Source organism: Athene noctua, chromosome 8 (assembly GCF_965140245.1).
Source record: "Athene noctua chromosome 8, bAthNoc1.hap1.1, whole genome shotgun sequence".
Lineage (NCBI taxonomy): Eukaryota > Metazoa > Chordata > Aves > Strigiformes > Strigidae > Athene > Athene noctua.
In genome coordinates, this window is record NC_134044.1 from 24,215,169 (window position 1) to 24,484,398 (window position 269,230).

The 269,230-nt window shown below is 46.8% G+C and overlaps 4 protein-coding genes across 9 annotated transcripts; all 4 read left to right on the plus strand.

The window, feature by feature from the left end:
* Window positions 1–15,091: 15,091 nt before the first annotated feature.
* Window positions 15,092–179,603, plus strand: TNIK (TRAF2 and NCK interacting kinase). Of its 4 annotated transcripts, XM_074911924.1 has the most exons (33): window positions 15,092–15,404; window positions 43,328–43,393; window positions 101,953–102,009; window positions 106,728–106,853; window positions 115,151–115,261; window positions 117,639–117,729; window positions 119,060–119,190; window positions 123,646–123,700; window positions 124,451–124,529; window positions 128,680–128,855; window positions 130,504–130,570; window positions 131,384–131,588; window positions 140,156–140,266; window positions 140,751–140,837; window positions 141,960–142,154; window positions 146,905–147,069; window positions 148,924–149,163; window positions 151,506–151,612; window positions 154,375–154,538; window positions 155,708–155,805; window positions 156,522–156,545; window positions 160,041–160,225; window positions 163,374–163,500; window positions 165,714–165,878; window positions 169,346–169,460; window positions 170,027–170,197; window positions 170,275–170,418; window positions 172,004–172,138; window positions 172,403–172,503; window positions 174,016–174,165; window positions 175,389–175,548; window positions 176,160–176,299; window positions 178,086–179,603. In XM_074911924.1, the coding sequence occupies exons 1-33, from the start codon at window positions 15,348–15,350 to the stop codon at window positions 178,167–178,169; spliced, it is 4,089 nt and encodes a 1,362-aa protein (XP_074768025.1). In that variant the 5' UTR covers window positions 15,092–15,347; the 3' UTR covers window positions 178,170–179,603. The 4 variants fall into 4 exon arrangements, with proteins under 4 accessions (XP_074768025.1, XP_074768026.1, XP_074768027.1 ...); XM_074911925.1 differs by lacking the exon at window positions 156,522–156,545; XM_074911926.1 differs by lacking the exon at window positions 140,751–140,837.
* Window positions 179,604–185,997: 6,394 nt separating this feature from the next.
* Window positions 185,998–195,860, plus strand: SLC2A2 (solute carrier family 2 member 2). Of its 2 annotated transcripts, XM_074911844.1 has the most exons (12): window positions 186,016–186,030; window positions 186,563–186,658; window positions 187,182–187,212; window positions 187,324–187,456; window positions 187,976–188,100; window positions 188,836–188,951; window positions 190,118–190,280; window positions 191,051–191,238; window positions 192,322–192,426; window positions 194,309–194,410; window positions 195,259–195,462; window positions 195,669–195,860. In XM_074911844.1, the coding sequence occupies exons 1-12, from the start codon at window positions 186,016–186,018 to the stop codon at window positions 195,858–195,860; spliced, it is 1,470 nt and encodes a 489-aa protein (XP_074767945.1). The 2 variants fall into 2 exon arrangements, with proteins under 2 accessions (XP_074767944.1, XP_074767945.1); XM_074911843.1 differs by having other exon boundaries at window positions 185,998–186,030; window positions 187,182–187,456.
* Window positions 195,861–203,455: 7,595 nt separating this feature from the next.
* On the plus strand, window positions 203,456–212,330 carry EIF5A2 (eukaryotic translation initiation factor 5A2). Of its 2 annotated transcripts, XM_074912210.1 has the most exons (5): window positions 203,456–203,609; window positions 203,976–204,172; window positions 205,676–205,780; window positions 207,566–207,697; window positions 208,357–212,330. In XM_074912210.1, exons 2-5 carry the CDS (start codon window positions 204,008–204,010, stop codon window positions 208,414–208,416), a joined length of 462 nt encoding a protein of 153 aa, XP_074768311.1. In that variant the 5' UTR covers window positions 203,456–203,609; window positions 203,976–204,007; the 3' UTR covers window positions 208,417–212,330. The 2 variants fall into 2 exon arrangements, with proteins under 2 accessions (XP_074768311.1, XP_074768312.1); XM_074912211.1 differs by lacking the exon at window positions 203,456–203,609 and having other exon boundaries at window positions 203,848–204,172.
* A 416-nt stretch (window positions 212,331–212,746) lies between these two features.
* RPL22L1 (ribosomal protein L22 like 1) lies at window positions 212,747–214,430 on the plus strand. Its single transcript, XM_074912062.1, has 4 exons — window positions 212,747–212,780; window positions 213,098–213,190; window positions 213,595–213,716; window positions 214,179–214,430. Exons 1-4 carry the CDS (start codon window positions 212,772–212,774, stop codon window positions 214,321–214,323), a joined length of 369 nt encoding a protein of 122 aa, XP_074768163.1. The 5' UTR covers window positions 212,747–212,771; the 3' UTR covers window positions 214,324–214,430.
* Window positions 214,431–269,230: the final 54,800 nt, after the last annotated feature.

Consider the following 269,230-nt stretch of genomic DNA (forward strand, 5'->3'; position numbering starts at 1 on the left):
GAGTTTAGGTATCAGTTTGTAGGAAGGATCCTTTCCTACGTGATGGAGGGGCCCAACTTGAGGGCACTGTTGGTGCTTTTGCTGTTTTCCCGATCCTACATGTCAGGACTGGGCACAATTCATCCACATCCATCAGCCTCTTAAAAACACGGCTGAAGGCCAGCTTATGGGCTATAGCTGGCACAGGCTCTGCAGGGAGGCAGGAACACGCTGCCTCCGGCGCGGGTGATGGCAAAACTCCCTTTGACTTTCCTACAGCCAAAGCATTTGCTTGATGAATGACTTGCAAAGCCTCTAATTTGATGGCTCCTTGCTGAGCAGAAACGCAGCCCACGCATAGCCTGAACACAAAGCACAATCACTAGTAAATTTAATAGACCTGTACTTTCCGGGATGGATTTCTCCAGCCGCTTTTATACAGAGGCCATTCCTGTCTCCTCTGGCAGGTCAGCTTCTCCATTGTTGTGTCCGCAGGCATCCCACGCCAGAGGCTGGAGAAATCCTCTCCTCCACCCCAGCACCATGCAGATCTGCTCTTTGGGCCTTCGTTAGCCATGCATTTATGCATTAAGCTCTCAATAATGTGTCAACTTTTTAATTAGTGCCAGCCCTTTGCGTGTATGAAATTGCTAATGCTCTTCAGCTATTTGTGTAGAGGAGGAAAGTATGGAAGAAAGAAAAAGTGGTTTTGTGAGATGGGTCTAAAGGCATATGAAGAAACAGGTTTCTTCTCACTGCTAAAAAATCAATCTGTTTTAGTTTCTCTGCAATTGTGCGGGCTCTTCAGATTTTTCAAGTATGTCTCCGCAGTGCCGATGCGGTGTAGCGAAGGTTTTAAGAGCTTGAATCACAACAGCACTGTGAGTGAAATGCTCAATTTTTTTATTGGAAAAATTAAAAGTGACAGTTTCAAAATTGGTTCCACTGCTTTGATTGATTACTCAGAATATTTAGCTTAAAATGATTACAGCAAGATTTTCTACCAAGGCTCGTGGCTGGGATGGAAATTAATTTGGAGTAGGGCCGGGGTGGGGGTGGGGGGGGAAGTTCTTAAAAAATAAATTATTCTGCAAAGGAAGCTGTTTATACCCAGAATCAATGGTGAGTGATCTCTCCATATTCAGCCTGATCTTGATAATTAAACATCCTGTGAGTTCCCATTTGAGGACAAAGGCGAGGAGGCCAGAGAGACAGTGTTATCATGGCTTCACAGGTTTCTATTATCTGGAGATTACTGGTGCCCAGTCTGCATGCTGCTCAGGAGCTTTGAGGGGTGCTGCTGACAGCCAGTCCGTACGGTGCACCCCTACTGGGAAACCCACCCTGGGCCGAGGGTTGTGCCTTTAATGAGGCAGAGGAGTGCTGGAGTCCTGCTGGGGCAGATGTGCTGGCAGCCGCCTATCACGGAGGGAAGCTGCAGGTGCTGTGGGCACGAGAGAAGTTCAGGTAAGAGCTAGACTTAGCTAGACTTTTCTCTTCCACTGGAGAAACCACCAGGGCTAGGCTGCGCGGTGGTTGCACTGGGGTTTTGGTGCCCTTGGGTGTACCACGCTGTCCCAGCAGATGCCATCCCACCACCTTGGTCTTCAGCTTCTCTTAGCATTGCCACGCTCCCTTGCAAAAGGTACAGCTTAAAAGCAGGCGTGTCACATGGATGCTCTGGTTTCTCCAGGGGGATGGCTGCTTTCCTGCTCCAGGTCTTTCCTGGGTTGGGAGAGAGGGGACAGGCAGGCTGGTCTGTCACCCAGAGACACCCCAACCTTCCTGGCTCCCTCCTGCTCACAGTTTGGAGCTGTGTCCTGCTCCTGGTGTGCTGCCTCGAGCATTTATCTGATCCCTCTGGTTTATCTCACAAAGCAGGCAGAAAAGTATTTATATTCTTTTCTCTAGGTTGCTTTCCTTATTTCATTCTTTACCAACCAGGCCCATTAAAGGACCCCAACAAAGCCTCAGGAGATTTGCAGGCTGGAATGTGCATGTTATAAGTCCAAGACAGAAACAGAAAATGTATCCTTCAGGAGAGGACTCAGCCTGTTTGCCCATCATTTTTTAATTTCAACTTGAAAGACTGGTTTGAGACTTAAGATTTTGGTTGGGTTTTTTTTACATTTTAGGATTTCAAGTTTCAGACATGTTTCCTCTTGAAATAGATACATGGTTTATGAAGTAAAATAGAAAACGCTAACTTCAGAAATATGACCTAGATACCGTATACAGGATTAATTTTAGGCAGAGTTAATGGCTTGGTAATACAGAGAAGCTCTATTTTGGCCAGTATGAGACATGGAACTGGGAAACTTCAGAAAGGCAGGCAGCTCTAGACACAAGCCACAGACCAGCACAGTACAGCAGTCAGAGGATGTTTGTCCTCGGGTGTCTCATGTCTTCTACATAGCAAATCCCAAGTGAACCCCACATATCTGTTAGGACTGTGTTGACCAGCACATACCGACTGGAAAGAGTATAGCAGATAGTGGTAACAGAATTACGTTGTCTGGATGTAACCTGTGCGTTTAATTACATGTAGGAATTTAAGCTATGTTTCCTTGGGGCCCCACTGAAGTGTGGTTTCACTGACAGGTCACTTTTAGGTAACGTTTAACCGAACTCCTCTTGGGCCTGCCCCAGCCTGAGGGAGAGCTCTGTGGAGGTGAGCGTGGGGATGCTGTGCCAGCGGCTGGGGGATGCTGGACTAAACTGAGCTGCATCCTACAGCCTCTGGGGATCGCACGATGGGACTGAATTGTCTATCTCCACGCCTGCTAGGACTCAACTTCCAATTTGGGTTAAACCTGCCATCAAGTCAATGTTGGCTGCAGCTGGGGACACACTGAGGACCTGGAGCCCTGCAAGGCAGGAGCTCAGGAGATTTTACCCAGGGCAGTGCTCCTTGGCTTGGTGGGGAGTCGCTGCTTCAGCTTACCTTCAGCACTGCCCATCTCCATCCTCTCCAGCACCAGGACGGACAAGCTGGAGGGCTGATGTCTCCTGGCAGTGATGCATCCCCAAGGCGAGCTGGTGCACAGCGATGGATTAAACCTGCCTGAGAAATCATTGCTGGAGAGAGATGCTTTTCAGTGCCTCCAAATCCTCCCTGAAAACAAGGGCTGGGTGGCTGCAGTCCTCTAGAGGGTGCTGCGGGCTCAATGTGCTCACCCACAAGAAAGATGGGTGCCCGCTTGGCCGGGGTGCCGGGTCCTGCCGTGCCTGCAGGACCCTCCGGCCACAGCTAGGCGTAAGGAGGAGGTTGTAGCTACAGCATGTAACCCCATCGGGCTCCCTCCACCACGGTGCCTTAACTCCCCTGGGAGCCTCTCTCAAAAGGGACGCAAAGCCCCTGGGGTGCACCCCCAAATTTGGCCCTGCTGGCTGCACCAAAGAGCAGCTGCTGTGGGGGCTCGCAGGTCAGCACCTTCCCCTTTCCTCCGAACATGGTCACACTGAGCAGTTTTAAGATGAAATACAGCGTATACCTTGCCTGTCTGGGCTTAAATACGTTCCCTGTCTAAAATGTTCCTCCCTGAAGGCTGTATTAGCTCTCAAATGACTCTCTGCAATACATATCTCCACTTTGTTTCCTTGCAGACCATATCTGTATGACATCAATTGTACTGGCTACGAATGCTTACAAACCTATTTCCTGCTGCAGGATGATCACATTATACACAATTACACACTCTAGGAATTTCTCCTGAGATCCAGCTGGGTACAGGCTGGAGTGGCGGAGGAGCCGGAGCGTGTGCGGAATAATGAATCATTCATTCAAACCTCCACGCTGACTTCAAGCTCTTGGGTTGTGCGAGCATGTGGTGAGCTGCAGTAGCTGCTTATTACCCTAAAAAAACCTGAATCATCTAAATCATTCCACATTTGGTTTCTACTGTGTCTGTACGCTTTCTGTGTCTTGCCGTTTCATTATTGTTTTTTTTTTTTACTAGAAAGGTTTGTGCGGAGTTTATTCAAAATGTCTCAGCAGAAGTCTCCCTGAGCTGAGATGTGCTGTTTCAGAGACTTTCTCGGCAGGAGCAAAATCCCATTGTCCATGTCCACAAGGTGTCTGTCCTCAGAACAGACTCAGACCGGTATCACTTGTCCTGAGTGACTGGTGGTGCTGGCAGCAGCAGCAGCACTGTTATGCATTTGCATTGCAGCACCATGGTGCACTTTTCCAGGATGCTGTGATGCTAAGGGACCAAAAACCACAGCATTTCCCTGCCCTGGACATCTGACAGCCTTATTATATAGGACAGAGCTGACTGGAAACACAGAGATGCTATTTGTCCTCGTGATGGGTAGGGATCACACGTGCAGGTTTTTTTTTTTCTATAAACAAGTAAACTGATGCTTTTCTTTGACCCACTGTTGGATCCCCCTAGCAAAACCATCTGTTGCAGTGTCACGGGAAGGACATAGAGACGATGTACAGACATGGTGACACTCCCGGTGAGGAGCACGAAGCCCATCAGGCCGTGGTGACTGTCGCCGAGCGCAGGGTGCTGGGGGGCTGCGGTGCTGGGGCTGCAGCGTGGCACATTGCGACACCCCAGGAAACCAAACCGCCACCTTCCGCTTCCTGGCCGAGTCACGCCAGAAGCAGCTCTCCTGCTCTGCACCGCTCGCTCTGGGCTGGTGAAGCAGCCTCCTGCATGGCACCGTGTCAACTGCTTCCCTGAAATCCAGCTATATTTTATTCACTGTTTCATCATTATCTGCCAGCTCAAAAGGCTGAAGCATATTTGTTAGCTAAAGATTTCCTTTTAGGGAGCTGGCGGCAGATTATCCTGGCTGTTTCTAACGATGTGTAATCTAAGCTGTCACCCACATTTCCAATATTTTACTTTTGGTAAGACTGGAATGGAGCCAAGGTGCCGGGGAGTCCTCCTCACACAGGATGGGATGGTGTCTGGGACCAGGGACCTCACACACCACATCACCTCCACCCTCAGGTCACCTGAACTTACTTTTAGTTTCCTTAAACCTCTCAAGGATCATATTCTCTTGTTTTCCTAAGGCTATGACTTTCAGGTTTTTATTTCTTTTTAAATAAGAACTGAGAGTCACGTATAGAATGTGGTTCCAGGATCTTCAAAAGTGCTGAATATAGTGATATCTGGGACAAAAATTAAGTGAGCTATTTCAATCCTCTCCCTATGGTAACACCCAGAGATGCTGCTTGGAAGACCCATCCTTTCTGAACAGGCTTGTGCACTCTCCATTTGTTCATTATAACTATTGTTATATTCATAATAACTTCTGCAAAAAGAAGTTAATAAGAGATTTAGTAACTATCTAATACACAGACTTTTTGCTAGGTTTCTTATTTTGCATATTTCACCATCTTGTTGATAAAATTGGACATTTTCCAATGCTCTGTGAGATAATGTCTTTTTGACCCTATATGCTTCTCTTTCTGATTAAGTGACTACTGCTGGTGGTGGTTTTACTGTGTTTAATCCGAACTCAGGCTGATGCACTCGTTATGGTCCCAAACTGATTAATTTGCAATGTCAGGACCTGAAACAAAACACAGGCTGTACTGGTAAGGGCAAACACAGCTGTTTCGCACGCCTGGAAGAAACTGTTGTCTAACAATTGTCTTACAGGTTTTTTCATTATTTTTAATGGGTAATTTCAGATCAGCTGCATCTCAGCTCTTACACTAGCTCAAGTTAGAGACAGAAAAGAATGAAAAAGAAAAGGCTGAAAGAGGGCCTGCATGTTTCGGGAGCTCAAGTCCTATTTTGAAGAGCAACCTGGGCTTTTAGCAGCCTAATTGACATTTACTAGCAGTCGGACTAGCTCATAATGTTCAGTTTTGCAGAGGAAGAGGCTGATTCCCTTTCAGCAAACAGCCTGTAGCACTCGCAAAAGTCATACTTTGCTGTATGTGTCATTTGGTGCTTCTGAGACCATGATTGTTCATAAAGTGCTAGATCCACCACCTGCCTATATAGAGGATAGTGGATTTTCTGTCAGGATATGTCTAGCTTGCTTCTTGAGATATCGTGTAAAGCACTGGAATCTTCTTTAACAACTAAATAATCCAGAGCAATTTTGCAGAGAGGTCTCTTGTGGGGCTGTTGGCACCTCCCCTCTGTGCATTTTGGCAAGGTGTTGTGGTATGGAGGGGGTTTATCCCTCTGGAGATGCCTGCAGGTTGCGGTTGTCTTAAGGCTTGAGGATTTCAGTGATGAGTCTGTGGTTATGTCCCACTACCGATGACTGCCTGAAGTCAGCGCAAGCATTGCTTGTAGGAGATGAGCTTTAGTATTTAATCCTGTATTTCTTTCCAACCAACACTCAGCTCTTACCGACATGTCTCCAGGTGGAAAGCTCCAGATGAATATCTATTTATTCACCTCTCTTTGGGACCTGGAGGTGGTGGAGGGGGAGCAGGGCGTGTGGGACAGGGGAGCAAGGTGAGAGGGGCAGGGGATGGATGTGGCAGGGCAGGAGGGGCTGGCGATGGGACCAGGGTGGGCAGCACTGGCAGGCTCATTGCGTCCACACACCGTGTGCTAAGTGACCTCCAGACAATGCTGCTCACCAGAGAATCCGGCTCAAAACATCCCCACTGCCCCTCACTCTGGTTTATCATCCCTGTCCGGCTTGTCTCACTGCCTCAGCCATGCCTCTGTCCCCTGTTTACCTCCTGTTGTGGTGGAGGCTGTGCTTTAGGAGCCCCTCTGCACTTCAGAGCAGACTTGGTCCATTCCCTCCTCATCACTCAAGGCACATTTGCAGATTGTTCCCTGTTTATTTTAATGATGTATTGGTTATTTTACAGAAACACCTTGTAACTATTTCATGCCGTTACTGGGCTGTCATTCATCCCAGGTAAGGGAAATTGCATGTCTTCAGCACTCAGGGCTCTTTCTCTTCCAGATACTATTTCCCTGTGCTCAGTGCATGGCATGTATGCTATTAAAAATTACTGGCCTAGAATAGATGGCAAGAAATGAATGCTTTGGGAAGTATCCTCAGTTTCCCTCACTCTTCTCGCCAACCTTTCTTTCATGCCACATAACCACGGATCTCTCTCACAGATGTGCAGATGACAGCCAGGGCAGGAGGACACAGGATGGCACCAGGGGGTGAAGTGTCCAGTGCAGGTCCCAGCTCACCCCACGCAGAAGCAGGACAGATTAACCACCCTGATGGCACTGCAGAGCCCATCCCACACCCAGCTGTGCCTCCCCTCCATCCATGCACAAGCCCATGGTAGAAGGGGACAACAGGACACAACTCGGTGCAATTTGCTTTGGTCAAGCGAGACTTGGACGTGGACCAAGCCATCCGCTCATTTTTACAGCTGCTTTGATGGGCACTGGGGAGGAGGCCACTTCTGTCAGAACAGGTTTGAGCTTATCCAGTAGACAAGGGCACAAAAATATCTCCTGCCTTTGCCACTGCCCCAAGCTTTTCAGCTGGCTCCTCAGCAGACGCTGGTTTAGGAAAGCACCAGTAACAGCGCAGCGTATGGACAAACATTGTGCTAATACAACAGTATCAAAGAAGTGGTCCTACCTCCAAACTAAATTATAAAACAGAAATTTCAATGATGCATATTAAACTTGATGTGACTTTTTGCAGCGTTTTCTGTGAGCAGAGCAATGAGGGAAGCTCCCAGCAGAGGTGGTGTCTCAGTTTTCCAGAGTCTTGCACTGGACATAACTGGAGCACTGTTTTGACAGTGTCAGACAGCAGCAATGGACAAAGAAGTCACTCTCCAGCTGCTGTCACCTGTGGTGTGTCTCCTCCCACTCATCACCGCCTGCTTTCAAGGGCCTGATCTTGTAGCCATTGCCGGGGCAAAGCTCTCGGTAACCTCAGTGCAGGCTACGGTACTGCTGGTGACCGGAGCCACAAACTGAGAATCACAAACTTCTGAACTCCCAAGATTAATTAAATATATGTCACTTTTAAGTCTCTGTAATTCACTGGCTGCTTTGAGCCTGTAGGGGCCAGAATTTCAAAGGAAATTTTCCAGTTCATCCTTCCCACTCAGCACTGGTGCACAGGGGAAAGGGGGCTCGGTCACGTCTTCATCATTTGGGGTTCTATCTTTCTTGTCAAGGTTTTTTTCTGACAGTCCTATTTATTTCCTAGCTGATGGCTTCCTTGTTGTAATCTACTGGTGAGAGCCCAGACTGCACGCTCAGATGTGGGCAGGGTTTCCCCCTGCTCTGAGGATCAGCCCACTCTTTTCTGCTTCCTTAACTGAAGATGGAGTCATTCCACTGAGCATGCAGCATACCTTTCATAAATATTTTCAAAACCACCTAGTTTCCTGCCTGGTATTTTGGTACTTTCTCAGAAATCACGTGTTAACACTAAAGTCATCAACTTGTTTAAATACACCCATTTTCTTGTTCTATATATCCCTGAGCTGAACCAAGTGTTGTTGACCACGCTTTTCCCATCCTGGATGTCTCTTCATTTCCAGGTCTCTGCTGACCAGTGGGATGCTGCACAATGAGGTGAACCCTTCTCCCTTCTTCGTGCGTTTGCCTCCTAGTACTACCTGACACTTGTTTTTCAAGGACTGTTTCCCTGTTATAATTACGCAGAGTCCTGCTTGTCTGTCTTTGCGGCTTTGTGGAGGTATTTCTTGGTGGTGTGGTGTAATCTTCATGGCCCTTGAGGGCTTAGCCATCCTTTCGTGCTACGTTTGCAGTTGCATTAACAGCGTTAGTCATCAGGTCAAATGGCAGTGGCGAGGACGTGGCCACATTGGCCAGGGCTCTTGTCTGGCTTTTCACCCTTTCAGAGACTTTTCTGTCTGTAGATGATATTAATGACTTCAGCTGGGATTTTTAGGAGTGAGGGCTGTTCCATATTGCAGGCTGAAAAGTCCCTTCCAGGGGTCACAAAGCTGTTGTTGAAGGAAGTTGGCTGTTTCTGCAGAGTTTTCTGATATGATATGTAAATCAGAGTATCTAAACTCTGCAGGATCTCCTGGGCCTGAAGCCAGCCTGTATCCACTTCCCTGCCATGCAGCAGCACGCTGCGGAAGACCTTCCATACATAAAATCCAGACTCAAGCGGCTCCTTTCTGAGATGGTGAAGTGATATTTTTGGGGGCTCTGATGATGATTTTCTCTTTCAGCAAGTCAGAAACTCCCATGCCTTTGAAATTCTCCATCCATTTCATAAGAGTGCAGCACATCTTACCTTCAGTGAATATTTGGATTAGCTTTTTTTAAGCTTTTTCCCTGTTACAACAGGACTGAGAACCCCCCCTCCTTTTTTAAAAAAAACATTTTAATCTAATTCCAGGAGGAGTGCTTTCACAGACTGACACATCTCCGTGAAGACATGAGGAAGTAAACACCTCTGAGCAAAACCTCCACAGAAAGGCAACAGCAGTTGGCTCAAACCCTGTCTTCCTACTCAGACACTAACACTTTAAGCACTACTCAGACGATTACTTTAAGTTGCTTTAAGTACCTCCAGTTGTTTTCCGACTCACTTCTGCTTTGGTCACTGACAATGAGTGGGAAGACTGAAATATCAGACTTGGAAAGTCTGTTCTGTGGTTTAACCCTTTTTTTTTTTTTTTTTTTTTTTTTTTTTGCATATAACTTTAACCTTGTTCAGGGTGAAATGCTAAGTGTTCAACACACTTCCAAAAAGGCAGAAGCGTGGTGCTGTTGTGTCTCCAGCCTCTTTGCAGAACAATACATCTCACAAGCCATGGTGAAGACACCTATCAATAAAAATAAATGGAAATCTGGAAGAATACAGATGCCGGGGAGGTTTTGAAGCTGGAGTTCCTCCAGTCTCACAGGTCTCTGAACACCCTGTACGCATGGCCACTGCCGAAGCCCTATGGGACCTTCGTTGCCAGCACCTTTGCTAACTGCAACGCACAGTTCCTGTCTGTAACCCCTTTCCAGAGAAGAGATGTTGAACCCTACCCACACCTCAGGACAGATTACCATTTAAAAAAACCAACCTCACTGTTCCTGAAATGTGTCCTAATTAACTCTCGGCAATTTGCATTTGACAAAAGATAGAGCCAGTTTCTCTTGTTCTACTGATCTATGCTTAATGCCAGATGGGGGTGGCTTCGGGTCAGGTGTTTCCCAGGCCTGGGGCTGCCTTTGGTCTGCAAGATGAGCCAAGAAAGAAGAGGGAAAGAGAGAATATAAATACCGGTTGTCTTAGGGCAGCTCAGCTCCAGACTGATCAGCATAGAAACCATATTGGGATGCTAAAAAGTTTTGATAAAAGGCACTTGAAAAACAGAGCAGCTGTTCCATCCATGGATGCGTTTGTAAAGCAAGTATTTATGGGCAGAGGCCCCCAGAGGACTTCGCTGCTGTGACAGGTGGGTTCTGGAGCATGTCCCTGATCTAGCAGCTCCTTGCGTTCTGGACCTTACGCATGCTGATGTTATCCTTGAGATCTCATCAGAGAAAGGAGAAATTAGTATTCTGTGGGACTATGAGAACGTGGTTTGCTGGGGGCAAAGCTGCATTAGCTTTTCTGCAAGCAGTGCAAAAATGGGATTTTTACTGGTTTCTAAACAGTCACAACTGGCACATTTTAAATGACTGTAAAAGACTTGACACCCTCCTGAAGGGTTGCCCTTTGATTTTTTTTTTTTTTAATTTTTTTTTTTTTTCAGAAGAGGCATAAAGGAAAGAGGTTAACTGAAAAAATAAAGTTTTACATCGCTAGTGTGGCATGTTCCCAAACAGCAACATGGAAAAGTTTTGCCCAAATCAGTGATACATGAGGCCTCTGATGCTATAGCCAGGCTGGTGGGAGACCAACAAAGGCATCAATGCCTGTTTGCATCTGCTGCAGAGGCACACGCATTATTGCGTACAGTTCTGCTTTACCTAAAAAATGCAACTTTATATTTAAATTTTAATATTCTGGTAAATAATATAGCAGTGCTTCAAAGGGTGTGAGCGCTTGCTACCCCGGAAAACCTCGTCTAACTCATGCAAGGCAGATAGCGAGTCTAATCTACATAAACCAGGGAAGGGCACAGCAAGCAGTCCTGCTTCTTTTAGCACCTTGCTGGCCTTGCTGGGGGAAGGCTTCTAGGCTGTTGTCTCCTTGGTGACCTTGGCCCATGGTGGCAGCCCTCAAGAGAAGGCAAATGCAACTGCAGCAGAAGGGGCATAAAGGAAACCCTGTGCTGGTCCTTGGTGCCAAATATTTTGGGGAAGAACAGCAGCTTGGAGGGTGCTGTGGGTGAGCTAAGCTCCTGGAAGTGTAGCATCTACCCTCTTTCTCTGCAGCGCCCCAGGATGTTGCTATTTAAATGCACTGTGCTGTTCCCTGGGTATGAATCTGTGGAGGTACGTTGTTTTTCAAAGAGCCCTTGCTGATTTTCCATTTACTCCCCCACTGCAGTGATTACAGGGGTTTGTATCTGAACAATACTTAAGTGAGGGAGCAATTAACTATTTACAGGAGGTGTGTGTTTGTATGTAGCTACAGGAAAAATCCTGGCAGCAGGATTCACACACCTAGTCGTGCTCAGCTCCAGGGATGCGGTGAAAAAACCCTTCTCTCTCTGGAGAGGAACCCGTAACAGCAGAAGGCCAAGCGATCAGTAAGTGATAATGAATCAGTTAAAGTGCATTTGAGAAGATCAATAGATGCAGGTTAGGACACATGTAGCCATTAATTTCTGAGTGTCTTTTAACAAAGTTGCATGTTATCATGTTAGCCTAAAGCCCAATTATTATGCATTTAATAGAGTATTAATTTTTCAGCATCCTCCATTCAGTTTGGTCAGAGTCCTTTAACTACTGCATTACATGGGCAAACACTGGGGTAAACCAGCCTCGACTGAGGGAAACAGAAAAATGACACCAACACCAGCCATGGGGCCGAGTGGTCACAGAATTACTGGGAGCAAGAGACCCACATGTGCTGGTGGAATAAATCGTGTGTCAGGGCCCCAAATAGGGCCCAAATGTGCTTTCTTGTTTGCTTCATCCTTTTTCTTACTAAACTTTTGTAGAATGATCCAAAGCCTGATGCACCTGAGGCTCTTGCTAATTGGACAAGGCCTTATGCGTCATTTAGATTTACTCATTCCACATATACCCCCTCATGATATAATTAACAGTGGTGGCACTGTTAGATAATTAAATTTAGTTTTGTGCAGAGGTCAAATGACCTGGATGGTTTATATGTGAACTAACGCCCTTCAATGAATAAATCAAAACTGCTGACCCTGACATTAGCCCCTAACTGCCAACAGCAGAGCTTTAAGGTGCTCATTGCTCACCGGGGTTGGCCAAGGCTGGGGACTGCCACTCTGTAGGAAAAAATGACATTTTCACATTTCTCTGCTTTCCAAATGAGGCTGAAATGGCAAAAACGACTTGCCACGAAACGCTCCTAACTTCTGCAGCTGTAGAAATGCCAGGTATGGAGCTGAGGAGAGACGCAGGGAGCTGAGCTGGGAGGGGCTGCACTCTTCTTCCACGGCTCTTGCTTCATGAAGGCTGGGATGTGGCAGCCTAACGCCGTCGTTTGGCTCGGCAGCGTCCTGCCCACGCTGCGGCTCACGTGTGGCCATGCCAGCGTGGCGATGCAGCCAGGCTGGCTGGAGCACAGGGCACCGTGAGCCTGCCAGGATTTTCCCTATAGCTATCTACAAGGTGAGACACAACAGGGCCCAGCTGCTGTTCCCAGGGGGGACCTGCCAGGTGGAAACACAATTTCATGCTGAACTGACTCAGAGCAAAATATTTAGGGCCAATTCAACCGAGTGCTCTGTTTTGAGTCACAGTGACTCCAACTGCAAGATTTTGTTTAGATGCTCCTGGCAGAAAAACAGTATACAGAGAGACAGAGATATACATCTCTCTTTTTTTTTTTTTTTTTTTTAAATAGTAACATCTCAGAAACTTCATTTTCTATGGAAAAGTTTCCTGCAAAAAATGACCACCCAGCTCTATCTATGCAGCCTGCCCAGGCACTGGTACAGCCCACGCTGCAGCCCTGGCACCTCAGGAGGTCAGTGGGCACACACCTCCCTGCCAAGGCCACTCCTTTCCCCCAAGCAGCAAGCAGCCTGGAAAGAGCATTTTCATCTCACCTCCTTCTATCATTTTATACATTTCTCATGTTAGTGATAACAGGAGGGTCCTCTACATTTTTACCATCTTGATATACAGTGGATACATCATAATTAAATCATAGTTTATGTTGGGATCCTCATGCTGAGGATCAGGGCAATTTGTCTATTTGCAGGACTGGGCATATATATATATATATATATATATATTTTAATCCTTATGTGTTTCACCAATAATCTTATGTATTCTTGGACCAAAAGCACGTTGGAGCAAGCCAGAGTCCTCTCTCATCCTGTTTGCTCTTCCCTTCTCTCCCTGAGAACAATGAAAGCAGGAGGAAGTCTCCATTGGTTTGTTACTAGTTTCCAGGCAGTTTTGCTTCCAGCTTCACAACTATGAGCAAAACATTGCAATACCCAGGTTTGAACAGACACAGACAACATCTGGTTTAAAAAAACACCCCAGCACCACAAAAGATTCAGCAGGGCTCTCAGATGGTCCCTGGTGTTTATTTTATCGAGTTTAGCATTTCGATCAGATTTGCCTCTTTAAATGTGAGCAAGGGCTAATGACTATGCAAGATACTGAGGAGTGATGATTTGTGGCTTGGAAAAAGGGGATAAATCCAGGCAGGCTGCTGTCGCTGCGGGCGCTGTGCAGCCCTGTGCGCCTCACCCACGGCAGGCGACTTCCGCTACCTGCCACTTCAGCAGTTCATTAAAAAAAAAAAAAAAAATCACATTCTGCTGCCCTGCAAGCCGAAATGCCGGTGCTTGCCACTGCCATCCCCATCCCCTAGCAGCCCTGCTGCGATCAGGACTAATAACACTAATAAGGCACTGATGCAGTCCCTCCGCTGCGGGCGGAGGCTGGCGGCACCGGCTTCTGCAACCGCCTCGGCGGATCCTCTTGCTCCTGGGGAGGTTTCGGCAGCTCCTTCTGGCCTTTGGTCCGTCTGTCCCTCCCAGCCCAGCCCCGAGAGGCTGCATGTTCAGCACCAGCCACGGCACGCAGCCTCCCTGCAACTGCATGACTGTTTGTAATACAATTTATTAATTTTTTTTTTTCTGGAAGCACATCTCTGATCAGAAAGTGTAAGAAAATCCCATCCGCCTGCCAATTGACTCGTGTGTAGGGTTTCCGCTTCCCAGATCTGCATATTGTAAGCTCCTGACACAAGTTGATGTTGTAAGTACAGCTTCCATACGGTTCTTTCAAAGGCAACAGATTTTTTATACATATATATTTATATATGGCACCTGGTTTGGCAGAAACCACATCCGAAAAAGGGAAATAAGGAAAACAGTAAAAGCTGAATCTACCTAGCGATTGCTGGCTTTGGAGGGGTTTTGACCAATTCCAAAGTCAGCGTAAATCTCTTCTTCTTACTCAGAGACAGCATGGGAGCTGCTGGGCTAGGATGGCTCCCGAGCGCAGTGGGAGCGGGTCTCAGACCCAGGTCTCACATCTGGATCCAGGTGGAGAAGGGCCGGTGCTCAGCTCAGGTGCACGAAGCAGCTGGATGGCTGCTCCTTCCGCACCAAGAGAGACCAGGCCCTAGCGCTCCCGGACGCTCCAGCCTGACCGGGTTTGGGTTCAGCACCTGAAATTTGGCAGCTTTCCCCCCCTTGGGCCCGACGGGCACAGCTGGCGGAGGGCTGGGCACCCCGGATTTTTCTGCCCAATGTTTGTGACAGGGGCCTGGGCGCTCTGTACCCCCTCGGCGGAGCTTTGCCATGGGGCGCATGGGCTCTCCCTCCCGGCCCCCCCCATCACAGCCGGCCGAGGCTGCTCCCCAGCCGCAGGCCCCTCAGCCCCGACCCGCTGTCGGAGCCCAACCGGGGCGGGAAGGCCGCGGGCCGGGGTCTCGGCGAGGGGGCGTGGCTAGAGGAGGGCGTGGTGATGGGCGGGGGCGTGGCGCTGCGGATGGGGGCGTGGCCGTGCGCGCGGCTCTGCCCGCCCCCTGCCCGCCCCCGCCCCCTGGCGGCGGGGCCCGGCGCCGCCCCCGCCCCGCGCCGCCGCCGCCGCCGCCGCCCCCTCCCCGCGCCCTGACAGACAGCCCCGGCGCCGCGCTCGGCCGGGGAGGCGGCGATGCGATGCGGCGCCGTCGCCGCCATCCCGGCGCAGCCCGCGGCCGCCCCTAGCCGCGCTGCAGGCGGAAGGGCAGGGGCGGTGGCGGCGGTCTCGGTGGTGTTTCTCCTTCCTCGGCGCCCCGCATGAGGAGAGGCGCTAAATAGCGCCAGCGCCGCGGCGGCCGCCGCCGCCACTGCCCCGCTCGGTGGCGGCGGAAACATGGCGAGTGACTCGCCGGCGCGGAGCCTGGACGAGATCGACCTCTCGGCGCTGCGGGTGAGGCGCGGAGCCGGGTCGGGGCTCGGGGAAAGGGGGGATGCGGGAGCACACCACCCTCCCCCCCCCCATCCGTCCATCCATCCATCCATCCATCCATCCTCGGGGCGAATGGGGGGGGTGTTGTGTTGCGCGGGGTGTGCGCGTATGCGCGGATGTATGTGTATGTGCGCCGGCACGTATGGAAATACCGGTATAGGGACGTGTGCGCGTGCATGTGCGCGCCTGTAGCCGTGTGTACGCGCGCGCGGGTGTGTATGTATGTGCAGGCGTGTTTGGGCGCGGGCGGGCAGGTGTGTGTGTGTGATCGTGTGTGTATGTGACTCTGTGTGTGTGTGCGCGCCCGCACACAGGCGCGGTGGCTACGCGTGTGCGTAGGGCCGCCGGCAGCGCGGCTGCGGGTGCCCGTCCCCTCGGCGCGGTCCCCCCCGGTTTCCCGGCGGGGCTGGGCAGTGCCATGGGGACACACGGGCAGGAGCGGCGGGGAGCGGGGGGGCTGCACCCCAGCCACCGGCACCGACCCCCCCGGCCTTGCCATCCGCCTCCCGCCGGGCCCCTGCGCCCTGTCTCCTCCTCACCCCCCCTTGGAAATGAGGCTCGTCATCTACCCTTGAAATGTCGGGCTCGTCAAACGTGTCAGCCTCTGCGGGGGCTGTGGCCTGATGTTCCCCCCACCCCCTCCCCGGGTCTATTTTTTTCCCGTAACTTTCTTCCTTTTTGCCCTTTTTCATCCTTTTGGTCGTAAGAACAGCTGGTTGGTAACGAGCATGAGGAGTCCTTGCGAGAAGCAGCGTTTACTGGGGAGGCAACAGCGAGGCTGCTTCTCTCAACCTGCTGGCATAGATAAATAAAATTAAGCAGAATCTGCTGAAGACTTGCACAAGCGTATTTTTAGAAATATTATTTCCTTCAGTGAAAAAAAAAAAAAAAGAGACTATCTTTATTCACTTGCCCTACTTTCTTCCTGGTGAGTTTCTGGTTGATTAATAGTGTAAATGATTGCTCAGCAGTACACAGTGTAGACGGGATTGGAGCGGGGGGACCACCCAGCTTAAAACCAGACCCGGAGCTCTTGTTTCCCCTCTTGGGTGGAAGGTGCCTTGGGAGAAAGGTTGCTGAGGCTGGTGGAGTTAATCCAGGAAAGCAGTATGGTTTGGGAGGGGAAGGGGGCCCTCTCCTCCTCCCCCACCCCCTGAAAACCAGATATTTTTTTTTAACATCTGCGTTAGGAAGTTTATTTGAACTCGGGCACCATTTTTTTTAAAACTGTATCCACACATGCTTAGGGTGTTTGTTTTTTTTTTTTTTTTCCCTGTGTTTGTGGCTTTTTAATAGCAATGTACACCAGATACAGTCAGGGGTTTGTTTTTGCTTTAAGAGGAAATGTATATTCCCTCTCTCCCCCTGAGACCCACCGGCAGCGCCTGGTCTGCGAGCAGAGTGGTGCTGGCGTTTCAGGCTAACCGGAGACAAGGGGACCCCGAACCCTGATCCACGGTGGGGTGGGAGTGCAAAGCCGTGTCCCCCTTCCCAGGGGTGGCTGCTCCGGCAGGACCCCGGGGGACGGCAGCGCGGCTGCCTGCTGCTTGCCCACGGGCAGCACGGTGCTTGGGCCCTCCCTTTAAACGATGGGAGATGTGTTGGTTTGTAAGCAGGACAAGAATAGGAGCTTAATTTGCCAAGGAATAGATCTTCTTCTAAACTAAGCTCTTTTAGCACTTAGAATAATTGTTAAAGGTCATAAATTCAGCAGATAGGGCAAGAAATGTGAATCATTCCATGGGGGCTGAATCAGAAATCAATAGTAAATTTGCTGCCTGAGCACAAAACATGGCAGGGAGGAGTAATTCCCCAAGCCTTGCAGAATTTCATTTATTAGAAAAGAAGTGTCACATTGCTGCGGGTTTGGAGATGAGTCTGGATGGAGGAGACGTTGCTCTTGCGCCTACGTGTTTGAAGGGGTGAGGGATGGCTCTGTGAAACACTGGGAGCAGGTAGTGACTCAAAATCTGGCGGAGGGGATGATTTGTTCCCAGCAGTGGGGAAGGGAAACGCTTGGGCTGCTTATCTCCAAGTTTGAGTCACTGAAAGGTTCCAGGAGGCTGCGTTTTGTGAACAACAAGCAAATACATATAAAAAATGTGGACCTTTGACTGGTGGTTTGCCCCGTCCTTTGCTTTGGCTTCCCTACTGGTGTCACAAGGGAGGAAGGTGGATTTGCAGGATGGGAGGGTGCTGTTGAAGGCTGAGCGTGGCTTGGCACAAGCAGAACCCTGCACGCCACCATTCATTTCAGCTTGCCCCTGCCCGCTACCTCACGGGGTCGGATTTGTAGAGCTGGGCTGGAAGGTAACCGAGGAGGTAGCAGGCGCTTCTGTTTTTGCCACACTAGTTTATCTTGGCCACGCAGTCGAGCTCCACCGCAGCAGTGCATCTGCTTGACGCGCTGGCGGCTGGGCCAGGAACAAAGCACTGAATTCTGATTAAAATGCACGGCCTGGTGCATTGAGTAAGCACACTTCGGGCTCGCTCCTGCCTTCTTTGCGACATGTTTCTATCCATCACTGTGCACCATGCTCATTGATTGCCATGGTACCCAAGTGTCCCTGTGTCAGTGCAGAGGGCTGAGCGTGTAAGGAAGGGCAGGGTGAAGCCTTCGATCTCAGAAGGATTCTTAAAATAGAGATCTTCCAGTGGTGGTGCTGGTAATGAGTATTGTTAATGTTGTAGAAAACGGTAATTTAAAATGATGGGGCCATTGAACAGGTAGAGCTGCATATTATACTGACAAGGGGATAAGATAAACTACATTATAATGTTCTTTTGTACAGGCTGGGAGATATTTTTGCTAGTCCACTCAGCATGTTTAATAGCCGAATGACCTGGCAGTGCTATTAGCAGAATAATGATTAACACAGGGATTCGCACAGGCTGTTGACAGGCATGTTTGAGAAGCAGATTTTTTGCAGTAAAAGGAGAATGAGCGTGAGGAGGGATGCAGTGGGCCATGCTCTCTGGTGGTGAATGCACAGCTGATCCCAGTAGGAGAGCAAGCAAGAAAGATGGGGCTGGGTTTGGGGTTTTTTTTCCCCCCCCTTTTTTTTTTTCTCGATGGATGCAAGAGCCTGTCATCTTTTGCTGAAGGCAGTGGCCTTGATCCTTCTAAAATATTCAGGTCAATAGCTTTTCCTCCGCTGCATCCATCTGCAGGGACAGGCCTCTGGCTGACGTACCAGCGGTGGCAGTAGGCTCTTCTGCAGGAGCTGGATGCATTTGGGGTGCTTTGCAAGATGTGTGGGAGGTGATGAAAACTCTCTGGGAGGAAAACCTTTCTCAGGGAGCTGATAACCCCTGGGGTAGGACCATCTTGGGGCAATCAAACCTCCCCGCTCACAGCTGCTCCTTGTCTGCTTGGCGAGGGGCTTCGACCAGACCAGGGTCCCAACTGAAGGCTGGGGGCTTGCAAGGCTCACCTGGCTTGTACGGCTTGGCTGAGGGTTTCCTGCAAGCCTCTTTAAAAAGAGCCTTTTTGGGGAAGGAGTAATTGTTTTCTCCATGTACCTGGATGTTGCTTTTGTTTTGAACTCATTAACAAACCCCAAGCTTTTGTTACTTACTTTAGCAAAGTGCTGACTGTGCGCTCTCTGGAAACTGGATCCTAAAATCGTTAGTTGTTTTGGAAACGCCTGGCCTTTAATGCTCAGGCTTGGAGAGGAGACAGCACAGAATTAAGGAGCCGGTGGGTATTAGCTGTTGCTGGGAAGAATTGGATGAAACCCAAAAATTTCACTACTCTCCCTTTAGCTTTGCTTTGTGTAGAAGTGAAGTTTCAGTGGCCATTTGTTTGCATTAGTAGGATCATTGTCAATGAAGATAAAAGCTCTCATATTAAAAAAAACCACAAAACCCAAACAAACATGCTGGCATTGCCCTGTTTCCAGAACTTCATCAATTTATGGTATATTTCAGCATCATTAAAGATTTAGGAGAAGTTCTAATGGGGGATAAGCACTTCAAGCCACTGCTCAGAAGCATTATCCTGATAGCATTATGTTAGGTTTCTTCTTCCAGCACCTTTTAAAAACTCTAGCTCAACAGAATTTGGGCAGCTTTTGCAAAGGTCACCTTCTTCCTAAATAGGAAGAGGAACAAATTTGAGTAGAGATGACTTCTAGAGATTAAAAGAAGACATGAAAAGCTTATTTATTTGTGCTGTTTTACATGATATGCTACCGTGCAAAATTTGGGACAAAATACTCTCAGGAGTCTTCATCAGGGATTTCATCTGCCCCCTTCCAGTGTGATTCAGCGTGTGTGTAAGTTATGGGCCATGACTGCGTCCATGTCCTTTATATATTTTTTGAGCCTTTTTTTAAAACCATAAAACCTTGGCAGCACAATACTAATCTCTGAATCATCCCAAAGGGATGACAATGTCCTGCTCTCAACCTTTTTTCTGCATCTCACTTCCATTCCTTGAGCCAGAAGAGCTGATAGTGGTGCAAACATTTATCTTCTGCACATGCATTCATATTCTTGTCTCTGTGTCTGCTCATGAAAAATTACAACAGAAACCAAGCTGTCTTCTGTCTAATCCTTCTTCATGGTTGATTTTTTTTGTTTTTTCGCCTCTTGGTGTTGTGCAGCCCAGATGCTGCACCTTTGCAGTTCTCCATGTGTCCTTCAGCACTGGTGCTCTGGTTGTTCTTCCTCATCTTTGGAGATCTTCCACAACACGAAAGCATATGGTGTTTTTTAAAGGCATCAAGTGTATCTGTTCTCAGTAGTGTTTTTCTGCTGGTCAGTCATGAAAATTAATAATCTGGAGTGAATTTATAGCAAAAAGTGCTTGAGCAGGTTGAAGTTTGGGCACAAGCATTTTGTTGAATGGAGGTTTGAAGCAACAAAGAGTATTTAATTGGTGTGCACATTTAAAATAAAGTGCAAGAAGGAGTAGTTAGAGGAGTCTTTTATCCTTGCTACGGGAAGGTAGTTTTTATCTGTCAGGCTCTAATAGATGTAGTGGTACAGTTTGTATGGAGTGCAGGGGGAAATGGTTTCCATTACATCTGTATGTAAATCTCCACAAATGTATCGCCCAGCTGAGAAAGAGGTGTCCTTGGAAGTCATCATTCACATGGGGCCAGGTCACATGAAAGCTGCTATCACCTCCTGGGCTCAGGCTCTGAGCTACTCTCTGCAAACCCTTGTCTGACTCCTTCCAGTGCACCCCCAGTCACTTTGCAAGGGTAATTATAGACATTAGCAGGAGTTCTCTGCCTCCGACCTGCAGACCAAGGACAGAGTATTGATCCCTGTCTCATTTCTTCATGCTTCAAATATAAATGGGGAGAATCATGTTAGATTTCCTATGCTTCCCCTGGTAAAAAGCTACCAAGAGGCAAAACGGTGCATGGTGTGGAGGAAGTGTCTTGGGGTGGGGAGAATGCTGTTGAGGGTTCAAGGACATAGCTCCTTAAGGCAGCTTCTCACCCAGGGATACCTGGGGACCATACATGCTGTTTTCCCCTTGCTGCCAGCTGCAGAAGAGACCAGGAGCATTGCGGGGTGAAGTGCAGACCCACTGCAGAGTTGTGATGGAGTCAGCATCGTTCCCTTTCCCGGGGATTTGGCTGACTCTTCCTCCCCACCAACAGCAGTTTTGGTTCCAGCTGCTCTGCAGGTGCCCTGCTTGCCCCAGGAAGCCAGGAGCCTCCATCATATGAGGTTTGTTTGCTGATGCTCAGGCACCTTCTTTGTTACCTTTCATGCAGGCATTAAGCTAGAGGTTTTCAACCCGCAGCCTGCTTTAAGTCATTAAATGAGGGGTTGTATTTCCGACTCATAAAGCCAGTAGCTTTGATTTCCTTCCCCCTCTGTCCCCTCCTCCTGTCCCTTTTTGTCACTTGGAACTGTGGCTGCACATTGAAACCGATGGGCTGTCTGCTCTGAGCTCAGGAAGCCAATTTATGTAAGCAAGATTTGATGTTCTCCATGTAAATCTCTTATGATTTCTAAAGGAGGATTGTCTAACATGGTCCTTGGGAAGCAGAGACTTCCCCTCTCTCTGCATTCCCCCTCTGCAGTGGTTTCAAAATGAGCCCTGCGAGGGGCTGAGCATCCCTTTCCCACAGAGGGATGAGGGTGCTCAGCACGTAGGGCCCAGCCCTGGGGTGCTCCTGCCAGTGGCTTAATGAAAGGAGAGGAGAAGCCACCAAGGTTGGAAAATACTGATAAGAAGTTTAGTCAGAACTCAGTTACATCACTTTGCACACCTGATTTTATTTTGTAATGGCAGATCAGAAAACCTTCCTCCCCTTTGATCAAGAATGTTGCTTTTTTTCCATGTTAATCTTCTGCAGCGCTTGCCAAAAGTTCAAGGTTGCGTGTTGGTAGTAAATGATGGATGACTGTACGCAGGCAGGCAGCACTGGAGTATCCAGATGCATCTTGCGTAGCTGAAAAATCAACGTTTCCTCCTTCCATAGTAGGTGAGCAAACAGTGTGTGCTGCCCTGTGCTCAGCTGCCCCGAGCGCAGCAGAAGGCATGCACTTGCTCTGCTGCAGAGGACCAACTCTCCCCCCTGCTATGGAAAACCTATTCGATACTAACGGCTTTGTGCAGACACCACCCTCTTGCCTGTGAAACCAGAGCGGTTGACATAGTCCCATCCTTCCCACGTACACGCTCGGGCTGAGAACAACCGTGGCCTCTGGCAAGCGCACTGGCCGCTTGGTTTGTGCAGCGGGCTGTGAACAGTGAGTTGCTCTTCTGAGTAAAGCCTTAGCAATGTGAGTTTAACATCCTCTCGGTTTTAAGCGCTGTCGCCGCAGCGAGGGTGGGTGGATGTGTTTCTGTTCACGTGAGCGCACGTGTGGTTTTCAGCTTCAGAGTGCATGAAACCTTTTGTTACAGTTTTTGCTTGCTTCCTCCAGCAGCAATGGCATTTCGGAGTACAAAACAAAATACATTGTTCTGAGAGCAACACTCTTTAGAAGCCAGAGATATTGCCTAGGATGTATATTCCTTTATAAACAGAGAGTCAAAAATTTAATTTAGGTGGCTGACACTTCCCCCACCTTCCTTTTAAAAATTCTCTTCACTCCTAATTTTGAAACTCAGCAGGAAAAAGCCTACTGCCAGCTGAGTCATGTGTTTAGTGCATGACAGAAGTGACAGTTTGGGACCATGCCCTTAATCTGCTGGATGGAGACTTTAGGATGCATTGGAGGTGGTAGAGCCTTTGCCGAGGAAGAGATCGCACAGCTTGAATCTAATAAAATGTGTCTAATAACTGCTGTAGCATGCTACAGAAATACAAGACATCAAAGCTTTGGAGGCATTTATTTTCATAATTTGTGGGTCAGATCCTTGCAGGACTAATTGGCTGCTGTTTGATGTCCAGGTAACAATAGAAATTTCCCTGTAAATCAGAATATATTTGCCTCTTCCTTTCTCTTTTGTACACAAGCATAAAAGCTTAGTATGATTTTGAGATAAATTGGCAAAAGCGAAGGTACAGATGTCCTCCGCACCTCACTGCTATCTTTCTTAGATGTATTACACTGTGGGCCATACTTAGTGACCATAACAACTGCATTCACCTGGTAGCTGATGGTTCTGACGTTGGTGCTCCAGGAGCACTAAGCTTGCTGGTTATTGCCTCCCACATTTCTGCTCCCCAAAGCATGAACCGAGATGAAACCAGAGAACGAGCTTTGATGGTGCGGTTGATAGGTTCTCGCTAGTCGTGATACCCAGGTGGTACCTCAGCTTTGCAGATGGTGACCCCCAAAACACACCAAGTCAGGTATGCTATGTGCTTTGTGGGGGCCCTCACAAATTTCTTATATAAAAATAATATTTATACACAACATATATGTAAAAATAAGTGTGCATCTAGCTGTTTCCTCTCCAGTGCAATAGGACAGCATGGTGAGCTAGTGTGCCAAGGAATGGCACAGCCTGTGTCCTTGTGCCTGGCACATAGACCTCCTTCAAAACACAGGCCAAAATTTTCCAAGCTACTCGTTTATATGGGAGGTGTTGAATAAGCCATAGACCTGTTACCGTGCATGAAACCTGGCCAGAAGGGAAGGGGCACTGCCCTTAAACTTGTGTTTTTCGTGTTATTTTCTCCCACTGAGTATTTATGGTAGGTGTTGGGGGGTGGGGGGTGGGCTTATCTTGTGTGTCTTCAGATGCCATCATTTTGGGAGGAAAGAAAGATGAGTGTGCAAGGAAACTGTGTTCTTGGAGCAAAACCAGAGGCCAAGGCAACAAAATTAAAAGGGCTTTAAATGCATTTTCTGGCTATGCAGACAGGCTGTCTTTGCTGCAATAAATCTTCAGCCTTTACGTATTGATTAGCTTCGGTAAATAGTGTGATGACTCTGCTCTTCCTGTTACTATTCTGTGGGGATTGGTGTGTTAGTATGGCTGAGGAGACCGTGATAGCTAAATGGGATTCCAGTAGTGAGAGCAGTTTACAAATGCTCTCCAAAGTGAACCTTGCAGCCAGTGTGACTGGGTTTGACTGCTATAAATATAAACAGAGCTCTGCACTGGTGACTGAGCTGGTAATGGCCCCGTTTTCTAATGGGTAAAATTGTGTTCCCTGAGCCAAGTGCCCTGCAGTGACTGTGCCCTGCCCTGGCAGCGATGCTGTTGTCTTCTGGTTCACTGGCTGGGGAGCTGTCATGGGTACGTTGCGTGGGGGGTGAGTGAAGGAGGGATGGAGGGGAGAGGCCGGCGTCCTGTTGAAATGTGGGGCTGCTTGGCTAGAAAATGGAAAATGGCTGATAATGTTTCCTTTTCTACCTGCCTTGCTCATGGCTTGTAATAGCTTCTTCAATATTCATGTGGTGCTGGATATAGTTCAAAGTGATTTTTTTTGGTAGGCTTTGCCCCTGCTTTGGGAGGCAGCGATGTGGTGTGGCAGGCTGCAGGTGGTTGTGCTTGAGCACTGGGCAAGGCCCAGATCCTTGGAAAATCATCATGTAATAAAGTGTGAACAGAGCAGGAAGGTGGCAGGCACAGCAGCCTGTTGTCCCTGTGGAGCAGCAGTGAGAGGAGAGCTGCTTTAGATACTAGATGCTGAAAACCCATCCAAAAGATTTCCCATTGGCATGCCTGTGTTTTGTAACTACATTGTGGTTGAAAAACTCTCCTAGAGGCAGTTTGGGCCGTGAGGTGAAATCCCAGGTTGCTCTGGAGACAGCGGATGGAAAGATAGGATGGAGCAGATAGAAAATTAGCATAACAATATACCTTTAATTCAACTTGAAGGAAATAATTGAAGACTAGTTGTCGCTCATGATGGTGACCTCTGCCAAGATGACTCATGCTGCAATATAATATGAGTCACTTGTTAATGATGGCCTGTTAAGGAGAAAGTGCCAAATCCCAGTAACTTCTTCATTGTGTGATATAAAAGCCAGGATGAAGAAGGGTGTTCAGGATATTATTGCCTAAAAATAACTGATACTTAAGAGCACTGAAGCACCTTTACTTGGCTCTGAGGGACTCCAGCGTGAAAAGGCGAAGGCCCTGAGCAGAAATGCTACTTCTTCTTTGGCTTCTGTTGAAAAGAGCCACATGACACACTTTGTACGTCTCCTCCCGGCCTCCTGCATTGACATGGTGTTGCCTGAGGGTGGGGACCCTGATAGCTCTCCTTCCTGCTCAGCCGGCCCAAGGGCAAGTGCCTGCTGGTAGGAGGGAGGGAGGGAGGTGCCAAGTTCTGCTGTGAGCGTGGGAAGCCATGGCCACCTTGGCAAAGGCTGCCCGGGAAGGGCTTGGCGTGGGCAGGGAGGTCTTGGGGCAGCCTGGCTGATGGGAGAGCAGGAAGGTAGGAACAAGATCCTCCATGGGAAGGTCCTTGGGGTGCCACTGCTGGAGCCCTGGGCTGGAGACCCGCAGTTAGGATCCTGGGGGACAGGGGGGCGAAGAGCTAACGACCTGTGGCTGCCTTGTCTCCTGCAGCGAGGGCTCTGCCAGGCACAATCTCTCCGTGAACTCCTCACCTCCGACGTCTGCCAGATGAGTGCAGCATGAGAAGTTTTTTATGGCTGTGAGGAACCTGTGGTGCTCCTGTAGCAACTGACTTGAGCACTCACTTGTTAATCATCTACTAGCTGTCTTAAATTGAGCTAGTGGTTTTCCTCAATAAATGAGGTTTTGCAATCCACAGAAGAAATTGAGAGCCCGGTATGAAGGCACTTGTGACCAGGGTCAAGAGCTCACCAAGAAGCAATGAGTGGACTAGCCCCTGGGCTCAGCCAGGGGGTTGGTGCCCCAGGCGTGCTCTCTCCTGACCCTTCACGTAGCAGAGGGGAAGAGGAAGTTACAGCAGAGGGGCATCTTGCTCATGGGAAGGAGTTTCTAACTTGTCAAAAGTCTGATGATTTTGTCTGTGGTCATGAAATCCTGTGAAGTCCTGACACCAGAAATAACTTGAGACAGGAGTATTTTCTTCCTAGATTTCCTAATTGTAAAGAAGCATGGAAAAAAGACCTTCCTAAAAAGATCATAATTCAAAGGGCAAACAGAAGACTCCAAGTAGTTTATTGAAAATTCAGAAGAAAAAATTGTGATAAATATGTGAGGCCTTGCCTTCTTTCTTCCCTGAGTGATGCACCACAACAGCCAGAGATCCCCAGGCTGTTTCTACCATGCTTTCATTTTCCAGGTGAGGAGGTGTCTACCTCCACCATCCCTCACTTCTGCCCCCAGCTTCCAGGTGTATCTTGCCCTCTGGACCTTGCTTGTTGGAAGTCTGGATCAGACTGCCAGAATCTGCTGCCTTATGCAGCCAGTGTGGTCCTCAAGGCGATAGGAGGGTGGTGGTGAGGTTGAGGCTTGAGGAGGTACGAAGGGATGGACCTGAAGGAGGAAGGCTTTGCACCCAGATGTTGCTGTCAAGGCTGTTTGAAACAACCAAAGGACTTTGAATGTACGAGTGGTTGCACTGCATAAAATTGATGTGTAGTACCTTAGGAACAGACCTCTGAGACATGGAGGAACATCTCTTCCTGAAAAGACCCTGCCAGCACAGTGGGACCCAAATCTTCTACATATCTTTTTGTCTTGCTCCTTTGATAATTACCATCCTTTTCTTTAGCAAGTTCCCACCATTGGTATAGTGATCCTGCTGCTGTGTCAGCTCTCGGGAGCTCTCATCACCCCTAGTTGCTATCCTTGTCAGCTTCAGCAGCAGAGGGGACCCACAGGGGTTTTGTTCTTAGGTAGAGCAAAGCAGTGCTGCTGGTTTTCACTGAGCAGCAAGGTCGTCCTGGGTTCATCTCCAGACTGGCTCTTAGACCTGGGGGGTGCCCTGAGAGGAGCATAGTTTCTTTGCCATGAGTGGAGTTGGGATTGCTGTGTTGGGATAGAGCACTACAGGCTGAAGGGTGGCTGGAAGCCTCTCCATAACAACTTACGTGTGTTCAAGCCTGGGAAGGCCAGATGTCCTTTACATGGAGACCTGCACTTTCAAGGTGTACCAGCCTCTGAGAAGCAGGTGGAGTAAAAGCATTACACTTTTGAATAGGCAAAGGCTTTATCATGTGGTTCAAAGGGAGGGACACCCTTTAGGTGGACAGACCACCCAAAAAATGAAGCAGAGTGGTTGGCAGTGGAGCCAGGGCATAAGTTCAAAGCTGGAATCACTTTCTCAAGACTCTTTCACAATAAGTTGTGGTTTTGCTTTCGCCAGTTGATGTGACCTCTTCCGTGCTGCTGGTGTAAAGCAAAGTGCCTGCACAGAGCAAACGTCCTCAAGAGAAGATGCAAGAGCCCTGCTCATTATCAGAAACAAGTAAAACTGCTCCAAGCTAATCTTGCTGCCTAAAAATAGAAGCGGTGGTAGGGGGAGGGACTGTCTTCTTGTGTTCGTTTGCCCTTGATTTTTCATGACATTTTGCTGCTCTATATTATGTGTCTTGTAGGGGAGGCTGTGTCCTGGTCGCACTGGAGCAATTCATGAGAGCACGTGCTCATGTCAAAATCCATTGGGGAGAAAGGCCGAGAAGCTTCAGGGTCTAGCTGTTAACTCGCAAAGTGCAGTTGTTCAGGTTTATTCCCTCGTTTTCCTGGTTGTCGGACGTTCACAGCCTCTCCCTTGACGCAATCTTGAAGCCTCCCCTGGGGCAGGTCTGACGAAGCAGCGTGACTGGTGGTGAGGCTGTGGGGTGGGATGGATCCCTGGTGCTGTGAGGTGGTGGGAGTGGGGGCACCCGTAGTGTGTGCACCTTGCCAGAGACAGTCATGCCTCGGTTGAAGGTTGCGGCATCTACTTTGCAGTTAAGGAAGAAAAAAAAAAAAAGAGAAAAGTCACTTATGAGACTTAATTACTGTGTTATTGTTATTCAGCATTTAAAACCCAAGTTTCATAACTGCCTTGTGCTATCAGCATTTATGTTCTTTGTCAGTATTATGCAAGCAGCTCACCTTGTGATCATGAAATACTGAAATATGCTTTCTAATGCTCACCCTCTGTTTCGCTACGAGTCCATAAAACCTCTTCTGCTTTCCATTAATTATGGAACAATAGGACATTTTTCTCTTCTCTTTTAAAAAGAACTGAGCCTTTTTTTAAATTTTGTTCTTCAAGCTCTTGGGCTAGCTGCTCCTCTGAGATTTTCTGTTCCATGTGGCTAGACCAGGATGGACACATCTTCTGTCCTTCACTGCACTGTCTTTTGCCGCTTGGGGGGGGGAAACAGGAGGTTTGTGGATCCACCTAGGAGCAAAGGTCTTGCTGTACTGGAGCAGTCCCAGATGGCGCAGCGGCTCTTGCTGGCGCTGGTGTGGTTGATGTGATCTGCCTCCCTGGTTAGCTGAGGCAACTGGGAAAGATGGGAACAGGTTGGCATGGGGTGACTTTCCTTCCTCCCAAAAGAGCAGAAATACTACTGTGCTTGTTGATTCGTTTTTTTTTCCAACTGGAAGTGTGTATTAACACCAGCAGAAGAAACCCTGCATCCCCCCAGAAGTGCTTGGAGTGCCCCCAAAAGCTGCAATACCAGAGCAAAGCAGAACAGGTGCTGTGCTGTAAACCAGGCCCCCGTGAGCTGGGCTCCAGTCTTATCCGTGGGAGCATCTGTGCTGGGTCTGGATTTTTCCCCACCTCCACATCCAGTTTTTATAGGACAGTAAGAGAAGACTTCTAGTTTTTCTTCTGATCAGTCTGGTTCTGCCACTCGGTGGCATCCAGAGCAGGGGTGCGAAAGGGAAGGTTATTCTCTTCTGTAGCGATGTTGGCTGTGGGGTAATTCTGCAGGCGACTAACTAGAGGTGGTGGGGTCTCTCGATCCTTCACTGAAAGAATCTTGCATGATTTCCTTGACTTAGAGACGTAGATTTAATCTTTCCTCTGAGCTTTCTCAAGGAGAAAGAAATCATTGGGTTTTTTTCCCTTCCCTGTAGAGGGAAGAAATTAAAATGTTGCTCTAAGCACAGATGTGGAGCGCAAGGCAGTTCAGTTTGCCTGAATACACTGAAGAGGATGTGTCTCCAGGCTCTGTGGCCAGTGCTGCTTCTCCACTCTCTCATACTTTGCTTTTCGTACACATCCGGAGATGTGTAACTCTTTTCAGATGCTAATGAGGAGTTTGTAGATAAGATCCTCTGTGAGGAAAGGAACGCTAGGATCCTCTCATAGCAGGGGAAATCAAGGTGAGGAGGGGTCAAGCATCTTCCCTAGATTCACTTACAACCAATGCAGCCCTGACAGAGTTGAGAGTAGAAGTCAAACCCTCTGGCCTGTCATCATCCTGTGCTCTACCCATTAAACTATGCTCTCCTCAAATTAGATAATGTGTGGTTTTGGTGTCTGCAAGGCCTGATGAGCAAATTCCTTTGAATAAATGCTTTTCTTGTATACTTGCCAACACAGAGTGAGATTTGGGACGCGAGAGGAGGGAAATAACTTGCATGTGTCGATTTTCAGGAGGTAAATCAGATGGGGAGCATAATACCCAAGAGGTTATTCTTGGAAGGCTTCAGCCATAAGGATTGTGTCTTCCATCTCTCTTTTAGAGTAAGTGATACAGGAAACCCAAGGTGTGACCATGCTGCCAGCAGCCTGCCACAACTTTCAGTATTACTAAACAGTGTGGATCTCTGGTGATGGTGAGACGTGGTGCTAGAGTTTGTTTGGGCCCTGGGATAGGTACTAAAGGTAACAGGGTTCGTTTATGCCTGAATGTTTGGGTTCTTGATGGATCCAGCTGCAGAACTCTGAATTTTATTGCAGTGTGAATTGTTGTAGCACAGGTCTCAGTGTCGCTCTGGCTGAAAAAGTCCATCCTGGCTTTAGAGCACTTAGAGTCTGGGAGAACGCTGATAGCTGAACTGGTTTCCCAGTGTAATGAAATACTCCTTTCCAGTGCATCAGGTCTTCAGAGGAAGTAAGGATTACAAGGGCATCTTGGTCTTGTAGTAATTTGTCTTCTTCGCTGTAGCCCGGAGCTGTAAGGTGGGCTGGAGCTCGGCTGAGCACACACCACGGTTGGCTTGCAGTGGAACTGCTGCAGCTTGCCCTCCCTTCTCACTGGGAGAGAGGGTGGTGGGCCAGCCGGGTCTTCTAGCTGGAATGAGGTGATGCCATCTGCTGGGTGCTGCAGAGAGCTCTCTGAGGATTTAGGGTGGCCTGGCAGAGTTATTTGTGCTATTTATATTACTTTCTGAGACAGCGTGTTGTTGCTGAAACTCTTGCATGGGTTTGATTTCTGGCTTTGAGCACCCTTATCTACTTCTGTAGCCATTAGCTCTTTGTCTTGCCCACGTGGGAAGCTGTAAGTTACTTCATCCGATAAAGCTTTTCTTATCAGCTCTGACGTTTATTGTGTAGACTTCAAATTATTCTGGGAACTATAAAAGAGGGGATGGAGCCTGGGAGTTACAGCTGAGAAGTTGTGTTCCTCTTCCCTGCACAGACCATCGAGATGTAAATGGAAAATATGAATCTCTCCATGCCAGGGCTGAGTTCTTGGTAGTGTATCATATCTAGAAAGAAACACACATCCTGAGACTTCTCTCTCTTTCCTTTCTTACTTTGTGCAGCATCATCAAAATGCCTCTTTTGGCCTTTTAAACTCATCAACCTGCTTGTGAAATATTCAGAAAAGCTTGGGCTGAGTTTGCATCGCTGTCAGTGGGTTGCATCCTTTTGGAGTGGCTTTGATCTTGCTTACTCCTTGCTGAGTAATTTACACTCTTCTCACATGAGCGGCAGCTTCAATGGATATGCCGCCCTCTGAGAGTCTGGCCCTTGCAAGCTCTCTCAGTTTCTCCTAATGGCAAGCATTTAAATGGTATTAAAACTGCTTATCTGAGTCTTGTGGTTTTTTGGAGTCATTAACACCTCTGCAAAGAAAGTGTAAAACTCTAGTAAGTCAGCTGGTGGCATTTGCAATGGACTTAATGGTTACCCAACAAGTGGAGGTCGGAGGGCTGGGTTTCCCGTGCTGGTGGTGGCCACAGTGCCCATGGGTGGGCAGCTGGTGCTCCCGTGCATGGTGGGGATCAGCTTTGTGGGAGGTGCTGTTCCCCTTTGGCCAGAGGCTGAGGATCCCTTCTGGGTGTGAGATCAGGCACCTCAAGTTTTTACTGTTGCTTTTTTGTTGTTTCCCCTCCTCCCCACCCTGTGATTTCTTCAGTGGCCAGAAATGTCCATCTGGCCACCTTTGCTGTATTGAGTTTAATGACATATTTCAAGTGGTTAGCAATTTTTTTTTTTAAAGTACCTGTGCTATTGTGTTACCTTTACAAGGAGACATTAATGTTCAAGGGTGATCCTGACATGAAGTCATCAAAAAAAAAAAAAAGAAGCTTGGCTTTGTTCTTCACCTTGGAATGTTGTCCTGTGCAGCAACAGCACTACAGTGATCTGATCTTCCTTTGGCCTCTGCAAAGTCCCACTCTTGCTCTCATTCCTTGGTGTCTTGAGCCAGTTGAGCTCTGCACTGTAGAACGGGAAATCATCATGACTAATGTTAGGTAGTAGAAAAACTAATAGAGGTGAATAATTGCACAAGATACATGGAAATCAACATCTTTTTCCTTGGAGGCTGTAGATGTAATCCATTTAATATTTTGCGGAACACAAGATTAATTTTCTTTAGCATAATATATGTGAAGGCTTTTCTTTTTAGTTTGCTGGCAGAGGCATCACTGTGTTGCTAAAGCTGAGGGCAGGGGATTAGGAGTGGGGAAGGTTACTGATACAACTTCCAGAGGATTCAGAAATGGTGAAATCTGGCTAGAGGAGATAAAACTTCTCCCTCACCGGCAGGACCTTCCTCCAAGAAGTGTGGCTGGGACTGGGTGTCTGGCACTGGGATGGCCCCTGTTGTGTTTGCTTGTTGGGTTTTGCTGTGTGGTGGAGTATCTCTCAATTCTCTGGGTGTCTAAAATATTGGAGAATCTGATTTGCTTGGCCTGTGTGGTGGGACTCTCCTGGTGGGCTCCTGGCACAGAGATGGTGCCTGTGGAAAGCAGCTCCAGCCTTGCCCTTGTGCTCCTTCACAACATACCTTTGCTGTGATTTAAACTCACAGAACTCCTACGCTTCATGGAGGTTCCTTTAAAATAATAATAGAGCAAAACTCCTGTTCTTTTTCTTTGTCTTTCACAGGATGGAAAGAATGCAGTGACTTGCCAAGCTTAAAGAGGAGTAGATACAGCAGAAATAAATAAATCAAGCCCATTTATTTTAAGTTGATTAATCTGATATGTTCATAGTTTTCTAAAATAAAATCTAGCCCTGGAGAGTTTAGCAAATCAAATAACAATAACTGCAGTTAATTTAGAAGCAGATACGAATGTTTCCCATCCCCTTTTCACATCCCTACACCCACATGATTAATCTCACTACTTACGACTGTGGGCCAAATCCTGCTTGGGGATGTGCAGTTGTCTCTCTTGGGTTGGAGGAGGTGGATCTGAAAAGCTTCCTCCACGCCAGAGCATGGGGAAGGACCATGTGCAGGGGTGAGATGGGTGGCTGGTGGATGCTGGGGCACCAGGAGGGCTTGGTCTGCTGCCGGGTGGGATTTCTCTGTTGGAAGTCCAAGTATTATGGACTTCTCCGCCTGCTTTGTTTTCCCATTTTGTACTGGTCTTCAACAGGCTTTGCGGCTTTGCTTTGCTGCTCTGCATGTGTTGTGTTAATGTTTCCAACCTGCTTGTGTGAACTTGTAAAAAAAACCCAAACTCAAACCAACCAACCAAAAAAACCCCCCAAAAACCCAAACCAAAACAAACCCAAAAAACCACCAACCAAATAAAAAAAAAAAAAAACAAAAAACCAAAAAAACAAAAAACACCCCAAAACATGTAGCTCTAGTGAAGAGCATTTTGCCAGGCAGAGGCCAGATAATGTCACGACTGGCTCCAGGAACCAGAGCTAGCAGAGGGCTCCCAAGGCAGGGGGGTGTCACGAGGATGTAATTTGACAGGGAGCTCAACTGACACCGTAAAGCAAAAAGTGGTGGTTGGATTTGTGGGGCATCATGGTGACTGGCAAAGCAAAACCAGCACGTGTTCCTGAGATGCCTGTGCGAGAAAGGTCCCTCTGCTTTGTTTTGGCTGAAGTGCTATTGTAATGCATGTATCAAATGAACTAAACTAGATAATCCTTGCCCCCACCCCAAGTTTCATAACTTTGGGCATTAGGATTTGAAATAAAAAGCATCTTTCTGAATTTACATGTGTTTCACAATGTAATAAGCCACCAAGAAATACAGAAGTCTTGCTATGGGAAATACTTTACGACCTGGCAGAAAATTAACTGCAAATCATTTCAGCAACTGTGGATTGTCTCTGACTTTCAGGCCGTTTTTTTTGGCGTGCGTTAGGCAGGAGCTTGCTTTTTGTTGTGGGACCTTGTTTCCTCCCCCCTGTTTAAGTGAGTGTCTGTCAAGACCAAACCTTCAGACTCCTACTGACTCTGGCATTACTGGAGACAGCTTGTGAAATGTAGGAAAAAGGTGAGAAGCCTTTCCTTCCCCTTCCCTACAACTTGTTAACTCTTGGGTGAGAAAGGTCTTTCCAGATGCAAAACATGCAAGTTAACATGTATTTGGTATTCTTTTAAATAATATTGCTGCTTTTTCAAGACAATTCTATGAAAAAAAGGTGTTTATAATGCAGTTTTGGGAGCTTAGTGAGTATGGTTGGGTTTTTTTACAGTCTTATTGGCTGCATCTTGCAGCATTCTGCCACTAGTTGAATGCTCAATAATCTGATGTAATTTGCTCCCTATATTGTCCTTTCTGAAACTATTGCTGCTGGCGAGTTCTCTGATCCTCTCCTGCTAACCAGCCCTTGCAGAACCAACTCTAAGGAGCTGATGAAAAGTGACAGGCAGTGGGTAAACTCTTCGAAAAGCACTGTACCAGCAGATAACTCCATCACCAGAGGATCTGTGAAAATTGGACTGGTGTGAGAAACTTGACTGAATTCAGTAGGGAGGTAGTGTTTCTCCATATATAGGGACTCTGCCTTGTTCTCAGCAAAATACTAAAAAGTAATAGCAATCACTTTAAACTGGGATGTAGTGATATCTGATGGGCAAGGCTCTCCACCCACATTGTCTCTCTTTAAGACCAATGTGTAACTCCTGCTCTGTTCAGAGGGCGTGAAGCAGCAGCTCCACAAGACCAAGCCCTCCCAGATGCAGTATCTTCTGGCTGTAATGCTCATCTGCTGCTGCTGGGTGACACGAATGGTCACAGCCCTGGCCCAGATGCCTTCTCAGTTCTGCCTTGGCTTTATGTCTCTCTGAAGCTCCTTGGCATGCATCCATCCATGCCTGGCCTGTCTGTTGGTTGTTGCATAGATCCCTGCTCTTGAAGGCTGTAGTCTATAGGTTGTTGGTGTCACAATGACACAGCTGTCTCATCCCTGTCAACTCCCTGGTCAGTTTAGCCCATGGCCTCAACCATAACTTAAAAGCAGACACAGAGGTGCAAACCCATCCTATTTTAAAAAGCAAAGGGTTTTAAGATTGCTTTGGTTTTTTGCTCCTGAATGCATCTGGAAGCAAGATGTTCTCCCATTTTAAGGCATTCCTCTGGCCACAACTCCAACCATAAGGAAGGAGCAAGGTTGTCTTTTCTTGACAAAGGCAGTCCCAAATGACTGACCTCAACAGCCTCCCATGAGGGATGCAGAAGCTGGGATGTCCAGTCTGCAGTAACTTGGAAAGGTGCAAACTGGTTTCTGAGCTGTCACCCTACAAATGTCCACAGATCAAACAACACACGTGACCTGCTGTTGGAGACTGAATTTTTGCCTATGTGCGAGAGAGTGCTCTCTGCTTTTAGTGTGAGCTTGGCAACAACCTTGCTTTTCAAAGTGTGCCTCTAGGAGTGGTATGTTAAGAGACTGTAGTTCCTGAAACAGCTGCTTTGGTAAGTAATTAAACCAACTCCTCTGAGACCCCATAAACCTTTGACAGCATTTACTAGTAGGTAGCAATTTCAGCTTGATGCAAACATTTGCTGGCTGAGGTGAAACTCTTTATTTCTCAGAGGATTGAGATCTAAACATTTAGGAATAATATCTTATTGGTCTGAAACTGCAGATAAGTGACTTCCAGTGAGGAGAGTGTCCAGCTGCTGTGCTCTAATTGATGTCTGCATCCGAAGAAGTGTGGTACAATACTACTAGTGACTTTAGATCTTCTGGGGACTATAGATATGATTTATAATTGGCACTGTAGCTTTTTAGAGACAGTGAGCTTAGCCAAGCCTTTTATATATTGTCCCGTTGAAGTTGTGTGCTTGAATTAGGCATATGTTGAAGTGGCTGATCGTACTGAGGCTGCATTCATCTAACATCACGTTGAAAACCTCGGGGTTCGCTTAGCGGTAGTGCTTTTGCTGGTGCGTCTGGACTCACTGACTTCTAACTCTTCTAGATGAACAGTCTCCTGCGAACTGGAAGGAGGGCTTGTCATACAACTGCAAACAATTTGTGAAGCCCAGATGTAGAATCTGCTGTAGAGCTTTAAAAATGAGAAAGGATTGTTTGATTGGGAGGGATTCCAACTTCAAATGAAGACTAAGTACAATTGTATTGTCTTAAGGGGTATGGAATATCTCAGCATCTTCTTGTCATGGTGAGACTCATGGAGGTGAGATGTTGGTCTTCATCAGCTTCAAGTCAAAACTTGTTGCCTCTTGTTTGAGTGACATCAGAATGGGATGGAGTCACCTTGTTGCTAGTGAAGCTTAGGTCAGGCTTTTGAAGGAATGGAGAAAAGGCTTGGTCCCTTTTTGATTAGTGTAATTGTGTAGTTTGTGGACGGCTTTTCCTTAGACTGGGCTGCTCCAGCGTGCCCTGTTGAGGCAAGGTTAGCTTTATATATGTCAGTGTAGTCATTGTTGTCCTTTACTGGTATTGCTACTGCATTTTGGACTGTGGGACCAGCTGTCTGCGGTGGTACAAATACATCATCTTGGTTTGGTAAATCTTTGTTTCCAGGTCTGTGCGTGTTCCTTACTGGATTGGAACTCCCATATTTCATATTTGTGGAATGTACAGAATGGCTGCTTTTTCTGTTGACTTGCTAGGAAGGAGAAACTAGGTCAGAAGAACTCTGATTTTGTATGTGCTAGTCTGTGATCAGGAAATCTGGAATAGTCAATATATTGTAGCTTCAGTGGCTTGGCCTCGGCAAGATCAAGTGGGACTGGACTGCATAAGTGCATTGGGGGGGTTTCTTCCTTTTCTTCCTTCAGCTGTGGTGTTGGCTATACCTTTGGCGGATGGCTGCACATCCACACTTATGACTTAAGTTGAACAGGTAGTAGTTAAAGGAGTAATCCAGCTTTATTGACTGAAAAGCCCAATGTGGTGATTAGTTCTTATTGAATTTTGCTGTTGCCAACTACTGGCAGGTCTTAACATTTTGGAAAGCAAAGAGATGTGTGTGTGATGGCTGGAGCTCTGCTTCAGCGAGAAGCTAGGGAGAGGAGTGTTGGAGACCCGAGAGGCTGATTTATGGTTTAGGAAGAGGAGATGGGCAGAGCACTGAAGTGGCTCTCAGTAGAGGTGGAGAAATGGCTCCTCATGAGATGCTGAAGAGGAATGGTTCAAATAGATTTGTAAACAGGCTTCTCTCAGCTGTCAAGTGAGGAAATTTTTCTCCTGTTAATAACATAGCCTTGACAACAGTTTTTCTTATGCTGTATAGGAGTGTTGTTTCTTAACTAACATCTTCGTTTAAGATACAGAGTTGGGTGTTTGGGGGTGAGGGAGGACAAACTGCTTCTTCAAAATGAAAACAAAACCCTCAGAGAGTTCCTTATTACTCTTCCAAGTAGAGCAGCTTGTATTGCTTGAGTAGGCAGGAGGTGCAGTGGTAGATGGCATTGATGATAGCTTGTCTTGTGAGTCTCTGGATGGGTGGGCGAAGGAGGGGAAAAGTACCAAAGCTAGGAGGAGAATACGTGAGATTAAGCAGTCCCTGTGAGGGCTGAATAGCATCCTGTAGTCCAGCATGATGCTGCTTCATTACTTGGTTTGTAACCAAAGCAAAATATTTTTGTAATAATGTGCAGCCTGATGAGTTTTTTTTACACTGCTTTAATTAATGGGCGGGCTTAGGGCTATGTCTGTGTGGTGCGAAGGCAGTGTTTGAAGCTCAAAAAGGTAATGTCCCCAACCTCTTTTTCTGGAAGTTCCCAGTAACTCGATCAATATTTTGTTGCCTTGGCCTTTGCCTTCCTGCTTTACTTGCTGTTGTCTGCAGTTTTATTAGCAATACTCTCCTAGCTTGTGTGGTCAGTCTTTGTATTACTCACAGGGCTGTTAACTAGCAGTGCCTCGGAGATGAAGACAACTAGTAGATTACTAAAAAGCAACTGTGTCTTCAAGTGTTCTTCAGACCTGCCATTTTTCTCTGATTACGTGTCATTTGGGGTAGCATCCCCAAGGTGATCTGGACCCTGTTCTGTCCAGTCATACAAGTGCTTCAATTTCTACTGTAGAAGCCAGTGTAAAAAGTATGGCAAGAGGGGTTAGCTGATGTGTCTGCAGAGGGAATAGCAGCTGACTTCTTAGAGCTTGCGACTGCTCAGATCCTGAAGCTTGGCAGACGTGCATGGCTGTCTAGGGAGCCTCTGGCTTTGCTAACATGAAGGATGGCTTTGCAGAGTATGGCACAGCTCAGTCATTTGGCCTTGAGAAACAAAATCTGGGCTAGTATGTGAACTAAAGGCTTGACCCTTACACTCATTCCTCATAGTGATGTTTTGCATAATCAGAAATACATTACCCTGACAACAATTTGACATGGTGAATTGCTGATGGGCCTTTTACTTTCTCCTGCATTCCTCATGGAGACTTTTCTCACACGCTGAATGAGCTTCCTCTCCTGGTTGGAGCTTGGTGGGATAAGAAGACTCAGCTTTCTCTAGGCAGTGGTGTCCGTACGCTGTATCTTAAGACAACTGCTTGTGTTGAGAGTGCTGCCCACTGCCTTCATGCCAAGCTGCGTGCTATGGCTCTCCTGTGCACGCAGGCTTTGTGTGCTGTGCCATTGCTGTTCATTTACAGTAGCCAACTGCTGGGGGGGGAATGACCATTTGGTGCTTCCCAGTGCCAAAAGTCTCTCCTTGTGACTGCCAGGACCTGTCTAAACAGAGGCACCTGCTCACAGGCAGCGCTCACTCGTCTGGTATTGGTGGTCACGAGTAAATGGCTTTGTGAGCCTGCTTTGGTTCTTCAGGATGCCTGATCAGTTAATGGGATCTCCTCTTTAGGCTGTCTTATGGAGCTGTAAGGCAGAGGCTCATAAAATCCTCATGTTTGGAAAGGTTTAGTTGCACTGGCTTTATTCTTAGTGGTGATTAAAAAACCTCACCTAGTGCTGTGGCGTTGCTTCAGCTAACTAGTGCCTGGGGATGCTTCTTTGTTACTGACCCATAACTGTGTGCTGCCTCCAGTTATGCAGTACATGTTCCTTCTCCAGGGTTATAACATTTGCTTAATGGCTGGTTATCTCCATGATTTTTTTGGCTGAAAGTTGTTATTAACTGCTCAGAATTGGGGGACTAAGTGCACAATTATTATAGAGGCTCTGATCTTTCGTTTCCCGTCCCATGCATTCACAGCAATCACAGTTTAATTGGTGTGCCCCTTGGTTCCTGAGCATCTCTCCACTGTCTCCTCATGTAACCCTTTGTTACATACCTTTTGTGTGGACTATAAGGGAGAAAAATGAGGGTCCTTCAAGGAAAATGAGAACTTTCGGTGTACAAACTGTGTATAAATGCTGCTTGTGTTTGTGGACATCTGCACGGCCACGTTTAAGGACAGGTAACTGGTGACCCACTAACTCGGTGCTCACCATAGCCAACACCAATACACACCTGTAGCCCTCAACCCTTAGCTGACTTAGCCCTGGATATGGATATTACTCTCTAAATAGTCTCCTCAAGCAAAATGTTGGCTCTTCTGTGCCTTGGGCTCCTTGAGAAGTCATGGTGTAGGCGAGGACATCTTTCAGATTTAGTTCGGCGGGGTCTGGATTAGGCAGAGCAGAGCAGTTTTAACCAGGAGCGTGCTGCTGCAAGCCCCACTGCAGCGTGCTCCACACCGATAAACCTTTCAAAAGGGATGCATGTTTTGTTGCTGAAACTTGGATACATTCTGCTTTATCATCCACATACAGAAGTCCCTTTTCTGATAATGCAGCAGTTTTAAATATACTGTTTATTGAAATAAAGTGGACTTTTTTTCCCCCCCACAATATTGCTGGAAAAGATGATGCTCTTGCTTTGTTCTGTTTCTTGGACTGGTTTTAGCCACTGAGACTCTGGTACCACTGATTTCCCTATGAGGCGGGTGAGGAGCATAACTTGAATTTGAGCCTGTCCTGACTGCAGCTGTGGAAGTAGGGTCAAATCCAGGCACAGTAGAGCTCGGGCGCCAGCCCATCCCTGGCTAGAGGACCATCACGTCAGCACAGCCCTTGCCACGGGTGCCACTATGTAAAACATTTCCCATCCCATAAGCAACTGAAAGATCCTCTTGTTGAGTGTTTCCTTGCTTTATGAAGAGCCCCGTGCTTGAGTTTGCTCCTATGTCTTCTGGCACAAATTCCAGGTAACTCGTCCTGCTCAAGGAGGCTTTGTGTGCCGTGGTGGGTGAGCAGCTGCGCCGGGGCCGGTGACACCTTCCTATGGAGAAAGCTACAGCTGGGCTCTTCTGGGAGCTGTGAGCCTACACCACCCCAGAGAGCTTACTTTTTAAAACTAAAAATAAGCTCTTCCTTTTCTTAGCAGGAAATGGTCGAGCTGTGCATCATTGCAGGTCTAAAATGGGAATAGCTGGTAGCGGGTGAGGTGCAAATGTCTGCCGGCATCCCTGCAGCTCTGCAACCCCTGCCTGGGTTTGTGGGGCTGCCCCTGCCCTGCCTGCCCCTTCTGGAGCTGACATGGGGGTGATGGGTGCTGCTGGACCCTATGGACCTGGGAAGAGGCTAACCTGGTCTGAAACTGGCCCTGCCTTGCCGCAGTGTGTGGGTGTCGAGGTCTCCCAAGCACATCCCTGGCTGGTGCAGTGTTTTGCATCTGCCCTTGCCCCTGCCTGCCTTCCTGCTTCCCTCTTTTGCTCAGGCAGGCAGGAGCGGGGGGACCCTCTCTTGGTGTAAGGGCTCTTGGTGAAGCCCTGGTGCTGCTACAACCCTACAAATCCTTTTCTGCCTGAAGCTAATGCAGAGCTAAAAATTATTTGTGTGTTTGTCTTAAATGCTGTTTTTTTCCCCCACTTTAAACACTGCAATCTTCTTTTCCTAAACTAACAGATCACCTCAATTTTTTCTTTTCCTAAACTAACAGATCACCTCAATTTTTTTCCTTTTATTTGTGGGTTTGCTATTTAGTCTGGATGTTTTCAGTTAAAAAAAAAATACAGTAGTGTTTGTAAAGGCAGTCTGGGGTGTGGGAAAAGGAGGCTGCTGTACCAGGAGGGTTGCAGCCTCACCGACTGCGGCTCCCTCCTCTCTGGGGAGAGAACATCAGGAGAAGGTGGTAGGTGCCAGGCTGGAAGCAGCTGTGTGTAAGGAGCTTTGAGGCCACCCCCAGCCAAGTGCAACTCAGCACTGAGCCCTGAGCTGCAGCACAGGCTATATTTGGTCTGAGATTACTCCCTGCTTGGCCTGGATTGGTCCCTGCCAGGGCTCTGCAGGGTGGATTTCTTTTCCTCTGGCTAACATAAAAGCCCCCATGCAGTGTGCTGCTGCATTTTCCTCCCTTGCTGTCCACTCCAGCCTGCCTCAGCTGCCGTTGCTGCTCTCTGGTCCCTTCCTGAAGCATCTCAGCTGGGGCTTTGTGGGGTGCAAGGTGCAGGATGTGCCCCTGGGGCCAGGGCCAGCCTCTTCCCCAGCAGCTATTAAGATGCAAAGCTCCTATTTAGGAACTGGTCCAGGGGAGGCCAGTGGAAAGAGGGATTTTATTTTTTTTCCCCCTCGTGCCCACCCCATCCTCTACTGTGTATTTTCTGGAAGGGCCATTAACACCACCTTATTCCTGGGCACTAACGGTGGCTGCTGGAGAGAAGCGTTGTCCCTTCGACTGCCTGCTGCATGGGAAGAAGCAGGGCTGAGGAGGGCAACGTGGCTGGGAGGAGAGATCAGCCCCCTCTGCTCACTGCAGGCGCAGTGCCGGCGTTCCCGGCATGTTGCCGTGTCTCTGCTGAGCTGGGGCTGCTTGTGCCAGCAGTCAGGGGAGCAGTGACACTCAGAGCTGTGCTGTGAGATGCCCAGTTACCTTGGCGAAGCTTCTGGAAAAACGTGGAGAGGAAACAGGATGGAGGGGGACATGCAGTGGAGAAATTGCTCGGTGGGTGGGAGCTGGAGCGGGAGCTGGGGGTGGTGGGAGCAGTGGGGGAAAGCCCTCCTGGTGCACGAGCTGACCTCAGATAGCACAAAGCTGCCCCGGCCAAAGTGGGGTCTGCAACCAAGTGATGGATGGACTTGGATAAATCTGATGGAGCAGCACCATGGCTGATGTTTGCACATTAAATTAGAGGAGTGGGAAGTGACCTGGGATGGCAGGAGGGGATACTCTGATTTGAGGATTTGTGGAAAGAGGTTGGAAAACATATTGTGAAGAGCAGTTCACTTTATCAGAAATGGCCAGCTGCATCCCTGGATGTTTCTCCAAAACTCCTGATCTGCCCTAGGCACAGCTTTCTTCTCCCCTAATCTCCTAGTGAGTATTCAAAAATAGATATACTGTAGCACTGGAAAAGCTTCTTTCAGAGTTGTTTCAGCACTGCAGAGAATAACCCTTAGGAAAGAAACTCAAAAAATAAAACAGCTGCTGCTGCTATGTTTCCTCCCCTACTTTCTCACCCAGTTTGTGGAAACCCAGTGTACCACCAGTTCCCTTTCCTGTCTGTTCATGGCATTTCCCTGCCCGGTCCCAAGGGGTGTCCTCACCCTGTCGAGATGCTGTGTGCTAGAAACCTGTTGTGCTGCAGCTTTACCTGCGGTGCCTGAGTGTCTGGTTTAGTTAGGGTATGTAGTTGGGGTGATCAGAGAGGTTGCTGTGACCCCACCATGGAGGTGTGCTGAACCCCGGCAGGTACGTGGCAACGCGTGTTCTGGACTGGGTGGAAATCTGTCTCAATCACATCAAGACTGGGATTGTTATGCTTCTCATCTGCTCTCAAAGACCCAGTATTTTGAGTTTTGGACCCAGAATTCATCTTGAGCTGATATGGGCTTTGTAATGAATGAAACCTTTCTGTTTGTAACGTGGTGATGGGTGTCCCTGTCCTGTCTCCTGAGGAGAGCTGCTGGCTGATCCTCCTCTGCCTGTTAGAGCCGCTCATTGACCCATCTGCATCCTCTCGGACCGCAGCTGGCAGCCCTTTGCTTACTGGGATGCCAAGTCGTTCTGTAACTCGTGACGCAAAATCCAGGAGGGAGGGTGGATGGTGGTGTGGGAGCCAGGGTCACCCATGCCATGGGTGGATGGGCTGGGGGGCCACAGGGGCACGCAGACCCCCGGGGTGCCGGGATGCCTCCGCATCCTCCAGCTTCCAGCAGGCTTGTGCTATCCAGAATTGGAGTGATGAGTACAGAAGGAGGAGGAGCGGAAGAGTATAAATAAAGCTTTTGGAAAGGGAAAACCCACCAAAAGGAGAAAATAGCAGTGCTGGTTTATTCTTTCCCCACCCTCCCTCGTACCTCTCAGATCGTATCGTCTTTCAACTGTGCTGGCGGGTGCACTCCAGCTTCTGCACGTGTGTGTGCTTGTGTGTGACTGCCCTTCCCCTAGCTGGGTACACACCGGGGAGAGGTGGGTCTGGGGACGGGTGTTGGTGCTTCAGTGCCACCTTCCAAATCGTTGTGTCCTTGCGTAGCGCTACCCTGGATATGCTCATCTCAGTTGACAAACCAGAATGTCAATGGCCAGAATGCACCAAACCAAAAATGACATTTAGACCAAGTAATATTAATGCTGCTGACCTCAGGAATAGACCTGGAAAACCCTGTTTTGAGCCCAAAAGTGACATCCTGCCAGTTTACTGCTTGTATTCCAAAGCTGATGCATAAGAAAACCTAAGTTCTAATAGCAAATAGTTGCTATTGTGTTTAGAAAAATACACTGAGGGTTCACATTTCAAGCAGATGATGGTCAAATGGATCAGTGCTCGCTCACAGACACCAGCCTGGCACCTCCCAGCCCCAGCACTGGAGGTGGGAGGCTGGCCAGAGCTGTGCTGCCTGCAGGGCTGCCACTGGGACAGCACCTCCTCACTGTGATGCTGGTCCTGGGGCTGCCCAAAAAACTTGAAGCACTCAAAACATTTCCAGTTGATCTTTGTCAAATGTTTATTTTTTGCAGAAATCTGTAAGTATTGCTTATTAATTTTTTTTTTCTTTCTTTTCTCCTAGGATCCTGCAGGAATCTTTGAACTGGTGGAGCTTGTTGGCAATGGTACCTATGGGCAGGTCTATAAGGTAAGGGCTCCACCTGAAGTGATCCTGTTTGCCTTGGCCATGCGTTGAACATGGAGCATCCCAGCACATCATCTTGGCTAGGTTTGACCTGCTTCAGGCCTGACAAGAGGCCTTGCTGAACTTGGGCTTTTTGGTCTTGTGTGCAAGTACCGTGTAACGCACAGAGCTTTTATAATAAGCAATTCATATTAGTTCTGAAACTGTCACTAAAAAATAAATCACTTTTTTTTTTCTTCTTCCCCCAGTTGCTTTTTATTGATTATATGATGAGGAGGGAGTGAAAAGTCTGTGCTTTAATAGATAAACCTCGATCTCTTCTAAGAGGAGTTTATGGCTGCAATAGGCTGCCAAATGAGTTTGCTACAGTCTAGTGCTCTGCTCGCATGCAGGCTGGCTGCCGCCCTTTCCACTGGCAGGAACCTGCTGCAGGAGAAAAAACACAACAGTCGGTAATAGGCTTGCTTTAAATTTCTATAAACATCTGGAAGCAGCTCTCCAAATGAGAATAGTGAGGGAACTGTGGCGAACAGAATTTTAAACTCAAGAACTTCCTTACAAGAATATTTAAAACATCCACCCTCTGCTAAATTTCATCACTTGTCCTAAACACCTCTTAGTTTGGGGGATTTCCAGAGTTTGTCATCTTGGTGGGGTCTTTTTGTGGATGATTCTTGTGGGGTTGCAGAGGGATTGAATTATTTCAAAGTCTGGGTTTAACTGCACTTAATATATGGTGGGGAGATGTTTCTCAGCATGCAGCATGTCCCAAATATTTTGGGTCTGCTGGGAGGCAATAGCTCCTCTGGGTCCCATTCTCCAAAAACTTCTGTATGTGTGGGTACAAGTTCTGTATATATGTGTGTACACAGAGATCATGTTTACCTGTCAAGCCCATATTATCTTTTGACTATAGAAAAAAATATATTTGTGTGCACTTACTTTGTTGCTTTGGAGGTACAGCTCTTGCCTGTCATGTGATGAAAGACAGTGAGCTGCCCCTGCTGAAGAGGAGAAGGGTACTTAAAAGGCTACTTGTCAGTAAACATTTGTTCTGAATTCTGGTTCCCCCATCCTCCCACTGCTGTAGGCTAATCCCATCAATATGAGGATAGAGGGATTGAAGTAAACCAAAGATGAACTGGAACTTCGGGACTTTCAAATGTGTGAATTTTTAAACAGGAATAATTTTAAAAAATAAAAACCAAACCAAAAACAAAATAAAAAAACCCCTCACACTAAAACTGTTCTTATCAAAGTTAAATTCGAGGGAGCCGTGCCCTCTGGTATTGGTTGTTTTTCCACCATGCACTCCCCGCCGTGGGAGCTCCCTTCTGAACTGTTTTTCTTCTCAGCTGCTAAAATAATGGTAGAGGGTGACCTAATTTTAAGTGGTGCATATTTCTAACAATCAGTGGAAACTATGCGCCTTTAACGGCCTTTTGAAAGCGTCATGTTTTTGTGGAGAGCAGAAGAGGGAAATAAGCTAGCTGATGCTGGCGCTGCTGGTTGCACGGCTCTGCTGATCAGGTTTCCTCTTGCTGTGTTTGATTCTTCGGTGCATCTGTATGTTACCTCAAAGTGGGGAAAAACCACCCAGAAATGTCCAAGTGTAGCCTTTCTGGTAAGTGAACGCTTGAACACTTCTGTGTTCCCCTTTTCTCCGGCTGTACAAGAAAAAAATATTTCTCTTAACTGTTTTTTAACTTGCTGGAGTAATCGGATTGTCCTCGGTGTGATTCACTTGGTACCAGTGCCAGACGGGATGGTGATGGGAGGGGGGAGTGCTGCTGTCCAAACCAAATTAGTAAGTATTGAGGTATGAGTTCAGGCTAAGACTGACTTCAGAGCTCTCTTAAACTGAAATCTTGGAGTAGCACCCGCTCTATAAACAAAAGGAGACTATGATATAAAGCATACATAACTGTTTATGGTGTTCTGCCCTAAAGCCCAGCACAGGAATAAGATCTCTGCAATTCTTCTTCTTCGGATACCACTACTGTTATTTATCTCTTGCGGCAAAGCCAATGGATCAACTTTAAAGACACACAGGCCTTCTGTCTCCTTTCTAAATCAGCCTTTAGCAGTGGTCTATACCTAGGAGCAGTGTCCTGCGTAATGAGATTCTTGTTTCACTCCCATTTCAAACCATCTCAGGCCGGGCTGGGGTACTCGCACCCCTCTGTGCTGGTGGTACCCCCAGTGCACGTTGCTGATCTCTTAGAGGCTGTGTGTGCCTCTAGTTGTATTTTTAGATGTGGAGGGAATACTTCATTGTCGTGCCTGCTCTGGTGCTGTATTTCTAGCCTGAGCTTTGCAAGTCCTGTGCTCTCTGCCAGGAGCGGTCACCCAGTGAGCATCGCCTCCCCTTCACGTGGCTGAAGGGCAGTGAAGTTATTCCAGGCAGGGAAGAGCATCTTATGTTTGTATGCTGCAAGACCCCTGAAGCAGGCCTGCAGCCCTGATGTTTCCTCCAGAAAACTTGATGTAGCAGCCAGCTCTAAGGCTGCTGCGTGGCCGTATTTGTGTTGGGAGACTACAGGTCTGTGGTAACCACCTGGCCTGCCCAGGGACTGGAGGGACACATGCAAGGTGCAAACCTCCCATTAATCCTATAGGATAAAGTGCACGGTTACATTGTTGTGACTATGATATCGCAGCCTGACAGGGTGGGGAGCCTGAGAAATGTGTGGTAGTACCACAGTCAGAGGAGCTATCAGAGAGCAGCGGTTCATGGAGCCAGCCTCAGGATCCGCCGTGTTGGAGAGGTTGGGGAGCCCCTGCCACAGCATGTGCCTTCTTGCTCACAGGAGACAAGCCATATTGGCCAAGTGTGATGCACACTAAGAGCTCCCAAAGGGAGTGTACCCCTCTGCCGAAGCGTGGGCATCGGGGTGAACCTCGCTGCACATCTTGCTTTGATCCTGCTCTCTGCGTTGTGACTTGAAGATCCTTTTCAGGTGGGGCACAATGCTTCTGTAAATTAAAGCTGTGTTCTCTTGGGCTCTAGAGGCAAAGATATCTCATTCAGACTGATCTCTATTTTCAAGTAAAGGCCTTTATTTGCTCAGGACTGCAGGTTAAAACAGCACTTTGGTGCTTCCCAGCTCTGGCCATAGCCCAGTGACACCTGAACGCCGCAGGAGCCCTCGGCAGTGACCCACTCTGCTCTCTCCCCTCTAGTCCCAGTCACAAGCTCTTCACTTTGGATAATTGCAGAGAGAAGTAACATTCCTTGTTTGCTGCTTAACAATCTCTTGTGAATAGCTTGATTTTTATTTTAATGAGGGACCGCACCGGTGAGGGTTTATCTCTCTAATTGAATCAGAAGCTTTTCTTTATTTTTTAATAAACCTGCATCTAATGTTACAGATTGTAAACTGATAAAAGGCTGAGAGCTTGTTAGCTCCCGTGCCAGGCATTGTTGCACTAGTGAATTTTTGTGTCCTTGGATTTTGGTGTTTTTTTGGTGTTTTTTTTTTTTTATTTAAGGTGCTTAAAGAAATGGCTCACAGGAAGTTAATGAGTTGGACTTGGGGAATTGAGCCTCACTTTTTTAGCAGCTAGCTGATGGCTGAAAGCAAAATTGTAAGCACAAAAATCACCAAGATCCTTTAGAGCATTATCTAAAGTGTGAGGAAACGCTGCTTTTATGTTCCAGAACGTTATTATTACTGCTTATCTCTACTTTGCATTAGAGAGCAAGCAAAAAGTCCTTAAAATACTGTGTATGCTTAGATTGCCAGGATAAATCACAGCATCAGGGCCACAACCACTGGTGTGTCAAACACCAATAAAAACGGAGGTTGAAAGTAAAAGGTTATTAGGCTACTCAGAAATACCTTTTCAACAGATCATTACAAAGCTGGGGGAAGACCTGCAGTGGGCTGCTTATCGTGAACTGAATATATTAAAACCCAAAGCAATCCCCTGGTGTTTTTAGACCTGCTTGCCCATGGGCGTTCACACGCTGGCCCGTGCATAGCATCACCAAAGCAGCGTTTTGATGCAAGCCTTTGCAACAGTGAAAAAAAATCAGTAAATAGGTCAGATGGTAACTTTTGCCTCTCTCATCTTGTGTTGTTTTACAGTGTTGAATGGGGAAATAAATGATGTTGAGATTGCATACTCACGTGCTTCTTCCCAACCGTACCAGGAGGACAACGGTCATTAATGCCAAGTGCTGCTTTGCTGAGTGCCCTGGGGATGCGGTTCTCCATTTACAGCTTTAGCAAGGCTTTATTTTACAGGCTACAAGTTACAGTACTGTGGGCTAACTCCATAACTGCACAATAACTATTGATTGTTTAATTAGCTGGTAAATGCCATATAATCGCTAAGCCATTACGCAGCATTATTCTGTGCTCTAATTTAGAGCGTGTGGGATCCGTGAACCACAAGTCTCACAGCTTGTGGCTCCCCAGGGAGCTCCTCCACTGTCATCGTGGGATGGGGCAGAGCAGGCACCTCTAGGAGCCGCCTCAGGGTGCCACCAGCCACCTCCAGACAGGGTGCCTGGCCATGGGCTGTCCTTGTCCTCCACCAGCCCAAGTCAGGCAGCCATTTGAAGACGACACAATTTTTGCAGTTACTCTTTGTTGCACTGTGTTGTGTCTGTCTGGGATATGTGGTGGAAAAGGATGAAGAAACGCATTTTGTCAGGGTTGATTTATTTATTACCCAGCTAGCATTTGCCAGAAGCCAGGACTGATCCACCGAGGCAGCCCCCCCCCCCCAGTTTGATCCAGTAGATGTACATGTTGAGATGTGTGGGTATGAGAGAGTGAATAAAGCATTTGAAATCCAAGGTTGCCCATTGCTGGATAGCTGGGAGCAGCAGGGCTGTTGGGAGACTTTGGTCCCTGAGAATGTCCCAAGTGCAAGCCTGTGCTCAGCACGATTGTCCTGGAGTTTGCAGATGCCAAACGAGGAGGGATAATGTGTCTTGCCCTTCCACGTGCTGTTTGTGGGCTCCCTTGCCCAGCAGCATCCTTTTATGAGGCACCCATGGGTATCCCGCCACTGCAGGCTGGTGAGGTAGCAGGTGAATATTCTAAAGAAAGGCTTTTATGAGATTTTTTTGTTTTTTATTTTTTTTGAAGGAGGGGTATGGGAAGATAGCTAATGTGCAGTCTGTGCCATGTTTAGCCTGCCTGAGGTCCGGCTCAGCCTGACTGCTGCTGATCGAGCACTGGGCCCTTGCATCAGCCCTTGTGAGAACAGAGACTCTGCAGGTTCCTGGGTCATTGTTAGCAGTTCAGATAATTAGCCTGAGTCAAGAATGACATTAATTGTTTTTAATAATCAGTTGTTTTATTGTTTCTCTTTACAAAAGGCTGGTGGTCAATAGTTTCATAATTAATGACCGTTGCTTTTAGCCATGTGGAAGAGTTACCATGCTGCACTCAATTAATATTTCCTGGGGATTGTTGCTGTAAAGAATTAATCTTGGTTTACACACGCAGCTTTTGTAGCTGAAGACTGACTGCTGTGTCTTGCTTGAGAGACCGGGCTGAGTGCCTGCACTGCCTGCAGACCGGGTTGCACCGCTGGCCACCCCTTGTCCAGACACCCATCCTGCACTGGTGGCTACTGTGGGGTGGTCCTGAGCACACCAAGGGCACCTGGTCATCGCTTTCACGAGATACTGAAGGAATTCAGAGCTCCATCATCTTGCAATTTAAACCAAGAGCTTCAACCCTAGACAGCCAGCTATTGCCTTTGAAGCTGCATTGTAACCGTTTCCCTTTTCCACCTACTTGTGGTTTATGAAATGAACTTGTGAGGTTGGGTGTGACTTGGGCCAGATAAGTTCTTCTAGAGTCTTATCCTTGGCTTTGGGTCTTTTTTCTGTTTTCAACCTCTTCAGAGAGAGCTTTTACTGCACAGCAGGGCTGGCTGAGCGTAACGACATGTGTGTGTATGTGAGTAGCCATCCCTTGTCATGGTCTGACAGTCTCTGCAAACTGAGGCAAACACATGAGGAGTTGGCAGCCTTGGATTTGGGTGGCTCCCCAGCTTTCCCTGTGTTTTGGTGCTGCACTGAGGGCCTGCTCCATCGGGCTGGGACAGGGAAGCTCCTTGCCTCTGCCCCACTGGGGCAGCAGAGCAGTTAATCAGTGCCGAGCTGATGTGCCCTATCCAGGGCTGCTCTTTCCACTGGGATGGTTTTGGTGCTGGCTGGGACTGCTCACATCCATGTCCAGATATGGACCTGTAGGCAGACACCTCCCGCCTGGCATCTCCAAGGTCGTGTAAGGGCTGTACGAGCGTGAATGGATTTGTGAGACTTACAAGCTGCTTTATAATCCTTCCATATTACAAGCACAGTATTAAATATGAAGCCATTGCTTCCGCTGGGATGGCTCCCTGTGCCGGCAGGGGATGGTGGTGCTGCAGTGTGAGGATGCTCACTGGGGCAGGGGGCTCCGCTGCTCCCACAGGCATCGGCTTGTGCGTGGTGCTGGGCTTTTATCAGCTCTTACCGGGTCACAGGAAGGGGCTGGGCTGGCATACTGGTATGTGATAATGTATGCTAGCGGTATCAGAAGGAAAACGGGCGACCTCAATTTATCAGCTTCCCTACGATGTCAAAATATCTGTAGAAGAGAAGGTCCTTTCCTTGCTGACTCAAATGGATTGTGTGTGTTTCTGAGACGGGGACTTGTTTTTGCTATGCAGGCAGGGAAGTCTTAGCTGGAAAATGCTTAAAATGATGTTTTACTTTTTTTTTAAAGGGAAAAAAAAAAAAGAAAAAGCTTTGTTACCAGAGCAACTGGTACATCTTGTGCTGCTTCACTTCTCTGAAACAGAGAGAGCCCTCAGCCCTCCCTCCCCCCAAGAAACCAGCCCACACACACCTACACGCCAATATGTCACATTAACTTTGCTGCTTTCTGAATAATGTAAGGGAAAGGTGCTTTTCACATTTCAGTCCTATAGAATGCAGGTTATAAAAGGTGATTACAAATGTTCCTGTATTGCCTCTCTTTTAGTCTCTGTTCCCTTTCCCCGCCTCTGGAGTTTGTGATGTGAAAGGGCAGGGTGAAGGTCAGGAGCAGACCAATATGTCTGTGAAATGGCATTTGTCCACTCTCCCTTGCGTTGCTAGATGCTCTGCTTCTGTAAATATCACACAGTTTTGCAGGACAAAAAACCACCTGCAATGGCATGGGGGGGGGGGAGGTACTTTTGAAGATGCTAAGTCAAGTCAATGGTGCGTTGCAAAACACGGAGAATGTGGCGGTGGGGCTTGCGACACTGTTTGTGTGGGTGCCAGGCATGGATAAGGACGGAGGAAAAGCCCTCTTGAGTTGGGATTAGAAGATGCTCTGCACAAGCACCATGTCCAGAAGCACCCTCTTCTATCTCATAGGAATAACTGGACTGGGAACTTGGCCTTGTCTTTTCTCAGGTCTTCTGTAAAAACACTTAGTGGGCCAATTCACTGGCTGACTGTACAGCCCCAGTATCCATATGTTTCATGACTGTGGACCAATTCTGCTGGATATGTGGATATGTTTTACACAAGTGGAGCGGCAGCAGAATAGTCTGGGAAGGCAAGGATGTGGACACATGTAGCTATATTTAATACTGAAGTCTGAGAAGACTCACTGCCTAGAGGTCTTCAAGCTCCCCAGGTGAAATTGGTCCACATGAGTTATTAGGCTGGTGCTTGTGCAGCTGCTCTTGAGGTTGCTCAAAGTCCTTTGACTTTGGCAGACTCTTTGGGTCCGATCATGATGATGTGCCTGGGCATCCAGCTACCAACTGTGCTGCTGAACCTGGGAGATAAGGGTGTGGGGGGAGCTGTTTAGAAAATAGCCAGCTTTTCAAAATCAGGGTTATTGCATGTAAAAGCATCACTCTCCCTTTTGGGGGTACAGCTTCTTGTCCTACTGAAGGTTTCTTTGCTCTGGTCACTGTAATATCTTACAGTAGTATGGAGTATGTTACAAGGGTGTGGTGATGGGCAGCAGGTGAGGTATGGATGCTGTGACACTCAGGTGGATTATAAAAGCATTTGCTGTTAATACCTATTGATCTAATGGTAACTCTGGGCTGCAAGGCAGCAGATAAGGAGCATCCTGCTCTTTAAATACTAGAAACAAGTCAACAACAACATAAAATCAGTAGGTACCAGCTTCTACCTAGAGCATTGGGTTAGCCTAGTGAAGTGGAGCCTAATGCAGTGTACAGGAAGCCATGGGCCAAGTCCCTGGTGCTGCAAACTTCTCTGGTGACCTTTCCTAAGCGAACTCCTCTCTGCTCCTTTCCCATCCCTGTCCTCACCTTTCTCCCCATAAAAATCAGAAACAGAGCAACACTGGGGTGGTCTGGGGTCAGAGCTGGGAGTTGTTTGGTGGTACCTGTGTTGGAAAGCCATCTGTGAGGAGGTAGTGTGCTAGGTGCCCCTGTGCCAACATTTTGAAAAGGTTAGGGGTGAGGCTGGTTCCCAGAGGAGCAAAGTACGGCAGCTGTTAGTAGGTCAGCTGAGTAAAACAATCTAAAGAAGCACTAAAAAGTAGGTCTGAAGGTGCCACTCTCAGCTAAGAAGGCAGGGGAGGACTTTTTGGGAGGTTTAGAGAAGAGGGTGGGGGGAACAGTAGCCTGTAAATGTTGGTCCAGGCTGTGTATTTGAGGTGTTCACAGATGCTGGAGTACGTCTTCAGAGATGTTTCTTGCTTGTCATTTTTATATCTTTTCAAATTTTGATGCAGCTTGTCTTGTGGCTGACCCTGAAAACTTGAAGGCAAGAGACGCTCCAAGCAATGGTTGGAGCTCTGCGTCTTCTCCTGGTTATGCTTTGAAGGCTCATTGCAGAGAGAAGTGTGTCTCTCTTGAAATCTGCAGTTTATTCTTAGGTTTACCTGGGAAGCCCTTTACACTAATTACCTAAAGATGGAAAGTGCCAAGCAAACACAGCCTGCTTCCAAATGTTGTGGGTTTTTTCCTCTCCTCGCATAAGAATGGCAGATTGGCATAATTTTTTTTTTTTTTTTGGTGTGTTTAGGTCTCTAAATTCTTGTGTTTGAGTGTGCTTGTGGAAGCATGTGGCTAGGAGCCCAGCATCCCCACTGTGCCACGCTGTCCCCCAGCTTATCTCCCTCAGCTCCCCACGCAGGTGGCCGAGAAGGGGGTTGGTTAGGGCTTCACCCACCACTGCAGTCAGTGGGAGGGGGCTGCAGGGGAACCTGGGCTTCGTTAGCATGAGCTCTGGTGATCCAGCCCAGGGAGCCCTGTGTGGTACCAGGAGCGAGGTGAGGTCCACAGCCACCCCTCTCCCGGTGCCCTGGTGGGGATGCAGGGCTCAGTGCTTGCCCAGGGGTGCAGAGCATCCCTGCCTGTGTGCTTGGTGCTGCACGTCCTGGGGCTCACGGGTCCCTGCCAGCAGTCATCTACCTTGGGCTGGGCTACAGACCTGCGTGCCAGCGCCCCAGGGATTACTTGTATTCTCAAACTTCCTCAAGATTTTTTGCTCTCTGCTGGGGCAGGGCCGTGTTCTTCAAGAAGAATTGTTGGTACGTGCTCCTTTTTCATGCATATCCTTAGTTTTCCCAGCAGAGAGGACGTGAAGTATGGGATGCATCCAGGAGACTCAACTGTGGCCTGCAGGTCTGCAAAAGGATGAGAAGTCTACCTGCTGGCTTGGGGCCGGTGGGTTTTCTCTTGGTGTGAATCTCTGCTTGAGTGTGGAAGTTGGGCTCAGGGACTGTAGGAGCCTCCTGGGTTGTTGAGTTCCATCGGTGGTTGGGAGGTTTCACCAAGGGCCTCAAGCAGCATCAGTGGCAGCAGTACCCCAGAGTGGGAGGGATGCTGCTCTGCCCCAGTTTCTACTGTGTTATAGGGGTGCTTGCAACCTGTGGCAGTGAGTTTCCAAAATGAATAGCCTTCTGCAGATCTTTTTTTTTTTTATTTTTTGCTGTAAAGCTGAACCTGATGATAAAGGATTCTTGAAATGACCTGGGCATGTGGGGGCAAAGAAGGACAGGGAGGTAATCCAGCCCAGTGTATTTAAAAATGGGAGATTTGGAGGAGAGAGAGTTGCATAAAGGACAGAATCGGATTTCAGATGTCCATAATTAATTCTACAAAGCTGCCCACAAGCCCAGTCTGGAAGCTGTGCTGGCTTTGTTAGCTCTCCATGGGCACTAAAGGTCAAGAGGCAGAAGCACCTTATCAGGACAAGACCCATTAGTGTGACATGCTTCTTGTGCTGGAGGTGATGCTTCACCTCAGCTGCGGGGAATGGGTGGTGCACCATCTGATCGCCTTTCAGTGGATGTTGCCTAAGCTTGATGTAATTTTTATTTTTATTTTCCAGCTAGTGCCGAGTGGGGATATTTTTTCAGTAAGTCTAGCTATGGAGTTCCAAATAAACAAATAGTGTTAGCTCGTTACAGTTCTTCTTCACAGGGTCAGCGTGAAGAAATGTATTTTCTGTTTGTCTGCATGGTATCTAGATCAAATGAGATCAGGCTTATCCAGTAAAACAGCTACATTAAAAAAAAACCAACTCGCGGATGCCTCCTTATTAGTTAAAAGGTGTGATTCATTCCTCACAGGTTGGCATTGTGTTTTCCTTGAAATAACTGTTGGTGTGTGAACTTCAGGGTGGTTCCTCCATCTGGGCAGCCAACACTGGGATGTCTGCAGGGGTTCCTGGTGGGGACCTCAAGAGGATGGGATGGGATGGGATGGGATGGGATGGGATGGGATGGGAGCCTCTGCTGCTGAGGTCTCATCCGGGCTCTTCCTCCAGAAATTCCATTGTAATGGTAAGTAGTGGTCTGTGTACCAGGCAGAGGGTTGAAAAGGGAAGTTTGGAGCTTGTTCAAGGCCTCTCCTTCTCCCTCTCCATTTATCCTTGATTTTTGCGGTGAGGGTGTAATGGCCAGGGCGCTGGGCTGGCAGGGCTGTGTGCCTGCAGTTGGGTCAGTGTCTTGTGTGGCAGTACTGGTTTACATTTTAAAAAACCCCAGATTTAAGGTGGCTGTGGCTGAGGAAGGGTTGAACATGTTAACCTCAGTGGCAAAGAAAACAAATTTAAGTAGATTTTTCTTTAAACTTTTTTTCTCTTCAACTCCATGTGGTGGATCTGTGCCTGTAGAGCCAGGATGGAGGCATGGCTGCGGAGAGCAGTACTGCACTTATCTCTGCTGTGAAATAAGCTGGTTTGCTTCGTGCCAAGGAGCAGAAAGAAAAGCAAGTCACTGCAATGGGATGTTCATGGTAGCAATCCTGTTTTTCATGAATTGCTCAGGTCTCTGTCCATGTTTTCCAACACCTGTATATCCTTGTTCAGACCTGTTAGGTCTAATCCTAATATTTCACCACTTCTCTATGACAAAAAAATCCTTACAAAGCGTAGTGAGGAGTTGATTCTTCGATTTGTGGTGTGGTCTTCCAAGCGCTGAGCAGCTGGTGGCATCCATGGGAGTCAGCAGCACAACATGCCATCCCTGGACTCCATCACTGGCATCCCTGGGTTCCAGCACGCTGCTGGTGCCAGTGCTGAGGTCTGGTGAGCGGAGGAGATGTGCTGGGAGAGACCATCATCTCTTCTACCAGGGTCTCTGGGGCCAGCCCCACGTTGGCATCAGTGAGATGCAGGCAGGGAGCCATTTCATTTTTCCTTACTCTTTTTTTCCTGCTTTGCATCCTCTTTTGAAAAGATGGGATGTATCTGCTCCATCACATCTTGCAGTTGGTAAGTCTTTATGCTGAGTTTCCTTGGGGTTGCAGTTTGTCCCTGAGCAAAACCATTACTTAGGAATATGATGCCCCATTAAGTATCTAACTTGAAGATTCAGAAGTCTGCAGCCAACCTGCCCTGACCCCATCCAGTACATAAAAACCTCTTTAGAGTTTGAAGCTCTTACGGACAGTGTGAAAGGCTGGAAATGCATCTTTATGTTTTATGGTAGTAGAAATCCACATGTAAGCAGTGATCAGGCTTAGGAAAAATTGCAGATACCACTGAACTTGCCATTAGTCTCTTGTTTTGTTAGAGCAATTACAGTTATAGCCGAAGTGGGCAGTACTGCTGGTGCGCAGTGGAAATGCCTTCGTGTTCTGTGCTTCAGAGATTTTCTCTTTCACACTTTAATTCAGCAGGTCCAGGATCGAGGCCAAAGCTTTTCTTCTCTACATAACTAGTAGAAAGACAGCCAATTCAGCAGAATTTCTGTAAATAGCCTGTTCCAGATGAATTGCAAATTGTGTATCTGAATGCCAATAGGGCTAACGTTGAGGGTTAGTTTGCAAAAGGAAATGGAAATCTTGTGTTAGAGGAGCAGGCTTCTAAAATACGATGTAAAAATTACACTTTTGGACTTTTCAAAGATAATGTTTGCTGTAATCACGAAACTGCCCAAAACGCAGAAAATCAAAGCCTTGATCCCTGGTGCTGAAGGGCAGCATCCAGTGGGTGAATCGTCCCAGTCACAGAAAACAGCTTAAAAAATCCTCTATAGCAGCGAAGAGCGAGCTGGTCCCTTGTACATCTACTGAAAGAGCTCCTCTAGTATTCTTAATTTTTTTATTTTTTTTTTAAATTGAGAATGTCGGTTGGGATAGAAGAACCATGGCAGTAGTGACCTGGTTTGGGGTACTCTGCCTTTCGCATCTGCATGGAGTCGGGGAGTTTTGGGGTGGTGGGTACTGCGGGGAGCTGCTCGGCTGGGTTCAGCCCCCCTGGGAACAGCTGGATTCGAGGTCTGTTGCTGTCTAGACTTTAAAAGCCAGCACAGACGAGGCGGGTTGTTCCTTCACGCTGGCTGCCATGTCACTCCTTGGCCTGTAAATGGATTTGCACGCGTGTGGCTGCGCTGGCATGCCGGGGTGTGCGGGGTGAGGGAGATTCTGCTTATAGCTCTGCTTGTGGGAGGGCACCGGGGGCAGGGAGGGCCTTGCTCTCCAGCTCTGTGTGTGTCTTTGGCCGGGGTTGACTTGAGCTCTGTGAATCATTTGTGTTTAGCCTTGCTACAGAGTATGAACAGCATATTTGTTCACCCAGGTTAAGCACCACAGTGCTACACCTCTCTCTTGCAGCCTTTTTCTCTCTTATGGCTAACATGGTTTTATTTTGGGTTTTTGTTTTTTTTTTTAAGTTTTCCGGTATTAGCTGAAACTTGTCACGGCCAAGGAAAATTGGTGCCTTTCCCATGCTGTTCTGCAGCAGAAACAGGCTTGCAGGCAGAGCAGTGCCAGCAGCCAGTGAGGGCATGTAGCAAGGGACATGTATTAGCCACAGGGTTGATGGCAAGGGCATACTTTTGAGCTACCTCGTGATGTAGATGAGCCGGCTTCTTCCGAATCTGTCACTTTTCTTCTAGAAAGAGCTCTAAACCTGTGGTAACAGTGCCTGGGGCTGTGTTTATCAAGAACTCAGCGTGTCACCGGTTGGACTGAAGTACAGTGGGGGAAGAGGCCGGAGCGGGGGCAGCATGCGAGCCCCATCCCTCACGCTGGCTGAGTCCTGGCAGCAGGATGTGCCCGCTGATGTGGGGGAATAACAGTCCCCAGCTGGTCTGCGAGGGCAGCCTGCATCCCTGGGGAGGGGATGCCGTTCCTGGCATCGCTACAGCAGTGTGCGCCTCAGCCTCTGCTAATTACTGCTTCCAACCCTATTCCAAAACTAGGGAATATCGCTTGTGTTGCATGAGCCTGCAGATGAATTGGCGTGGGGAGAAATCCAATGATGGGCAAGAGCAAACTCCAGCACACGCTTCAACCATCAGGGGTTTTTTGTTCCCTTATTGGTGACTGTTCCCAACCTATTTGGGTAGGCACTTGAGAATAAATAAGCTAATTGCACAAAGATGTGAGAGGACCTATTTAAACACACCAGCAGTGTGGAGGAGATGGGGCTGCAGAATGTGACTTGTCTTGCACAGGAGAGATTAATCGGGTTGGCTCCTGGGAGACTGGTCTGCTGGAAAGGTGGTAGTGTTGGATGCGCGTTCATATCCTTAAAATTAGGCTGTATACAAGAACTAATAAAAACAGAAGAAACGATCAATAACTTGAAAGCATTTTAATTCAACATTAGAAAAATTAGAACAGTTATGGGCAAGGAGAGTGTATTAATAAAGGAAAATGAGTATTTGTTACTGCTGGTGTGAAATGAGATAATTTAAGAGAAATGCTCTAAGTGCCTTTTGTCACAGTTAATGCCTTTTGTTAGATTTCCAAGCAAAATGGAGCCTGCGACTTTCAATTTCAGGGTTCTCAGATGATCAAAGTACCGTGGGGCAGTCTGATCATCTCATACTTTACTGGAATGAGGTCATCAATAACTTTTGCCTGGGTGTGATTTACACAGTTGTCAGTGTCTGAATTGCCATAATATGTCTCTGCCTGGGAAAAATGCTGCATTCGGAGGAAAAAAAAAACAACCCCAAAGCAGGAGCTCTCTGAGTAGCTGGTTCACTGTAGTAATGGATACAGAAAAGTGATTATTTGTGATCCATTCAAATAGAAAAGCTCAGCCTCTAAAGCTGGAGTCACGGAAGCTGTTACAAGGTCAAGCGGTGTCCTTTAAGGAGAAATAGGTGGCGGATACTGTCAACTGCAGATAACACATCTGCAACATCATGAAAAATACATCTGAAATTAAGATTAAAAGTGCTTTGCCCTCATGCGGAGAGGGGGGGAAAGAGAAGATAGAGGCAAAATCAGGAAAAAGAGGATTAGCTTTTGGTGGGTTACAAGAGATAGCTCTGGCCACGGAAAGATTTAAGCAGCAAAGTGCTCAGTAACCTGGGGAATTATCAGAGGTATCAGCAGCTGCTTCAAACGGATGGGCTTCAATAGCCCTAAATTTTTTTGTGTTTGAACCTCTCTCTCACCTCATGCCCACATGTGTACATGCACATATGAAATCTCATCGGCAGCCCCCTATGTCAGGCTGGGAACCTAAAAACCAGAGGCCCTGGTCATCCACACGTGCAGGAGTCTGCTTTAATTTTAGATCCCTCAGTTTACATTGAGGCAGAGGGACCTGACCTTCAGCTGTAATGGTAGACCTCTTTCTTGTGTTGACATATCTGTGGGTCAGGGCGCCGAGAGCTTCTGAAAATGAAGTCCTCATGGCTAAATGGGGTTAGGAGGCTTTGCTGGAGGATCTGCAAGAGAAACTGGATCTCCTGACTGATGGATATGAGCCAAAATTAGCATTTCTTAATATGTTGAAGACGGCGATACACTGTAAGTTTTGTCAGTCCCACCATGCTGAGAGACCCCAGTTTGTGAAAACAGGTTTTGACTGCAACCTCTCCGAGTAGTCAAAGGACTCGACCCTTTATAACCTTGACAGTGGCTTCACAGGTAGGAAACTTGGATTTGTGTTCCCAGTTTAGAGTGATCCCAGCTGAAAATACCTCCCCTGAAGCAGAACAACCAAGGTCCAAGGGGTCTAACGTGCTTTTTCTCCACCTTGGGAAAATACTCGAGCCAAACAAAACCTATGGGTTTTTCATTAAAATTGGACCCTTCAGTGCAAATCTTATTCTTGCAGAAACTCCCAAAAGGTTTGGAGTTCATTCTTGTAGTGGAAGAAAAATGTGTTTGCAAATCTCAAGCATTTTGGGGAACCGATGGTGCTGTCCTGGGGTCAGCAGTACCTAGGACCCTACGTCTGCTTGTTTCCTCTGGGGCAAGATGCTTGCTGGCACCTGGTTCATCAGGTCTTTAAATACCCGGGTGTCTGGGAGACCTTACTGGTGTCTGCTCTGTAGCTGATCTTCCCTTTTGCTAGCAGAAAATGAAGATTAACCTTGAGATGAGCAGACTACAGTGAAGATTGCATACCCGTGCTATAGGATAAAAATAGACACAGAAACTGAAAAGGGGGAATATCTTGTCTGTAAAAGATCATCCACATGCTATTAACATAGCTGTGACCAGGCCTCATCATGAGCTTGTGGAAGCTTTACCTGCATAAGAAAATTCTGTATGAACTATAGCAACCTCTCAGGTGTGTCCTTCTTGTATGTACATGGACCTCGCCTTCTCCAGTTTCTCATCTTCCCAGACTAGTCTTGTCAAAGGAGCATAGTGTTTAATCTGAGGCAAGTGTCAGAAGAATAAGCTACTATGGTTTTCGGTAGTCTGGTACAAAATTCTTTCTGCGTTTCTTGGCGCTTAGTTATTAATGAGGCATTTGTTCTGTTTGCTTAAAAACCTCCTAGCAGCTAGCACATGTGCGCTATGCAAATTATTTGTGGTCTGGTTAAATACTGTTTTTCTAGGAAAGGGAATAACTGAAATTAGTAGAGAAAAAAATAAGTAACGTTAACCCTCTCTGGGTTGCTCCCTCATTAATTATTTTGGTTATTTGGTTCAGTGGTGGAACGGAGTGTGCCGCTGTCGTTAACAGCGATTCAGGACCTCGGCTTGAATAGTCATGTACCCCTGAGTACTTGCTTTGGGTGGCAGTGGTCCAGAAAACTGCCAGCATCCTAATTAACACACTTTTTCAATGGACAGTATTAATATTCATATTATTATACTGTAAAATGAGTAATTTTAATAGACAGAATGTCTTGCACTCTCTTGATCTCTTGTGGATTAACCTACAAAAGGCCATTGGCACTCATTCTTTCAGGTCTTAATGGGTACAAAGACTTCTAATAAAATAGTGTGGAGCAGAGGTACCTAAAAATCCGTAGCAAGTATAATGCATCTGATAGGGATGTTAGTATTTTGCTAGAGCTTTGAAGAAGAATTTGAAGGGAAGTGTTTGTAATAGATGAGCACCTCCAAGTGATATAGGAGTGAGGCAGCTCTCGGGGTGACTGGTCCTACAACATCCATCTAAATGATGTCAGCCCAGCAGCGGCGGTGAAGAAGACCCCAGCTGAGCTGGTGCTTAGAGGAAAATAGTACTGAAAGGGAGAAAGCAAATATATGTTTGACTGGAAGATGAAAGACTGGAAAGGCTGGTCGTGTTTTATTGATACCCACCATTAGGGGCTACCACAAGATATACTACCAATTTTATCAAAAGCGGTGGAAGTGTAGAAAATACTGTGAAAGAAGAGATTCACCAGGGCAAAAAGCAGAGGTTCAGCTTGAAGCAGGGAACACTGGATTTAGCAAATAGGTTGAGGCATGAGGGTTGCAGGATATGTTTGGGTAAGCACCAACTCATTTAGTAAAATACCCAGATGAATCCATTCACCTGAGACTTGTGCCCCATATGTGCACAAACCATCCTATAGCAGATACCCTCTGCCTTTCCCAAGGTCTGACTGACCTTGGCTCCTCAAGGAAGGAGAGACTGGCTTTTGGAGTCAGTATTGAGGGGAAACCACTGCTGAAAAAAAGATGAGTTTCTTCAGTTCAACATTCAGTATAGACTGTTAGCTGGAGGGAATGAGCTTTCCAGTTTCTCCATCCTTGAGGAGCCTTTGCTGGTGCAAGTAGTGCAAGGGAAGGAGGCCCTTTTGGTAGCTGCAGATTTGGCTATGGTCCCTGCAGGACATAAGATCCTACAGAGATGGTGGTCTGTCTTCACCAGTGCAGGAGAAAACCTGCTTGAGTGCAGAACTGATGCTAACAAATAGTATTTGACTGGTTCAGCCGACAAACAAGATTACATTTAACAGAATCAGGGGATACTCTGAGGAACTGATAAAAGGGAACTGAGTGAGAGGGCAGCTGTGGACAGAGATTACCTGGATCCATTTTCTGGTGGCATCACACACAATCTGTGCATTCACAGGGCTAGCACTGGCTGTGCTCTCTTATAGAGGATGCAAGTGTGTCTTAGATCTCAGCGAGCAGAAGGCATCTGTGAAGAGCAGCATTTTTCTAAAGGGGAAGGCGCCTGTGTAGTGCTACAGGGTTCACTGTTTAAAACTGATTTAGTTCACTTTGTGTGCAGGTAGCTTTGGCTTCTGAATGAAAGCTTAACCATGGAAACAGTTAGTTGCCAGTCAGAGCAGCAAACCTCTTTCTGCAGAGCCTGGCCTGACTCTGCTCTGCTGGTGACATCTTTGTTTCTGTGGCCTGTGTAGGCTGTTGGAATGGGACAAGGTAAGTCATCAACCCCTTTGCCAGCAGCCAAGATGGAGAGACAAGACTGGATCACCCAGTTGACTTTAGATGCTGCCTGTCAGCTGGTGGTAAGACCTAAAGCATTTGTGTGTGTCTGCCTAGGCTGTGTCCATCAGATGTTCAACGATGGGTGGCATCTGCTCTTTTCGAATAGCTTAACATCTCTCATTTTATGGTGTGTTCACAATGAGCGCTTACCTTTGGTACCATCCATGAGCTCTTTCCATAAGCTGGGACATGGTGGATCCTATGCAAGCACTGAACATGGATGATGTACACACCTTTGCCCTTTCAAACCCCAGCATGTTTGTGCATCCAACTGCAACACCTATAGCCATGTTAGCTGTCACTTGGTCCACTGTGTCCCAGCTGGAGCATGTTCCCCAGCCTGCATCGTCATCAGATGTCATCCTGAGGAACTGTCTCATAGCCCAAAGGTTTGCACTGAGCTGTGGTATCTGGAGAACAACCCTGTGAACCTGTTGCCATCAACTCCTGGGTAGGCACATTCCCATAGGTATCAGCAGGAGCGCCACAGCAGGGCCTTAGTCATCTTGGCTCTGTGAATTTGGCTTAATATTAAAAAAAAAAAAAAAAAAAAAAGGTGAAAGGAGAAGGAAAATAATGTCTTCAGCCTGTGCTAGAGATTAGTTGAGTCCCTGCGCAAAGGAAGCCACTAGCAAGACTGGAGACATCCCATTAGCCAGAAGCTCATGCAAGAATTAGAGGCTTATAGAGCCTGAGTCAGTGTCATGAATCAAACACCAAAAACCTGCTTTGTTATTGCAGCTTTAAGAGAACTAGCAAATCTCCTTCAAGGAGCTTCTGTGATTGAATGAGTGGAAAATAAAAGTCCACATCCCATATGCTTTTTCACGGTTGCTGTGGGGGGCTGGCTGGGGCTGGGGCTGGCTGGCTCCCCAATCAGCCCTGCCTTTCGCTCTCCACAACTCCCTCCCTCGAGCAGAAGATATTTTGGCTAGCAGTGAAAGAGCCAGTGAGTCAAAAAAGGAGGAAAAAAAAAACAAAGAAAGGAGAGAGAGAATTAATAATAAAAATAATCCTCAAGACAGTTAGAAGGGGAGGGAAGCGGGCAGCGAGTGGTGCAGAGCTGTGACTCACAGGCAGCTCCGCTCCCGACGCGTGCCGAGCCAAGCGAGCGCAATACTGCAGCATCTCCGCTGCCGGGCTTGGCAGCCTCCCGGCAGCTGGGCAGGCGGCGAGGCCGGCGGGCTGTGCTGCTTTCCCCGTCCCCTTCATCCCCCCTCTGCTCCCCTTTCCAACCGGGTGTCTCCTGCCCACAGCCCGGGGCTGCCTGGGGACGGTGCCCGGATCGGCCCCTGCCTCCGCACGGAGGTTGCCCTTTGCTCCGGCCGGGAAGAGCAGTGAGATCGAGGAATATTAATTGTGGCAGCGAAGCGAGATGCCCGGTGCTGGGTGGCACGGATACCCTCCCGCTGGGCTCGTGCACATGATAAGCTGTGCTGAGCTCCCTCGCGGCTTCTTCCATCTGCCCGTGTCTTTACTGCCAGAGTTCATAGAAGTACCGAAATCTGTTTTCCTGCCGACAGTTGCCGTCCTTACGTGTCCTCCTTTTGTGATGCGCTTTCACTTTAATTGATTATTTTTTGGAACTTTTGGAAAAAGTCCTAAGGAAGGCCTTAAAATAGAGAAATTGTGTAGGTTCAAATATTTTTGGGGAAGGCTGGGAAAATATTCTGCAGCCTGCTCCATGACCTTTTCATGTCTCCTAGGAGGCCACTAGCGACTTATTTTTGAATAATCTCTCAATTGCATTCAAAATATGAAAAATACTCATTTGAATAGCTGCACATTTTGCTTCAAGGTGACAGAAATAAGTTAAGTCTTAAATATACTGACTGTTGGCAAGTCAGGGCTGATGCCAGGAGGATATTTGTGTCCATCAGAACACAAAGGCATGTGGCGTGATTTTTTTATTTTTATTTCATCTCCCTTATGAGAAGGATAGGGTTAGCCAGCCCAGGCTTGAAGGTCAGTCTCAGCTCCATCTAAAAGCTCGCATGGCATTTTATTCAGTTGAGCTTTAGAGGGCTTGTTGCTTCATTCTCTAGGCTCAACCCAGAAATTATTTTCCCCCTTTTTTCAGGAAGGATATTTTCTCCCAGATCCTTTGCTTTGGTGATGGGGGAAAGAAAGTCTTCTGACCCAAAATTCTCAGATGATGGTTTCCTGGCAGAAAAACTTAACTTCTTTTTTCTTCTCTTTTTCTCCTTGTCCCAAAATGTGTCTATAGTGCAATACCTCTTCGGGAAAGGTGCACTATTTTAGAGCTTTGGTGTCCATTCTGGGGTTTTGCTTTGTTTTTAATGTGTCTCTGCAGCAGGAGCCATTGCTGTTCCAGCTAGCTCTCCTCACTCAACATGGAGACAGTTAATGAGAGGTCTTGCAGGGCTCCCCTTTCTGAGCCACATGCCTTTTCCTGCCTCTGCGCCCTGGCCCGAGGTTAAGCGTTTCTGCTCCTCGAGGCGCGCGGGATCGCCCTTTGCGGGAGCAGCTAATTGGCAGCGGCTGCGGAGGTGACGATGCCCTTCATCTGCCAGCTGGAGAGAAGCTGTTAGCCAGCGGCATGAGAGCACAGAAAGAAACCATTTATTTTCTAATTACTATTATTTTGGTAGATTCTTCTGAAGGGGCCTGTAACCAATCTCTGCCGTGGTGACTTTGGCGAGCAGTGGCTCTCTCCAGCCTGAGCTGCAGAGCCATGTTGTCCTGGTATGGTGTTTGCAACCTTTGTGAAAATACTATTTCTTGCTAATTTTGTGTAATACTGTCAGAGGTACTTGAAGTTGGGACTGCGCAGCCAGTGAAAACTGCAGCCGTGTGTTCATCTATCCTTCCCTGCCCCGTGGGATCCCTGTCTGCCCTGGGCAGCGCAGGGAATAGAGATGCTACTCAAGAATAGCTACCCTGATGTCAGGGTTGGCCTGTGAAAAATGTTGAAACATGTATTATTTTTAACAGAATGAGGTATCTGCTTGAAAAGCAAACAACTTTTGTTGGTTGAGTTCCCTACAGGCTTACGCATTTTGGGTTGTGTAGAGGTGAGGCCCCCAGCTTGCTTGGTGTTGCAGTAAAGAAGGGAGATCACCTCTGTGGTTATTTAACGATTACTGGCTCAGTCTTGTCCATATTAGTTCATAATACGGTTATTTACATGCCCAGCCCAAGCATATGAACAGTCCTGTTGAAATCAAATGGGGCTGCTTGGGTGTCTAAGGGTGAATACCGGGGAAGTGTTTTGTGCCTACGAGCCTGATCCAAGTTAACTATGCTCCCCTTTATTTTCCTGGCCCTCACATGGTCAGGAGATAAAATTATATGATGTTTTTCACCCATGAGACTGCATGGGTATATAAGCCAGGGACAGACAGGTATAGATGCATCAGAAAGAAAGTGAGTGGCTGAGGAGACTCTGCAAACGCCCCTGCTGTGGCGCAGGCGGGGAGAGGATGCTCAAGTCAGAATGGAAAATTACCTTCCTCAGCATTTTATCTAAGATCTGGTCCCAGTTACTGCTCCAGGGGTAGTTGAGTGTGATGAAGAACTAAGAGCCAGCAGATTATTTCAAATTCTTTTTTTTTCCCCTGTCTGCAGAGAAAAAAAAAGGTAATTTTTAAGCTGTCAGAGCTGTATCAATTATCAAAGAGTAAGAGGGCAGGAGGGAGTGCGGCATGGAAGCCCCAGGGCGGTTGCTACTGCCAGGGTGGTGTTAGAGGGGTCCTGGCCCCGCGCCTCGGGGTCACATCCTGGTCTGTCAGAGCAAACGGGCAGCAGTGTTGTTCCTTCACAGAGCAGGCAGGGATCTGTGGCAGCTGGGCACCTGCGAGGCAGGCAGCTGCGGCATGGCTGCAGCGAGGGGATGCTCGGGGAGTGGGGACCATCACCCCAGTTTCCCCAGAGCATCCCTGCCTACCCTGCAGGGCTCAGGTGGGACCCAGCAGGTGTTTGAGGATAGCAGAGGGGGCATTACCTCCAGCAATTGAACCTTTGTTCATTCCCATCATCTTTCAGTTCTGAAGCAGCATTTACATTCATACCCGTTTTTTCCCTTGGTTGCTGCAAGATTTGTGTCGAGGGGACCTTTTTGGCGAATGCCTTTGACAGAAATGTGTTTTCTTATCCCTTGAAGCTGAAAGCTGTAAAGAAAAGAATGACTTTAATGAACAGACCTTGCCGAATCACCACCTTGAAGCTCTAGCTGCTCATGTGAATCAAAACCTGCTGAAAGTAGGTCATATAGTAAAAATGAATTAGGTTTACTTCACATTTTATTGACTCTGCCAGTTTTTCATTCATAGAGGCTTGTAGTTAGGAATGTATCTTGTCTTTTTAATGCTAGGCTGAGGTAAAAGGGGAAACTGATGTTCTTTATTCCGTCCCTTTTAGCTTACATGTTTGGGGTGGTCAAGTACGTGATGGGTGCACTTTCTCTTCTCCCTGTTTGTTTATTCTTTTATTCTCCTGCACTGAAGAACTCCCACGTACACTCACAAGGGGGAATTTAGCCTTGTCCCAAAAGTTTGTGCAACTCTTAAATTAATCTTAAAACTTTGTGAAGGGTTGATGCGGTGGTGTGGTGCCTGTTTGCAGGCAGATGGATTACACTGCATCTCCTTCTTCGTGCTCTGCTGAAGCAGGAAAACATATTTGGACCAAGGATGTGTGGGGTCTCCAGCCCTATTTATCTTGTTTTAATATTGAGAAGATCCTGGGTGGCCGCACCGAGGTGGGCTGTGGGGAACAGTCACAGGTCTAGAGGGTGCAAAGATTTTTTTCCAAAGGAAGATTTTTTTTTTTTTTTGTTGCCCTTCATTTATATGATTCACTTTAATTATCAGGGAAGAAGCACAAATTAAAATCATCATAGATACTTGTTTTATAGAGCTGCAGGTTGGACTCTGCTGCGTGCAAGGGAGGAAGAGGGACCCAGCTGTGCAGCCACGTTTGTGAAGTTTTTATCACCAGTGTGTAAGCCAAATGCAGCAGTCTGTTGCAATCCTGGGAGTTAACCTGGAGTTTTTAATTGATATTTTGGTTGCATTTATTCTGCTATAATTGATTTAGCCCCTGTTTGTTTGTTTTGGCAGTGTGGGACTGCAACAGCAGCGTGCCACTTGCCAGAAATCTCTGTGGATGAGGCCGGGGGAAGTTGGTGGTTTCGGGCACTGAATAGCTGAGTATTTGGGAATGTGAGGAGCAACACTATATTCATTTTGCTAAAATATGGGACTTCTAAGACCAGTCTGGATGGGTTTTGGATTGAATGCTGTCGCTGTCCCTGTACTGTTGACAGGACAAACCTGGCTGGTGCAGGCTTGGTGTGGGAGGTGTGTGACTGGTGGGTTTCAGATAAACTCCACACCCTCTGTTTTGTAGCTGCGTGATCAGATGAATTACCTTTTATTTGTAATGTTAAATGTAAATCAGTGTGGTTGGCTTACAGCAGAGCAGACCGAGGCCAGTGGGTAATGTGGGTGGGATAACCACATACGAGCACGACTGTGGGACCTACAAGTGAGTCACTGTAGCTTAGACCCCATTTAGATGAATTCAGAAGGACTTTCTACAAGGCCAGTTGGCAGGATATGTGCATAAAATAGCACATAAAATGGCAAATAAATCCTGGCATTTCTGAATAATCCAACACCAACCCCTGGATTTCCAAATCTGGGGAGTTTGAACCCATGTTCCCATGGCAGTGCATGGAGGGATGGGGGTCGAGCTGGAAAAGAAGGGACACAGTGGAGAGGATTTTCAGCATCCAAGCACCAGAGCCATGACTTTTGAGCTTTGTTAGCATACTACAGGTCAGGTACTTGTAGCCGGGATGAGCTGGTCAGATTCCTCCCCCAACAGTCCATCTGGTCCAGTCCCTGTCCTTACACCATGGGGCTGTTGCTCCTCAGTGTGACTGGGTGGGAACACTCATGGACCAAGGCAGGAGGACTGGGGAGGCTCTTCAGTGGAAGGTCCTTAAATTGGGGTGTCTTTGGGATGCACGATGGGGAGTGAAAACCACAGCACAGTAACTAATTCTTCGAGAGACTCGGACAGCATTCAAGATGACGTGTAATACATCTTGGAGAGCGTGAGGGATGGGTTTGAAGAGCCAAGGCTGGTGCTGAACGAGGGGCAGCAAGGACAGCTCTGCGCTTGATGCTGTTTGCAGGCAGGGCTTGAGGCTGGTTATGCTCATCATTTCTATCCCGTTTTAGAAGGTTGGAATTAATTTCCATATTTTAAGAATGATGATGGAGGACTTCAATGGCATGAGGGATGTTGTGGCCCTGAGATACTGCAGTGGAGATTTCAGCCTCCGGTGCAGTGTGGTGGCACGGTGCCTCCTGGGCTTTTTAACTGAAAATTAAATATACTAATTAGGATTTGGGAGTGTGAACAAGGGGATGCAGCTTCATAAATTTGTTTGACCGTTCGGTTTGAGCTTGCAGCAGCAGCAGCTTTCAGCGTATATACTGCATGCAGGGAGGATGTTTTTCTGATGGGAAACAAAATAAAAGGGAACCATGGGCCAGATGCTCACCTGTTGTAAGCAAGGGCAGCTGTACTGGGTAGTGCCTGTCTGCTGTCCTGCAGCTGGGGAGCTCACTGCTTAAAACACAAAAGGTGTGAGAGATCACCTATGTGCTTGTCCCCCCTGGGCTGGGCAGCATCGTGTGGGTTAGCACAGAGGGTGGAGGGTCCTTTTCTCCTGGCCTCTCCCCTAAGGGGCTGCCTCCTTGTCAAATAGTTTTCTGGTTTTATGAAATCCTGGGTTTTGGGGCAGTCAGACCTATCTTGTTGTCTGGCAGATGATGGACTCTACCCATTAATTTCTGCAGGTTGGGCACCTTATTCAGATCAAACTCTCAATTTTGGTGTAAAGCATTCAAGCATCAGCGGTTCCACTGTTCCTCCCATTAATCCCCGCTGGTGGTTACTCTCACTTAAAAATTATGTGCTTTATTTCCCATTAAACTCTGTCCATCTTCAGTTTGTAGTGGCTGCATCCTGTGGTCTTTGTCTGCCATGTTCTGCCTCTGTCTGGTATTGTGATTTCTCCTGAAGTTTCTTCTGGAGTTAAACAGTCTGGTCTCAGCTTTAGCAAGAAGCTGGGAGGAAGAGTATGGAAAGAAAGCAGAAATGTTGCAGTGGTGGGATCCCATGGCTTTGTGCATGCAATGTTCTTCATTTAAAAGCTGTTTTTCACATGAGACATGGAGTAACACACAGCACTGAGATTTTTATCTTGTGTTTAGGATTTCTGTTGTAGCTAATGGCAAAACTGTGGCTGAGGGCAGCTTCGCCAGTGACTGATGATTTTTTTTCCTGCCTTCCTATCTCTTCTGCCTGCTGTAGATGGTACATACTTTAAGGGGGTGAAAAATCACTACTGATAAATTAGAATTTGTTTTGCAACTCTCTCTCTGCAATTATAGCTAACTGCTTTGATCTCAGCTCAAGACCTTTATCCAGTGACAGAATATAAATCTTCTCTTCCTGTGGTTTCATAACTTAAAGAAATACAGCCAGAAACTGTCTGGGTAGGAAGAAAGAGTCGCCACTGGTACCCCTGTACCAGGCTGCCTGGGAGGGCACAGCAGAGAGTACAAGCAGCCTCTGTCCTTTTAATTACTGCTGGACAATCCACACATTACCTAAAATCACAGCTTGAAAAAATTAAACTAGTTAATCTTGCATAATACAATGTGACATACAGATGCAGGCCTGTAAGTAAACCACTATTCTATTCCAGAAGAGATCTTCATTGACTATTATGTGAATAACAAACCTTTCATTTTCTCTTAAGAAACAGTAATTACAGAATCTTCAGCTGCAATGGGTATCTCCTGCTGACAGTAAATGTCTGTCCTTCAGCACAACCTCAGCATCTTGGTAATGGATGCTTGTGTGGACTACACTGTAGAGATAATATAAAATACTGTCTGTAGTATGTACTGGCAGCCCTTTTTTTTTTTTTTTTAAGCCTTGTGAGTACAGATCGGGATAGTGCTCTGTGTATCCAGGAACATGTCTTGTTTGTCACACTTTCTTTTTTTAACAGTTCCAAGATATTTTTGCTGTCTGGCTCTTGGTTACTAGCAAGGAGCTCCAAGGAGATAAGCTCTGCTCTTTGGTAGGTAGGAAGCTGCATCAGCAGTTGCAGCAGAGAGGGACGACCTCTTTCACTGCTTCACCAGCAAAATCGAAGTGGAAAACCAAGTGGATCAATGGGAGCCAGTTTTGCAGTGTGGAACTGGGTCAGAAGGAAGCACAGGCAGGCAGGTCGGAGGCTTCGCTGCTGCCTGCTGTGGGGAGCCTGCCTGTGGGTTCAGCTCCGGCACCCAGAGCCAGCTCAAGGCCATGTTCAACTGCTGTTCCCTTTCAACCCTGATGGGCACCGACTGGCCTACAATGGGGATTGGTATGTGTAGCAGATGAGGAGTTCAAAAGGGAATTGTCTTCAATATACATCTTCATTAGGGCTAACGTGAACGCCACTGGAAGGCAAACATGGTCTCTCTGGCATAGGATCTACAGCTGGATGCTTCAACTCTGCTGCCCAAACCATCTCCAGGGATGATGCCTTGGCATGTATTTGGTTGCTGGTTATGAGAGATCTTGACTCTAGATACCGTGGACCTAGCAGGACAACTGAGCGTACCTGGAAGCAGCCAAGTGCCAGGGAATCAGCCCAGGGTGACTGTCTCTGTGTAGTAACAGCCAAGAGCTGAACTTCTGCACGCACTGTACAAAGGCTTCTGCTACTGGGTGTCTGCAGTTTTAACACACGGCATTGGATGGATTTGGCTTTGTTTTTTTATAAATCCCTCTTGCTGATGCAGGTGGTGTCCTGGTGATGAGCTGTGCTGAGCACAGGAGAGGATGCCCTCCTCTCCTTGAGAGACACTGTTCTCCCATGACACTGCTTGACACTTCCAAAAGCTGTCTTCAGGGATAGTTCCTGATAGAGACCATTGTGATGAGCTGGTTTTGAGCAGAAATGGAAAAATAATTGTGTCAAGGTCCAGATGAAAAAAATGAAACGTTGCCAAAACCTTGCAAAGTGCGGGTTTTAAAAATATATTCCTCAGCAGTAGCTTCAACCCTGCTTCCAAACCATCCTCATATACCAAGACCTGTCTGGCTTTAAAACTGGATTCATTTTTTTGGAAGGAAAAGGAGAAGATAATATTTCTGGACATTGAATGCATCTAATCTCTAACTCCTGAATGTACATGCCTTTGAGACGAACGTAAAACTGGAAAAGATTTATAGAGAACGTCATGTCTCAAATACTCGTGTTAGGAGGCAGCAGCGAGTCCCTCTTAGACCTCAGCTGGGTATCCTGAAGACCAGGGACCTCTGTGGTGGGGTTGTTTCAGCAGGGTGGGTGGAGACCAGCCTTGGTGACTGCCTGAGCTGGACTCAGGATTTATCTCTGAGAAAACTGAAAAGGATAATGGGCTGGAGCTAGATGGACTCTGAATTTATTTTAATTCTCAGACTGGCTCTTGAGAAAATATCGAAAATAATTTCAACCTTATTAAATGGCTGCAGACCTGGATTTGCTGTCAATTCTGAGATTTAAAAATGTTTTTGCCCTGGCTTAACATTTTATAATCCCATGGGAGTTTGGTGGCAGCAGAGGCTTGCCCTCTGTTTTGGAGAATACTCAGGTAGATCTGATTTTCATGTTGTCTCATTAATTACAGAGCCTCTTTGAATCACCCAGAACTCAGAGTGAACCGGGGTCAGGGTATCAGGTTGTTGCCTGCTTTGGCTGTCACGTCGCAGCACAGACTTTTTCCATGCAGGGTTCACGTGCTTGAGATTTGACACCATCTCGATAAACACTGGGAGGTATGTGTGTGTCTCCGTCAGTGCTGCTGGGGGCTTTGGCCAAGTCTTGTCTGTGGCTCTGTAACTTTTAAAGAGACTGCAACTGGGCAAGCAGATGCTGTGCTTTGACCCTGGGATTTTCTCTCTTCTCTTGCCTCTCTTCCAGGCTGCCCTTAAACGACTGTGCAGTGGACACAAGAGGAACACAATATTGGTTTGAAGAGAGCATCAAAATAGGCAAATAGCCAACTTCTGTCTTAAGTAGTAGCTGCATTTCTTGCCTCCCTTTCCTCTTGTAATGTATGGTGTCTCTTTTTTTTTCCCCTTTATTTATTTACTTTTTTTTTATCGTTCCCTAACTGAAATTGCCCTAGTTACAGCTGTCAAATTCTAGCTTCGCGGTGGTCTGATTTAGCAGCCCTGTTCCCACTTAAAACTTTTAGACAAATGATGACGTTTAACTTGCAGCATCCTCTGGTTGCTCTAGACTGTCACAACAAAATTAGAGTAATTCACGTGAAAGTAGAAAACCCAGCTGTCTTCTGGGGGAAAGCTGTACAGAATGTGAAGATGGAGCAGGTTTTGCTGGAGAGCCAGAGCTTCTCAAGTTGCATGTCTGTATTTAAGCCGCGTCAAGTGCTGCACAGAAGAGCACAAGGCTCTATGCTGTGTATTAGTGGTGGCTTCATGGTGTTCTGTGTCTGCTTGTGTTCTGGACTTGGAGTCAACTGGGCACCATTTCATTGCTGCTGGTTTAAATCCCAGGTTGACCCGTATTGTTCCTTGGAAATGAGCGGAAATAACTTGCTGAGATGACTGCCTAAATAATTTACTCTTGAGAAGCATTCTTTGTGTGCTCTCTGGAGCAGTGATGAGGAAGGAAGTAGGATGCTTCTCCTACACAGCAGCACATTGAAAAACATCTCCAGTTCTTTTTCAGTGGTGCAAACAACTTTTGCAGGCCATCTTAATGTTCTGCTACCTCATGTCCAGTGACTGATGTGGTCCATTTCATATTATCCAGTGTTTTTCTTCCTGTCTGGAGCAAAAACTGGCCTGGCCTTTGTGGCTGGTGACAGAGGAGCTCCTGGCATTTCCTGAGGTGACTCATCTCTTGCCATGTTGTTGCATTTGGGATGACTTTGAGCTCTGTGGTGGTTTGGTAATTAACTGGGCATCTTTCTGAAAGGGCTTTCAATACTGACTCTTCATGACTTTTTTTTTTTTTACTGTTTAAGTCATTGAATTGCAGTGATAAGAAACTTATGTTTGTGAAAAAGGGACTTTTGGGTTTTTTTTGTTGCAGGATTAGTCAGATAATGCCCAGTGGGCTACAGCTTGAAAAGGGGCAGATGTGTGTGGTTAAAGCACAGGACTAAGACTGAAGAGCTGAATGTTTCTGCACTGCCACGTGTTTTCAGTATGATCCGGGCTGTTGACCTTTCTGTGCCTCCCTTGGCTCATTGGTACCGTCAGCCCAACGGGAATATTGCTCACTTTATTACATTTCTTGGGTAATTGATGCCAAAACCACGTTTTCTAGTCTGTCCTCCTGTCTCCCCAGGGAGTTGCTGAACGGGCTTGTCAGCCTTGTGAAGCTCTGGGTGGGGTCTGGTTAAGAAAGTGTGTGTGGGGGTCCTCAGCAGCGGGAGGGCTCCACGGGCATCAGTCCCTGCAGATGTATGTTGGTGCAGAGCAGTGTCCTGCAGCTGAGGAGGAGCTTCAGAGCCTTCACGGGGCTGTTGATACCTCGGAGCGCTGGTGCTGGCTCTGCATTTCAGTAGTGTTTGGGGGAGACCACATCCCTCATGGAGAAGACTCAGCCATGGACCCATTTTTGGCTGTGCAGATGGAAGGGTTGGGTCTAGCGAGAGAGTGTACTTGTTCCTGGGAGGGAGCAGAGGCTGCTCTCACTCTCATGAATTTATGGTGTGTGCCCCACCACGGGAACAGGTTTTAAAACCTGGGACGCAGGGCAGTTTGTTGTCTGGGAATATGCTTGGTTATGGAAGCAGCCTTGTGCTCTTCTGTGAACCATCCTGTGAAGGGTAGGTCTCTGTGATAAAACATGTTGACCTGGGTACTGGTGTTGCACTAATTACAATATATAATATTCTGTTAGGGACCACATTATTCAGTCTCACCACAGCCCCGCAGGGAGAGTGCAGGAGAGGATGGGCAGATAGTAAATGGCTGCTGTAGGAGCACAGTGAGTTTAGCTGGCAGTGATCTGGGAAGCACCCTTTAAAAATACTGATGTGGCTAGAAAACCTTTGTGCTGGTTTATATGAAGTGGAGCAGGTGGGGTCAGAGTTGTCCCTGTGCCCCCCACAGTTTGTGGCATACGTGTGTCACCGGGCCGGATCCCGTTCCATTCGTACCTGTTTGCATCACTGACTTCTTACTGTCAGAAAAACAGAGTCCTTTTTCAGCACAGTTTTGAAAGATGCTATTTTTCTGTCCAAATATCCAGGACTTAGCTGTGATCTTCACAGAACGACTTTCATGTGGACGGTTTGATGTGAACCTTGGCTGCGCCACTCCAAAAAAAGCTGTGATTTTTACGAAGGCTAGTGTTCATAGAAATAATGTGAAAGCTCTATTGTGAATGCTTGAAAACCCACGCTGAAGATGAAAACTCATCTTACAAACCGCTCTTTAAATTATACCCACGTGGTGTTTGAAACATTCTGCTCGACCCTTTTAATTAGAGACTAAACTTTACAAGGCAACTGCTTTGCATCCCTCCCCTCATCCCACCTTTGCTTACTTGGCTGTTTGCTTAAAATACATTCCCTCAGTTGGGAGGAATGACTGAATTTGCTCCTTTGTCTCCCAAATGTCTAGGGCCGTGTTATTTTCTGGAGAGAGCATTAGATGGTAGTATGGGTGTGCTGTAGAAGCAGCAGTTCTTTTCCCCACTGAGCAGCAAAACCCAGTGGGTACCATGCTCTCACGGGCGGGTTCATCCATGGCCAGATAAGGTGTCACCTAAAAAGCTTTGGCTATTACATGTCCTGTTCTTCTGCTTTTGCTGGCAAACTGGTCGCTTTTGGGCCAGGAAGAACTGATGGTGACCTCAGGGGAGACCATTACAGCATTGTAATGCCCCTGTGGTGCCAAAAGCATCCTCCTCTTTGTTAAGCATCACTCTGTGGGGTTTTTTTTCCTTCTCATCTGTAACTGTAGGGTTGTTAGTAGCGTTGTATGTTGTAGTGCTTCTCCAAGTGCTGTCAGCATTGCTGCAGTGGGGTCCTTGCTGTCAGCGCTTGGAAAGCGATCAAAGGCTTTGATGTGTCAGGTCAGCTGAGCTCAGCGTAGCGTGAGGGTTCATTTGTGCCACCTAAATAAACAGCATTTTACCCAGTCAGCTTTGCTTTTCCTGCCTGCTTTGAGAACAGCTAGGCACGGTGTCTCTGAGAACAAAAAAGCAGCAGTGATCTGAAGAGATGAGTGAGTGACTTTTCTGATAGACAAGTGACTGTCATAGGAGGACCTGGTGGTGGACCCTGCGCGTTGCTGGTGCCTGTCCCCTGTGCAAATGGCAAAGCCCTGTCTGTGGTGTTTCCTTGTCCTTCTTAATCTCTTCATACCTGTTCTCTTCTTCATCCCATGGGGATGAATGCCATCACTCCCAGGGTAGAGGTTCAATCAAGAACCTTCTATAAGATTGAGACCATTTTCTCTTGTGAGCAATGTGCATATACACTAATGGCTGTAGGAGTCAGGGAGCAAATGACCGTAATGAAAAAAAATGCTCTAATGAACCACCGAGTTCTCACACACTGTTATAGGAAAACCCCAGAGCATGTTCAGTTGTGTATTTGCAAGAAATAGATGGGCAGAAGGTCCCATAAATGAGACGGGTGCTCTTTTATCTTATTGAAGGAGAGAGCAATCTCATACTTGCTGTTCAGAAGCAGCATGCACCTATATTACAGCAGCAAATTGAAAAGTCAGGGGTAGAAGATTAGGTTTAGCAGCCTGGAGAATGCTTCCTGGAATTCAGATACAGTTGTGCTGATAGTAGCGCATTAAAATTTGATAGCTTTTGGTTTTGTTGAAAGTCTGATTTTACAGCTTGTTACCGGAGTGTGCTGTTGACCTGGTGGAGGGTCACCGTGGTAGAGTGTCCACCAGCATCTCTGTGCTGCAGCTCTGCTCCCTCCTGTGGGTTGGCTCTGGCACCCAGGTGGTTGTGATCCATGGTGGCCCTGCCTTGGGTGGGGGTTGGACCAGATGGAGCCTTCCAACCTATACATGTTTAAAAAAAGGAAAAAGTGAGGGCACTGGTTTTGTCTGTGAAGTCAGCAGGTGTGCGTAACTCTGGCCAAGCAGGGATAATCTTGTTTTAACTCTGCTACCTTAGGATCATCCTTGTATCTGAGGTGGGTCACCAGAGACAACCCCACCAACAGGCCCAGGGAGCGGGTGAATCGGACGGCCAGGTGAACATCCCATTTCTGCACCGTGCGTACTGCATGACGTGGTGCACGTTCCCCTCAGCACCCCTTCGCCTGTGGACGATGGCCAACTGCTGGGGAGCGAAGGGAAGATCTCCACACCGAGCACCGTGACCTTCTGCTGGCAGCGCTAACTGGCCACCGGCCCCGGTTCAGGCCGCTGGTGTTTCCCAGGCAGGGCTGGAGGTGGGAGCAGCAGAACTGACTGGGCACGGCGCATGCCTGCGCTCAGCACAGATCATCCCGACCGCTTGCTTCGGAGGGTTTATTATTTTTAGATGAAGCAGGAGATGGGAATGTGCTGAGCCGGCTCCTAAGACCTGCCAAAAGAAGAATATCTTTCAGGACTTAATTTAACTTCCAGCCCTGTCTCGACACGAGGATCTACCTGGAATTAATAAGTGATATTGCGTAGGGTCAAGAAGGCTTTTTCAACACATCTGTAAGATACAAAATACAATACATGACTATTAGAAGAAATCTGTCAGGTGCAAACATAAAAAAATGAAGTAGGCATTTTACATGCAGAAAAGTCTTAAGCACTAGATTTTTAGTACTAGTACTAAGCAAGTCTAAGGTACTTATCGTTTAGGGGTAAATTATGGCAGTTGTATTTGCATTGGGGTTATTAGTGCTCAGGGCATGGCTGGAAGGCACCCAGCCCTCTGGATGAGAAGAGCTGTAGAAAAAGCCAGAGTTCTGGTGCAAGGGCAGGCAGAGCTGCTGGCTCTTATGTTCATGGGGGTTTTTTGTGTTTTTTTCATCTGTGCTTCCCTCAATTTCATGAGTTAAACTCATGTGTTGTTTCATGAGTTGTTTGGTGATGCTCTTCAGCTTCCCCAGACCTGGCGATGCTTTGAGGTGGTCCCAGTTACCACCAGGCAGTGGGAGCTCTGGGGGGATGTGCAGGCAGCGGGTGTTTGCTGCCTGCCACCCGTGTGCCACAGTCCAGCAGCAACTGCGGAGCGGTTTGTGTGACATGAGGAATGCGAGGCTTCCCCAGCGAGCAGGGCTGGCCGTGACATGCACCTTCAAATATGTTCTTTTACTCTCGGCCCTTGCAACCAGAAGATAAAATCATGACTTATAGGGTAAAGACAAACACCAGCAGCACACCCTTGAGTTATCTTGTGTGACATTATTACTGTGATGACATACCTTGCAAGGGCCTTATCACATCATTTTGCTCCATTATAAGGACAGCAATAGAGAGCTGAGGAGGGATACAGCATTTTTGTACAGTACAGTGAGCTTAATAGATAACTCATTCTTTTTCCAGACTGATCAGTTGCATTAAAAGTTTTCAAGACCTGTAAAATTAGGAGTAAATTTAAAATGTCTAGAGCAGAGGTAGCTTTGCTATGTAAAACTTTTTGTGTAATTAATAAGCAAAGCATTTAGGAGTAGTGTTCGTTGTAGCCATGATGAACCAGGGATAGAAGGAAAGTCAGGTTTGTACTGAGGGGTAATATCTTTTATTAGGACAGCCGGCAGAGCTGGAGAAGCTGCCTGAGCTTTAGGGCATGCTCAGTCTTTTCCTCAGTCTGGAAAAAGATGATGAAAATACTTTAAGCAGACTACTGACCATGTTAGGCAGGATCTAAATCTGTGTCCCAGGGTGGTGATTCCGTTAGGGTGGGAAAGGCTGGTCCATCTCCATGCAGGATGGATGGGATTTATCTACCCCTGTAAGGAGATGTGAGATCTTTGGGTCAGTGGCTGATGTGAAACCCACAGGGATAGACTGGAAGGTGTTAGCAATCGCTTGGGTTTGGGGACAGACCGTGGCAGCCTTATTTATATCGTGGTCTGGCTGCTCCCACAGAAGACAACTTGCAGGTGTCCCTGGGAGGAGGAGAGCAGGCTCAGTGAGTTTAGCTTTCTCCTTGGCTATCAGTGCTTTGCTTCCATGAGTGAATGTTTTCTGCCAGAAAAATGTTCCCAGCTATATTTTTTTTTCCACTGGCTTTATGGAAACACTGTGCCTTTCTTCTCCTGGCGTCCCAGCTGGTGCCTGCCCTTCCTGCGCATACCAAGTCTTCCCTTCGTCACTGGTAGGGGCTGCTCAGATGCTTTTCGTCAAAACTGGTTTGCATTAGAACAACAACAACAAAGCACACTTTTATGGAAATTAAAAGTTTGTTGTCCATGGGGAGGCTTAGCTTCGTTTTCATGTAGTTTCTTGGCAGGGAGGGTGGGGAGTGAGTGTGTGCAGCTGAAACCCGGAGCCCATCGGTGCCACCCCCCATGGGACGTGTCCCTCAGCCTGCCAGGGAGAATGGGCACCGGGTCCTGCCTCCCCACAGCACCCTGCCCATGCCTCCAGAGTGAAATACTTGGAATATTCTTAGTGAAATGTTCCAGGATTTAAATTTTCTTGGGAACTGAATCTGCAGGAAAGTTTTGGGGATGGGAGGGGGGGGGGTGGTTTTATGTTAGGGTGGGTGGTTTGTTTTCTTTTTTTTTAAGCCATCTTTACTCGGTGCCAGCCTGGAAATGAGCATGAAAGTGGTGATATGCTTTTTAGATGAATTTCTGAAAGAAATAAAGCTGCTGCAACTTGCATGGCTATCAGTGAGACTCCTTGTCTCTGAGTCAGGGAGATATCCAGCCTTCCACAGCCTCCCAGATGATCCCAGCCAGATCTGTAAAAGAGTAGAGTTCTGTGAGATGGGCAGTTCCGGCAGATTTGCTGAGGACAGGTAATCAGAATAAATGAGAGACCCTCCATGCTGCTGAGGGAACAGCTGCAAACACTAAATTCAGATTATTGAACATCAAAGAATTTATATTTATGAGTGGCAGAAAATAAGTTTCGTAAACTGTGGTGCTTGTTTCTCTCTACCTTTTTAATGAACAGAATCAGTCGTTTAAAAAAGGTGCCTAAAGGACCCTGCGTGCACCACTTATTTAACGGCTTGTAGTGAGCCTTGATGGGAAAGTGACCTAGTTCAGGTCTCCAGAGGCTACTGCAATAAAAATTATTATGAATAAAACTACTTTTATCACCATATGGCAGTTTCAGGCATTGCACGCATACACAGTCTGCAACTGTTTTGTCCAGAAATGGTGAGCTTTCCTTTAAATAAACCTCTAGCAAAGGCAGAAGAGGAGGGGTTGCCATTATTAGTATTCTTCCCCGTGAACCGGCTGCAGAATCGTTGCTGGAAAGGGGAGGATGGGTTTTATTCTGCAGGCTGCCCTGGATAATTTGCTTTGGGGAGCTGAGATCCTCTGATGGAACAGAATCCATTCTGCAGGTGCAGAGCACTTTACTTTTTCCTTATAAGCCCAAGCAGAGATTTAATTGCTGCTCTTCAGAAGTGCAAAACAAGAGAATGTAATAATTAGAGCTGTCAGGGTGTCCTTTCTTTTATGCTGATGCTGACATTAGCTGGTTTAAAGCCTATTTTTAACCTCTGCAGCATTGAAGACTTACTGTGTATTTTCAGTCTGGCTTTATTTGTTTCAAACTTTGTAAATTTTAAGTAATATAAACTGGAGGAAGGGGGGGGGGGGGGGAGAAAGAGGAAAAATTGGATGAAAATAGGAAGGAGAAAAAAAATGAAGCAAATTAAATGAAAATATGTCAGTAAATTAGTTCCAATTTAAAGTGAGCATTTTTTTTTTCTTTTTATGAGCCTGCAAAATTCCGTCTAACTAAAAGCTAAAAAATCTCAAAACATAAAGCACTGAGTGCCTGGTAAGATAAATACTGTGTTTAATATACTTCAGACAGTGCCTTGGATACTGCAGACAGCAAGAGGACTGTTTTTCTGATTAAATAGTCATAGTTTTGTCAAACTTCACCCCTGACCCTCTGGGGGTTATTCTGATGAGCCAGCAGCAATAATATGACTGGATGCACAGTGCTGATTCAGCACTTTGTATATTTAATACATATATATGCACAATATACATGTGTGTGCATATGATATACATAGATGGAGATATATGTATTTATATGGTAAGTGTTGACAGTGACCTGCTGCTCCCCTGAAGCTCTACTGGGGTAATGGGGAACCACTGGTTCTTACTGGAGGCTGGAGAAGCCTGAGCTGGTGGAGATGCACCCATGTAGGGTGCTGAGGACCTTGCCATGATGTAGCGTAGGGTTCCTCCTTATCCTTGGTGGGTAACCCTGAAGGGCACACTGAAGCTGGGACTTCTTGGGATGTCAGAAAGGTCACAGTCCTTTGGGGCTGGTTAAGTATCTCATTTAAACTGGAACAGGGATGGAAGAATAACAGTACAGTTCCATGGCCTTGGTCTTGCTAAATTAGTGCCAGAATGGGATGCTCAGACAGTCTCACCGTGTGGCTTCGCATATATAGATTTAGATCAGATCTAAGGAAGAAATTCTTCCCTGTGAGGGGGGTGAGGCCCTGGCACAGGCTGCCCAGAGAAGCTGTGGCTGCCCCCTCCCTGGAAGGGTTCAAGGCCAGGTTGGACGGGGCTTTGGGCAACCTGGGCTGGTGGAAGGTGGCCCTGACCAGGGCAGGGGGTTGGGACTGGAAGATCTTTATGGTCTCTTCCAACCCAAAGCATTCTGTGAATTCTGTGATACAGGTTTTTACTCTTACTGGCATTGAATTTTTTTTTTTTTTTTTTGGTACCTGTCAGTGGTACCAGCAGTACTTGTAGGCTGCAGGGAGAGGGTGGGGATGGTTGACTAGTGAAGGACTCTTCTTGGACCCATCTGATAGTGGAGTGGACCTTGCCACATGGCTGGGTAGGCACTCAAATCTTGTGGCTGTAGCTGGAGAATCCCAATGAAGGCAGCGAGAGCCTGCACAGAGGTGCATGTCAGCCCACGCATTGTTACAGGAGAGCACAGAAGGTGGTTCTTGCAGCAGATTAATTTTTTTAGAGTTTCTTGGCATGAATTATTTTCAACTTGCTCTGTCGGTTTCTTGTGGATGGATTAGAGCGTTGTTGTGCCACTGCTCTTGGCCCTTTTCTCATGCGAGGTATTGACATCCAAAATATGGATTTCTAATCCTGAAATTACAGCCTGCCCCTTCATAACATGAAATCGGTTAGTTAATCTCCAAATAGTTCCCCAGCTCCTCGTTAGTCACTTTGTGCTATTACACTCTCAGCAAAACCTTTATCCAGGCGTTAAAGCATGAATGTTAAACACACCCGCTGTTTCCCTAAGCTGGCTTTGAACCTGCAGACCCCAAACAAGAATGGGGTAGCAAAGGATGGAGCTTTCTGCAGATGAAGTGAGTCCCAGTGGGCTCAGCGCTGCCATGGGGAGTTGGTGGCTTCCCTTTCCCCTTCTCAAAGCTTGTTGGGGTGTGTTACAGCCTGGTGATCCTGACTTTCCTTTTGTATGGTGGAAAGCAAGATGTCACAGTCACTGGGAAGGACTGATGTAAATCTGACCTGAGAACTGGGTTTGAAAAATTCTTCCCATGAGGCTGGCCGAGCTGTAGTTTGTATTTTGTAACCACAGTTAAGCCACAACCAGGCTCCCCCTATAATGAGCTCAGTTACTTGCCCATTGTGAGCACTGTGTTTCTGGAAGCTCCTGAGTTTTGGTTGGTTTTGTTATTAACTTTTCCTGAAAGAGCAAACTAGGACTGTGCTATTAAGATTACCGATTTTTTTTTTTTTTTAAAATCTCTCCCCTAGTAATCAGGAATGAAATGGGCATTTCTGCAAGCACCAGAACTAATAAACCTGGTTTCCTTTGTATTTATGTCTCTTGCTTGATTGAGTACTTCCCTAATTAAATTAGGATTCTATTATGTCTGCTTATACCTATAGTCTCTCCCTCCCATTACTTTTCTGGCAACACAGAGGCTGCTATAATTGACTGGAGAAAGGGGCCTGTGGGATTAAAAGCTGTTGGAGATAAACCTTGTGAATGGCAGTGTCCAACATCCTTCACCACCCAGCTGCCTGTTTCCATGAAGTTGATAGAAAAATAATTGTCTTTGATGTCTTTGAAGTTAGCTAATAGCGTTAAAGCTTGCAAGCACGCATGCATGGATGAACCCACGTGAGTTGAATCTCCAGGTCAGCTTGTTCTGGAGGAAACTGGGATAAAATGGTGGAGGGATGGTATCTTTTTAGTCCAAGCCAAGCACTGAGGGTTTTGGATTGCATGCTTTGCTTCAGAAGGTAAAGAATGTGTATGGTCAGCATGTTAAAGCGTGGTTTGGCAGTCGTAAAGTGGCACAGTGCTTTGTGCACTTGTGCTATACGAGCACCGTATGTAAGGGAAATCAGCTTACAAGTGAATGTTGGGTTGTTTTTTTTTTTTTTGTAAGCACCAGCTGTGGTTTGCACATAGAAAATTAGGCCGTGCCTGAGCACTACTGATTTTGGGGCAGACGGGGTGGTTGGGCCCTTGTGAAAGCAAAGCTACTTCAATGAGAGTGCCATGTCATAGACATCAACAGAAATAAATAGCATCTAATATCCCCCTGGAAAGCTCTTTGTTTGTAAGCCTCACTGCCCTCATCCCTGCCTGGGAAGGGTGACACCCTCTGAGCAGGAGACCCTCCAAGTTGAGCCTCCTGGGTCTCTCCACGTTGGACCACAGGGGGTCCTGATGTGCATTTCGGGAGCCCCTACCCCAAGGAGCACTGCAGGAGCTTTCAGCAGAAGTGTGCCTGGTACAAGGCTGTGGGACCTCTGTCCTGTAACAGGGTGGAGAATGCAAGTTAACAGGTTGGAGGGTGGCATGAGATTTTCCTCCATATGCTACGAAAATCCTGGAACGGTTGTAATTCTTGATGGAAATGAATCTTCAGCCTGAAGTGCTGGGTCAGGTTTGGTGGTTTAGAAAAGATGAGAAAATCAAGGCCTTCCATGGCAGATACCCATGTGCATGTAATGGTCTGGCTTAAGAGATGGCAGCAATGCTCAATTAACGCTTCTTTTTAAAAAAAGAAGCAAAACACAAGAATGTGGAGACAACCTTAGGACTGCAGTAAAAAGTGCATTACCTGAGAAATGTGAATCTTTATTTTTGCATATATGGTGAGAGGGGGGAATTGCTTAATACTGGTGTGGCAGCACAGCCAGATCCTACAAAAGTAATTGAATAAATGGAAAATGTTCTCAGCCCACCTTTTTGTCCTTTTTAAAAAATATGTATGTTCTCCTACAGCATGGGATGATTTTGCAGCCTTGGAGTTGTTGTTTGTTCATTTCTCATTAACTAAATCAGATGGATGTACTGTTGCTTTTCTGAAATATCATTTTATTCTTTATGCTTTTAGGTGCTTTTAGTTTTATGTTGTGTCCAGGCACCACAATTGGAGAAATATGGGTGGGGAAAGGAGAAATCCTCTCATCAGTCCTGGCCCTGCACCCTGCTTGAGATGAAATCACAGGGCAAGTGGCTTTGACCAAGTCCTCCAGCATCCTTATTGGGGGGATACCTGGTACCAGATGGATACCTGGTGTGGGATAAATACCTCGCCATCCTTACCAGAACTGCAGTGGAAAAAAAAATGAGGGAAAAGCAGAATGTGAGAAGGGGAGGAAAATGGAAAGAATGAAAATAAAAAGGAGAGAGAAGGAAGGTAGTGAGGAGGCAGCGTGGGCTCACAGGGCTTCAAAAGTTGGAGACAAGCAGCTGTCAGACAATGCCTCAGGAAGCCTGAACTTGTATTTTTAAGGACACTTGGTTTTATACTTTACTGTAAATAATGGGTTTGGGGGAGGAGGAGAGAAATGACTGCTCTTCCTGCCAACTGCTCTGCTAGGCTTTGTTTCATTTCTGTTTTCCTTCCTCCCAACCTCAGCGTTTGCCGAGTGAGAGGTGTTAGCATCCTCCCACCCCGTCACTCCTGGCGCTTGTCCCCAGCACGGCAGAGCACTTCCAGGTGGCACGTGAGCTGGGGAGCCACCACATACTCTGTGGGGTGGGCAAGGACCCAGCCCGTCTCCCGAAAATCTAGTTTATTCAATCAGGTTTTTTAATAGTGATTTATCAAAGTCTTGACACCTCGGACCATGTTTACTGTACGTCAGAAGATTTTGCTTTATGTTTTTAAGTAAATGTTTGCATTTCAAGCAATTTTCCGCTCAGAGCAGAAGGAGGGCAGATTAATCCAAGTTGCATAAAATTCAGGAAAACGGGGGGCTTGTGTTTGGAAGAACAGCTGTATTATTGACCATTCACTAAGTTTTCAGAAGGAGAAATTATTTCATATTTCCTCGACGTGATTTCAAGCTGTCCAGGAGTTTCAGGGAAGACCAAGGTCTTCTTTTCTGTTGTCACATTGGGTGCTTTTCACTTCTTCTTTCTGTCTTATTTTTTACCAGAACTGGACACATTTGCATTAAATCACAACTTTGTATGTGACTGATAGTTTGTTGAGGCAGGTTTTTAAGAGTGTTTTTAAAAGACTCTTTCCCCATCAGCATTTAAGACAGAACTACAAAGATGACTTTCATTTATCATCAGTGTAAGCCTTTTCAGGAGGGATGGGACCTTAGTTTCCGAGCATGTTAAAGAGGCTGCTCACAGATGGTGTGTCCTGAGCGGGTGTAAGGAGCTTTTCCGAGTCTGCAAGTGCTGCTGAAATCTTATTCTTAACAATTATCCTCCACAACCACGAAACCCAACTCCCTGTCAGCCTTTCCTGCAGGGGACAGCCTGACTTGGCCATCATTCAGGTCAACTTAGTGGTGACTGATCTCTTCGGGTGGCTCTACATCTACATGAGACAGGTTATCCCCTCTACATTGCCATTTGTTTTCAAGGGAGGTTTTATTTACTGAGTCCCATTTCTTTCTGGTCCAGCACATTAATGCTTTGATATCCCAAGGAGACAAGGGAAGATACGGCAACAGAAATTCTGGGGGGTGTATGTGGGGCTAATAGGGGCTAGATTTATTGAAATCTCTGGTGGTTCTTGATCTGAAAGGTGCTGGGAACAGCAGCCTTCAGGGGAGTACTGCTGCTCATCTCTTTCAGAGATGGGTAGGAATTTGGAAATCTGGAGGAGGGCAAAAAAAAATGTGAAAAGAAGAAAAGAAAAAAAGAGAGAGATTTGTAGCACAGGTACCTGATCCAGTCCAGGGATTTGTGTTTCAGAAGTTTTGATGAGGGCTCATTCTTTTGTCTGAAATTACTCATCTTCCTTCTTTGTTTAAAGCGCTGGAGGCTCACAGCTTGTAGGCAGCGCTGATGAGTTGTGGCTTCTGCAGTCATCTCCTGCACAGTCACTGGTGCTGCTGGTATTGCCAGTGACTTCTCTTTTTGGTCGCATCACCGCTGTGAGCATTAACTGTGATTATTCACTTGCAACTAAATAGCCAGGATAGATTTGTAATGGTGTTGCAGGCTCTCTGGAGTGAGCTTGGTTGGAGGCAACATCTAGAGAAGTTAAGTTGGGTCATAAACCCTGCCTGAGTGAAAGGCAGGAGCGGGAGGCTGAAAAGGAGGGCCTCAATTAGGGGAAATATCAGTCCGGGGGCTGCTTTTTCCTAGCTAAAAGATTTCTCTCCACACTTCCATGTTTCATTTGTGAGAATCAGCATATGCAACTTTTAAATCCCCAAGCAGTGGGGTGGGAAGGGAAGGAGGTTTAAAGGCCAGACTGGTGGGTCCCAAGCCAAGTGTTGAGGAGCACTTACATCTATCCTGGGGGGACTTTGAAAGCCATTTTCTTTAGGGACAGTGATGCTGGTGCCATAAATATCTGCAGGTGAGGAGACTGCTCCATCACTCACGCAGAAAATGCCCAAAACTTTGCAGTGGTGCTGATCTAATCACTGACCTGAGAGCTGTCAGTCTGAGGAAGAGAAGTGAAGACCCAGTGCTCAGTAGGGTGACTGGTCCCTGCATCCCACATGCTTCCTGATTGTTCTCTTGATTTCCATCAGGAAACGCTTGACTGAGAAGTCTTCCTTCTAGCATCTTGCCTCTTGAGAGTGTTGACATGAACACAGACAAGTTGGGCATTTGGAGGGAACAAAAATGATCTGTCAGATTTGTTTGGCTGTTAATGTCATCCACTGTCTAATTTTCCATTTTTGTATGATTGACTGAATGGCAGGTGGATTTCAGGTGTACATGGATCTTCTCTAGCGTACCCTGAAGACAGGTTCTCTCTTGCAAGTCTGATACTCAGTTGTCACTTGGGTCTGACTTTGTTTGGGCACAGCTCTGCATTACTTGTAACATGACAGAAATTGCCTTCTACCCATTTGCCTTTGCTGCACTTCGCATGTTAAAAACATAGATCGTAGAATCCCCGAATGGTTTGGGTTGGAAGGGACCTTAAAGCCCATCCAGTCCCAACCCCCTGCCATGGGCAGGGCCACCTTCCACTAGCCCAGGTTGCCCAAAGCCCCGTCCAACCTGGCCTTGAACCCTGCCAGGGAGGGGGCAGCCACAGCTTCTCTGGGCAACCTGTGCCAATGTCTCCTCATCCTCATCATAAAGAATTTCTTCCTAATATCTAATCTGAATCTACTCTCTGTCAGTTTAAAACCTTTATCCCTCGTCCTATCCCTACACCCCCTGATCAAGAGTCCCTCCCCCCTTTCCCGCAGCCCCTTTCAGCCCTGGGAGGCCGCTCTGAGGTCTCCCTGGAGCCTTCTCTTCTCCAGCTGAACCCCCCAACTCTCTCAGCCTGTCCTCACAGGGGGTGCTACAGTCCCCTGATCATCTTCATGGCCTCCTCTGGACCCACTCTAGCAGGTCCATGTCCTTCTTATATTGGGGACCCCAGAACTGGGCCTCTCTTGGAAGACCTGTTTTGTTGAAAGGGATTTGCATGTGCTTTTGTGAGGTGAGGTTTCGTCTCTCCTGAGGACCCAGGTTGTACAAGCGCACGCTGGTGAACAGAATGACCCCATGTAGAGACATGTGCAGAGGTTTAAGTTCACAGCCTCCTGATGCCTTTGCTGTAAATGTCCTCTGTTTTTCACAGCCCTGCTCATGGCTGAGCAAATGCAGCCCTGGCATTTCGTTATACTCTTGGAGTCTCCCGGCTGCCTTTGCTTGCTCAGGAGTCCCCATTGGAGGCTCACCTCTTGCAGAAGCTATCACTTGTGAGGAGCACCAGGACACACTATCTCTGCCTCGTCTCAGCTCTTCACCTGCGTCATCACTGAAACAACAGGAAAAAAAAAAAAAGGGCCAGGCTCGTCTTGTAGCTCCCCCTGGGAAACATGATGCCTGTGGAAATATTAGAAATTAAATCCCAGAGTGATATTTCTGTGACCAGTGCATCCTGCTGAGCTACAGCGGTGGGAGGGATGAGAAATAGCCAGGTGGTCTGGCAAGTCATTTTTTTGCTCTAAAGGCAAAGGGGCAGGTTATATTTATGATGGTATTCATACAGAAAAACATGTGTTAATGGGCTTTATGTTTTTTTAATGGGCATTTTAATGCTGGTTTTAAAGGCTAACAGCATGGTTTGGGTTCTGGTTGTTCTTAAGAGTGTGTCAGTTTGGTTACAGCTGACATGGTGCCTGAAGACCAGGGAGTATGGGTAGAAAATAATCTTCTGCTTGCTGCCAGGTAACACACAAGGCACAGCAGTAAAACCCTCTGTCTGGGAAGGACGGGATTGCTGGTGCTGGCCCTGGGAGAGTGGGGATGCAGGGTGGCTCGGTGCTGCCTGGGGTGCTGCCATCTCCTGCCTTTCTTCCTTCCTTTGGTGGCCCAGGGGGGTCCATTTTGGTGTGGCTCACCCCCTGCCTCGTGGCTTCCCCTGGGATAGGTCGGTAGTAAGTGAATGCCTTGGTTATGGGTTTGGTTTTGAGGAGGTGGCTCAGAGGAGAGGGGCTTTCCTTGGTTTCCATGCATCAGTAGTACCATATTTGATCTGGTAGATGACCTCCTGTCATCTCCTGAGACATCTCTGCATCTCTGTTGAAGCTTGTCACTGCACACCATGCTGGGGAGCGTGGGATGAGCGATGGAGCCCTTGCATGTTCCTCGGCACTGGTGTCAGCACCAGCCACCTCCATTCATGTGGTGATGGTCAGGTGGAGGGTGAGGCCCTCGAGGAAGGCAAACGAGATTCATACAAGGTAGCATTTGGGCTGCTGTAAAGGATGGAGAAACTGGAGAGGAGAGACAGGTCCTTAGCAGTGGTTCTCTGGTGGGTTGCAAAGTGGTTCCCATGTCTTTTCATCTTTTATAATTGGCTTGAGTTGATCTTGGGATTCCCTTGGGTTTGGGAGAGGACACTGGAAACGTAGGTGCCCTGGATTACCCCTCCCCAGTCCCTTCTCTGTCTCCAGCTCAGTGTTTCTGATCCCTTCTGCAGGCAGGGGCCCTTGCTTGGTGGTTTCTTTAGAGATGCTGAAGACCAGCCAGTCCTTGTGTCTAAATGGGAGGGAGCCAAGTCTCTTGTGTTCACCATAGCACCAGCACCCTCGCTGGGCTCGCCGGCTGTTTGCATTGAGGGTTTTGATCTGACCCTTGCCAGGTCCTAGGGGAAAATCCTTTTACTCTCTGACAAGTCTTCTCTGATTAAAATCATCAGCAAAGAAATAGCTTCCCTGTTTGCAGAGCCACCTCCTCCAGCACTAAAGAGGAGTTTGGTCCTTTGCTCTCAAGGGCTGCTTGTTTCCCCTCCAATGCTGCCCAGAAATTAGGTGATAATAACTTCATTTTATCTTTTACCCTTCATATTTAAGCAAACCTTCCTCAAATCTTTGTCAAATGCTGGCAGTTCACCGTGTGCCGTTAGGAATCAGTGCTCCGCTGGCAGAGCTGTCTGAGGCCAGGGCTGAAGCCTGCAGAAACCTGAGTCATCTCGTAAAGAAGATCAGCTTTTAATTACAATTTCCAGTGCGCTTTTAAAGCAGTCTTGTGGAAATGCTGTGTAGGAGCATTTGAATTACAAATGTAAAGAAATTGTGCGTGTTTTTTGGGTTTTTTTGTTTGTTTTTTGATAAGTCTGCTGGGAAAACGAAAGCGTTCTGCTACAGAAGAAAAATAGTTAAGTATTTATAGAGCACTGTTGTTTGAAGGTGCAAATCAGGGCCGTAATGCAGAGTACGGCTGCATGACTAACAACTCCTTTTATTCTCAAACATGCTTGTATGTCTAGGCAAGGCTTTAGAGGCTTTTTGCAATATAGCATCAAGCATTGCATCATCTTTATGGGTTAGCTGCAGTATTATTTTACCCCTTTTATTGGAGGACAAAGTTGAGCGGTAGAGAGCCTGGTCTCTCACCCAAGGTCAAGTACAGTTGGTGGGGATCCAGGAATAGCACCCAGCTGCTCAGCATGGCCTTGGCCCCACTTCCAGGGAAATTGGCCCCTGCTGCACATTGCTGCCTGTGCTTTCCCTGCTTCCTTGGAGTTTAAGACTCCACAGTGTACTTAAAAATCAACACTAACTTAATCAAGGCTCTAATGTAAAGGGAATTTATACATCCTGTTAAGCGTATCAAAATCTATCCCCAGCTGTGGGGGTTTGAAGGAGCAGGCAAATTGGCAGTTGTTTGGTGTTCTTTTTTCCCCTGGAAAAATGCAGGGAGATGTTTCCCCGCTCTTGTGCATTGGTGGACTTTTACATACCACCTTTGCCTGCTCTGTTACAGATGCCCAGACTCTGAATACCAAGCAGCAAAGCTGAACTGTGGTTTTGTCCTGCAGCCAGCTCTTGCTGCTGGGAAAGATCTTGAATTTTTAATATGAATCTGCCTGTAACATATTGGTGGCTTTTAGTGCTTAGCAAGCATTCATCCTTCTGGGAAAGGGTTAAAAGCCTGTTGGTGGCCCCCGAGGGGTGGCATGTTATCCTGGCCATATGTAGAGGATGGGGCAAGCGGGTGGCCTGAGCTGCCTTTGTGTGGGAGCAGGACGCAGCCAGTCCAGAGGGATGCTTATAAAGTAGTATCTTATCCTTCTCTTTCTCTGAGTACAGCTGAAATTGCAGGTTCATGGTGTGATTCAACGCAGTGCCTGGCTTTGGGTCCTTCCTGACGTGCCTACAGCTTGGCATACTCCGTGTGAGGTTTGGATTAACTGTGGATGAGGTTTCATGCCGAGCCTTTGAGATTTCCACTAAGATCTTTATCCAGTGGAATAAAAGGCGATCACCCCCTGTCCATATGTGTTCTCCCTGCAAAGCTGCAGGCAGCCTCCGAGCTGCCCACGTTCCGGCAGGCGCCCTGCCTGCAGGCAGCTTTTCGGGCTGCTCTGAGAGCTTTTTTGTCTGCTTTGTTTCACTTTGCAAATAACAGCCAGTAAAATCCATAGCCTTCAGACGGCTCCTTTAAACCGTACAGCATCGATTTGTGTCTATACATGTCATTTCTCTGTAAATAGGACCCTTAATGGCTAGATAGCCCTCCTGCGTCGATAACCACGTCGGGCAGTGGCTGCAGTGGCTGGAGTCCCTTAATTACCAAATAGCGACATGCTGGGCTGCTCCCTCGTGTCCCTGAGTGCCGAAGGTAGCAGGGACACTGAGTCCTTTCTGCCTTCCTCCCACTTGTTCTGAGCTGTATTGTTCCTGTGCAGTCCCTGGTACCTGCTTAACCTTCCCCTGCTAATCTCAAGTCCTGCTCCATGCTTTCAAATCTCTGCCTAAAGCCCCCCCCTCAGCTGTGCTGCCTGCTGCGAGGCTAGACGGGGATTGTGAGGGGATCTTTTAGGGGTCCCTCCTTTCCTTTCTTCAGTTTGCAGAGAAATGAGGACCACGGAGCACTGGGTGTCCCAGGAGGAGTCCTCTGCCAAGCAAGGGCAGCGTGGCATTGACCTTGGGTGTGGTGGGATCCATTTTTGCAGATCTGTCGAGGAAAGCAGGGAAAGACAGTGATCTGGCTGCCTTATTTCTTAATAGAAAAGTTTTGCCTAGCCACTGTAAGGGTAGGAAATTCCTGCTCGAGAGGGGAGGCTGGGAAAGTGAGAAGCTATAAAAGCAATGCCATTTAATCTGCTGATAAACTGTTGATCCTAACCTGCAAGGCTGGCTTAGAAGGTGAGCCACAGTGGGGCTGTTCAGCAGCAGTCAGAAATCCCATCTTTATCCAGGACAAAGCAGCGAATGCATGTGTGACATATGTAAAGCAAATACAAGGTTAAAGGGTCTACATGCCATTTCTTGGGCTCCTTTTTCCAGTGAGCAGTTCTAAAAATTTGCTACACTATTCCTGACTTGCTTAAAGCAGCGGACAACATGAAAGTCTTGATGTAGCTGTGTACAGCTGAATTAGTATGTATATCACATACTATTGCTCTAGGCATGGCTGGGTCTTTTAAATCAGTAGAACATAGGCACTGCAGAATGTTTATTGACTACTGACAGTAAGTGACTTGGAGTAGGATACAATGGACAGTAAGTTGTCAAGGCTGCACAGGACAGACAAAAACCCTGGAGGCAACTCTGGATAAAAAAGAGTGTGATGCCTATCTGACTTCAAGTATACGAGGTCTAAAATTGATATTTGAGCTGACATAGATAGAAATGGGTGACATGGGGTCTGCAGTATCCTGAGTTACAAAGTTATTGGGCTTAAGGGAGGACCTCAGCCCTCCATAGCAATGGATGTGGGGTTACTTATGTCATTCTTAAGTTTATTTTCCTAATGCTAAGACCTAAGTCACCACAAGAGATATATGTGAAAGCTGGCAGATGTGGCATTTTATCCTAAGCCTCATGAAACCTAAGTGCCTTTATCAGCTTGCTTCTGTTATTTCTACTGCTCTGAGACAGGGACTTGGGAGTCTTGCTTACAAGTGATGGATGTATGGAGCCGCAGATGCCAGTCAGCCTTGCCACGTGGTCGGGTATTAAGGTGGTTAGACCTGAACTGATCCAAGTGTTAGCAGGATTGGAGACTCAAGGAGGGAGGCAGTGGATGGGTTGTAAGGATGGCTTGCTTAGAAATTGGTTCAAAGTACTGGACAAATGTCCTGGCTCCTGCTGTGCAGGGTCAGCTGTTGCAGCAGTGGCACTAGACATCAGAAGTTCAGCCCAAATTTCCCCTTGATTTGGCGCGTTAGGGCTGGTGCACGGAAGAACTCGGTGGGCTTGTGTGCAGGCTCCTTCCTGCAAGCTGAGAGATGCGGGGGGCAGGTGGGGATGGAAGAGGTAAGAGTTTTATTTGAATGCCTTGATAACCACTGCTTGAGTGTCCGGTTATCAAACCTGGAGAGATCCAAGGTGGGACCCTGGGAGTTCATCCTGGGTCATCATGTTTGCAGAGAAACAGGGGGATGTGGGGCAGCATAGGCAGCTATACCGTGCTACTGTGAGCTGAGGTAAAAGAAATACTGCCCTGCAGTTATGCAGAGAAACAGAGAGAATGGGAAAAACTTGGCTTGGGAAAGCAGGCTGGGCTGCTCAGTCAGCTTGGGTAATTCATGTGTACGTGGACACGGATGTTTTATGCCATTGGCAATTCAGTGAAATGTAATCAAAGTCCTTCATGGAAAACCATTGACAGCCATAGAGTTAAATTTCCTGGATTAAATGGTTGGGACATCACCGAGAATAGATTTGGGCTTTCTTTCATACTCAGTTTTCCTTACATAGGGACAACACCCCCCCACCCCCCCAGCCCTCAGTCAGCTTTAGATAACGGATACCTCGGGGTTACCTGGCTCTCCGGTGTCTGTCTCCTGCCACCAGTGCCCTCCGTCCCCGCTGCCGGGGAGGATGCTGAGCGCTCAGGTTTGTGGAAGGTGGTTCTCCCCGCTGTTTGTTGGTTGAACAGCCACCTTGCACTTTACATGCCACCTCCAAAATTAGATCTTGCTACTATGAAACCAGAGCTGAAGTCAAGCAGATGGCACTGAAGAGGTGTTTCAAGAAACTACGTTTCCATCAGCGTGTGTAGTGTTGTTTCCACAAAGGCCATTTTTTAACTCAGCTGCAATTTGCAAGACAGTTACTGATTTGGGGCATGGCTTAAAGAGCAGGTGAAACTTCACATGTTGAAATGCAGCTGTTTTAAATGCGTGACACAAATAAATGGGGTACCAAAAGCTTGAGGAGACCGAGGGGTACCGGCATCTGCCCTGTGTTCTGGGATGAATTGCCATGGGAGGCAGCAGCACACATTTGCAGGTATTAAGCCCTGCCTGCTCTGCAGCAGGGAGCACGTTAGGAGCAATCTGTTTTGAAGAGACCATTTTTTTCTACAAATACAGAAGAAACAGCAACAGCCCTGCCAGAGCACATTGCGTGGTGGAGACCTTGCTGGTGCCCCTGAGCTTTGGACACAGCAGCTCTCTCTCATCCTGAAGCAGATGGTCTGAAGTCATGAACAGCCCCAGTAATTACAGGGAGAAGGGCTTAGAGAGCTCTCTGGCGCCCTGGAACACCCGTTCCTGTATTCTGTGCAGAGCCAGCTTCACCTGTGATGGGAACTGTGCTCTGAAGCTGGTGGGCCCATCCTGGAGTTTGGGTTTGAATGTCAAAACTCTGTGGTTGTGGCCATGATAAAGCCAAGGTGCCCTGGGACCATGTAGGAATGGTTGGCTGTGGGGCAAACTGGGTTGAATACAGCAGAAGCACATGGAAATTGGGGGTCTGCTTGGTGTTTGCAAATGCGAAAGCTGCCTGGTGCAGGTCAGGTTTGTGTTGGTCCCCTGCCAGATGTCAAGCAGCAAGGGTCTGGAGGAAGGTGTCAGCCAGCGGGATAGCCTGGCCCATCGGAGGAGGCTGTGTCTTTCTTGGGCCACCCTCGAGAGCCAAGCATCTCCCTTTAGAGTACCAGGTGATGCTAACACATGTAGGCAGCGCCGCTCCCTCCATGGCTCAGTGCTTCCCACTGCAAAGAGCAACCTGGCGCTGCTGTCGGAGACGTGGCCTGTATGAAAGGGTGCCTTGTGGGTCTCCTGAACGGAGATTTAATTTTAGTTATGAATGCTGCAGCGTTGAATAGGCAGTGATGTGAAACAGAAGCACAGTGGGGGTGTTAAAGGGTGGTAATAACATGGCTGTCATGAACTAATGTTATTGGGAACAGACTGTACTGCCTTCTTTTAGCTGCAAGAATGTGCACTAATGGAGAAGCTGAGGAGCCGGGGCAAAGAGAGGACGGACTGTGCGGGGGGCGAAGGAGCACCCCCAGGGACCTGGGGGGCTGCAGGCGATGGGCTGCTCCCCTTGGCAGAGTGCTGTGGGGATTGCCCCTCCCCTGGGAGGGCCTGGGACAGTCATAAGGGGTCCAGCGGTAACCGGCAGCGTCCCTTTTCTCCTCCATCCCATTGGTGCTCCTTTGAATCGTCTTCAGTGTGGGACCAACTCTGGGAATATTTTCCTAAGGCACTGCTTGTCCTTTTTTTATAAACGTTGCTCTTTGTCAGGAGCATCTCTCCTTAGTCCTTTGGTGCCTCAGTTTTCCATAGGCTGCTCCTTAAAACCACTTTCAGTGTATTTGCTGTCTGTTGTTGGTCTCTATCTCTGTCCGCTCCATGCTGTTACACTCAGTCCACTCATCTTCCAGTCTAGACCTGATTTTGTTGAGGCTTTGACCTCCCTTTAGAAGAGCAACTTTGGTTCCTGTGTCCTGGGAAAACCCTGCCAAATTCAGAAACATCTTGAAATCTTGTCTGCTGCAAGGTTTCCTGTGACCATGAAGTGCAGCTCTTCAAAACCTGCAGCTTCAAGCACTTGAGGACAAAATCTGTGTGCAGTCCTTCGTGTTGAGCATGAAGCAGATACACAACCCCCATTAGCCAGTTTGCTGGTGTTAAATGGTGGCAATGCTGCATAGAGGGGGGGGAAAAATTTTAACCAGTGGTTAGAAGGGGTGCAAGCTGTATGTAGAGGAACTGTCTACAGAAACTTCTGGATGGATTTGGGATCTCTGATGTGGATTTAGGACCTCTTAAAACCTGTGGCTTTATCCATGGAAGAGGGAAACCTCTCAGTTCTTCCAGAGCTGGAGGAGGGCAGCTGTTTCCAGCCTCCTCTGAACTACAAGAGACATGAGGGATGGCATAAGTGCAAGCATTGGTGTACAGGATGTGCTTCCCTTATATGTAGGGGAATATAAGGTTTATAGCCTTGCTCACCTATGTGCTATGGTGAATGTTATTTCTGGAGATGAATAATATGCTAATTTAACAATTTTGCTTGTTAATCTAATAATCCTGCCATCTTTACTTAACGTCAGACCTATTGTCGAGCTGCAGTAATAGAATTGCAGCTCTTCCAGCTGCACGGCCCTGATCAGAGCTTGGATTGATACAGAGGATTAGAAATACTTCAGTCCAAAGGTCGGCTTTGTTTGGTCAACACAGAGCATTATCTTGGCCCTGTGCTATTAGAGATGTCTTTGCTGGGAGAGGATTTATGCCTTTCCAAGGGGAAGCTCTGGTTGTTCAATCCAAACTGAAGTATTAATAAAAAAGCCCAGCTGAGGAGAATCACACACACACACAATTATTTATTTTTGGTTTTATTTGTTTTTTGAATGGTTTCTAGGACTTTACTTTTTAAAATGTTGGAAAAGATGACAGATGTAAGAGAGGATTGGCTGTGAGTGAAATATGTGCTTGCCCTGCTCAGTGAAGGTCTTCTGCTCTCCAAAAGCAGCCCAAGGGGTGGGAGCAGGTTGGCCAGAGGTAAAGAGCTGTGCTCGAGGAGCGACTCTGGAAGCATCACCTGCTCAGCAAATGAGATGTTGAGCATTGGATGCACCTTTTTATCTTAGTCTTTCCATTTCTGGTGTCAAAGCGTTGGAGTTTCAGGCATGCCATGAATATGGGAGGATGCCCTTTGCAGAGAGCGTGTTGAAGCCTGAGGGGAACAGAGGGTGTTTTAGGTAGCTCCATAAACAGGTGGAGTTTGCCCCAAGTGGAAGGGAACTGCATCAAGTCAGCCGTGTCCTTTGATGCCTTGGGGCAGTGAGGTCGCTCTGAAGCTCTCTTGTTATGAACCCAAGAAATGATGGAGAGGTGGAAATTTGTGTTGTTGGAGGGAAATGCACTGCCATCTGTCATGACCATGCTATTTCTCTGGAAAAAGGGCAGCACAAGCTCCCAGGGCAAAGGGCAGAGGTTTTGCTGAAGTGTTTGGCTGAAAGGCAGTGAGATGGGGCTGAGTCCCTGGCCAGGGTGAGGACCTGGTCCCCAGTCTGCAGGGTTGTCCTGGGTCCCCACCGGCTTGAAATTCCCCTGCCAGTACCTGGGGTTTAGTGCAGGCAGGAACAATAAGGTTTGGCCCATGATTGCTCTATTTTAACCGAATAGATATTTTACTCTTTGTTAAAATAAACATTTTTCCCATCCTGTTATATGACTCACTTTTTCTTATGCTGACCTGATATTTAGAGTGTCTGATGTTTTAATTACCTTCTCAGAGACATGGATTTATTTCAGATACCTTTGAAGAGATGTGTAAACCAAGTGCAAAGCTAGAGTACATCATTTATAAACCAGCTTCTTTTGGAGACTGCTGAATTTTCACACTAGGATAAGCCCGTTTTTCCATCAATAAGTATTTTAGCCCCTTAAACTAGTTGGAAGGGGGAGGGGCACCCTGAAGATTGTTTTCAATGAGAAACGAAGTACATAAATGTGCCTATACTCTGTAAAAGCTGAGAACAAATTACACTAGGTGCTATAAAATGGTCTAATTCACTGCAGGATGGCAGTTTGGATGCACGGCTCCTCTTGGAAGGCAAAGTTCTTTCTCCCAGGAAAAATTGGATGCAATTTTTGGTATATTAGTGCTAAAGTGCCTTCATGCTAAAAAGCTTGGACCAAGTCCCCGAATTGCCTTGAACTACAGGAAAACAAGGAACTGGTGGGACCTAGACCGGGGACCTGTGGAAGTTCTGGCCCATCCCGGGAGAGGTCCTCTGCACAAGGTCTGGGATGCAGAAATGGAGTCCAGAGGAGGTGACACTCACCAGTGAACACCTTGACGCCGTGCCTGCAGAAGTAGGGCTTGACAAAGCGTTGGTCTTAGGTAGCACATATGAAAAATTATATGCTAATGTAGAAAAATGAACTGACGATTTCTCACCTGGGAAAATCTCAGGTGCCCCATGCTGTTCCTGTTGTAGGAAGAATGTGTCTGTGCTGGAGTTGGTGTTGAGGATGTGCTGTCTGATGGCGTGGTTTAGAGGCAGGAGTTGGCCAGTAGAAAGGGCAGTTGTTGGGTTGCTGGCATCAGCTTGGTATTCTAACTGCAACAAAAATGTAATGGAAGAAAATTAGTTGGGAGGCCTCTGTCCTGCCAAAGTGGTAATCTTCAGGCTTTTATGAGACGTTTTGTTATTTGTCTCTGTTTACTGGGATTTTGGTATGAAATGGAATGTTCCTCAGGTTATACTTTCTCAGCAGTGAGGGGTGGCATTGTGGTTCAAGCAAGGCTGTTCCTGTCAGAATTTCTGCAGTGCCTTGCAAGAGCACTTTGATCCCACTTGTTTTAATGTTTGCATGTTACATGACTAAGGGCATTGCAAAATGGCTGGATCCCAAGTGTTTTGCTTTGAAGCATCAGACATGCAACAGGGTTACTCCACTGAGTGCCTGCTACAGGGATTATGGCTGCATGGGGGGAGTTGGAGGCTGGATGCCCTGGCTGGGAGGTTGAAGAGACAATACTCTGCCCAGCTGAACGAAATGGGAGCTCTGCCTTTCTCAAGAGAGTGACAATTCAGGTTGTGTCCCACTTGGTTGAAGCAGGTGATGGGTCATGTATTTTAGTGAATGAACAGGAGCAGATAGCAGAAGTGAAGTAAATATGGTGGGATCCATTTCTGGGTCCAGAAGTTGCAATTTTTGCTTAAAGGTGCAATCTGTGCTTGTGCAAGCAAAATTTTATAAAGCAACAATCAATCATCATGTTTCTGCCCTTAAAATGTAGACTTGAAGTTTGGGCCAGAATATGTAGTTTTTGTGTACAAAGGCTGATATTGAGGCCAGGGTTTATTTAGTAAATATAATGCCTGAATGCATTAATTGATATTTAAAGGCGTTTACCAATGTTTCCGTCACGTGCTGGTCCATTGCACTTTATGGAGTGTAAGGACCACAGCCTTTGAAGAAGAAACTCGTGCGGCCTACCTCATTTGCAGAAATTAGTCTTAATACTTGACATTATCAAGTTTAGTGATAGTTGGTATAACACTTTGAGAGTAATTAGGAGCATGAATTTATGCTCAGATGGATGTTTAATTAAAAACTGTGGCAGCTTTGAAGTTCATGCTTGAATAATCTCGAGGCTGAAATGTGGGTTTATACCCAAGTGAACCTTGACAGCAAATCTGGAGAGGGGAAGAATGTTTTAGTACCTCTGATTTCTTCCTATTTGTTTTACACGGTCACAGCCATCATGGCATCTGTAACAGTGCTGAATTTATGATGATGGAAGCAGATCTTGCAATTCAGCCAGGATGTCATGTAGCCAGATGCAAAATCTGATTCGGGGAGAAGAGCGGGGAGGTGTTGGAGGATATTTGTGTATTTGAGACCTCTGGGAGCAGTACCTCAGGTGATGCTGGCAGTGTTCCTGCGGCGCTCCCTGTGAACAGCCAACATGGGGCGGTGAGAGAGCCTCCTGGAGATCTCCTCCTTCCTCTCCTTCAACTTCTGGAGGGTTCAGTCACTGCCCTACGTGAGCAGGGAAGGAGAGGTGGGTGAACCCATGCTTATGTCTGAAGCAAAGGCAATGTCATGCAGGAGTCTGAGTCCAGGCAGGGTGGGGCTGGTGGTGGGATGCCGGGATGTGGTGGCAGCTTGAGCTCTGGGAGGATGCTGGTCCTCTTGCATCTCTCACTCCTACATACAAGCAGCTGGAAGCAGCTCACCCGCCACCAACAAGTGGAAAAATCCTGAACAATGCCAGGAGCCAAAGAAGGCGAGAAGACAAAATGTTACAGATTGCTAAAGAGCAGATCAGCTCCTTTTCTCCAGGCAGACGATCAAGGGCTGTTGGCCTAGAGTATTAAGCAGGCAGGAGGCGAGGAGCACATGGGAAGCAAGGGTGGCTTCAATGATTGCTATTCCTCTTTGGCTTCCTTTGCTCCTATCACCAAAAATGGTGGTGGTGGTGTGATATGAAGGCTCAGAAGTGATTGCCTTACCCTGAAAGGGTCTCATCCTTCTGAAGACTTTGCCTCTGGACTGCTGCACCCTCTACAGCATTCCCAGGGTGAAGCTCCCAAGCGTGGGGTCACCAAAAAGGGGAAATCTTGGAAAAGCAGGGAATTTCTGTTGAACTTCAATGAAGGCACATGCAGTTTTACCTGTTTTAACACACGTGTCTGCTGTTGAGGGAACAGAAGTGACCCCAGGAGCAGGAGTTGGGCTTGGTCATTGTGTGGTTTTCTAGTGGAGGCCTCTGCTGTGGAAATGGTGTAAAGGAAAAAAACAGCAAGTTTTGATGGGTGGAAGACACACAGGAGGTAAAAGCATTGCAACAGGGGCTTTCTGGTGCTTTTCTTGGTCTTCCTACCCCAGTCCCCATTTGTAGCTTCCTTACAGCAGTGCAGATTCACACGGGACAATTTAGCACTTGCCACTTATTAATTAACAGTTTCAGTTTGCTTTGGCTGTGGCAGAAATGGATCTACTGCCCAGTCCAGCTGGATGCTTTGGAGAAACTTCAGGGGCATGGCTACTCCTAGTCTTGCTTCCAACTTTTGGGCATGGGCGCTTGCTTCTGCTGTCGAAAGGGTTTATTGCTGCTGTGACATCTCTTAACGTGTACAGGTCGGATGCTAATTTTATTCCTTTATTGCATCTATCACTTTCAGTTCTCAGTGTCTTTCTCCAACCTGTCTGTGTCTGTACTGCAAAATCAAGAACACCTGCAGTAGGGTGAAAATCAGCTGGTTTTGCTGAACTATATATGATGGTTTCACTGCAGGCATCAATGCTGAGCACTAGGTATGTTGAATTAAAAGAGACGGTTAACTGGTGAGGAAACACCCGATTTCACTGGACAGAGGTGAAAAATCTGCCATGATGAAGCTCCACAATCCATTGCTATGAACAAACTTCACAAGAAGCAAATCTTTATTTAGCCTAGGATGTTATAATACATATTGGTTCTACTTCACCTGATTTTTGCATGACTAAGTATCCCTCATGGTGTACATTAACATATGTTTCAAAGTGGTTTATTTTGTTTTGGTAAACGCTTACACAATATTCAATTCTTAACTTCATCTTGAAATACTTGGGAGGTGGATGAGGCAGTGGCAGATCCCTGGGAGAAGGATGGTGGGGGCACGTAGGGCTCCTCTTCCCCTTGGCAGGTACTGGAGGTAGGCAGTGGCACTCCACCACAGCATGGCTGGGGCATTTCCTTAAAACACAAAATGAGGTGGTGATATGTCAGATGAAGGTGGGTATGCATGGCTTGAAATGCCCCAATTTGCTTCCCCATCTTCCTGCTCCCTTTGATGGAAGATGCAGTGTGCTGTGGTGGTATCCAAGTAAATCTCCTGCTGATGCTCTGTTGGCTTTAATTAAAGAGTTGGTACGTGTCGGGGCTTCCTGGCCAAGCAAACAAGGATGAATTTAGGAAGGGGAGGATTTGTTTTTACAGTTCTATGCCTAAATAGATGGTACCTAGCGACGCGCCCCTCCTTCCCAATGGCTGCATCCAGGGGATGCTTCAGCCGCAGCCCGGTGCGCTTTATTATTTTTTCTGTTGCACATTTTGAAATAAAGCTCTTTTTCCGTTGTTAGAACACACAGTTGCTCGGGACATATAAATTGTGTTAATAAATGAGCGAGGAGCCCTGGTGGGTGAATTGGCTTCCTGGTGAAGTCATAAATTTGGAGAGGATGCTGCTGCCTTGTTCCGCAGCCGGCACATGGGTTTGCTCCCCAGCGCCGTGCCTGGAAATCTGAAGGGCCAGGAAGAGGTCCCCGTGTCTGACAATCTAGGGTTCTTGCTGGAGGTGAGATGGTGTGAAAGACCATCTCTAACCTGCAGGAGGGCTGGGAAACCTGGGCACAAACCCCAGCTCATCAACAAGCACTCTGGTGGAGGGGCAGAGAAGCCTGTAATTTAGGAAAAGGTCATATTTTTTCCCTGTTTCTGCCATGCTGCAGCTTGACTCCTCTCAGTCTCTGCTCCTCGTTGTGTCCTTGGTGTCTTAATTATCAATGCAGCTGCTGTTCACTGTATCACATGTGATGGGGCCTTAGGCTGCTCCCATAGTAAGAAGTGACTGGGAGATAGGGATGCTTCCCTTTGTCTCCCAGCTCTCCTGCCGGGATCTGTGCCTACTGGTTTTCCTGGAGAAGCAGCATCTTTTCCTCTGACTCTGTGTGGTTTGTGAGCCGAGCAAGTGCCCTCAAATGGTGAGGGGGGAAGGATTTGATATGAGCAAATTTGATGTGATGTTGGGTGATCTGTTTCTTGGGAGAGGAGGAGAGGCTGGGAATTGGCTTGCTTGAGAACAGTTGTGCTGGTTTTAAGACCCCATCAACAGTCTGGGCTCTTTTATAGTTTTCCCCATCACTTCCAGGCATTTTTCCATAAAGATTAATGCAGTTGAGCACTATGCAACAAGCAGTTCATTGCAGCGATTTGCTAATTTCTCAGTTGCTGAAAACTGAAGAGGCCATGTGTATCAAGGGGCTTCTATTTCTGCCCTGGCTCTTGAGCATCTCCTCTAGATGCACGCTCCCTGCTTGTGCCAGTGCTGAAGAGAGGGCCGCTCCCATAGCTGAGAAGAAAATCTGATTTTAAAAACCTCTCTAGCCTGCTAACCAAGACTTTTACACAATAAATATATAAATTAGTGGTTAAAGCGGTGCCCTGCAGGCTAGGAGTCCCTGGTGTGTCCCCAGGTCTGTGAGAGCCAGGGCTCAGACACAAGGGGACCAAAGCCAGTGCCGTGTGGGTACCCCAGCCAGCACGTTTCCATCATCACTGCTCCAGCAGACCATTTCCAGCCGAGTCGTGCTCTGTGCTCAGGAGAAGCCCTGAGCTGTTTTTTTTTTTTTTTCTTTTGCATGGCTGAGCATTAAAGGATATTTCCAGCACTTGTTTGCCAGGAAAATACAGCATTGAAGGCCCTTTACTAATTAATTTTAATGGCAGGAGGAAGGGGAGGGAATTGCTTTCCCATCATGGCTGCTGTGAAGATGCTCTAGATGCTCTTGAAAAAAAAAAAAAAAAGCGTGAATGGTGCCAGGACAAGGAGATTGTTTAAGGATATTGTTCCCTGTGAGGGAAATATTGCCACCAAACAAAACAAACAAACTTCTCCCTTTTCTTTTGCAGGGTCGTCATGTTAAAACAGGCCAGCTTGCTGCTATTAAGGTTATGGACGTCACCGGGGTAATGTATCCTCCTCCTCCTGCATCCTTAAATTACAGATAAGAGGGGAAAGGGGATGGGGTGTGATAACGTGTGGGGGTTGGCGGAAGGCTTGTGTTCTGGGAAGCAGATCCCCTTTGTCTTAATGTGAAATGTGCCATTAAGAGGTTTTGGTTTTAATAAATGCGTGAGAGCAAAATAAATCTGGAAGAGTTTTGGAGATTAAGTAATTTTGTGCTGAAACAAAGCAACATCCAGTTCCAGCAGTGGCTCCTTTGAATGCATTAATAAAGTCTGAAGAAAATTGTAGCAAAATGATCGTGTATTCATAACACATTTCAGTTTCTCCAAATCCATGTTTTTCCCTGAAAAGCTTTTATTCACCAAACTATGTGCAGGTATTGTTATGAATAACTTTACTAGGCAAGTTAAATTATTCCTGTGCCTCCTACTGATAAAGAGGAAAAAATACATCACCCTGGTCTCAGAAACGTGGCTCTTTTGAAACTGGTATCAGACTAACAGAACCAAGAATTTACAAGTTATTAAATGAATAACAGGCTTTAGGGGAAAAAAAACATTTCACCATTTCTCAGTGGCCACAAAAGAAAAAATGGGTGGAATTTCTGTGATCCCTAAAAACCTAAAGAGATGCATTTAGGAGGACGACATGAAAATGCTTTTTCTTGAATAAATTTTTTTAAGTGCAGTATTATACCTCCCAAAGTTCCTGCCTACATAAACAATGCCAGATTTGGGAGTGAGAATGTGTTTTGTTATGTTTTGTCTTTTTTTTTTTTTTTTTTACTGGAATAACATTTCAAAATTTAGGACTCGATCCCAGTCTACCCACCTTATTTTTTTGAATTCATGTTTTTAATTAGCTTTCAGGAGCTCAGCGCATATAGAATTGACTTGCTGTGAAAGCAGTCAGCTGTCCTCAGGAGTATATTTTGAAATACCTTAGATGTTGTGGTGTGGTATTAATATCTACAGGACCTTCAGCCAGGTTGGTTTTTTTGTGCTAACAGGTAAAATGATTCATGGAAATAAGTCTGTAAATGTGAATGAGATTTGTTTCTGTTTACTTGCGATATCTATAAGTGCCATTTATCTAGTTCTCGTGAGGAGCAGGCTCGAAGGGAATGGGCAGACCCACCAAACATCACCCCATGGCACAGATAGCAGTGAGATTCCTGTGGGGTGAAGTCTGAGGTTACAACAGGTGTAAGCTGAGAAATCAGAATATTACTTCGAGGCCAAATAGGGCCTTAAATTTGGGTCCACACTTAGTTCAGTGTTTTTAAAATATCATCACATCCAAGCAAAAAAGATGTTGGAGAAAAGTACACCAAATTTGATCCTGCCCAATAACTAATATTTTCAGCCACACCTTTAGGTAGATGTCCCTGATCTAAACATTTACTTTCCAAAGCAGAGTCTCTGAATGCCCAAGGTAGCAGATCAGATACTTGGCATGGGATGTGTTGTTTGAATGTTTAATTATTTTCCCCTTAAGCTACTGTTAGCCATATTAAAATGTTAGGTATTCTTCTAATGTATAATGCACAAACTTTTAAAGTTGGTCCTTGTACAAAAAAACCCCAAAACCAAAAACAACCCCCAACCAAAAACCAAACCCCTAACTGAACTTCTGCTCTCTTCTACTTCTTCTACCCCACTGAATATCCCCTGTGGTGGCTTCTCAGCTTCAGGTGACCCCGATATTGTGTGAATGGAGAAGTAGCTATCTCGCAGGGGGTAGCAGGATCAGCTGAGGTGCAGAGGTGAGACCTCCCTGTCCTCTGAAGGGATGCCACTGCCCTGTAAGATGGGCGATGACCACGGTGAAGACAGAGCAAACCTGTGACATGGTAGGGCGCTGACTGTGCTTCATAGCTGTTGATGCTGAAGTCAGATCTAGAGCCAAGTCTTCCAGCCACCGCAGGAATGGTCCCGGGAATCACTTCTAAATGTAATTTCTGAAGCTGGTCCCTGAATCATGTGAACAGCCGTGTCCGGGACCCGGTCCAGGCTTGGTGTGAAGGCTGCTGGTGAAAACCCAAACATGTCCACTCCAGTCCTTCACCAACTCCTGACATGCACCAGTTTCTGCCACTGCTTCATTTTATCCAGATCTTCCATCCCATTGGTTTTTCCAGGATGTTCCCCATGACAGCGTGTCTTTCAGAAGCCTGCAGACAACAGGACTAGTGTGGTCATCCCAGACATAGCCATCTGCAGTTTCGGGGAGGAAGTCTTTGGAGTGTAAAGTCCCCATATTTTAAATGAGCTCCCAGACAGCATCTCATCCCAACCATGTGCCTTGCACTAAACGCCCAAAGTCTTTTTCTGATGATGCTTTATTTGTTAGGGAAGATTGCAGCACAGAGACCCTCACATTACAACACTTGATCAGTTTGGGCAGCCACTATCTCCGAATTAAGAATTTGGATTCGTTTTCCAGGGGCTTGTCCTGCTGTAGGCTGCATGACCTACTTCCAGTGATTGATGTAACAGAATTGATAGATGGAGGCAAAGTGTGGCAGCAAAATCTGGTCTTTGGGTTTTGTTGGTCTTGGGGTTGGAGTAGTTACAGCAGCTTGTTATGATAATTCCTTTTTCTTCCCTTCCTCACTGGATTTGCTGGTGGTGACTGCTGGCAGTAGTCCTGCTTGGAGCAGGAGGTTGGGATGGAGACATGTCCTCAGGCTCCATCCACAGCTCTCATGTTTTAAATATTTTTTCCCCCCATTTTGAATACTTAAGTGTCCTTGTGGCTTATCTCCATTTTTCCCTGTAGAGGTGTGGAGTGCGGGACAAATGAAGAGCTGGCTGACGGCTCAAGGAAGCTGATGTAGTTTTGCACTGCCCGCTCCTCCTTGCTCCCAGCACCACTGAGCATCCAGCTGCTTTTGTTGTTGCAAAGGGCTTCAGCAAAAAAAAATAATCTCTGGGGCCTGATAAACTAAGTTTTATATTCCCTGGTTTCCCAGGCAAATGAAAACAAGCAAAGTTGTGTTGACTGCTTGAGGTAAAGAGGTGATAAAGGTCTTCCAGAATAGTCCCTGAGTTTTCCTTGTAACGTTTGGACCTGTTCCTCATCCTCTTTGCTACTTATGCTCCCCATGTTCTTTCTTACTAAAGAGAAAATCAGAAGTTACTTATACAAGCTCCCCTTAGCTACTTCTTTTATTTGTTCCTCTTGTCATCCTTTTCACTGTTCTTCCCTGAATTCTCTCTGGAAGACTATAGCCATTGCATCACTGTCCATGGTATTTTGGGAAGAAAGCCATGTTTCTGCCCATGTTGTGTGACCACTGGTCAGGGAGCATTGCTCTTCAAGAAGAGCTGCTCCTGCAGCCTTGCTGTTTGCCGGGGTGTCTTGTCCTTTGGCCATTTGTAAAACTGAAGTCAGGATGAAGCAGGTGAGGGACACAAGTGTAATAAAGAAGAATAAAGAAGCAACAGCCTTTCTGGTCCTTTTATAATAAAGCTCATCGACATCAAGGTGTGAACTGCTGCTCCACAGCCCGTGGAATTACAGCAGGCTGGAATTCGGTCAGCTTAAAATAAAACCAGAGCATGTTTGATGGTCGTGAAAGCAAAGAGGTAGGACATCAGAACAGACATTGGTGCAGTTCCCCTGTCTCGGATGCTTCATCTCTTGCTCTTTTGCAGACAGGACAGAGAGGGGTGTGACAGTCCTCGGGAATCGTGCTTGTCATCAGGACCGAGTTAGTCTGGCAGAGAGTTTGAGGACAGGCAGCGTCTGCCTGCTCCCTGCATGGTGCTACCGTGCCACCAGTAACACCCGGTGTCCCCAGATGTCTTGTGCTGCTTGCATGGTGGGCAGGAGCAGTGTGTCGGATGGCTGGGATGGATGCACAGTACAGGAGCACTTCTGCCATGCAGTGGTTTCTAGAAATCCATCTTCTTGGGCCTTTGATGGGTTAAGGAGGGTGTGCTGATGCATTACTGGGGTAACACAAGGATGGTTGAGCTTCAAAACAATGCGAGACTGATGTAAATTATGTTATGAATTATAAAGGAATTAGTTTAAAAAGATGGAGGAATGCTAATTTGCTGAAATTGTGTAATTTGGCTGTGATGCCAAAGCTTGGCACTGATGCACCTCTGGCTGGAGAGCATGTCTCCGTGCGAGAGCTCAGCTCCTGGCCAGACCTGACTTTGCTTGGCCAGCCTCTCCTGGTTGGTACTTAGGGCTGTGGATGCTCAGCTGCTCAGGAGCTTCCTGGGGCTCGCTCCCTGCTCCCACCCGTGCTGCAGGGTTTGAAGCAGCACATGGGGATGGGGGAATCATTAAACCATTGAGAGGACTGCTGCCCACCTTAAACTCTGCCAGCACCTTCAGGATCCTGTTCTGGAGGAGATGTTGTGATCTGGACTGTTAGGAGATCTCCTGATTTCCACACTGCCTGGCAGTCTCTCCAGTTCAGGGTTCAAAAATGCAACAGGGAGTGTGGCAAAGCACATGTTTTCTCCTTAGCTTTTTGCTTAACAAGCCCAACACATTAGTCTCCAATCCAGACCTCAGGCTCCCAGGGCTCCGCTGCAGAAAGTGGCTGCAAAAAATGGTGCAAGGAAACTTGGGCAAGGTCGGTCAGAAGTGGCGTGCTCGGAAGTTCACCCACGTACAGAGAGAACTGGGAGCCTGTGAAGCGCAGCCTCTTAGTGCCTCTGGTTTTGTTTTTCTTTTCTTTTTTGCCTCATCCTAGGATGAAGAGGAAGAGATCAAACAAGAAATTAATATGCTGAAGAAGTATTCTCACCACCGAAATATTGCTACGTATTATGGTGCTTTTATTAAAAAGAACCCACCAGGAATGGATGATCAGCTCTGGGTAGGTTGCTTTCTTTTCTTTTAAATAACTGGGTTTTGACACAAATTATTTATTCCGTGTTGTCCTTTTACCATGACCTGTATTGCACAAAAAGCCTTACTTTGCATCCATCTTTTTTAAAGTCATGGCTTTGAAAAGGCTTTTCCTGCATCACAAAATGCTTCTCCATTTTTGCCATAAAATCTTTGCAGAATGATGATAAAAACATTTTTATTATGAATTTATATTAACGACATCTTTGTTACAATATTTGGTTGCGAATGATTCTGTTCTATGAAAATAAATGCATTTATAAAAAAGGTTGGAGGGAGCCAGCAGTGTTGCTGGGAAGATGGAGGCTGTGGGGGGGATGCTGGGCATGCCATGATTCCTGCCAGCTCTCGGCATTGCTTCTCGTGTTTAATGTTTCATGGAGCCAGTGCAGTCAAATAAAGAGGAGGGGGATGGCAAAGGGAGGGCAGGAAGGTCTGTGGTGGTTCAGCGATTTCAGTGAAGATGCCTCATGTTGCTGAAGGGCTGCAAGATGCTTTGCTTCTCCATAAATCCTTGTCTGCCTCCTCCTGCTGCTTCCCTTGTCAGTGGCTTCTCAGTTATAAATTCACCATTCCCAAATCAGGGAGGATAGAGTTTAAATCTGCTGTCTGTCTCCATAGACAGCCAGAGCACCGGAGTCCACCTCCCCGCTGGCAGCTGATGCTCATGAGGGCCGGACAGGGCAGCAGGCACCGCAGGCTGGGGCTCCGGGTGCTGCTGCAAGAGGGATGAAAATTCATTACAGTTACTGTGCTGTATTCTGAGCTCGGCTGTGTTAATCTGAGTCTGTGGATCAAGAGCCTGCAGCACCCATGGGCATCTGACAGGCAGTTTGACACTCTGCTTTCGTTAGGGCAGCGTTGAAAGGAAGGGTAGCTTTGAGTTACCTTAAATATAATGACCTGGATGTTGTCCTGTCGTCTAAATAGCATGTATTTCTTTATAATCTTGAAAAATCCAGTCAGTTTTGGGTTATCCACAGGTGGTTTCCAGAGTTTTTCTATGTCTGAACAAGATTGCTAGAGCCTAATTTTTCAGGGGTAACAAATATCCATGGTTCCTCTGTGAGGCCATGGATATGCTGAAGAGCAGCAGAATGCTCTTTCCTTTAGTTTCCATATGATCTAGGCTTTATTTTAGCAAAAGGTTCAGTAGCTTCAGCTGTTTGCGCCTTGTCCACATGCCAGAGCATCCAGAGCATGGCTGTGGGAACCAGGGGGGTTTGGAGGACATTCCTCCTGTCACCTGGGACAAAAATGGAGCTGATGGCCTTCTGTGCTGCTTTGTTACCCGAGACTTTCTGGTACACTGAATTATTGGGAAGACTTGGGGGCTTGAACTCCAGAGACTTTCCTTACTTGGGTGTTGGGGTTATTTTTGGTGGGAACTCTTAAAAAACATGTTCTTTGCAGCTGGCCTGGGATTCAGCGAGGAGAAAGCTGTCAAGCTGAGAAATGCCTTTTCATCCCATGAAATTCTATTTGGCTTTAGCTGGTTTATAATCTGTTTAAAAACAAAAAGTAAAATAGAAAAAACAACGCACAACGTTTTCCCTTGTGCTCCTGGAGTGTCCTGGGGGGAAAAAAAGCCCCACCAACTGTGTGCCAAAGCCCTCAATAGCAAGAGAAGCCCTCCCTGGAGCTGGGTTCTGCTCAGTGCCTTTACACAACATCATCTGACCAGGAAAGAGGGTTTGTTTTTTTACTTTCCTCCAGTTCCAGTGCAAAGAGCTCCTGGCATATACAAGTGTGTTAAATAATAATGTTTTTTAAATGATTTGCCCATTCAGAGCAGCCCAGACTTCCAAAAAGGAAAGCTCAGTAGAAGACTCCTTGAATTGAGAGGCTCTTTCATCAGTCTCCATCATCCTGAAACAGCAGCGGCTGCTCTATGTGCTGTATCACCTCCAGATGCCCGAAGTCAGGAGGGGTTTTCCCCGTGGGTCACCCAGCCGTGCAAGGGGAGGTGATGCTCATCACCCAGCTGTGCTGCTGGTCCCTTGGCCCCTGGGAAAGGCTAGACTAGATAATCTAAATTCCCCTTGAGACTGTTACTTGTCCTCTCAATTTTGGGGCCTTTCTCCTGGACTAGTGAAAATAAATTTTGTAAAAGCTGCTTTTCTTGTACTGAAGAGTGCTGGGGTGTGAGGTTTTTTTAAGTCCATGCCCAGTGCTGGTGCTGGTGGAGGTGTTCATAGGAAAGCTCCCTGGCCATGGAGTAGAGGTGTGCTGGTGTCGCTGTGTTAAATCGCTGTTGTTTCAGGATCTGATTGAATTAGGACTTGTGCGAACTCTATCAGTCTTGCTGCACAGATAAAGGCTTGTTTATTTTTCATTGGCCCTTTGTTGAAATAAAACGGTTTCTGATAATGCCCAAGTAATTCTTTTTATCGACATTCAGGAGGCTGATACGGAAATAAAAAACAGGGAGCTCTTTGAGTGGAGATTAAGATCTCTTGGAAATGCGGCAGGCTTCTGACATGAAGTATTGTCATCGTTTCTGCCGCGGTGATGAGCAGGTCTTTCGGTGCTGCTGCTCCATTTGATAGCAGCTACTTGCCCTGAAAGACGAGCTTACTGAACAACTGGGTTTTCCTGAAATTAAAGAGCTGCATGGAGGAGAGTTTAGCAGATGACGATGGAGATGTGCATCACAAATCTGATACACTGGGGAAAAAAAAGAAGTAAAAGTCATAGGGACAACCCAGAACATTAAAAAAAAAAAAAAAAAAAAAGAGGTAGCCTTATTTCTATGTTGAGTAAAGTGTTGTTTTCTGGGGGTGCTGTGGACCTTTGGGAGGGGTTGTGCCTGTATCTAACCAAGACAAGGGGGTCATAGCTGGGGGACCCTGTGGTGCAAGGGGGTAAAGAGAGGGTGGGCTTCAGAAACCGGGGAAATGACCAGGGGACGGTGAGGACCCAGTTAATCAATTAACTGCTGCTTCTTGGAATGAAACTCATGCCCCTTGTTCATCTCAGATCTATGGTATGGGTTACCAGGCTGCACATAACCCAGGGAGGTTGTTTTGAGATATTTTGGTGTTTTGTGGGTTTTTTTTGGCGATGGGAGATGGGGCATTCATTAGGCAGTGTGAACTCGATTGGGGAGGTGACCCCATCCCAAAGGCCACTCCACCTCCCCTAGCACATCCCTCTCCCCTACAGCTGCTGGAGGCTGCAGGCTCCCTGCTTCATTCCCATATGTTAACACACTGTGTACATCCGCAGGGTGACAGGGGTGCCACTCAGCGGGATGTTTGTCTGCCCTTGCCATCCACGGACCGCTGAAACCATGACTGGAGAAGCCCTACCATGCATGGGTGGCGGGCAGAGGCAGGGCTGCAGAGCAGGGGGCTGGTGGCAGCCCCGGGCAGAACCCACCCAGGGCAGAGCTCACCCGCCATGGTCCCCGAGATCCAGCAGCACTGGCTGCTGATGGATGGCTGCCATGGCAACCCTGCCTGCGCCTGGAGCTGCATCTGGCACGAAAGGGGGAAAAAATCCCTAATAGGCAGGTTGCCAAATACCTGCTTGTGGTGAGCACGGTGTGGTGGCCCCCGGTGCGTCCTCTGCAGCGGGTAATCTAGGGCAATTTTAGGGAAGAATGAATCAGGGTGATGTAGGACAAGAGGCTAAGTCAGGATGGCACCACTGCAGCTGTGCAATGCTCAGGGCTGTCACCGCGTAGTTGCAATGTGATTTTTCACCATGTTGAGCTGTAGGGGCCCACTGAATTGCTGCAGGGTGGTATGAACAGAGTCACAGCGGGGATCTGGAGAGCAAAAACAGGGCAGCAAGGCTCCACTGAAAATGGAGCACAAGGCATTGAAGCACTGGGTTGCACCTGTGCAGCTCAGAGCAGGATTGCTCTTATTCTGCTTATAGGCACTGAAAAATATTTTTGGGCAGTTGCTGATACTTCGTGTCAGAGGAATTAAATCATTAAACATTTGAAAGAGGACAGTTTTCGGTTGAGCTGTAATTCTTTCTAGTCCCTCCAAGCTCTGGAGTCCCAGGGAGGTGCGGGGGGAGCGGCACTGCTCCTCCAGCCCCCAGCCGAGAGCCTGGGGTTAGCAGAAGCTTTCTGCTGCTGTCTGGCTGAGTAAGCCAACGCTATTTCATTCTCACTCCTCTTCAAAACGATGTCAGTGCTGTAAACACTGCAAGACTGTGAGCCCAGCTCCTTTCACTGCCATCCCTAAGCCCAAAGCTTTCAGCCTGCTCAGGACCCGTGGCTGCAGCTGCCCGCCGGCTCCCCAAGGGGAACAAACTGCTTGGCTGGCCTCAGAGTGCAGGGAGGTGCAGGCAGGGCGCAGCCAGGCAAGTCATTTATTTATGAACATGTGCAAGAGCAGTTCGATGCTGCCATGGAAGAGGGGAGAGCCGAGCAGTGCTGGCCCCGCTGCTCCCACCCAGGCATCCACACAGGCAATTAAAACCTGTGCTTATATTCCTACAAATTATTTTGTATATATAAGTATTCTTTAGGAGTTGATGTATATAAAATATATATATATATATATAAAACACCAATTTGATGACTGTCTCTGTTTCCGAAATGGCCATCAGCTTTTCTGCTGATCCACCACGTGAATGTCTCAGCAGTTTTTAATGCTCCATCACTGGCTCTAGGTGCCACGATGTGTGTGAGGGGCCCTTTTGCAAGGAAGCCAGGCCTGGGTGGCCTGTGCGGATGCGACTTCATTGCACCTGGATTCTGTTTACCCACGCAGCAGGAAGGATTTCCAGCAGCATTTTGCCTGGGGGTATTGTGTGTTTCTGTAACTTAAAAAAGTGAAGTCAAATTGTTCCTGGAGTGAGGAATTGGAACACATTGCAGAATAAAGAATTTGAATTATTTTAGGGGGGTTCCTCTGTACAATCTGGAGCACTTCACCATCAGCTGGATTGGGGTTTCGGACTGGAGATGCTCTAGTTTGAGCACTTCCAGGTAATGTACAGTGGTGATGGGAGCAGAGCTCTTACTGGCCATTCCCAAACTGGGGAAGGTGGTAGTTGATTTGAAAGCTGCAAAGGCTTTTTAAACAAAAAATCCATGAGACAGCAGGACACAGAGATTTACAGCTGCTGCTTCTGAATTTGCCTTGTTTATGAAGTTTGCAGTCACTCTGATATAAAGAGGTAAGTAAATGCTAAGTGAACTGTATTTAAAAATACTTCCTCAATAAATGGCCTTGCAAATTGAATTTCAGAAGATAATCTTACCTTTAGCCCATCTTGATGATAATTTTAATTATGGTTAAAAAAATTCAATCTGCATTTCATGTTTATTGTCTTACCCCATCATGACTTCATCTTTTAACAAGATCGGTAATGATGCAAGTGTGTGCAGGGCAAAGCACTCGCCTAGATGCGTGGGACATAAGAAGCTATCTTAGTATAAGTGCCATTTGAAGCCTTTCCTGAGTACACTAAGCTCTGCCCTAAAATCAGCTGGAACCTTTGTTCCCTTTTCTTTTCTCCTGGAAGGACGTTCGTTGGTTTCCAACCTAATTATACCCGTAGGGTGCTGATATATGGATACTATGCCCATATCTACCTTGTTCTTCTCCCTCTCTGGTGCTTACCAGTCCGTACTGTTGACAGTATACACTCATATCCCATAGCCATCCATCCCCTGGCTGGCTGAACAAGTCCTTAGGTCCTCTGAGAAGACCTCATTTTCTTCCTTTCCCTGCTCCAGTGTGCATTTATTGCTCTTGGGCTCCATCACCCAGGAGGACACACAGTGTTGTGGGTGAGGTCTCACCTGGCCTGTTGGTGTGACGCCTTAGTCATCATCTCCGCTTCCTCCCTTTGGAGGCTGCATTGTGTGAGTTGTAGTTGTGACTTCTGTAGCATCCTTCCATCTGAGGAGCAAAGGAAACTATAAAATCTTAAGTGCCACAGCAGCCAGCTTTCCTCCCATTCCATCCAAACCTTCTGGAAATGGCAGTTTATCACATCGAGCATCCATCAGCTCTCCAGTGGGGACAGAGATGCTCGGGCAGCCTCATCATCTTTCTGCTGCTTGTTTTCTTGGAGAACTCGTGGCAGAGCTTTCGGGAAGAGCCTTGCTGTTAGCAGCACGTGCACACTGCTGAGCCCCCTTGGCCCCTGCCCAGCTGGGCCTGGAGCCTGCTGGTACTGCCAGAGATCTGCTGGGGCTGGATATTTTCCTATGGATGTTACGGGACTGTGCAGCTCTTTAAAAGCTGAGTTGGAAACAGTCCCCCTGGGAGTTTCTCTTTCCCTCTCTTTGGTTTTTTTTTTCTTTAATCTCCAGGAGATTTCACAATTACAGATTTGGGATACATCAGCAGGTGGCCATATTATTCACCAGCTGGTGCAAAATTAATCTTTGCTCTGTGGAAATCAAGGGCAGAGTAGAGGACCGAGTGAACTGCCAGCTTCGTAAAGATAATCTGGCAAATTAATGGATGCGCTGTGTACTTTTAATGGGATTTCTTCCATCTTCTTCTAAAATTGTGATTGCCATACATAGCAGCATGCCCTTCCTCTTCCTCCTGCTCCAAACCCTAGGTGAGAGCCTGTGGATGAATTCCCATGGAAGGGGACTGGGGAGGGCAGCCTCTTGGGTTGGAAAGTGTTCGTGGCTGTCTCAGCCATCCAGGGTTTTCCTTTCCAAGCTTGCTGCCATGATATCCCAAATGTTCATTTAATCAGAAGCACATGCAGGCACTGATATTCCCCACATGTCAATCGTTAAAAGGGAAGAAAGCGAAGAAAAGGGACTTTGAAACCAGTTGTTCCATGATTCCTCATTTGGTGAGCAATGAGTAACCCATGACTTAGGCCGTGTCCCAGTGACCCAGCTGGATTGCTGGGCTGCTGGGGTGGAAGAGCTGCAAGCGCTGCAGCGACGTTCCTTACCTTTGTGCAGGGCAAAGGCTTTCACTAGCCAAGTATTTATTTTTTGAAGCCGGTTTCCTGACATAAGAGGGATATACAAAGAATTTTTCAGCTGTCCATTTAGGAAGAGAAGATAAACTTAATATCAAAATAGAAATAGGAGCATGGTGAAAGCCAACTTAAGGTATAGTCTGCCCAAGTATTTTATTTAATCTGAAGGTTTGTAGCAGTACCATGTCTGGATTTTATGATCGTTTGTTTATGTTCGTCTTTTAAATCACTACATTTGAGCAGTTTGCTTAGCAGTAACCCTTTTGCAGTTTCTTTCTCTCCTCCTCTTGGCCTGTGCTTTTAATAAAGTGATGTCACTTGCTTGGAGAACATTAAATGCCATGTAAGCTTCATGTGATAAGAAACTTTAAGCATACACATTGAAGAATCTGGCAAGGCACAACTTGTAAGAGAATGTCTTTTAGTAAAACACTAATCTAACTGGAAAACATGGTTTCACATCTGCACAGTCTTGGAGGAGGCTCGTTGCGTACACGGGCTGTGCTGGCTTTCTGGAGCACACTGATGGCTCCTGGATGCCCTGGGGATCCGTGATGCCCCTGGGAGGCAGACACACATCCCGTGCTATTTTTATAAGGTTTATTTCACAGTTGCTCAATGACAAGATTAAGTTTGGCCCTGGGTTAGATCATTGTACTTCTATATTTGAATTTATGAAACTTTGGAAGTGGTGCAAGTGGTGGTGCCCAGTCTCATTTGAACCAACCTGAGCAGCCGGACACCAGCTCTCTCCCAGGGGGCCTGAAGCTGCATGGCAAGCTTCTCCTCTAGGAAGGTTTCCTGCTCAAAAAAGTGATCAAAACCAAAGATCTTCTGGTTAAAAAAAAAAAAAAAAAAAAAAGAAAGGTATACCTGGTTTCTAAGGTTGTAGGAAGGTTTCAAACGTCTGTCTTGTTGCGTTCACATTTTCAGAGTTGAAGAACTCACGTAAAAGAGATAGAGTTTTGCTTGTATTGCTGTTCATACTAAACATTGATCATAAGTATAAAGTAGGGTATGTAGCAGCAGGCTCCAAGGTTTCAAAGTTTCTGATTTCCTCTGATGATTTTCAGCACTGGACTGATTCCTGCTTCTTGTTCCCAACCTTCTGGAGAGCAACAAGCCTTTCAAGCCTTCAAGGCTTCTATTGTTTCATTTTTATAACAAACCCCACATGGATTACAAGCTGACAGGTTCAAGATTATGTCCTGGTGGCTCTGCCTAGCACTGTGGTGGCCCCACAGCTGCGTTGCCAGCATCAGGGTCCTAACCTGGGGTTGGGCAGCCCGGAGGATGCTGTCGGTATCGTTGCAGTAATTGCATTTTTGTTCCATTTGGCAGCTGGTGATGGAGTTCTGCGGCGCGGGCTCTGTCACAGACCTCATCAAGAACACGAAGGGGAACACCTTGAAGGAGGAGTGGATCGCATACATCTGCAGAGAGATTTTACGGGTACGTGTTCAGAGGGAGCTGAATGTCAGGGGTTGCTGGAGCGTGGCACTTGGTGCTTGGGGGGACACGGGAAGCCTTTGGCTCTGCAGGCTTCGTGGCTGCCGTGCTGCCATGGGCTGGAGCCTCTTTGGTGCCAGTAGGCATGAATGATTCATGTGCTTGTATGATGCATAATAAATAAGCCCTGTTTAATGCCCTTTAGCTCTGTTAGTTCCCTGACTGTTAACCCTCTTTTCCCTTTAACAAAAATATAATTTCTTTTGGTATTAATAGGGCAAAGATTTATTTACATAAAATTACATTTTCAATTAACAGAAAGGTGAGGGCTCACAAAGTCTGTGGAAAGAATCTTCATGATTAAAAAGCACCCTCTGTTTTATTAAATCCACATGTCTCTGGCTTTAATGAGGATGCTGCAGCTTTTATACCCACAAGATAAATGTTTGACTGGAATGTCTTAAAATGGGCTGTTCCAGAATTTCATGTACTGGGAAATGGCAGCTTCAATAAAGGCTTGCTTGCATTCTGCACAGCTGAGGTCAGATGATGTGATCATAATGGTTGCCTGACATTAAAATTTATTGCTTCATGAACCGAGATTTTGTTCAGGAGAAAACAGAAATATTGGGCTTGTGAAGGAAACCTGTAGAAGAGCCATTCAAATGACAGGACAAGAGGAAAGAGCCTCAAGTCATGCCAGGGAAGTTTAGATTAGATATTAGGAAAAATTTCTTAACTGAAAGGGTTATCAAGCATTGGAACAGGCTGCCCAGGGAAGTAACTGAGTCACTGTCCCTGGGGGTATTTAAAAGATGTGTAGATGTGGTGCTTAGGAACATGGTTTAGTGGTGGACTTGGCAGTGTGAGGTTAATGGTTGGACTCCATGATCTTACAGGTCTTTTCCAACCTAAGTGCTTCTGTGATTCTATGAAAGAAAACGAGGCCAAATAGCTCTGAAAGGAGGTGTCTGACGCAGCTGCTGAGGCTGCCGCTGGTGTCCGGAGGTGACACAGCACTTCTCTGCTGACCCCGAATGCCACTGTCTGCACCGACATGATGTGCAGAAGATGCTGGCGCTGTAGCTGATCAGTTGTTGTGCAGACACTGCTTTCAGTGCCAGGAAACCACAGTTACACGGGCTTATTTTAAATGTATGAGCTCTGTGTATTCTTAAAATACTCCCTGGCAGTGAGTCAGAACCCAGCCACAGAGTCATGTCCCAGGGCCACCATCAAGTGTCGTTGCTCGCATTTTGGCCGCACGTTGGGGCAGTTGGTTGGTGACCTCTGTAGGGTTTCAGGTGATGAAAGACTTCCACCTTTGTGCTGCAGAAGGTGGCTCAGTCTTTGTTCAGATGTTGACAGTCAGTTGTAATTCCTAACACAAGGCTTGATCCCACGTTGTTAAAGGATTTATGGAAATTCAGTGAAATTTTTGCTTGGCCTCCAATGCACCAAGGTGCAGGTATAACACGGCTATAAAAGGCTCCCATACAGATATAATCTATTCCATGGTGTTGTCCCACAAGGTAACAAGTGTAAAATGACTAATAACTACCACTAGTGATAGCAGAAATTTTTTTTCTTTTTCAAATATGAATGCTTAATGTGAAATGTAAACCTAATGCAAAACTAGTTTTTGAAGTAATCTGTGTTTTTGTAAGCTGGCGATATAGGTGGATGTTACTTTGAAATAATAAATGAATGAAATAAAGAACGTAGGTTGCAAAAGGAAATTAATGAGCTAATAAAAAAGCTCACAGAAAACAGAAAAGCTAGTTTACCTTTAGCCTTTGAGACAGGCTTTTAATTTGAGCTATATCTCTATTAGGGTTATGCGCAAGTGATAACGTTTGTATTTGCATGGTAGCTTTTTTAATAGAAGCTTTTCAGTCTATTGAAGTCCAGTTTATTGGACCGATATAACAAAAGAATTGTTTTCTTCAGTTTCTGGGGGGTGGAAATACAGAACGGAGAGAAAACCATTCTATTATTTCTGCCACAGAAATGGCTCCCTCAGGCAAGGGAGTACATGGGGGAAAATACGGCTAGAGCTACGGAGGAATCTGGATTAATATGGGTTCCTGCAGAAACTGAAAGGTTGATTTTAATCCCTATAGAATTGATGGTTCTCCTGCAATGGAGAGCACCCACTGTGGCACATATAGCCCGTCGGTGGGCGTCTCGCTTGCTGGGCATGTCCTCCCAGCGTGTGACATAGGACAGTTTTTTGAACACATGATAAACAAAAGCATTCGCAAGTGCTTAACTCCAACTGTGAATCTTTCATTTTTGGAGCATAATTGGTTGAGGAGGAATGTCAGAAAATAACATGCTTTGAACTTGGATTCCTCTAACCTTTCTCTGAATTCTCTAGGGCTTGAGTCATCTACACCAGCACAAAGTAATTCATCGAGACATCAAGGGACAGAATGTATTGCTGACGGAAAATGCAGAAGTTAAACTAGGTAAGAGAGGGTTAGAGCTCTTGGAAACTGCAAGTGGGCTGGCTGGAGAGAAGCAGCAAAACCGACTTGTAAATGATTTGGAGAAAGGGGATGGATACTAAGAGCCACTCTGTTTTCTCATGTGCCAGCCTCAATGACATGACCTTGGGTGCTGACCAAGTGCTGTGTGCTAAACTATCAGTGTTTGATGGCCAAGTTCTGCATGCAAAGATGTACTTGCAGTGGTGTTTCTGTTCAGATCAGATACAGGTCAAGCAATCCAGATCATTTTTTTATGCCCCAGATTGAAAATTGCCCTGTGTGCATCACCAGACATTATCAAAAGCTGTTCTCCCACAGCTTCATAGTAGTGTTTTACAGGCTCAGAATCCTTTCAGTTTACTGTGACAGAATCTAGACTTGTTTTCCAAGCTAACTTGTGGGAGAGGGCAAGAACTGCTCTGAATTTTATATGGGGTGTTAGTCACCCTGGAGAAGACCAGGCATTCATGTGATGATCATATGGAAGACAGCGGATCAGCACAAATGTTGTGCTGATATCCTTAGTTGTCCAGCACCAATGTCAAGGCTGCCTTTGTGTGTCTTAATTGATGCTGGTGATGAAAGATCTCTTACACTGGTAAAGTGAGGTGCAAGCCTTGTTTTCTCATGTCACACCTCTCTTTACAGCAGAATAAAACCCCGTCTTAACAGATGGTACCATCAGCTCATTTGACTTTATGCTGGTGAAGATTCCCCTCCAAGGGGAAATTCTCGAGGGCAAATCTCCAACACTGTGTTGCACAAAGTGAACTTAGTGGACCATAGAGTATTCTCTCACTGATTTGATTTCGTCAGGTTTTGCTTCATTTTGCAGCTCTCTGCTTGACATTTCCCTATGGGCCTTTGTCCTTGGCCCTCAGTTCCTTAAGTCTTTTGCATTTCTGCCATTTCCAGCAAGTATTTAGGTAGAAAAATGAGGCTTCTGCCAATATTTGGCAGGCTCTAATTCAAATGAGAAAACATAGAACAAAGGCTGCTGCTTATTCATGTTGCTAACCCTGTTTCTCATTAGTATGAGGAGCTGTGATTTCTTTTCATTGCCTCCTGGCAAGGAGGAAAAGGCACAGAGTTTCATACAAAACCTGGACATCAGATGATCAGGTTTGTCCTTGATTTACCTCTGTTGATCCCAGCAGAGCTCAAACAGGAACATCTGTGGCCACATCTTTCTTTCCTGACCATGCAGGGGAGTTGGTCTGAATTAACCCAACATTTTACATTCCACAGAAGAGCGTTGCTCAGGTTTGTCTCCACCCTTACGATGCCCTGTTGTCTCTCTGATTCACAGTGGATTTTGGTGTCAGTGCTCAGCTGGACAGGACGGTGGGGAGGAGAAACACCTTCATTGGAACGCCTTACTGGATGGCCCCCGAGGTCATTGCCTGTGATGAGAATCCCGATGCCACTTATGACTTCAAGGTACCTGAAGGAGCATCTTTCTACTCTTTTATACGTCATTACAGATGTAATCTTTGCAAAGTCTACCATGTTTACTAATCAGAGAGAAGAAAAATAAAAGCAGCGCCTATTGGTGCTTGCAATGAGAGTTGTGATCATCTGAAGAAGGTGCTTGGTACGATCTCAGATTTTAAGCCCCAGTACCATGAATTTGAGCACTCAGGATTTTAGTGTGTTCTTGCAGCTTTGGAAAACATGTTGACAGGCAGTGTAGTCTGCTTTCTGGCTGTTAGATTTTGAGATGCCAGTTCAGGTCCAACAGGAATCTTTGTTGTGCTGTTCATGTATCCAAATTTACTGTGATGAAGTCTTTCCCCATGCTGAGAAAGGTGTCAGACTGAGGCTTCCTACCTGCTAACCTGTTTTTCAGTGCTGCACGTTTAAATACTATGGTCAAACAATGTCGTATTTGCTCTATTTTCTCTGGAGAGAAGTCAGGTCAGGTTTAGAGAGGGCAAAATCACATCTTCTGGCCTTCAGGCTGGTATTTGCAGGGAGATCTGAAGGCTGCCACACAGTCAGACATTTAGGGGGCTGACCTACTTTTCACATGTGTCTCTAGCCTGTTTGAAGTTTATTTTTGGATCGGTGGCAGCACAACATTGCTGCTGAGTTATAATGTGGCACAGAGCCCCGTGCCACACAGCAGGGCTGCAGGAGGGTTATGAGTCCCACCTGCCCATTCAAGCTACAGCGAGGTCTGATGTTTAAAGCAGGCAGAGCTTAATATATTTTATCCTGTTTCTGCCCTGCTGCAAGTTTCTGGATCCATGTCTGTAGAAGTGTCCCTTGATTTTTTTATTCTTTTTTTTTTTTTTTTTTTAAGCATCCAGAACTTGAATTTCTAGCTCCAAATCCCCTAAGGTCCACTGAGCATGTCCAGAGAGATGAGAAAGACACTGACACATGAGTTTTGTGGGGAGAAGCTCAGACATATATAAAACACATTGTACCTCTGCTCCTGTGAGTGCTAAGAGGTTGCTTTACAAGGTGGTGTTGAAAAAGGAATTTTAGACCCTCTGGTATGGAGGCAGGTAGCTCCATCCTAACAGTAGGACACTACAATGTAATAGTGCAGCTGCCCACCATCGTGGTGTGATTTGGGGTGCAGTTACCAATCACTCAAAAGAAATTTCTGAGAGGTTAAGGATTTTAAAGTAACCAAGCGATGCTTTGGTATTGCAGCTATTTAAGTGCATCAGACAACATTTGAACTGATGATTTTCCAGAGAGCAGCTCTCCAGTCCAAGTTCAGACTCTGGGTTACATAAATCATTAATGATAAGGACATGTAGAAATAGTTTAATCTGCAATTACTTAATACTCTTTGATTAACCAATTACAACAGGCATTTCCTCAACTCTGCTGATGGCAGTGCTTCATGGCAGGGCTGCAGCCTGCGCTCGCTGCTCTCTCCACTTCTCCACTGAGAGCTGCCTGGTGCAACACTCTAATTAATCACAGCTTTTTATTTTTATTTTTTTTTTAAAAAAAGAACTGATATCTTCATAGACTACTTTCTACCCTCAGAAGCCCCTGAGGTTTTTTTTCTCTTTCCAGAATAACTAGGGCACTTTAATATGCTGTTGACTGATGCACAAGCGCTGGGACCAGAATCCCTCTATTGTCCCCAAGGACCAAATGCTCGTAACAAGCCGAGCGCTTGTGTCTCTCAAGTTGGCATTGACCATTTTCCCTTGGCTGGGGGTATGAAACAAAAGGCTGATTTCTGCCGACACGCTCACTGCAGGGTGTTTTTGGAGCTCATGTTGATGTGGGAGCCGCTGGACATTAGTCTGTACCCCAGATCACATCCCTGCACCTGATGCTTTTGCTTTGAAGTTTGGGGGGGGGGGGGGGGGGGGGGAGGAATGTAAATTACAGGGTTTTTTTCAAAAAGGTTGCAAATCAGATCCTCTCAGGTTTAGCCTTAAAATAGTGAATAAGAAAGATGAGATTTATAGGGTGAAAAAAGGAATCCTTGCAGGCTTAATCTGCTGGACAAAAAGCCTCTGATCTCACTGTTTTCTTAACCAGAAAGAGATGCCTGTGTAATCTATGGAAGGAGACAGTAAATACCTCCTCACAAAAATAAACCACTTTAAAAAAGGACAAATAGAAACCCCACATTGTTGAGGTTATTTGCTGGTTTTTCCCCCAGCCAGTCTTCCTTTTTTCTTTTGAGCTATCTTGTCAAGAAGCTTAGATTAGAAAGAGGCGGGGGGGGGGAAGGAAGCTTGCTTCCCTTCCTAAGTCAAGGCAATGCAAACATACTAGCACAGCATCTTTTTGCTGGGTGAACTGAAAAGCTTTTCAGACTCAAAAATAAAAACCCAACAACAAAAAAAACCCAAACCCTGAATTCCAATTTGTTATAAAATGTGTGCTTCCTGCTGAGTTTTCTGCTTTCTCTGGGAGACTTAGAGAAGTGATAATCCCTTTCTGTAGTGCTCCAGCTTTAAGATCACTTAGCATCTTGCATATAATACTGGGCACCTCGATATGGAAAGACACACTAGGAATTTGGAAGGAGTTCAGTGGCAACCCAAAGGGAAGGGGTGATGCGTGCTGAATCATGTGGAAAGACTGCGATAATTAAGTATGCAGCAGAAATCCCAGCTGACCAGAAACAAAGAATGGATGAGACTGTCCTGTGAAAGGGCTGGAAATAAGATTTGAGAGAGAATTTTTAAGCAGGTACAAAGATATGTAGCAAAGACGGCATTTTTTAGGGGCAAACTTGATTTACAAATGAGGAAATGTGCCTCGAAATTGAAAATCCAAATTGTCTTTCCTGGATGGTATGTGTAAGAAGGTGCTTCTCCCAAGAGGTGCTTTCCAGCTGTGGCTGAGCTTCTGGGGTTCTGTGCTGGGAAAAACAACCTTTCTGGGATTTACTTGCTAAATTGCAGATTCAGAGGCTTGAGGCAGTTTGGAAAGGGCAGCTCTTGAAATGGAGAGATGAAAACTGCAGTGGGACTGAAGGGACATGGCGGAGAGCAGGGTGAAGGGCAAGCAGGATGTGAGAGCTGGAGGTGCAGGAGGAAGGGTGGAAGGCAGAGTCTGTCCCACCCATTCTGAGATGTACCTATTTACAACGTTTACTGGTTTTGATGTGCTAACTGGAGTTTAGCTGGTCTCCAGCAAACAGCTGCAGCTGCATAGCATCGAGCTTGTCCTGGTCCCCTGTGCACCTGCAGCTTCTGCCCTGGCTGTTGCTCCCATCTCAGGCAGGTCTCTCTATCCCCCTGGAGATGGGTCAGAGGCTGAGCTTGAGACAAAGGCACCAACATGAGTCTGGGTCCCGTTCCCAATGCAGTGGGTGCTGGCTTGTGAATCGTTGGCAGCCCTATACACAGTGTCCAAAATAACGAATTAGCCGCCTTCTGCCAAAAAACCAAGTTGCAGCAGTGCCGTGAGGGAAGGTGCTCGTTTTCTTTCACCAGGCACGTACTGTCTGTGCCTCTGCTGCTGCTGGGAGAGCCGAGCCGTCCTTTGGGGCTCGTTACCAGATCTGGAGGTGCAGCCGCAGCTCATGAGTGATGGTGGGGTGGGGTGGGGAGGAGGTGCTGGAGGGGAGCTCACTGACAGGGAGCCGGGGATACAAATGTCCCTGTTTGCGAGGGAGAAAATGGAAGGAAGAGTGATACAAGCATGAAATCAAAGTTTTCCAAACAGGCATGTTCTCTGCTCTGATCATTCAGGCGACTCAACCAACCGTGTTTGCTGAGCAGGGCTTGGGAACAGGGTAAATAAAAGTGTCCGTTTCTCCTTCCACTGGCAAAACGCCACTTTTTCAGGCTCCCATTTAATGAGCAGTCCATGATACAGGAGCCTCCTGAGGTATCTCAAGGTGCTTGATGTTTTTAATCTATTCCAGACAGCCTGTTTTCTGTGGAGGTGTATCAAATCCATGGACATATATCATCCAGCTTTAAGCAGGGAGCCAGCAGCCAGGTTTGCTGCTTACCCCAACTGTGAAGCCAGGGAGTAGATTGTCCCTGGCTCATTCAGGAACTGGGGGTTTGTTCATTAGTGCGCAGGGCTCATTAAGATGCCCCCACCAGGAGACCTTCAGGTCATCAGCATCTCCCCAGACAGTGTCCTCACCACAGCTACTGGGGGCAGTGCCTCAGCAGGGTGGTCATATCCCATACTAAAAACACCTTGAAGGTTTTGAAATAAATCTTGGGCTAAACAGCGGGGTTGGGAGCCTCTTCTAAAGCTCCAGCACGTGGCAGAAGAATGAGACGATCTCCCAAGGTGTGGGTCAGCAGGTTTGCAGGAGCCACAGAGACACAGCTCACAGGGCCGAGCACCCTGGGCTGGGAAGAGCCACGCTTACCCCTTGCCTAGTGCCCACTGCTGAGACAATGCTCCCCTGCATCACTTATGTCCCTCTGCTCTCTTTTACAGAGTGACTTGTGGTCTTTGGGGATAACAGCCATTGAGATGGCAGAAGGCGCTCCCCGTAAGTAGATGCATTGCTCTGCTTTAATATAACCTTGGATTGTAATGTGCTGGGCCTTGATAAGCACCAGTTCTCTGCGAGAAGCACCATGCAAAGGTTTTGCCAAGCAACCTGTGCTCAGTGAGATGGGGCTCACAGGGTCCATGGGCACAAAACTGCCAGGGCAGTATGGCCCAGAGGATGGGCAGTGAGCAAAGATGCACGACCCTGTATGACTCCAGATAAGTCACTTGAGCACTTTGGGACTCCATTTCCTCCAGTAAAATACAGATGAAGAAGGGGTGGAGGACTGGAAGCAGGTGGTGACACAGGTAGTGGCACGCTGAGCTCAGTTGGTGCATCTGCACAAGTCACACTGCTGTGGTTTTTATGGTTATCCTGGGACTGTCCTTGTGTGCTGGTAAATGCAAGTAAATAAAGCAGGGCACAGTGGCATGTGGTGCTCCGGGCCCGTTGCTCCCAGCACTGGGCCAGATGCTGAGGACACACAGCTGCAGGAGCACAGTCAGTGCTGGGGACACACACATCACTTGGCTGGGGACATCAGCTCTCACCTGAGCTCCAGGCTGCTGCCAGGCCAGGGATTTTCTGTAGGGGGGTTGTCACTGTAAATCCTCCTGCCTTGTGGGTCTTTCAACTTCAGAGGAAACTTGGGTCTCCCCTTCTGGGTGTGTAGCCTGTCTTTAGACAGCTTGGGGTGGGTCTGCGAGATGCTGTGCCACATTTAATGCCTCTTCTTGCAAATTGCAGCTCTTTGTGACATGCATCCCATGAGAGCCCTCTTCCTCATCCCCCGTAACCCGGCCCCGAGGTTGAAATCAAAGAAGTGGTGAGTCTCTTTCTCATCTTCAGTGACTGCAAAAACGTTTTTGGAGCAACTTGTTTCTGCAGCCCAGGCATGCTGGGAACTTGGTGTTTATGTTTGTATAGCTTCAGGGGTTGGTGACCGTCTCCAGCATCACTTGGGTGAGCACAGGTTGGGTCTTGGTCTCCTACAGAGAGGCAGTTTGGTCTGAAGGAGTCACTCACCATGGGATGGGGGACTTCCTAGGTAGGCAGAGAGGGGAATGCTCTCTAACACTGCCATTTCACAGCGTGGAGTTGGCTTTTCCAAGGCGGTTTGTGCAGCCTGAAGCCAGATGACAGTTCTCTTGGCTCCTGTTTCTTTCCAGTCAGGTTCCGTTTTCAAGTGGAAACATGCATCCAGGCCAAAAAACCGATAGTTTATCTTGAAGACCCAGGAATGCGGAGATTTGTACTTCGTTTGGGCTTTATTTTAAAATTTTGCAGGAAAAAATACAACACTGTTTTGAAAGAAAAAAAAAAAAAGCAGGATATGCCAATAAAAACCTGTAGGGAAAATATTCCTGAAGCCCAGCAGATGTTGTTTTGTTACTGTATGTTCTGTACTGATGGAGCTGGAGTCTTTAAAAACACTTATCTTTGGTTTGTGCTGTTTGCCTGCCCCAGATTCAGCAGTGGTTTGGTCAGGAAAGATCTACCAGATGTTAGAGAGACAGCACTGCCCCTTGCTCCTGGATAGGCTGAGCTCAAGGAGGGAAATTTTGCCTTATTCCTTGAATTTATGATTATCTTGTTGAAGACACACACCAAAAAAAAAAAGAGAAGAGCAATTGGTAGGTATTGAAAACACTTGGTGCCACAGCAGCAGGTATTTCATTGTTGGGAGAGGTGCAAGGGGAGCTTGGAGTCCTCTGCATCGGATGCATATTGTGGGGGTTTTAGGTCAGCCCCTAAAAACTCGCCCAGGCTTTGGCAGTTGCCATTTTAATTTTGTCAGCCTGATCATTAGCTGCTCCAGCACCAAACCAGGAGAAGGGGAGCCTTTCCTGGCTGGCTTTGCAGAGGATGTCAAAGATGCTCACTGTCCTTGCACAGCCTTTTGAGAATACCATTAGTCAGCCGAGGAAATAGTTTATACGCTTGTTTTCTGCCAGATCACCAGTCTCCTACTTCATTATCCTCACTGCTACAGCACAAAATGGATTGCAAGACTTCAGAGTTTATTTTTTGTACAGAAGTGCTGTTTATTCAGCAAAGGCTTCCTCAGCCTCCAGGCAGAGGGGAGCTGATGAAAGCAGCTTTTGAGCAGAACATTTCCCCATCCCCTTAAGGTAAAAACAGAGCTGGGGTGGAAGTTGTATTTCAGTCCTTGCTCTGAGATATCAGATGTGCTTTGTGCAAGCCTGGGTGTTTCTCAGCACCACCTTCCCCTTGCGTGACTGGTGGCTGTCTCAGCTTTGCACATCTCATGGTGCTGTCTGCCCAGGGACAGCATCCCAGGTGCTTTGAGAGAAGGATCACCTGGGAAGTCGTAGTGTAATGAAACTCCAGCTTCAACCCCTCACCTGGCCTCTGCTACGCCTCCATGAGCAAGGAGGGATCCCTGATCTCCACCAGAGCTGGGACACGTGTACCCCAGGCAGCTCAAACCTATCTTGCAAGCTTTCAACACAATGGGAAGCTCCAAAGGATCCGGACAAAGCTCCACAGGCTCCACAATACTTTAAGAGCAATTTTTTTCAGCCTTTTCGGTAGGACACTGGGCAAACTTGCTGTCCTCAGCTGGAGCTTTTGGGCCTGGCCAGGATGGGTCCTGGAGTTCTGCAGGGCCAGCCCAAGAAGATTGGAGATGTTAGACCGGGCTCTCACAGTGGCTCTCTGGCTGGTTTTCACAAGCTCAGATCACAAGAGAAAATCAAAATGAAGAAAGGTTCAACTTGAACTTTGAGTTTATCCTTGCTTTTGTGTGCGGCAAGACATAAAAGTACACCAGGCAGGCAGACCATCTTTTTCCCTGTGTGAAAGAAATAGCAAAGTGATTCTAGCACCTTTGAGAGTAAATCAGGGAAAGCTGAGAGGGAACACAGGCATGGGAGCTGCCCCAAACAGAAAATCCCAGAGAGGAAAATACTTTTGTTGCTTACCAAATCCTTGAACTTACTTTTAAAATAGTGCTGTGTTCCCGTAAAATTAGAGTCTTTGGTATAATTTTATTTCCCAGTAAAATCCAGCCAGCAATGAAGCTTTATTTTCTTCTTCCCACATTTCTCAGGTAAAATGAATGTGAAATTTAGCGATGCTCTTCCCATAAACACTCCCTAGAACTGCCTTATAAGAGATGGCAAAACCTCTTTGTTAATGAGGTGATATTTGTACTGTGATACCACATTTCGTCCAAGCAGCTGCAAAGACTTTGCAAACATTGATTTAAGCTTTATAAACTCAGGGAGCTGGAGGAGCACGTGTTTCATGAAGACAGGCTGACCTGTGCCCGGGGAGGGGAGGAGATGTGTCACGGTGTCCTCCTGGATGAGAGCCAGGGAGAAAGCCCTTGTCTTCTGCTCCAGCTCCAGTGAGGGCTGAACTGTGCCACCAGACAGACTTGATTTTTTGGACAGGAAACTTTCAGGAAAACCAGAGGCCTGAGCTGGCCGCTGCCTGTAGGTGCTCAGCCAGCTCAAGGATGCAAAAGTGTCTTGGGACATTGCAGAGCACTGGGACCCCCATGCCCAAGAGACAGGCAAACCCGTACCTTACTGGAGGATAACTTTTTAGCTGCTTCACCTCGACCGTATTTGCAGATGCTCCAGACCACACATCCCAAACTGGAGTCTCTCCAGCTTCACACCAACAGGGGAGAATCATATTTTAGAGACGGATTTTTTCTGAGCATTGCATGGATTGTCCCTTCTGGATACATTGAGACACTGAGTTTCATGAGGCAAGGTGGGGAAGGAAGAATTGCTCGTTAATAAAGCTGGAGGGAGGATTTAATTGGATCCAGTAGTGTATTTTATTTTTGCATCTCAATTTGTATGGATTAGCACTTAAAAGATAAATCACTTTTAGTCTGACAGCTTAAAAGTAAAATCCCTGAAAGCTTATTGTTTTACTTTTAATGCAGTTCTGTAGTATCTGTTGGCTTCTGACATTAATTTACACTCATTTTCCTATTTGCTAAAGCCACATAGAGTATAGTGGCCTGTCAACATCTTTCTTTCTTTTAAATACCTGTTCTCTTGGGTTTATAATATGGTGAAATTAGTTCCAGGAAAACTTTTGATATACCATACTTGAGACTAAGAGAAATTGGTTTATTAAAGATTTGGCTGAAATTGTTTTAGCTGAGATTGAATTTAACTGTTTGTGGGAAGGCAGGCTGTGAGGAGGGGCTGGGCTCTGCCACCCACAGCCATGTTCCCACCTCTGCCCAATCCATGCTGCCTGAAGAGCATGTCCCATTCGACTGGATCTGTGATCAGGGAGACCAGGACATGGTGGCCCCCAGGATCTGGTGGGTTAGTAACGCTGCTGGGTCTCCCCAAAAGAGCAGGGAAGGGCTGCAGGCAGCAAGCATCACCCAAACGTCATCTGAGCTTTAACAAGCCATGTAATGTTGGGTGGTTAAATCTAAAAAACCCCATCAAGCTAGCTAGCTTGTCCCACTTCAGAAAGGTACATCTCTTGAAACACTGCCCAGGGCCATCAAATATGAGAAACAATCCGTTAAGGAATCGCATTTATATCTGTATGTGTTGTCTCATTTCTACCTTCAGTTTCATAGGTCAGAGGGACCTCTCTTGCATTTTCTCGGTTGCCACCGATGACATCTGGCTTTGGTGATTCCCTGGTCATACTGATGGTTCCCAACTTTCTTCAGTCTCAGCAGAATGGTGTTTTCTTCTAGTGGCACCAGGAGTGCATAGCTGGGAGCATGCATGGGGAAGAGTAGGAGAGGATGAAGTGATAGAGGGCACATGTGATGGCACAGCTTTGAGACCAATGCTAAGCATCAACAGAGAGGTCACTGGAGTCCTCTTGGAAGGCTGCATCTGAGCAAGAACTGTGTAGCAGCTAAACAGTCTTCTCAAATACCTGCCGTTTTCTCACTTTTGAATATGAAAATCCATATATTTACCTGTTTTTTCTGTACCTTTCTTTCTGTCCTTGGCCAGGTCTAAAAAGTTTCAGTCCTTCATTGAGAGCTGCCTAGTGAAGAACCACAGCCAGAGACCAACGACGGAGCAGCTGATGAAGCACCCCTTCATCCGAGACCAGCCCAACGAAAGGCAGGTCCGCATCCAGCTCAAGGACCACATCGACAGGACTAAAAAGAAACGAGGCGAGAAAGGTTAGTGGGGAAGCGAGAAGGGCTAGTGGAGAAGCAGCACTCTGGGCAATCCTTGACCTCTGCCATGTGCTTGGAGATCCCTGGTGTAGACCAAGGTGCATCCTTGCGGGTGAAAGATATAGAAGAAAGGCAAGGAAGTCTGGGTTGCTCAGAGTCTCAGTACCAGTTTCCCTTATTCAGGTGGCTAAGTTTGTTCGCAGACTGGTTGACTTAAATAGCTGTGGTCCTTCTGTGTGTCCATGCTTCTTAAGGGTTTGAGGTCAGATGATTTTGTTTGATTAGATTCCTGTCAGTCACTGAAACAAAAATAAGTATCCGTAACAAAACAATTGGTGTTCATACAAAGCCTACAGATGACTGTCATTAGAGCTAATCAGTGGTTTTAAATCCTTTTTTTCCTGATGAAAAATGATGTCTTATTTTGCCCAGGTGGTAATTTCCACATGGAACGTTTAAGCTTTGATTCATTAAAATGTGTATAAAATTTACGTCTGCATATATATGCAGTGGCGTGTAGGAGGGAGAAGCTGCTAAACTGATTTTTTTTTCCCAGCTCATGTATTCCATGCCAAGTCTGTTGATCTATGTGACATTCATGCTACACCAGTGATGAGCAGAGTTGTGCAAATGAACATCTAGATAAGACCCTTGCCCCAGAGCAATTTCGTTGACTACGCATAACCTATTAAACTGAATGTTTTCAGTGAACTCTCCAGGCCCTATCAAAGTCCTCTGAAAGGAAGATCAGATAGCCAAAGAAACTTGTTAAAGTGTTCAGCTGCTTGTGAACTGAATTTTAATTCAAAAGTTCATTTGTAGAATCCGGCAAATTAATATGTTGCTATTTCTCTTCTTATTGGTAGTGGTATTAATTTTTCATGTGTACCTTCCAGCCCCTTGTAATAGATTTCACTACAATCAAAACAATAAAACGGGATCCCAGTGAAGTATTAAATGTGTTTAGTCTGGCAAATGAAGGTTAGACCCTAGAGATGGAGAGTAATTGAATAAATGCAAGCCTTTCTTTTAGTATCATTCCCTTCATCTGATAAAGATGGTATCCCAGTAGATATCACAGTATGTAGCACAACATTGCAGTTGTGCTTTTATGTAGATGTCTTCATTGCCTGGAAAATACATGGATTTGCACAGGAAGAGCATATGTTTAGGGAGAGAGGAGTTGGTGCCTCCAGAGCCTTACTTAAATCCCACCTTCCAGTGCCTGTGGCTTGAATATCTGTGGTGCACCTCGCTTTGAAGAACCCCCCTGAGGAAAGGAGTCACTCGCTGTCATATGGGGATAAATTCTTATTTTATGGACACCCTGCAATCTTCCTATTGAGTGTCTGTGGTTGTTGGGGCTGTTGCCCTCTGTGCTGGTGCTTCCCGCAGTGCTCTGGCTGGGACTGCATCTCCCTTCCCCGCCAGCACAGGCATGTGAGGTGCCAGCACCCAGGGAGACCACCTGTGCTTCCCTGGCCTTGCAGCACCTCGTAAAAACAGAATACACAGAGAAATAATGCTGCTTACTCCTTGCCATGTGAGAAAAAGAGAGTTGTCTGTTCTGCCTTCAGAGCTCTGGGGTTTTCAACTGCTGGAAAAACAAATGAGTCCAGCAAAGGGCACTAATGAGCAATTCTGTTCCTAGATGAGACAGAGTATGAGTACAGTGGAAGTGAAGAGGAGGAGGAGGAAAATGACTCTGGAGAGCCCAGGTAAGAATCACCATTTCATTTCTGCCCTTATGTCTCTATAACTCTGTATAAAATCAGCTTGGATTACAGGCTCATGTCAACTAAAAGTGGAAAAAGGACAGTTTGAGCACTGAGTCCTGTTCCCTGACAGAACAGGATATATTCCCTCTGCTAGATGGTGCGTGGGTATAAACTGATGCTATAGATGACCTTAGCCAAAAGCTGGGGAAGAAGACCCAGGTACCCCATTGCCTGTGGGATCTGGTGTGGTGCTGTCGTGGGAGTGTGGGTACACAGATGTGGAAAAAATGCGAAGTGAAATTAATGAAGACTCTTTAAAACGTGGTTCCTTTCATCCAAGTGTAACTCCCTCTTTCCGTGTCACTTTTCACCATGAAACTGCCCCGATGCTGCTACAAGCTCATCAGGGCTGGAACTTTCTTTGGTGCCATTTTTCAGAGCCGTTGTAATTAATATCGGGTTATTGCATTATTTCACCAAGATAATGCAGTATTTTAATAGCTGGCAGTGATTCATGCTAAATGTGCTTTGTGAACACTTAAATATAGTGTGTGCCACTGCAGCACAAGAGGCTTTGGTTAGAAACTTCATGCAAAGGAGGCCTTTAGCAAATAAATTACTGGTGAGCCGTGAACAGAGCGCTGTGTCTGCTGCCCTGTGGTACCCCCATCCCTCCATCTGCTGCTGCCCAACCTCTGTTGGGTGTTTGCATGCTGTTGGGATGAAAGGGAGAAAAATCACGCGGAACTCCCCTTGGCAAGAGGTTTAAGGATGCGGGGAGGGGATGTTCTCTGATGCTTCTCTCCTATGCAGCTCCATCCTAAACCTGCCCGGGGAGTCGACGCTGAGGCGGGATTTCTTGAGGCTGCAGCTGGCGAACAAGGAGCGGTCGGAAGCGCTGCGCCGGCAGCAGCTGGAGCAGCAGCAGCGGGAGAACGAGGAGCACAAGCGGCAGTTGCTGGCCGAGCGGCAGAAGCGGATCGAGGAGCAGAAGGAGCAGCGGCGAAGGCTGGAGGAGGTAACTGCCCACAGCTGAGCGACAGGCTGGCGGAGGCTGGTTTGGGGTGATTTCTAGTAGCAGGTCCCAAGTGACTATTCTCAGCCTGATTTAAGAAGATCGTGTCCTAACCTCTCAAGTCGGTAACCTCAAATGTTTTGTTAATGCTGGTCAAACTCCCCTGCTCATCGTTTTTGCATACCCGCCTCCAGCCACTCTCCTCACCACAGTAAGTGTTGCCAACTCCTGAAAGTAATATTGCTGGTTGGCTATAAATAAACCCTTGAGATACCAAACTTAAAGGGATCCCTGAAACTACTGAGCAGGCTTAGCCCATTACTGAGGTGATAGCTGTATTCAGTTGAGGTGGGCAAAACTCTTACTGGTCCAGGCATCTGTCAAGACCATTATTGTTATTTGCTGCTGTGTACTGTTACAGTTGAGAAGAAGCTGAAAAACTCCATTTGCACTTTCCCCAGATCCATATGCCACTTGTGTCCCCTTTAATCTCTAATTTCAACTTCAGTCCTTGCCAATTACAATTTCTCTTGCAGGGGAGGGGCAGATGCCTGCCTGACTTGTGCAATGATCCATATGTGCCCCGAAGCATAAGATTTCATTACCCTTGTCTTAACATACCAGCTACAAATGCAATCGGTCATAAAATTATCCACCCCATTTAAAATCCAGCTGCAGGATTTGACCGGGTGACTTTGGGTGTCCCTGAGCTGCTCAGCCTGGCTGCATACTCTGTAGGAAGCGCTTGCTTTTACTTTAGCTCTTGGTTCTTGGATTGCAGAAGTCCACCAAAAAATAAGGGAGCTTTTTCCCTGCTCTTGGGTTTTTGATGGGGTTTTGTACAGACACCCATTGCCTCACACTGAACTCATCCCAAGTGTCTGATTAAAGGGTTCATATGTTAAGGGTAATTAAATTAGCTTTCCAAAGAGGTCACCAATATGCCTGAAAAAAAGGACTTGCAGTAAATGGACTATTAGAGCATCCACCCCCTTAATTTGCATGAGCCAGAGTGTCTGTTATGTTTAACCCAACTCCCCCTGCACTGGGTAATGCCCCCAGGCCAGGGGCACAGACAGGAAGGAATTTCAGGCAGCTGATGGTGGTGATGATGGTGATGGTACAGCTCCTCTTCGAGGTGGTCCTCTTGAGCCCCTCTGGGGTGAAAACCAATACGGGCAAATTGCAGACAAAGCATTTTTTCAGTCTGGTAAATATGTAGGTCTGTCATGTTGTCAGGGCACAGAGCATCGTGTGCTCAATACGTTGTAGGTCAGGCTTTCCTTGTGTCCTGCACCCTTCCCAGAGCTGGTGAGCTGCTTGGAGAGAGGACAAGGTTTGCACATAAACACACCCCAAAATCCCCTGCCCCGATGGATGTTTATCTGAGGACTGCCATAAGGAAGCCTGGCTCTGCCTTTGTCCCAGTCGGCTTGCTGCGAGCAGAACAACAGCAGAATAAAAGCAGACACCAGATTAGCTGCAATCCTGTAATGAATACAATGCTTGCTGCTGTATTAATATGTTCTCTTCACATACAAGAAAATTGTTCTTTCTCTTTGCTTCTTCCTATGAAGGTTTTGAATGGAGGACTAATCCCTTTGCTAAGCTGGCAAGCTCTGCCCTGAGCGACAGTGGTGCTGTCTTGTGGGGCCAGGCTGTGCACAGCCCCTCTGGGCTCTGCCGGTTCCCCCCGTTCTTTCCTTCATGAAATTAAAAGCTAATGCCACCGTAGCCGGGATTTAAAATCAATGCCTGTTTCTGGTGGCTCTATAACAGCCCCCTTGGGCTCTTCACCCATTGCCTTCTTCCCCGCTGCCTTGCAATTTTTGGACCTAAATTGAAAGGGAGATTCATCTATCTGCTGGAGCAAAGCTGGTGAAGAGGCATTTTCATGCTCCTGCCATGTCGCAGAAGTGGGGAACGACAGTGGGACTGTAACAGAGGGGCATCCTCTGCCTGCCCTGGCGTGGGGCACCGGCATGATCAGCCGCGTGGGCTCAGCCAGGACGAGGGCAGGGCACCTTCTCAGGTCTGTCTAGCCAGGTTTAGCCTCACCTCCAGCCACAGACTAAAATGATCTCTTCTCTCTATTAGACACCATTTGCGTGGCAAGCAAGAAACATAGCCAAGTTGCTATGGTGAGGATTAAAGCAGGAGTCCTTGAAGAGGTACAAACACTCTGTGGCAAAGGCGGTGGGTTGCGGCAGCGGTTGGGAGGGACGCTCCCCGGCGCAGCCGCCTGGGGCTCTGCCAGCTGCAAGGTGTCGTGTATCTGCCGTGGGCTGCTGTAGGAAAACTAGAGAAATAGTAGAGGCGGAGATTATCGAAGAGAAAGTTTTGTTGCTCCTGCAGGGAGTTGGGTAGAGGAGCCACGCAAGCAGCTTTGAGCATCCTTCCCTTGAGCTTCCTGCTCATGGAGGAGTCCCAGCGTCTGCCCTGGGGAGGGAGGGTTTGTACCCCCAGACTGTCCCATAAGTTCTAGCACAGCCAGCCAGGGATGGATATAATCTGGTCTTTATTCTTCCCATATATTTTTGGGCAGGAAGCATCTGATGGCCAGACAGAGGTACCAACCAGCGGCTGTCACAGCTGTGCAGAGGTTGATACCCCCGCCCAAGGCACCCAGCACCCTCCATCTATGTCACTGCAGTTTTACTCCAGCTATCACATCCAGCACAACAGCACCCAGGGGCTTCAATAGGTGTTGCCTTTTGGCCTCTCTGCTTTTTCTTACGCTATCTTTGCACTAACTTCAGTTGTTGACTCCTGGCTCTGGATTTATTTTGGTTAATGGGAACAGGGTTTCTTCCATGCAGCTTTATGGTCTGACTAAGATGGGGTGTGTCTCCAGTAGGCAGCACTGTACCAGCAGATCTCTGGGAGGAGACACCAGTGAGAGACTCAGATTGCTGTATTTTCAAAATAAAGTTGACCTTTAAAATCCAATAGAGCATCCAGGACAAATAAACACTTGGGGCTGGTGGCTTTTGGGGCTTCTTAAGTCAGCCTGTTTAATACTGCCAGGCGTATTACTGTGTTTATAGAAAGAGCCTCAACTCATCATAAGATGCTCTGAAGGTGGCCAGGGTGAGTGAGTGCATCAGCTGGGCCCAAGTGCAGCTCCGGAAGGATTGACTCAGAATGGTGCCAAGCTCAAAAATGCCTGGAGTTAATTTGTACTGGAGATACACAGCAAAAGAACTGGAGAAAAGCCTGTTAGTGGGATAACTGGTCCATTCCTCTGTCAGCGCAGACCTTCAGTAGGGGTTTTTTTTGTAGTTTTTGCAATCTCGTCTTTAAATACTGCCAGGGATAGCGCTCCTACCATTTCTGTTTCCTCACACAGTAGAGCTCAAAATGAAGGAATCCTGGGTTTTTTCTGTCGTCTTGATCTTCCTAATCAGGGATTCTGAACCTCTCACAAAGTACCTCTCATTTTAGGGCCCTTTAGGGGAACTCCACCATCTTGTAATGTTGCTCCAACAATAACAAAAAATGCATATATAAAAAAGTCAAGAGAGGAAATTTTCTGGTGGTCTGTTGATGCACTTTGTGCTGCCCCAGAGACCTGCTGCCATCCTTAGTGTGCCTCCTTGCATCTGTTGGATGCTTGGGTTGGGTCTCCTTTTTCAACAGCTGATCGATTTCCTTCTTTAAGGCTGAATCTTCTTCCAGGAAGCCAAAGAGATTTAGATTTGCAGCTGTCTTTAATTGCGGTGGAAGTAAAAATCCCTAAGCTGGCTTTGAAACTGGGACCTTCATGGGAGTAGAGTTGCAGCTTTGTTTTCCCTCGTGCAAAAAGTTGGTCTCATGAATTCAAAATGTGCACCAGAACTAACCGCAAAAAAAAAACCCAAACCCCAAATTAGAGAATTAAATATCAATAGATCAAATAGCACTAAGAAAAATATTTGTGTAATGCAGAAGGGTGAATAGGTTGGAATATATTTTAATTTTTCCCTGTGTATACATATATTAGATATATATAGTTCCCTAATAAGCCCTCCGTTTGTTGCTGGCACAGGATGAGCCTTGCTGCACCAGCTTAACCACCAAAACTCCAGTTGAGCTGTAGGAATAACACATCTCCTGGTCAGGAGCATTAGGGATCCTGCGAGACAAATCTCTGTGCAGACCCCTTGGCAGCAGTGGGCAGATGTAGTCAGGGAGAGCTTTACATAACCTCATTTTTCTGCCATGTTGTGGATTTTTTTTTTCCCTTTCTAGGTATAAAATGAAGGTCAGATCTTTATGGGGAATGTACAACGCAAATCGAAGCATCTTGCTGTTTGCATGTGAGGTTTCATTCGGTGCAGTTATAGAGCTGGATGTTTAGGGAGTAAAAAATTGCTGCAGCTTCTTTGTATGTTCACCAGCAGAAGACCGTCTACTGAAAGCTCGTACAAAGCAATGCAAAAAAATGCCAGCAATTAATTATAGATAAACTTAGGTTAGCTAAAATGGTAATTGTTATTTTCTTCTGCATATGCAGCTGTCATATAGCTTGTAGGAACATTTTCATTAAGATGACAACCTCCTCACAGCACTGTGGGTACATGGGGGCACTGCAGTGGTCCTGGCAGCAGTCCTGTACCCATTTCCAAGGAGACCTGCATTACAGCAGCTCCTGTAGTACAGATATGTGCTAAGCCTTATGTCTCTCCAGTTTTTCTTTAGTTAGAAAGCGTGTAGAACTCATAGTTTCTGAAACATAAGCCTTTTCCTGCATGGAGCGTCCCTTCCTGATGATCCTGCCTAAAAGCTCCTGCAGTGGTTCAGAGTGTATCAGATTCCCATTTGCTGTGGTGGGAAGTTCTGACCCAGTTTCTCTACCAGTGGGAAACGCCTCTCTGTGCTCCAGTGCTTGGTGTGTCAGGAAAGATGATGTTCCAACCACAGTCACTCTTTCCCTGGTGGCACAGATAAATGAGCCTGTCACAACAACACAACCACCTAGAATATTTGTTTTCATTTGTCACTTGGAATTCCCCTTCCACTTCTTTGCTGGCTCACACTCATGTTTGGGAGCAGCAGCCAAGGTTTCCAGGAGCCTCTTCTTGCAAGTGTTGGTGCCTCTCCGAGCTCACCAGGTTTGTGGGGTGGCTGCAGCTCTCTGACTGCTCATCCTGAATGTGTCTGATCTAGCAAAGTGAGCTTGCTCCTTTTGAAGTCCTTGTTTCATGCCAGGCCTCCAAGGGCCTTTCCACCAGAGGTTTTGCCTTCGTGTGTCTTCCCTCATCAATATTTAAAACCTGTCATTTCTAGTGCAGCGCAAATAAGATCCCACTCTGGCTTACAAGCAGCTACATATAGCTATACCTGCAGAGTTATATAAATGCGGGCCTAATTAATTGGCGCTCTTGCCTTGCATGAATAATAGATCTGGATAGTGTAAATACACACAGTAGTTTTAAGCTTGGAGAAACGTAGGAAGTGTGCAGTTGCGGTGGGAGAGGGAGGACAGAAAACAGGGAGGAAAGGAGGCAAATAAAAGGAGATCTTTGAATCTTTTTTTTTTTTTTTTTTTCTCCTTTCCACATGCAGTTTCCAGCTGCATCTCACTGGGCTCGCTCCCTACTTCAAACAGGGTCCCCATCATCCTGGTGCTTCTTGGCACCGGCACGAGCAGAGTGGAGAGGAGATGGGGGCATTGCTGGAGGCTTCGCCCACTGCAGAGCCAGGTCCTCTCCCAGATGTTCACCAGCTGCCAAAGCGGGACTGTATGGGGAAGGCAGCTGAGCAACTGTGCTGCTGCCGAGTCAACCCCACTCGGCTGAAACGGCGGTGAAGTGTTTAGCTGAAGGTGCTCATAATGCAACCGTGACAAATGACTTGCTTATAAAGTGACCTGACAAAACCACTGTTGAGCTGGAGGGAAGCTCTGCGCTCCTGGCCTCAGTAAATGTATGTGTTGCATCCTGCTCACAGCCTCAGCCCAGAGAGGCTGGCTACAGCAGGGTGCAGAGGTCCTTTAAATATCCAGAAGAGCATCAGGCCTGGCTTTGAAAGAAAATGGTCTCTGAGGGGCTCAATTCCCAGCTCCTGGGGTTAAATAGGCTTTTAGGTGTGGAGGAGGCTGGCGGTGAGATGCTGCATTGCAGGAGCAAGGCCAGAAGTGGGACAAGCTCACTGGGGCTGCTGGGCATATGGTACCCTGGAAAGATGGTGGTATGCTGTTTCCTCCCTGGGAAAAATGCTTTTGTCTCCTTTCTTGGAGGGTTTTGGCTTTGTTTGCCAGCTGGATTGGAAATAAAGACCAATCGGGTGATTTTTACTTAAGAAATAACTGTGGCATTCAGGGCCTTGCCTCCTGCCAGCCAAGCCCAGCCTACACAAGCATTATGTGCTTTATTCAGCAGCATGCCATTTTAACTAAAAAAAAAAACCCAACATTAAAATCCACCCCAGAACCAGTGCAATATACACTCTGATTGGAAGCTCAGAGTAATGTTTATTCAACCTGTTGGTCCAAAGAGCTGTGCTCCTGAGTGCATGGGAACAGTGACCATCACCAAGAGCCCCCTCTGCGGAGGTCAGGGAGTGCTGGCAAAACCAAGAGATCCCGTGTATTACCGTTACTGCTGCAGAGTTGCCACGACCTGGTGGCATATCCTCTGCGGTTTCTAGTATAGAGTTCAAAAAAACCTACAAACAGCCCTACGTTGGCATTGCGCGCGGCGAGGACGGGCGTACGCGCGGAGTAACACATGCACCCCCCGCGTACGTGGGCAGCACGAGTGACTGCGCCTGGCGTGGGACACGACGCAGTCTGGAGCTGGCAGGTTATTTCAGGTTGGATGCGATTTTCCTTCCCGGAGGCGAGTGGAACAGCGCTGATAAATATGGCTATAGGTGGCACTAAAGCTGTGCTGCTGCAGCTCGAACGTTCAGCTGGAGGAAGGAGATCATGAGTCCCTGCGCAGGGCGGCTCTGGGTGTTACCTGGGGATGAGGAGGTAGCAAGGAGACAGCTCCTCCCTGTATTGAAATGTGGGGGTGTCTCTAAATGTTTGTTAAAATATCTATGCATTTTATTTATAGATCTATCTTTACAGCTATCTATCTATAAAGATATCTATAGATATTGAGAGAGGTAGAGATATATAATAGAAAGTAGAGTAGAATATGGAATAGATATAGAATTATAATATCTATAATAGATGGATCTGTTGTATTAGATACCTATTCTAGAGATAGATCTATATAATATCTAATATCTTTATTGATAGATATCTATAATAGGGAGAGATATCTATGTCGATGATATCTTTGTAGATACATAGGAGATGTCTATATAGATACAGATTTCAAATCCATCTGTGTAGACAGTGCAGGTTTACTGCAGAGCAGCAGCAGTTTGAAGTGGATGCATCTTTGTCTCCAGATCGCTCAGCCAGCTCCTTGGGCAGAGCCGTGTAGTCAGCTGCCAGCCCCAGCCCTCCACGTGATTTAGTGAATGTGTGGCGTTGCCAACCCCTCCAGTGCCTGCCTCGCCACTGCAGTCTGCTCAGCTGCTGCGTGTCGGCAACAGGGGAAAAAAAAAATAAAGGAAAAAAGGAGAATAAAGGACCAGGTTTATGCTTCAGTGGGTTGCCTCCCTGTTAGCGCTGCACGCATGTTGCTGCACCCAGCTCGTGATGGAGTTCTGGCAGGCTGCAGAGCCCCAGTAGCCAATATTGGCATTTGAGTGCCCTCTGCCGATGTGCCAGGTGTGGGCTGCGGTGCGGAGCGGTCTGTGGACCCTCTGCTTCCCTGGCAGAGCATTGCAGCGTTTTGCTGCGAGCCCCTGCTCCTCCCACAATGAGAACAGGGTGGTTTGGGTAGCTGGAGGAGTTACACCGGGTTAAAAGCAGGGGGTGTGGGGGCTGCAGGTGTCACCTGGGTGCCCAGGGCACCCTGGATGGCTCACAGCACACTGTAGGTCATCATCACCCCAAAATGCCCCTGATTTCTCTTGGCAGAGATGCTACAGAGCTGAGCAAGTAGGGATGTGACAACCCAGGAGGGAGAAGGCTGGGGTGGCCTGAGGACAGCACGGGAAGCTCGTTTTGTGTTTCAAAAAGGAAAAAACCTTGGACTTGGGGTTTTTTGTGTTAGTTCCTGGTCTCCACAAACATTAAGAGGGATGTGTTCCCCTCTCAGCAGGCAGTAGCTTCCCCAGCACCCTCCCTCATCCTCACGGGTGGGTTTAGGGCTGAGACACAAGCTCCCCATAAGTGCTGGGCTCGTGCACACCTCCCACACTTCCCGGGTGTCTGATTAACCCACTGGTGGGGCACGCTGGTAAGTGGGGACCATGCGCTGGCCATGTGGCTTCACCTGCAAGTGGGAGAAGAAATGGAGTTGGGTGCGCGGTCCAGTGCTGGCCAGGAGGATGCTGTGGGTTCTCCGAGTGTGTGAGCACGGCGTGGGGTTGAGAAGCCCCTCTACCACCCAAACATCTCCTCACGTAGGCGGGAGCGTTGTGGGTCGCTGGGCGAGGTGGCTTCCCGAAAGTCATGAGGAAAAGGACTTTGAGGTCCCAGGGAGAGGAGTGGGGTTGCTGACCTGTGTCTCCTGCCCCTACAGCAGCAGAGGCGGGAGAAGGAGCTGCGGAAGCAGCAGGAGCGGGAGCAGCGGCGGCACTACGAGGAGCAGATGCGGCGGGAGGAGGAGCGGCGGCGCGCAGAGCACGAGCAGGTAACCCGGCGAGAGCGGGGTGATCGCCTGTCACAGATGCCTCTTCCTCTAATCAGAGCTTTTCTCATAAACACTCCTATTTTTTGCTACTTGAGAACAAATTGCTTAATTGTTAGCACCGCGTGTGTTGCTTTCCACTGCCATCATTTATTTCTGTGTGGATCCACTTGCTGGCCCGCAGGTGTGGAAACACTTGATGCAGGTTTTTTCCACCTGCTTGTTCCCAGGGTGGGGTTTTGTGGCGTTCCCAGTTAATGTTTGCCATTTCCCAGTGGTTTTCACTCTTTACCCCCAGAGGCCCCTTGTAGAGTGGTGGATACCCTGGGCTCTTTGGGCAGGGATGGAGGGTGCCTGGGCTGATTGGTGACAGTTCTCGGGCAGGGTGGATGTGGGTGCCCACCTCATTCTCCTTCCTCTTGGGAAATACTGGCTCTTTCACCTTCTCTCTCTTTTTTCCTTTGATCCTTGCTGCCCATGCCTCCAGGAATACATCAGGCGACAGTTAGAGGAGGAGCAGAGACAGTTAGAGATCCTGCAGCAGCAGTTGTTGCAGGAGCAAGCACTACTTCTGGTAAATAGGAGGCCCCGGCCACGCTTGACGCTTTCTGCCTGTGTCGTGTCCGCATGTGCACCCACGTCCCCCGAGCGCCTCCGGCCGTGCCGAGGCGAGGGGACCCCGTGGCTGTGAGCATGCCTCGGTTCCCCCGCCGCCGCTTCGGGCTGGGTCCCCTCGCGGTGCGCAGCGCTCTCGTGTGTCCCTTCCACACCAGCATGCTCGTGCCTTCGGGAGAGGAGCAGCCCCTGTGGTTGCCGTGTCATTTTGAAGGCTGTTTGCAGCATGTTGGAGTGTGGTTGAGCTGTCGCGTGCCTGCACTCAGCAAACCCACTCTGCCATGGATGGATTTTCATATTCTGAGCAAAGGCTTTTGTTTTCGTTTTCTCGCAGGACCAGTGTATACCCTTGTGCTGTTTGCATTCTAGATGCCCTCTTTTCTATTTAATTTGTTTTTGAGTTACCGTTTAACTCTCACTGCATTTTCTTTTAGTCCACATGGATTATTCTTTTTTGCTCTTGCTATTAATTTTATTTAGGGAAAAGAAAAACTCTCACACAAGCCCTTGCCTTTTAAAAAAGCCCTTTCAAAATGACTTACTCATTAAACCTCACAGAGCAGTAGGGATCCAGAAAGATCAGTTGACTCTTCTGTGCAGCCCTTCCCACAAACAATGAATAAGTCCTACAGAGGAGGTGGATTCATTTGGGTTTTGTCTAACCCAGTGATGTTTGGCACCTGATCGGATTGATCCTTCGTTTTTTTCCATCCAGAAAAATCTGGGCAAAGTCAGTGGTAACTCCTAAGCAGACATCAGCCCTTGGAGGGTCTCGCAGGGTTTTCCTGGCGAGGCAGCACCCTCACCCCCCGTTCCCAACAGACAGGGCAGTTCACTGGCTGCAGAGTGTCAACACCAGCATCACAACTCTGAATTTGTTGGCTCTGTCTTCCCAACTGTCTCTCCTCCAGGATGCTTTCAGCTCAGTCCCCAAAGTCTTTCAAATCAATGGGCTTTGCCAGAAAATAGGCTTTCAGATACTCAGGCCCCATTTTCCACCCAAACAGATAACTCTGCAGTTTGCAGCCCTGCGTTTACAGGCTGGCTGGGCACTCGTGTCACTGTCTTTTCTTCTGGGTAGGAGTATAAGCGCAAGCAGCTGGAGGAGCAGCGGCAAGCGGAGAGGCTGCAGAGGCAGCTCCAGCAGGAGCGGGACTACCTGGTCTCCCTGCAGCAGCAGCAGCAGCGGCAGGACCAGAGGCCAGCAGAGAAGAAACCCCTCTACCATTACAAAGAAGGGATAAATGCCAGCGAGAAACCAGCGTGGGCCAAGGAGGTAGGCGAGAGCGAGGAGCGTGGTGGTCTTTGTCTGCATCCGCAGGGCTGGGCTCAAGGTTTGGTCTGAAATACATATGGCAGGTTGCACTCTGCTGGGCTGGCCTCCAGCAGATGCCATTAGCTGTGCTGGAAGGCTCCCAGTTCAGTGCAGTGTGTGAGCGTCTGCGTGTACGTTTGTGCAGGCAAAGAGAGTGGAGGAAGGAGGTTTATCCGTGAGGGCATGCAAGGAGGAGGGTGGATCCCTCCTGGAGGGGTTCAGCAGTAGCTGGGGATTTGTGGACATGCCAGGGGCTCCTGATGCTCCTTCCTGGCATGTCCACAAGTCTGCTGGGGCTTGGGGGTGAATGCAGGGGGTGGCTGTAGTGGGGTTTCCTGGCTGATCACTAATTCAGTTCCCCATAGTCAAACAGGGATCAGACAGCTCTTCCTCCCGTGCTCAAGGCTGTATGTCTTGGGGTTGGTTTTCTTTTATGATTTTCAGGAAGGCAAGCCACATCACTGATTTTCTTTCCCTCTCCAGCAAAAAGAGGGAATTGTTGTAACAATTGCGAGATCTTGATTATTAATTATTGCCTGACTGAATAGTCTTGAAAAGATGAAGACATGCATTGTCTGCAGTGCAGTTTCAGAATCATGTGCAAACTCTTTCTCCTTAATCTCTTTGTGGTGGTTCTAGTAGCACTGGTGTCCACTCTTGCTATTAAGTTCTTTGTGTTTAGTTGGTTTAATTTTGTAACCTTACTCCTGGGCAGAAGGATCTTTTAATAACTCGCCTGTTCTTCCTACTAAGCAGGATCATCGCTCTGCTGCCAAATGTCTGGCACCTTTAGTGCTGGCGGAGGTATGACGTGCATCCAACATGTAGCTGTCTCCCGGTCTTTCCTCTTGACAGTCCTCAGCTGCACCTACAACACCTGCAAGCATCAGATGCCCAAGAAACTCAATCAGCTGTCCATTGCTAAGCAAAGGCCAATAATACAAACAGTTCTTAGCCTTTCTAAACCATCACAGAGATAGATGCGGGTGTGAGAAACTCTTTTCACCTCTTTATACTCCCTTGGGTTTCTCCTTCATTCCCTTCCGATTTAGTCTCCAGAGTCTTTTGGTGGTGATGTGCCAGACGATGTATTTTCATGGAGTTGTAACATCATTCTCCATGCTTTCCAGTGGAAGAAGTGGTTTGGTAAATGAGTCTGCAGATGAGACATTCCAGATGTGCTGAGCCACCTCTGACAGGAGAGGCTTCAGGGGCTTTGTGCAGAGCTGGGTCTCTTGTCCATCTGCAGAAATGCTGAGAGTAGGTAGCAGGTAGGAAAAAGAGAGTAAACTCTGTCTTTCATTGCCTGGTTTTAAATAAATCTTCTAGATCTTCTAGAACATTAGTATGTCTGGCACTGTCTTCAAAACTATAACAAAGATATATAAAAAGGAATCTTTATCTAGGGTGAAGGAGAAAAATGCTGGATTTAGCTTTCCATTTCAAACACAAAGGCCCATTTCTTCTATTCCGTAAGGGAGGTGTCTTTTTTTGATGCCATCACTGGAATCAGGGCATTGGGAACTATGCAATGTGAATAAGAGCAAAAGACTGTGGCCTCATACCCTTTGCTGAATTCATAGGGAAGACGAGGTTTCCTCTTGTTGGGGAACATTTCCAGTTTCCACCAATTAGCTCTCCAGACCATCTGTTCTTTACCTGTGTCGCTCTGTCTGGTTTCTAATGAAATGCTCAAAGCAGCGACTGTGGCATCTTTCTGCTCTTGGGAGCAGTAGTTTGATGTACTGCCTTGACACAACACCCTTGGGAACTTCCCAAAACTACTCCTCTTGCCTCCATCCCCTGTTTTATCTACTGCATAGTCCCACTTTTAGCACAATTCAGCTACTTTGCTGCATATATTGAAGCAAGGATGGTACTTCAATATTTCTATTCTATGACATATATTGAAGTACCATCCTTGCTGGCTATACAGATAGACTTGTGCTGATATTTAATCAGCCTACCATGGTTCTTGCTGTAGTTTAGCAATTTCCATACCCAACCCATGCATGATAATTTAACAGAAATATTGAGACTTTATTTTCCTTTGGGAACAAGGAAAAGGCAAGTCTGGCACTCAGCCTACAATTTCTGGAGGCTCTGCAGAGCTTATTGGGATATTTCCTGATCATTTTGCATGATATCCTATATTGTCCTTGGTTTTATGCTCTTTGGTCTCAAGTCTGTCTCAGGAGCTTGACTGACACAGCTGAGTTCTCCTCATGTCATGCCCCTTCATACCACTCCTTTATGCCCTTATTTTCCCCCCTCACTTGTTTCCACGTGGTGACTCCCAAGTCCCTGCAGACATAGGGTAAAGCATAAAGGTGAGGCTCTGGCTGCTCACATTGCAGTTGTGTCCCTGCATCCCCTTGTTTAGGGACTGGCCTGTTGGTGAAGACAAAGCTGTGAGTTAGGAACCAGTCTGTACTGCATCTTCCATAGCTTTCCCGGAGCACAGTCATGGATTTCTCTTTTTTAAATGCTAAACAAAACAATCTGATCAAACAGTGCTACCAACACACGTGGATGCACATCCCCATCTACTGTCCCTTCTACTCATCTTCTCAGGAGTGAAGGGTTATACACTGGAAGCTAACTTGGGATAGAGCTTGGGTTCTGTCCCAGACCTGCCCTGTTTACCCAGGCACATCTCCTCTCACAAGCAGGGACTAGCTGGGCTTTTTCAGACATCATGTCAGGACCCTCTGATGATCCAGCCAGGGACGTGGCATTCATGCTTTTAAGTGGTAGTACTGTAATTAGCAGCTTTCTCCATTACTGACTCTTCTGTTATGGACCAGTATTTGCTAAACAAAGTGATGCAGATAGCCAGGTCTGACTTCTCAATGACAAAGAAACTTGGTCAGCTGAAGGAAGGATTTGGACAGGTACATGCCCTACATGACCATGCATAAAGGAGGGGACGTGGATATTTTCCACATGGTGGCCAGGCCCTGCGGTGCTTTCCCACAGCTCAAGAGCTTCCCAGGGGCTTGGGGCTTGGCTGTGTGTCACGAACCGTGCTGTTCTCTGCAGCAGCCAACACGCACATCAGCTCCTCCTTCAGTCCCCGTGGCTTTTATCCTTCTCTCACTTTGAAGTAATGTATTAAAACATCAGCAGCTTTCCCCTGAGACCTGCATAGAAGCTGCTAAGCATGTTTCTTGTTTGAGGGGAATCTTGAGTTCAATTAAAGATGGCTTGCACCAGAGCAATGGTAAATTCCTGCAGGATTTTGCTGCTTTTTTCCCCCTCTCTGCCTAATGGTGGAGTCAGTAAAGCTTCGTGGAGTACAGCTGGAGAGTCCCAAGAGCATCCTCTGCTGTGCTAGTGTAGCAAAGTGCTAGCAAGGAGATGCTGGTAGGGGGAAACCAAGCGTCTTTCTCCTTCTCAGTACACAGACATCCCCATTTCATCACTCTCCTGCCTTCTCCTCCACGCAAGCTTTGAAGTCCTCCATAATTAGCTGCACATTACGTCTTGGCAGCGTGCCAGAGAGTGCCTGCAAACAGCCGGAGGACGCGGCGGCGGCACCATCTCTGCCTGCTGTCATTGGTGCCAAGGCTTGGCTCATAAGGAGATGTACTGGACCAGGCTTGCGACCCAGCACTCATGCTCCTGCTGCCTTGTTCAGAGGAAGTTCTCCTTCCTGCCCTGCTCTCCTTCCCATTGTTGCATCCAGTCCCATGAGCATCGCAGAACTGAGCTCTGTACGGCCTCTGCTAGCCATTGGGCAGCACCTGGGGAAGTTGTGATGACCTTTTAGGACACAGCAGTGGCCCGGGTGGTCCTTCATCAACTAGAAGGGAAGGAGTCCATAACACAGATCTCTTACCTAAATTTTACTCTGGCTCCTGCTCAGTATTTAAAAGAGGAAAAGATTCATTTTTATTGATGTAATGGCTCTTTTGTTTCATGCGTACTTATTTACTTAAAGAAGAGCTGTGGTTCTTTACAAGCAAACCTGTTTTAAAGATTGCCTTTTACATGGTGGAATCAAGACATGCTGAGGGTATTTACCATGTTAATGATATGTAAATGAAAATACACGTCAGATCTTGAGGTATGAAGAATTCTGCATAGCATATGCTGCATGAATATCAATGCATACAGTCTAACTGCAGGAGCACCCAGATTGCACGTATGTCTGGGTTAGCTGAAACCACTGTATTTCAGTCAAGGGTGACTGAAGGCAGTGGGCTTTGGGTTTATTTCTCTATCAGTAATAGAGGTTTTTTCCCTTCCATACATGACATGGTCAGCCAGACCCACTAAATCTAGATCCAAGCCATCCATTTTCTGGCTGCCATGTTTATTCTTTCATTCAGATCAAACAAAAGCACTCCTCGTGGTGTTTATAGTAGTGAAGGAAAAGGATCCCCTTGCTTAAAGATACATTTGAGAAGAAGGAAGAGCTTCTCAGGAGTCATTTTAGAAACACCTCTCTGAGGGATGTTGCCTTTTCTTTATTTCTCCATTTCATATTCAGAAATGAATTATGCGCATAAATACAAATAGTCCTTCCGGTGTCTTTAAAATGCATTTATTGCACAATCTGCTGGGTGACTTGGATTCCATGATCGTACAATATATATGATACACCTCAAGAGAAAAGAGCTTCCTTCTATATCCATGCATAACCTTGGATTTCAATTGGAAATGGCTTTTTATGGGGCGTTCACCCGCTGTCCCCATCTTGCCGCAGGTGGAGGAGCGCTCCCGGCTCAATCGCCAGAGCTCGCCAGCCATGCCCCATAAAGTGGCCAACAGGATTTCAGACCCCAACCTGCCTCCTCGGTCGGAGTCTTTCAGCATTAGCGGTGTTCAGCCAGCCCGGACCCCACCCCTGCTCCGACCCGTGGACCCGCAGGTAATGGTGCCTCCCCGGCAGGCTCTCCCACCGGAGCTGGGATGCTGGGAGTGCTGGTAAAGAGGTAACAAGAAAAAGAGTGGAGTAAAGGGAAATAGTGTCTTGCTCCCTGGTTTCTCAGCCTTAAGTGTATTCATGAGTAAGAGCAGCATCTACATTCATGAGTGGATTTCCCTTGTCACCTCCATGTGTTAGAAACATCACGCTGGTTTATACCTTCCTTTGAAGCATCACGTACTGGTTACTGCCAGAAAACAAGCTGGAAGACTGAGAGGAACCGCTGGTCTGGTCCAGTGCAGCAGTTGCTCTGTTCCTCTTTGGATCTGGTTTATGTAAAGGACTAAAACCACAGCTCCTGGTACAAAAGACCCGGGACGCTTTGATGCTGAGGATCATCAGAAAGAGGTTTTTCTTTCTTTGCTGCTTTAATTCAAGGTTTTGTTTTGGTTTTCCATTGAGTTGACATCACTCACAAACACATCTGGGGAGGGCATAGATCACCATGACCGTCACAGAGGAGGGGCATCATTATTTTTAAAAGCTCCTCCCAGCCACGGGGTCTGTAGGTACTCTGCCACCGAAAGGTGTAGGAGTGTCAGTGCTGCCCCTGGAATTGCTCCCACGGATCCGCAGACACCAGCAGGGATTTCCAAGGGAAGTACAGAGCTTTGCCCCAAGTCCAGGTGGGCTTTCCGTGGGAAAATATGCCAACTAAGTGCCATCCACGTGTGGTATGCACACCTGTAGGACAGCAGTACGATGCCAGCTTTAAACAAAATACATGCAGGAAAGCTCTTAAACATGCAGCTCTTATTTGCCCAGTGTACATGGTCTGTATACACTGGGGAGCGGGTTAAAAGCCCCACTTCACTGTAATCTCTCTGAATGACCAAATATTTTTCAGTGACCTTTTTGGCAACCTGTATCATCAACAGCTACAAAGACTATTTTACTGTAGTAAAACACTAATGAAAAAGTTGCTTGAAATTCAGAGACTCATACAAATATATGCATGTATGCACATGATACATGTACATGTGTACACAGACATGTATGTAGAAATGTCAAATAAAAGTTATAACCCCGCTGTATCAAAGAAGTGCAGCTTCACAGGGCCCTGGGAAGAAGCTTTGATTTTACAAACTCTAATTTTGTGAATTTCTCAGATTTCCCAAAACAGATGTCAGTATTCCTTTCACTCATAAACTTTAGATCTATAGAGCTAATCCATGGGATAGGGGCTATCTGGACCTATAGAAACTCATGCCTCAAGATTTGTTTTTTTTTAAGCCATCTATGCCTCAGAATTCCTGACGATTTTTTTTAATTAATTATTATTTACTATAGTTTTCTCCTTTTTTTTTATTTTTTATTTTTAACAGGGAAAATCCATGCCAGACCTCATTATCACAACTTCAGAGGTGCAGGCATAGGAGCTGGAAATTTGGCCAGTGGCAGGCAGAATGCCCGGGGTGGGCAAGTTTGTGTGGGAGCTGGCAGGAGGGAGCAGCCTGCCCCTGCTCCTGGGGTGGTACCCACAGACCAGCATGGGGCTCTCGGCATGAGCTGTACCACCGTGCGCACGCAGGAGCAGCCAGGACTGAAGCATGATTTTAAAAGACTGAGCTGTGCAAGCGTAGTTTTTAATAGATCTTGCGTTGAAGTGATGTAAATCAGAAGTTCCTGAAACCAAGGCAGTGCTGATCTCGAACCGAGGGGGCTTTTTAGTGCATCCAAAGTGCTAATCAAAATTTTTTTTAATCAAATTTTTAAATATTTTTTTGATTCTTTTTTTTTTTTTTTTTTTTTTTTTCAAATTTTGTACTGATAGTTCTGTTTTGACTTGGTGCTTAGATTCCACATCTGGTCACTGTGAAATCCCAAGGAAGCTCCTTGTCTGGGTCTCAGTCACTGCATGAGCAGCCTGCAAAGGGACTGGCTGGGTTTCAGGAGGCTCTGACGGTGACCTCTCACCGCACTGAGATGCCAAGGCAGAACTCGGACCCCACCTCAGAAAACCCTCCTCTGCCCCCTCGCATTGAAAAGTTTGACCGAAGTTCTTGGTTACGGCAGGAGGAAGACATTCCACCAAAGGTAACACTATCGCTCCTCACTTTCAGCACGTCAAAGAGGCAATCCCAGAGCTAAATCCCCATGGGACGGTGCTGCGCTCAGCACCTCCAGCAAAGCAGAGTGGGCAGGACTGATCCATCCATCCCCACGGCTCCATGGTGGGGACCAGCCTGCCTGGGAGCTGCATTTCCCAAGGCAGATTTTGCACAAGGTGCCGGGAGCTGCTCTCGGGTGCACACGCAGCGCTGCAAAATAGCGTTGCCCTCCAGCAAAGAAAATTCTCGAGCCTGCACAGAGGCCAAAATAAATTAATATCTCCTTTCCCTAGGATAAAAAACAACCTTCTGTTTAAATAGAATTATAGGAACATAAAATTTGTCATACTCAATAAGACGGGTCCTTTTTAGTCCAGTACCGTGCCTCCAGTTGCAATCAATACTTGATGGAAGACTTGTAAGGGCTCCAGCAGCTTTTATACATTCATTGACATTTGGCAGCGTCTGGCAGTACTGCTTTTAATTAAGACTCCTCTGGACCAGTATTTCAATTGCATTGTTTATACACCTTCATTTTGGAAGAATTATAAACGTGGCCATTAAAGTTCCCCTTGCAGTGAATCAGCGCTCAGCCTGGGAGGATTTTTAGAGAAAAAATGATTACAAATTGATTAGTGACAGTGAGGCGGTGTTTGCCCCTGATTGCGAGGCAGTTTTTCTATGTATTAACAAAGTAAGTGACTTGCCTTTTTAAGAGCAGAATACCAACTGCCAGGTAAGCCTCCCTGTGCAAGGGATCTATGGTGGTGTGTCACAGGCATTAGTAATGTTCCTATTTCTGCTACCACCAAGCGAGAGGAGACATCAGTGCTCACCTAAGAGGAAGAACAAGCCAACAGCTCCTGGAGCTGTTGTGTGCTTTGCTCCTCAGTAGTGCAGGAGGGTGGCTGCCTGGTTTTAACCTAATTTTGAAAACCCCTTTGCAGTTTAATGTTGGCTTTTGCCTTGGGTCCTTCAAGAAGGGCATCTCTTAACTGCAGGGTTGCACTATGCAGTGAGACCACAGCACCTGCTCCTTGGAAAAAAGCGTTTTTTCCAGAACTATGAAGTATTTTCCTCCTTGGCTGAGGGAACATGAGCTCTGGAAGGAATCCCCACCAGATCACATTTAAGGCCGTAGTGTTGGCAGTAATACCCATGAGGAGTCTGACTTCACATTTTACTGCCCAAAGTGGGTTTGATGTGTTTGTAAGTGGGAAGGAAAGGACTGCCCCATGAGGCAGGACTGGGTGTCCCTGTGGTTCCCGGGTCTTGTTTCTGCCAGTGCTTATGGCTGGATGCTTCAGAGGAAGGTGAAAAACTCCCAAGTCCCGACTGCAGAGTACCCTACCCAAAGGGACACTGCTTTTTAACGAGACAAGCTGTAGCTAGTGATGCCACAGAATATAAAGCTCTCTCACTCTATCAATCTTTTTATCTCACCTAACATAACTGCATGTTATTCCCACAAAAAAAACCACCAAAACCCTGATTCTTTTTTTGATAATCCTGCCAAGCCCTTGGCCTCTCTGTTACCTGATGCAAGGTATTGCATGGTGAGTATCGTCGTGCCTCTCCACATCAGCCTGTGCTACCCAGGGCTGAGACCACTGTGCCTGTGGCCCTGCAGCAGTGCTGGTGCCCCCCCGGGATGAGGCAGGGCTCCAGGGTTACCCACCGTAGTGCCTGTAGGCTTTGGGTTTCTGCTGGCAGCGTTGGCAGTGAGCCGTCCTGCCGGCAGCGGGGCTTGGCAGCAGCATCCGAAGCTCAACGCAGGTCGTAGTGTTTAATGCGAGTGTTAGGTGGATCAGTCTGGATCTTTCCCCTATCAACCCTCTTGTTTCTCCACTGTCAACACCTCCTTCCTGCTGATGTGTGTTATATCTGAGCTAGAGATACTATAAAAACTCCACTATGGCTGCTGAAATGCACTTTAGTCTGAATTTTACCTTAAAAAATAAGTTTTCTGGGTTTTGTTGGATTTAAATTATATAGGTATATGTGTGTGCATATGTTCATTTTTTAGAAAGTGAATGCCCTGTTTGATGCTAGCCAGGCTGCTCTGTGTGCTGCTCGGGGCTCCTCTGCCGGGAGCATCCCTGACCGCACCTTCGGAGCTCGTTTCTGTCTCACACTCGGGCGATTCCTTTTAAAAGCCGAGAGCTTTGTGTTTTATAATTGCTGTAAATATTGCCTATCTCTCAGCAGGAAATCAATTGTAAGTCGAGTTTTAAGGCAGTGCTGAAGGGTGATCTCTCAGATGTGCAAACGGCTGCCTGGCGTGAGGGGGCAGACTGGGTGACAGCAAATGTCTCCGTTCTTTTCCAGGTGCCTCAACGAACCACTTCCATATCCCCTGCTCTGGCGAGGAAGAACTCCCCGGGCAATGGCAGCGCCCTGGGGCCCCGGCTGGGCTCCCAGCCCATCCGGGCAAGGTACGGACACAGAGGGGGCCGGGCAGGAGCGATCCCGGCGTGCTGCTGCCAGCGCTGCCTCTGGTATCACCTGGCTGGGGAGCCCCAACACAGGCTGGGGGTTAGCCCTGCTTTTGCTGGCTGGTAACAGCACGAGATCTGCAGTGCTCCCCTTGTCGCTGGGATGAACTTTCACATTTGTTAGTGTTTTGTACCAACACCGAAGGCTGTGAGCACTTGGATCCCCGGAGGCTTTGCTCCCTGGTCGGAATTTCGTTCCTGGGCATTGCAGGGTTTGGAGGTGGATGCTGTGTCTGCTGCTGTGGGGTCAAACGGGACTTTGGGCACTCCCTTTAGTGGAATTAGGTTCTGGTTCTCCCAGTCACCTTTTGCATGTGAGGGTCCATATAAGCCAGTGGGGAGATCTCAGTGATACGTACCATACATTTCCTATGCATCAGAGCAGCTTTTCGCAGATAACGACAGAGGAATGTGCTGGAGGACAGACACGGATACAGCTCGATCAGATCTTCCTTAGATGTAGATCAAGGATTAAATTCCTTTTGGTTTCTTGGGACTAGGGCCTTTAGCTTAGCCAGATCCAGCTCTCCAGCATGACAGTGTGCAGGGCACGCTCGTAGCACCCCGAGGAATGATGCTGCACCACAGCAGCAGCCTGATCTCTGCCATGTCAGAGCTATCCCTGGGCATGTTGAAAACGAGCAGGGAAGTTGACAGGCTCTGTTCAGAGCTGGGTGGAAAAAAACACAGCTTATTCATGCAAGAGCTTGTCTCTGGTTTGCAGAGCATCGTGGGCACATCGAGACCGCAGACAGGCATTCTCAAGGTAAATACGTGTTCCACATAGCCTTGTGTGATGGAGAGCTCCTTAGTTTCTTCTTCCTGCCTTGTCCTTTCATGGTGAGGTTAAAAAGTGAATGCTGGGATGTTTATAGCTGTGTGCTGTCACCTCTTTCAGCATACACCTTTCTTTCCAGCTCAGTGTCCCAGCCATGGATCAGCAAACTCACGTACAGTGGGCAGCAGCTTGGAGTAGCTGGCAGGGGTAGCAGAAGGGGAGAGAACATTTGCTGTTGTTCTTTTTTTTTTTTTTTTTAATTAGAGAAAAAAGCATTCACATCATGATTTGTTCTTCTTTATTGCTTAAGGCTGAGACATTTTGAATTCTTGAAAATGTTATTCTTTTAATTAGCTGTTGCTTGAAGGACAATTTAAAATGCAGAGGGATATTGGACTGGGTAATCCCAGTAAGTGATGGTATTGAAAATAAAAAGTGTAATGGGAGTCTGGGATTCAAGCTGAAGGTTGCCCAGTGTTCCATGCAGCCTCCCAGTCCCAGTCCTGGTAGGTACAGGTAAATACATGAGTTGCCAAAGTTTTCAAATACGTTTCATGATTTAATTTAGCTAAGGACACATCAGGCATACAACATGAGCTGGAGGCCTTCAGTTTGATGAAAACTGGAAATGATTAGGGTGCTTCCATGTCTGTTGAACTTAAGTATTCAGTGAAATTATTTCGTATTTCATTTCCCTCACAGTAATGTAACATTTGTCTCATTTTCCTTTTTAACCACCTCTCCTATTGGTTCTTGATTCTTCCCATGCATAAATGTAAATATTACTGAAATGTGCTTTCTTTTATTTGTCACCCTATTATAACAAATGAGGGGATATTTCCTTGCACACGGAAAGTTACTGTCTTGCTCTCATCATTTTAATACCCACCAGTGTCAATGCAAGATAACGCTAGGCAGAGATATAATAATATAATACCCATGTTAGGCAGCGTCCAAAAGATTCTCCCAACGACCCCGTTAAGGCAACGGGCCTTTGCATAATTTTCACCATCGTGGTTGTTCAAGGGACACGCCGTGCACGCCCCACAGACCTTGCACTTCACATGCACAGCCTCCCATTGCAATTACGTTCTGTCGTGTGGCACTGTTACCACATCATTTTTATGTACACAAAGCCCTAATTGGACTTGATGGAGAAAGCTTTTTGTACATTTTTCACAGGGCTTTGAATAATAAGATCACTTAATGGAAATACTGTATAAAACAAAATTGCATAACTCTGCGTGAACATGTCTTCTGATGTCATTTCAGTGCCAAATAAGAATTAATTTCCCAAAGGCACTTGATACCCAGAGAGATATTAGTCATTCTTTGTGTATCAAGGACGCGTTTTATTCTAGATTTATGTATGTTCACAAGGGTGAGAGAAATCAAGGAAGAAAAGTGGATAGCTGATGCAAGTTTGAAGCGAAGCCATGAAAATTGGGGAATGTGAGCAAGTGGTAAAAACGATCTGCAGCCTTGTTGCAGATAAGATCCTTTCTTCATTGAAATATTTCTTTCTCAGTCTAACAGCGATTTGCAAATGCCTGCTTTTATGATGAATATTGGTGGTTAATTAGATGACTGCAGCATTGCATATCTACAGGCTGGAAGGGAGTTCTGAGCAAAGAATCTTTTAATTTTTGTCAAATTTGGCAAAATAAGAGTAGAAAGCTTCTCTGGCTGATTTTCAGTTGTGGTGCGCCTTCATGAAGATGGTCAGTGCCTAATTCTACGTAGTCCCTCAGTGGGGCTTGCAGGCTCAGTAGCTTCAGAGGAGAAGACCTCAGCCCTGCCTTCTCCAGCTGAGGAGGTGTCTCCTCACCTTTGCAGCTGTCCCTGTCGGCACGGGAAGGATCTGAAGCCCCGGAGGCACATGTGACACCAGCTGACAGTGCCCCTCTGTTTTGTGCTCCCGCAGCAACCCGGACCTGAGGAGGACGGAGCCCATCGTGGAGAGCCCGCTGCAGAGGACCAGCAGTGGCAGCTCCTCCAGCTCCAGCACTCCCAGCTCCCAGCCCAGCTCCCAGGGCGGGTCCCAGCCTGGCTCCCAGGCTGGCTCCAGCGAGCGCAACCGAGTCAGAGGTGAGGTTCTTGAAAACATCCCTTAGCTCTGAACACGATTTCTGAGGCTCGTTCGATAAGCAGGAAGGGCAAGAGCTCTATAATGTCATGTTTGTTTTTTAAAAAATCAAAGGGTTCATCATTTCTGATGTACTCTCTGACGAGCTGGGCTCTTTGCAGAGGTGCCAACACTCCCTTCTGCCTGGATGCTGCTGTAGGATGCCCCTGGCAGCATGTGCAGCTCCTGTGCTGGGCATCGCAGTGCCAGGTAGCTTGTAAAAAGGAGATGAGGGTTATGCTTTAGGGTAAACGAAAAAAAATACTAGCATGTTTCCTATCTTCACTGACTCAGGCTCTCACTACTTCTGTTACGGTTTCTTTGGGAGCCTGTTCCACTTTTGGTGGGTGTATAATATTTTTTTGGAGCTTCATCTTTGTGCAAAGCCTGAGATGGGAGCAGAGGAGTGAATTCACCTGTAAGAAGCTTTCTCTAAAATGCTTTCACCAGGCAGCCGTGCTGACACTGGCTTTATGTTCCTAGCTGAATTGTTTCCTCTCATCTTAGAGCCACTCTTAAAGATATTCCATTCCCCTGTTTAATCGCAGTAGGAGTTGCTAAAGCACATGCAACCCATACATCTGCATTTCTGGCACAGCCCCTCAGTATAAATCCCCAGGGCTGAAGTGCATTAAAACAAATGCTGTCTCCATGCTTTGAATTTTTTATGACTTCGCCATAAGATGAGGTGTCTGACATTGAAATCATCACTCCTCTAGGTAGTCAATAAAAGGAGTTCATCACAAATTGTCCTTTTTGGTTTGATTTTGTTGTTACTAATGAGGAATCCTGTGACAAATAATGTCCTAGCGATGTCAGATGCTGCAGAGCTTTTAATTTATCACATGCCCTGCTCTTCTGCAAAGTGAATTTGTTTCTTTAGTAGAAAAAAGGGTGATAACGCTGCAAGAGGGCTGTCAGTGGAGGCTGGGCTGGATTATGGCTTCTGCTGCCGTATTGATGGAGACTTGTTGCAGGGACAGTCAAGCAGAGAGGAGCAGGAGGGTTTTTCGAGGCAACATAAGCAAAATATTGATAAAGCCCCTGCACCCACGTGTCCCAGGAGACAGGATGCAATGACAGCTTTCAGCAGCATTTTAATTCCCACTCTCTCCACTTGTCTTTTTCCCAGGGAACACCAAGCCCGAAGGGTCCCCTGTGCTCTCCCATGAGCCCACCAAGGTAAAGCAGGAAGACAACAGGGACGTGACGCGACCGAGCCGACCCGCTGTGAGTCTTAAATTATTTCCCATGGGAATGTTGCCAGCCAGCTTGGCCATGTTTCCCTTTGGTGCGGTGGCACAACTGCAGGGACCCCAAAAAAGAGGCTAGTACTGTTGCTTCTCCAGTGGAGAGACTGGAAAGCGGTGGTACGGCGAGAGCCTGTGGGAGATTTGAATGCTTAAGAGCGTGCATGAGTTTTTATCAGGAGCCCAAGTCTAGGGGAAAGCACTTAAGCCTGTGTTTTCACGTGAAGCAGTTGCTTAAGGGCTTTGCTAGCTTGGGCGTGGTGGTTGCCAATGGCACATTGTTGTGTTCCGTGCTGCATGTCCCCCCACGGCGGCCCGGCGGAGGGATGCTCTGCTCGGGAAGGCTGGGCCACCAGCCCCCGACAACTTTCACAGCTTAAAACCAAACCTGGTAGTGGTCTCTGTACACTCCCATTTTATTATTCTGAGCAAAATCTCATCCGAAGTGTTTCCTCCTGGTTTAATGCTGTTGACATTTGTATTTTAAAACTGCAGAGTCGGCCTAATAATGAAATGAATTTTCACTGCTTCTCTTTTTTAATGTGTATTAATGTTTTGTTGATGTTTTTTTTCTCTACACTCCACAGCGTTGAGCTAACAATTCTAATTTTATTTCTAACCTGCTTGCCCTTCCTCTGGCTTTTTCCTGTCCCGATCTGTTTCCTCTGATGCTGATTATTCTTCCTTTACCCACAGAGCTATAAGAAAGCTATAGATGAGGTTAGTGATATCTTTTCTCAGTGTGTCATGCCTATGCAAGGTTGAGTAGATAGTGCTTAATATCGAACCGGGTGGTTTTTGGTGCTGACACTGAAAGAGGTGGTGATGCAATCGTGGGTCAGACGGGAGACCAAACGGCCGTGTTTCGGCATAGGGACCTGCCCGCAGGGAGGGGAGCGGTGCTGCCCGTGTGTTCTGCTCGGCCGTGGGCTGCCTCAAATCCGCTGGCCAGACCACTTGCATGGAGGCCGTGGCCAGAAGTGCCCCAACGTTCACGCGCGGAGCAAACGGCGCTGCCGTTGTTCGGCTTAGTTGAAGGAGAAAGAGCAAGAGCGAAGGTTTCTCATGCCAGTGGAGGTAGTCTGGGCAGCCTGCACCCCTCACCACATTCTGCTCTCAGCTACAGCCCCTGGCCACCCACTGATTTCAGTGGGGCCATCGAGCACTATTTGAAATGCATTTTAAGCCTAATTCAAATGAAGGCTCTTGGCATATGATGGAAAAGAGAGGTGGAATATAGTGCCTCATCTATTCTCATAGACCAGGCCATCAGCTGTAAAGCCAAAGTCATCAGAGCTCTCTTGGAGGTTGATGGGCAATGCTAGTCTTCATCCATCCTCTTAAAAAAATAAGAGTCCTGAATTCCACCTTTTTCACCATATGATAATACTTTAAATGGTTGTGCATCTGGCGATGGTGAATGTTTAGATACTCGTGGGACAAGACCAAACATTCCTGATTTAGCATTTCACTTGCCTCACGCTTGCATCGCTGTGCACACACTGCTGATACTGGGAACTGCAGGGCTGTAATGAAAAGTACTGGTATCAGCAGCCTCTCCTGCAGCCTCTTTCCTCTAAAAATAGAAGATAAGGAAGATGTGCTGGTTAGTTAACTTGTTCTTTTGGATAAAACATGAGCAATGCATTTTGTTTAATGAGGTGCTTTGTTATAGAAAAAGCACATAAATCAGTGTCTATTTAGAGGCAGCGTGTGTGCTAAATTCAAGTTCAATGAGCTATGGGATTTTGGAAACCCATCTGACTTGATTCCAGCAAATATTAAATCCAAAGAAGTCTTTGTAATTAAAAGTAATTAAAGAGCACCGATACTGCTAACTTATGTATTATGCCACCCTCAGTAATAACATTTCGTACACATGTGGAACTACAGAGCACTTTCTTTCCGGTTGTCAGATTGTTTCTGGTCCAAGAGCAACTCAGTGAAGCCGTTTAATCCTACAAAGTGCTCATTACTTAGAGAAAATGATAGCATCAAAGAATTAACCATCCCGAGGCAAAGCTTTAACTAGGAAATATGAGTTATCTGATGATATTGTCTGGGAGTATTATTGCTGTTATAACTTCCAAATTAGTTATTAAAAACTAATTAAGCTGATTTTTAAAATACTCGACTGTCTTCTAGTGATGACCAAAGAAGGCTGATAGGGTGCCTTGTAGCACGTTGGAAATGGAAGCTGCAGAATAGAAGTAATTTTTGTGGTCTGTGGCTGTGATAGGGAAGGGTTCAGTCCTAGTCCCGCACTGCAGGACATCCAGCTGCAATTTTAACAGGCTCTTAGTCCTAAAGTCCTTTTTAAAGTTAAGAAGGCTCTAATCCAACTCAAAGGCAAGTGCTCAATGAAGAATGTATTTTATACTCTAAATGGAAAGCATTGTTAAGCTGTTGAAACTGTCATTGATTCTTATTTAGGAAAAGAAACAATCATATCATAAAAGCTGCTACAGCGCTAATTAAAATAATTAGTTGCCATGACTGCAGATTTGACTGTATTTCAATCCCAAACATGTTGACATCAGAAGTAAAGTCTTGAAATTCCACATTCTCTCTTTAATCGTGATTAAAAGTCTTTCTTTAGAGGTACAGAGAGCATTTGGAGATGGGTATATAACACCCATCACAGGTAGCTGCTGTGAAGCAGGGATTGATCCTCGTGTTTTTTTAAAAAAACCCAAACCCATCTTTTTTTGGTATACTAATATTTAGGGGTGTGATGCAAAGCTCTCTGACGTCCCTGGGAGTCTCTGCTCTATGTCAGAGGCCAGGCAGGGCAGACCTGGGAGCAGAATGTGTGGCTGCCCGCCGGTGGAAGCCCGCCGGGAGGTGTGGGTCATCGATAACCCAAGTACAAACGGCTTGCAAAATATTCCTGCTTCACGATTAAAAAAATAAACTGGGTTTGCATCTCAGCCATAGAGGTTTTCCATCGTTTTCTTCACATGTCGACGGGATAGATTTTAAGAGCTCCCTTTGCAACCGTAATTAATATTGCCGTAGTCGCCCTGCTGGAACGGTAAACTGGAAATGCAGTAAATGAGAGTATGGCCGTAAGACAATTGTGGAATTTAGTCTTTTTCAATGAGTTTCTTTCTCCCTAATCCTTTATCTCTGACCGAATGCACTGATGCCTACCTCGGTCACTAATATAGGGAGAAATGGTAAGACTGACAATTGCGATGCTTTGTTCGTCATGTGCATGTCTTGTGCAACAGAGTTCTCTAACCCATTCTAATTCGAGCTCTCATGCTTTTCTGCCCTACTGCTTCCCCCTGCATTGCTATAAAAGCATGTAAGATAACAAAAAGTCTCTTTTCTACACGGTGCCTGCCATGTTCCTTGTTTTGAAATAGCAGTGTCTATTTTATGACTGTCGGGTCTGAGACCTCATCAAAGTCATGGTAAACTGAAAAATTATTACTAGGCTTTGGGACTGCTCCTATCTTTTTTTCTTGTTTCAAGGCTTTTTTTTTTTTTTTCCCCCCTTAGCTTGTAGGCTGCCACATTTCATATAAAGTGCTTAATGGGTCCTGCTGAGGGATTTTTTATTTTTTTTTTATCGTGTGGCTGACTCAGAGCTGTGACTCCAAAGTCTGGCTGAGCTGGGCGCTTCTCCTCGTGCTCCTCACCGCCTCTCGGCAGCTGCCCGACAGCGGAGACTCGCCACGGAAGCAGCTCTTGATGTGGGGATTTTGCACCACTCCGTGGGAGATGCTGTCATTGCTTCCTTCCCAAATGCATTTATTACAGAATAAATACAATTACGGGGTCTCTTTGAGAAGTTTGAAAGAAAAGAAAACCCTGCAGGAGAAATTCTCTGAGCCAATCTTTGAGATGACATTGTTTTCCAGTTTACTATGATGGTGACTGAACTTCACCTTTTCCAACAAATACAATTTTGTCGTGTATATACATATAAGTGTGTGTATATATATGCACATACACGTTCCAAACAGAAAAAGAAGAGGTTGGCTATTGATTTTTTCAGTGAGCGTAAATCAGTTTTGTTTTGTTTAATAAATGCTACATGCTACAAACATTGTCTTACGTTCGTCTCATGTTTGTAACGACTCTGTAAAGCTATTTCTTGTTGCTCGTGCTGTTAGCATTGGCTTTTGAAGAGATGTATGTGACGTTCTCCTCGCTTTAAATATAATAGCCACTCCTTTCTTGTTTTCTTGCCCCCATCCCCTTTAGGATCTGACGGCCTTAGCCAAAGAGTTGAGGGAGCTGCGCATCGAAGAAACCAATCGCCCCCTGAAGAAGGTGACGGACTACTCCTCCTCCAGCGAGGAGTCAGAAAGCAGTGAGGAGGAGGAGGAGGATGGGGAAAACGAGACACATGATGGGACCGTGCCCGTCAGCGACATTCCACGGCTTATGTAAGAAATGCTTTCTTTTTGGGGGGCAAACCGTGTAACCACAGTGTGTCTTGGTCTAGAGAAGCAGTAGCTGTGATATGAGACGTGTTTGGTGGCTGGAGCTGGGAACGGTGTCACAGTTGCAAGGGAAAATTTACTCGGATGAGTCTTTTTTCTGGTCCAAACCAGAAATACTTAATGGGAAAAAATGTATTATTTCCACTGCACATTCAGTGAACTTGGACTCCAAGCTGATGGGCCTGTTCCTGCTGATGAGCAAGGCAGATTTTTGGCCAGTGTGGACACACCTGAGCTCATCCACACCTTGGGTCCTGGCCACAGGGTTGGCGTATTAAAGCTCTGCCTGCTCTTGAGCCGAGTCTTGCCCCAAATCAAGCCATGCTGAAGTGCAGTACTTGGTGGCCTGCCCAGTGCCAACTGGTAGAGCCAGAATTATAATAATCCTGAATCTTTATTTTTGATTCTTGTCCTTGACTCAGTCACTGTGCAAGCAGCAAAACGTGGCAGGCTAAAACACTGAAACAAAAAAGTCAGCGGACTATACTATTGTGTCCCCATTACAGGTCATGGGACACTTGTGCTTTTGAATATCTCTAGAGGAGGGAGGAGGGCAGCGCAGCTTCAACACACACCCAACAGCTGTCATCGTGCAGAGCAAGCTCATAGAGCATCCCTACCCGGGCTCCCTGCCCAGTGCTTTGCAGCACTAGCACTGCAGGGGCCTTTTGGGGGGTTCTCTGCTTGGCAGTGGGGTCTGACTCCTGCCCCTTTGAATTCACAGAGGAGTTGTGGGAAGGCTTTAGGGGATTTGCGTTTTAATCATCTCATTTCCATTCTTGCTCCTAAATGACTTATTAGTCGATATAGGTGTACGTGGCTTCGTAGTGGTGGGCTGTGGAGCAACAGGGAAGCACTCTGGGTGGCAAGGAGACCTTGGGGTTCCACGTCATGCAGAGTGCCAAGCTCCTGGGTTGGAGCTTTCTTCCAGCAGAAGAATAAAAATCAGAGCTCTTGGAATTTGTTTGAGAAAGTCAGGAGACAGAGGGTTGGCTCTGAATATGCAGCAGTCGGATGGGCAGTCACCTGTGCGAGAAGGGGCCTCCGGCCGCTCACAGAAGCGGAGTTTAATCAGGAGTGGTTAATGTGTACTGACATCCTTCCACCAAACACCTTGGGTCTGACAGAGCACCTTTCAGTGGGTGAAATAATTCACTGAAGGCTTTGCAGCCGTATGTGTCAGACGACAGGCGTGGTGGTGAGATGGGTGCCCCTGACCTGCTGCCAGCCAAACGCCTCTTGTCCCATAACGTCCTGTTGACGAACGTGCCCCAGAGACTGAACGTGGAGATGCAAACCCTTGGTGTCACAGTGAGGTGGCAGGAGCTCTGTGGGCATGGCTGCACTGCTGTGTCTCTGGGCAAAAAGAAAGCAAATGCTTGGCTTTAACACTTATTTTACAAAAGGAACCTTAGCTCAAGTTCAGACTAGATGTAGTTGGGCATTTTTCTGTCAAAGCTTTATGTTTCCTGTGTTCAGTGTTCTTCATTAAGAATTGGGGCTGAGAGAGATCATCTCATCTTCTCCTGCATCTTCTGAGTGATCTTTGTATAACCCATTTTTAAACTTCCCTGGGCATCCTCTCTGAGCAGTGGGCTGCTCTTCATTCCAGCTCTGTCCAGGTCTCTCCTGCTGCAGTATAAGCCCATCCATCGCTTTGTGTCCCAGAGGATAGGAGGGACTGTTCACTCCTTCCACCCCTGCAGATACCTTTTCTCCATCTGAAGACTGTGATGTCTCACTTCAGCTCCCTCTCCTCTGAGCTGTGCAAGCCAGCTTTTGCCCATGTCCAGGGATTTCTTTCAGGTTGACATGGAAACTGCACACTGATGAAATTTAGGACCTTGGGGCTACCACAGCCATTCATTCACTTACTGTACAGTCTCAAAATTAGCATACCCTCCTTTCTCTCTGCTCTCTTATTTCTAAAACTGGAATAACTGTGTTTTCTTATCCTTTGGTGGTATTGAAAAGCTAATGGTAGGTAGTAAGGTCTGAGCTGTGGAAGTGTAGCATGCTGCTGTCAGGAGTGCTTTGGTGATGCCTGTCCAGTCGTACGTTTGGTACGATGCAGGTGAGGATCCATCGTGGAGCCAGTCCCTCCTTGGGGTCCCTGGGGCTCACATTGGACTGGTGACCCCCGTGATTAATGCAGGCTTGCTTTGGCCTTTCACACTCCCTCATGGACATTGACAGGTAGGTGTGCACGGGGATGCCATGTTAAAGAGTGAATTACCTCATCCTGATGGAAAGCACTCAGTCTGTATGGCTTTTAAATGTGAAGTAACAGGTCTCTTCAGCAACATCTTCATAACCACCTTTGGCATTTTCCAGCACACAGGCAGGGCTAGGTACTTAGGCACTTTGTCGTTTGCTTTTGGTTTTGTTTGAATTATATTTAAGCAGCTGGTCTGCTAAGAACGTAATAAAAGAGTAACGGTGGCTACTCACCACCTGCAACATCCACTCTCTGGCAGTCCTAAAATTTAACGTGTATGAGAATAAATTCCAGCCTCTCTCTTGAGATAGGAGCGCAGAGATAAACTCAAGGCAAAATCACAGGTTAGGGCTAAATTTTCACCTGGAAAACAGCAGAAAGCTACAGGACACAACTTGTACTCCTGCCCACACATCCTCCAAACCCCATCCCATCACTTGTTGTCTTTTGTCATCGGACACTCTGATGTACTGTACCTTTTTCAGGGGTTGAGATGGCAAATAAAAGGAATGAATGATTTTTTTAAAAACTTTCTGAAGTGGAAAAAATGTTATAAAGTAGAGTGGGACTGCAACTCCTCATTACCTGTTCATCAGTGCTCCTCTCAGGGTACCTTGGGTCAAGAAAGGCCCTTCTTTTGGGTCTCCATGTAGTGTATCAACTTGGCCCTGGGTCACTTAAGGGGATATATTTTCCAATTTTATCCAGCTGTGGATATATTTCTACACTTAGGTGAATATATTTTCCCATTTTTCTTCCCATGAAATAGATACAAAGCCTTACCCTGATTAAAATAATATTGTACTGGAAGATTTTTGATCTAGTTTTGTAAAAAAAATATTAATCATTAATGCTTTTCCATTTTGTCCTCAGACCAACGGGGATTCCTGGAAGCAATGAGCCGTACAACCTGGGAATGGTGACAACCCACGGGCTGGAGACTTCCCATGCAGATACGTTTAGCAATATTTCAAGGGAAGGGACTTTAATGGTGAGGGAGGTAAGTTGTAAAACAGATATTTCCATGGAGCATCTTCAGGAGGTTTTGCCCATGTAAGCACAAAAACTAACAGTGCTGTGTGTCCGGAACACAAAATGACGGAGTAAATTGTGCTCGTTAGCGCTCTTGTTAATACAGTTTACGCTTGGAGCAAATGTGACAAGTGCAAATGTTTCTCAGAACTACAAACAGCAGTGAATAGTAATGCCAGGGCACGGCGGGGAGGATGTTCATACAAATGACTCTGCCGTAATCCAACAATAGCTCCAGGCAACAGAAGTTATCTTCAATTTACAGCATTTAGTGAATATACTTGGAACCGGGCCCAAAGTTTCCCCTTTTCTTCCCAACCTTTGCCACCGTGTCAGAGGCACGCAGTGTTTGTAGAGCATTTGGAGGCTTTTATGAGGGGCTGGTCCTGCTCAGGGAGGGCCAAACCCCGCTCCCCACCAGCCAGCCCCGCTGCGGGGGTCACTGGGCATCCCATGCAGTTGCGAGCCCCCGGCTCCGGCGTCGCGGAGGTAGGGCTGCGGTGGAAGCAGTCCTGGTGCAGGGTACTGCAGGAGTGAGGCAGAGGAGGCACGTTTGGTTGGCTGTGGGAGATCTCCCCCAGTGTTTCTGAGTTTCCCAGTTGCTGGAACGTGCTGGTGATGCTGCTGGAAATGCAGACAAGGCAGCAGGTCTCCTGGTGAGGGGGCAGGAGGGTCTGGCAGTTAGTAAAACGAGGGAGTCACTCCTGGTGACATGTAAAGGTGGTGGATGGGAGAGGAGAAGGAGGGAGGGGAGTTTGAAGTCAGCAATCATAAAGCAGAAATGTTAGATCAAAAACTAGATTTGAGCAGCATTTTAATTCTTAATTCCATTTATATAAAATACAAGGAAAATATAAGCAACTTTGAAAGAGAGGAAGGAGTTAGCAAAATAAATCACTATGTGTTTGCTGCCTTTCTCCATGAGTTTTGGAGGTGGACAGCAATGCACAGCCCACCCCATCCCTCCCTGGCGTGGAGCTGTTGGGAGCAGGGATCCTCAGCCTGGGCAGCTCTCTGCCCATCCTTGTAGCAGGGAGGATGATGTGGTTGAGCAGGAGAACACGTCACTGCTGTAACAGGCAGCCATTTCTGAAATGAGCTTGGTGTTCAGCATCACAACTGTAAAACACGTGCCAGGCCAGCAAGGCCGTGTGAGAAAACCAGTGATGCAGGAGGTTTAAAAGCCACAGGCAAGTCAAGCAGCTGGGAAACTAGCTTTGGGAGGAGGGAGCATGAGAAGAAACCCAAACTGCAGCCTCGTGCTTACTGTTTGCTCCCCAGCACCGCCGTAGCCATTCGAGGACAGACTCACCGAGGTCAGTGGGCTTTGGGCAAAGGGCTTTTCACTCTTTGGTGGGATGGTGAGGTGGTTGAAGGTGAGAGTAATGAGTGATCAAAAGATAAATGTTGTCAGGACTGGTCAGAAACTCACTGAGCCTGTTCAGAGGGAGTTTGCCACTAATCCCAGTAAATGGACGAGTCTCAGTCATGGTCTCACTGATGTGCTCCAGGTAGGTGGGATTCATCAAAACGGCAAATATCTCAAAACGATACGCAGGGAAGGGAGAAACTTCCCAACACCTGCCGTGCACGAGGTGGGGATGGAGAGGAAGGGGAGCCCCGGGGAAACCCCGGGAACCTTGTGCACGGAGCGAGGTGCCAGTCGTTCTGCCGACGCTGCCGCTGTTCACTGCTGGTTTGGGTTACAGAAACATGCGACGGGGGCTGTGTTGGCATTTGCAGTCAGGCTACTCACTGCTGTAGCTGTGCAAAGCCGTTGAGGCTAACGCTGATCAAGGGGTCAGATTCTGCTGTCGCTGGTGGCCGGTGGCCGTCTGGGAGGAGAGCTGGCCATGGGGTTTGCACCCATGGTGGCAAGAGCAGAATCTGCCCTATGTTCCTTGTCTCAAAATGACAGTGATCAGGCTTCTCTCGCTCTAACATGGCTAATTACTCTGTATTGACTTTGTGATTAATCCTGTCTTTATTTCTCCTGGGATGGGGGGTTGGTTTGCTGCTTGCGAGATTGCATGGGGATGGAAACAGAGAGGGTCCTTCTCCTGTGCTTGCTCTGGGAACTGGGGGACTGCCGACGACTTGGTTTTGTTTGTTTTTTTTTTTTTCTCTTCTTTTTCTTTTCCCCCCCCTTCTCTTTCTTCCTCATGCCTTGTGTCTCTGCAGACCTCTGGTGAAAAAAAGCGTTCTGGCCACGCAGCCAGCAATGGCTTTGCAGGTCACATCAATCTCCCTGACCTGGTGCAGCAAAGCCACTCGCCTGCGGGCACGCCGACCGAGGCCCTGGGGCGAGTCTCCACGCATGCGCAGGACATGGACTCGGTGCCTGAAGTAGGTGGTGGGGGGATCCTCTTTCTCCTTTGCATCGCTTTAAACAAGTATTAACATCTCTGCCCCATAAAAGGACTTTCCTGCTTTCCTCCCTGGCTTTCTTGGCTCTTCTCTCTCTCTGTTTCTGGTTCACGTGGGTGAGTGTAGTGGAATACAAGGGAAGCTGATGGGTTAGTGCTATATGGGTGTATGGCTGATGGTAGAAATGTATATTAGGTGTTCTCTCAAGCCCACCAGCTGGAGTTTTGGTGGTGATGGCGTGAATGCTGCCAGCTGATTTGAAAAAACCTTTTTTTTTTTTTTTTTTACACTTGGAAATAGAAGAAAATTATGAGAGCCAGTGATGCCATTAACTTCAACTGGGCCCAGCTTCTACCTGTACAATCTCTGATACTTAACGTGATTCAAAAGTTTAGCAAAAACTCCAAAGCCAACAAAATTCTGCATAGTTCTTCAGACTAGAAAAGACCTACACACCTTTAAAATGGTGTGTTTCCTGTCATGGCAAAGTCTTTCTCCCTGGGAGCTGTTTTACAGGGACACAATTGAACATGACCATTGTATAAGGCGTAAAAAGTCCTAGAAAGTGCAACATGTGACACATAAGACAAGGGAATTGATGTGTCCTGGTTACTATCACCATCTGTGGGAACCAGGCACAGTTCTCTGTTTTCCCATGAGAAATCAACTAATGTGGTGCTAAATAAGCTATTTTACTTCATTTTTTTTTCTTTTCATTTTGTTGGTTATACATCCGAAGTTCTGTCATCGTATTCTCTTTCATAGAAATGATTTACTCATTTTATGGTGTACTTTTACTAGCAGTATAAAAAAAAATTGCCTGGAATTGGGCATTGATAAAACGTAAGAACAGATGGTGCGTGACTTGACCTCAAGATTTTATCCATTTCCTTGTTGCCTTTAAAAGCAGTGATGAGAGAGTTGATGCTGAAAGTAACACCTTCCACGGTCATCCTGGGACTGCTTAAACACGGGCAAGGATTGGATTTAAATATATTCATTTACAGAATACCAACCAAGAAGATCTTTTCCATTTCTAAAAACGCATTTTTAGGGCTGACTGAGCCGGGAGTGGGTGGAAGTGGAAACTTGGGGATTTAGTTCACAGGCTTCCAGGTGACTCATGGTGCTGCAAGCAAAAAGAAAGGAGCAAGCACAGCCTCACCCTGCAGCTTGATGCTGTATCTGTAAGCCACCACGGAGGTTTGCAGGCAATTGAACAGGACCTGGAGGAAGATGAGGTCTTAATATTTAAATAACAGACTTGGTAGTTATTAAAATGCCAGCTTCTTAGGAGAATAGCTGAATCTGAGCTAAGAAAATAAATGCTCGGTGCATTGAGGTGAGGGGTTTCTTCATACTTCAGTTATCAGAAAGCATTGACTCTCAGCTGGAAAGCATCCCTGTAAATACTGAATTTTCCTCCTCCTTGAACTGTTTGTGTTTTATGGAAAAGACATCCAGCACCGGGAACAAATTGTGTATTTCTTGGATATGAAAGAAGCATATATCTTATATGCACACACAGATATGGCCGCACTGTGTATGTAAATGCAGTATCTGTTCCTGCAGCCTTCCCTGCCGCAGGCTGTTTAACTCCTTCCGCAGGTCTCAGTTACCACGTACTTTTTGGAAATTCATCCGTTTCTATGGAAACAGGCAGACTGTCAAGGGAAGAGATATGGGAGGGAAGCGGGATGCGCAGCGTGGTTTTGGCAGGCGTAGGGCATGGATGCTGGCTCACCCCTGGATGCCAGCCCCAAAATGTTTGGAAAGTCCCGAGCCATGAGGGAGCTCACGCACTCGATGTTTTTTTTGCCCCTAAATCTTTTGGTGGCCCACTGGAGGACAGGTACGAGCCCAGCCCAGTATCGGTACGGATGTGTTGGGGTGATGGTTCCCCATGGCACACCTTGTCCCTGTGGCAGTTGTTGGCACAGGGAGCAGCCTGGGCTCTGGTGACGTAAAAGCTGAGGAAGATTTATTTCAGGGAAGGAAAATGTCCCGAGGAAGAAAAATGTGAGTGGTAATGCTGCTGCAGAGCAAGTTGGTTTTTGCTGCTGTGACAGCTCTTAACGGAGCTCGTGCATAAAGCATCTCCTGGGTAAATACTGGGGTAGGAAAAAAGCTGCTCAACAAGGAGGGGAAAATCATGTCACTTTGACTCCCAAGGCAAGGATTTTCTTTTGCATGGGAGAAGGTCTTAGCCTCATTTTCTGTCTTAACAAAGCAATGGCTTTAAAAAGAAAGCAACATGATGTTACGGTTTGTTCCTCCGCACGTTGCCTTGGCAAAGTATTGGCTCTGACATTCCCTGCGATACCTTCAGGTTAAGTTCTCTTACCTTAGAAATGATCCTTTCTGTAATGCTGTGAACAATTTAAAACATTTCATTGAAACTGCAAGCGACCCATACGTGTCATCCTCAAAGCGTGCTGAAGACCAGACTTTGGTGGGGATGGAGCAATGTCAGGGAGGTCATCTTCTGATGGGCCTGAGTACCCGAGGCATTTTCAAAAACCCCCTGATCAAAATCTCTCCCTAAAGCACCACACAATTCACCCCCAGCCTTTCCCACCTCCAGCACCTCAGGTCCTTCCAAAAGCAGAGTGGCCAGACATACTGAGGGGCATTGACGGGTCCTGCCTCAGCGGTAGGTGTGAGGACCGGCAATACCAGCAGAAGAAAAAATAGGTGTTTTGCTAGAGAGCTGCTTTCCCAGGGGCATCAACGTTTTGGGCTTAGTCCAGCAAATCCCTAGATAACACGCAGTAAAAGCAGAGCAATGTTACAGCTGTATGAGCTCTGCTGCCTATGCTTTACAGGTCCTATAATAGATTTCCACCTGTTGAAAGAAAATCTTCACTCAGACTGTGCTACTTAGAGTTTGGCTTTGGCACAAGGAAAGCCACAGTCCCGCCTTTTCCAGCTCTCTGAATTACCCTGGTGATCACTGGGTCCATGTCAGCTGCCCCATGCCAGGGCTTGCCAGGGCTCCCAGCACCATCCTGCCAGCCTTGGCTGCACCCTGGGCGAGTGGGAAAAGCAAACCCTCACCTGCCTGACACCCCAGGGCAGGCTTTTTAAGCAGGTGTGTTACACGCAGACAGGTTGGTTTTTTACCTGCTCTGACTTTTGCCTCTGGCCCTGCGGCTTCTCCGCTAACCGGTCTCATGGCTGTGCTGTGCTTCTGCCTGCGAGAAGAGAGCAGAGCCAGGCCCTACTCCTCTTCGTCTTCTGTTGCTCACGGACACGCACAAATCCAATTTAATGTTTTTCCTGATTAGTTACGGGGGAGGAGGAGCAGGTGTTCATATAAGGCTCAAAAAGGGCACCACAAGGGCAGGCACTGTGTCTGCTAATTAGCAAGCCTTAAATATACACACAGACACAAAACTAGTGTTATTTCTGGGCTCTGAGCTCTCTCTCTGCTGTTTATTTTCCAGTATGGTATGGGAAGTAGCACCAAAGCCTCTTTCACCCCCTTTGTGGACACTAGAGTGTATCAGACCTCGCCTACTGATGAAGATGAAGATGAGGACGAAGAGTCATCTGCTACTGGTAGGAGGCAATGTGGCCAGCTTGAGAGGGGAAGGTCTTACTGAAACCAGGTCGTGGGGCCCAGATAACCCCACTGAACCTCTTTCATATTTCACTTACTCTTGTCCAAACATTGCTCGTATCTGCATCCATGTGCTCTCCAGTTTCCATCCAACTTCTTCTCCCCCGTGAGCGAAATGCCACCAGAAAGATCTGAGAGCAAAACAGGGAGCAGCAGCCAGGAGAAATGTTCCTGGCAGAACCAGGAGGTGGTAATCTCTCCAAAAAGCTGGCAGTTGCTCTGAAATCATTGACAATGGCTGGATGCGGGCATGCAGGCAGCGAATAGTACTGGCCAGCTCGGTAGGCAGGGCTGGAGGTCTGGGGATATCACCTGCTGATGGGTTTGGTGTTGGCTGGTTCCAACCGACAAGTAAATCCTAATGATCCCTCTTCAAAGTAGTAGCTTGTGACATAGTGATGATTCCCCCATCAGGAAATAAACCAGCTATTGTCTTCCTATCCTGAAAAAGAGGTGACAGAAGGGTTAGTCCATCACACCTTCCTACCTTGTGTTTCCTTCCAAGCCCTGTTCACCAGCGAGCTGCTCAGACAGGAGCAGGCCAAGCTGAATGAAGCTCGGAAGATCTCGGTGGTGAACGTCAACCCCACCAACATCCGTCCCCACAGTGACACCCCGGAGATCCGGAAGTACAAGAAGCGCTTCAACTCGGAGATACTCTGTGCTGCTTTATGGGGTAAGCCCTGAGCACATCCGAGTGTCGTCCTTGGGAGCAGCTGTGGCTCCTGGTGCCCATTGCCCTCTCCTCTTCAGGTGTGAATCTGCTGGTGGGCACAGAAAATGGCCTGATGCTGCTGGATCGGAGTGGGCAAGGGAAGGTCTACAACCTCATCAACAGACGGCGATTTCAACAGATGGACGTACTCGAGGGCCTCAATGTCCTCGTGACAATATCAGGTACGCCTCTCATGCTCTCACCCCATCATTCACCTTCTCTGCTGTATGCCCCGAGCAGTTCCAGCTCAAACAAAACCTTCCCACAGGTGTCAGAGGGAAGCTCCCAGGGGAGCTGGAGGTGGTTTATTCCACAGTTAAAGGTGTTAGATCTGCAAGAATGCCTCCAAGAGATGTTTGCTGCCATCACCTGCTGGCTTCCCTTCATCTGCAAAGCTCCATCCTCCTTTAGCTGGGAAGGGAGGGTGCAGGGTACAGGCAGATACCCCAGCAAGGCAGGGAGTCACAGCTTGAGGGGGCAGCGAGCTTGAGGGGGCAGCAAGCTCTGCTTTTGGGTCTGGCTCTAGCCAAGGGAGCCATGAACCATGGCTTCAGGCTCCAGCTCAGACCATGGCTGTGCTCGGAGTGCCTCGAGCATCATGAGGGCCATGGGCTTAGCACTGTCCTTGCATTCATCCAGGAGCTCCGGAGCTTTCAAATCAGGCTCATGGGATGATTTCTGGCAAAAAAAGAAAAAAAACTCTATAATCCAGTCTCCCAGGAGAGTACCCAGCATCCTCCCTGCAGAGCAGCCCTGTGAAGCACACAGGTGGCAGAGCCAGGGCAGAGCCTTCTCCTGCTGATACCTGCCCCACAAAGTTCACGGAGGACAGCAAGAGAAATGCTTGTTAGGAAAATCTCTTGATACCATCCTTCTGTTTACTTTCACATTGTTCAACACCCTCCCTGGCTCACTTTGCATTCACCTGCAAATTCCTGCTCTCTCCATTCAGATAGAACCCTTCAGAACTGCTGCTTCGTTGTTTACCTTGGTCTGCAGCTCCCCTGTGGTTTTGGGGATACAGCTGTAGGAATAAGAGTTTAGTACAGGTAGAAGATGAAAGGGGGAGTAGTGCTCCCAAGACGGTGCTGGGAACAAGCCCCGGGGACTTGGGGAAACCCGTGAGCAGATGGAGCCCCGGGTTTATGGTTTGAGTCCTCTCCCACCAGACTGGGTTTGAGCTGTGTCCTGTCCCCGTGGCAGGGGCTTTGCAGCAGCAGGGAGGTTTGTAGCCAGATCGCAGCTGTCCAAGAGCAGGCACGCAGAAATCTGGCAGCCCCTCAGCATTGCAGAGCCCAGCACCGGGCTTGTCGGCGAACAGCAGTGCCTGTCACAGAGCGAGGAGCTCGTGTCTTGGCTCCAGGGTGGAATTGATGTTGTATGAAGGAGAAGAGAGGAAAGAAACCAGGTAATTGAGTGGTTGGGTAAGCCCTGAGCTGTAAGAGAGCTGGGGTCATGACCTCACTGTGCCTGACCATCTCTCTGTGAACACCAGTTTATAGGAAAAAGAACATTTCCAGCCTGCGGGAAGCAAGAGCCCAGCTCTTCTAGTACCCACCCACGGTCTGGGAGACAGAGGACTGAGCTCTGCTTTCCATATATTTTTTTCCCAAGAAAATAAACCAACACAACTAAATGAGTATTTTCAATTTCATCACGAAACAAGCTTTAATTTTATCACCTTGTGAGTGAAAACAAGCACTGAAATCTCAAGATTTCCCATGCACGCATGCTCTGCTCTGACAGGGAAGTTTCCTTTGCCAACAGGAAAGAAGAACAAGCTGCGTGTGTACTATCTCTCCTGGCTGAGAAACAGGATTTTACACAATGACCCTGAAGTGGAGAAGAAGCAGGGCTGGATCACAGTTGGGGACCTGGAGGGATGCATCCACTACAAAGTTGGTGAGTGGCCTCTCCGGAAAAAAAATGTCTGAAGAGATGAATTTTTGTTCTCTAGTCTTCAATCTGACCTGACACTTTCTCTTACAAGTATGGGCAGCCCATAGTCACAAATAAATTTGAAATCCATCTATATGTATTAGGTGGACACTTTGCCAAATGAGAACCAACAGAGAGGCAGCCTGAGAAGCTGTTCCTGGAGATGAGTTGTTCAGTCGTGTTGGAAAGAAAGTGAATATTTTTTAAATTAGTTTTATTTTCTTTCAGTGAAATATGAAAGAATCAAGTTCTTGGTGATTGCCTTAAAGAATGCTGTAGAGATCTACGCCTGGGCTCCGAAACCATATCACAAGTTTATGGCATTTAAGGTATGTTTATCTTTTAACCAGAATAGACTCTGTAATTGTAAATACGCAAGATTTCTGTACTAAGAAAGAAAAGAGCAGAAAAGTGTCTTGTTTACATAGCTGAGCTCCTCGGGGTGCCTGGCAGGCACGGGAGATGGGATACGTTCTGGCTGAAGAGACTGGACGCATTCTGCTTATGGCTAACAATTAAGCATTGAAATTAGCTTATGCTGGCAGGCTAGACTTGGGAAGTTTGCAGAAAGCTGACCAAATGCCCATGAGTAAAATTGAGTTGACATTTTTGGTGGGTTTTTTTGGTGGTGTTCTTTTTATTTTTTAACCTCTGACTAATTTTTCACGTACACTATGAAAACAGGTTGGTATTATTTTCCATTTTTATTTTGCAAGGTCCTCTCCCCTTCTGCAATGTGGATTCAGTTTCAGGACAGAAAGTCCAGGAGAATGACCCACTCTTTCTCTCTCTTTTTCTCTCACTTTTCATCTACCTCAGTTTCCTTCAGTGAGACCTTTCTCCTCTGTAACCTGCCAATGGGTATTTTGTACTTAGTCCTTTAAAGCACTTTTCATCCTGAGCTCTGGGCAGAGACAAGTCACAAGGGGCAATGCCTTCTGGAGATGTTCATGCTGAGTAATCTCATTTTGCATCCTTCCAGCACAAATGGGCTTATTCAGTATTAGATCACATTTGCTTTTCCTGAACAAAAGCCAGAATAAATGGGCTCAGTGACATGGAGAGCTCAGCAGCATTAAAATGGCCTGGGATTCAGCCCCTGTGCTCTGCTAAGGATCCTGGTTCATGCTCCTGGTGTTGCTTCTTCAGTCTGGGAGGGCTGAGCATCCTTTCCTTGCCTTTATAGGCAGGGATCTGTTGGGAGAGTGGGAAATATCACCCACTGATTTTCCCTGTCAGGAGTCAGAGTGGTCCTTGCATAGAGAGCCAGGAGCCCTTTTCTCTCCCTGGGGGTGTTTTACCCTCCTCTTGAGGACCTAAAGCACGGAGGGATACTCTGTCCTGGATCAGCCCCTGCCAGGGAGCTGATCCCAGCCTGCATGCAGCAGGTTAGATTGAAGAGAGAAAAGTAGGTCTTTGCTAAACTGACTCGTTTCGGCTGTCCAATGTGGAGTGGTGATCCCTGCTGAGAGGGGAGGTGGGTGGTCACGGCTCTCTGCAGGCTTTGCTCTTGTTACCACTTGGGGGTCCCCATGTGCTCACTGTACATGCGCCCATGTAAAATTGAGCTGTCACCTTCCTTCAGAGACCAAATCCTCAGGCTGGCCTCGGGCTCCTGGGGGAAGAGAGCTTGGCAAGTGTGAGTGCTTATCTGCTGGGATGGCTGGAGCAAGCGGGTAATACCCTGTGAGGCATCTGACACCGGAGCAGAGAGACAGGAATATAAATAACCACATATTTAGTAGGAAACACGGTTAAACAAATCTGATTTCAAAACCATATCAGGCTGCTGCTACAGGGATTTGCTGGTTTTCTGATACTCACTGAAGGGATTATAAAAGTCTTTTGCAGATCTCCAGCACAAGCCGTTGCTCGTGGATCTCACTGTAGAAGAGGGTCAGAGACTCAAGGTTATCTTTGGATCACACACTGGTTTCCATGTGATTGATGTAGATTCTGGGAACTCCTATGACATCTATATACCATCTCATGTGAGTACACGGGGCAGTGCTGCTGCATGACGAACGCAGGTCACCAGCAAGGTTTGGTCAGGCTCTCAGTGGCTCAGAAATGGTGACCGGTCAGGTGGCATCTTGCCACGGATGTGACATTCTCCGCTGCCATCCTCACTGATGCTTGCTTAAAGAGAGCTCAGTGAACTTCATGTTCATTATTTGCACAGGCTCTTTCTGTCCTCATGCCCAAGCAGTCAGGTTTAAGTTTGCCATGTCCCACAGAAAGGAGAGTCTGTCTGTACACTGCATGGAGCAGTAATGGAGCTCTCTGTAGGGCAAGGTACCATGAAACCAGGTTGTTGGGGAACGTAGGTCCACCAAGAGCTGGATGCCGAGCACACAGTCCCCTTGCGTGGTGTCCCAGATGTGTTCACCAACACTTGTTCCTGCTGAGGCAGCGCAGTGTGCCCAAGTGAAGGTTGCAGGATTAGAGTAGCCCAAATCTCAGTAAACTCCTGCCCAAAACTCTCAAACCACCTGACATCAGGGACTCAGCACAGCACCTCTCTCAGGCCCATCAAGGGAGAACCAGTGCTGCAACAAAATACCATAGATTTTCTTGTTGCCTTATTTAAGCTCCATCCATGGTGTTGGCCTAAGCAGCATGAGAAGCTGGTCTAGCAGAAACTGTGTCACTAATCAAATCCAGGAACCTCTGAATCTGATCTGAGCAGCAGAGCCTGCGAGAGCTGGCACGAAGCGTGGGAAGAAATACTGGGGCAGTTTGGGATGGCTTTGAGTTGTCTTGGAAGGGCAGACATGGGTGGAAGGTCACTGTAGCTGCCCTTGGAGCTAGAGACTGCTAAAAATGGGAGTATTTCCTCCCTAGGCCTACAGGTAAAAATCTGGGTTTGTTAGCCTTAATCTGAATAGGAACTGGATTCATCAAGTCAGCAGTCACTTTTTTGTGTTACAGCCAAGTGTCAGCCATCAGTCTTGGGGGCGTATATGTTGTGAGCTCTCTATAATTGCTGAACCTGTTTATCCTTGACATATCAGACAGCTCTGATGGTAGGGTAAACATGACAGTTTATTCCCCTTCAAGCTTATCTCTGAAAGCCAATGCATGTTTGGTGAATGAAGGGAGGGTTTTGTTCTCGGGTTGGTTTGGGGTTTTGTTTTTCTAAGGCTCTGCTCCCCTCCCCCTCCCCCTTCCTCCATTCAATGTAATTCTGACTTAGGGTTTATTTTAACTGCAGATTCAGGGCAATATTACTCCTCACGCCATTGTCATCCTGCCTAAAACAGACGGGATGGAGATGCTTGTGTGCTATGAGGATGAAGGCGTATACGTGAACACCTATGGACGGATAACTAAAGATGTGGTGCTCCAGTGGGGAGAAATGCCTACTTCTGTGGGTAGGTCAACCCTTCCTCTTCACCTGCTTAAAGTACAAGTGACAAGTAAGATGAGGAGTCAAGAATGCTGAGACGGAGTCATTTGGGCTTTCGTTTATTAAAGGAGATTTTTCTCAACCAGAAAAAAGATGCAATTGCTAAATTTCAGCAGTTTGGTCCTCCATAATAAAAGCAAGTGATTTCTTGAAGATCTGAGCTCTGGTTTATCTTAAATATAAGGTAATGCAAGCAGTTGCACTGCTGGGATACTGTGTTGAGTGGAAGAGGGGCTGGGTGTGGAGCTGGGAGCACTTGGGTTGCTCTTCTGGCTCTGCCGTTGTTCAGCTCCACGACCCATGGAGGCAAACCACTGCCCAGCTCCTCACCTGCAGAAATCGGAAGAAGTGATACTACTACTGTTTAAATTACTCAGCAATTTCTGGACGAAAAGGGCTCTGTAAAGGCTACTATTCCTGTGGGCACATGCCTGGCCACCTGTGCCTCTGGCAGTCAGAGCTCTGCCATTGATCTGTGTAGGCTTTGAGTAACAGCTGATGAGAGCTTTTCTGCCCGTTGCTTAATATTTAGCTCAACACACGTTGTAACACCTACCAAACGCTTCCTTTTGACAGCCTACATTCATTCCAATCAAATAATGGGCTGGGGAGAGAAAGCTATTGAAATCCGGTCAGTGGAGACAGGACATTTGGATGGAGTATTTATGCACAAGCGAGCTCAAAGGTTAAAGTTTCTATGTGAAAGAAATGATAAGGTAAGTCCACTTCAAAGCTGGTATTTGTGCTTTAAGCTACAAGCTACTTTTAGACTTTAAGTCTGGTTTATCTGGAGGTTAATAATTAATCTGAAGGTCCTGTTTAACAAATAGTGCCCATAAACCCACTCCCAATTAATTCTCTCCAGTGGATGCAGACCTCAGCCTGAGGTGGGAGGAATCTGCAAGATCTCATCCACCTCTACCTGAGATGGGTGTTGACTTGGCTTGACTTTCTCCCAGGCTTTGCCATCCAAACATTAGCTATTGAGACTGCCAAGTAACCTGCAGAAGTTGAGAGATGGTAGCAGTAAGGATGTGTAAGTGAACCCGATCTGAGCTCTGGTGCAGAAACATTTTGATGCGTTTTTAGATGCGTTTTGATGCATCTTAAGCGATTTTCTCCATGGAGCCCCATGTTTTTCTGTGGACAGCACTGATAAATACTACTCTGGAGAGTCACCAGAGTTGCGTGGCGAGTGTGGCTGTTGTGTAAATGACTCCTGCCATGGGTGTTTCTGGTGGGCAAGGGATGCAGGGAATGAGGGAACTGCTGGAGGAAAAGGAATATTTATATGGAAGAGATGGTTGAATGCTGAGATCCGTTTCTGCTGTTGGTATTGCCTCATCTCACGAAGTTTCACCAAGCTAAATCAGGACCGTGCAGCAGGGAGTTCTTTTGTAATAAGCATGACCACGAAACACGTGAAGAAACTGATTGCTCAGTCCCCAGAGCAGGGTTTAATAACATCCAATAAATAAGGTTTGAGGCCACGATCAGTTTATTGAACAGTTGCTCGTTAGTCGACCATTGCCCTGCCTGTTGAGTGGAGTTAGGCTGGAAAAATGTATCCTAACCTTGCAGTTGAGTGTATCATGGGAAACTGCCCCAGAAGCAGAATTTACGTTGCCCAAACACCTTGGTCTTTTTAAAATACTGGAACCAACCGATCACTGGTGGGTTTGAAATACTAAAACCAGATGTTTCTCTTTCTGAATAAATGGTCAACAATGAAAGTCCTGTGAAGATTGAACAATTTTTGGTTTTAAAAAGGACAGAAGAGGCTTTAGACTGTCCCCTTCAATATTTGCAAATTGTAACTTATTTTTTAAGACTTCCATTGAGGTCAAATGCTGGTAGGTCCTGACAGAAGCACCGAAAATCGTGTTCTTCATCCAGTGTCTTGAGACGTTCCTGTGCTTTGAGCATACTGAAGGAAGGTAGTTTTCCTGAGCTTTACTTTCAGGTACGGCTGAAATACCAGGACTAAGTTTTCCAAAGGAAACCATTTCACACTGAGGCAGATATTGACCCAAACGGTTAATATTTATCAATATCCAAACCACTGACAGCAGTCTTATTAATATTGCATAATAAATGGTGCCCTGGCAGTAAAATGTGATAAACTTGGTATTTTTAAAGCATTCCAGACCTTGCTCTCTTTGGTACTGATAGCGAGGGAGATTTTATTACTGTGTTTACTAATAAGTGGTAATAAGTAACACTGTGTTTACTAATAAGTATACTAATAAGGATAGATTTGATCTGAGTCTGGCACGGGTTAGCTGTGACCCCTGAGCTCCATGGAAAACTGAAAACCAGACAACAGGTCTGTGTAAAATTTCTGCTGTCAACTGCAGAAAAGGAGGAGGGAGAGGGAAGTTTAGGCAGAGGAAACCACAGGGTGTGGGGCAGCTCTTGCTTTCCTCACTCACTGAGACAATTAACAGCCCTTTTTTTATAATAATAAAAATTATTAATAAGGTTTTTCTTGCTTCCAAACAGGTATTTTTTGCATCGGTGAGATCTGGAGGAAGCAGCCAAGTGTTTTTCATGACCCTCAACAGAAACTCCATGATGAACTGGTAACAGAGGAGCACTTGGCACTCACCGCCATGGCATTATTTCTAATTTAAAGGACATTAAACACATGGACTAACACTGTAGAGGCAGATGCGGAGGTTCCCGAAGAACACTGCTCCCCACGCTCCCGGGGCGGGGGCTGCGGGCAGGGATGGACTTTCGCGCTTGGACCCCCCGAGGTCTTCTGATTACGCTGTGTTATAGTGGGTTATGAGTTTTTCCTTTATTTTATTTTTTTTTTTTATTTTACTTTGTCCCCTACTTTGTAAGAACGGGGAAAGAAACAGTGTCAAAAAGTCTGTTTTTAATTCTGTCTGCCTGCTAGCATCAAATATATAGTATGTTGTAAAGTTACCAATTAAATCTGGTGAGAGACAGCACAATAAATGTACCTTTTATCTTTGTGATGAAGGCCATAACCATATAGCTGGGTAATTTGAGAAATCTTTTGCCTTCACCAACATTTACATGTTGCTTTTGGCAGCAACGGCTTAACGGATTTTTAAAGAAGAGAAAAAATAATAGGTTTTTTTCCCCTCTTTTGGGAAATGGATTTTAAATGGCTAAACTACTAGCCTTAGACTAATAAAAATCAGCTACCATTTTTGTCAAGTCTGTCAATCCATATTTCTATATGGATCTTCACATAATGGTGTGTCTTGATTAGGGACAGAGGTGCCATTTGTTGTTGCTCCGGAGGTGCCCGCCTGCCCCGGGGCTTGGCCGCGGGCGCCGAGACGGGGGGATCGGCGGAGGAGAGGATGGTGGAGCGGTCGGAGGAGCCCCGCGCTCGCCCCCGAGGCGGGATTTGCGGCCGCAGACGGCTCCCGGGATGCCGCGAGCGCCGGACCCCAATGCCAAAGCCGGCGGGATCTGTGGGTGCTTGTCCCCCCACCCCGACCCAGGCGCTGGCGTGGGGATGGGGACCACGAAACGAGCTGCCTGTCCCCTGCGTTGCTGAATTGGGCTTGTAAAGAGCTTAAAAAAATATATATATGTGTGGTTTCTTCGGCCGAGGGTCTGAATCTCTACTCGTTTTCCGCCCCCTCCGCTCCCTAGGAATTACCCAACATACAGTGAAAGAGAACATCTGTGCCGAACCGTGTGTGTGTGTTTAGTTCAGGTTGAATCGTGTCCTTATAAACTCTGCTCAGTTGATTTCCGTTTTCAGTGCGTATCTGGGGTTTTCTTTCTCAGTAGCTGCAAGCATGGCCGCCTGTGGTGTTGGGGTGTCGCATAACAAGGTCTGTGTTGCTGGTTTTAACCTACCTCGTTTCGTTTGGGGTTTGTTTTTTTGGTTCGGTTTCTTTTTTTTTTTTTTTTTTTTTTCCGTTCCGCTGTTGATCACAGCGCTGTTACCTCCAGCGACATATAGAGAGCTTAACTGGCAATCTTGGTGTACTCAGTAACGATGGCTTTATTAAAAAATGATTAAATCAACAGGACTTGGTCAAACTTGAATCTTTATGGAGGGCAAGAGGCGTTGTGGGGTGGCGGGGACAGGGCGGGCAGGGCGTCGCGGTTCGGTACCGGCAGGGATTGCCAGTGGTGGGATCCCGCCGGGACGTGGTGTCCGGGAGTGCTTTGTATGGGTGCCTTCCTCACCCACTGGGTGCCAGTGCCCCCTGCCCAGCGCCCAGAAGAGTGTCGGGATGGCTGTAAGACCACAATACTGCAATTAAAACCCCACACAAGTCTCATCACGGGCACTGATTGCCACCAGCTCTTTATATTTTCACTGTGGTTAAATTATAAATAAAACAAAGCCCAGAGCTTTTGATTATGTTGCAAACTGATAACTGGTTTGGGGCAGGTTTTGTCCCCCTTGCAGTGAGGAATACACAGCTTTGGATGATTATTTTTATCGTGGGTTTTCGGGTACAGTGACGAAACAGAAGGGAATCGTTGTGTTTAAACATAAGGTAGTTTGTGAATGTATTTTTTAAAATTTTAGAGTCATTTGAAACAAAAATCATGGGAAACAAATATTAATGCAGTTTTGTCTACGGAGTGTGTATATGGTCATACCATAGAGCAAATGCATTTCTGGTGCCAACCACAATAAAACACAAAACTTCAACATTAAGCCATGCCTTTTATGTTTTGGTAAATAAAACCTGGGGTTTTAGTAGGTCATGGAGGTAAAGGGGCTTTTCAGGGCTCGAGTCATGATGCCCTTTGCCCAGAGGGTCTCAGGAAAGCAGCAGTTTTGGGCAGGATGAGTGTGGGGGGGACAGGGTGTGTCCCCTGCGATGCTGCCCAGCAGCGAGCAGCGACTGAGGGATGTCTCAACGGACCATCACCACCTGAAAACTTTCACTGTTCTACAAAATCGGCCTGTGATTATTATAAAGACGTGCTTTTCCCCCAAGTATCCCTAGCTTTGATTTGTGTGTTTTCTGTTGCAAGCAAAATACACTTGTGGTTGATCAATGTTATGGGAAATTACTTAATTTTAGTATTTGAAGAAATAAAACCTGGGGCTCCTTTTAAAACTCTGTTTCTGGGAGTTTATACCCAGGAAAGGAAACTTACTTGTTCAGCTGAGCAGTGCTGCGGGGGGAAAAAGAGAAATAATATCTGTGCATGCAGGAGTGACTTGAGCCTGTTGCAGATTCAGTTACTGACAGAGTTGCTGTGAAATGTGTGAACTTCAGGGACAAGTCGCACCCTCCACGATAAATGAAAGAAAAGCCCTGGGAGCTGGTGCGAGGCCGTGCTCGGGTGGTGGTTACCCCCCCAGCACGCTGCAGATGCTGGGGAGATGCTGGGTACCATTCCCAAGGCAAAGGATGCGCAGAGGTAAGGCTGAAGCAGCTACTCGTGAGAATTAGATGCTTCAAAGCTGTTTCAGAATGATTGTCCAATGACATTTTTGTTGTTGCGGGATGGTTTGGGGGTTGATCATATTACCTATTTGGGGACAGAAAGGGGATGTTCAAGGTGACTTTGACCCCAGCTCTCAAGCTGAGCTGGTTGCTGGAAATGGTTGAAGTTGTGCTGCAATTCCTTGTCTCAACCTGAGCCCGTGCAGGTCTGTTGCTGCTCATGCAACAATTTGCACGTTGACTCTACGTAACTGGGGCCAACACAAGCATCACATAGGCCAGCAGCCGTCGTGTCCTACTGCAGGAAAGGTTTGCAGGCTTTACTTCCCAATTTTTCTTGTCTGGGAGATGCTGCAGCACTCAGCACTGGGGAGGTGGGAAGGGCCCCATGGAACTACCCTGATTTAATGCCACTAGTTTCTGCTGGAAGGGTACAAGGCCAACACAGCGGTATCTTTACAGCTGTGCTGTAAATGCACCAAATTCTCCTCTCAGATGTGTTTTGTCAGGCTGATGCCCCTAACCTGGGGGTGGCCCTAGCACTGCTGCCTGCCCCTGTTGCTGTGCATGGAGAGAAAAAAATGAACATACATCGTGTACTTTTTGTGCCAACTTCTGATGTGCCTCTCATCAGCCTGCTCTTACCTGGAGAGCCACAGCCCTATGGTCTGGATCTTCCTGTTTTTCCTTTTTTGTTTGTTTGTTTTCTGTTGTTTTCTTTTTTTTTTTGTACCATCAAAGCTGCCTCTGAATGACCCAAAGGCAGTAAAACAGGTGTGCAAATTACCCCAGCTGCAGAGAAAGCCAGCTGTCCTTATGGAATCTTTAAATTCCTTTCACTGATGTGACAACGTGGTTAATCATTCAAAAGCAAAGCCCTTTTTAACCCATTGCTTTTATCACATACTACTAGATTTAGCAACGCCACCAATTATACAACATATAGTAGACAATAAGCATGGCAATTCTGCATCGTGGTAACATTACACATAGCTCTTACACTTTATTACCAAAGTAAATCATTAGCAATAATGCAAGCACTACTGTTTACAAATAATAGTGGAATGGAAACTTTTTTTACTTAGTACACGTTGCTTTACTTTTTTTTTTTTTTTTTTTAATAGAATGTTTGGGGTTGGAATGGACCTTAAAGCCCATCCAGTCCCAACCTCCTGCCCTGGTCAGGGCCACCTTCCACCAGCCCAGGTTGCCCAAAGCCCCGTCCAACCTGGCCTTGAACCCTTCCAGGGAGGGGGCAGCCACAGCTTCTCTGGGCAGCCTGTGCCAGGGCCTCACCCCCCTCACAGGGAGGAATTTCTTCCTTTTATCTAGTTTAAATCTCCCCTCTGTCAGCTTAAAACAATTATCCCTCGTCCTATTCCTACACCCCCTGATCCAGAGTCCCTCCCCCCTTTCCCGCAGCCCCTTTCAGCCCTGGGGGGCCGCTCTAAGGTCTCTCCGGAGCCTTCTCTTCTCCAGCTGAACCCCCCAACTCTCCCAGCCTGTCCTCACAGGGGAGGTGCTCCAGCCCTCTGATGATTTTTGTGGTAAATGATATCTGTCATGAAACATTAAGATTCATGCTACAAGGTGCCATCACCCAGGGTAAGGGGCTGGGTGCTCTTTGGGATTCCTGGCATTTACCTATTTTTCACACTTGGGCGATGAGAAGATATGAGAGCAGTTTGGAGCAGCTTCTTGCTGAGAGCACTGGAGAAAAGCCACAAAACCCTACAGCACCAGCCAAAGCGCTCTCTGGGGATGCGGTGTGTGCTGCTGTCCTGGAAATAGTGAAATTAGCATTTCTACAGCGCTTTACCTGGGATGGCCTCACTCTGGGGTCACCTGGACCCACAGCAGCGCTCAGGCACACATGTGGCGACCCACGTTTGTCATCTGCATGTTTTACCTCTGCATCACACCACATTCCCTGAATAACTCTGGGATGAATTTATCTGGCTGAGCTGCTCTGTTTGCCCTGGCAAGGAAAACCCCGTGTGTGCAAGGGGACAGTCTGTGCAAGGCAGCGTCTGAGTTGACCGAATGCTCTCATCACCTTTAAACATCTTTTTTTTTTTTTTTTTTCCCAAATTTTTGTGAGGCCTCCCGTGGTTTTGTGTATCACTTTTTTTCCAGTATCAGTGGGAACAGGGTGACAAGCTGAGCGGCTCAGCTGGCATCAGCTTGGTGGGTAGTTACATGGCTGCTGCTGCAGCTGGGACTCAGGCAGCTCCCATGAGCGCACATGAGGTGTGGCTGGGGTGCTGTAAATGGGGTGCTGAGGGTCCCATGCACACAGGCTTTTGTCACCCTCAAACATATTCAAAGATCATCCAGACACGGACAAGAGAAACCTGGGGTCCCAGCAGTGAGGATGAGGATGGCAGGGCTGGCCCCGCAGGGAAGATGCCACCTTCCCTTTGGTCTGTGTGTCCTTGGTCAGATCACTTAACTGCTCGCCAGCCATGGGATGGGTCAGTATTGCTGCTGAGCTGGCCTGTGCTGGTGGCTGCACCCTACAGCCTGCGGTCTGCAACCGGCTGCCAAACGTCCGAGAGATCTGATGGGCTGATCATTCATCCTGGTGGAGTCGGGCCCAGTGCTCTAGCACGTAGGAATGTTGTGCTTCAGTTTTCCAAGCTAACAGTTAGGGTGTGATGCTCCCGATGGCCCCTTTGGGGTGACTGCAGTGGGAGGCAGATTTGCGCACTGACATTTCCCATCTGTGAGACTCAGGACCAGCTTTGAGCTAATCGGCACAGCCGCATCCAGACCCCCTGCTCAGAAAAACACGGGGGCTTGAATCTGTTAGTGTCACTGAGAGATAAATATGTGCTTAAAGTGCCCGGGGAAAGGCTCTGGAGGAGCTGGGGGCTGTACACAAGAGGTGAGGAAGCCCCAGGCACCAGCTCATGGCATCCAGCCGGGCAGGGAGGGTAAGAGGGGCCAGGAAGGGACAGGAGAGCCCTGGGACAACTTTGTGCCTTTTGCCAGCAGATCCGGCTGAGGGAAGCTGGTGGCCATGGGGCTTCCAGCCTTTGGCATCCAAGGTTTCCATGGAAGTTGCTCGACCACTCCTCAAGAGGCGATTGAAGCTCATCCATGCTGCCCCATCGCTCCGCACCCCCTCCTCAGGGACCTGGGTTAAGGGAGGGTTCTGCTCTGTAAGCAGCAGCGGGGAGAACGTGACAGGCTACAAGCCACAGAAAGGCCACTCTGCTCTCTCCTGGTGGCCTTTGTCCCCTCAAACTGCCTCCATGGGCTGGGAAGAGTAGGAGGGAAAAGCATCATCCTCCCTCAGCCAGGCACCCACGACGGGATGTGGATCCCAGAGGAGGACATCGGTCCTGGCCAGGAGTTTCAAGTGCCTGAGGATTTCAGTTTGGGATTTTGGGTCAGGGCTTTCATTTGTTTTCTGATTCAAACTGGAGCAGCCTGTTAATTGTCTAATCCTGCCAGCCCCCCGGGTGGAGGCATTTAACCACAATGCAAAGAAACGGTGCTTGTAAATGCCTGGGTATCCACACACCGCGAGCAAACAAGTGTGACGAGCACAGAAGGACAAATATTGGTGAAAACTTCAAAAAGCTCAGCCTCAGGGCCCTCGCCCTTGCAGCTACACCAGCCCGAGAGGGGAATGCAGGTGCTGTGGGTGCAATCAATGCCTGCATTAATGCAATGGACTTTTCTCCTCCAGTTAAAGTTTTACTCTACTGGAGGAAACCAGTGCAAAGATTAGTGGTCCTAAACTCATCTCTTTTTTTTTTTTTTCTCTTCCTCTGTAGAAAGTACATTTTGTGCCCATGTGAAGCCCGGCTGACTGAAAGCATCATCCAACTTGGCTGCTGGACCCATCAGGGGTTTATCTGGAAGGTAATGGCATTAATCAGCATTAATCATCCTCTCGGCTGATTCAGACTTTGGCATGTCTGCTACCGATGCCACCAGCCGCCCTGGCCCTGCAGCTCCTCTCGCTGACAACACCAAGGACAGCAAAGCCCGAGCCCGAGCGAGACCAGCTCAGACCAGCTTTTGCAGATGTGCAAAGTTCATGGGTACTGAGTGAGCCAAGCCAGAGGGCTGCGAGATTTGGCAGCCTCAGTAGCGTTGGATAGCATTGGCAATATTTGCTAGCATCAGCAATACTTGACAGCACAGCAATCAGCTGGTGGTGCTGAAAGGCTCAGCGTTCACTCCGTTGTGGGCTTTTAAATGAAAATATTATTGTAATATTCTGGGTAACTCTGCTGTATCTCCACATGCACATACAGCTGCCTCCTCTGAATGCTCAGGCTGCATGCGTACAGGTGTGTGCTAGCAGTACAGCTACATGTTGAGGGGGCTGTGTGCGTGCAGGTATGTATATACCTTTATTTATATATAGAGAGAGACCTGTATACATCTGTATTTATATATGTTTGGCTGTGTATGTTATATACACACATAACTATATTTTAAATCGGGTACCAACCGTTATCTAAATAAAAAACACTCTTAGTCATTTTCTAGCTTCTTTGCTACATATGGTGGAAAGGTTTCTTCTTGCTAATTCAGCAAGAGGTTTGTAATGTAGCACGTAAACCCAGCACAGAAGCCAAGAAAAGTGCTGAACGTCTCAAAATAGGCTGTAGCATGTTCCCAAGTCCCTGGCGTGTCACATCACAGACTGTTCAACTGAGGGACAGCCCCAGACCAGCCTTTCAACTGGATCATTTGAATTTCCCAGGTCTGCTCCGTGGCTTTGCGGGTCTCCCATTGTTTCGTTTGACCCCCTAAATAGGGGGATTGGTAGTGGCCGCTCTGTGCCAAGCGGTGGCCACATAACACACGGGAGGCTTGGGTTTCTCATTAACTCCGGAGTTGATATAGTCCCATCTCTTGGAGCACCAGCCAGTTTTGCTGCCTCCATCCCAGCCCTGCTGTCCCTCCTTCCTCCCCAAGCTCCCACCTCGCTCCACAGCCCAGGACAGTGACCGCTCCCGGGAGGACAGCGGAGGAGCTGTGGGATGGACAAGAAAAGCAAAATGCAAGCAGAGAAGGTAACCTTGGCTTGGTGTATTTTTGCACTAGAATTTCTGCAGGAGCCCAGCACTGAGCAACGGCATTTATTGCTTGCCCAGACCAAAACCACCCAAAACCATCCCCTCCCCTAATTAATTGCTTTCTGATGTCTGCATACTGAGTGCAGGGGAAAAGGGGTCAAGGGATTATTTTTTATTTTTAAGAGCTCCGTCAGCTCATCGGATAATTTTAACCGTGATGGAAGGGAAGAATACTTGAAACAGCACTGCTGAAAAACACCGAGCAGAGCTCCCTCCCGCACCGGGACGAGGGCGGGCAGCGCAGGAGGGCGAACACCGGCATAGATTGTTCTTTGCGAGGCAACGCTGCTCTGCCCTGGGGGCCTGATCCTGCCCGTCCTCGGGGTTTTTCCCTTCTCGTTTGGAGCCAGCCAAAGCACCTGTGCTGCTGCAGCAGCATCCCTGGGTGCCGCTGGGCTGGGGTGCAGCCCCCCAGCTTTGGGCAGGGCTAGGACAGTGGGGTGAGGCTGTTCTCTTCTTCCTCCCCCAGCACCTCACGGGAACGCTGGTCCTCTCCGTCTTCACTGCAGTGTTGGGCTTTTTCCAGTATGGCTACAGCCTGGGTGTCATTAACGCCCCCCAGAAGGTAAGTCAAGCCCCCCCAGCTGTGCACGGCCGAGGGACGAGGGTTTCAGGGCAGCCAGGGCTGGTTTGTCCCTCTCGGAAGCCCTCAGGAGGGCTCTGTCCCTTCCCCAGGTGCCATCTCCTGCAGTACAGAGCCCCCATGATAAGGCAGCGGGGTGAGAAAATGGAGAGGACCCCCCCCCCCTGCCACCCCCCAGGGAAAGGAGCAGGGCTCTGCACGTCGGGGGGCCGTCCCCACTGCAACGTGGTCTGTGCCCAGACCGAGGGGTGGCACCTCTCCACAGGTGCCAAATCCAGACACCACACTCGGCCCGTCCTCGGGAGGTGGCGTTGGATGGTGGGGGGATGCTCTGCAACTGCCTTCAGTCCCCCCGCTGGGGGTCTGGGTGTTGGGGACCCCAAAATTTCACCCCTGCAAAGCCTGTGATGAAAATCTTTTCCCGGAGCAGAAAAAAAAACAAAACAGGGGTTGGGGGTGGTTATAGATTTGATCTGACAGCGGTTTTCCTCTTTGCCCACCACAGGTGATAGAAGCCCACTACGGGCGCGTGCTGGGCATCGCCCCGCTAGACAGACAGGCCACCAATGCCTCCGGGGAGGATGGCACCGTCCCTGTCCCTGGCACGGAGCCCTGGGGTGGCACTGAGGGCACGCTCGCACCCCCAGGCGACAGCGGCGAGGACCCCGCCACCTCCCCGCACGTCCTCACCATGTACTGGTCCCTCTCCGTCTCCGTGTTCGCCGTCGGCGGCATGGTCTCCTCCTTCACCGTGGGGTGGATCGGCGACCAGCTGGGGAGGTGAGAGGACCTTGTGTGCTGTGACTCGTGTGCCACAGCCTGAGACTTTTGGTTTGATATTTTTTCCCCTAGAATTGTTTTCTCCCCGCAGAAATACAATTTGTGTAATTTTCTTTAATTTAATGAAAAAACCCCAAACAACTCAAACCTCCAAAATACTGTTCCAACCATCACAGAGGTCTGGCTTATTAAAACTCTCAATTATAAATCAGATATTTTATTTTAACTTTCAGCACTTCAGACAAGGAGCTGATGAGCAGCCCTGATTAACTTCCAGATTCCCCCTTTTCTCCCCATGGCAAAAGGGAGAGGAGGGTTCTGAGAGGCATTTGCACAGGATGTATAATCTACTTCTAGCTACTCGGATTCCACTCCTGCCCAATATTTTTCAGTGCCTACGATCATTATTTTTTCCCCTGTAGTGCTGATTAAGTCACTTAATAGCCCTGATCGTATGCCGCGATGGCTGCTTTGGCTGAGAGAGGTGCCAGAAGGAGCTGTGCTGCTGCTGCCTTGCAGGGTGAAAGCCATGCTGGTGGTGAACGTCCTCTCCATCGCTGGGAACCTCCTCATGGGGCTGGCGAAATTTGGGCCGTCTCACATGCTCATCATCGCCGGGAGAGCTGTCACAGGGCTGTACTGTGGTAAGTCCAGGCAGGGTCAAGCATTGCAAACAGCCCCCTGGAGGGGTACTGGGTGCTCCAGGGCTGCAGTTAAGAGTTTTCTATATTTTTTAATATTTTTTTTCAGTTCAGAAAGTATTTCACAGGTGGGAGTTTCCCTCTTCTCCCTATGTCTGCCTTTCTCGAGCCAGGATCCTTTCTAGAAGTGTTTGGGTTGGCTCTATCGTGAAAGCAGTTTATTTTACATATCCCAGAAAGGAGTGAGTTCCTCCTCTGTATCTCAAGGCTCGATCTTGGTGGTTCCCTAGACAACAGTAATATCTAACAGATAGCACAGGAGCACTGTACGTAGCGATGATAAGATAGTAAGCAAATAATATGGAATTACATTAGAATTAGCTTAGAAAAAACAGCTTGTTATCACTGTTACTGGTTTGTAAATACAATACGCCGCTCTGAAGGTTCAAGGCGAGTTTTAAGAAAGCTCTTTGCTCTGTGATAACTGTTCCCAGTAGACGCTCTCTGCTCCATGCTTGTATATGTGTGTTCAAGTGTAAAGGCTTTCCAGCCTGGAGCTCTGAATCTGGGGATATCCGAGCACCTTTCCAGAGTGCAGGTGGCTCCCAGGCAGGCACGAGGGACTTGGTGGGATGCAGCACACGGGTTCCCCATCCTCCTTTCCCATTTGGGAAGCAGTTTCTGCTGGTTGCTGAGCCGTGGTCTAGAGGAGGTGACGCCTGCATGTGCTCGGTGTAGGGCTCTCCTCCGGACTCGTGCCCATGTACGTCAGCGAGGTCTCGCCCACGGCCCTTCGAGGAGCGCTGGGGACGTTGCACCAACTTGCTATCGTCACGGGTATCCTCATCAGCCAGGTAAGAAGGAAAGCACATAAGTTCAGAGAGGATATTTCAGAGATTAGGGCTAGCCCAGTGATATGTTGGGGTGTCACTCAACATTCCACCCCAAAACTGAAGGAGAGTGCAAAGCAATCTGCTCTAATGGGGTTAAACTCCTACCTTGAGTCAGAGGTGTCTTAACAAAGATGATCTCTCACGAAATAAAAAGTACTTCTGCAAACAATTTCTCCCTTCCCCTAGGAAGCTTTTGTAAGCATCTCATCAGGCTGGATCCTGAACATGAGATCCCTGATATTCAGGTACCCAAAAATGGCTTCATCAGAGAAGTAGGGAGCCCAACGTCCCCATCAGCATTGCCCACTGTGGCAGGAGTCCCAGCTATGTGACAGATGGGCGCATAAATGTCCCAAGAACCAACACATCCAGAAAAACTTAATGTAACTAACCACAAAGTTCATCTAATCTGATGTATCTGAAGATTATGAATAGACCATGGGAGGAAAAAACTCACAAAGTAGGTCCTGCTGGCTTTACTGGCTGTGTGAATACAAAAAATGCTTTGCAATTTATCGAAGGAAAAATGTTTCAAGTACTCACAACCCCTCTGCAGCACCTTTTTCAAGGACATAATCACACACTGAAGCAAAAATCAAGTTAACTCGTTCTCTGAGCCACACGCAGTGCTGCAGCCCCAGTGCTCAGACTGTGGTGGTTAGTGGCCGGGCAGCCAGGGCATCCCATGCCATGTGAACCTCCATCCACACTCTGCCTCTTTGTGGGGTTGCTTAAGACACACAAGCCCATAACCTAAAACCCCCGAAGAAGGTCTGGAGAAAACATTTCATCGGCATGCCTGGATTTGCTGAGCTGTTTATGCAGTGGTTCTGGCCAGGCACAGGTCTCCGGCTGGTGGCACATCCCAAGGAGGACCGAGTCACCTCGGGGTGGGGAACAGAGGTTTGTCCCACAGCACCCATAACCCAAAGTGTTACTCATAATGTTTTACACCATCTGTTCATTCCCTCCTTGTAAATGTGCATGATAACTAAAGAAATCAGGTTGTTAGAAGTAAAAATTGGTATTTTTCTTCCAGGTGGTCACTTTGAAATGCCATAGTGGTCCATCACTTTCTTTTTCTAGGGTGCAAAATAAGCCATTCACACATGCCCTAATTATTCCAGGTCCTTGGACTAGACTTTCTCCTGGGCAACGATGAGATGTGGCCCCTGCTCCTCGGTCTGTCTGGTGTGGCTGCTCTCCTGCAGTTCTTCTTGCTCTTACTGTGCCCTGAGAGCCCCCGATACCTTTACATCAAACTGGGGAAAGTAGAAGAAGCTAAAAAAAGTAAGAAAGACACACATTCTGGGTTTGTCTGGAGTTGTTTTTACACTATACATAGTATTAAACACAGAAGGGAAAGCCCGGCTGAGTGCTCACACGTGTAACTGGGTGTAGTTGCTCCATCCCACACAGCACATTTTCAGGTGGGATTTCGGACACTTGCTTGCTTCTATGTCACTGTGGGTGGTGTGAGCCTCAGTGTGTTACTCCTTTCCATCAGAGAGCTCGCATCTAGCAGATGCCACCCCCAAAACCCTCATTCAGTTGGAAGAGTTTACAACCAGGTGTAAAAATGATATATTCTGGGGAACAGCTCATCTCTCTGTCCTCACTGCAAATCCGCAGCGGTTACTGCAACCACTTACAGACCTCCCAGCGTGGCCCTCCTTAGCTGGTTCCAGCTGTATTCAAGGAGTAAGAGCAATCAGTAGTAGGACACAGCTAAAACTGAGATAAGAAGGTCTGAGCTTCTGAAATATGAATTACCTCTGGACCAGAAACTACTGAGGTATGTTTGCATGGGACTCGTAAGCACTGTTGAGGGATGAAGCTTGAGTGTGGTGTCTCAGAGTGTTCACAGAACTGATGTGCTGCTCCCCCTTGCCAAGCAGACACATTTTTGGGGCTTGATGTGCCACAGGAGTCCTCAGAGCAGAAGGACACTACTGTCCATGTGCCTGGCTTACCCTGAGTTTTGGCTAGAGAGATTCTTGTCCTTACTCTACCCCTTATCTACCACTGAAAATAAAATGGCAATCTTTTTTTTCCTTAAGGTTTGAAAAGACTCAGAGGAAACTGTGACCCGATGAAAGAGATAGCTGAGATGGAAAAGGAAAAGCAAGAAGCTGCTAGTGAAAAGAAAGTCTCCATAAGGCAGCTTTTCACCTCATCGAAGTACAGGCAGGCTGTCATCGTGGCGCTGATGGTGCAGATATCTCAGCAGTTCTCAGGAATCAACGCGGTGAGTCTCCCACCTTCAAAAAACCCCACGCTGAGCATGAAAAGGCAATGCTGGCTCTGCCCAAGCCATGCAGGGTTTGAAGCCATGAAGACATGGCTTTCCCATGGCTGTGGCAGGCTCCTCGGCCACCACCATAAGCGCTGAAGGCAGAGCTCACCGCCGAGCCGGGCTGCAGGAGGGCAGGAGGGGAGAAGGGTGCAAGGGAGTTCAGCACAAAACCAGCTGGCACAGCAGATCCATGCTGCGCTCTCCCGTGACCCTCCTCATACCTGAGTTTGTCAGCGGTTTGCTCTATTTAATGACTACCTGCTCATCCCAGGAACCACAGAATCACTGTCTTCTAGCTATTTTTAGCTAAACAGTTTTTGCAACACCTCCTGGGATACCAGAAATCACCACTTTACACCCAGAAGTGTGAAGCCTACTTCTTAAAACTAGCTAAGACTCCAATTTCTGAAAGTCTGGTGGTAACTTTACAAGAGTTGAGGCCTCTGTCCCACCAGTTTGAAAAACTCTGTGAACATTTCCGCATCGGAAGGCAAAGCAGCACACCAGCCTTGTGGGGCTGAGCCGGGGATGAGCACCCCACAGAGCCCAGCTCAGGGCCATGCCCAGCCCCATCCACCAGCCACAGCATCAGCCACCCATTTACCTCCTGCCCTTAACTTCCACCTGATAGGAATCACCTTATTCTTGGAGAGAAGGGAGACATTTGAGTCATTCCAATGCGGCGAGAGTATTTTAAAATTCATGTAAGAGTTGGTCATATTAAGGTATTTGGCTCCAGTGCTCAGTGCTGGTCATCTGGCTTTCAAGATTAAACACGGGACTACATGGAAGAAATCAGTTTTAAATGTGCAAATGCAGTAGCTCAGGAGGGAAATTTCAATGGGATTTTTAACTCACTCATGCTCCTTTGAAAGTTTCAGCTTTAATTATTATAACAAGCCATTAAAAGTTGAAAAACTAATTATAATTAAATTACTTCACATCTCAGCCAAGCAAGTGCAACTCTTCCCTCAAGAGAACAAAAAGTTCCACCAGCCCTGTTGCCTAATCTTTCATCCTTATGTATTTTGATAGATCTTTTACTACTCTACAAACATTTTCGAGAGAGCTGGAGTTGACCAACCAGTTTACGCAACCATTGGCGTTGGAGTGGTGAACACAGTCTTCACTGTTATCTCAGTAAGTAAATATTTCTGCCCCCCAGACTACAAAAACATGTAAGCTACAGCGTGGTTTTGAAACATGATTTTATCCTGGAGCTGGGGCTCAGATCTGCAGGGCTGACCCTGCACCCCTCAGAGGAAAAATCATTCCCTTGGCAAGTTTCGTTTGAAAAATCAAGCCTTGAAATACAGTCCGTTGCTATCAAACAGCACTGCTAAATGCTTCGTGAGTAAAAACTGTGTCACCATGTTCAGGGAAGCTCTGGTAGCCCCAAAACCAAGAGTTGCCTTTGAGACCGAAATTCTGCAGATCCTATTCCCCTCAGCAGCAGGCAGGGGATTGGGGTTGCAATGGGGAAGCCAGCAGCTCCCAATCTCCCTCTTACCTGTTATCTTTCAAATTGTTTTCTGTATGTACATAGCACCTGCACAAGTGATATCCCGAGGCTATTCCACAGTAATAAAAGTAATCTAGCACCTATCCTCATCCTATCTATGCAGTGCTCTGCCGCAATAAAAGGATAGTTCCATTTTCACAGCCTTTCCCTTCATTTGTCTCTCTTCTGAGAGTATTAACACAATTCCTATCAGCAGGCAATTATTTTTTTTTTAATGTGGCCTTTAATATAAGATCAGGAAATGTCAAGCTCATTTCCCTCACATCTCTAGAGAGACTTAGGGAGCAAAGGACCATGAAGCAGGACTAGCTGCAAGGTAGAAATAACAGCCTTAAGAAATCTTAGTCCAGCATGTATGAGAATGAGACAGATAGGAGGTCATGGGGTGAACCTGCTTTAGAGGAAGTCCATCACAGGTCCTGTACAGAGGCGAAAACCTGATGTTTATTGTGAAATGAGGCATGGAGGCGTGCGGCTGGAAGAGGTCTTTCCCCAGCTTGGAGGGTCTCCTACAGTTCAATCTCCACACCAGGGCTGTTGTACTTGCAGCCTGGGGCATTTGGTTTTTGCTTCTTTTGGCCATGAGCATTTAAAAATTACCTGCATTTGTCAATAAATGACAGACCCCGATCAAAAGGCAGAAGCACTGACAGCCGGGTGGACCTTGGCAAGGGGAGAAGGGATTGCAGAGGCTCGCCCTCTGTAACTTCACGAGTTAGCAGGATGAAGCTGCCTCCAGCAAAAGAGATGGTGTCTTGGAAGCATAAATCACTGCAATGGCAGGAAGGGCTGAGGTGATGGCCAAAGGTGTCCTTTTGAGCAGAGGGGAAGAAGCAGACAGCCTCAGAGGCTCATCCACGGTATCTTGGGGCAGGCCAGATGCACTGTGCTCTGGAGTTACCTACATCTCCCCATTGGGTGAAGTGACTGGTACAGACTTAGATGTCAAAAGTTGGGTGAGATGATTGGAGTTCACCAAGACAAGTTGAAAAGGAGCAAGCTAAGCCTTGTGGCTGCTGGGGAAGCAAAAGGGGTTGGGGAGCAATTGGAGGAAAAATCCTGATGCCAGTTGCTACACAACTATCCCTGTCCTAGGACAGGCAAGGTGCAATGACCTATGATGTGACATGAATCATGCTACATTTTGAAGGCTGCTTCCAAACTAATGCAGACCCAGTAAGTTTATTCTTCCTATATAAAAAAAAAAAAAAAAAAAAAAAAAAGGGGGGGGAGGGAGGAGAAAAAGTCCATAGTCAGTAATACACATGTAGGAGTGGTGGGAAGTCCTGAGTGCTTGGAAATGCATGAGCTGTGAATATATGCGGGTTTGCTTTGCCCTTGGCAGGGTGGTGGCTCAGTCTGACACTTGGAAACCAGCACATAGATCTCTACCATGAGGGTAAAAGAGCAGGAGTGTGGTGTGGTAGTGGTAGTGGCTGATCAACCTGATCAAACCTCCTGACAGTGCTGGAGACTGAGCTGCTGCACATGTTTCTACAGGTCTTTCTGGTGGAGAAGGCGGGCAGGCGGTCCCTGTTCCTGGCTGGTTTGATGGGCATGTTAATAAGTGCCGTGGCCATGACAGTTGGACTTGTGCTCCTGGTAAGGATCTCTCTCTGTTTTTATTCCATGGTTTGCAAACCAGAGAAATCAAATCACCCTTTAAAATGAATGTTTTGCATTTTCATCTCAAAGAAACTCCGAGGACATTTGTCCTTGGAAGGCACAGTTCAAAGTGGCCATAGCTGGAGCCATCTCTGGTTACAGCAGTGCCTGAGGGTGTTGCACCCCTGCCCCTGAGAAGCCCCAATGCTGCTAGAAAGGATGTGTGTGTCCCATCCCCTCCCTCAGCCCACTGCCAACCTCAGCTCCTTACACAGCGACTGAGCTATTCCCACGGCATAATACCATGCCTGCTAAGAAATCCCAGGGCATACCTCGATGTGCAAACAGTGTGTGCCCTAAACCCTCAACCTGCATCTCCCTGGCTTGGTGTAGCATCTTGTCATTAAAAAAAGAGGTAAGTTATTCCTCCTGACACCCAGGAGAGGAGTCAGGCTGTGAGACATGAGGCAGAGCAGGCACCAAAGTCAGTTCAAACCACTGTTGCAAGCCCCTGTCAAGATGTAAAACCAAATAAGGAGTGGGCTTCTTTACTGAACACTCTGGTTATTGAAGACACCACCATTTTTCCTCTTCCTGGCCATACTGCAGGCACAGAGAGGGCTCGAAGGCTACAGCTGAGCTGACAGCTGTGCGCTCTAACATCCCTCTGGCACCACACACCCAGCCAGCACCCCACACAAGAGCTTAGAGCTTTAATTATTCATGCCTAGTCCCCACCTGACTGAAAAGAAAGAAATGTCTTTAAAAGAAGCCTAATTAAAGTCATTAGTGATCATTAATGAGAGTCGTGTTGGGACTGTAACACCGAGCACGCCCTCTTGCAGAGCCAGTTTGCCTGGATGAGCTATGTCAGCATGGTCGCGATCTTCCTCTTTGTCATCTTCTTTGAAGTCGGGCCCGGGCCCATCCCCTGGTTCATCGTAGCTGAACTGTTCAGCCAAGGCCCGCGCCCCGCCGCCATCGCCATCGCCGGCTTCTGCAACTGGGCCTGCAACTTCATTGTGGGAATGTGTTTCCAGTACATAGCGGTAAGAAATCTCTCTAAAACTGTATGATTAAATAAGTAGCATGACCCTGCTGCTGGGCTCCCGAAGCAGCACCAGTGGGATGCGGACATGCCTCCAGATCTCCATCCCCAAGGCCCCTGAGCACCTCAGCCACCCAGGGTAGGAAGGGGAAGCCATCCCTGCGGTGCTGATAGTGGTGTCTCCTCTTCTCAATTCCCCCACTGCAGGATCTGTGTGGCCCGTACGTGTTTGTGATCTTCGCAGCTCTGCTTCTTGTCTTCTTTCTGTTTGCATACTTCAAAGTACCAGAGACAAAAGGAAAGTCCTTTGAGGAGATCGCAGCTGTGTTCCGCCGCAAGAAGCTCCCGGTCAAAACCATGACTGAGCTGGAAGACCTGCGAGGCAGTGAGGAGGCATAGACATTGCCACGCACCCAGAAAGGAGGGACTGACCACAGACCTCCTTCAGGCACCTCTGGAAGAATGTTGGGCAAAAGTCTCATTTCACAAAAACCTTGTAGCTGGCAGACCAGGAGGATCCACCCATCGGATGCCTTCTGGCTGCTGCGGCTCACCCCTCCGAGCCACAGATGCTAACCTGGCATTTTGCTCTGAAATACTTGGTACAGCTGGGCTGCAGAAGAGCCAGGGAAAGGACGGGAGTAATATGTTACATGTGTGTCTCCATGTCCCACTGGAAGAGCCTGGTGGGACGATGATCTTACTAGCTGGCAAAGCATTACGTTGAGCAGGGTCATCACTCAGCTGAAATGAAGGAAAGAGGGGTCGGCTGGTGCTGTAGCTTCGTGTTTTCACCTTTTTGTCCCATGCTTGCTGCTTTCTTCTGCTGAGTGATCTGATGCCTTGAGAAACCAACTGCTAGTGCAGTTGTGTCACCAGCACACAGCACTGATCGCCCAAGGTGCTAAGGAAAACGGACTGAGCAGACTCCCCCTTATTCTTGCCTGTGCAAAGGAAGAAGGTGGATCCCACCTGAACTGGTTGGGATGCACCTCGCTTGCTTTGATATCTGTGCATTATGGAAGTGCTGTCCAATCCATACAGATTTCTTGTCACAACATTTATTAGAAGCTTAGAAACTCTGGCTGACCTGATGTGCATTTCTCTTGTTTCAGCCAGACTATTTATCACCTCTTTCCTCCTAAGAAGCCTCTCCTCCATCCCTCCCTTATCCCCGCTGCAGCACAAGACACAGCATGTCACTGACCACACAGCAGGCCTGGGCACTCATGGCCCCTGGGTCAGGAGACACAAGTCCTGCTGCCACTCCTCCCATGGTGTGACCACCGCCAGGTCACCTCCCCTCGCTGCGCCTCCTTCCCCACCCTCTGTGCCCGCCTTCCCTTCTTTTTGTACAATGCTTAGAGCCACCGCCTGCAGCTTCAGCTGAGGCCTCGCGCTGCCTGTCCCATAACAATCAGTGATAACCCAAAGGGGAAATGGATATTGCAGCATTAACTGGAAAGTGCCCCCCGATCCGACCCCCACTTTGCACCACTTAGGGCTTTGCTGGCTGGATGTGCTTCAGCCCAGATAGTGTGCAAGCAGGAGGTTGTGTTGTTTCTATAGCCTTGTTTGCGCTTGTTTTGCTTCTTTATGAGATACTTTCATGTGACAAAATCAAACTGCAAGGATTTTTCTTCCCTTTTGGGGGGATATGTTAGAATCATTGCAAAAGCCTGCTCTCTGTTTGCTTGACTTTTACGATTTGTATGTTCCTTTTTGTGATACCAGGCTACTTTCTAGCAACTTTCTCAGGATAGAAACCCGTTATTTATTTAGAGATTGAACACCAGCATTGCTCCGTCACGGTGAGCTCATGCTGACTGCCAGTGAAGCAGTGACTGCAATGTAACAGAAGATCAAGCATAATGAAGAGCATGAGAATAGCTGGGCCAAGAAGGATCACAGGCTGCTCTATGGGTTTGATTTTAGGGAAGGTTCACGCTCCTTTCAACGTGCCTGAACTTCTTTCCTTCGTAGACTTTACTCTCTTGGTATTAAGACTCTAAAGCAAATTCTGGTCCCTTCCAAGTGACTGGAAGTGTAGCCACGAGGTCCACTGGGACAAGAGCCTGGCCCCAGCACATGCATTGAAGCAGTAAGGTGGCACCAAAGGCTTTCCTGGAGTGACTGCTGGGATTTAGCTAGAGGAGAACTGGGTCAATGCTGTCATGTGCTACAGCGATGGGAGACCTGGGACTGACACAGGGCATGCAGGGTGTGTGGGAACCAGAGCTCAGGCTGCAGTGCACAGGAGAGAGCAGCAGAGCTGGAGCACAGGCTCCGGGTAGAACTGAGCCTGTGTGCTGCAAACAGGTCTCCCCAGGTGAGACCAGCTGAGGTGGCAGGCTCAGAAACTCTCCGTGGTGTCTACTGCAGTTAGTTAAATGTTATAATGGATCATCTGAATGTAAAAAAAAAAAAAAGAAAAAAAAAAAGAGATGGGTTCTTGCTTTCAGCAATGTTATCTATGTCTGTTACATAAAAGTGACAAGGAACAACATCTATGGCATGTGTTGGCTTGCACTGTTGGTTTTTTTTTTTTCCTCTGTACATCTCAGACATATGTCCAGCTCCAGATGGGAGATAATTTCCTGGCGGGGCATGTTTGCTCCATGGGTGGCAATTGCTGTGCAAGCCCTCAGCTAAATGCTGGTCCAGAGGTGAGACTGCGGGGTTGGGAAGCAGCCCTGGAGCTGGTGGGAGCTGGCTCTGCGTGGGGATGAACCCTCACTGAAGGTGTGCCAGCGTCTAACCCCAGCTGTTCCCACTGCCCACCTGTAAATGCCCACTGTGAAGCACACCTCTACTTGCATGGATGCTGGTGCAGCTTGAAACTTGGTGCTGGGGCCTCTCTGGGCACGATAGGCAGGAGGAGGATTTGGGGAGAGATGGAATTCAAAGCAGATTTGCCTCTGCTTGAAGGGCAGAGCCGGGCTGGGTTCCCTCCAGGAATGGAAGGAGGGGACAGCAGAGGCAGGGTGGCAGGGAGGTGCTGGCACTGGGGTCCCAGATGTCCCCGCTCAGTCCCTGTGAGCTGGCCAGTCTGTACATACAGAACTGCTCCAGCTGTAGCCACACAAGGGTCATACAGGTGGTTTAGAGAAAGGCTGTCCCAGACTGCTTCACTAAACTTCTGAGCTTTGTCCTCATAATGCCTGAGGGGCCCCAGTCAGTGACCCTGTCAGTAACTCAGTAGTGAGGTGTCATATATTTAGCAATATTCTGAGCAGCCAGTCCTTGTTTTCTTGTGTTATGAGGTGAATAACAGAAAGCCTGATCCGATTACTGTAGCGCAGCACAGACATTACTTTAACAAAGCCCACAACATTAACATTACCCATACCTATATCCCTGAACTTCGCAGAGGATCTGCCTGGGGGTTCAGAGGCACTTAAGTAGAATCAGTCAGTGCCAAGTTTCAGGTTGAGCTTCCTTGCAGCAGCTGCTGCGTGGAAGGGACTCGAGTCTTCTCCTTCCAGGTTGGAACCTCCCACCAGGCACCCTCTCTGACCTTCTAGGGCTACAGCTGGACCACATGCCTTCATGCATTTTACAATTAAAATTTAATTTATGTGTATATTCCCCTGGAGAGGGTGTTTTGCTCATCCCCGGCATGTTTCAAACCAATTCCGTTACCGGTTGCAAGGAGCGGGGCTGCAGCCGGGGACAGGACGTGCAGAGCTCGGTGCTGCTGAAGGCTGCAGCAACCGCCGTCCTCGCCAGGGCTGCAGTGGAAGGAGCAAGCTGATACGCTGGGCTGAACTATCACAAGTGCACTTTTACCATGTATGACGATGCAGGAAGGGGTCATGCGAGTTGGTTAAATCTCCAGAAATGTTTACTTTTGTCTTGTCTCATCAGGCTGGTAATTAGGACTGTACACTTTATCTGTCCTTGCTACGTGCAAGTTCCAGTTAAAACTTGTTCTTGAGGCACAGCTTGTTGAATCATTATTTTTATCTCTCAGTGTAACAGTTTTACTAAGTTGCTAATCATTAAGAAAATTTAAAAGACCGAGTCATACTTATTAGCTAAATGGTCGTTGCACTTCAGTTAACATGCGAAATGTGTTCTCATACTGTGGTTGGCTAATAACGCAATATAATTAATAATCCCTGAGAAAGCATCTTGTCAGCAAGAGCTTTGACAGTGTTTTCCTAATGTGCTGAGATGACAGCCATTAAGACTTTTCTGTTGTGTCAGATAAATGGCTAACGATACCTAGTTTCCCACTCCCTAGGCTTAATTTTAAAATTAGTTTGACTTCCCTAATCCAATAAACTCGGGACATTTGGCCCCATTAACACTTTCCACACTAATTTATCACAGATTTTTCTGCCTCACTTCAACTTGTTTTTCATCGCTGAGAAGCACTACCCTCCATCTCCTGAGTCAGACAGGTGATGAGGATGATGCTGAACCCAGTCTACATATGCAGGGACCAAGTCTTTGAGGGATGATGCATTTTATGAGGTGCTCAACATCCTCATCTTTCACTGAAATCTATGAGACCTGAGGAATTACAAAGCAGATCAGATCTGGATCCAGCAGCACATGTAAGCATGAGATTTAATTTAAGGTAACTGAGCCTCTGCTCAGGTGCTTCTCTAAATCCTGAAGCAACACTGGCAAGCTTTACCCAGAGGCACTGCCTGAATAGCTGTGCTGAAAGGGAAGGAGTCTCCTCCCCAGCAGGGTGGTGATAAATCCTGGCTGTAGATCAGCAGTTCTTAAATTTTACAGGCTGTAGATATAACCGCACACCTGAGGCTTGGGTAATGCCTTGTGGTTTTGCCTTTCTGTATTCTGTTCAGGACAGAGAGCGGCTCTGGTGACTATGAAAAGCATTAGGGCTCCCCAGGTTGTGGGTGGGATATCCCTGTACTAGCACCGTTGCAGCTCCAGGAGGAGGGAACAGCCGGAGTTACTACGTGTTTTCCCTCTTCCTAGTGGGTGTTACAGATGGTTCCCGCTAGCTCAGTGCCCCTGCACTGTCACCACTTGCCTCTCATCTCCAGTGCGTGCCCAAGGTAACGCCCTGGGTGTTTCAGACACGTTTGGTGGTTGTGCGGGCCGCAGAGCGGGAGGGGTGACGACACAGCAGCAATACTGCGGTAGTTTTTAAGCCTCCCAGGGCATGCAGCCCCTAATAATTGTAGGAACCATCCAGCATTTCAGAATCCCTTTCTCAAGGCCGATATAAAGGCAGAGTGAGTCACTGGCACAGCATTTGTTCCTCCTAGGAAGCAGAAGGTGAATGGCAGGATTAAAGCAGTGCCTGGAGCAGAGTGGGGTGCCTATGGCAAGGTCACTGCAGAGGCTCTTTAATCTGGCTCACGCTACACAGAGAGAGTGTAGGTAGGAGCTCAGAGGGTCTGCTGAGCACAGCACTGTCGTTTGAAGGTGGGGATCATTGGTCCCCAACCCCTCGTGTGTCCTCCTGCTCGAGGCTGTGCCCAGAAGCCAGTTGAACTCTGACTCGCAGCAGTCAGGACATGTTGGTGGGATCCCGGGCAAGATAGCTCAGCAGTTGAAACAGAGATGCTTGCTCAAGTTGGAATAGGGTTGTTTACACTGCTTTGCTCATGACCTGTCATTGCTTATCTCCTGACCTGAACTGAGTCTTGCTGAATGAGCCTCCCCCTGCTTTCCCATGGTGCTCACCCAGCACTGAGGGGAACAAGCCTGGGTAAGCTGCTCACCACTGCTCTGTGACTGGCTTTCTCTCAGCTAGCCTGCAGGGCTCTCCCGCAGGGCTCGTGTGGTGTAAGCACCAGCTCCTGAGTTCCAGTGGGTTTGCTGGAAACAAGGTGGAATGTTTGCCCCAGTGCTGAGTGAAATCCATACTGTTGAGGCTAGGCTTTAATGAGGTGCTTTATGGTGTTGGACATTTCTCCAGAACATAACTGAGAACAGATACAACTTGCTCACTCTAAAGCTTCTAAAAGTTTTCTAATCCCTGATCACTTCTGCAATGCAATTCATATAAAGATTTAGGAGAACCAAAGCTTGGTAACATATTGAGTCTACTCAAAAGGAAGTGTGTATGTCTGATCCATCTGTGCAACACTGTAAAGGAACTACATTTAAATGTAAAAGGCCATGATATTTACAAAAATGCTTTGAAATCAAATTGCTTTTGTTGTATAGAAAAGTGGGATAATCACATTAGTACTATCAAGAAATACACTTTAGAAAACAAATGTTGATCCAGACAAAGGAATGATGCCTGTAAGCTAATGACTGATGGAGCTGATTTCCAATTTTTTAATTGAATCTGGGATAAAGGCTGCCTTGGAATATTTGTTTTGTGTCTCAGAAATAAATATTATCTCCAGCTGCACTTCAGTGAAAGACTTGATTTAGTCCAGAAGATCTCTCAAGTCAAGTCATCCAAAATGAAACTGTTAATTGTGGAAAATCAACCAAATTTATAATATGATACTTGAGGGGAAAAAAATTATCTGTAGTGCTTAGCCCCAGCCTGCTCCAATTTGGGTTCAGAACAGTTGATAGTTCTCTCACAAAGTATTTTATTTGAAGAGGAAAAAAAGCCCTAGAGCACGTGCAACTAGTCATATACTTGCAGGTAAATAAACACACACTGCACATGTAAAAACACTTAACAGAATGCTCCGGACTCTGCTTATCAACTGACACAGAAGAAAAATGGGCAGTTCCCCAGGATAAAGCGTATCATCTTTAGAGCGGGCTGGGTGAGACAGCACCCACTGAACGCCCTGGTAACAGAGGGGAGCCCCCATCTTGACCTGCTGAAGCATTATAAAGGGCCAAACCTATCTCTTTGGTTACATGCTGTACCACCTGGAGTGGGATCTATATAACCAAGGATGGGACCACAGGCAAACAGATTTCACAGCTTAACACAAATTAAATAAAAGACCCCCTGACATACCATTAAAAAATGTGATGTTAAATGTGACTCGTGTAGCAACCTGATTAGAACACAAACAAGCTCAGGATCTCCAGCAGAAAACGTAGGACAGCACATTGCAGCCCGTGGTGCCGATGGCAGAGGCCGGCTCTGATAATGCTGTCACACACGTCACTGAATTTCTGCGTTTTTCTGTTTGTCTGGTGTTCATAAGTGATCCGCATGACACACCACAGGGCTGGGCCCCATCCACCAGCAGCTCCACAGAAGAGTCTTCAGGTGACATTGGCCAAACAGCTGAAGGTATTTTGGCCTCTGACTTGGAGAGTTTTAACAAAAATAAGCATTTGGCCCTGTTTTGCTCAGAATCCACCTGTGTGGCTCGTGGCTGCTTTCATCACCACACCCCTCTCCTCACACAGCGCAGGGGGTGGATGCCAGAGGCTGTAAGGGGTAGGGCACGGAGCCATCTGAGTCTCATTAATGAGAACAAGCTTTCACCTCGGCTTCTTGGAGACTTCAGGCCCTTTTGACTGATTTCTGGGTGCTCTCCTTCCTGATTATTCTGAAAGGGGAAACATCAAGCGGACAAATGAACTTTGTGCCGACCGTTAAGCACATCTCACGAAGGAGCCTTATTCCACCAGGCTTTACAAACACCCGTTTCTTCTCCAATTCGTTTAAAACCTACTCGTGCCGCCGGGAAGCCACCTGACCGCCCGCCCTTCAGGGGCAGAGGCCTCCGGGGCCGTCCCGGCGACAAAATGGCGGGGGAAGGCGCTGGGGAGGCGGTGCGTGGCGCCGCTTGGCGGCAGAGCGCGAGCGGGGCGCGGGGCCGCGGCGTTGCCCCGGTAGCAATGGCGGCGGCGGCGCCGCGAGACCGGCGCGAGGGCGCGTTGAGCCCAACCGCTTCCCGTAGGCGCCGGCGAGGGGCGGAGCGAGCGCGCGGGAGGGGGGGGGAGGAACGCGGGAAGCGCCCCCAGCACGTGGTCAGCCGGTGGGGAGGGGGGGGACGCGAGGGGGTTGGCCCCGCCCCCTCGGCGCGGGCCGGGGGCCGCGGGCCAATGGGCGCGGCGGCCGGCGGAAGCGGGAGGGCGGGGCTGAGCGGTGCGCGGTGCGCGCGCTCCCCGCCGCCCCTTCCCGCCGGCCGCCGCAGTGGTCGGGCGCGTGTGCGCGGCGCCGTGCCCCGCCGTGCCCCCGCCCTGCCCTGCCCCGGCCCCACCGGCCTCCCCGCCCGGCCTTGTAAGGTAAGAGGGGCCGGCGGCGCCGCCGCTTGGGCACAGCGCCCGGGGCTGCGCGCCGCTGGGCCGCCGCGGGGAAGTGCGGGTGAGGCGCGGCGCGGGCGCTGCCGCCGCCACCGGAGGGAGGGGGGCTGTGGAGAGCCTGTGGGCCTCGGCACGTGGCGGGGCGCGCGGCGGCTCCCTGCCCGCCGGGCACGTGTGGCGGAGCGAGGCGGGCCCGCCCCGCCCCACCCCCGCCGCCGCCCCGGGGCGCCGCCATCGCGCTGCCCTCGCCGGGGGGGGGGTAGGGGGGTTGGTGCCTGGGTCGGGGTTCCTCGGCCTGGCCCTTCCCGCCGCCGGGGCTCTGAACCCGACGTTCTCGCTTGCGTGCAGCCCCCCCCACCCCCCCCTCCCTCCCCACCGCCATGGCCGACGAGCTGGACTTCACCACGGGCGATGCCGGCGCCTCCTTCACCTACCCCATGCAGTGCTCGGCGCTGCGGAAGAACGGCTTCGTGGTGCTCAAGGGGCGCCCCTGCAAGATCGTGGAGATGTCCACCTCCAAGACGGGCAAGCACGGCCACGCCAAGGTGAGCGGTCCCGGGCGGGCTCGGCGAGCCCCGGTCTGTCGCGCAGCCCTCAGCGTGTGCTCCTGCGGCCCCCGGCCCTCCGAGTGGCACCGCCGGTAGCTGCGCGGCTGGCCGGGAGGGAAGGGTGTCGCGTTTCGTTTCGCAGAGGGTTCTGTATCCTGCCTTTGCTTTTCTCGCAGCAGTGTCTCGCGTGTCTCTTCGCTCTAAAGCTGGCTCGAGGGTTTCCAGTAATGTCCGGCAGGAAGGGTTGAGGACAGGGGGTTGGGTTGTTATTTTTTTTTTTCTCCCAACTTGTTAAAAAAGCTTTAACGCTGGTAGTAATAAAACCTTTTTCTGTAGTGGGGGTAGAGTAAGTTCTGGAAGGGGGGACTGATGAAATCACTAGGGCGTGGTTGGATTGTGCTGTCGCTACCCACCAAAGCACTCTCGTGTCTGCCCGTGCTAGCAGACTCACTATCGCAGGGCTGGATTTAAGTGCTTACTAGAAGTGCCCGTGCTCAGTTACATAATCCAGCAGAGCTCAGCGAACAATCGTTACCTATGTGGGCCTGATCTGGCCCTGTTTTGCTAGCTTGCCTTGCTGCTTCTTTCCTTTTTTTCAGTACTGGAGTACCTTCCCCCTCCTGCGTCCCAGCAGGGACGTTCTTAGGCTGCTGTCTGAGCCTGCAGTCCTGCTGTCTGAGCCTGCAGTCCTGCTGCCTAAGCAGTTGGCTTATGCAGCTCTCCAGAGCTTGGACCAGGGCTAGACTCCCCCTTCATTCATTCAGCAACGCTTTATGGTGGATATATTAAAGTTTGGAGACAGATCTATTACAAGCACGGACTAACTAGATTTGAAAGTTAACACAACCTTGTAGAATACGTGTAGGTGGGTAAAGTATTTAAGATTTGACAAAGCTAGAGTGTACCAAGCCCTTGCCAGTTTTTTTTCTTTCTCTCTCCCCTTGTTTTTTTATGGCTTGTTTTATTAGACAGATCCAGTTTTCTTAAATACTGAAACAGTTGTAAGATTGGAGGGACCTGAGAAGAGCAGGCTATGAACTGGTAATCTAAGCTAACTGCAGCAGACAGTTGCTGCTGGCATAAAGGGAGGTGGGAGCTGTTTTAATCCCTGTGCATGACTGCTTCTTCTTTTCCCCTTAATCTTCGTGTTGTCACAGACACTTGTGTTTCTCAGAACAGCTCGAACTTGAAGTAAATGTTTTCTTAACTGCCGCATACTCTGAGCTCTAGCTTGTTGCTGTAAAACTCCAGAAGGTTGTGGCTGTGGAAGATAACAGTGGCTGCTCTTGGTTCTCATGTACTGTTTCTGTAGTGTGCTGTGAAAGGGTGAGAGAGGTCTCTCGGTGCTTGGGCTGCTTTCATACTGCAAGCGAAGGGTCTAGGCAGAATCAGGTATTACATGTGATCTTAGAAAACTGGAACCAGCAATACTGATGGCAGTGGCATCTTGCTTCTCTAGGACCCATAGTAGTAACTGCTGTTATTTTTCTTCTCTTACAGGTTCACTTGGTTGGTATTGATATCTTCACTGGTAAAAAATATGAAGATATTTGCCCATCCACTCATAACATGGATGTTCCAAATATCAAGAGGAATGATTATCAGGTGAGTTAACAGTCACCGTGTCCTCTCACACATTAAGAGGCTTTATACTCCTAATACCACATGCAAACTCTCTTCATCCCCAAACTTGCCTCTTGATTAATAAAGCACTATTGTCAGAATTAACAGAACTTGCCTGTCTAGACATGACATTGCTGAACTTGGAGCATTTACTGAATTGTTAAAACTGTTGGAGCACACTGCTGGAGAGCTCTTTACTGTAGTAACAACCTCATGTTATAGTAACACTCACTGGATTAGTGTTGCAGGCTAACTGGCAGTTTTCAAAATCACTGAGGTTTTAATTCCTTAATTGTAACTATTTTAACATTCCTGTGGGTTTCAGCTATGGATCTAAGAAACCAATCAGGTGTTACTAGTGGATATATTTTTATTTGCTTGAGCAAAACAGTGTTTGTCTGTATGACTGTGTTATAGTAACACTTCAGAAATTATAGGTAATAGACATAATTCAGGTCCACATTTTTTCTAGCTCATGTTGTAAGGTCGCTTCTTTATTCTTTGTGATACCGGCATCCTTTAGAATCTGGAGAGGTGATCCTTGATGCATGTTGTTATTAGTTAAAGGATAATCAAGATCTCACTTCAAGTAAATCTGAATCAAAGCATATATTATAATTTATAATTTCACCCTTACATAGGGTAGATGAATCAACAAGACAGTCTTAAACTGCATCTGATGCCAATTCTAACTTGCTACCATGCTTTCTGCTCCTTGTGTGGAAGCTGGCTTTAGTTGATCTCAAGTAATTTTGGTGCTTCTGAGCTCTACTCTGAAATATATGCACGGAGGGAACTTGGCAGGCTTCTGTAACTTCTGGAATGCCTTCTGTGATACGGATAGTGAGCTCTTAAAAGCAGCACAATCCAGGGTCTGAGCTGTAACACGTCGGCTATCTTCCCATTGTATTGGGAGTAGTTTTGGTCAGGAACCGATACACCCACGTCAGTTGGAAAGCTGAAATTGCTTTGCAAAGCCAAAGAGTTAGCAACTCTTCAGGATAGCTGATGCTGTTTGAATAAAGTGTAACTAGCCTGTCCTAGGGCTCAGACCTTCCCAGAGATGCTTAATTTTATCTTGGTGATCTCTCTCTCATGTTCTTGGGTCCTTATTGCTACTGAAATTCTTGCTGGTTATCAGACTTCATGTTAGGGCTGCCTTTTGGGTTTACTGTTATGTGTTTCAGGTTCCTTAACCTTCTCTGTCAAAATAGTTGTTCCCCTTAGCTCACACTGTCAGTTAGGCCAAAACCAGCATTTTAAAAGTGCTCCAGAGCTTGGTGCATGTTCCCAAATGTATTCGTTAGCCTTCAGCGTAAATGATGGTATCTCATTGTACAAATGAAGGTATAGGAGTGCGCAGCTAAGCTGTTGTATACTTTGTACACTTTATAAAAGCAATGCTGTTCAGTGAACACCATTCCAGTTACTGTTTCTACTTCACAGATGTAAAAATCTGAACCAGTGATCTGGAAGCAGTACATTTTCTAGATCACAAGGATGGGTTTTTCAGTACCCCACCTCCTAAGTAGTAACCTAGTAGCAGGGTTCTGGTGGTTCTTGATAGGAGACTGGCTTTTGCCACAGTTGCCCTAACTCTTGGTCCTCTAAACTGTTGTTAAAAAATTGACTTAAATTAGGTTCTTAACTCTACAAGCACAGTACTAAAGCATTAATGTAACAGGTAGAGTTCACTGCCTTCTGCTTATCTTCAGCTACTGCCTACTACTGATGATAAACTTCCTAAAAGTGAACTTCTCTTCACAGCTGATAGGTATTCAGGATGGGTATCTCTCCCTGCTGACAGAAAGTGGTGAAGTTCGTGAGGATCTAAAGTTGCCAGAAGGGGATCTTGGCAAAGAAATAGAAGGAAAATTCAATGCCAATGAAGATGTTCAGGTAAGTATAGAGGGCAGGCAAGAAGAGTTCTGGTTAATTCCATTTAATTATACAATGAAGAAGTCTTATTCTGATATTGACAATTGGTATCTCTTCATGAAGAGTGGGTTAGAAGCACAGGAATTGGTCCTTTGAGATGTAGAAGGACTTTTGTCCTGGAGCACTCTATAGCACTGAAGCCTGGCTCAGTTGACGGTGAGGTAATACATCTCAATTGTCTCAAATATCTAGATAAATCCTCATAGTGCTGTCTGCACAGCATGGATTGGAGCCTCCAGGCTTGCTTAATCGGGACCAAGTATAGAGTTTTGTGGTGTAGTCTAGTTTGCTGTGTTAGCAAACCTGTCTGCGGGCAGCTCTGCAGACTGTAGTCTAAACTGGGCCACTCCAGTTGCTAGTTTGGCTCTATTGCAGGAGCTGCTTCATCTTCCTGTGTTGTACAAACCTCAAGCTGCCAGCCAGGACAATAATGGCAAAGAGAAGGCAGCAGAAGGGCAGATATTGGTGAAATTCTTCTAATGACTGAATTTTACCAGCTTTGACTTCCCTTTTTTCTTCTCAGGAGAGATGGGATAGACATTAAAATGTGAAAGTCGGTAACTTCTAGGAGCGCTTCCTTTGACAAGGGTTGGAGCTCATCTGTCTGTCTTTTCTTCCAGATATCCGTCATAAGTGCAATGAATGAAGAATGTGCTGTAGCCATAAAGCCTTGCAAATAAAGAGGATCGCCAGGCTCGGGCAACTGCTCAGGTCTGGACAAACCACAGATCTATAAATTTGGTTCTTATTGTCACCAAAGCTCTGGCCTTCACAAGCAACCTCATTTCTTTTTTGAATTGTTAAAATGCAGTGCTGGATTCTGGATTAGTGTTGCAGGCTAACTGGCAGTTTTCAAAATCACTGAGATTTTAATTCCTTAATTGTAACTATTTTAACATTCCTGTGGGTTTCAGCTATGGATCTAAGAAACCAATCAGGTGTTACTAGTGGATATATTTTTATTTGCTTGAGCAAAACAGTGTTTGTCTGTATGAACAGACAAAATACAGTATTCAGGGGCTTTTAGATAAGCTGGTAGGTATCTAGGATTATAAAGTGACCTAGAGCACAAATAGTATTTTTCTTGACATGTTTAGGTAGAACTGACAATACAAGTAGCTTTTTTTTTTTTTTAAAGCTTAAGTATTTTGTGGATTGGGACTCTTGCAGAACTGTAGGTGCCAATCGCAACTTTTAGACCAAGAAACTCAAGTGATCAAAAATGCCAGCTGGCTTGACCAAGCCCCAGTGGCCATGTGCAACTTAACTGTATTACCTCTGTATTCTTCTTTGCCAACTTGTTGGCTTATTGTAATGATAAAATGGGGTCAAAGCCTACCTGTGATTTAGGCAGGCAGTTGGAATATTTGGGTAGATAAGACATAGATAGGTCAAGGGGACACAAAGGTGAGAACGGATGGTAAAGCTATAGACTTTCACTCGAGGCCTTTGTCAGACTTGAAAAATAAAATAGAAAAATGCAGTTCAATTGCTTTCCTTTATTGTATTTATCTTAAACTATAGAAGGGTGACAAGCTCCATGGGAATCTGTTGCAGTGCTTCCAGCTTTAGGTTTTAATCTTCAGGTTCAGACCATATTTTTGTAGCACAGGAACCACATGTTTTTCAAAAAGTGGGACAAACTGTAGCATTGAGCCTATACTAAATGCATGTGATTCTTTTTTAAAAAAATAAAACTATTGTATTTTCAAAATAGAGACTTGACAGACAATACCGAACAACCATGGCTAAACTATAAAAGTAAATAAATTGCTACATAGTTATGAAAGCTAGCTCCCATCCAAGGGAGTTCTGAGTCACTGAAACGCGCATGCATGCCTCTAACTATTTAGTAGCTTAACAAGGCAAACACAAGGCTTCACAGCAATAGTTCTGGAAGGATAACTAGCCTGCTCCCGTTTAAGGCATTCAACTTGAATTCTAAGTCTTGGTGACTCTTCATGAGTGGGAAGCTTCCTCAGTCCGTGGCTCAGACCTCTCTTCACAGTTCATAAATTGTTTCATGAACTTGCCTTAAGCTTCAGTGGCTGTTGGCTAATGGAGGACAACTTGTAAACACGTGGCATGCTGCCCTGGACAGCACGAGCAGTTCACACTATTGGCAGTGAAAGTCAGACTTTGCGCTGCTGTTAACAGCTTAAGATGTTTGCAGCTTAATAGTATGTACTCTAATCCCCCAAGGGCTCATGGCAGCTGTCCTGAACTGCTCTCGTACATACTGTGGCAGGGTTTAGCAAATCTTGGAGGTCTAATGTAGATGGCAAAACCATGCTTTTTCCACAGACTTCTCATGACAGGGAGAGCAGTACCAGTGAAGGTAAAGACAGCAATAAATACACTCTGGTAATAAAGCACAGTCACCTGGGACACCTGGCAGAAGTAGGATACTGCCACAAGCTCTTGCCTTGCACAGTATGTGTTGCAAGTGAACTCTAAATAGCACCTTAACTGAAATGGCAAAACTGCTTTAAAAAAAAAAAAGCTATAGATGCAAGAGATTGAAGTACAGACTAGTTTTGAAGTGCACGCTTAATAGGTCAAGCTAGCCTGCACTGTGTTCCTTCCTGCCTCTCCATCGAACTGGTACCTGAAATACAGGCTTTGTTGGTTTTGGAGGTGACTGTGAAACCATTGATGATGGTCTTGACAGCAAGCTGCAGTGTGTGATGTCATATGGGAAGTCATAGGTTGCTATGTCAAACTAATGCAAGTTCTGATGCCATCACTGCATTACAAATGCTTCTAATGTGCTGGAAAACTACAAGACTTGGACTTGTACTTGTTCTGTTAGAGCTTTAGTCTACTTTCAGGTGCCTGTTTGTCCTATAAAACCTTGCTGGAACCCAGGTATTTGGTGCCACAGGCCAACAATTTTAAGTAGTTAAGACTGTAAGCTCTGGGACGAGGGCTGTTTTTTGTCCTGTTCCTACAAGAGGGGTCCTGGTCTGACTGGAGTTTTCAGGTACTACAGCAATCTGAAGGTAGAGGTTTTACGACCTCCAGCTTGCTGGAAGAGCCCTCCTTGGGACATAAGTGTGTCCTTCTATTGCAACCTTCAGTTCTGCAAGATTTAAATGATTAAGTACTTCATTATAGGTTTGTTCTTATATACTTAGTTGTCTTTTGTGAAGCACTTCGAACACTATGGAGGTGCAGAGCATTAGCTCATCATGCATGAAGTTTCCCATAGGTAATACACAAGCATGAGTCTTAAGCATAATCTCCAAGTTTCAGTAAGGTTAAAAGTTGCTTCTAAATTAGAACATGTATTTGAGGCATTTTTTTCCAAAGTAAGATGTTTCAGTTTACTGTCAGAATAGTTTGCAACAAACTTTGTGATCAATAGTCCATATAGATATGTATTTGTAAGATCCCTAACCAAATGCTTAGGGAAATTCTCCTTTCATAACTTTACTTTAAAACAAATCTTACCGATGTACTTGTTCTGTAGTACTGTCTTAACACTTGTGTCAAAACCGAAAACTATAAACTTCTAATAGCTGATGCAATTGCTTAGAGTAAAGGCTGTGAAAACTAGGAGGTGAAGAAAAGTATTTCCACTCCAAATAATGCATTTTTTTATGGCTCCAATTCATTGAGTTTCTCTTACTACTTTACAGCATTGGAAAGACTGTGGTGTTTCCTGCCTCAAATGTTGGCAAATAACACTTAAAGATTTCAACAGATCCTTCTAATTTTTGCTTATGGTGGTGGTTTTTCAACTAGGCTCTTGCTAGTTGAGCCACGTTCTCAGGGCTGTTTTTTTTAAGAAGTTTGCTGAATTTCATTGTTTTAACGTAACTGCTTTCAAGCCTCTTGCAGGTTTTTCTAATCCACAGTGTACCCAGAAACGGTGCACAGTCTGTAGTTTGACAATACAGGTAAATTTTACATAATCTGTAAAGAAGTCAAAATTGTTAACAGTTCAGACTCTTATGATTACTGCAGGTCAGTCTCACAGAAATCAAAATTCAATAAATCCCACTTTTGGTTGAGTAATTTAGAATGTAGTTTGTTACAGTAGAACTAAACTTCAGGGGGGGGGGGGGGGAAAGACCTTGTTAAGGATATTTTGAGTGTCTCGCTTATACACTGAGAATGTTAAGGAAGGTGTAGATCCTGGAGGTGTTGCGGCGGGTGCGTGGTGGAGTGTTGTGCAGCTTGGCACAGCAGGCCGAGGGCATCAGAAGTCCCTCCAGCATCTGCAGCCTGGCCCTGCAGTATTTGGCATCTGAGAGTGACTTGGTTTGTGAACTTAAAATCAAACATTTGCTGTGTATTGCTGTATCGCAGAAAACCCCTCTTGTCCTGTGCTGTATGTTGTAAGCGTAAACTGTTGTTCGGTGCGGCTTTCAAAACGCGGGGGGAAGAGGAGTGATGGCCCGTGACTCGTTTTACTGCTGATGGCAAACCCCAAACCCTGTAAACGGCGTGAAGCGGGAGCGGCAGTCCTCATGGTTCAGCTGTTTGGGAGCTGTATTGTTCTCACCGCCACACTAACGATGGATGGCGGGAAAGATGTAAACGTGTGGGTTTTTTTTCTCCAGAAATAATAAAGACGTCAGTGCTGTGGGGAGCTGGGTGCTGCTTACAGGGCGGTGGGAGAGCCTTCGACGCTGCCGGGAGGTTGTGGGGTGGCTCCGGGGTGAGGGGGGGGCGGCCGGGCCCCGCTCCCGGCCCCGCCGTAGCGCCCTCAGCCGCCCGCGGGAGAAACGCCTTACCGCTACAGCGGCGCGGCTTGCGCGAGAGCAAGAGAAACGCTTGCGGTCCTGTCCAACGGAAATAAAAATCTGAAAATAAAAACGAAATAAAAAAGGTGACTCCTTCGTGCTCCAGCCGCCTGCTGCCTCTTTGTGCCGCGGCGAACACGCGCCCCCAGCGCGCCGCGCGCCCCTGGCCGCGCACGCGTGCTGCCCCGCCCCGCGCGCTTGCGTGATGACGTCACCGGGGCGGCCTATAAAAGCGTGGCGTGCGGTGTGCACCGCCCTTTCTGCGAGAGCGGCGTGGGGACAAGATGGCGCCGGTGAGTGCCGGGCCGCGGGCCCCTCCGGAGGGACGGGGGTCTGGCGGGGTGAGGGGGAGCTGGCGGCCTTCCCGCCGCTGCCAGCGGCAAGCGAGCCTCTCCCGGAGAGGGTCTCGAGTGGGTGGCGGCCGGGGGCGCGCTGGCTGCGGTGAGCCCCGCTCTCCAGGCGGTGGCGGCCTGGGCCGGGCCCGCCACAGGCCGCCGCGGGGGCACCCTCCGCCGTGTCCCCCGCTTCGCTCTGATTAAAGCTTTTCGGGTGTGGATTGTTGTTGTTAATGTCGGGGATTTTTTTGTTTGGTTTTTTTTCGGTGTTTTAGCAAAAGGACAGAAAATCGAAAAAGTCCACCTGGAAGTTTTGCCTTGACTTGACCCATCCTGTGGAAGATGGAATCTTTGATTCTGGGAATTTTGTAAGTCGTGGTTTTGGTCATACTTCTGGTGCATAGTATAATAGAAGCTTTTGTACAGTACGGTAGCTGAGTTACAGCTGAAAAGTTAGAATAAGTCAGTAAAAACAGCTGTTCTTTAAATTATCGGCACTTTTTGAAAGTTTCTTGGATTTAGGTGCCTTTTATAGTCAAGGTGGTTCATATCTCTCCATCAATAGAACAGTTTTAAATTGAATTCTGTTGTAGAGCAGGGGTGATATTTTTTTTTTAATTGCAGACTGTGAAGTCTTACTGCCTTGTAAATACTTGTTATTGGGACATAAATAAATGGTGATTTTTAATACCGCTATATGGCTAGGGTCCCTTCCCTAGTTCATACCTAGGGTGCCATTCCCTAGTGTTCTATTTCTTTAATGTTGAAACAGGAACAGTTCCTAAAGGAGAAGGTTAAGGTCAATGGAAAAACTGGAAACTTGGGCAACACCGTTCACATTGAACGTCTGAAGAACAAGATCACAGTAACATCCGAGAAGCAGTTTTCTAAAAGGTTGGCATAGGTTTCCTTTTGTTGTATTTGTGATAGTGGATTTTGAACAGTGGTATGTTGAACACGACATACTTCTGATATGCACAGAGTTGGTATTGGCTCTGACCTTGGTAGCACTTGTAAATGTTAGTGAAAGACCTAATTCAAACAGATTTATAATATTTTTAAAACTCAAGGCTTGATTGTAAATTAATGCTCCTTTTAATATAAGCATAGTAATACAGAGATGCTTTTTGTACGTTGTTAGAAGTGTATCAAGGAAAGATGGGCTTTTAGAAGTCATACTGAATTCATGTATCTGGGATGAAAATGTGCTTTTATTATCTGTTATATATGATAATTGTTTATTTCTGGATATAACAAGTGTGGTGTTGCTCTGTTAGAGCCATGCCTTGGGTGAAGTGCAGACAGCAGTAAGGGTTGTTTAATGAGAAGTTCTGATCTCTAATTACTGCTTTTAAGGTACCTGAAATACCTCACAAAGAAGTACCTCAAGAAGAACAACCTGCGTGACTGGCTTCGTGTCGTTGCATCTGACAAGGAGACGTACGAGCTACGCTACTTCCAAATCAGTCAGGATGAGGAAGGGTCAGAGTCTGAGGAATAACTGAAGCTCTGCTTCATACTCAGTGCAGTGTACAAAAGACTAGACCATCTATTTATAAGAACACTTAACTTATTGGTGAATAAAGATTTTGTACCCTGTTTGACAGAGCATGGTTAGTTTTCTAGCTTTTTTTCTTCAATTCTAATTAAAAACCAGCACAGGGAATCATTTGATTCCCATTAAGTCAGTACATTTGTTTCTACTTCTATGACGGTGTATTTTAAGATTCTTGGATCTGATTTCTGGGATTATTTCATTGAGTATTTCTTTAGTACAAGTGGTGGATTCTTCACTGTAACACAAATCACTCCAGATCCTATAAACCCGTTCTTTTGTTCATGTAATATCAAGAGAAATTTGAGGAGTTTTCAGTATGAAAATGTGATATTTGTGGGCTCTGATACTGAACTTTGCTTGAGCAAATCTGCTAGTTTAGGCTGAAGCGTGCCTGCTAAATTCTTTAATTTCCTGATGATTTTCCTTTATTATTTCAGCGTTGGTTTCACTGGCAAACCTCTGAGACAGGCTGTTAGAGTGTTGCTGAAGCACAAAGCAGTGCATTAACAGTGGCACAACACCTGTTTGTGCTACCTAAATTTTATTTCCTAGCTCGTGTATCTTGAGCTTTATATGCTTCAGTGGAAATAACTTCAAACCCCTGAAGTCCTGCCCTCTGACCCAGGGCACTGGACAGTGCCAGAGTGCGGCCTTGGTATCGCCTATTTGAGAAAAGTCAGGCAGTTCTGAAAGCAGTTAAGAGTATGGGTAGTTAATACTGTGGTGAAAAAGCAACATTGTTTTTCACAGTAAAGCTGCAAACACTTGAAAACCTCCAGTCTGTTTCCTTTGCTGCACAAGTTAAGCCATGGGTATGACTAATGGGCTGTATTTCAAAATCCATCCGCACCTGTGTTTTCAGAGTTGTGCTTTTAGGTGACAACACATCCTGTACCCTAAGTCTGATGAAATGGCACAAGAACAGACCCCATCAGAGCTCACAGGATGGTGCTGCCTTGCCACCCTTCTTTTTAAAGCAGACTGGCAGCTCCACATGTGGCTGTAGCAGCAGCGGACACGGATTGTCATTAGGCAAAAGACAGGAAAACAAGGCCTGGGATTTCAAGTAAAGTAACTTATTACATGGCTGGGTTTGGAGGAAAGCGGCCAAAGTGCTCGTGTGATTGTATCACTTGGCTTCACTGCAGAGAGGGTGGAGTCTAGGGACTGCTTTCCCCAATGCCTGAAAACGTGAACTTTGAAAAACCAAAATTCCAAGTTTATGAAGAATGTGTGAATCTAGAGTACTTCATAAATTTATCAGCCAGACATTCCTGGATTATCCCTGGGTTGCTGCCCAAGCTCAGCTGGCTGTACCAGAGCCTCCTGTCCAGCTTTGCTCTTTGGAACGTGTGAGCTGTTTAAGCTCTCATGCAGTCAGGAGCTTTATCCGGTCAGCCACAGTGCAGATACGTAGAAACCACAAAAGGGGGGGGTTAAATTTAAATGGGAGTGTTTACGATTGTTGATTGTTAAAGTTTCATGGAGAAAACCAGCTGATGAGCAGGTGGCCTCGGACAAAGCTTCAGACAAAATGGTGATTCTTTCCTAATTTAAAGTATTTCAGACCTGGAGAGGCCAAGTGTAATGCAAGTGGCATGCAGGAAACAGCCTGTTACTGTTCACATAAGGTAATTAATACAAATTATTGATTAGAATTGAAGTGAGCTTATTTTAAAAGCCAGAGGTCAGCATTTCTCTGATCTTTGGTGGATGTAACACTGAGATGGCAGTTTGGCTGTACCAGGAGCTGTGAGGCACCTTCACTAGGGGACCTGGCATGCCAGTTGTTTGTTTGGTTTTTTTTCCAATGAAAATGCTGTAAAATAACCAGTTTTGTTCATCTTTGTTTTGAAAGTTAAAAGATCCCAAACATCTTGAAAACAGACCAGATTGACTTAGAATTTTCCATATTTAGTGCTGGACAAGAGCTCAGAAAAGCCCTGCTTGAGGTGGGCCAGGCTCTCCTTGGAGCTGCAGACGCTCCTGCCAGGCAGGCAAGGAAGCTGCTGGGAAAAATCATGCACCCACAGCATGAAAACTGCGTGTGAGCAGGGCTGCTGCTGAGTTCAGTCCCTGTGGCTGCTCAGGTCTCGGACGCTGCTCGGGGTGCTCTAAGGTTTCCAGAAGAGAGAAGCACAACATCCACCGGGGTGAATGCTTTGAGAGTGCTGCTAGTTGAGACCCCTGGTTCATCAAGCCAGCAGTTTAATTTGGAAAGAAGAATAATCTTTGCAAAGCATCAGTTGCATTAGTAGCACAGCAGATGGGCCAGGGCCAGCACCCGCAAGCTCAGGGATCAGGAGGGCAATGGCACCATAACTCTTACAAGGATTTAATATAGCCAAAATTATATATATATACACATATATATTTATATCTATATTCTTCTCCCTTTCATTTTCCAATGTTTCTCCCCTTCATTTCTCAAAAACTATTTTTTGCTCCTCTCTTCCAAATAAAATCAGTTTATGAGAGACCTCCCACACAAGGAAAATGTCAATATCTGGCAAATAAAAAAAAAAAAAAAAACAAACCAGAGATTCCTAACTGCAAGAGCTACATGGCAGTTGCCAGAGCAGCAGTAGCAGCACCACACAGGCTATTTATGTATGAGCATAGATATTATTTTGCTGCACCATCAGTCTCTACTGCCTTTACTGCAGCAAAAATCTCACTGACTTCCAGTAAAAAGAAAAACAAAAACAAAAACCTAAACAGAACCTACAGGGTTTCACCAATCATAACCACCACAAGTAAAAGTGACTTCTAAATGTCCTTGTGCACCCATATGCTGGCTAGCCACGTGTTCTTCTGTCCTATAGCCCCATCAGAAAACAGCTTTATCATATACCCACATGTTGTAAGAGTAGAAATAAAGAGGTAAATAATAGCAGGAAATATCTGAAAAATGTGTCAGGGTGCTAATGCATGCAATAGACCCAGCATGTGGCAGGTGTTAAAGGCAGCACAGACTCAACACAGGCACAGAACATCAGCACAAAGTAATTAGAAACAGAGAGGCCCGTGGAAAAATAAATTCCCAATAATAGCTTCGATGTACCCAACAGCTGGAAATGAGCTTCGGTGGTGGGAGTGATCTGATTACACCAAATATAGACCAAAAAAAAAAAAAAAGAACAATTGTTTCTTTTTAAAGACAAACACAAAACAAAGACTTCTTATGGCGCAGAGCAGAGGGACTGAAAGCCTCCTCACCCTGCCCATGTCGTGATGCTCCATCAGGTTTCCACCTCTCCCCGTCCCAGTGCCCCAGTTCCCTGACCAGCCCCAGCACCCTGCCCACCGGTCCTCCCAGCACACCAACACCAGTGTGAAAAGTGCTGGGACCTCACGGAAGCGCGTGGTTTTCCTGCCAATGCCTGGCATGGTGCTCTGCATCCCCGTGGCGGCAGGAAGGCAGGCAGTGAGGTGGGCAGCCATTGCCTTTGGAGACCTTTTCCACCTTCCACTGTTGTTATTAATGCTCACAGCCCGTGCTTCCCACTTCGGGCAATATAATACGGTTTATTTTATATGGATATGTTTGATATTGAAAGTAGCATCTTTGTCCCATGAACTTTAATAGCTATGTCAGGTGACATAGCCCTGCCGTGATCACAAATCCATGAGCAAGGGGCTGTGATTCCCCAGGTTAAGACTTTAATCTTGCTGATGCCTGCTGCAAGGACGACTCTCTGAGCAGTAAAGGGATTCATAGGCACAGAAGCCGTAACTCAATACAGCGTTGCCAAAGCCAGGAGAAGGAGAAACAGTGAGAACATCACAGGCACCAAGGGAGCTCCCCAGGACATGCCGTAGAATGACCCCAAGGTTGAAGAGGTGGAAGAAGGAGCTGTCAGACAACATGTGCATCCCCAGGCAGGGCCAGCTGGGAACCATTTCAGCCAGCAGCGTGTTACCACCTGCGCTGGCAGGTCCTCCATGGAGGGCTCTGGGGCTGCCCCAGGCGTCCTGGCAGGGTCACCCAGAGGGCACAGTGTGGGCACCAGCCCCAGGGCAGCACAGGGCTCAGCAGGGACCCCTGTAAGCACCAACCTCTTTCCAAATTCACCAGGCACATCCTGCTGCTACCTCCAGATTGCTGCCCAGCTGTCCCGTGGCCACAGGAATATCTAAATTCCTGTGGCGTGTGCGTTTTTGGCAGGGTGCTGGCATGGAATCACTTTTAGGTTTGCCTTGGCACTGCGTCTGTGATTTGAGCCCTAATTCATGCTAAAGCTGCTGCTTGAGAGAAATGCTGTTGCAGAGCACAAACCGTAGGTGGGAGGAGTGGCCTGGGGATTACCAGGCCAAGTGTCTCAAACATGCACCAAACACCCTTCAAGCAGGATCCTAGGAAGCCCTCGAAGAGGGGGGTTGAGGGGTGTGGGGGGATTGTTTCCAAGGAGGGAGAGGTTTCCATGACCTAGCCAACCTAGAAACTGCCTTTAGCAGCTTTTTGCACCTGAAGTCCTTTGCTCTGGGGAGTTATATACTCACAAAGTACCAAAGAGACACCAGCTGGAAAGGGTTTTCCACTGCTGTCAACGCATCCTGGATTTAAACAAAAAATTAAGAGATAAATGCTTTAATATTCTATTAACAAATCTTTTTTTTGTTGAATAGTTTAACTTGGCAAGACAGTTCACCCTATTCCCACAACAGCAAATATTAAATATGATTTAAGTCTTAGTTTTGTTACGATGTTCTTGCCATCAGGTTAGGGGTTTTGTAGGGATTTTTAAATTGGAATGTGGGACAATGGGCATTTTTTTTCAGTGGCCCATTGCCCACACAGTGACTCGTTCACCGCACTGATGTTCCCCATGCACTGATGGGATGCTCTGAGCCCAGCCTCTGGTGCCAAAGCCAACAACAGCATCAGCATCTTCTTAATCGCTGGCACATGGGCCAGGGAGAAGAAAGACAGCACTGAATAATAAATACAGCAAGGTGCACAAACAGCAGAATTGAAAGCAAATAACTAAAACACTTCAGTCTGATGCAGAAGGGCAAGATGCTTCTGGGTACAGCACTGTCACTGGCTCCAGTGGGGGAGCCCCCAGTTGATCCCCTCTTCTTGGCCAGCACAGACAAGGGGGTGTTCAGCCATCCCTGTTCCCAACTTGGTAACATTTTCCAGCAAAACTGCATTTGTCAGTCCTCCTCCTTCCAGCTCATTTAGAAAATATTTACACTCCTGGAAGATAAGGGTAGTTCTGCTGACACAGCGGGCTGGGAGCTGTAACGCTTCCATGCATCCCCCAGCAGCCGTCCCAGGGCTCTTCCTCCTGGCCCAGCCTGGGATGCTGAGACCCCCATGGAGGGGTAAAGACCCTCCCCATGGCACCTGGCTGCAATGCGGCACAGCCTGGGGCTGGCAAAAATAATTTGCAGAGCCTGTGGGTGGTCAACAAGGGGCAGATGAGCTGGGGTGATTCTTCCAAAGCCCAAGGCAGGAGGGTCCTGACATTGCTCCTGGCTGCGCAGCACCCACCACACTCTCCAGAGACCCATGTGTTCTTCCACATGCAGGTTTTGGGGCAGATGAGTATATGGTTGGCAGTGGGGGTCAAGTGCTTTTTTTTTTCTCTGGTTAGCCTTAGGAACGCAGGATTGGGGCCACTGCTGTAGAACATGATAGGCAGCGTTAGCCCTCTGGAGGTGACGGGTGTGCTGCCACGGCTTCCACACTGCTGTGATGTATGGGTGTTTCCTTGAGAAACTGTATTGGAGCTGAAAAACACTAATGAAAAACAAACATGGGAGCCCTCTCATTACACTGGATTTGATACTAAAGTTAGATTGCCCCAATATTTGCTTTCAGGCCTGCCAGACCACGCTGACCTGGCTAACAGGTTACAGCTCTGTGCCAAGAGGTGTTCTCTAGCAGCACTGTGGTGGCAAAGTGGTGGAGAAACATAAAAATTATGAGGTTGAATAATGAATTATTTTTTACTCTTCTGCAGTTAAAGGAGTTTTATTTCCCAACTCTTCTTGGCAGGAGAGTTAGAAATTAATTTGCTTTTTAAATGAAAGTTTCAGGAAATTGTGTGATGATAAGGGCTGAAGTTTGAAGCTAAATATATGGAAAAAGCTGTAGTGGATTCAACTGAAGGAACCTAGTACCCTCCCTTCAGCGGGGGTCAGAGATAGGAGGCAGAATCAGCTCTACCCACCTGATTGCAGCAGCTCATCGTTAGGGACTTTCCAAGCCAGAGCTGGTATCTGTGTGTTCAATAACCCTCACCAGATTCCTTTCCTACCATAAATTTGTTCAATTATTTCTCCGAACACCAGTTATTGCCAAGCTTGCAGTTATTCAACAGCAGGAGCACATCTGCAGACCCAGCAGAAGATGGAGCCAAATAAAGCAGGTATGTTCTGAAGAGGAGCTGGGCGCTGCTCTCCTGGGGGAAGGAGGGATGCCCAGGGAGGAGGATTATCTGCCTGAGCATTGCTGGCTGACTGTGTTCCTCTCCTCCTCCGTGGGCAAAAGCACATCCATTCATTAAAGGGCAATTAAAATGCATGCCCCATTTCAGGCACAAGATGAGTTGGTTTCCCAGCCACTGCAGTCCACTCGACCCTTTGGAGGAAAAAACCAAGAATTAATTAATTTTTGCACCACATCAATCTAAGCTCAAGTACATGAGCAGAGCCAAGGGCTGGGCACAGGGCATGAACATCACCATGTCACAGCAATATAGAAAACATAATTATGTTTTATATAATTATTATGTAGTATAGTTATACAAATAATAAACTATATATAAAATATATAATATCTATAAATGAAATCTATAGATATGGGTGTATGTTATAGGTATAATCCCCAGGGAAAGTGCCTCTCAGGGGAGAGGGGTGACAGCATCAGGGTGCAGACAGTGCTGCACCCACATCCAAGCTGGCAATGAGTGCTGAGCCACCGCACAGCCCCAAACACTGTCAGCTATCTCCATGAATTACACGCTGCAGCTGTGGAAGCGTAACTGTGTATTTGGTAGCAATCATGAGCACCACACCTTGGTCTGGGACGAGCTGTACAGTACTTGGAGGTTAGAAGGGAGAGGAAATCTGCTTTTTGTCTGTGACTTCTGACCTTCAAACCCACCCTGGAAAGCTCAGGAGGGCTCTTTTCCTCTCCCTGCCAAACACAATAAAGAGGCAAAAAGAGATCAATGTTTTTGCAGGTGCAGAGTTATCTGTTGGGAGAGCAAACTGCAGAGCTTGTGACATAAAGCTGCAACTTTTCAGCTCACCTTTAGCAGGGAGCCTGTTTCCCACATCAGCCCAGTGATCAAAAAATCAATAAAGCCCATGAAATCAGAAACCAGGCAAAAAACCCCCAGCTTTTGTTCCAGTATATTTTGTGGGTCTTGTCTGAAGCTCCTTACAAAGTGATGGTGTTAGTAGGGTGCCCTGGGAGGGGTGTGCAGCATGGGCTGCCTCACTGACTGCAGCTTGGACTCTCTTTGCCAGGGTGGGATTGCTGGGATCCAGTGCAGAAATGGCATTTTGCTGCTGTACACAAAACCTCATGAGAGAGCTCTTCTTGCTAGTTGAGAAGTTACTGCTCTCTCCTTCCTCATTCCTTTCAGTCTCCTGTGTTGTACACAGCAAAATAAAAGGCGTCGTGATTATAAGAATATTTACATGTCCTAGCCTAAGCCTCAGGAGCAGCTGAGGCACCTAATTCCCTTTAAAACAAATGGCATTCCTGTGGCAACCCAACTCTCCAAGACAGTTTTGCAAATCGACCTTAGAGATATGAGCTCAAATACTGAGTCCTCCAGGGCAAGCACAGCCAGCACCACTACTCTGCCCTGGGGAAAGAAGGAAGATAAGAGCAGTATTTGCAGCGTAAAAGCTGACCCTAGACTAGGATGGGACTGACGGGGGGGATGAGTGAACAGGGGATGCAGTTCAGGTCCCCAGTTTGCTCATTTTTCTCCTCCTTACCAGATAGCTCCCAAGCTGCCAAGGCTTAAAACACAGTGTTTGAAGATGTGCTGGTTGGAAGGAAAATGCCTTGCTGCAAGCCAGGGGCAGGGGTGGCAGGGCTGGCTGCCCCCGCTGAGCAGCCTAACCCCGGTCTGAGCTTCAAACCAGCAAGCTGATGGTGAACTGGTCACAAACAACTCGTGGATCAAGAGTTAGTTGCTGAAATACTTGAGCGAATAATATCAAAGCAACGCACTTGGAGAGTTGCAATGGGTAATCCATACGAGGCGACCAAGGACCATTAATTCATTTTTTACCCCGATATTTGGAACAGCTCTGTGGTTTATCTTTTAATGTGAAATTCACTGCATGAGTGTTTATCTGAACTTGGAAGTAGAGGTTAAGCAACGCTGCACTCATTTTTCATAAAACTTCCCTGGGGTGTGACAATGTATCTGATCCATTGCTCATGTCAGGGTGTGATAAGGGGAGAGTTTGCTTCCAAAACGTAAAACACAGCAGCAAATTCTGTCTCAGATGCACAGGGGGAAGATCAAGGAAGAAGATCACATTTTGCCCCAAGTAACTGCAGTTGTGTCCTGCCCAGGACCCCCCACTGCAGGCAGGAGATGGACCCAAATCACCCAGCTCCAGCCTGGATCGGCAGCGGCAGCGACGGGCTGGTGATCCAGGCTTGGCCCCGTCAGCAGCCTGGATTCAGGATGCTCGTCCTCACTCATGTTGCCACGCAGCTGCACCAAAATATTGTCTCACTTGTACACCAATGGCGACCGAGACACTGACTGAGCCACTTGAGTCCAGCCGAGTGCGGTTACTCTCGTGTTGTGCCATCAAATCCATCAAAAGAACAGGATGGACTTGGAATGGTTCAAAATCAGCCCCGCAAACTGAAATCACAAAGAACAGAGATTTGGCCAGCAAAAAATATCCTTCGTACTAACAGCACATGCACCAGGAAGCTCCCTGCACTGATCGAGAATAATTACAATTAGGTTGGCTATTCTCGGGTAACTGCTGGATTGGGTTGATTGGTACTAAAAAAACAGGGCTCAATCGACCTAAATAAAAATTTCTCACCTTTTTTGGATGGTGTCAGCGGGAAAGCACCACACAGGTGTGACAATGCCTTGCCAATGAGCACAGACAGACGCCTGGGCTTCCCACGGCGTGTTCACCTGCAACTGCAACTCAGATGATGTATGTTATGCTCAAAAATGGCTTGATTGATGGAGATATTTGGAACTAGATGATAATTTTGAAACTTTTAAAAATGTTAACTAGAACTGGCCTACAAATAAACTGTTATAATAAGGCTCATGCCCTATTGGAGAGTGTCTACGTAAAGCAACGTGACCTTCTGTGCTCAGATCCACCCGACCACATGCCAGAGAGTCAGAGCAGAGGGACAAGGTCCTTGGTTAGGAAACCAGTGCATCACCACCGTGCCAGCTGCCTACCCAGGTTTTAAGCATCATTCATGACTGATCACTCTAGACTTTTAACAATAAAATGAAAAGCCAGGGAAAAGATCCAGGTCTTGCAGTAAGAAGTGGTATGATGATTGTGCGAATGTTCCTGCGCGGTGTCTGGGGAAAACTCCGAACTAACACTTGCAGTGAGTGCTTGGATTAAAACCAAGACACATGGGTATGAAAGGAAAGAAGGTTTCAAGGCTGTGCTGACCCGCCCTGACCTAAGTAACCACTGAAGGCTCTCTTGGTCCTTTAGCAATCATGAATATTAGATATTATTGCACATCTTGCAGCGCCTGCGTGGTGCAGAGCTGTGGCCGGGGGTGCGTACAGCTCACAGGGCAGGTGTCCCGCTGGGTTGCATGCAGCAGGATTATTTTAGGTTCTGTAACACTGCCATGCAAATAATTTGAAATCTGAGTTTAGTAATTAAAAGTTCTAAGGTGAACCCAGAATTCTGGAGAAGAGCTACTTGTCTAGTTGGTGCACAATATTCCAGCCGTGTACAACATACTTTTTCAGCTGTGTGCATTATCCATAACCAATTTTACATGTCCCCAGATATTTTTCTCAACTAGCTTCAAGAATGAATATGTTGGTATGTGCATTCACTTTCACTTGTACTTTCAGATTCTTCCTTTGCTCCCATTTCTAAGGAAGTGCATTGTTTTCACCATCTAGGTATTATTTATAATGCCTTGAAGCCCAAATTCTTCAAGACCCTACTATTAATGAGATGACACTTTGATTCATTGCAGATGCAAAAATAATGATTGAATGAAAACAACAGCAAGTGAGAAGCAGCATTAGGACGTGAGTTAACATCCACATCACAGGATTTTGGTCTGTTAACTCTGACAGCCCAAACTGACACAGGCAGAAACACAGCTACTTTATGCCAAGCCTTTAAAAACCAGACTCACATGGAAGAGATGAGATAAGGTAAAGCTAGATCCCAAGTGAGGTTGGAAACTGGTAGTCTAGATCCAAGCAAAATGCTTACTGAGCATAAGTTGATGGAATGTTCCAACTCACTTGCTGAAGTAGCTGTAGTATACCCGAAAGTATTGCACTTATGAGAAAGCTCATTACCACAGCCCAGGAGAAAATGATGGATCTCTAGGATAAAGGGCTGGGGAGATTGTTGACATACTATTTCTTGGTTGATTAACCAAAATCAAAACATTCCTTGGGAACACCTCAATTTTGGTAAAATATCTATGTAAGACAGTCAGGTTTCCCCCCCTATCTATTCCTCTGGTCAGTTTATCTCACTGATTGGAAATTAGTATTTTTCCTAAATGTTTATGCACCCAGTGGACACAAAAGTCTTCCAAAGGCAGCTCCTGGGTACAGAGAGGAGGCAAGGGAAGAACTGTGGCCCAGAGAGGCTGGTCCAAGTCTGGCTGCATCCCGGCAGTCCAACAGTCTCAAATATCCAGCCAGAACAGTGCACAGGAGTTCTGTTTTCATGTTTGGCAGACTAACCAAATACCTTGAAAAAGCCATGCAGCCACTATCAGGTCACACCAGCTCTGTTTGCCATCTCACCAGCAGAGACCCCTCGCCTGTGTGCCACTGTGTTCCAACTTCTCGTACAATGCTGCAGTCACACGGGAGGAGCCACATCCAGCAAAACACCATCACGTCCAGCTCCATGCCTGGAGCTTCCAAGTACCTGGAGTCATGGAAGATGCACCAAGAAACCACTTCAACATTGTGCTGGGAAATATTTAAACACCAGCTTTTGCTTCTAGTAGGGATATTTAAAATATCATAACGAACTTAAGTTGGTTAACTCATGAACTTCCCAAGTCTGCTTGGGGCCAGTCACAGGAAGGTAAAGTGTGGCACGGGGAGGTCTATGTGACACCCATGAACAGTCACACAAAGTTTCATTTCTGGAGCCGGACTACATTAAATCTGTTTCTCTAACCTATGTGCTCACCACTGAAGGAGATGGTTATGCCACTCTCCTTTGATCCTGAATCCAAGGGACCAGGATGAATGGAAGATGGTTGATCACCCAGCAGATGAAATTTCCTAATGACCGTTGTACTTCTGTGACTCCCTTCAAGGTCTCTGCAAGCACAATTTAAGCAGATGCATTAACATGTACAAACAAAAATGCACCGTGAATTAAGAAGCGTTGCCCTGATGAGGGAATATTTGCTGTAATTTGTTTTGCAGGCACTTAGCAAAGCAGAATAGGAAGAAATGGGGAGAGCACTCAGCAAAGTAATATGAAAATGGAGCCTCTGGCAGCCTCTGAGATACACGCTTCTAATACAATTAGAGCATGGAGTGGATGATGGACCCTGAATCTGAAGTAATCAAACTCCAATTGTAATTTTTTACACTGTGAAAGAAGTACTGGTGTGTACTTCTTCCAGCCACGCAGCACAATGAAAAACCATGAGGCAGAGATGAACACCCTGATTGACAGCAGTCACCAGCAAACAGTGCCCGGTGCCATAAGAGAGCTCTCCTGTGGTGCCCTGCATGCAGCCAGGCCCCAGCACTGGGCATCCCCAGGGGAACACATCACTCTCCATCACCAGCCCTGGTGCTGGCAACGCTCAGGTTGGTCTGGAGCCAGCTGGCTCCTGATATCCAGCTCAGGCACATGCCTCTGAGCCCATCGAGTTCGGGAAAACCCAGTGAAGTCTTGCCTACAGGTGGAATTATTCCTTAACAGCCATTCTGATCAAAACCCTTTCTCAAAAAATGGGTTGTTCCAAAATAGCTTAATCTGTGTGGGATCTATTTAGACAGATGGTCCTTGGGCAGGCTGTGCAGCCAGGAGCTGACCCACCATGCCCAGCTTCCAGCTGCAGCTCATCTCCTTGTGCCTGCAGCATCCTGGACAGTCCGTGCCCAGGGCACAGCCAGCCCGGTTGAAAACAGGCACATGCACCACCAGTGAGGGCAGTTTTGCACCATGATATCCCCAGGGAAGGAAGAGTCCCAGGGCAGGAGCATCCTCCTTTGCTGACTGCATGCCAGGAACCCACCAGAGACACCTCCAGCACATCAACCACCACCCAAGACCTATGGTGGAGCACCTGAAATGAAGTGAGCACTCAAATGCTTTAGAGTGAAATGAGCTATAAAAACCTACAAGATAGACAAAACTTGCCATAATCTGGACACACCACAGTGGAAGGAGAACATCTATCACACAGCTTCCACCACCACCATCCCCATCTCAGCTGTATCAGTGGTTAAAGCTGCAGGTTGAGCACAATCTGTTCCACAAGCAACTGGAAAATACATTACAGCTGTGATGAAAATGGATTTTTCTTTTCTTCTTCACCTACTGTGAAATATGAATTGGGAATTCATTAGCTATGAGCTGCTGTAAAATAATGTTGCTCTTAAAATATTCAGTAGTCTCTTGGCTCCAAAGGACCTTGGTTAACGAGAGACAGAGCAGAGGGGATTTTCATTTTTAAAAATGTCCTGGAAAGGATCGTTAGAAATTACTTACAGTTCCTTTCAGAGGCTTTTTAATTTCCATTTGCAGACTCTAAGCTTAGATGTGGAGAACGAATCTGCAGCGGCATTGAATCATGAAGGAGAGGGTGCTGCACGCTCTGCTGCTCACAGAGGCAGGAATGGGAAGGCAGAAGGAAGAGCGCTGGGGAAAGCGAGCTGGTGCTGTGGTTTAGCAACGTCCCACCACCCTCCTGCAGGATGCTCAGCAGCCTTAGCTGCAATGAGCAGCATCAGTCCTTAACCATCAGCACAAGTTCCTGCAGGTCCACTCAAGGGCCAGTAAGACCCAAGACATGCAGCCTGGACGTTATCAGAGATGTGGGGCCACTGGCCCAGGTGGGGAGGTGTGTGTGCCCCCAGGTGGGCTGTGCTCCATCAACATCTGAGCAAGGCTTGAAGGTGCAGGGACCACCAACATCCACCAATGACAGGCACAGGCACTTCGGGTGGGATGGATGAAGAGGGTTTGGGACTTTAAAGCCTTGCTAGTAGAAGAGTTTGGTCTCTATGGCCTTGGCAGTACCTGATATTCCTGCCAAGAAATCACTCATCGTGCTTAAGTCTGCTTTTCAAGCAAATGATGAACAGTCCTGCTACTCTGAGATCTACTCAGAGACTGGTGTAAGCCACTAATTGTAGGTGGCTTTACATCTATATGCTCTGCCCAAAGCTGGGGCATGGCCTCGCTCCATGGTCAGGTCCCAGCTATGTTTTGGTTCTAAACAACCCAAAACTCCCAGGAGAACCAGGTCCATGGCTTTGACTCAGGCTCCTCAGAGTCACCATGTTAAAGAGCTGCCGGGGTTGTTATCCAGAGCGCCCAGCAGACCCGATGGGCACGCTTCCAATATCATCATGCAGTTGTAATTAAACAGCCGTACGATGAAGTGGACCATGCAGGAGTAACACAACACCACCAGAGCCAGAGCAGTCTTTGAAGTCAGCACTTATCACCTCCATCCACCACCCGCACAATTAAGCCTTTTTTTTTTATTATTTTTTCACAAAACGGTGGATGCCAGCACAAACAGAATATCTCTCACGCTTCTCTGCTAATCGCTGAACAAAGCCACAACAAAGGTGACCCCAAGCTCTTGTGCAGAGCTGGGATGGGGACACGCTGGGGCACACAGGGTCCTGGAGGTGGGAGGACTGTGTTTGGGAATGGCTGTGCTGTGTTCTACAAACGAAGGGGACACAGTGATTGTCCAGACAGACAGACGCAGAGGTCCTCTGCTGTGTGCCAAGCAGGGCAAGATACTCCCCTGCCCTGGCCTGTCCACCTCCCACCACACTTCTAACAGGTTTTGAATCCATTTGCCAGTGTTGTTCCAAATCTGGCATGGCAGTAGTGCTCCCAGAGCACTTTCTCGAAATCTGAGCAAATGCAAGTCTCTGGGAAATGAGGAGAGGTGAGAGCATCTCCTGCCCAGGCTGGCCCAATGGCACCAGGGGACATGGCAGGAGCACCAGGGACCCTTGGAGACTCATGGAGATCCACGGGGACCTGAGGAGGGAGAAGTAGCAGGACAGGACAGGGGACCCAGGGGACCAGGCTGTCATCATCTGTCAGTTCATCTGGTCACGGCACAGTTTATTTTCAAGGCCTTTGAATAAAAACTCAGAGGAGTAACATGGTGATTTCAGAAGTACCTAAAAGAGGAGCTATAATGTCCTTTTCTCCTGGCCGGAGGTGAATTGATTTTCCTTAAAGTTTAGAGACCAAACAGCTCCAAATGTCCAACACTTCTTGACAAGCAAGAAGCCGCAGGCTGAGAATTAGAAAGAACATCTAAGGTCTTCTTCAAAGCCAGAAATAACTTCAAAGCTGTAAAGATGAGATCTCCTTGAGCAAAAGAGTTACTCCCACCTCCACTATCACTTACCTGACCTTTTTGTTTGGCAAAACTTTGCTGTCTGGAGAGTTGATAAAATTCACATGGCAAGACATGCCTGATGAAAAATCCTTGCTTAAAAGTTTTTGGTAGGAACAATATGCTTCCCCCAAAAAAAGTTTGAAATCAACCACTTAAAAATAAGTTTCAAATGAATTTGAAAGCCATTTGAATTTTGGTTGTTCAGCTCATTCCAAAAGGAAAATACTAAAATAATACGGCAACTCATATTATTATGGGTATTTTTTTTTCTGCTTGGCATGGTACCTTCATGTCAATCTTTTGAAAACGATGAATAAATCCTTGCCTGTAGAGCTTACAGTGAAGAAAGGGAGAGTCTAAAGGAATAGCGATAGCACATAACAATAAAAACAACAATTTAAAATTGTTTTTTTCTTTTTTGGAACTGACATTTTCCTGTGAAAATGTGAAGTGAAAAAATGTCTGTTTCAGTGGGAAAGCAACTCAAGAAATTCAGTCCCTGCCAAGAAGCTGTCCCACCCACCCCAGAGCAGGGCCACAGGCTTTGCAGCAGGTGGAGGTGAGCTGAGCGCCGTGATGCTCAACCACCCAGCCCAGCTCTGCTGCCTCCCCCTCTATTCCCTCCACAGAGGCTTTTTCTTCCTTTTCTTTTTCTTATTTGTATTTGCCTGGGGCTCACCTCCCAGGAGGACTTACATTTTATACCAGCATGCTATTAAAGTCCCACCAGGCTCTTCCCTGCCAGCATCCATCATGTCTCCATCAGGACCATCCTCGCTCGCTCTGCAGGGCTCCAGGGGTGTCTCTGAGCTCTCTGAAGCCCCAGCAGTAACACCCTGCTCTGCACCCAGCTTTCCTGCAAGGTTTTTCTCCAGGTTGTTCCACCACCACCCTTTGAACCACTCTGTGATTCGATTTGCCCAGTGGTTTCACTCAGATGAAAAATGCTTGTTTTCCTACCCTGCCTGTGCACCCACTGCCAGGTCAGGGACCACCACCACCAGTGCCGAGCTTCACTCCCCCTTTGGGCACCCTCCCTCCGGGTATCATGCATCTCCAGTAATGAGGAACTGGCGTATTATAAATGAAAACCATTTCCCTCATATATATTCATAGCCAGCAACCATGGCAGATGCTGCATCTCTCAACGTATTCAGAGAAGGGAAAGTCTCAGCAGCAGTTTTGACTCTCCAGATGCCAACGCAGAGGTGCCTCCTCCCGCTTGCTGGCTCCGACGAAGAGGAATGATTGATTTTACAGTATCACAGCCAAATCTGCAGTTACAGATGACAGCTCTGGGAAAGGTTTTACTGCTGACTCCTTGTGAGCTTTGAAAGATCCATAGTAATTATTTTTCCTTAAGAAAATAGATGAATTAATCCTTCTGCTAAGGCTGCGGCTAGTTTCCTAAAACCGATGTTTTGAAATTATTTCAGAAAGCAAATAAGACTGCCTAGCACAATTTTTCAAAATCAATCCCAGTCATGTATTTAAAACACTCCATCAGATTTTCAGAAGAAAATAGATCAAATTTCTGAAGTGCTCAGTGAGTGCTGCTGGCTGCTAGAGAAAATGGGGATGTTGTCTTCGTGTCTCAAAAGAGAGCAGCAGATTTTACACAGACCTAACATGTCTGAGATGGATGCCAGATACGTGCTGTCCCTGAATTTTAGCTGCATTTTCTTTTTGAAGTTATTCATTTATAGCTCCAAATATGAAATATGGATAAATCCAGGAAAGAGAACAGGAGAATTCAGCAACCGATGAAGTGTCATGACATGGTTCCTGTGCACAGCCATGCTCCTGATGCCAACAAACTAAACCACTCTGCTCTAACTCTCAGGAAAATGTGTGAAAACGCTAAATTTTGCAACACGCAGACCTCACGACATGGCTAACGTTTGGTAAAGAACTTTGATGAAGGAGCTAAGGAAAAGTCTTGCCTTTTCAGATGAAAATGCCTTCTGTGAAAGGCACTATAGAACTAGCTCTCACAAAAATCACTCCAGTTTCATAGAATTTAGTGCAAATTAGTTTCATCAGTGACAATTAAGCTGCAATGCAACCTGAAAGACCTCTAACCTTTGAATGTCAGATTTGGACATCAGCAATGAAGATGGCTCTTCTCTGCAACTGCTCCACAGATAATCAGATGGGTTAACCTCCTTTCTGTGGCCACACATACATAACCCCACATTTAGAAAGCAGTTTATTTATTTAAGTTTCTCTCTTTGACTTTACAAGCGCTTACATATGGCAGGGCAAATCACGGTCAAATTAAAATCAGTGAAGCAGCTCCACTTGGAGAAGAAATAACCTGGGATAGTTGATCAGGATCTTGATTAGGTCTTTACTTACGAATTTAATAATTTTATAGTCTGAAATAAGAGAGTACAACTTTTTGAGGACTCTAGAGAAGTTTGGCTTATTTAGCTCAAAAAATGGCAGGTTGAGAGAGACTATAACTGCTGTTTATGAGTATATAAGAAATAACAGCAGGAAAAGAAAATAATTAAGCTAACAACCCAAGGACTAGTGGGAATGAGCTGACCATAAATTATTCAGGATGGAAATGAGAGGAAGTTTCACACCATTAAAGGAAATCTCTGTAAAAGCATCAATTCTTGCCTCCAATTAGTCTAAAATATCATGAGGGGGTGGTTATATTTACAAGCTATGACCTGAATGCCTCCTCCCAGACTGCTGACCACCAGAGGAGGACATACCCTGGAGACACCCTGGTCCCATCTCAGCCTCGTCTGCGTTAGCAGAGGCTGGATGCGGTGCTGAGGACCCTCCCTGGGAGGGGGAAGCCCTGTCAGGGCAGGTGCCAGCTGGAGACTAGAAACTTGCTGAAATTTCATTCTAAAAGCTTTCAAAGACACCGAAACGTACACACCTGCATTGATTTCTCTAGGTTAAACAACTGAAGTCTGTTTGCCAGTAAACAGGAGCTGGAAAATATTTATATGTGTTTCACAACACATGTGCTGGCACTTCTTTATTTCCCTTTTTAGTCCCAATTTTATTGTCCCTTGAGTTGACATTTTACCATCAAGGGACTAGACTGGCAGTGGAAATGAGGTTGTACCTCTACCTTATTCTGTGTGAACCAGAGTCTAAACTTTTGGCTCAGTCTTTTCTGTAACTTATTCTCTATTCCGGCAAACAAAGCTCCTCAATGCAGTAATGCAGCTATTTAAGACGAAACAAGCTGTCACCCAGCACAAAGGAGACTTGGACGCCTCTGATGTTTCTTGAGCAGGTCCCTATTTTGATGACAGCTCAGTCCACCAAGAGCCAAATCACTAACATGTCCAAGCCTCCAGATACCCCCTTCGAGCTTCATGGGTGGCCAGACCCCCAGAACAGCAGGGAATGCCCCAGGCAGGATCAGACCCCAGCATCGTCTGGAAGTGAATGGCAGCAGCAGGGTAAAAGCAGCAAGCACACGAGCATGGCCCAACACACAAATACTCATGCTATGGACTAACCAATGATCTTGGGGAAGAAATGGCCAACATCCCCAGCTCCTCTTAATTTACTATTTCTTTATCACTGCCATTAATCACCCTCAGGCATTCTGTAGGATGGTCTGAGTGCAAATTACAGGATAGTCACAGTAAAATAGGTTCGTTAAATAAATGATTATTATCTTAAACTTCCGTATGAAAAGAAATGTCTTTGAAACTTTAATCAGACAGCTCTTTGGCCCTCATCTAAAACTAGGGTCAGGGCACAGGAAAGACTGGGGTGGCTAACTGCAGTCTAATTCTAATTTAAATGCCAAAAATGGAAGCAAGTGCTTGGGGAATGAAGGGTTCATTAATATTATCTTGCTCATGCTGTCTTGAAAGCAGGTGATGCTGGTGACCTGTGATCTTCTGACCAGAAAAGATTTCTATAAAGCAAAAAATAAGCATAATTGGCAGGTGGTGGATGGTTTTGAGCAATGTCCCTTCTGCTATCATGCTGTGGGCACAATGTTGCCCCCTCCCAGTGACAGCAGCCCCCCTTGCTCCAAGGGTCCTGGATCCTACCAGAGGCATTAACAGATACATCTCCTTTTGCTCTTCAGATAATACAGGATCTGAGGGACAAGCATCAGCAACCTGCAATATATTCTCAAACTGGTTGATTGTAATTCCTTGAATTTGCAAAGCATCTTTAATTGTAGCACTCATCAAAGCAGTTTTTAGAGTTAATTCTCACAAAGACCTCATAAGGCTGTTACACCCAGAGAAAGAGAAGCAGGCAGAGATTAACTGATTAGCACAGGGTATGTCACGGCTTGGCAGAAAGAGCTCTGCCCTGCCCCAGCTCAGCTGTGTTGCCATTTTATAGTAAAAAAAAAAAAAATACAAAACCGCACCAGACTCGTCCTGGAAGTCTGTGCTCTGACAAAGTGCTGAGCACCAGGCTTTGCTGTGCTGCTGGCTCACAGGGACCAGCGTCTCTCCCATCCATTGCCCTGCTTCACAGTAGGTCATTGCAAAAGGCAAAGGTGCAATATAGGATGGAAAAACACATCTGAAAAGTTTTGGAGTTCACTGTGTCTCTTCCTGAGGTGGTTTGGTCCTAACAAGTCCTAACAACCAGCTCCTGGTTTGGCCCTAAAGAGTAACAGTGACCCTTCAGGTGTCCCCTGGGCATACACTCCCCTCCTTACCACCACTACTAACTCCCCTCTAAAACCAGATCCCCCCAGATAAGCCCACCAGCTTCTCCACACAGAAAACATGGCATGACCATATTTCTCTACAGGCACCCCAAATCCTGTCTCCTTCTAGCCACCCCAAACCCAGGTGGGTAAGGGCTTCAGGGCATGTTTTGACTTCCACGTGTCACTCAGCACATAAAGCACTGGCGTTTGACTGTGGAACTTTCACTGATGATAAATCCCTCCTCACACACCTGGATCATCCCTTAATGAGCTGCTACAAATCAGCCCTGCCCGGGGTCAGCAGGGGCCAGTTAAGCATGAGCTTGGCAGAGACGTTTTCCTCCACCTCTGTGGAGGACCTGGCCCATAGAAATGCCAGGCTTATTTAGTTCAACATACCCCTTATCAACAGGGACACTCCTCACAGTGCTTTTTGTCCCTCTTGCCTAAATCAGAAACATTTTTCTGAAAGCCAGGCAATGTGTCCAGGAGAGGCAATTCCAGACTGGAGATAACACGGACACAGCCACCTCTGTTCCCTGGGAAATCTGCTGATGGGAGGGAGGGTCTCACGTGGGGGAGCTGCTGTGGGTGGCCATTCAAAACAATGTTGCTGATTATTTGATACGAGGTGGTGGGGGCCAGGCTTGCTTTCCCAGTGCACGGGACAAGCGAGGCTGCAGGGAGTCAGCATTTTGTATCACTCCACACAGAGTTTATCTAAGGAAAAGGCACCAAGGACAAGCTGCAGACACACAACGGATGGCAGGATGAGGAAAAGCCAAGCACATTGATATCATAAAATGTTCCCTGAGTCATTAGCTACGACTCAGATCTTTGCTCAGGCTAAAGAGGCAAGGGGTTGCAAATAGATGCCGTGGATAAGTGCCAGGAGAAAAAGAGTTTCAATTTTACTGACACGGCTATTGCTGATTAACTACTTTGCAGTTAGATCTGTACCGAGGGCTAGATCTGGACACAAAAATCCTTAAACTGTTTCCACTTCAAGCGTGGGCAGTCAGGGACCCATAAACTGCACAGCAGAGATGTCATCCCCCTCCAAGTCCGTTGTGCCCTGATGCTGACCAACGTCTCAGGGTTGGGCTCGTTAGAAACATACACACTGGAGTAGGTAAAGGCATACATTACATGTTGACAGGAGCTAATTAGTGCCATAAATACATCCTCCTTCTGAAGATATCTGAACTGGTCAGTGATTTTTCATAGCTAAATGGTTTTGACAGGTTTTTTTCAAGAAAATGGAAACCTGTTAACTAAGGAGTAAATATGTTTGTGTAGATCTAAGGACAGAAGAGTGAGGCTGCATCTTCAAGATAAGCTTTCTGCAAACTCAAAATCTGAAAGTTCCAGAACCCATCGAGTAATGAGCAATAAAGGAGTAAAAAATAAAAGTAATAATCCATAGAGCAAAATGCTGCATTATCTCTCTGAAACGGCCCCCGAGCCCAGCTTGCTGTGCCACGGTACCTGAACACACTTTCTGCTAACACACGCACTCCCTTCCTCCTTAGTTACTGCACACTGTGACTTTCTCTCCAAATCATTTTCCCCGAGCATTGCTTAGCAACTCATTTCTGGTTATCAATAACTCCAAGCAGTTCATCCTAATGACCATGCTGGGCTTTTTTTTTTTTTTTTTTTTTCCCCTTTTTTTCCAGCTCTTCACATGCTGCTTCTTCTAGTGAGGAACTGCAAGTGGCAGTAATTTGAAAGCTCTGGGCAGAGACCACAGTCTCTGCAGGTCAACCTGTTCCCTGCTCTCACTGGGATGAGTGTGGACCTGAGGATGCTCCTGGGAGGCCAGCACAGCTCCCCTGGCCCAAAGCACACAAAGGGCTCCACACTCCTCTAAGGTTCTTCCTCTGCATCACTCCATCGTGACCTAATTTTTAAAAATTTCTTGAGCACTAAATGCCAAAATACCTTGCTCCCTTACTGGTGGAATCATGGATTGCAAAATGAGATGGCTCTTTCTGATGTCCCCACCCAGCCCTAGGTGTGGGGAGGGCAGCCCTGCAGTGCATGCAGCGGGTCTTTCACCTCCAAGGAAGGTCTGCAAGTACGGACCACCACAATGCTCTTATATTCTTCCATGCCACAGCTTGCATTAATTAATGCGCACATGCAAATTATGCTGGAGAATTGTGTGAGAGGAGACTGTCATCCAAAACAGAAGGAAAAGTAGATGTCTCTAATTACATGCATTTATTCTGTCAAAGGATGCTTCTGGTCAGATCATTAACTGCAACGAGCCACTCAGACTGCAGTCTAATATTCAGAGGTTTAAACGTCTGATGCCTTCTCATGCCAGAAGAATATTTCAGCTCCTACATCAATCTTTCTTTCACCTTCTTTGTTACCACCACAATGACAAGTCCCTTTTCATGGCTTGCAGCATCTTGCCAGATTCCTCAGGCAGAAAATTTCCCTTTCTGAGTCACTGTAGAATAGCGCAGGCTGCAGAGCAATCAAAGCCTCCCCACACTTCCCAAGCTGCTGTACAGTTTTACAAAATCTTTTGTCCCAACCTGAGGACAGAACTGTGGCCCCATAAACAGCATAAACACCAGGAGATGTCTGCTTAGCCCTGCAGTCTGCAAGCTACAGGTGAATTTATCTATATGCTGCTGGTCAAAAGTGTGGTGTCTGAATGGGCAAAGGCAGATGATGAGTGCTGTTCCCTCAGCTACTGAGTTAAGGAGCCTATATAGCAATTTATGTCTTATTTAGGTGGTCTCCAGGTGAACATGTGTGGAGGACACAGCTGTGGCTCCAGACAGGCCAAATGGTGAGAATTTCAGGGTGGATCGAGGGCCCTCTGAAATATGAAGATACCCTGAAACAGATCATCTCCATCCTGAAACTCAACTTCTCTGAGGCTCAGCATTTGCACAAAAAACTCTTGCTAAAATTTTATTTTACTGGAACAGATAAAAGCAAAAGAAGTCTACTTATTTTTGAATGACCCTACCTGAGATCCACAGGGATGCGGTAGATGAAGCCTGATTTTCCTGGGCAGGAATGTTGTGGCATCAAGCAAGCAAGGGCTGCCCCAGCACCATCGTCCTGTAGAGGCTGTGTGACCCTGCTCCAGGCTGGGCAGCCTCAGCATCACACGGGAGCCTGTGCTGAGCTATGCAATAACTGCTAGTTGAATGCAAAACCAGTGGCACACAGCTGATAAAATAACACTGGGAGCTTCCACACAGCCCAGCATTGCATGACTTGAGTGACTAAAGCTAGAGATTTCCTTCCTGTATGTGATCTGGCTCCACCGTGGCATTAAAATCAGCACATAACACGGAAGGGCAGGTGGGGGGCTCAGCAGCACGGTCACACTCAAACACCAGCAGTGGCTTGTGCTTCCCTGCCCAGCCTTGACCTGCACCATCATTTAGTGGGGAGTGATTCCTAGGCAGGATCTGCTGTGCACTATTTGTAAAATTTGGGGCAGATTACTTGGTTTCCTTGTTCCCGTCAGCCTGTAACACCAGCTTCTTGTCTATATCACAGAGCTGTTTTGAAGATGAAGGTTAGAGAAAGGACTCTCAGGGAATATAAGGAGTTTGGTACCCCCCTCCCACTGACACTCAAGTATAGCTGGCATCTGGAGACAGCAGAACAGAGGAAAATAACTGAAATAAAGCCATTATCTCTTTCTCCTTTAAATGTCATTCTTGTCTTTTTTTTTTTTATATCTTATTTTTGCATGTGGAATCTAAAGAAAATGAGGAGCAGCACAACATTAAACCCCTGTATGTGCTCACCTGTGTGCATGTGCCTTTGCACCAGTGACCACGTTGTCCCAACTGGCAGCAAGCAACAGGTCACAGCCTGCTCCAGGTTACAAACACCAACCCCTAGAGAAGGAGGCCAAAACACGGGTAGAAAGCTGCAACCACTTGGAGAGTAGCTGCAGTTTGTGGTTATTTCAGGTAATAAAATTGTAATCCTCTCAATGACAGGTCCAAAAATAGGTTACAATTTTGGAGAGAGATGAAAAACATTCATCCTGCTCCTGGGGTCATTCCCTGCCCCACAGCTTTGCTCTGCTTTCCAAAATAACAAGCTTTGCTTGCAGTGCATGGCCACAAATGCTCAGCTTGAAGGTAATTAGGGCAAGAGATAAATATGCACAGTGGCCCTCAGTCCCCAGCCATCAGGGGCATCTTGGGACAACACATCTTTTAGAGTAAAAATATTACTGCAATCTCTCCAATCTGCAGCTTAATGTAATAACGTCTCTCTTGAGCAGAACACTGGCAGATGCACAGCAGCTAAATGGATTTTGCGGGCTGAACCAGCCACCCAAACAGCAAAAGGGAAAAGCAAAGTTTCCCCCAGCCCCACGGGACTGGCGGGGAAGCCAGCAGAGCCCAGCCTGGGAGGGTGGAGGTGCACGGGGAGCATCGGTGATCCCTGCTCCCCCAATCCTGCACCCTCAGGTCCCCTGAGCCCTGCAGCACAGCGAGCCAGGAGCTGCCTCCCATGCTCAGCCAGGGCTCATCTGCTTGATGGCAGACCAAATAGAATGGAGCTGCTTTGCAGCCATGAATTTATTTTAAATTTCTGCAGATTGAGTAAACTCCGGCAGGACAAAGAGCATGAAACGGGGTATTTCAGTATCACAGCATTTCCTACCCGTGGGGAGCCCAAAAGCAGATCCTCCACCCCTGCTGCCCTTCCAACCAGGCTGTGCAAGACCTGGATCTGTGGTTAACCCTTCTCATTGCCTCAAGCCTGAAATGGCTCATCCCATTTAAGGCCAGAGGACTGCTAAAGGCTTTAAGGCAAGCAAAGAGTATTTTAGAGAGACTCTGAAAATATTAGTAACAGCATCATCCAAAAATATCAAACTCATTAGCTAATTAAACCATACAATAGAGTAATAATATATTTTAAATGTAAGCTGTAAGGCAGTGCCTGGATTCCCAAGTCAATACATCTTTTCCAATCTCAAACAAAAACCTTTCTACAGTAGATATTGGCATCAAGCACAGAACTTAAGGCTATTCGAACTGCTGTTAAGAGCCTCCCATATTTCCCCTCCGCCAAACACTATCCAGCTTTTGCATTTTAATTGTGGCCCATCACCCACAAGACTGATGTGTTTCACTTCTGATCTTCAAAGCAGTCACGCACCGTTCAGGTACGCAATTGAAAGGGAAATCTGAAAGCTGCCAATATTTCAAGAGACACTGAAATAAGCAAAGATCACCAGAGAGAATGAAGAGTTACATCCCCTGCAACAAAAATAAACAAGAGCAGGAGCAGCGGCAGATGCTCCCTGACAGTGGGTACAGAATAGTGACATGTAAAATTACATTTGGAGCCAGTGTGGGGCTCTGAGTAGAGAAAACACACTTCTGACTGTAAACAGGAAACTCTTTCATTCCATTTTCTCCTTTTTCTCTAATAAAATTGTCTTCTCCGAGAGCTGCAGAGCTCAGCCACGTTTCAGTGTCAGTCCCTCACCTACCCAAGCACAGAGGGGCTACTTGCTGGGTAGCTTTTCAGAGTCCCTTTGTGAGACTAATTAAAGCTTTCCATTTTATCTGATGCGAGTAGCAGAGCTGCTAATTAACTGCTGAAAATTATGCCAAGGATCCAGTATCTGCTGTGCAGCTACCTCAGTGCTCATCAGCTTCCCAGAGTGATTGCAGTATGGGTGGAGCAGCAGCAGAGAGACAGAGAGGATGAGGGAATAAAAACAGCAACTTTTGGAAACAGAAGTGGCTTGGGAGTGTCTCTAACCCAAATTTCACAGGAAGGAATGAAGCTAAAAAATAAGTATATATACATACATTAAAAAATTGGATATCCAAAGTAGCATGCAACCTAAACCCACCAAGTATTATCCTCTCTTTTCATCCTCTCCCAATGTGGGGAGATGCAAAGGAAGCAGAAAAGATAAAATCTACTATTCATTAAACACTTAAATTCATTAAATTAATTACACACACTTCTATTTTTGTTTGATTTCCCTGCAACTCTCTTTCTTGAAAAATGAGTAAAGAAAAAACAGTATCAGATGCTCTCCCTCTTTGCTAAAAGCACTTCTAGTTCCCTCTCCTCTCCCATGTGCCAGCAACCTTGACATGGCAAAAGAGGGGAACCCTTGTGTACATGAAAGTTTATGTGTTGTGAGAGCCACCCTGTTGGTGCAAGTAATCCTGAAACCCTGGGACCAGGATCTTTTAATTCTGATGTAAGGGACTGTTCAATAACAAGACGCCTGGGGGAATATAGGAAACACACACTGAATCCCTGCGGAGTACAGGAAAATGTGCAAGGGCAACCAGCCCCTCAAAGTGTGCCACATATGCATGATTTGTGTTAATTTTCTGTTTTATCCTCTCAACTGGGCCTGGTCACCAGGAGGGGAGAGGGGCCAGTGGGTAGTTAATAGGACACGAAGTGCTGTCACTTGAGGAGCATTTTGGGGAGAGCTGCAGCCAAGCTGGGGGATGCTTTTAATTAAGCCATATCTTTAAAAGACTCTTCTTGATGAAATGCCAAAAGTTGGAACAAAGCAAGCATTTCAGATGAGATGTACACCGTGTAACCGTTGGAAATTACTTAATAAACTGCCTTTAACTCATCAACAGAGCTACCGAGATATCTGCAAACAGAAAAGATGATTGCACAAAAATTCTGGCTTTTCTTTTCTCCTGGCTCTGATGACCTCCTGGAAATGCCCGTGCAGCCTCCCCTGCAGCCTGAGGACCAGGGCTGTTGACAAAGCTCCTTCTTGCTCCTTGGAGAGTGCCCCACGGCTGGGCAGGCTGAGCCTGGCTCCCTTGGGTAGATGTTTCCTGATGATCCTTGTGGGTATGTTTCACAGGAGCTTTGAAGAAAAAAAAATTAGAAAAATCTGACCATGATTAATTAAGTAATATCTGCCTGAGCAGAAACATGAGTGCTCCACCACATCCCTCCATCACTCCAAACAAAACCCAGATGTTGCGGATGAGTCCGTGCGGTGACACTTCCTATGGGTTCTCCTCTGGGGACCCAGGGCTTCGGGATGGTCTTTCAAGGTCAAAGAAAACCTTTTCCTACGCACAGAAGGTTTTAAACACACTGTTCAGTTGGCTTCAGTAGTTGTTGCTGAGCTGTTACATGTTGTTTATGCTTTGCCCACTAAGTGGAGCTGGGGACTCTCCCATGCCTCCCCTCCCGGGATGGTGCCAACACATTTCTTTTCCTCCACGGATGAAGTGGCAGGGTCATCTGCTGGCAACGTGGCTGCAGCTCACACAGACCAACGCTGGCCCACGGCTCGCCCACGGGCGGGCAAGGGTACATCACTTGCTTTCCGTCACATAAGTTTGAGGTTTTTCCCCTTTTTCTATCAAGAGGATGTGTTCTTGAACCCAACCGACGTAGCCCTGTGCAAGTGAGCACAGGGATGTCCACGCTTCTGGAGGGTGAGGAGTGCCAGAGGTTCCTGCTTTAACACTTTCCTGATTCACCTTTTTCACAAACTCCATTAATTAACCTTTCCAATATCTACAGGCACTGAAAGAAACGTCTATTAACACAGAGGACGTGGTTTACTATTGTGTTTTTTAAAATCCATGTTATATGAACCACTTAAAAATACCTACAGCATGATATGGCAGGTCAGCTACAAAAGTATTCCTATTATCTGCCATGAAGATCAATTCAACCGTTAAGGCAGATTATTTGCTTTGCTAGAGACCATCCAACACCTGTACAAGTTTATACATTTCCAGCAAGACTTCCTCAGGAATTTGGGAAAGCAGCTGACAATGAATTCATCCACACACCACCACCTTTCCTGCTGCCAAAGATCACGTCAGAAATAACCTCAGAGGAGAACAGAGCGTGTCTCTAGAGAAAATAGAGGACATGAAAATAAACCAGGATAAAATTACAGCTTTACAAAATTCATTGCATTACCCTGCAATGGAAAGATAATTAGGAAATTGGTTTTGTACTAATGATTCATATCTAGCTGGGCAGGAGCTATGTCAGGAACATGACTTTAATTTAACCTAATTCTCCTGTACCGAAACATGCAGTTTTTAATGCTCAGGAATTAGACACTCTCAGTGCGTCGCCTCCCTGCTCTTGGTCCCCAAATCACGATCTCAGACAAGAGCATTTGGAGATTACCTGCACAATGTGAACAGCAGCTAATTGTCCTTAATGTTGTTTGCAGTGATGCAAGTTGGGCTACTGGGATTATTTTTCATGAACCTGATTATAATTTTTGAGACTCCATTTATTACAATATGCTCTTCTAATTGGTGATGCTGGATAAAATCCATAAGATCATTGAAACCTGATACTGAGACTGGTCCACATGATGCTCTTACCTGGAGCAGTCTGAAAAAAATCCCTGATGTTACTTCAGATGCTGGAGTTTCCTCCTGAATGTCCCTTTCCTGGAAGTCAAGCCTGTAGGAAAAGTTCAAGCATTTCTATTCAGCTGTACCAAACCCTGCCCTGTATTAAAGGAAATAATTACATTGAAATTATGTCAGTGCATTGACAGCGTTGACTGAAATAATGATTCGTAAAACCAGTGTATCTATGCAGCATATATATCTTTACGGTTACGCCTCTACAAGGGTTTTCTTTGCAGACAAAATATGTGGTTGACAGGAATTTAAAATTCCTCATGGAAACGTTGTCCATGGAAACCATACTACTGATATCTGATGAGACAAAAATGTTACCCATCACTGCATAATAACCTGTGGATGAGCAGTACGTAGAACAGATTGATGTACAGTTTTTCAGTTTATGAAATAGTGTCTATTTGTTTTTCAATGATCACTATACAGCTATATGGCAAACAATGAGTTCTCTTCGGTGTGCGTAATGAATTTAATAAATTTAGAAGTATTTAATGAATAGTAGATTTAATCTTTCTCCCTTCCTTTGCATCCCAGACTTTAGAGTGACTCAGTATCTCTTCTAAATTTATAATGGTAGCTTCTTAATTGTGGTCTAGACCAGCACACAAGGCACAAGGATTGCCTTGAAGGAAAGCAAGTTCATCGTAAACCAGGTCTACCCTAAATTGTAATAGACCCAAACTGAATATTATGTACTTACGTAAACCAAATTGAGAAATATCCTTGTAGTCACTTCCTTTTAATCTAAGAAAAGGGAAAAAGATTTCATAGCATGGGAGGTTTGCTAATATATTGGAACATATTGTCATTATTTCTTTATTGCCAGTTATCGCAGGACTCTTATCAGCACATCCACTTGGTAAATGAATAAACCCTTTCATGATGCATCTCTGGCACAAACACTAACTGCAGGATGGGATGATTGAACAGAGCTCCAGGCAAGGTAGAGGATGCCCGTCCTGCCCGCTGGGGACCCACCAGCAGGCACGAGTCCATCTGGGCAGCACTGCTGTCCTTGGAGGGTTTACACAAAGCAGAGAGATTTGGTGATTTAAAAACAAACAGGACCAGATCTGACTACTAAACACTTGACCTGCCCATTCCAGCCAAAACCATGGCAGGATCTGGTGTCACACCAGCCCTGCTGGCTCTGCTCTCGGGGCACCAGTGTGGCTCCTTGGCTGCAGCAGAGATGCACAAGTGTGTTATTGCATAGGGTTTGCCTTTAAGGGCTTAATTCAGTCAGTGTCTCACTCCTGAGTGGACTTTACATGTTACTGAGATAAAACACTTAATAAATACTGATAAGAGGGTCACAGTATATAAATGCACTGCTGATGGCTGTGGGCTGTATTTTGGTGAATAAAAGAAATATTTACGTGCTCTCCCAAGATGTCTGAAGGAGATCCTCCCAGTTAAATCTGCGCCTCTTTCACTCATACACACACATGTGAAATAACACCAGTCTAAACTTTCACTGCAAAGTCAGTTCTGTGCCAAGCGACTGAAAAATCCCTTCACTGCACCAATTTCCTAATTGTTTACATGCATAGTGGTGCTACATTTCCTGTTAGATAGAGTTCCCATAGCAACATTACTTTTATCACATAAGAGGATTCACCAGATTAAAACAGACGCCTTCAGGTAATTAAAATACATGAAATTTCTTTGTTATTTACATTTCTGTTAGCTAGGAACCACAATACTCAATTCAAACCAGGATGCTGAGGATCTTTGCGACCGAACAAACAAGAAATAAAGCTGTCAGTGTTTGTCTAGTACAAAATGGGGACTTGCCAGCTGCAGGAGGCATTGCACACAAAAAGCCTCCTAGTTTGGAGCATGCGATGTGGAGAAGGGCCGGCTGTGCAACCTGGTATTTTCATTTGGAGCTGGTGCCAGAAGGTTGGGATGAATGGCCTGGTTTATTTTCTAGAGCAGCAGTTTTCAAGAGAAGACATAATGTGTTGGATGTGTAAGAGCTTTAACGCCGGTGTCCTGGCCTGAATGTTGGAGAGGGGTGGATTTGGTGTTTTCCAGGTGATTTCAGCTGGACATAGTATTTGCCACCTCTGCCTTGCAAGGCATCGAACATACAGTTTACTAGAGGCTGTGCAGAACTCACTCATCCTGAAACTGTAAAAATTGGGAGTTCCCATTAGAAGAGCTCAAAGAACAAAACCAGTGCAACTAGTACTTTCCATCTTTGTCCAAAGGGTTTGCATTGTGGGTTTTGCTTTTCCCCCTTAGCACTTCCAGAGGGAGGGTGCAGGGCTCACTCCCAGTTTTACCTTGCGATGCTCATGGCCACCCCAGCCTGTTGCAGGTGAAGGCAAATGCAGGATTCAAATCTCTCCTGTAAGGTGAGAAGGATCAGAGCAGCTCTGGGAGTGCTACTGCTGGAGTCAGAGCAAAAACCAGAAATTTAGCAGGGAAAGTGGGATCCTGAAAACAGCCTTCCTCAGGGCGCTGAAGGGCATTTTGCACAGAGAGTAGGTTTCCTTCTTCTGGTTGATGTGGCTGTCATGTGAGAGCTGGGAGGCTGGAAGCAAGTGTTTGTCCTTGTCCTGAATGAACAGAGAATCCAGCCAGTAAAAGGACTTTGGTCAGAGGGCTGAATTAAGCTGCTTGTTCCCTCCACGGCAGTAGCAGTGAAGATGGGGTCATTCAGAAAGCTGGATTTCAAGCTGCTTCAGTCTAAAGCTAGATTCAATGCCATAGCAATTTTGTACAGCTTTCAGTAAACTGAAGTGCAGAAAGCCCTTCTTGAAGTAAATCTGTCCTCGGTGTATTTTAAGATCTTTGTTTTTAATTAACGTTCAGTTTGACGGGGGGCTATGGAAAATTTTCTTGTTTAGAAGTACTGGGAATACTAAATCCAATGTTGTTCTGAACTGTATGCCCAACTACACCACTTACTTACTCCAGAGCTAGAGAGTGGAGTAGTGAGGACTTAAGTCACACTGTATAGGAAGCAACTAACAGCAGAGACAGTTTGAGCTTCCAGACTTGTTCATCCCTGCTTTGGGATATAGTGTTTCAGCAGAGGTTCTGTCTAACCCCTGGCAAGCCTCGACTCCTCCCAGCATCTATCACTGCACAGACCAGTGGTAGATGAAAGCAAAAATACTTTTAAAGGCAGATACAGATGTCCTCGTCCTTTTCTCTGAGCTTCATAACAGTTTCTCATGGAGGTGAACAGAGCAGCTCACCTTCTCGGAAATGAGAGTCGAGGTTTCCGTGATGACCCACACAGAGTCACTTTTCAAGCTTCTTTGACAGATGTTACAACTAGAAACTTTTTTCTAAGCTGACTTCTATGATTTGTCATTAAATACCCTGTCCAACTTTTCATGACATGGAATTACAATTAAAACCTGGCTCTGGTGCCAGACAGGAGAGAGTGACATGCAGCTGAAAGTACACCAACCCCTGGAAGTCCAGTTTAGCCCCTGGAAGGCTAATTTAATGCTGTCACAGATATTTCTATTTTAAATGGCCCATCAAGTCCATATGTGACATTACTCTGGCCTTGCAATGTTCTTTTTTATTGTCCTGGCATACCTTCAAAAAGATACATTTGTTTTCAGGAAGATGAAATGGGAATAACTTTTCATGAAAAATGAGTACAGAAGTGATTACACAGAAGGAAATTAAACCAACACTGTTATGTCTGGCAAGTCTCCTCCACCCTTTGAATAAGCCGGTTATCTCTTGATTAAAAAAAAAAAAACAAAACAAAACACAAAGAACTGAAAGACAGGACAGCATCCATAAAACAAAGCTATAACCTCATCCAACACCCTTCATTCATCTGGGAAAAATGCTGATTTGGGGTTATTTGGAGCAGATTTAGATGCTACCATGGAGTTTTAATGATGCTGACATGGCAGACTAGCCCAGTAGGCTACTCAGCAGCTGCTTGCAAGGGCCTTGGATTTGCACTGACTGGTGAACTCTTTGTGGTGAATTTACCTTTTCCTGATTGCAGCCTGAGCTGCAGGCTAAATCTAACGCCAAAGTAAATGACTCACATGAAAAGACGACAGCCTACGGACGCAGATGACCACCTGAATATGGTTTTGAACTCATAAAACATTTCTAAATGAACAGAAGGGAATATGATACTCTGCGTTCGGAGGACAACGAGGCTGCCAGGAACTGCGTGTTCAGTTCCTCACTGCCCTAAGACCTTTGGCTCATCCTCTGAGAGGATTCTGATGACTTTTCACTCTCTTACAGCAGTGTTATACAAACCTATTGCCCAGTAGCTCCAACCTGTAGTTATCACAAAAATAAAACGACACCTTCCTACAGGTTTTGAGCACAGTATGCTCACAGACCCACTCAGACTCACAAGAAGTGCTCTGTCTCTCTTCTGGATAGTAAACTAACCAGCTGGCTTTGTGCAGAAGAAACCAGGCGTGCCCATGCAGCAGCGGTGACCTGGCCGTGGAGGCAGTAACCCCATCACGGCACACCAATCAGCTTCTGAGCTTCAAATCTCTTCTAGTTGTTCCTAAAGCGTTAACCTACCTAAGAACTCAACCTTACCAGTCTTTACAATGCAAACCTTACCTGCTTGGAGATACTTGGATTAAAACTGCAAACCACTTATTTTTTAGACATTAAATTTTAGTATAAAATTGCAAACTCCATTGTGAAAACTACCCATTCCCTACAATAGCTGAGCAGCGTGCACTAATGCCTCTGGCACAGGTTCCTGCCAGGCTACACCTAATCATCGAACGCTAAGCTGCGACGTGACAGAGGCAGGAATTAACAGAGCTGTTGTAGATCATATGTATGTTCAGCTGGGATCTTACTGAGAACAGCAGCCATAAAATGTACCATTGTCAGAGCATTTGGAAGAGGATGTGCCTGTATTCTGATGGTCCTCCAGCAGCACATTACCGCTGCCTAGGTGGTCTTTGGACTTGAGTACATTTTGCCCCAAGCATTGCTCCCAACCCTTTCGCTGGCTTCATCTCTGCTTGGGCAAAGAGCAGATGTAAGATCATAGAATCATTTAGGTTGAAACTTCAATATCCCTGATTCCAACCATAAACATAACACTGCCAAGTCCATCAACTACAGGGTGGCTTCATGTCATCACACAACGAGACGTGGCTGCCTGAAAGGTTTCTGTCTAGTCTAAGACCTTATCCAGGTTCTCCGCAGCCAACGAGGGATGGTAGCGCTTCCTGAGGATAATGCATCTTGCCTGCCCCAGACATCTGTCCTACACTGGCATGAACTCCAGGGATTCCCACAGAAGTATCTTGGGTTAGACATGACTCATGGAGTGATTCAGGTACCTAAACATAAGTGTCTAGTGACTCAGCTCTTAATTGATTATTATACTGGTCATAACCTATCCGGTAAAAATTTATGTGAAGGTCATTTTGAAATAAATGAAACAGGCACCTTTGTAAGGATGGTTACTAGCTTTGACGCTTCCCTATAGATTTTCTCATTTCAGAAAATGGAATGACAACGTACAGTATCTTTGAAACAAAGCCTGACTCATTTATCCATACAACCATGACATTCAGAGGTGGGGGGTTAAAACAGAGTGGTTTCTTACTCTGCCTTAGCATTTCCCTTGAGCTTAGTCATGGCCACTTTATTCCTGTTCTCCTGCTTCTCATGCCCACGGTTCACATGCACTTCATGCTCTCCTCTTGACTGCCTGCACAACAGCTGCCTCGCTGAAATCCATTTTCAAATCATACAGTTTCTCACCTTCCCTAACAAGTGAGACTGTTCCCTACCTGGAAAAAAGATGTCCATTATAAGTTAAGCAACAGTGGAGAGGATAACTTGGTGCTATCTCACAGTAAGCAACATCTCTGCCAGCAAAACATCACACAGTGGTCCTGAACATATTACAAATATTTTCTTTTTTATATTATTAAATCTGGACTCAAACCATCGATGCCCCAATTCTGAAAGAAGGCTGTATGAACAACAATTCAACTGGGTTTTTGCTGACAGACACTTTATGCTTCACCAGAAAGAACACATTTCCCTCCCAAGAATAATTTAAATCCTGTTCTTAATTCACATACATTAACACTTAGAAGTGATTAGAGTGGCATAACATGAAGTAATCAAGTTTAAGCACTCTACATAACACTCAGCAGTTTCTGTCCAAGGCAGAACATACCATCAACAAATTTGTTAGCAGGGCTGCCCTTTTGAGACTATCTGTGGATTTTCTGTTGACAAAATTGTCCTTTACTCCCATGGTATTTGCCCAGTGTATTCCCTGAAACACCAAAAGAAAGAAGACAATAAAGAGGCTGCCTTCATAATCCTTCATACATAACTTACGGTTTGTATTAGGCCCTCTGAGCCTTTTTTGCTTGGTTTCTTGATTCATCTGAACTAATTTACTTTGGGTCAAAGCCTGAAGTCTTTATTGAGGCAAAGATTCATTGCCTCCAAATGACCAAATATTAAAAGAATCCTCAGGCTCCAGAAAGCAAACCATCAATTCAATCAGGCTACCTCTCTGCTAATAAATATATTTTGGATATTGGCCAGCTGGCACAGGATGACTCATGTCCATAATGGTTAACTCAACCTGCAAAACAAAAACGTTGTGTTCAAACTGCCTACGGGAAGGGTTGACCCATATTGACTTCTGCACCATGCCCAGGGAGTGCTGCCTGACATGGGCCAGAAACATGCTCTAACAATCGAGCAGTATCAGGGGCTGACCTCCTGCACTAGGGAACATGACTCCAAACTCCTTGAATAGCAGCATAAATGTAGCCTCAAAGTCCAATTTGGGTAAACAGCTGTTGCTAAATTTGCATGGTCCTGTATCGGGGAAAGTACTACTGAATACAAATCCAAAATGTGAGCCAAGGCTTCTGAGTTTAGCAAAATATTACACTCTTTGGGTTAATCTTCGAAGTTTGAACTTGCAAAGTTTTCCAGTTATAATACCTTCTTGATGCAGTTAAGGGGAAAACCTGATTAATTCTTGTACAATCCACCATGTTACTGTATTCCTTTCCTTAATCCCTCATGGATAAGAGTGAGAGGAAGCATTAAGAGTAGGATAAGTTGATACTGACTATTGACAAAACAATGTTGTGAAATAATCCAGCTGGTTCAATATGTTCAGTATTGAACATATTGCTGCCCCCGAGCAGCAAAGAGGGAGATCTGGGCTTTGGCTGCCTTGGCGACACACAGAAACCATGGCATGATGCCTTGCTCTGCTTGCCTCCTCCTCCTCCAGCACAGCTCCTGCCTAAGGAATGACTAATGCCATATTCAATTTCCTTAATATGCCTTTGCATTCTTTACACTGCAACGGAGATTTATATTTGAGTCTGAACAGGGAGAACCTTTACTGAAGCGATGAGAAGGACAGCCAAAGCCAGAGGGGTTCTCGGGCTCGCCACCAGTCATCAGCTTCTTGCTGGTGGCTCAGAAGTCATCCTCCCTGAAGGGCACCACAGTCCTGATCAAGAGAGAACATTTAATTTAAATCAATTATTTAAAAGTATTTGCTGCTTGCTGCAGTGTCTGCTCCCTCCAGAAATCTCATAACAAAACCAAGGGGAGTGTTAAACCCGGACCTAAGCTGCACTTCGCACCATAACCTCTATTTAGCACTGTTCCTCTGGTGCTCATCTTACTTGTCTGGCCTTTCACTTCTCCAGACCAGGCAATATGTTAAAGGATGTCTCAAAACCTCTGAAGATGGCATTTCTTCTCTATGGCTTGAAGTACTTCAAACAACATTAAATCACTTCTATTGCCCATGTGATACAGGCAGTATTGTATCATCTGCATTTCACATTCAGGGAAAGAGAGTCAGGCAGCGCTTTCATATCTGAGGAAATGTTATCAAATTAAATAGAACAATAGAAAAAAAGATCCTGCAACCCACAGTTTGTATTTCTACAGAATTCAGGATGATGTGAAAGCGAAACCACTTGTTCAAAGAAAAATTTCCAGGCTATTGTACAGCCAATGGGGTTTTTCTTGGGTGCTGAGCTGTTTCTCAGTTCCTGAAGACATTTAACCTGCAAGCAGCATTGCAGCAGCCTTGACAGAGGAGCTGGAAGTTATGTGCTGGTGCATTAAATGCTCAGCCAAGGCTTTATGCACATTTGCTGCCCTCCCATGCAGCCCATGGGCATGTGCCCCATGCCTGGCACAGCTCTGCATATCCCACAGGGACCAGGAAGGCCAACTGCACAGATATCTTCTGGACAGAGATTATTTTTCCCATGTTAGCTGTACTTGTACATTCTGATCTGCAGCACAAGCAAAAAGGGAAAATCCAGGGAACACACACCCCTTCACCAGGCAGAGGCATCCACTGGCACACGCTTCCTGCAGGACAACATCACTGCTCCATTTGGCCAGAGTACAGAAAATGGAAGCAGAGAAAAGGTCATGGTACACTTGTGATAACAAGGGTCCCAATATCCCAATTTACCAAAGGTGATGTGCCATTTTTTCCCAAAAAACTGTTCTCCAGCACTCAGCTCTGCAAGCAAAGGCTGCTCCATGGCTGGGGCACAAAGAGCAGTGGTTCAATCCCTCACCCCCAGACACCACCATTTTTAGTGCAACTTCAGCACTAAAATGAGAAACAAATCTACACCCAGCTCTTTTCAGACTTAAAAAAAAAAAAAAAAAAGACAGACATTAGGAAGCAGCAGGCTGGGCTCGGTGAGCCATGAGTAATAAATTCTGACCCCGTGCTGATGTTGTCAGTTATGAGAAAATGGTTTGTTCTCTCCTCCTTTACCTATTTTAAGTTCTTTTAGAGTTCTTCTTACCTTTCACAGAAACTCAGAGTTATATTATCAACCTCCAAAACAGTCTGACCACAGCACAGCATGGTGTTACAGGCACTGTGCAACAGTTCTCTGTGTGTGTATAGAGCAGACGAGAGGCTGGTCCTCCCAGACGTTAGCAGAGCTTTGGCCAGGGCTGGCCTTGTTTGATAGGCCTGACACATTCGGCACAGGCATCAGTCAGGTCTTATACAATGTAAAGTTGAAAAATAAAAATAAAGAAATAATTGCACTAGCAGTCAGGAAAAAACGGGATGAAAGGGAAAACCTAATGTAACTTCAGGGGAAAAGAGTGAGGCAGTGAAATATTCCATCCTAACAGCTCAAAATGAAAGCATTGACTATTTCTGAGAACAAAACTATTATTATGATGAAATTCATATTATTTCAGGATGTTAACTCCATGCCTGAAAAGCATCTCTGACAGGAGTCCAAGGGACTGCAAAGAGAGCAATTTGGGCAGCAAATTGTTTTGGAAAATGCCCTCTACCATCTGCTAGTCCTGCACAGCTTTCTAGCACTTAGATAGCACTAATACTTGTCCATCTGCAAGCATGCTACCATGCCTCCAACCACCACACAAACATTTCTTTGTTTCTATTGTCCTACAGTCCTTCTGCACTTACAGTTACTCCTCCTGATTCAGGTACGTGACATTACCTCCAACAGATTACCAAGCCCTAAAGTAGCATCAGCACTCCCCCAGTCACCTCCAAACCACCACCTAAATAACCTCAGGACAACAGAACCACTGCGTTGCTCTTCTCCGATCACTTTATGTTTGTTGTCCCCATAGCCCCATGCCACAGTCTGCCCAGCATAGCCTTTGCCAAAGCCCACAGAACAGTCACAGCAATCAGTCAAGAGATGCGTCAGATAAACCCTCAACAAATATCTGACAAATACCATCAGCAGGAATTGCAGTGCTTTATTTGTCCGGGGTTTTGTTCTTCTGGAGCGCTGACAGTCACTGGTACTCGCCTGCAGGAAACCTTTAGGTGACAGTCACCCACCAGGTGACAGGCATATAGTCTTTTCACCCAAAGTCATCCTTGAAAAATGCTAGTCAGCCCTCCTGTCCCAAACCTGCGGTTACATATGAAACTTCAGCTCCAGTGCTACCAAGCAATGCCCCTTTACCTGCATGAAGTGACTCTCAGCACAGCCCTGGCAGGCTGAGGGATTCATCAAGCACAGAACTGAACAGGGATGGGAAGTAAAGCAATTACATTAGACAAGACGGACAGAAATTTTTCTTATTTTTTAGTGCACTCAAAAAAAAAAAACCCCACACCAAAACCCAGTAACTGCAAGGAGACACTGTGGATGAGCAATGGGTTATCAGCTTAGCAATATCTCCAGAAGAAATTCTGTATCGTTTTCTTTTGCTCTCAAAAGCAGTGATGGACGAGCTCATTGTTTGTGTCTTCCCACTGTTAAACAGAGCAGACTCTGACAGAGCTGGCTCTGGCTTGTTCCTCATTTACCTTGACCTTTTGGGAAGAAACAGGGTAAATGCCCCTGAGGTTTCACAGCAGGCTGTGCACTCAGGCTCAGAGCTGCCTGTCTCTCCTCAAACACTCCATGGCCAGGTCAGCACAACCCAAGGGAATGGTCATCACTGCATGATCACCCGAGGTCACTGTCTGTACCTCTGTGAGCAGGGTGGAGTCCCACCAGCATCAGGCTCTGGGGCCAGTCAGAGCCTTGTGCATGAGTGTTTTGCCAATTATCAGGCCTAGCATAAAGGACACAGCCAGCATAAAGATGAACCAATAACCAAATTGTATTTGACACAAAAGGGTCAGTACAGGGGTGAGCACTGGGGGTACAAACAAGTCAGTCAGATTATACATATCAACATCAATCCCACTGACCCCAGCAACGACACCGCACGACCAACAATGAGGGGGGATAAATGGTGAAATGCAGTCTCCCATAGAAGGGACGGGAGACAACCGAGTCAACCAGCCAAACACATCAGACCAAGGAAGCCGCACACTGAATCTCCACACAGCCCGCGTTTACAAAAGCCAGACCTGAGTGGAGCCCAGTCCCAGGGAGGCGGGAGGTCCTTCCCCAACAGGGAACTCTGCACAGGGCATCCCCCTCACACACAGACACTGCCCCTCCTGCAATGGTCCCAGCTTTTATCCCCAAGTGGGACACCTGACCTTGGGTTACTGAATGCGGGACCCCTGGGGCTCATTGACCCAATGGCTCTGTCTGCCAGGCCGGAGCACCCTGGGGGGAAGCCTAAAGGCAAACTCACCCCCCTTTGGGAAGGGCTGTGGGAATCACCCAGATGTCAGCCTTAATTTGGGGCTTGGGGTTGAAACCCCAGCATTTCAATGAGACAGTGACTCTCTTTGTAAATACAGAAATTTTCAGCTGAAAAAAATCACAGAGGAAGGTGAATCTTAAAGATCCAGGCAAGAAAAAACAACATGAAGGTGTTGCTCTGTAGCACAAAACCTGAAAATGGAACAAAGCGTGTCCCAGTGCTCCGCTATTACACAGTGCAAATTGTTTCTGCAAGAGAAATAGTTTTGGTGGTTTGGTTTTTTTTTCAGCCAAAAGACATGCAGAGCAGTGACTAATCAAATTCAGTGTTCTCCAGTAATATAAGGCTAATGTCTCCCACTCCAATGTCATTTTAATAATTTGATAACAACAGTGAAACCTTTAACACGTATTTTGCTTTTCTTGTAAATGTTTTGAAGACCAGAGGGTCTCAGCACATCTGTATCACTCCACATGTGTTACTGAGTTCACCTCCAAAAGCCTCTTGGAAGTAACGGAGTAAAAGGTTAGTTACAAAGGTGGGTAATTATAAAAATGGTGGAACAGACACAAAGGTCCAGGTCAGGGTGGGATGTGGTCTGGACCTCAGAGGTGTTGTGCATCCCCAGGGCAAACCGTTGGCTGTTCATTTGTTCCTTGCCAATACTGATGCAATGAAAGTGCTGGTTGCTTACGCTGCTGGGGAAAGCAAGAGGGATTTAAAAATGCCACTTAATAAAATTCACTAAGCAATGTGATAACTAAAAATAAAAATCTGGGTTTGGGTTTATTTATTTATTATTTCCAATCTGTACTTATTGCTTCTTTTTCCTTCATTTCTGCCTACTGATTGGCTGAAGTTTACTCTATCGGGACTACGTGGGTCTCATGGATCAGCCTCGAGGGATAAGTGAGGCACTGGAAAACATGCATCCAGATCCTGGTCAAGATTTTGCATATCCAAAAGCTTTGGGAGATTTCATACATTTTTAGGGTATATCTCATGTGCACCGTTCAGACCTACCCTCCCCTTAGCTCATCCATTGGGTGTTCAGGTGGGAGTTCAAGCACAGCATTCATTAAACATTAATAAAATGAAAGAAACTGTTAGATATTCTGGATGCGCTGAAGGTGGGAGGGGAAGAAAAACCAAACCAACACTGTTCTCCTGCCCAGAAGCAATTTACCACTGACTAGCTGCGTTTCATTTTTTTAGTTTTATAAATTTCTCTTTGCCATTAAGTGTTACTTGCGTTGCCTAAAACTGAACTTTCTTTGCCAGCTCTTCCTTGTAATCTGTGACCTCCTTCTTCCTGGGGAAACAAAGCCATGGTAGATAAAAGCAGTGCAGATTTACAGGGTAATTGAAATCATCACAGAAAATAGTGTTACACACTCTAGACTTTGCCTTGAAAGCATCAAAGACATGAATATTTACAGCATGAAAAAAAAGTGATCTTTTACAGCTTGAAATTACAGCTTGAAAGAGATATAGCTTTTTAAAAATGTGAATCAACCCTTGTTCATGATGGTGCTGGGCTGGCACTGAGGCTCTGACCTGGCCATAATGATGTAGTTTTTCTCCTACAGAGGACCACAGTTACCTTCTGGGAAGATTCCCCTCTACAAAAAAAAAAAAAAAAAGTAGGATAATAATTGTTGCTGAACTTCTGTCAGGCTCCAGAGTGCCAACAAAAGTGTAAAGTTGAGCCATTTCTTCAGGTGATGGCAACTGAAAGAAAGCAGCCGAGCTGTATCCCTTCCCATAGCACTTTTCATGCCGATCACAAGAAACATTTGCTTACAAAGCAATTGTTTTAAAGCCAACTCTTGACTTTTTAATTTATTGAATATTTGTTCCCCTTGAGTGATACTTCAGCAGCTTTTCCCTGCCAGAGCTAATATTTTAAATCGTGTATTTTAACATCATTTGCATAACTTTTTCAAAACATCACTATCCACATCCTCCTATTTTACATCCTGCCTAATCCCAAAAATCAAGGAACTCAATAGGAGCCCCTTGATTTTTCTGGGCTTTGGACAAGAATTTACAGACCCAACAACAGCAGTCTGCCAGCAATCTGCTGCATTTGCCTCTCTCCTGCATACACTGGACACTTGACAGCAGGACTGCTCTTGGTTTGTTTTTATTCGCTCTGTGCCATGTATTTTAAACTTTTATCTTTGCTCAAAAAGCCAACAATTATGCTTGCAGCATTCTTTGTAAGGTCTTCACGGCTACAAAGTCTTCAGTCAAAACCTGAGTAATGGCTAAAATTAGTTTTTTCCAAAACATTCTTTTCCACAGGAATAAAGATGGTATGAAGACGTCTACAAGCACAGCAGCCTTTCTGCTCAAAAAGCTGCAGGAAATTAAGATGATGCAAGTAGGAGTCGGACACCTGTGAGCCACAAAAGCAAAGACACACCAAGAGGGATCCTGACCTGAAGCTTGGTAGAGTTGATGGAAATGCTCATCTGGCTCCTCCAAGCCAAAAACCTTCCTGGCTCAGAGCAAGAGGGTCTTATCCTGATCCTGCTCTGTCAAAAGCCAACGGGCTCCTCTGCCCCCATCCACACAACCTGGGCTTCCTCACCCTGCTTACCCCCAGGACTTTTGGACAAGAGCACATATCCATTTCCCATTATAATTTTGCCAAGGTGGGTCAAGATGAAAGAGCAAGAACTGGGCCATTTTGTGTGCTTCAAGCCAACACTGCTTCCATGTAGGCACTTATTTTTCAGTATTGTCGTTATGAAAAAGGCTGGGTTTGCTGTACATCTACTGTCTACACAACCTAAGATGTCAAACTGACTTATTCTGGGTTTTTGAGGTGTCCTTTTACAATCTGTTCTATAAATAACAGTTTTTAATTAAGGACCTATATGCAGATGGTTGACAAGAGTAGTTACCGTTAGTGGCAGGTATTATGAAGCTATTTTGTATACCATGTTAAGCAATGATGTTGCTCAACCTGTTGTATGTTTACTACTATTATTCAATGGTTCTACTCTGTCCTTGCACACCCTCCACATAAGTCTCTCGGTTTTCAGTTCAGAATGGGAACAGGACTATTTCCCATCAGCAGCCAAACAGCCCATTGATACAAAGCTGGTGGCATTTCTGCTTCTATATTAGTACATAAAAATAGTTTTGCATTGGTGATAGTTTTTGGACAAGCCATCCAGGAGTTGCCTTCCGAATCACATCCCATCTTGGATACAGGAAGGTGCTGTGAGGCCAGCCCAAATGAAAGCACCCCTCCTCAGGTTCCTTTTGTTGGGTAGGGTCTCTAACCTGTCAGAAGCAATTTCTCCAGAAGACTACTGACTCCAAGTTGCATCATCCGTGGGATGCAGCAATCCAGTATGATTTAGAGGATGTGAAAGAAAATACAGCACCCAGCTGAAAGAGCAAGGAAAATTAAGGTGTGAGATGACTAAATACATTGAATGAACTGGAAACCAAGAGCAACACCAGGGACAAAGAAATCAATAAAAATAGAAATCCTCCTTATGCTCTCAATAAAACGACTGCAGGAAACTTTGTTTCTAACTTGGTTTTCCCCACATTTCTGACTGCCATTCTTCATCTTTAACGCTTATAAAGAAAATAAGCTTTACAGACAGCATTTTTGTTCCTCTAAAATGAGACATTTAGAATAGAAAAACAGAAAAGAGTTGTTACAAGTCCTCACAGGCCCACACTTACCATGCTGCTGGACAAGGAGGACTCCACATCCTGCTGGGATGGCACTGACCTGCAGCTGTACACAGGCAGGTTTCTTCTACTGTTTCCTCAGGACTTGTTTGTCCCCTACACCCCTCTCTTGAGGTGGTACCTACAGCTGAGCGAAGCATCACCTCCTGACGGGGTAAAGCACAACCCCAGCTAACACTGAGGCATCCAGCTACAAAGGGTGATCAGGCCATTGCATTCTTGTGTGTCTCCTATTTAGTCACTGAAAGGGCCAAATCCTATTTCACCGGCTTGATTTGAAAAATTGCAGGTCAGAGCTGTTGGGCTGCAGGCTGTGTGCTTGCATGCAGTGTGTTTGCTTTTCCCTGATTCTACCTGGAAATACCCCCATGCCCTCGCTGCAGACAGCTGACCAGGGTTTTGTTAGCAGACAACTATTTTACCCAGCTTTTTAAACGGAGCAGGAAGATTTTTTTTTTTTTAAAAGACTTCTCTCCCTCACAATCGACTTGATGATAATTTGCACCTCTCAGATCAGCTGTCCCATACTGATGGTGTTTACCCAGCACAACCCATGGGTGGGTGGGATTGCTGTAGGAAGCAGTGGACCCTCCACCAGCGTGAATCAGCTCAGCTGAGCCAACTTGCAAGGCCGTCGGCTGATTCCTGCCAGCTGAGCCTCTGCCTTCGCCTCCTGTGACTCATCCTCCTCTGAATTAGACAAAGAGCCCCCAAACTGCAGGCTGAGTCACATCTGCTTTGAAGGTGGGAGCTGGGTGACTTTTGTGTCACCCACTCCCCGGGAGGGAGTGTTGGGGTGTAGGTTGTCTCTGCAGCAGTGAACTTCAAGTTAGAGCTCTAAAAATAATAGTGAGAGGAACAAGAAAGGCCTCTGAGAACAAGACCCCCCTTTCAGCCACCTCCTGTAACTTCAATCTGCTTCTGCAGGGGTAAGGGGGGACCGTGGATGTGTCATGCAGGGGATGACCGAGTTCCTGAGGACAGTAATTACACAGGATTGAAATGCACAGCTCTGCAGTTACATTTTGACAGAAAATTCCAACCTCAACAAGGGGAAATGTCAGAAAAGGGCACCAGTAAAGCAGAACAAGCAGGGCAAATTCAGTTCTGATTTAAGCACAGATAGGGCTCTGCTGATGGATTTAGCCACTTGGTACCCACTGACAGCTGTATATTACCCAGCAGTCCTTCTTACTAGAGGCAAAATCACAAATTTCCATAGAGATGGCATGGCTCTGGCTCTAGATTTCTGCTTCTATGTTGGGTATGCATTTTTTCCCTCCCCACAGATATCTGATGCTTTTTCCATGGAGAGGAGCCAGTGATGGGTTCCCTGAATGGGCACAGCCCACCAGGGCTATCGCTGCCCTCCTGCTTTCCCTGGCCAACAGCAACCTGGGTTGCCCCTCCCCTGCTGCCTGCCTTCAAAATAATTAATTATCATAAGGCAGAACATCTCCTTTAGCTGCACAATGTCAAATGACTCTTCCATTTAAACACTCGTTTGTTTTCATCAATCCAAAGCCGAGCTGCCACGCTGCTGTGCGATGAAACTGGCTGGTAGTATTCCACTTGTGAAAATGCTCAGACTTGGAAATACTCTGACAATCCACTGACAGTGGGAAACAGTATCTTGTAAGTGACATAAAACCCAGAAAAAATGGAAGACAGACTTGAATAAGCACTACGAATAGGGAATTGAGAGGGTGGGTAGGGGCTGTCACTGGTTATGTTTGAGGAACCCATTAGGCTGAATGTCTGCATTTCCAAGTAGGACTAAACCATCCATCAGGAGATTGGGTTTGCTCAGATGTTGCTTTATCGTTCAATTTATTCAGAGTAATTTAGCTTCATTTGGGGAGTTGCAAATGAACTGTTACTTGCTCTGTGTCAACAAAACACTGGGGTTTCTTGCTTAAAAAAAAAGGAAAACACACATTTTGTCAAACCAATGTTTCTTGTTCACAGTCCCTCTCTCCGAAAACCAGCTGGTGGAGAACGACCTGGGACAAGTCACCCAGCTGTGGCCAGTGATGCTCCACAGCAACTGTGTTGAAGCATAGCCCACCTCCAGGCTAGTGCTCAGCAGGAAAAGGGAAACTACTCTTCTAAACAGATATTTGCAGAGTGGACTGTGGAAAGAGTGAAACACCCAGCAAAGCACATCTTCCTGCATCCCCTCCCGTATGCTTCATCACCAGAAACTTCACAGAAACCCCAGGATAGATTGGCTTTGTGATTTGGTGTGGGCACAAGAGGATAAAAGTTGCCTGCAGGCATGCACATCTATAATGTATCTAAGGAACCGGTGTTGTCGGGCACCCAGTGCCCCATGTGCAGAGCTCGTGCTCCTGGTGAATGGGAAAGGAAAGCAGGAATTCAAGCTGGGTGAAGCCTGTTTACACATACGTTAGTCAGCAGGGTGGGAGAGGGGTTAAATAACTGTTACACACTATAATATGTGCTTTCCTACAGCAAAATTTCATTATGCGTAACTCTCCTTACTCCTATCTGTGTAATAAAAACACCCCAGGAAATTCCATAATGTTAAAATTAGCAGCCAAATCTCCATTCAGATCTTGAACTAGAAATAATCCTGTATCAGCACAGTGAAGTTGTTAATAGAAGACTAATTTTAATTTCTCCTTAAAGCATAGATCTGCTATGAAAAGCATATTGGTTTCAATTCCTTCTGCTGTCTTTGGTACCGCTGTTCCTCCTGGCTGAGCTCAGACCCGCTGTGGGGCTGTGTCTGTGCTGGCAGTGGGTAGCAGTGAAAGCCCGGCGGGTCCCCACTGTCCCCCGGGTGACCGGTGCCACTGCACAGGAGCAGCTTCTGGGTCAGCAGCAGCCGGTTGCCATTCCCCTGAAGCACAGAGCTGCTTTCACCTCCCCCCTGTCCCTCAGCTTCGATGTTTCCCAGAGGGAAGGGCTGGGTGACCAGCCCCAGTTGTCCAGGCTGCAGAAAAACCAGCGCTGCACCCATCGGCTCAGCACCTAGCTGTCAACCAGAGCAAAGGGAATGGCAATAAGAACCTGAGGATTAAAGCCGTTTTTATTAGGCTGGTGGGAAAACACTGAAGCATTAGTATTTTTTAATTGCTCGTGATACTGTGTATGCAAGAGATGATGATGAACGCTAAGCAGAGCGCTTTTCCTCCTTCCTTTTGAAGTGCTATCATTCCCTGCTGCTTAGGTTTGTTTGCTTGCTTCTCCTACTCCTGTATGGTTAAAAACTACCTGCCATTAGCTTTGCCCACCCTGCCAAGCCCCCAGCACATGTGTCCTGAGCCTGGCCGTGGCACCCGAGGTCCCTGTTGTCCCCAGGAGAGGCCATTGATCTGCAGCACATCTCCTTTCCCTGCAGCAAGGCAGTGAGCCTGCAGCCCTGGCTCGTTCAAATATTGTATTTTCTGCAGGCCAAATCAAACACAGTACCTGATCGAGAAGACTGTGGATGAGGGCGACCACACTCGGTGGATCCAGGACATAAATGTTACCTCCAGCGCTGGGTGGTGAGGATCACTGAAAACTTACACCTTCCTCGAGGGGGTGGAAGGGGGGGCTTTCCCTTCCTTACAGAGATCATTTTATAACCAGCAGTTGTATAAGCTATGAGAAACATGATTGAATCATATGCTTCAGAGTCTTAGCTAATCTCTGTTCTCATAAATCAAGAAGGTAAATATAGATCAATTATTGCCTGGGTTTATCAGGGTATATTTGAGCAGAAGCCGGGCTGTTGATGCTTGATGTGGACAGTGAGGACACACCCCTAGCACTAATCTAGTTTGTCTAATTGATGTGTTCGTTTCTCTTTTGCTGACTGGATACATTAAGAAATTACTCATTCACTCCTCCTGGTTTTTAATTGAAATCTACTTTACTGTACCCAAAAGCAGGAAACAAAGCAAAACTCTTCATTTTCCCATGTGCTCTGCACAGAGACGGCACCAGCTCCTTCAGCAGTCATTTCCAGCTCCTTTCAGTGCTGGTTTCATGAGACTGAAAACATCACCTCAGATTAGGTAAACCTTTTCATAAAAGCCATTAACTCCTCTGTGGAAAAGCCCAGTGGATTTTTCCATGAGATGCAATATCTAAAAGCTCGTCTTTATAAATGTGCAAAGTTAAGGGCTAGGAAAATAACAGTACATTAAAAAAAAAAAAAAAAAAAGCAGAATGGGTCAATTTAAACAACATTTCATTTAGGTATAACGCTCTTGAATTCAGATTCAAGAGCTACATCATGTCTATACCTGGCCCACTTCTCAAATACCCATTCCTCAAAATGTGTATTTTTTAGCATTAGATCTAACTGAATTAGAAGCAATACTATTACTTGTTTTGCATTCTGGATCAACCTTTTTTTCTGTCTTCATACTAGCAGAAAAACTTTTTTTTCCCTCAACTTTCCAATCCTTCCCCTGTGTTGTAAGAGCAGAACCTTTCTGCATACTAGCTGGCACATCAATGATGAAAAACACGCTGTCTTAATATCCTCCTCCAACACTGCAGAAACTGGTTTGAAACCTATTTACTGCTAGGATGCGCATATTAATGTCTTGTCTTATTTGCCTCAACAAACAGAAAGGAGTCTATTTTAAGTTACCAGAAGATACACAAACTAACCAAAAATCCAATCTTCATTTTCTAGAGAAGCCATCTGGTTCATGTTCCTTCTTTTGCATTAAAGCATCTTTGGGGTACTCTTATGGACAGCACCCCCCCATGTATCAAAGGAGGGTCATTAAAGGATGGTTGCCTCGTGCCATGGACCATGTGTCCCCGTGCCATGGACGCCAGAGACCTGACACGCAGCAAGTCATTGCATGGAAGCCAGCAGAGCCGGCAGCCACACCGCTGGAGATCCCATTAGCAGCTCGTAAGTGAGCCAGGACCCTGATCGCTGATAATAATATAATGAATACCAAATTAAAACCTAAAACTATGCTACCACGGGCTATGATCTTATCAACCTGCCCTGAAAGCTGAGCTGCATCAGGCCCTGTGGTTCCTGAATAGGAGATTTCAACTAATATGCTGCTGGTAATTCAATCCGTGCCACTCTGCTCTTCCAAGCAGCACTCGGCCAAGGCTGCATTACGATATTGAATCCACAGTGACTTCAGAGGTGTAGGCTTTGGCTCATCGTCCTTCAGCTGGGATACAAAATCATCTTGAACAGACCTGGAGTGACCTAGCTGAAATATCTTGGCTGAGTTTCAACTGAGAAATTGTTTAGTCCAAGGAGAAGTGCATTATCTGGATAACGTTTTCACCTTCAGTGCTGACCCTTCCCAAAACTGCCCTCTGGCTTTAGCAGTAAGAAATCATCGGGGAATAGTAGATCAATAGAAATGTCGATGACAACAAACTATCAGATCAATATAGTCCTCTTTTTTTTTCTGCAGTGCCGCCGGTTTCAGAGCAGATGTGTAGTGCTCTCCTGCTGAATAGCTGATGCTACTTAGCTTCAGTTCATGGGATGTTCACAAACCATTCCTTTCCTGCAAGGCCTGCTCCTGGGACAACAGTGCTTATTCTAGACACGCAAAAAGCTACACTTTCATGACAAACAAACAACAGACAATAAACCCTCTTATTTGCATGCAAAGCAACGGCACTCACGCAAACAGCAGCCTCTCTTCAAACCCCAGGATGGGCAAAGCCCTGTCCATTATTAGCAGCAAGGTGGATAAATCAAGCAGCTAGTTAAAATCTCTGGGAAGCATTCACATCTTTTTCTTTTTTTTTCCCCTGCTAGCAAAAAATGTTTGTTTGGGTTTTTTTATTCAAGCAGAAATAGTTCGGTCTCTGGGCAAAATTTGGCAAATAAATACTAAAATACTCTGAAGACCACTAATTTTAACCTGGCACTCTCAGCAGTAGCAAGCAAGGTATTTGTGTACAAAATTTAAACAAATACTGTGGCTTAACGCTGCTTTCACTGAGGACAACAGAAACAGCTTCTCCTGTGCGTGGGCAGCCCAGCAGAGAGTAAACTGGACCTGTCACCATAGTGGGTCACAGTGGGGACAAATGGCTCGTGGATGCTGCCTAGCCTGGATGTGCCAACCATGTACAACAAAAGGCAGGTGGTGGGGAGCTGAAATAAGCCCAGGATAGGGACCATGAGAGGCAACAGGGGAAAGCAATGGAGATCAAACACAACCTGGTGTGTGCAACATTGCAGCAGAGCAAGTCAGCCCCCAATAGCCTCCCGCAACAAGAAGCTCTGTGGCAACACATCTTTCCTGTCCCTTGCTCATTACAGGTAAACCAGGCTACGTGTCCTCTTGCCAAAGCCTTGCCCTCAAAGCATTATCACACTTCAAACAAAACTATTTACAGCACCTGCTCCTACAGCAAAGAAAAAATATTCTTTCTGACCTCTTTACTGATAGAGTGAGTTTCTCCCTAAAACTAACCCAGCATGGCTCCTGATAGAACCACAGCTTTACTGAGATGAGTAGACTGCCAAGCCAAGCAATCCTCTTTAGCATGAGGCATCTTTTTACAGGGCATGTGAAGGGTGTCAAACACCATGACCCACCAGTCTGGGCTAAGCACTGAACCACCAGCCCGGGTCAGTGCTGACAGATACACACTACACATTGTACCTCACATCAAACCCAAGGTGGCTGGCAGCTTTTGGAGAGCTTAAAGACACCAAGTAGGTGCTTCTTTTCTGGGGAGCACCTGATGAGACTCAAACTCATGGCTAACACAGTCAGAGATGTTACCCTGCGGTGACTACATCCTGGATGCAATCTGCCAAACAAATCCATCAAACATCCCTGTGCTCGTATCATTTTTGTGCTATGGTACTTTACCTGTTCCTCTCAGAACATGTAACTAAGACCAAATCCTACCACCAGCTGCACCCCTGTTACTTTAACTGAAATCCAGAAGAGCTAAACCCACGGCAGAACAGCAGGAACTGATACTCAGCAATGTATTGAGTTTCACTTGATTAAGACATAATCATCACGGCATACGTGGTGTGACCTGGATGGACAGGTCATACTTATTGCCTCACAGTGGCCCAGAACATTAACGTTAAACCATGGGAAGAAGAAAATGAGAAGGCAACAAACATGCTTCTGCCTGGTTTTGTTGTTAAAAACAGTCTTCTCTGTATAAGAAAAAAAATAGCGTGTGGTCCTTTAAATAACGCAGCAGCCTCCAAACACTGAATCATTTAATCCCCTCTCGCTGGTGGCTGATTTATCCCAGCCTCCCCCAAAGGCACGTCTGCAGCCCTGCTGCAGCCCCTGTCCTGGTGTGGGAAGAGGAGCCCCACCAGGGACTGCAGGTCCCCAGTCCCCAAGCTGGGGTGTCCCCACACGCATCCCCACACCCTGCAGCCCCCAGCCCCGTCACACAGGTCTTTATCTTCCCGAGGCCGAGGATAATGCAGCTGTTCTGGTGTCAGCAGGAGCTCCCCGTTGGGGACAGTGACAGCACAACCAAAGGACATCACTTCTTTTTCAGGCATCAGCAACAGCCTCCGGCCAGGGGAGAGGCCACAGCTCATGCTGGAGCTAGACTGGGGCTGTACATTCACATATGGCTTTGAAAGGGACTTCTTTTAATGCTCCGTCACCCCATCTCTATCTGATCGAGAAACATGTCTGATGACTGCATTACCCATCTTCTCCACTCAACCTGGCACAGAGGGTATGGAGCAAGAAAGAAAGAGTCTGGAAGAAATCTTAGCTGGATAAGAGCAAATGGCAAAGCATCCCCAGGCTTCACTGTGCTGGGATTTCACCCCAATTTCTGTTTACACCCCCACACCACTGAGGTTCAGGTGGAAGCGCCCTGATATGGGTTTATGACAAATATCCACACAGTTCTTTTTTTTAACATGTCCAAGAAGTCGCTTAGCAGGGCAGAATAACCCTTTCTATTGCCTTAAGCTGAAATTAAGCCCATGGCCAGCTCCGCTACAGACAAGCAGCTTAAATAATGAAGAGGGTGACCTGTGAGTGCTGGGCTCGTTCCCTGCGCCGCTGTGTCAGGACTGCAGTCCCTGTGCATCAGGGTAAGACCTCATGGGGTCAGGGAGGAGGGAGATACAGCTCGCCACTCCAGGCACTTTCTTTCATCTGCCCAGCTAATTGCATCTGTCCAGCTGAATTGCCCTAGTGAGGTCAGGATCCCATAAAGCACATAGAGACAGTCCCTCACCCAAAGAAATTAGGCAGCCAGCACACCCACTGAGACTGGGCAATATTTTCGCTATCATTTCACAGCATTGGGACTAACAAAGAGCAATGAAGCTCACCCAGAAAACCCATTGCAGAGCCAGTATCCTGAGTGAGGTTTTCTAAGTCTCAAGTCAGGGCTTTCATTGCAGGACTATCCTTCCTCACACTGGTGTTCATCGTAGCATTAGTCACCAACAGGAGATGAGACAGCAAGATTAATCCCTCTTCTTATCCTCCTACATTAAGGCCTCCATCACTTTGACCCCTATAGGGTGCTCACTGAGGTTCCCACTGATGGAAAAGAAAAAGAGTGGCCAAGCATTCTGGCCACATTTCTAAAAATACCGGCACTTCTGCAGGGCTCCATCTGGTCTCTGCTCAGACGGACACCGTCAAGTGAACTCTGCACTGGATGTCTGGGAGCTACCGCTGTTCAGCAAGTTATCTTGTGATGCCCCAGACCAAACTGGAGCAAGAACACTTGCCAAAGCCATGGACGTGAGTTATCAGACATACAGAGTGAGCAGGTGGAGGTCTAACCAGCCCCCACCACTACATCCCAGTGGCTGCTTGATATGACATCCCTGCGCTGCCTGGTGCTTGCAGACAAAAGGAGGGCTTTTCTATGAAATATCCATCTTTCCTAAGAGCTAGCTGACACTCTCCAACCACCTTCACTAAACGGTAAGTGCATGATGGAGACTGTGCCTTCAGCCCCGTTCATCTATCAGGAGCTGCTGGAGGGGCCGCAGCCAGCACACACAGACACGGAAATGGAGATGGTGAGATGCTGCAGCTTCTCCCTGTTAGTGCTCAGTGGAGTTTGGGAGCAAACATCTGAAAATTCATAATAATTTTCAATTCTCATGCCAATTTCAAATGCAATATCTGACTGGAATTTGATTTTCTTCCAAAATAGTTTTTCTTCTACAATTTCATTTGTTTCAAATAGCTTTTTCTTCAGAAACATAATCCATATCAGTGCTCCTTTGCAAAACCAACAAAAATGTGATGGGGTGACCAAGCGCACATGTTGGGAGCCCAATGTAAATCCAAGGGAAACCCAAGCTATTTCTCTTGAACAGCCCATTCGTCAATTTTGAGGATGTCAAAACATTCTAAGAAACAGCACTGAGGAAAACTCATCAAAATAAAGAAATTGGAGATGGGCCTTTACTTTCTGAGGAGATTTCATGAAGGGAAAGAGGGTCCATCAGGTAAGGATGCTAGAAGGCTAGAAGGACTGGGAGGCCAGCAGGCCAAGGGTATGTTGACTGTCCTAATAAAAAGCTCTGTAGACAAAGAAATAGCCCAGAAAAATTCAGGAACCATGATATTTAAACAGCACAATTAGACATGGTTGAGAGAAGTATGGGGGGATTGTGAGAGAGGTAAACAAACATTTTAATAAAAGGAAAAAAGAAAATCAATCAGGCAGCTTCTGCCCGTGCGTATTCAGAGTCACAAAAAAGAAAGTTATGTCCCATGAAATTGGAAAGGCTGTATTTGATGCTGGTAAGCAGAATAGCTGAGATAATGAGCTAGCAGCTGGTGGAGATCCCTGCTATAAGGTGTTATTGAGGCCAAAGCCTTGGTCAAATTCAAAATAGGATTAAGTATTTAAATGACTAGTCAGACGGCCACTTGCTGTTACAGAAAAATGGGCAGACATTATTTTGATCTAAAAACTAGATCAGAACAGGACAGAGGAAATTATGCCCCAAAAGTATCATCATGTGCTTCACTGTTATAGGAAGTTTCACCCTAATCTGAGGGTGATCTCGCTGATGGGACTTGCTTAGAGGATGACTTGGCCTCATCTAGTTCTCCATCTAGATGACAGATTCTCATCTAATCAACTTGAAGAGTACCATTAGAGGGACAGCTGTAGAAATTAATCTTCCTGAAAGATTAGAAGTTACAAAACTCATGAGAACAGGGTAAGGATTAGTGAGAAAGAGCTTAAGTGAGCCTCTGACAAAACACTTGCACCTTTTATTGCTCAAGGTGGTGGCGGGTGGTTTCAGGAAGCTAATGGTAGGTACCACTCGATAGAACAGAGGCAGACAGATAAAAAGTAGATCAAGGTTAGACTGAAACAGGGTCTGGAAAACTGTTATACAGCAAAGTTTGCTGCAGCAAGAGGTCTGAGCAGTAAAGGGAAGGTGGAAGGGAGGGGTGGTATCATGATACCACACAGTGGTTTGTACAAACCCGAGTGCTACAAGTATTTGCTAAAATGACACAAAAGCCCCTCTCTGCTGATACCAACCAAACTGCAACAGGCCAGATGTGCCGATAGCACCAGCCTGCGGGTCAGCCCTTGGGATGTGCAGTCCCACGTTTTGGTATGCCAGCCCCAAGGAGTAAATATAAATGACTCTGCACCCAGACATGCAGGTAAGTCCCATTAAAACTTGGCCACGCTGACAATAATTTCAGAAACAACCCCCCTCCACGTCCTTTACTCACACACTCTACAACCACAAAGGGGTCAGATGTGAGCACAAAAGGCTGGGAGCTGCCAGCTAGAGTCCACCACAGTCTTAAAAGTGCTGTGAAACAAGATGCAATAGTGAATGGAGAAGCTTTTCTCTTTTGCTCAGATTTAGTCAAAGGGAAGCTCCCGGGATCAGCCATCCACAGCTGAGTCTCATGTCCACAAACTGAGCAAAAGCAGCTGGGGGAAGCCAGTGACTGAGAAAAGAAACAACCAAATGGGAAGCATGGGGACTACAGACAGGCACAGGAGAGCAGCTGCAGCTCTGAGTGTTGCTTTCAGGCAAATCAAAGGATAAAGGGAAGAATAGAAACAGAGGTTTCGAAACTGCTGGTTGTGAGGAGGGTAATCAGCTGGCTGCACTTTGGCTCCGGCGAGGCTTTTTCTGCTGCGTGGTGGGACGTGTGCTGGCCCGAGCGGCAGGAAGGGAATGGAGCATCGCGTCACCCTGTGATGACACCTTCTGCTGACCAGCAGTAACCTGGGAGAGGTCTTGTCTATTCTCGTTTGGGAAGAGAGGGTCTGTAAAGAGACTGCTGTGAGGGAGAGAAGGGAGGGAGCCAAAGCTAAGCTGGAGAGAGGAAGGAGTCTGGTAAGAAACTGGGAAAATTATGGCACTCCTCTGGAAAGCGGCAAAAAATACCACAGAAATCAAGGCTGGAAAGGAAATCAGAGATGACATAGTGGTCCACTACCTTGCCCAAAAGACAGCATCACGGACATCCTGGCTAGGTTTATCTGTGCAGTGTCGCTGTCTGTGTGTCCCCAGAAGGTCACTGCCACTGCTGCAGTTCCTGTCGGGGTCACTCACATTGGCTTCCCAAGCTGAACGGAAGCTGAAGGATCACACCTTTCGTTTTTACCAGCAGACATTTATTTCAGTGTTTAGAGAATGAACAGTTTCTCTCCACACAAAGGATGCCCTGCAATCGGGAACGGGTCCTCTTAGAAGTTAAAGCATGAAGCTGTAACGGAGACTGAAATCTGATCCTCGCCAGCCATCACTGGAGATGAAACCATTTTGGGTTTGATGTCAAAACGCTAAGAAATCAGATACAGAGAGAGGCTGCTTCTAGCGGGAACCAAGTAGAAAGAATTAAGAAAGAAAAATGCAATGGAAAAATCTTGAATATAAATCCCAGCTGTCCCCAAAAGCACCTTATGGGTGTAAAATATGAAATATAGATTGCACCTGATACCAAACTCCTCCCAGCCAGGCTGGACAACACGGCACGCTGCAACACATGAGGCATTATTTTAGCCTTAATTCTGCCTGTTCTGGCATTACAGCATTAGCACCCAAATGTCACAGTGCGGCTCAAGGAGAAAACGAAGTGGGGGTTCCCCACCCTCTGTCCCTGAGGTGAGGGAAGCCCTGCTCTGGGGGAGGCAGCCAGGAGAGTTCATTTT

Excerpts from the sequence above, each read along its gene's own strand:
- TNIK (XM_074911924.1), top strand. The coding sequence starts at position 15,348 with ATGGCGAGTGACTCGCCGGCGCGGAGCCTGGACGAGATCGACCTCTCG. Across the intron at positions 155,806-156,521 it reads CGCGACCGAGCCGACCCGCT|AGCTATAAGAAAGCTATAGA; the intron begins GTGAGTCTTAAA and ends CTTTACCCACAG. Across the intron at positions 172,139-172,402 it reads ATGCATCCACTACAAAGTTG|TGAAATATGAAAGAATCAAG; the intron begins GTGAGTGGCCTC and ends ATTTTCTTTCAG.
- EIF5A2 (XM_074912210.1), top strand. The coding sequence starts at position 204,008 with ATGGCCGACGAGCTGGACTTCACCACGGGCGATGCCGGCGCCTCCTTC. Across the intron at positions 204,173-205,675 it reads GCAAGCACGGCCACGCCAAG|GTTCACTTGGTTGGTATTGA; the intron begins GTGAGCGGTCCC and ends CTTCTCTTACAG. Across the intron at positions 205,781-207,565 it reads TCAAGAGGAATGATTATCAG|CTGATAGGTATTCAGGATGG; the intron begins GTGAGTTAACAG and ends TTCTCTTCACAG.
- SLC2A2 (XM_074911843.1), top strand. The coding sequence starts at position 185,998 with ATGGACAAGAAAAGCAAAATGCAAGCAGAGAAG. Across the intron at positions 186,659-187,181 it reads TCATTAACGCCCCCCAGAAG|GTGATAGAAGCCCACTACGG; the intron begins GTAAGTCAAGCC and ends TGCCCACCACAG. Across the intron at positions 194,411-195,258 it reads CAGTTGGACTTGTGCTCCTG|AGCCAGTTTGCCTGGATGAG; the intron begins GTAAGGATCTCT and ends GCCCTCTTGCAG.
- RPL22L1 (XM_074912062.1), top strand. Across the intron at positions 213,191-213,594 it reads TCTTTGATTCTGGGAATTTT|GAACAGTTCCTAAAGGAGAA; the intron begins GTAAGTCGTGGT and ends ATGTTGAAACAG. Across the intron at positions 213,717-214,178 it reads GAGAAGCAGTTTTCTAAAAG|GTACCTGAAATACCTCACAA; the intron begins GTTGGCATAGGT and ends ACTGCTTTTAAG.